The sequence below is a fragment of the Triplophysa dalaica genome, chromosome 17, assembly GCF_015846415.1.
Source record: "Triplophysa dalaica isolate WHDGS20190420 chromosome 17, ASM1584641v1, whole genome shotgun sequence".
Taxonomy (NCBI): domain Eukaryota; kingdom Metazoa; phylum Chordata; class Actinopteri; order Cypriniformes; family Nemacheilidae; genus Triplophysa; species Triplophysa dalaica.
In genome coordinates, this window is record NC_079558.1 from 5,871,548 (window position 1) to 6,124,460 (window position 252,913).

A 252,913-nucleotide genomic window follows, 5' to 3' on the forward strand; every position below is an offset into this window, starting at 1 on the left:
GGAAAAGTGTATTTAAATACAAATACAAAATACTGTGTGGAAAAATGTATTTAAATACAAATACAGTATTTTGTATTTTGAAAATACACAAAATACATGTGAAATTGGTGATTCAGTGCAGGTACCCCTATTAGGCTAAAATCTATCTGGGCCTATTCTAAATGCCAAAAAGCATGATGTGTTTAACTGCTAAGAAACTTTCGTTTTCATTTTATTTACCGCTTCCCTTCCCCTGCCTGGTAGGAAATACATAACTACAAAAAAAGACACTTTATAAAATGTTTTATTTTATTATGTTTTATCACCCACGGTGGCTTAACGGTTAGCACGTTCGCCTCACACCTCCAGGGTTGGGGGTTCGATTCCCGCTTCCGACTTGTGTGTGTGGAGTTTGCATGTTCTCCCTGTGCCTCGGGGGTTTCCTCCGGGACTCCGGTTTCCTCCCCTGGTCCAAAGATATGCATGGTAGGTTGATTGGCATCTCTGGAAAAATTGTCCGTAGGGTGTGAGTGCGTGAGCGAATGAGTGAGTGTGTGTGCCCTGCAATGGGTTGGCACTCCATCCAGGGTGTATCCTGCCTTGATGCCCCGTGACCCGAGGTAGTTCGGAAAAGCGGTAGAAAATGGATGGATGGATGTTTTATCACCATCATAACTTCAAACTCAGTAACAAAAATAGAAAGTTTGTCTAAAATAAAAAATAAATAAAATTAGAATTTGGCATTATTCAACCAAAGGTTGTTTTTTTTCTACTAAAAGCTAAAGATTTTGTGTGGTGTATCATTAATCAGTGTCATCACAGATGCACACAATCAATACAGATTGTTGGGTTGTAGCTACAGCTGAAGCTCACGTGCATGAATGTTAGGGCTGGGGAAGGGCGTGTCTGGCCTGAATTATGTTGGTTGATGCACGAAAACACCCTGATAAAAAGGTTGACTGGCTCAAAGTATTTTGAGTATTTTGAAAATACAAAAATACTCATCTTAAATGTATTTAAATACAAATTACATTAGATTTTTCCAAAGGCTTTAAAATACAAAATACAAAATACTATTTTGTATTTCAAATACGTATTTTAAATACATGTATTTGAAATACTGCCCATCCCTGAACCAGAGCAGCATTGGCCCAGCAAGTTAAATAATTTCAATACATTGTCTAATATTGTATAAATAAAAGTGATTTATCCCATATAACAGTTCACCCAAAAATGAACATTTTGTCATAATTTACTCACCCTCTTGTCATTTCAAACCAGTATGACTATACTTCTTCCACAAAACACCAAAGGTCAAAGTCCCCTTTTTAAGAACAATGATTTGGACCCACTTACTTTTTCTGTCTCTAATTTCTGTGTCGTTCACTTTTTTGAATGCCGTCAGTTGAATCCTCTCTACTTAAGGAATGCCCTAAAAAATGTAGCCATTCTGTGTTTTAGCTACAGCCTGACATCCACGCTGCCGATTCCTTAAATCCATTCCACCTGGATCATTCAGGATAAATGAAACTCCATTCTGTGTCGACACAGCAAGGTAAATAAGGCATCTTATCATATCTGGTGCTCTGTGTACGCACATAATATCACTAAACAAGCTTGTATTTAAGTAAAAATAGCTGTCATTTCTTTGCAAGTGTAAATAGTTGTTAGATGCTAATAATATTAAATACTGTTGTACATTATACAATAATAATAGGGTGTAAATTATTATACATAAAAAAATATTGAATAGAGGCCCACTATTTGCGAAAATAAAACCTCCAAACTACCTCTAACCTTACCATACACTTTATCATTAAACACTTTGCTAGCCACTGTTCAAATATTTTCTTCATTTTGTTGAAAATAAATGCCTGTACGATCTGAAATGTGATGTGAAAATGTACAAAAGCAAGTTCAGCAAAAGATGGTTTTGAACTTTTTCTCACTACACCACTGGTAAAGTAGCGTAATTTTTTCGACGCCCATGTTTCAAAGTATCTTCCTTTGGGTTTTGTAGAAGAAAGAAAGTCATACAGGTTTGAAATGACAAGAGATTGAAATTTTTGGGTGAACTTATTTATTCCTTTAATAGTCTGAAACATTATTGTACGGAGTGAATAACATTCTATGATCTTTATGTAGTGATTGCCTCTGATTTAATGCTAGTCGTTCCTTTTTACAAATCAATGGAATCTAGGGAGCATATTGACATATTGGTTTATTTCCTCAATTCCTTACCATATGTTTGATGTGAATGGAGACAATCATTTCCAGCGATTGTTTTACTCCCAAGCGGTTACATTTTTTACATTTAAGGAAACTACTATGGCAGATGTTGGTTAATTGAGTTTGGCTGAAGCTGAAAAAAAGGCTTAAGGTGCACAGGGCTACTTTTGTCATTTGCTTTTACTGACATCAAGGTTGTTATGAAGCTGAGGGCAATCCAGCATGAACATGCACATTGTGTGCCAAGTTTCACTGGAACTGTCTCTCCTGCAAAAGGGTAGAACACGTTATGCATTACAGATAATAGCAAATACTAAAAACTTCTTTGGTCAAATCAAGGAACAAAATGTTGTTCAGCAATTATAGATGCTAATGTTAACATTGGGCTAAAAACAGAGATGAAAGTATAGAAATATAAAAGAAATGAGAACCTTACAGAGGCACTTTCTGGAAAAACTGCTACATCCATTTTGTAATCTGATGTTGCAGTGTCAACAGAAGTCTAGTATGTTTCCACAAGGAAATATAAAGATGTTAATGTTAAAGCACTGGATATGAACGAGAGGCATGGAAGTCACAAAAACATAGCAACACAGTGGTCTTCGGATCCCAAAGCAATTTCACATTAAGGTTTAATGGAAACTTTGACTCAGACATGTCCTTTCTAGCTGCTAGCAGAGGCAAACACTAGCAGCCTCTCATTACAGAACTTATAAAGTATGGTAGTTTTTTCCATGTTGTATATTTAATCTGCGGGTTAAATTGAACACATATAGTGATGTGAACTTGGACCGCTCCTTACATAAAACAATAAACAATATTTGTCATCTGATTCTCTCTGTGTTTAAAATTCCTGAAATATTTATATCATTAAACGAAATGAAAACTACAATTGGATTTACACAGATTTTGGCCGCAAACGACAAACTGTTGATTTAGTTGATGCAAATCTCCTAGAGATGTGTTCTTTGTAAGATTTCTTTCAATGGCTCACAATTTAGAACTAAGGTTTTTCATAAGGGTTATTGAAGCCGTCAGAGATGTTGAGCTCAACATTATTTCAAAGCGGTTGCCATAGAGTTCTCTTCAAAGCCTCCTGTTTTCTAAGAAAAGTCCTGGAACATGGAGTGATGCCTGCTTGAAAGGTCAATTAAGATAATAAGAGACGGATGTGAGATGGATATAGCATTGAATTTAGATTCTTGCACACAGGTGATAACCTGCAAAGAAAGAATTGAGCATATAAATGGTTATCTCAGACAAAATGTTTCCCAAATATGTACTAAACAAATACCAGTAAATGTAATCACCAAAAGACCTGATCAGGATGTTAATTAACTATAATGTCTTCATATTTAATATTTTGTAACTACACATTTTACATAGTCACACTCATATATTGTATAAAGAAATTGTGTGTTTTTAAACATTTGTGTTATATTCTTTTTGAAAATGGATTGCTTTCATCCATCTTGGCTTCATACCTTTTCCAAGTTTTGTACCTTGGATTTTAGGTTGCTGCCATCCCCATTTTTAAGTTATATCTAAAACATGGGGGCATGAAAGCTGATGCTCAACATGTGTGAGAAATGCTTACTTCTTGTAGAAGCAATAAGCACGGTAAATCTGAATTATAGGTGGAAAATCAGGGTTATGCAAGATTACTATACGCGTGTCCTCAACTGAAAAGAGCATTTTCGCACCTGCTGCCCTCTGAAGCATAACAACCTCTGGCAAAGCATGTTGAAGAAATGAATGAAAACAGACCCATTCAAATAAATGAGAGAGTGAATAGGGGAGCTTGGGTTAGAATCAAAGGGCTAGGATATATTATAGAGCTGTAAAATGGCACCCAAAGTACGAAGGAAAAAAGACCAATGTTTTGATTTTCTCAATGCTCTACTTGAAATCAACACGAAGGACTTTTCACACAAGAATTAAACTACGACAACAAACTTTGCTGTTATTTACCTTCAATATATAGGCACTTGTTTGTTGACAGTCAGCTGCAACTCTTTTCATTTACATATTTAAATGCCGCATACAACACGTTGCATCAGGGCAATCCTTATAAGTCTCTGGGCTGGCAACGGTTGTCTCGCATGAGATTAGTTCGTGTTCGTATTGTATCTGAGCTCATCAACAGCAGATGACATACAGGGCAACTGGACTCCATAGCATTTGCCATCTGGGTCTGATTTGTCCGAACAACTAGACAGATGGGATGTAAATGAGAGTGATGGGTGCAGGGCTTCCCTGTATGAGCCTGATTGAACGTCTTATCTCAGTCTTGAGGATAGGCTGCAGTAAAGGGCATATTTGGCGGTGTGAGATAATTATGTTATAATACATGTAGGAACATTTTGCAGTTTTTCTTTTTATCTCTAGCACACACCTCAACGCCCAAAGTATGAGCTTCCTGCATACAAAAACCACATTCAAGAAAAATTTAAAGTCTTTGTAGTAAGCATTTAAAGGTTTGAGTTGAAGTTTGTAATTGTGAATCTTAGTGCTGTGAATGAAGGTTATTCTAAAGGAATACGTTTAATGTTATTCATGATATTTTCTATTGCATCAGGGCTCTATATTGCATGCCGGTTTTCACATTAACCTTTTAAATGTAAGTATGTATTGTACAAAGCACGGATTTGACAACCTTATAAGAGCAAATATAAGTCAATGCATTAGACCAAACCTGTTTAACTGTAACTTAAAAAAAGGTTCTTGTAAATGGCAGTAAATCATCTTCTCTTTTAAGAGATGTTAATCGCTAATGTGTTTTCTAAATGATCACAGAAGATGAAAAATTCAGCGAAGGCATTTGCTGTTAGAAACCTACAGTTATTTACTTGTTTCTATCATTGTCTTTTCTTATCTTCTTAACAATGTTTCTTTTCTGAAGGACTGCAAACCAAGTTTTCATTGCAGATTTACTGAGAGAGTGTGTTAAAATCGAAGTGAAAGGCAGTCAGCTACTTTAATCATTTAATTTAACAGCTTTCTATATTTACTATATATGTATTTATTTTTCATTGCTTGTTTTCCTGTCACCTGTAGTCACACATGAAAAGTAAATCAATAGCTGTAATTCTGATTTACTCTCTATGAAAGCAGACTATTGACGGAAATGTCCAGACTCAAAGCTTGATCCATGAACCAATACACTTGACACTAAGAGGCTAAATAACTAAGAATACTAAGACGTTCTTGCAAAAATGTATCAGCCGGTATCGGAGTAATCTTGGATTACCACATTGACAATTATTTGCCCCTGTGTCATGTAGATACTTTATAACAATCTTGTTGATTTCAACATCATTAATCTCAATTTGTATAAGAGTTCATACTGTCTCCATGGAAACTGAACTACATGTTTCCATGGTGTTTCCCATTAGACTTTAAATATAATGAAAAAGACTAATGTAAGACATCCTGTTGACTTGAATCTTACGTGAATGGGACATTTCTTGCTCTTTTACCAACTGCAATTTTTTTTGATCAGCAATCATCCACATCATCCGCTGTCCCATACAACCATAATTTACCTTGTACATCTACGTATACCGTTGTAGTGGAATATATGGCACAGAATGAAGTAAAGTTGAGGTTGTTATTGAAAGACACAGTACCACTGGTGCTCATTTATGGGAACTTTGGATGTTTGGACAAAGTCAGAGGTCGGGTTCTGGCTTCTGGGGATCACAATGTGGGCACAACGTTGCACTTCCTGAGTTCAGAGCGAATTCCCTGACATACTACAAAGAAAACAGGAAACTATAAATAAAGTTTGTTCTCTCTAGATGTGGGACATCAGATGGGGGCAGGGGGTACATTTTAGAATGTGAAGACACTTTCTTTTGTATCGTCTAACACACAGAGACTTTGAGTAATTTATTTGTAGTTTAATTCACTCAATAATGTTAACATTGCGGTTTTCATAACACTTCTCTGTTTGTTTGAGCATTCCAGTCCATCCTGCACTGCAGCAGATGTTGAGCCAATGGCGTGAGGACTATTTTTTTGATTGGCATACCAAGAGTTATCATGACAGTTTTGAAAGCATACATAAACGTAAGGTTACATAGCAGCCTATAACAGCTATATTGACCCATGACGACAATATCTTTCTTAAAGTTTCTGACACCCATGAACATTCAATCTCTCCACGGTTTTGATTTTTATTCTGCCAGTCTCTTTTTTATCTGCTTTCTAAATGGGTATCATTGCTAGTGTATTTCTTTACAGTGCATGAACTCATGAGACGGCGTTCCCGCCGAGAGCATAAAAGAAAACGAAAAATAGCTGTCTTCCAAGATGTCAAAGTGAACACACCAACCTTCAATTACTGCAAGAAAACCCAACAGCCAAGCATCAACTTTTAACCTCAGCGATTTCTGTTTTTCAGAGGCTGTTTATTACCATTCAAGTTGTTATAGAGTGTCCTGCCAAGGGTTCCCTGGATAAATGGCAGAGATCATATGTAGGCCTACTGGTGAGTGACAGATTGTTTGTACATAGACAGCTCTGCAGTGTTTGAATTGTGTCGAAGCTCTTTGGGGGTCCCGTAAACTAAAAAAACAGAGCTGCCAGTACAGACATCAATTACATGATAGTTTGGATCACAGTAATTAAACCACATTAAACGCATAAATGTCCTCAAAATGTAAAAAAATTATCCATTAAAAGAGATCCAGATGGGGAGAGATTTTTTTGTCCTTTGATTTTTTCCTTTATATTTTTGTTATGCAGTGCTGTTCCCATTTTTAAATTAAAACAAAAAATTCCTTGGAGCGAGTGAGGGAGGGGATTGCGTCAAAGTCAAAAGAGGTTGTCTGTACAGTGCTGCCAAACCAGCCAGTCACATATGCAGACGCGGCCACGTCTCTGTGCGATCTCTCTGTACATGTCTTCATTGAACACCATGTAGTGCACCATGTAGTGCACTTGAGCATTTTCAGTCTTGGCTCTTGTAGGGTTTCCTTGTGAGACTTACAAACCATTTTTGAGACATCTTAAAATGCAATATCATGTGTAGATGGCAATTTAGAACACATTGTCTACAATACAAATACATGAATCTAACCTTTACTGTGAAAATACACCAAAGACAATATTTCCCACATTATTTCCCACTTTATTGAGATCACTTGGTATTAAATATGTGATTTGACTAAGAAAAATAAAAAATAACTTCTAGGTTATTTTTCCTTTAGGGACCCCTGTCAGTCCAAGAAATGATCAATATCGTTTGCCATCTATGTGCTTGAAGATCGATTGATGATCGATTTTGGCGTTTAGAGCTGTATGTCACATATTGCATCAGGGGATACGACCTCAAAGTGCAATTGAGACCATCCATCTATGAACAGAGTGAAATTTCAGGAACTCGGGAGGTTATTTTTAAAGTCAGTTCAAAGAGGTTGTTCAGTTTCCCTTTTATGTTTCTGATTGGTCAGAGAGAGCAGCGGCTCAATCTATTCCCATTTTCTGCCATTCAGCGGGACCGTAAAGTCATTTTGTTGGATTACAGATATATTTTTTCAATAGTCTTTTGTTGTAAAAGCTTCTGCTCTTGTTTTGAAACGCATAAGCACCTCTTTCCTGTAAAATCTAGATTTGTCAGTACCATTATGTTGCAAATTATGTTGCAAAGTATTGTTGAAAGAGCGAAAAACAAACACACGAATACCTATCTTATTACTGTCAAGGATGTCAAGGAGGACAACACAGGCACAGGCAGCGGAGCAAAACACAAAACTTTATTTAACTAAAACAAAAGCCCACGATGGGGGGAAAACCAAAACTAAACAGAGAACACTTGAAACCAAAGACTTCCCACGAGGGCGCAAAAAACAAGAGTAACAGGATAACAAGAAACTTGACGCTATGCAGGACTAGATTTACTGAACAAGGAACAGAGGTAAGTTCAACACATCACACACAATGAACAAAACAAAACGAAACAGCACAGTACAGGAAACACAAGGGCATTAAATAGGGGAACTAACAAAGGATAATTAACAAGGGTCAGGTGTAGGGAATCAAACATTGAGGGCAGATTAACAGGAAAAAGGAGGAGGGGCTAAGAGACTTGACCGAGAGAGCGCATTGCATGTCAAAATAAGCAATGCCATGTCCCTCTCCACACCCAACACGTGGGACTGTCATGACCCTGCCACAAGACTAGAAAAGCATGACAAGGTGGGGCAGGATCATGACACTTTGAAGTCCTGCTACCAAGCTTTCTTTATTCTAAATAAAACCATATCCTTTATAGGCGGTTCAAACGAGAGAACAAAGTTGAAAAACGTGATCTGAGGTACACTTCTTTTCAGTATAAAGTATACTTTGCACTTTTATGTGATTACATCAAAGAAAGTATATCGAGCCCAAGAGAATGAACTTTGCAAACTGTGTGTCACACTAGCTCTCGAAAATCTATTGACATCCACACTGAATCTATTAATATGTGTAAGAGTTTGCGCTTTCCAATTGTCATTTTAATCTTTGGCACAGAGGAGAGGCGTGGAATCTTTTTGAATTACACAGTTTGTTTCATATTACCGTTTTGCTCTGGTGCTTCTATTATTTTTCATTATGCTATTACAACATTGTGGGATACTTCAGGCCGTCTACCAATCTATTCTCTTTCAGCCAGAATAAGCGAAAAATCCCTTGATATCACTGTCATGCCATTTTTTTAAAAGTTGATTGACTGAATTCTCTCTCTCTCTTAGCCTAAACAGATAAAAGCCTTTATTTATTTATGTGAAATAAAGGTAAAATTAGCATGGTGAAGTAAAACTCTCAAGCAGGCTGATACCCAAATAAGGAAAAATAAACTGGCAATGATTTCCCTCTCTGTATCACTTGCAGGTGTTTTCTTCAAAACATTCATAATTCTCCAGCAATTTTATGGCACCTCCGCCGAGCTGATCGGATGCAGATGTGGGGATCATTTGAATTTCTTTTATACGATCCTTGTCCCTCAGCATTAGAGCTCTTGAGAGTTATTACAACCCCCACCCACTTCTTGTCCTTCCTTTCCATTATACTTTCCTTTGGTCCTGCTTTTAGGGTGAAAGTGGATGAGCAATGCATTCGGTGAAACTCCTGGCGGGGAACCTTATAAAACATAGAGAACCAGCTTGTCACAATATGTCTTTTCCGGCTCTCAGCCCTAAATGTGGCATGTGCTTCCAACGGCATTATGAGGTTATGAGGGGTCCGGCTTTAATGAGGCGCTGATCCACAACTTCCTTTATTCTGCCCTGGAATTTCTGGTTATTTGTCTATAGACTGTGATGGAACAAAAAACATTCATATTGATAACATTAATATTCATGATAAATTTATCAAACTACAAAAATGTTGCTGCTCTTGACATTTACAAACTGTCTACTGCGGCATGGTGCATCCTACACCACACACAACTTTGACACATTTGACACAAATTAAATGCAACATTTACTTTATTGCTAACAATGCGAGATAATGACAACAACCTGCTTCAGAACCTTACATCTACATCAAATGGTGAACACAACTACATATATTGTTTAAATGACACTCTTAATATTACTATAAATGACGTAAGTAGGGTATATAAAGTCTAACAGATAAAACTAAGCCCAATTTTGTGACAATATTCTTGGTTGTTTTTGCTCAGCTCAGGCTTTCCTGAGAGAACATACTGTGAAATGCATAATGTTTAATGGCAATAGTGCTTTAAGATGACAGTTCCAGATCATTTTGTCTCAATTTCAGCAATTAGTATCAGCATTCATATTTTTTTTCTGAGCTCTGCTCTTCTGCTTAACCATCATTTGGCGAGGAACTTGTTTCGAGGGGATTCTTCCCAAAATAAATGTAACTTTTTAATAGTTATTTTCTCCAGTTGCTTGTTGTTCGAGTAGAGGCAAAGCTGGAGTTATAGTCTTATGCATCACACAGCATCTGTTTAGTTGCATATGGTCCATGTCTACACCGGACTGTCAGGCAGCGACCAGTGTGGACATCATTTTAAATTATAATGGATACTAATGCGTTTCTAATGTATTTTGTCGTGTCTCTTCTGGTCTAGAGATGGTGTAGAGTTAGTAAATTGGCTTTTTTGTTAAAATGCGTTTCATTCATGGATTAATCTTTAAATGCTTAAAAAGTTTTGGAGACTGAAGTCACTTTCTGCTTTTATTTTCACTCAAATTAAACTCAACACTGTGCAGTTGTCCTGCAGATTTAGGGGAAAGCGGTAACAGGCTTGTGTAAAAGTTTTACCAGGAAAGCATTTATGAGTAAGGAACATCAAATGCAACTTCATGGTAATATTTATCATGCTCTTGCCTGGATTTCAATGTAATGGGCTTTTTATTGCCTCAATTTTTCTGGATAAAACATGGCTTGCTGAGTTGAAGTAAATGAACGTAAATTCGGTGACATCTGGAAATTCAGTAAGTTGTGATTTTATACAGTACATATCTTTATTGTAAAATAAAAGTGATTGACTACAGTAAAGACGAACAGTTTAGGATAAGAACACATTCGTCACACGTGTCTCTAAAATTGTAACTTTCTCTTTGCATTGTTATGTAAAGTTTTGTCATTAACATGGATTTATGCAACACCTGTTTAATTGGTCATTTCATATATTAATTCACTGCAGTGCCAGTGCTGATGTTTATCAAATGTGACCCAACTGAGCGCTCATTACCAGGAGGTTTTTAAAAAATTCAGCTACATACCTACGTCAGAAGAGACGTGGGACCCTTGGGAAGGTGATCTGCATTCATTAATGTGCTGAGGTCATCTGGTCACACCTCATTTCAGTGATTCTGTCTGCTCACAAGCACATCAATCATTTAGTCAGCCTCTTACAATTTCATTATGGTGATCGAAGCTGACACTTTGAAATCCATCCCTGCGTGCACACACACACACACACACACGCACGCGCAAGCACACAAACACACACACACACACACACACACACAAATCACCTTATAATTGTGCAGGGTATGAGATTTGACAAGAGTAAGCAGGACATTTTAGAGACATGCAAAATATTTAGATCCATGGATGTAATGATTTCAAATTAAAAAGTTATGGTCTTTGGAATGTGCAGTTGTGTCAAACTTATAATACTTATAATTTTTGATAATATTTATAATAGCCTACTTATCATTTATATTGCAAATTAGAAAGGTCTTTACAAGAAATACTGTTAAAAATTAGGACAAAAAGGGGTTTAGACCCATTACCCATCATGGCTGTACTGTACTGATGCAACACAGTCTCACAGGAATTTGTGAAGTTGTCACAAACCGTAATCTATGCATTCGTGTTCATCAACAACTCCTAAAGTATTTGTGACTTCTTTTGATATCAGGTTAGAAATATATCAATGTATATCACACGTGGTCTGTGTATTGAAAAATTTTCATGCTGGTGAAACGAAATAAAAGTTGGGCTGAGTGACACGATAAAATAGGAAATTCGTTACAATTTCACAAATTCCCGTGAGACAGACAGACTTCTATTTTAAATCAAAATGACATTGAAACCAGTTGGATTAAATTACAAATGTGACTTAATTCAGAGACTAAGATCCAGCATGATTTATTTAACAAATTTCGCTTGCTTTGACGTTTTGTTATATATTCCAGTGACATATTTAAGAGGTGATTGTGTTCCTAAACAGTGGGGCTATGCTGCAATGTGTTTTGTTTGGTCAAACTTCACCCTCAATGATGTTGACACTGCAAAGTAAAACGAAATTACACTGGTGAGAGTCAAAAATGCCCATTAGGCTACTAAAGTCAGCTTGAGGAATGATTAAACACAGGAAGAATTTAATATCAATAAGTTAGTAGTGGGCTTTTGAGAGTACTGTTGATTTGCTAACAAAAATAAAAGACTTGAAAAGGATCATTTGAATAATGAATAATTTCTATCAATGAAAAATTGGGGTTGTGGAACAGTGAGCTAAAGATCAATGCTTTTTTTCTTAAATCAAACAGGGAAAAAAAAGTAGTTACTTACCATAGGTCCTTTAAGGCTTCTATTAGTGCCGTAGTCTAAATAAAAGTATTGTCGTTCGATGGGATAGTTCACAAAAATGTAATAAAAGATGCTGCCATCCTTATCCTAAAATTGTTCTAAACCATATGCATTTTGTTATTTTGTATTGAACACAAACGAAAAAACTTTGACTTTTTATATAATTCTGCTCAAATATTTGTATTTCAAAATTTGCCAGATGTTTCACAGGACACTGTAAAACAACACTAGAAATGTCCAGTTAACCAGATTTACTATGTTAGGCTGTTATTTCAACATTTAATTTCTGTGTTTTCAAAACATGTAATTATGCCATTATAAAAATAAGCTTGTTTTGAAAAATTGAGTCACAAGTAAGCATACAGGAAATAAGATGATAGCTGTTTAATTTTTAAATAATACATTACTTTAAAATACTTAAGGTCAAGCTTTGGGTAAAAATTTGAGAAAAACAAAAACTCGCAATCCGCAATACATGAATGTTGAAGAATGACTAATTATGTATTGTTAGCATCATTGTTGACTAATAAATGAGAAGTCATATGAGTGGTCAAGAGTGGTAAAACATTGAAACATAAAAGGTCTGGAATCTGGTCACCATTCATTTCAGTGAGTCTGCCCCTGCCGTGAGATTCTGAGAATTAAACACAATATGTCATAATGACTTAATTCATTTTTACTCATTGATATGCCATACATTTACGGACATTATGAGCATGCATGTCTTTCATGTGATTGCGTGTTTAATTCCATGATGCAGTGTAGACATCATAATCATACTAAATAAAAAAAAATCATTATGTACCCAAATTTGCACTTAACAAAGTTTTAATAAACTGGATAAAAAAATAACAATTAAAACTGTGTATTGTTTAGCTTACAAAAGATAAAAATAAGTGTAAATGAATCTAAAAATTTTTTTGGCATCTGTAAATACAGAATATGTTAATACATTGCTAATTGGGTTTGTTTGTAACATGCGCTTCAGGGAAAGACAGTTTAAATTTGAATCATCTGTGCAAACAAAAAGGCTTTGATAAAAAATTGGCCCTCGCATTCTCACATTTCCTCAGGCTGCCACAACAGTTAATGAGACGATTGTTAATGTAACTGTAACTCAATATTGCTATTGTGCTGTGCATTGGCAGGCTTTTTTGTTAAAAAACCTTTCTTGACTTCTCATGACAGCATCTGCTGAAACATCTGGCTTATTAAGTGTCCTGTGATGTCTGAATAAGGGTTCATTGCAACACTGACATTTCCAAAACAAACATTTAAACAGTTCAGCCATTTCAAAACACGCATATTCAAAACATCAAACCGGTCTAGTGTGACTAAATTAGATTGCCTTTAACATGTTTTTTTAAATAAGTTTTAATGCAAAATGAGTGATACTGAGCAAACATTTACGAAAACATTTTATTGAGTACATTCACAAGCAAGCATCAATGAGCATTTGAAATAAGCTACAGTGAAAATACAAAAATTTTACATATAGACTCTAAACAGTGACAAATATAAAAACGCGTAAGTACTTTATTTTACAATAGCAAAACAATGATAGCATATAGATAAGCATATTGCGCATACATTTAAAAAAATGCTTTATTTCCATGATTTTTGCATTCTTTGTTGCGTTTTCTGTCTCTGGCCATAGATGCACAGGTAACTTGAATGATTTGCACACCATTGAAATACATTTTCAAAAGCATGGCCATAGAAACATTTTCTTTGGAAATAAATTAACTTGTTACACAGCATGAAGTTTACTGTTTTAGTCATATTGGAACACATTTATTCTCTCTTGAGGTATAAAGTTCAGCTTTGGAACTTCCCTTATAGTGTCAAAGGCTGGTTGATTTATGTAACCCAAAGAGTCTTTTATGTTTTAGGAAGTGAAAATCTCTATTCTCAGATGTAATCGATGCACATATCATTGATATTTATATTTCATGGAACATATGTTCATACTTCATTAGCTGACCTTTCATTAGCTTCTGTGTAAACATAGATGTAGGTAAACATTTAAATAACATGCACTATTTACAGTCAATCCTCAAATATCTTTTTAAAATCGACATCAAGTATATTTATGCTCTCTGTACAAAAAGAAAATAGTTCACTCCTTTGATAGGAGCATAATTCATTGCATCAAAGCAACGCACAGACTTCTAATGAGCATCTCTTCCCTACTTATCTTTTGTGTAAAGCAAATACAGACTCCGGCGAGAGCCATTACCCCATTATGCTATGAAGATCAATTAAATATTCCTTGGAAGTTGAAGTTGCATCAGTCCGTGTCGCTCATATTTTGCAAACTGCGTGTATCCTGTAGGCGCTGTGTTCGTGCTGACCTTCCATCTTGATGGGCACGAAGTTGTCGGTACAAAAGTTTAAATGACTGACCTGCTATCATATCTCATTAGAAGAAGTCCAAGCTAGGCATCCTCTGCATTGTAGTCTTGAGAACACAGACCTCAGGTCAGTATAAGGTCAACAAAAGCCTTCGGTCCACAGCCTGCGGTTCTGTAAGTCAGGGAAACAGAATGGAGACAGAATCCTGCAGTGATCAGACAGAATCCATTTGATAGCCCCAGGAAATGGAATACAGCACTCATAAAAATAAAAATTTACTCCAGCAGGGGTTTCTATGGCTGTACATTGCCGCTTAGAAGCCTACCATGAAAATCATCAAAGAAAACCCAATAGAGTGACATACAGTGAAAATATAGCCCAAAACATCAAATAGAGCTAGAATCTTCATTGATACAAAAGTGAAAGATTTAGCGCAAGAAATGTCGTTCTTTTTTGATGTGATCCTTTGAAAGAATTCATGTTCAGATGGATTCCAATGGCTATTGGAGTTATTTGAAGGAAATTACTCCCATCAAAGACACTTTGGGAAATGGAGATCAAAGTTTTCGCATTTTACGATGTTCGCAGAACTGATGAACTGAGTTGGTTTTTCCTCTTACAGTAAAACTCTTACAACGGGTTGCAGCATCCAGCGCCACAATGGTCACTTAATGGGGCTGTTTTTCAAAGAAACTTTAATGTAGCTTCTCTTGCCTGATCTGCTCCATCTTCTCTTTTCTTCCTCTTGTGCTTGATATAGGGAGATAACAGCCGACTTGACCAGCATTGCTTTTGTTGTAACCCAGACTGTCATCTTCCCCTGTAGTAGCAGCAAAAACAACCGGTTAAACTATTGTATGTGCTGTGGATCTGGCAGATGGCAGATGTGCTCTTGGTCTGTCCATGCTTACCCAGAGCACTCTCGAATATGGACAGGTTTTGAACAGAAGAGAACAGTGTGTGACTGAACGAAAAGAGTTTGGAAATGATTAAGCCATGCACAGTGGCCAAGACTCTTTCGGCTTTATCTAGCATTCATTTTACAATATTACCTAATACGGTAGTGCTGGATTACTAGAATGCACTGCCTAACGTGCGATTTATAAAAGCATGATTTATGGATTCAGGATGCTAATACAACATATGAAGCTCTTTTCTACATCGTTTTACACCTCATGCAGTGAGAAGAGGGGGGTTACTTTTACCTGGGAACAAGGAATACAATTAAATCGTGAGAAATACCTAGAAAGGTGCACTATATATTTATGTTTTTGAGGCATTTACTGTATATAAGAGAATATGTCACTGGTCATTATTATCTGATATTCTGATCATATTATAAATAGGTTAGCCCATCTGTCTAATTGAGTCAAATAACACATTTATAATTTTGCTTTTAAACTGTCAAAGAAATATGTTCTCGTGTGAAATTGTAATTGGCCACAATTACAGTTATTTGTACTTGTGAGATGAGGTCGTTCAGAGTGTTTTATTAAAAAGTGTTTTAATGAAAGTGATGTTAAAAGCATTATTGAAGATGCACTTGCCAAAAGTGGGAACAAGGTCAATGATCAGAATATAAAACATACAGTTTTTAAGTTGAATTTTTTTCTTCTGTATTTGGTGTGAAGTTTTGACATACATACTACACAATATTTAATCTGTTATGGAATAATGGGATTTACAGACAGCATGATGATATATATTATGACAGCGTTTTAGTGCCACGTTGAAAAAAAAAAAAAAAGATTTTGAGAATAAAGTTGAAATGTTACGAGAATAAAGATGAAATGTAACATTTCGACTTTATTCTCGTAACATTTCGACTTTATTCTCGTAACATTTCGACTTTATTCTCGTAACATTTCGACTTTATTCTCGTAACATTTCAACTTTATTCTCGTAACATTTCAACTTTATTCTCGTAACATTTCGACTTTATTCTCGTAAAATTTCGTCTTTATTCTCGTAACATTTCGACTTCATTCTCGAAATCTTGGATTTTTTTATTTTTAACGTGGCACTAAAACGCCGTCGTAATATATATATACTGTAGCTCCCATTAAAAAAATGCCAAGACCGAATATCCAGAGAAATTTACATGATGTGGGGAAAAAACATTGAATAATGAAAAAAAGTAGCTCTAAAGCATACTTTGGCATTATTGTCAGCATCTATGATGCCTCTTAACAACCAACCATATGTGGTCAGTTTCCACAACCCTCCCTTCCCCACTTATAAGTCTGGAGTCAAACTCCTTATACTGTCACTGACCAGCATTCGCGTACCACTGCCTAGAAAGGTGCCGACACATAGGCCTACAGCAGCTGCTGAACTGTAGACAAGAACTGTAGTCTGAAGGTGAGATATAGGCCTGCACTTTAAATAACCCCGTAAATATCAGAGCAATAATAGAACAATATTTTCTCTCGCTCCAAAGATTGTCCAACCTAGTGAATTTAGAACCTGTTTGCCCTGAGATATCTGGATATTACTGCTGTGTTTAAATATTGCTGATAGTACATAAGGCCACGGGGTTATGAATGGTATTTGAGCTGCATTATTAAACATGTATGCATTACTTGCTTGCCATGAGAACTCGCTTGGAAAATATGGCATTTACAATCTAGAATGTTTCTCGAAATATTCAAACATTGCAGCCGATGGCTGCAGCCGCATCTCAGATAGCAAATATATTATGGTTACACATTATATTAAGGTACACAAATTCACTACTTGCTTATTAACATGCCTATTGGTTGTATATTAGTATGTTTAAAGCACATAATGCTTTATTCTGCATTGCCTTATACTACATTCCTTAATACTACACAAGTACTTAGGAGTTTATTGTCATAGTTAAAAATTAGTAAAAAGTGAGAACTGTTACCTATTCTAAAGTATGAACGATATTATATACTGTATATCCTCAAAGTGGATTCAATGTTAAATCAACTATCTATTATGTATTGTCATTTGCAAATACCAGTGCAGGGAATGGGTTTCTAACTGTAAGCTATGTGTGTGACAATGGAAAAACAAATTATTACTGTGGGCAATGAGAGACGGGACAATTATCAGATTCCCCAACCCTGGACCCATCAAAAGAATTATCACAGTGGGATTTCAGCAAGGTAACATCTGCCGGGCAGACCAGCTGCGTGCAGACCTACCGTTCACAGATTAGCAGACAGATTGTTTACCCTGCCATAGACCACCACCTGGTTAAATTCCATTAGCTTTGCAACACATATCCCAGAATCTCTAAGGTGCACCAACCAAATTCACGTGATGACTAAAACCAAACCAATTTCCAAATTACCAAAGCTTTTTACCATGGATATTTTTTGTTGAATTTAATCAACAGACGTTTACTTCATTAGGTTTGCTTAAATAAACTTCTTTGCTGATGTAGTCAAGAAATCATTGTTTTCCAGAAGCGGCAAACGCAGAAGGACCACATCATTACGTGTTAGCGATCGTAAGAAAAAAGACCAGAGTAAATGAAGCCTGTGCTCATTATAAACAGAATGACTTTGCATCAGGGCAGCAAGAGGATCAAGGTCTGAGCAGTCAACCAGAGCAAGCAACAATCTCCTTACTGTGATGAGTAGGAAATAGAGAAGAGATGTCAATGGGTGATAGCAAAAAATCGAATAAAGATTTAGTGAAGCACCAAAACACATCTGCCCTGTTAGCACTTACAACCGCATCTTAGAAGCAATGTACTGAATTTGGAGTTGTACGTTTCACACTTCTTTTTAAAATACTAAGTCAATCCTGTCTTTGGCTAGTGCTATTATTACTTTTTAGGAACTGCCACAGTAAGTACACTTCCTATATGATCAATCCCTATTTTTCATGGGATTAAGTTTCTTGTTCCAGAGCATCGTGGTTCGTGGAGATAAGAGATCACTAAAGTCATGCTCTTATTTATAGATTCCCAGCCTTTGGAGGTCACTAGCCCAGATATTTTATCACCAACATACTTTCACCCATACTTGCTATACACGGAGCAACTTCGAAACATCCACATGTAGTGCCATTGCTTGATTTGACGTCTCCTTTCTTTCTTTCTTTCTTTCTTTCTTTCTTTCTTTCTTTCTTTCTTTCTTTCTTTCTTTCTTTCTTTCTTTCTCTCTTCTTCTTTCTTTCTTTCAGGGTTCTTCTACTGTACGTCCTTTCTGTATCGTTCAAAAAAGTTTCATTTAATTTAAACTTTGTCTCCAGACCTATTTACCTGTCGCAATGATTCATTTCTCAATAATAATAAAAAATGTACTTGTCGAGTATAAACATGGGAAAGTGGAAATAAATGTTAAGTGTAGATACTGTTCTACAGGATATTTTATTGTTTGTGCCAAAAGGGGGTGTTAGTCAGCTAGGTTTGCCTTCCTTTAAACTGGAGGATAAGTCACTTTGATTTAACCATCTCGTTTAATTGTTTAGTCTTAAGAGGGAACTAGAAAAAGAAAACGGGAAAAATATGGAAAAAATTTGTAAATATTTTTCACCTGCAGGTAGCCTTTTCCATTAAATTGATGTCCTTATGCATTGCACTAGTAAATCTGTTGTGTTGTTTTTATTAAATCAAGCTGTTGAAAACCAAAATATGCTGTGGTCTGTGGAAAGACCTCAAATGCTTTGTAAATCACGGATATGCTAATAGAGTCGGAGCCAAAAATGAGAGCAGGGGAACTAGTCACACTGAACATTAGCCACAATCGAATGTCAACAGGTGCCATGATTTTCCCTCTCTCTCCCCCCTCTCAATTTCTTTCTCCTCTTATCAGCTCCGCTCCATCTATCATGTACCTGCACAGTAATCCTGGCCAGTACACCCCTTAAGCATGCCAGCTGAAAAACATCTTACTGCCAACAAGTCCTCATCACAATGTTTTCATTCCCAGGTTAGCAGGGAGGAAATATACAGTATATTATGTGTAAGTCTATTAAAATAATAAATCAAGTCCACTGTGCTATTTGCATTAATAGTGGAAATTAGAATGCTGTTTTTATTATTATGATATGCATTTTGCATCCTCCTGAGTGGACGTGACTGTGAATGAAGTGCTTGTTCCACTTCACTTTGTTACGATACCTGGTTTCTCCCACCAGCTCAATCTCATTCTCATTTCATTTAATCCCAGTGGTTTCTATCCCTTGGGTTGGCTCTTATCTGTGCATTGCAGACACTTCTTTCTCTGCTGTCCTCTGTCGTTAGGTTTCAAGACTAAACAGCATGTGTTCTTGTGTGATGTGTGTTATTTTGGAAGACACAGACACCTGGGATTACCTCGCTTGGTAACACTGTGCTTTTCAGTCACATTTCTAGTGTTTTAGGGTTACCACACGAATGGGACATAGACTATCAAAAGGACGGCATTACCCTCGCAGCATAGCTCAGCATTCCCTCAGATAACGCGCTAATCTGTTTGCTAACCATCTGAAGCATAGTATTAAAGAAAATGATTAAGGAATGGTCAGCGTTTTATAGGAATAGCATTTACTTCCTTTCCAAGCACAGGAGATTTTCTTTTTACTGGTTTATTTGAAGTTTCCCCTCAAACCCACAGTGAAAACTAGTAAGTATTTAGAATAGCCACATTAGCATAACACAAAAAATAAACTGTATATCAGACAAATCAACTTTCTACAAAAATATAGGAACACACAGGCAAACAAAGCAAAATACTTTGATTGCTACAAAATAAGATTTAATTATTCACTGTGAAAAAAATTAAGAAATTACAGTATAACTGGCAGCTGTTTGCCAGTAACTTACTTTAGATTTACATTTATGCAATTTACTGGCAACAGTTTGTTCAAAGATAAATGAAGTCTTTAAAAATCTTTATCTTAATAAATTAGATAAATTTTAATCTACAGTAAATTACTGGTGGCAACTAGCTGCAAACAACAACATAACATTTTACAGTGTTCCTAAATGTAGTTTATAACCTAATAAAGTCCTTTGTGAACAGCTCAAGCTATCGCAAATTATCATTATTATTGGGCATTACTAATCACTAATAGGATAAATCTGCCAACACTCCACCGATTCGAATCCCAATACAAACCAGTAGAAAGTATTATAGTTTCCATTTTAAACCAGTACAATTCCTATTATAACCATTAAATCCATTACATTTCAGTGTGTTTTGGGCAGAGTTGTATTGTTGTATTGTATGATGCTACATAAGGACATTTACATTTAGTCATTTAGCAGATGCTTTTTCAAAGTTCAGGGATCAATAAAGCTTGTGAGAGATGTGGTTGACCGTACTGAGTTAGGAGGAATGTTCCACCAGGAAGAAGTTGTGAATGAGCGAGGAAGCGATTTACTGCACTTGTGAGAAGGCAATACAAGACGCCGCTAGTTTGCTGAACGCAGGGATCTTGATGGGGTGTAGGAGGATGTGAAAGTATGCCAGTGCCAATCCAGTGATAGTCTTTTAGGCAAGGATTAGTGACTTGAATCTACTTTAAGGAAATGCCCAAAAAGCGTATACCTATTTAAACTCGGGGCACAGAAAATGTTGGGTTAAAATATGAGTTCATTTTCAAAAACAGATTGAAAAAATGTGAACAAATAAAAAAAATCATGATTTTATTGTGCATTCCAGTGGACTATGTACGATCGCCTCCTCGTTTTGTCTCAGTCCACTCAGTCACATCCGGCGCACGTAGCATCCATAGGAAACCATTAAGTTTTTCACTCAAGATGAACCCATAGATTACAGTCAACGATGTAAGTCAAATTACCCAAACACTACATAATACATCGACAACCAAGAAGGGTGAAGCCTTCAAGCTATACGTTTCAAGCTACATCCACAAATATGGAAAATGACACTTTTTTTACTTACTTGAGGCTTAAACACAGAGGCACTCAACAATGCTCAGTCGTAGTACTGTCGGATTGCTGAAATTTGAAAGTTTTTTTTTAGTAAACAAATTTTTATCACAAATAGAAATGACCTCAGTGCTATGAGAGCAGAAGTGTTTTGGCTGGCTGAGATTTTAGCGGAATATTTCATCACCCCCAAAGGCAGGCTTTATATTCTATAAATATCAATAAAACTGCAGTTGGGCTGTTTTGATTAAGTTACAATAAAATCATGATAACAGAATCGAATTTTTAAAATTGTTTTGGAAATAAACTCTTTAGTTGCAGCTATAAACTGTAGGCAAATCATACTGTGAAGTCACCTGTGCTTCGATCAGAGGGGGAAAAAATATTTTAGTGCCAAGGACAAGATACAAGATGCCATCTCTTTGTTGTTGAAAGGAAAAACTGCATTTCACAAATCTTGAAAGGATAATGGTAAAAAGGTGCTTGGGTTTTTCAAACTCTTGTATCATGTTTTACAACTATTATGTGTGATGTGTTAAGTTCTCTAGTTCTGATAGAGAATCCATCATGCATCGAACAAGTGAACCTGGGGCACTAATGTATGAACTTTGTTTCTTCTCTTTTGTGACTCATTTGTTCAATTAGCTCCATCTGTAGAGCTGTTCTGTTCTCACACACACAAACACACACACACACACACATTCTACACACTAGTAGACATATACAAACACAGGAATTAGAGGCACACAATAACAATAACACATGATACTCAAACTCCTTGGTCTGCAGAATGAGACCACCATGCTATTGGATGGAGTTTTTTGTTTCCGATCCTTAAGCACTTGTTTTCAAATAATGTGAAATAATCTAATGAAATATGCAGATTTTAAATACCAGCCCTTCTCTGTCCATTTGATCCAAGAATTTGTTGAGTTGCCTTCGCAATTTGCATTCACATCTGACATTTGTCGTCTGTTTCATTTGTAAAATGCTGGAGAGAAATGCCGTCAAACGTTTTACGTACAGAAATATATTAAATAGTGTTGGTTTGTCCAAACAGGAGTGAAAAACAGAGCCACGAATCACATTGCTTCAACAGGGGAGCATGCTGGAGATATCTGACTAGTTAGGTATCAGTCTAAAGCAGATGTGACACAAGGAGACACAGGTATTTCAATACTGTTCATCACCCTTGAGCAAGAGACTTAACCGGAACTTGCTCCTGGCAGACTGTCTTGGCAATTACACCGTATAGGTTGACCTGGATAAAAGACCGCTTGCAAGGACGGTTATAGGCATATTTGTCAATGACAATTATCGAACTTGTTTTTGTCTGCAAGTCCGAGCAAATTACCAGCTGACAGGGACCTTTACCTGCCCTAGAGGAGGAGGTGGTGGGATATTGATGCAGGACTTGTTCCTTCTCCCTTCCTTCCTTTATAAATTGCTGTGTTGAAAGTTTGAGCGCTTGAATTATTGTAGAATCTTTAATCCTTACCTTAAATACTATACTACTGTTGTTTTGTGTATGCTTATTGTTGCCTTTTAGGCAAAATGTTGAATACTCCCTTATTTGGAAGTCACATTTATCTACTTATTAGATAAATGCAAATGTTGGAGCGATAATAGTATAGATATCTCCTTTAAACTGCTGATCTTCAATCTGGTATAAAGTCTATGCAAACATTGACACTCCAGCAAAAGTATTTGGGGTCTTACTTTACAAAACATGCAAAATATGTGGATGAAAGTGTGCAGTAGCTTGTATTAATTGGTAAATTGCAAATTAATCTGTACAAACCTGAATCCTACAGCCGTACTGTCGCATAGTTTTCTGTCATCTAAGGATTGTAATTCTGTAACCCATGAGGATTAAAATGGTAAACAGTGCATACTTATATTACTTACGTGCCACCCTTCAATAAGATAGATCGACTCCACATAGTGAACTGGGCAAAACAAAGACGGGTTCAAACACAACATTTGACTATTTTAGAAAAGAACTCGGACAAATCCTCGGGGCAACTCTGCAAAGCCTTTATCAGAACGGACAAGGAGATGGAATCACACAATTAAATCCTGTTTGTCTTTTATCCAGGATCTACGTGTGGAAATAATTAAGATCTCAAAGCAGCTTAACAGATGTTTTTCGACTCAATGTCAGGTTGTTTACTCCACTGTTGCACACATGTAGCAGCGAAGAACAACACATAATTCCCATTCACGTTTAGGAAATACGACAGTGTCACTGCATGACTGGAATCTCCTGTTGAGTTCTTGGTATCCTTGGTAGCTAATGCTTGTCAGAAGTAGCTCTGTGGCACAATGTCTCATGAGTATAGGGGTGGGATACAACCTAATTGGAACATGTGGACTAAAAGACCGCAGCTGATCTATTCAGATGTTAAAGCTTTTAATACTCGGAGATGATACCGGAAAACTCCATCATGATCGGTTGTTGTCAAACAGCTTTGGGCATTTTATACCTTTGATATCTTTGTGATGTATCAAAAGAAATCCAAACTAGCCCAAGTGAACAGGCATTTAAATGTTCAGACCCCTTTTACGCTCACAAACCTAATAATTTTCTTGCACTGCAGGTTCTCTAAATGATGACCAAGGATACAGGAAATAGAAGCCAGGTTATCTCCATTTACAAAAGGAACACATCTGTGAATTGCTAACATTAAAAAAACCAAAGGAGATAAATGGCTAATCAATGGACAGATTGTCCAACAACTCTTTATTAGTGATGTTTGGTAAGATGAAACATGTGGTGATCTTCATGCTACGGCAATAGGAAATGCCAGCCTGACCTGTTACGAAACGTAATTTGCTTTTTTAATAATGGACTCATTCAATTTTCTATATGATCATGAATTATACAATGCTGGAACATCTTGTGTATTATTTCAACCCGTCACTGATATTTCTTTTTTAAAATAAAAAATCAACATCATCCAGAACTAATGTTCTGAATATTTTGCCCAGTTGATTCACTTCACATGTTCTTCACAGACGTTCTTTAGTTTAAAATAAACCAGATGCTTTAAAACCAACTTCGTCAGTGTGTATAAATGTTCTGAAAGTACAGTAGTACATCCTATCATCAGTGCAAATTGTGGGCTTACATAATTACAAAAATATTCTTAGTTATTCATTCTCCTTGAAATCTATAATGATGAGGTTTCTCAACTATGTAATTGGATAAGTACCTTATCAGTGAAGTTAAATTTAAAATTCCGCTGAAAGTACAGATTGGCAAATCACTTCAGCAACTATTAGAGAAAAAAAATGTATCTTCGGCATCCAAAACAGGAGTTCAGCAAGAAGGGACATTTTATGCTCCATTAAGAGACTAAAGCAATTGGCTGTTTTTAAATGCTATCAAGTTTTGTTTTGCTCAACAGAGGTGTGTTGGCTGTCTGCCTTTTGCCGTAGGAATTCAGGCAAGATCTAGTTGGGAAAATCAAACACCATCTCAACTTCCAACTACTCAACAGAGAACAGATTTTAACAAGCTTTGCATCTATCATGCACATAATCACATATGGTATCTTCTCAACCAGCAGAAAATCACATAATGTTATGGCAGCCTTTTTATTTACATGTTTTTAATTTACCGGGGTTAAATCTGGAAGCGTCTTCGGTGATTATCGTCTAATGTAGGATCTCGTGAGTAATCTAATCTACCGAACGTCATAATATTACACTTTTCAATTTCTTGGACAGAGCATCTAAGTGCCGTGTCTTAAGCATTAGTGTACCGGGCTCTCACCCAAATAATTGGGAAATATAGTGGCAGAAGATGATTTCTAAATGAGGTAGCAATCCAACTAAATCCAGATGTCGTCTGGTGTTATTTCATTGCTGGGTCATCAGATGGTCTATTTGTTATTCATTACGGCTAAGGTTCACTGTAATCTAGACAAAACTTTTTCAATGGGTGTTGTGGGTGATCGTACGGCTTTGGGACCGCTTTGTGACGGGTGAGTGATTATTAGGATTATGAACAGACAGGAGACAGTTAGATGTGAATTAGCGCTGAGGTCGTGCGAAGAGCAACACTCAGGGGAACATGACATAAGCCTGCAATATGATCAGTGCCAGCGGGCACAAGGAGCACATTCCCTTATGTAGCAGCTTTAGGTCACTTTGCTCTGCAAGGACATACTGAATACAATCAGACTGTGAATAGAAATACCATTTCACTTAATATCTGATATCTTATTTAAAGCATGAAACGATATCAATATCTATCAATCAATGTCTTAAGATCTCCTTACATGGCCATTTGAATTTATTATTGGACATTGTGTGTAAGTGGAAGATACAGACTGTACATGAAAAAAGTGCTATGATTGTTAAAAGTATGTCTGAAATTCACTTGTGTCTTCAGTAATAGATATTCAAATTGTCATGTGGTGAGGTTTTTGAATTAAAAAGTAAAAATCAGTTTTTTGATAAATGAGATCACACAGACCGCATGCAAAGACGCTGTAGAAGAAGAGCAAATCGCAAAAATGTGTGCATGGGTTTGATTCCCAGAAGAAAATATATCTTTCATGCACTCTAAATTGCTCTGGATTATAGCGTCTTCCAAATACATAAATAAAATATACAAATGTACGGTCACATCACAGCATGTCAGAATTAAATTTTAACCCTTTGCATGTTTAGCAAAGCACAATTTAAATTGATAGTTCACCCAAAAATGAAAATTCTGTCTTCATTCTACCCTCTAGTCATTTCCAAATGTATATTTTGAAGAATGTTTGAAACCGAACAACGGAGGTAGCCATTGCCTTACATTATTGGTTTTGTGTCCATTTAAAAGAAATGAATGCCGCCCTTGTTTGGTTACCAAGATTCTTCAATATCCTCTTCAGTATTCTAGAAGAACGAAAGTCGAAAAGGTTAAAAAGGGTGAGTAAATGATGACAGAATTTTCATTTTCGGGTAAACTTTAAGTGGTCATTGGTTCATTTTTAATAACCTTTAAAAAAAATTGAAAGGAATCTGTAAAAGTATAAATATCCAAGTACTCAATTAATATGCACAAGAATCAGATGTTAAATAGGTTCAGATGCTATAAAACATTTCACACTTCTGGATGCTGCTGTAATTGCCGGAGGTGTCACACGACTGATTGGTTTCCAGTTAAATCTTGTTTGCATGATGCACATCTACTGATCCATGAGGATATAAGGAAGTAATACAAATAATTCTCCACCAGCTTGATTGTATGTAATGTATGAGATCTAACGGGAAGTGAGTAACAGTGCGTATTGTGTTTTTATACTTCCTCCTACATGATTATCCCTTTAGATTCATCATGCAAATTACAACTCGGTAAACTCACAGAACACCGTAGCCTCTATCTGCAGCAAATAATCTCTGCTGCCCTGAGATTACCAATTTAGTGGTTAAATGAGTTGTACAGCATATGGTTTTTATTTTATTCACATGAAGCATAAATGCATTTTTCCATTTCTCCTTCAAGGCCAATCTATACTGTGATTCAATTGCAAACACATCCACATGTTGCATGTTCTGTAAATCTCACACGTATAAATGACCATTGAGTTCGCAAATATCTTACAATTTGCCAATGCATTTGAGAAAGAAGCGAAATCTTTGCATAGGACACGACAAATTATCTTCATGTACCTTTCATTCAAATCCTGCTCAGATTCTACCGATGTTCTCCTAGAGCTTAAATGAGCACTTAAACCAGTGATTTGGTCTGCAACAAGGGCCATTTTACAGAGAACCGTATTGATAAATTAACTATGGAGAACACAATCCCAGCACAGCATAATTGTGTCCAATTCAGAATTTTAGGCTTCCTTACCTCATGGTATCACACAGGGTTCAGAAGGCCACTAAAGCTTGCGTAAGCGTTTTTGTCTTTCTTCGAAACCTGCATCAAAACCATTCATCATCCCTCGGTTCGTGCCGACTTAATAGCTTTAGAACCTTAGAGAATACCCACTGGGTTAATGCCCTCTTTCTAGCGCTTGTGAAAACAAAGGCACTCAACACCTGGATCCAATGGGGAGTTATAACTTTCCTAAGAGATGTCTTGACCTATCCTGTGTTTTCTGAGCCCGGTTTGCACTGCGGCAATATTGCAAAGTTTCCGCTCAGCCTCTACACTTCACATAAACGTTAGACCACCCGGCAGATCCTATAAGCTAAGCACTTTTAAGTACTCCCTGTCTATTCACAAAACAAGCTGATCAGTGGGAAAAGAGAAACTCACAGCATGGGCCACCAAGATGGGAATATGTAAATGTGCCACTAGCCAAAAGCTGAATTTCTAAATAAGCCCTAGGAAGTTACCAAGTGGATCACCAAGTGCAATAAACATCCTTGAGGTTGTTTTAAACGTGTTCATTTTTTATATACTGTAATACCACACGTTAAATGTTCACACTCGCTGGCAGAAATCACTCAAGTAAGTGTGAAGAGAAGTTATCTGTGATAGCCTTAGGATTTGAAAATGGTGGAGGGCACACTGCACCTGTAAACAATTCTGTTTGATTGAGATGCTCTTGTGTTTTCGAGACGGGTAGTGCGGTTGATCACTTTAGTCACATGGGGGGTGGGTTAAATTAGATAAACGGTATGTGGGTAAAACAGCGGGGTCGAAGGAAACCAATGGCTAAATCTGTTGGAAAATGGTTGCTATCATTTACAGCACCTTAAAGTCAAACGCAAGGTTACATTTATTTTCGTGTTCCCCTCTGGGAAACGAGTGTCACAATAAAACTAATCCAAAGGTTCCCAGCTAAACTTTGTGACTTAAAGGAGAAAGATGACAATGTAATTCATCCATATGGTTCGCTTCTTCCTTCATAGGAAGAATGAAGGACATTGAAATATAGAAATGACAGCATTGTGTGCTCTGTACTGTATTGAAATGTACAGACTATAGCATGCGCATTTCGGTCAGCGCACTGTCCTTGAATAAATGTATCTTTGCACAACCTAGAAATGGGACACTCCCACAAATCACACGTCAAAATATGGCTCAGAATATGTGTTTTAAATACCTTAGATGTATAAGGATTATGGAATACAGAGAGCTGGAGTTTCATTACTGATGGTCTGTGGTTCAGTTGACCCAGTGATCCAGTCTCTCATTCAGCGTTTCACAAGGTATTGGGAAACTCACACATCTTAGCTAACAAAATACACTCTATCACTGTCGCAGTAGCAAATGGCAAGCCAGACTGAGAAAACTGTGGATAAAAAGAAATACAATAGAAAACAAAGCTGCGTTTTCTTGAATAAATTACTAAATCTATGCGTCTAAGAAGGATGTTGGTAACCGTCACCCATTCACTTGCATGGATTTGTGTCCATACAGTAGAAGTGAATAGATGCGGGCACTGTTTGGTTTACAACTTTCGTCAAAATATCTTCTTTTGTGTTCTGCAGATGAAAGAAAGTCATATAGGTTTGAAATGACAAGTCTATAAAATAAAGTATGTTGTAACTTTAAATATAACATTTAAAGAGAATGTAACGGAGGTCAGCTACTGTAGTGTGTAAGAATAAAGAAATAAAGCTGACTATTCTACACATTCTTTGGAAAAATAGCTTACTAGTTAGCAGTTGAATGATAAAGACATCAATGGATTTTCCAGAGAGTGTTCACAAGAATGTCGAGAATGAGAAACAAACCGTACAAAAATGAGAAGAATGATACCAATAGCGTTATTGTTGCTATTCCCATCTTAAATACATATTACAGTGAAAGTAGTTCTAAACATTGGGACAATTATTTAAACTAATGTGGGATGTCTGTCTAACATCGAAACATGTGTTTGAATACGAATTCATAGAAACCGCACGACTTGTGAAAACATTTTGGAAGTTGATCTCGAATGTTGTGATTCACATCTGCTCATCATCCCTCAAACATCTGCTGGTAATTACTATCGGTTCCGACTCCTCATCAATTGTAGGCCAAGAACATTTCTTTAATCAGATGTATTGAACAGGCTATAATATTACATTACAAATTATGTTTGCTTTCATAAATATGACGCATATCAAGGGGAATATTTTTTTAGGATAGTGCTAGATTTACTGTAACAATAAACATTATTTGCCATTCAAACCATTCTGAAGGTCTATGAAGATATTTTCACTGGATGTGAGTCTTAAAATTTTCTTTTCATGATTTTCCTTATGTATTTTTATGTTCATGCTTTGAAACTGATTAAAAGGCAGATAAACGGAATGCCCAAACTTTATCAGCACATACAAAATGCATTAAAACCATAAAAACACACATACTTGCTTAATTTTATAAAAACAACATCGTTGTAAATTTGTATGTCTAGCTCTAATCTCACATGTTCTATTTCTGTCAGTAAAGATAAATCGTAATTATTTAAGTCCATATCAATGGGTCTCTCTGACCTCTGTTCCCCCATTTGTTGATTTTTGCAATCCCTATTCTCTCATCTGTCTCTTGCCGTTGAAACGCCCTTCTCTCACAGGCTTATTCATGCTCTCAAGAACATTCCTAAATTAACCATGAGGCCAAGTGCAAAACCTCCGTTTTCAATGACAAAATGCTTTTTATCAGCGTGGTGAAAACACAGAATCCTTGTGCCATAGATGATGCCTTCATTTTAAAAGGACAATTCTCCAGCAAAGACCATTTTGACACCATTTACTTCTTGTATGGAACAGAAAAGAAATAATAATGAATGTTAAAACTTTTTGCTTTACAATAAAAGTAAACCGTGATAATGGATGATTCTAGTCCTCATCTTAACTGAATTAAAAAGGATCAGATACTACTCAATACAAGTTTGAAATGACAAGTGCATTTTTTGGTGAACTATGCCTTTAAAGGCATTGACGGTATTCTCTTATAATGTCAATATTATGTCAAACGTTATGAGCTTTGGATTTTATAAGGACACATAAAGCATAATAATTTAAGTTTCTATGTTTTTGATTTGATAAGTGAAACACCCTTCACATTATTCAGACAGTCAAACACACTTCTTAGTGAGAGATCGATCTCTTATCCCATAACAAACGATCAAAAGTACCATAAACCGAAAGGACATCAATCACAAAGCTGTTTTACGGTGCCAAGGACACTAGCAGAAAAAACAAAGCTCTCATGTAAACTTCTAAGGGTACTATTACAACATTCAAGTGGGTATCAAGAGAATTTTTCTTGAATGGAAATAAATGAATAGACGTCTTATATACGGAAATATGTTTTTGCAGTTGCATAACAACAGAATTTTACAGTGTGTGGACAAGGTGAGACTTTAAGGGTTATGTGAAGGAGCTGATCATTTTGGCATAGCGTTCAGGATTTCCGGTATGTTTGACAGGATAACGGCTGAGGAGATTCGCACTGCGCTGATTACTTCATTGAATCATTAGTGCAAATGTGTGCATTAAAACTAGCTGGGTGCTGGGTGAGTGATGGCCGTGTCATCGCTCTGTAATGGCCTGACCTTGCAGGCGCCCGTTCACCTCACCTTGCAAGATGGATACAGCACTGGGTGACAAAGGTTGGCTGGGTTTCTCTCAGGCTAAATGAGAGAAAACCCGTTTACCACTGTCCTCTTCAAGGGGAAACCCAATAGATTTACTATACTGGGGTCGATGGGAAAACAGAATGAATCTATGGCCCAGTAATTAATAATCAATAGTATATCACGCTATCCTACCCAGAGCCCTTGATGTATTGCATAATTAATACAGAACAATGGATTTTTCACAACCGTTCATACACACTGTAGGTGTGAGATAAGATGACTCGCGTAACCAGGGTCAATGGAATGGTATACAAGCGCGTACACAAATGCATTAAGACCCTGTAAACTCAGCCAGCTGACCTGGGTCATTCAGTAGCCGGCTTTTGTTTACAGATTCTGCGTGAACCTGTTTTGTGACTCATTTCCATTTCCATTACCTCTTACCTCACACCATCTATAGACCGCCACATCACATTGACTTGGAGCAATGCACAAGGTTGAAATTAAGGCAAAGTGTACAGATTCTTGACAAGAACACCTGCACTTGAAGTTAAATCACACGCACGTATGATGCATAGTGTATATTAGTGTACTCAAATTTTCCCTCTGTCAAATTGTCCCTAACAGTCGGTGCAGATTTCTCTGCACGACTCCCTGGGCTTTCAACTGCTGATTCTCATTATTTCAACCTGTTTTCCTGCTGTTGTTTTTTCCTGTTACAGCCGTGGCAAAAAATACCCTTGCTTGTTAACTGGTATCCGGAATTCCTCTCATGCAAATGTCAACCTTTCTCCATTGGACGTTGCATCAATCATGTTCTCTAAACCTCTTCAGCTGTTATCGCTGGCCCTGCTTGAAAGCTCTCGGCAGAAAGCTCAACAGATTTCCACAGAATTCAAAGACCTGTCTAGTTCTGCACATCCCGTGGTTCTTCGCATTTTGGTTTTTCAATAAATAGTTTGGCTGATGTGGAAAAGGATTTTAGTTACAAGTGAATCTTCATTTAACACATTTTTTTACATCTAAAGCATTCGTTAGATTTTCCCTCACAACCAAAGCAGAAAATGAGTCAAAGTAAGTGGACAGATTATGTGCGGGCTAGATACTTTGACTATTAAATCGATTAATCACCAATTGCCAGCCACTCTTGATCAAGCTTTGCCAGGGATACTTTTTTATAGTGTTTGAAGATCGTGTGTGCCATTTTTCTTTTGGATTACAAAGATCATAACAGTTCATCATTCTGCAACTGTTCTGCCAAGAGCCTCATTCTAGGCTTAAGATGATGGAAAGGTCCTGGAACATATGAGATGTATTGATTTGGATCCTTATAGGATCAGAACCAGATGAAACAACCCACCGTCTAGACAAACAAGGTCTAGTGACAGAAAAGGTGGGGGTGCAGGTATAAAAAAAACATTAGCAAAATGGTTGTATTTAAAAATAAACGCTAACAACGTTATTGACGCATCAGGAATATCTATAGAGTGCACATGCTTCCTTTTGATTTGACTGTCAAATGTGACTCATTCCTTAGTCATTTCCGAGGCCTCAGGTGAAATAGAATTTGGATGCAAATCAAGGTGTATGCAGCTATCATCATTTAGTTAGATTAAATATGCAAAGACAATGATAAGAACAGTTACCAATTCTAAATATAAATGTTGATCTAACGCCGAATGTCATGAAAAAGTATTCAACGTATTTACAAGTATAATATATAATTAGTTAAAAAAATATATTGTATTCATAAAAAAGATCCTATGTAATGCTCCGTATCTGCTTCAAACTCTCAGATTTCATATTCAGTCATTTGCACATAACGCATAATTGAAAGAATTCTATAACAATTCAATGGACATCGGTAATGAATTTCAAATGTTTTTGTCACCTGTCTGTTACTAGCAATCAAACACTGTCAGTGGTGGTGAATCGATATTTAAAGCTCGGGGGAAGAGCAATCATTACTGTAATGTTGATTTATTATCTTCACCAAATAGAGACATTGCAGGATTGTGTTCTGCAGAGGACGAGTTATTTTTAGAGCTAAAGGGACACAGAGGTCTTCCCCAATGTGGATCATGTGGCCCACCTAAAGCAGATTATCAAAAACCACCCAAGAGCTTTACAATAACAAAACTGTTTCTACTAACTGTAATTCTACAAATGTCAGCATTTTTGGAAGTTCTTTAAGAAAAGTGCTTGGAAACATTAATATAGTTTTATTCAGCTTATGTTCACTTTAGAAAACCTTTTTGCTGCCTTAATACAAGTCATTTCACTTAAACGTATTGTTATAAGTTGCATCAACTCAATCACTCGCCAAAACTCAAAATAATAAGTTAAAACTACTTGTAAAGCCAAAAATGTTTTACAGTGTTACCGTATAACTTTTTTCTTATAATATTTTTTTGTGATGCGTTTTTGTGGGCGGAGCTTAGGTGGAGGCAGAAAGATCCCCCTGACGGCATTACTAATGCTAGGTAGCAAGTTTTGTTTGCCTGCTTTCTGACAATGACTATCTGGCTGCCCTGTATGCGCTCACTCAATGGATCCAGGGCCGAACTGATAGGATTTTTCTTCCAGTTATGTGGCCAGACATCTACACCTTCCAGACAGAGAAACCAAGCATGTAAAAAGATAAACTGAGTGTGTATTCATCTAGATGCCTGCATATATGAACAATGCCAAACGTTAGCAAATGCATTTACTTGAACATAAAACTGACACATAACATTCTCCCTTTAAACTAATGCACTTTTGACAACTAAAGACAAAAGACAGTTTCCTTTATGTTTAGTTTCTGGCAGATGGTTAGCTGTAAGTTGTATAACTAACAAAGTTAGCTAGCACACCCTATGCGTTCAAACGTTAACGCTATGTGAAAAACAACCAAACTTGTTGTCACCCAGTTTTTTTATTAGGTGGGCGTACGTGAGATAGTCTTGGACACATACCCAAATCATCGGCAACAAAAGACAGTAGTTTTTTATCTTAAGTGTTAAGTGAAACGAAAGCATTTTTGGTGATTGTTTCTGTTCAGTCCACTTGTTTTATTGTGTTTAACTACAGCTGTCCACAATGTTTTTGTTAGGCAACGGCAGCAGGTATGTTCTAAAATATCAAATTGGAGACTTTATTCTGTCCATTGTTGCACTCAACAGCACAACAAGATGATATTTTAAACTCTGTATGTAGCCGAATCTGTGCTTGCTTGTATTGGGCACCTTCAGTTTTCCATTTGTTTTGCCCTCAGCTAATCCCTCGCAAAGGGGGTATATTAGTTTTGGAGTTTTGCATTTATAGAAACTTGTCTAGCATTTGTATAGTATTTTATAATAATCAATATTAGATCTAATCTAAGGTAAAATGTTTGAACCTGTTGTAGTTTTGAGAGTACATTAAACTAATGAAAATAATTTACTTATTTGAACGAAATGCTATATAATTCTCACTAAACATACATTGGTTATGTGTCTTCATAGTGAAAATGATAGAAAAAGCAACTTTGGTATATATTTAATTTTTCCACTCCTTTATGTTGCTGTTTTTAATTTTGTGATATGTAGAGAAATTAAAATACATTTCACGATTAAGATCACCTGCATTTCCAGATTCCTAATCATTTGTTGTCTTTCGCTAAGTGATTCCAGACAGAATTATAGTAGGATGACATTTAAAGTAATTTATTGTAATAAACAAATTTTTCTTCCTAACTCAACCTCAATCAAAGTCCATTCCAGCTTTGGTAAATCACAATTCTCTCAGTCTCCAATCGCCATCAATGCAGGCATCCGTTATCATGGTGGATCGTTTGTGAAGGTAGCAGTTGTGCTGATTGTAAAGTGTTTTTGCTAGCGAGGTCGAATCAGTGAGACTTAATTGTATGTGGCCTATTTTAAGCACCAGAAGTTGCACTATGACGGAGCATTTATAAAGCAATTACCATATTGAGACACAAAATATATCATAGTTCAGTTTCTAATCAAAATGGTTTGCTTTATTAAAGTATGATCTTCTTAAATCTCTTGTAGTTCTCGTGCTTGTAATTTTTTATACACCTGTGATGAATGCTGGATTGTCACACAATTGAATAAAATGCCCACGATAGTAATGCAAAGCTGTTAAAAATTCAAGACCTTACCTCAAAAACATATTCTGGTAATGGTGCTTGAAATCATTACAAACAGTACAATTCATCTGTCTCTAGGCGTTCTAGCTGTCTGTAACCTGCACCGTTCCTTTAACTGCTCTCTTACATTTGTCCAACCATCTGTATGTGTTTGATTAACAATACACAAATAAAATAAATAAACATGAATAATAAAGTATTTTTGTGCTTTCCAATTCATGTGTGTAGTCCTGAATTAAAACTCAGACCCACAGACCCCAAAATTAAAACAGTCCGGCGCTTGTCTTATTTAAAACAGATCTACAGGACTAATAGAAGGATTAAGTTAAACAAGAGAAAATTTGGTTTTATTTAATTGGATCTTTTTCTTAAACATGGATTTAGACTGTCTGGAAGACAACACCCAAGGGAAGCACGTGCAAAGAAAGTAGTTAAAGTTGAAGGCCTGAGGAAATGGGCAATGACCTACCTCAAAGGCAGTTGTTATTTGCGCGGGACGTGTGCGCGAGCACAAAGCTCTCCGTGCACTGCTGACTGCTGGAGGATAGGGAGCGACGGGGTGAACGCTGGAAGCGGTTTCGCCGGTTGAGGTAGCTACCAGCCGTCCACGTCCTCTGTCTCTTTCGGATATACTCCTTGTAGTTCTTAGTAAGCAAGGTGTAGAGAAACGGATTGATGCAACTGTTGCTGTATGTCAGACAGGTGGTCAGATAGTTGATGTTCCGCTTGGCCTTGGTTGAGAGAGCCATCGCGGGCTGGAACTGACCCAGAAGCTGCCAGATCCAGAAAGGTAGGAAGCAGGCCCAGAAGAGGAGCACGATGGTGAAAATCAGATAGAGAACCTTTAGGTTTGGGAGCTTCTTAGTCTGCTTGAATGTCTCGGTTTGCGAGATCCAGTAGGTGCGTGCCAGGCATATGTACAGGTAGCCGATTATCACCCCTGGAGCTACAATGCTGGTGCTAAAGAGAAAAGAGATGTAGATTTTATAGGAGAGCGGGCTCAGTGTGGGTTGACACATGGGCTTGGAGCTCTCAGTCATTAGCTGGACTCCAATGATCATGGGTAAGGTGAGAATCAAAGAGGCCGTCCATACCAGCAGGGCTATTGCCTTTCGATAGCTTTTGGAACGTTTGACCGTGTCCAGAGGCTTGAGAATGGCGAAGTAACGTTCTGTACTCATGACAGTCAGTGTGAAAATGCTGGCGTGCATGGTGAGAAAGTCCATACTAATGAGGATTCGACACCCGGCATCGCCAAAGTACCATCCTTTTAGGAAATGTGTGCACACCACAAATGGAATAGTGAGGAGGTAAAGTAGATCTGCCAGAGCCAGGTTGATGATGTAGATGTACATGGAGGCGGCTGAGCGCATTGAGTGACACATGACCACAAGCGTGTAGATGTTTCCAGACACGCCCACCAGACACATCAACGACAGAATGGTGCCAATGGTGAAGGTGGCAGCCATGTCTTCGGTAGAAGCTTCAACTGGGGTCTCCGTAACGTTGGAAAACTTCTCCACCATCGCCACTATAGGCTCCATTGACACAGTGGTCATCTCTACACAAGAATTAAATTAAAGGTGTTAAAAGCGGTGACAAAGTTGCAGACGAGTTAACACTACAAGGTAATCGTCACTGTCCTTCCAAAACCACGGAATTCAAAATACGCAGTTTTTTAGAAAATTGTTGAATACTCTGTCAAAGCACTTTTTATAACTTTCTATTGGATAGATTTTTTCAAAACCCTGTGACAAACATAAAGGGTGACTAATAATAACAATAATTTATGGCAAAAAAATGTAATCCCAAAATATGGAGACACAAGGTTTTAGAAGGACAGCAGCGTTATGTTATTGTAAATTACTAATTATCTTTGACTATTTAAAATATACAAATATATAATTAAAACATATATAAATATAAATAATGTATTAAAAAGATTTATTTAAATGTACTTAATATTTGAAATAGTCAATTTTTTTCAGAATTCAACATTTTTTTAATTAAAGCTTTATTTATAAGTATTTTCATTAACTTTTTAACATTTACATTTTTAGTGCAATGTAAAGGAAATCACAATTATTAAAAGGGTTCAACATTGCACAGCAATCATAGATAAACTTTCTATTTCTCAGTCGTCCTTTTGATGAGCTATTTACAGTTTATCACATTAGTAATGCTTTTGCATCAAGGCAAATGTTGTGTATTTTAATCCAGACGCTGCATTAATCAAACAGTTTTATCTACCACAACACTTAAAGCATTTCGAACAAGTGACCTCCAGACTCAAATGAAACATCACGAAGGAAAAATAATGTTTTACCTTGATTAAATTCCTCACACACTGGTTGCTCTATGCAGAGAGAGGATCAGCATTTATAACAAGTACAACACATGGTTCCTCCTCAGAGTTTACACACTCAGTTTTCCTGCAAAAAATCCTTGTATGGCACAATCAAACAAGTCCAGAACACAGAAAAGAGCCGTGTTTAGCCGTCAATAAAAATATCACACGAAATGTCAAAATAAATCACAGACAGGTGCTTCAGCCATGTAAGAAAAACTTCTGGTCTTCTTCTTCAGAACACCCGTTATATCTCAGATCTGAGAATGAGGTATTACCAAACAAGAAAAAGTGATACAAAGGAAAAAAGGACACAATCCCCAGAATCAATGATTTTGAGCTATACAGCTGGATTTTTAAGCCCTCTCCTCCACTGACAGAACGCGTGCCTGCTAGGGGTAAGGAGAGAGAACTCACGCATTAGAACGGAGTGGGTGGGGAGAAGAGGGACAAGGGAATGGCGCAGAAAAGACGACAGTGATTGGTTGGGGGGTTGGCGGGGGGGGGGGGGGTGGTTGTGAGGAGGAATTCTGGAAATGTGTGTGTGCTTGTTATTTGTGAATGACTAATGAGCCACAACCTGAACCTATTCAATCATACAGTGTACAGGAGATTGCCACTCATCGAGATTCAAAGAAAATATTTGTTTTTCTGACCATCCAAATAAGAGTAGTATAACAAAAACATAATGTACCATTACAAAATGAAATCTACATGCATTTCACGCAAACAGGGTGTGGGTAAATGTTTTTAACATTTCAGGCGATTTAGTTTTTCCTTCCTTCCTGTTCCTGATACCGATGCAATCAACATATTCTCAATTTTTTTGTTCCAAGGTAAACATTTGACAGCACAGCAAAGACCGTGTGTCTAAAGTCAGTTCCAGTGTAGAACACGGTGTAATGCCTTAACACGACATGTCCCATACACACCAATAATTAATGACACTTTTCTATCTCAAAGGTCGCCCAGCAAGATAATGCCCTGTCAAGGCAAAACCTCTATTCTCAGCAGCTACTTAATACATACCTGGAAGTTTTGGCACATTTATGAAAGAAAGCCAGCCTTGTTCAGTTTTCACAAAGATATGTTATCCTTACAAAGAGGAATCCAGATTGGAAGGGCAGTAGAGCTTTTTTATGACTTTGTGCTTATGATGAGTTGAGACAGCATGGATTTAAAATGACCTTTACACAGAATGCTCCCGCAACTTTTTACTGTATCTGCTGTTTTATTAAGAAACAGATGTTTTTTCCAACATATCTTCCAACCCATGTGACAAACGTATCTCATTTGTCCTTTCCTCAAATACAATAAACATGAGCGTTAACTAAACTAGTGCCTTGTTATCAAATTTACATTTTGGGATATTATTTTGTAATAATAGCATGTGTTGTGGTTTGATTTTACATTTTAAAATGTTGTGATAACTGTATTTATACTGACCACACACACTATTCAGGCATTTTGAGCAAGTAACATCCATCCATCCATTTTCTACCGCTTATCCGAACTACCTCGGGTCACGGGGAGCCTGCGCCTATCTCAGGAGTCAGCAAGTAACATAACACGTTTATTTATTAAATAACAAAAAACATGATACAGATATAAAATGTACAAAGTCTACCGATGACAAAAGATCGATTTATATAGGGAACAGAGGCGAATGCAAACACCATGCATGCTCCCTTCCGGTTTTCAAATCTGGCGCCAAGTTATGTCAGCCTTAGTGAAATATCAAATCGGCTGATGTTAACTTAAGAACACAAATTTGCGCAACACTACTGCCTGCAGCATCTTCACACAGACAAAACCTACTACGGAAGATTGAAGGGTTATTTAAACGTAATCTTGAGATTTGCGCAACATTATGCCCATTGCGAACTAGAATTATGGCGGAATATCTAGTGATGTTTACTTCACAGGGCTCTTGCGGGCGTATTGAACAAACCTCCGAAGCGGTAGGAGAAGCATACAAAATATGCAGAGCGGGGAGTGGGCGGGTGGACCAGGATTGAAAACCGCTGATTTAGATCAACCAGAACCAGGAACACATCCGACAACCATGCGCGCAAATCTCATTTATCAGTAGGGGGGGACGATACATACAAAAATTCTCAAGAGCAATTTTTGAAGGGGACACAAATAATACAGTTAAAATTGTACATGCTACGACACTAAGCGACAATAAGCATTGCGTTTATAGGTTTATCATGCAGACTTCCAGTCATATTATAACTGAACTGAAGACAATAAAGCTTTTTTACATTTATATATATATGTTCTGTCTTTGTTGTGAAGACAGGAACTACCCATGATACTACATGTTGACATTGAGTCACTTTTTAAACACTTTTAAAATGTTATCCTGATTTATACTGCAACATTGTTTGACAAAGTCACCATACATCGACATTATTGAGTGGTTGTTATTTTCCCCTGTAGTGCCCAATCTCCGCCAACAAACTTTGTTCATGTTCGTGTACCCAAACAAACTTACATTCTGTGCTGTACTCGTTGATGAATCGCCCGAGATTCAGTAAACTGAATGTTTTCGCGCACATTCTGCACACAATAGATGCTGAGAAAACGACCTTCTCCAACTGAATGAAAGCTGTGCACCTTTTGTGGACGCTAGATAAAGTGCCAACGTCACAAAACTGTAACCGGTATGTTCGCGGCTGTGTGTGACACTGGACCTGAATGGCGGGATCGGTGGCTAATTGTGGCGGTTAATGTTCACATCATGCCAGGTCGCTTAAAATATAACAATGAATGCGAAACGGCTTCGGCGTGTCAGTTGCAGTGTGTGAAGTCCTATGTAACAAGCTAACGTAAACTAGCTAAGTAACGTTTTAATCGCTTACATAGCAGATTAATGTAAAATACGTCGTAAAAAATAATCAGCATTTTTTTAAACAAATAATTTATTAATGAATCAGCATCAACTACATTAAAGAGAATCACTTCATTTAAAGTGAATAAAATATCCTTCTAACTGGAGTTCAACAACCACTGATGAAATGAGCCGCACACCTGACTGAATCTGTTGCGCGCAATGCGCAGGTGAGATGAACGTGGAGAGCAGAAATTGGGCCAAACCATTGTGAGAGGCAGGGGAGGGGGAACTCAACAGTTTCTCAATTTTAAACACATTTTTGCTTTTGTATTTTCTACTAATTACACAATTAGATTAGATTAAAATAAATATATTTATGACAATAGCGAATTTAATTGATCGAGGGGGGGGGACGACCCTCGTATAGAGGGGGACATGTCCCCTCCGTCCCCCCCGGGATTTACACCCATGCCGACAACAAATGATGTACTTGTTGCATCAAAGAGTGCAGAACAGTACTCTACTCTCAGCCGTCTTGTCTCTTTGTTCAAAGGTTACCGCAGGATGCAGTTACCGCAGGATGCAGTTCATGCCCAGACCTGATGGTAGAGCTGAGAATGGGAAGCGGTGACCTGACAAGAGCTGAGATGATAGATTTGGATAAAAGACGCGGCGACTAGACACGATTTCACTACAACATTTCAAATGCTATTAGATTGTTAATGTTAATCTTAAATCTACAATTTTCCTTAGATTAAGTTAGACATAATTAATAATGCATAGAAGAATTTATAGTCCGTTTAATATTTGACCTGTAGTTCTCTCTCCTTTATCTCAAATGTGTGCTTTCACTGTGCATGTATGCGGGTGTGTTTGCCTGTGTGCGTCTATGTCAATGTGTGTAAGTATGTATGCATATTGTGTGTGTGTGGAGCATTTGTATGTCTGTCTTTTGTTGTTTTCACCTTTTTCTTGTTTTTACAGGTTTATGACCTTGGTTGTTTTTCTTGTATTCAATGTGTCTCTGTATAGCTGCTTTGTAACAATGAAAATTGTAAAAAGCGCTATATAAATTAAGTTGAGTTGAGTTGTATTCATGCGACATTCAGTGTCAATTCAATGGCAAGTTAACACATGGGCAAAGTTCATGCAAATACGCAGTCTCAATTAATGGGAAGCAACTAGCTGTTGAGAGGTCAGAGCAAAAGCCAAAACACTCATTTATAAGTATGTCAGAAGAACCTCAATGCAATCAGTTGCAACCGGCTTATCAAATACCACATTTGACTCATCAATTCAAGAAGGTTTTCTAAAACCAACAAAATTAAGGCAGTTAGGATTAACGCCGAAAATAGTTCAGTCTCTCGGAGTCAACTGCAGTTATTTGATCTTTGATCTCCAACCTTTTTATAGAATGGTTCATCTGATGGCCCTTGTTGGTAAATAAATTTCACAGTGCTAAAAATGAGGTTTGTGTGAAATAGGCATGGCAGATTTTTGACTTTTGATATGGATGGAGGATGCACATCAATAATATGGTCTGGTGCACAAGGCAAACACCAGCCTCGGCTCAATAACGTTTTAGTCTGGCTTGTTATTGAGCAACTTTTGGCAGCGGGTCGTTCACCTGCACCAGCCAGGAGGTCATTAGTTTGAGAGAAAAGCATTTGCAGGTCAATCATTTTGCTCTTGAGCAAATTGGCTGTTGCTAGTTGGATGCGCCAGAGTAAAGATCACAGTGAAGATCACACTAAAACCATTCTCAAATATTATATTTGCACTGTTCTCTAAAATTCACAGAGGACGGAAGCAGGCATGGGCTCTGTTAGACCGCAAAAATAGAAGGGAAGTATAGAATATGAATACAACAGATTGAGTAATTTCAACCACATGACAAAGTTCAGCTTGTTTTCTGGCTGGAAAGAGCGGTGGTGTAATAATTATAACAGTAAACAGAACAGTCGGACTAACGGAGACGTGGGAGTGAATGAAAGCCAAAGAACAAGGTTTCTTGTCTGGGTGTCTCTGATATGTCCCTTAAGTCAAGAAGCATGTAGTTATCTGGACAGTCCATTTGTGGTACAATTTTTTGCACTCAAAGTGGTGTCAGTAATGGAAGGCTAAGTGGGATCTGACAGATCTGAGATGGGTCATCCATGGGTCAGTCCAGAACTCTATCAGTCAGTGAATTTGGCAGGTTCATGACACTTCAAACTCAAACACTATGGCCTGAACCTGACAGGCTGTGGCAGCTTACACTGTAATAATGGTTTATTAAATATTTTAAATTCTATAGTGATTCTTCAGTTTTTTTGTTTTAAATATTATAATATAATGTGCAACCTGAATATGTACAGTATATGTTTTATATTATGTTTTTGCTATAGACTTCTGCCAACTACTGCTTCCAATATTTTTCTTTTAATAGAGCAGACATTTACATTTATTGGACACATTTATTTGGCAGACGCTTCTACCCAAAGCATTAAGGTATACATTTTTATCAGTTCATGCAATCCTTTGGTATTTCTAACAACATGCGCTATTGTTTTAGCTACAGAATAGTTGTGTAACAATTAAATCAACCAATGAAAAACAAATCAGCCTTAATAGAAACACCATGCATATACCTCCCCAAGCTGTCACCCTTGACATTGGAAAGATCCGAAAAGCCTTCAGTCACTACAGTAAATAGGAAACATCCATCTCCTGACTGGGATTTGTTGTTCATGCATGCGAAGGTTTGACTGCTGAAAAAGTGCTTGGCCTGCTGCCGACAGACTACTTTGAGTGACGGCAGGAAATCACCTTGTGAATGCATTGTTTTGTTATAGGATCAGGGAATGTCAAGTGGAGTCACGTGTGGTTATGACTTTGACGGAGTACTTCACTCTGCCTACTGTCAGGACGATGGATCTGCTGACTGCAGTCTTTACACTGCAACTCTAGAGTAGCCAAGGCACCATTAACCCGCATTACCGCAAAGACTGATTCAGCAAGGACATAGGAAAGTGATAGTGTGATAATTTAATTATTTTACATTTCGTATAAACATGTACCATAGATCAAATTAATTAGAAAAGCAAACACTTAGACATAGCATGACGAACATGATTTGAGGAGAAATATTTTTTTTGGTTTGACTCACATTTTCATTCTTTTATACAGTATATCTAGGAATGGGAGATATAACCTATACTGCAGCCAGCTGTCGGGGGCACTCAAAACATTTTAGCTTACTTTTCAGGATGTGTGCGACATTCTTGATTTGTACAATGTGAATTTTGCAGGACAATCATGTAAAAATATTAGAAAAATGCAAGAATGAAGCCTCATCCCTAGCTCAACGCCTTACGTCATCAAGGCAAAAGCAAAGTGCACTAAGATGTAAAAATGGGATCTTACGAATTAAAACAAATTAGCCACCTTGTAAAATAGTTATGAATTGCCTGAGATTGTAATAGAAAGTAAGTATGGAATGGAGCCATCAAACTCCAAAATAATGAAAAGCACCATAATATGTCAATATTATATTGATTTACACGTTTTGTGAATCATATTTAATATAACTATTTTATCGATTGATTGTTAATTTTTGGGTGAAAAAAAATCCACACAGTAAGTATAGCTTCAGACGACTTGGAATATATGTTGTATGGAACATTTTTTGACACATTTGTAGCCTGACAACCTCAGACTTTATTTTCTTGCATTAAATGAAAAAAAAGCCCATGACATACTTGAAAAAAGTACTATTTGTGTTCCACAGAAGAAGGTTAGGTAAACAAGAGAAGATTTTTCTTCTACAGGAGTTCTTCTTCTTCCAATGTGAAGGTCCAACGTGTCACCGAGCATCAAGAGTTTTTTTCTGTTCCTGGGTAGTTCTCTTACTAATTGCTTTGAATCATGGTGTGATATTTCAGCACTGTCAGCTGCTTACTTCCACAGTCACTCAGATGAAAACTGAATTGCTCAGATGGTTGTAAATGTCTGTTTCAGACCGTAGCCAGCATTAAACAAACCAAACATTACAAAGAGTGCATTTGAGTCTCAGGTATTTCTTTTAAATTCATTAAGACATATTATCTTAATAGGACTAGGTGTTATAATCCCACTTTTTCAGCACAGTTGAATTGCCCGATAGGACATTTCCCACACCTTAAGGTTACCGCAGGATGCAGTTCATGCCCAGACCTGATGGTAGAGCTGAGAATGGGAAGCGGTGACCTGACAAGAGCTGAGATGATAGAGCTGGATAAAGGACGCGGCGACTTAACACGATTTCACTTCAAAATTTCAAATGTTATTAGATTGTTAATGATAATCTTAAATCTATAATTTACCTTATTAGTAAGTTTATTTATTTTTATTTAGCCTTGTTGTGCAGGCACTGTTGAGCTTGTGCAGAGGCAGCAGCTTTTGCCAGAAGGGAACTGGAATCCCCTGGTTGGGCCTGGGTTCTCCTGAGGATTTTTTCTCGATTGGAGTTTTGGGTTCCTCGCCACCGTTTGCATACAGTTATGCACGATTTGCCTGACCGGGGGAAATGCTTTAGAATTCAGAAGTTAGACATAAGCAATATTGCATATAGAAATTTATAGTCTGTTTAATATTTGACCTGTGGTTCTCTCTCCTTTATCTCAAATGTGTGCTTTTACTGTGCGTGTGTGCGAGTGTGTTTGCGTGTGTACGTCTATGTCAATGTGTGTAAGTATGTATGCATATTGTGTGTGTGGAGCATTTGTATGTCTGTCTTTTGTGTTTTCACCTTTTTCTTGTTTTTACAGGTATATGACCTTAGTTTTTTTACTTATAGTCAATGTGTCTCATGTACAGCTGCTTTGTAACAATGAAAATTGTTAAAAGCACTATATTAATAAAGTTGAGTTGAGTTATGCAGGGGGAACCAGTCAAGAATATGAATAGAAATGACAGGAGGTCTGAGGTTTCACTGGGTTCGTCGTGTAGGCATCCTCTGTGTTTGGGTGATAATTGATTATAGAAATACATAGCATACTCACCTTTCCTTGCCATTATCACAGAGACATCTCATGAGTTGTGTGTCCCAATTTCATCACATTATCCTTTGTGAAAGATGCCTTTTGGTGAGGTGCTGCTAATAATGCCCTTTCTAAGGTAAACATCAATTCGACACATCGTCAGTTGTGCACCATAGGCTTATTGGGTGTTTTCAGCCCTTTATCACAAGACACCCTCAGCCAAGGGAGGCCCACCGCAGGTTGATCAGACCTGGGTGTGTGTCGCACCGCCACAGGGTGAAATGGCAGGCGACGCCCACCGGGAACACTTTCACTGTACATCCCCAATCTTCAGCCTCCGCTGCCAAGTTGGCATACCGGACGTTCTTTCTTTCAAAGGCTTCGTTAATGGCCTCTTCCCAAGGTACAGTCAACTCAACTATGAGGACTGTCCTACTGGAGCTGGACCACAGAACCATGTCCGGCCGCATGTTGGTCGCTGCGATTTCCAAGGGGAAAGCAAGTCTGTTGTTTAAATAAACTCGCATTTCCCAATCCCTGGCTATACTCAGCAGACCTGAATCTGGGATTCCCCTCCCGATCAAAGATAAGTGTTGAGTATATTAATGTGGCCTGGGGGTAAAAATGCAATTTTTCTGTTGTGTTGTAAAATTTGTGTATGGCCCTTTAAGAGATTTCTCTCCTATTCACGTGATAAGGTGCGCTGACTCTGTGTGCGCATGCGGGGATCCGCGAGAAAAACGTGGAACAGTCTGGGTGTGATGCGTGTCGTCGCGATCTGTTGTTTGAGGCATAGTTGTAATTACGGGTAAATACCTTTTGTTTGTGTTTATATAGACCCGTATATGTTCATATTGCTCTGTCTAAATGTGTATTTGATGGTACATGTTAATAGATTACGTGGATCGGTTGTGCACGTGGCGATTGAACCTCGTGGTGAGTGCTAGCGAGCATTTGGGTATGTACGTTTATTTTGGTTAAAAGCTATTACTCCTGTATTAATCTTTCTTTCTAAAAAAGGGCCTTTGTTAATAGCTCTGTAAGAAGAATATGGACGGTAAATGTAATGTGTATAATGTAATGTGTTTGTGATAATTGATGTTGATTTTTGATATGGATGCAAAGTGGCTAATAAATGTGTTTTTATCTTCTATGCACAGCCACTACCGTATTTTGTTTCATTGTATTTTGTTTCATTGTATTTTGTTTCATTTTGGTTGGTTTCATTTTATTTCTTGTAAACCCTTTTTCTCCCATCGACCGCTGTAAAACTTGTATGTAAACAGCAGTCAGATTAAACCTCCATAATTTAATAGTTTGCCGGGTTGTGCTTTATTTCTCGTACTCCCCGGTTACATTTGGTACCAGGAGTGGGGTATCTGACTGTTGGGAGCTCTTGGGCGTTTTATACATTTTTTTTTTTAAAATACGGTGGTGGTGAGTTGCAGATATTTATAGACGCAGAGGGGAGCAATTTCCTGTGCTGTGAGTGTCCAGTGTGAAGACATCGGCTGGGTGTTTTCTGAACAAGGGAGTGGATCGCTGGACGAGAGCAGGGATATCGTTTGTCTGTGACTGAGCTCAGGAGTGTGCTATCGGCTAGAGGCCTGTTGCGTCTGTACTGCATGAAGAGGATCCAGTGTTGCAGACATTTCTTGATGGAATATCCTTTGAACTGAACAAGGACAAACAATCTAAAGGACATTGTATTTGTGGACTTTTGTAATTGTGTTCAGCAACATGTCACAGTCTAGCAATGAAGATTCCGCCTTACCGGGTACTTCTGCTACTGGACAGAATGTAAATCCTGATGAGTATGCTGTTCATGAACAAATCCAAGAATTGAGTAGAAAACATGCTGAAACCGTAGCAGCGATAGCGGGCCTAAATCGAGAGCCCAGTAGGTCCTATATCTACGTGCCGAGGGAAAGACACATTCAGTCTTTTAGTGGGGAATTCAGCAAAGACGGTAGAAATGTGGATGAGTTCATTGAAGAGGTAGAAAGAGTGTTGCTTGTTAGAAACCAGACTCCTGAAGATCAAGCAGACTTCGTTCTTTCTTTGTTAAAGGGTGCCGCTTTGGAGGAGGTTAGGTTAAGAAGGGGGGCTCAACCTCAGGGAACAGAGGATCTTTTTACTTACCTCAGAGATGCTTTTGGGGAGAAGCGTAGTCTTGCACAGCTACTGCAGAGTTTCTATACTCGTAAGCAATTAGAAGGTGAAGACCTGCGTATGTACTCTCACTCTTTGTCACAGATCTTGAACTCAGTCGTGAAGCAGTCCCCAGATGCCATTGCAAATGTGAATTCTGCCATTAGAGATCAGTTTGTAGAGGGGGTTAAAGATGCATCTCTTAGAAGGGAACTTCGTAAATTTGTGAGGGATAAGCCCCAAGCAACCTTGATTGAGGTACGAGACGAAGCAATCATGTGGTCTCTCGAAGACCCCAAATTGCGTGTTAGCAGAGCAGCTCTTCATCATCGTGTAACCTCTGAGTCTGCAGAAGCCCGCTGTGAGGCTATTGAGAAAAGCTCTGTCACGCTTGAAGAAGTCTTAAAGGTAGTAGCCGAGCAAGGGAAGGCCATAGGTGAACTAACTCAAGCAATTCAGAAATTGACGCTTCATTGTACTAATGCTGAAGTGGTGAGTCGCCCCAAGGCTAAAATGCAGCCCAGATTTGCAGATGATGGCCAGCCCATCTGCTTCAAGTGTAATGAGGTGGGGCACATAGCCAAAAACTGCGTGAGAAAGCTCAAACAGACAGTCAGGGAGGATTCTGTATCCTCCACGCCTCAGGGAAATGCGCACCCTCGGTCGCTGTGAGCCAGGCGATGCGAGGGCGGACTATTGGCTCGACTCAATTTAACTCTGATCGTGACCGTTTACTCCAAAATGCTGTGGGGAGGTGTCCTGTAGTTGACTTGAAGATTTGCGGAGTAGATGTTTCATGTTTGCTTGATACTGGAAGTCAGGTCAGTACGATTTCAGAACAGTTCTTCAAAGAACATTTAGCAGGTGAAGACGAAGAACTGCTTTCTACATCCGGTTGGCTAAAAATTACCGCTGCAAATGGGTTAGATATCCCTTACCTTGGATATCTCGAGCTTAAAGTTGAGACGATGGGTATAACCCTGTCGGAGTGTGGGTTTTTAGTAGTCAGAGATGCACAGAGTTCATCTGCTGTTCCTGCACTCATTGGCATGAATATCATAGACCGATGTAGGCAGTTGGTTCATGCTGAATTTGATACCACTCTAGGTGGAGAGCTACGGTCTGACTGGAGAGAGGTCTTTCAGCAGGTGCAGAGTGCCAGTCGACTTGAAAAACGAAGTGTTGCACGAGTAGCTGGAAAAGAAACTGTGCATATACCTGCTTTATCGGTCTCCACAGTAATGATTCGAGGAATTAATTCTTCTTTACCTGAGGGTTCTTCCAGTTGGCTGTTAGAATCTGGAAATTCTTCTTTACCTGAGGGTTTGATCTTGGTACCGTCCCTTGTGTCCAACGTAAAACCCGTGTTGCCTGTTACAGTTGTTAATTTCTCCACAGAAGATGTGTGGTTGCAGCCTCGTGCCCGGCTGGGTACGTTTTGCCCTGTTCAGGTAAATCCAAACGCTTGTGGTGAAGTTAAGTTTCAGAGAATTTCAGCTGGAGTGGAGGAGGTAACTGTCGAAACAGAAGAGAGACAGGCGTTGGCGAATGGCATGCCGACTTTCTTTGACAAGCTGAATCTAGGTGGTACTGCTGAGCAACAAGCGGAGCTAAAAGCTTTGCTCTCTAGGTTTGTCGATGTGTTTGCATTGGCTGACGAGGATCTTGGATTCTCTGATAAAGTGCAACACGAGATCCATCTGGTAGATGATGTTCCGGTTTCGCAGCCATATCGACGCCTTCCACCCACACAGTATTGTGAGGTCAGAGAACATATCACCAAGCTTCTTAAGAAGGGGGTGATAAAGGAGAGCAATAGTGCGTATGCCTCGCCCATAGTAATCGTCCGGAAGACAGATGGTAGTCTTAGGTTATGTGTTGACTACAGAAAATTGAATTCAAAGACTAAACGAGACGCTTTTCCTTTACCACGGATAGATGAAAGTTTTGATGCGTTGCGAGGTGCAAAGTTTTTCTCGACCATTGATTTGGCGAGCGGGTACCATCAAGTAGCAGTGCGTGAGCAAGACCAACCAAAGACTGCGTTCACTACCCCTTTTGGTATATTCGAGTACTCTCGTATGCCTTTTGGGGTATGTAATGGGCCGGCCACATTTCAGCGCCTTATGCAAACTGCCATGGGAGATTTGATTTTTCAGATCATGTTGGTCTACTTGGATGATCTTCTTATTTACTCCTCTAGCTTTCAAGACCATCTTCAGAGGTTAGAGGTAGTTTTTCATAGGCTGAAGGAAACCGGGCTTAAGGTTAAGCTTGAGAAGTGCAGTTTCCTGCAAAAAGAAGTCAGGTTTTTGGGTCATCAAATCTCTGCTCAAGGCATTGGTACGGATCCCAGAAAGGTTGAGGCAGTGAGCCAATGGAAAACTCCTAGTACAGTGAAGGAGTTAAGATCATTTTTGGGTTTCTCTAGTTACTACAGAAAGTTCATTGAGGGGTTTTCCAGGATCGCAGGTCCCCTTCACGACTTGGTGAACTTTTGCCTGAAACAGCAGGGTACAGTTAGGAAGCATGAGTTTTGTTCACTGTGGTCTGCCGAGTGTCAGTCAGCCTTTGAGTTGATGAAGGAGAAGCTTACATCCGCTCCAATATTGGGCTATGCCGATTTCACCCTTCCGTTTATTGTGGAAACTGATGCGAGTAATGAAGGTCTAGGAGCAGTTTTGAGTCAGCAACAAGGCGATGGTACGAGAGTTATCGCGTATGCTAGTAGGAGACTGCGGCATGCAGAGAAGAATGACCGGAACTATAGTAGTATGAAGCTCGAACTGTTAGCTCTCAAATGGGCTGTTTCCGAGAAGTTCCGTGGTTATCTGTTAGGCTCAAAGTTTGTAGTCATCACGGATAACAATCCGTTATGTTATCTGAAGACAGCGAAGCTGGGTGCCATAGAGCAGCGGTGGGTGGCCCAGTTAGCCGTCTTTGACTTTGATGTTAAGTACAGGCCCGGACGGCAGAATGCTGCTGCCGATGCACTCTCTAGACACCCATTTGCAGGGGAGTCTGTTAACTCGGATGATGCAGAATATGACGACTGTATTGCCATCTGCAATGTGGTAAATAAGGGTACACTTTTGGACTCAGCGTTGTTATCCGCTGGGGATCAGTGTTGTAAAGTGAGGCAGATTCGTGCTTTAGAGTGTGGAGTCAGAGTAGAAGGGACTGATACTCGTGGAGGTACGTTCACTCTCCCGGGCTATACAAAAGCAGAGTTGAGCGAGTTTCAGCTGAAGGACCCGTTTCTCAGTCGTTTCAGAGAATTCTGGGAAAATAACCGAAAGCCAACTTATCAGGAAAGGCGCAGCCTGCCTAAGCCTGTACTGTCCCTTTTGAAGCATAGGAAATGTATTACAGAGTCCGAAGGGTTGCTCTATAGGGTTGTACATGATCTACATCATGGTGAGTGTCAGCAGCTGATTGTACCTGTTTGTTTGCAGGAACGAATCCTGGAGAGTGTCCATGACAAGATGGGACACCAGGGTATTGAGCGCTCTCTTAACCTTTTGAGGCAGAGATGCTTCTGGGTTGGCATGTATGAGGACGTAGAGAGGTGGATCAAAAGGTGTCAACGGTGTATTTTGACTAAGATGCCTCAGCCGAGGATTCGGCCTCCCATGAAACCGTTTCTAGCGTCAAGGCCTTTAGAGGTGGTGGCTGTAGATTTTACACTGCTTGAACCGGCCTCTGATGGTCGTGAGAATGTGTTGGTAGTAACTGATGTGTTTACCAAGTTTACACAGGCTTTTCCTACCAAAGACCAGAGGGCAGACACTACAGCCAAGGTTTTACTCCGAGAGTGGTTCATGAAGTATGGCATTCCAGAGAGGTTACACTCAGACCAGGGGAGGAACTTTGAGAGTGAGGTGATAGCTGAGTTGTGTAAATTTTATGGGGTGAAGAAAACGCGAACTGCCCCTTACCGGCCTCAAGGCAATGCTCAGTGTGAGCGCTTTAACCGGACGCTTCATGAGTTGTTGAGAACTCTTCCCCCTGAAAAGAAGAGACGTTGGCCAGAGTACCTTCCTGAGTTGGTCTATGCATATAATGTAACCCCACATGCGACGACAGGGTACTCGCCATACTTCTTGTTGTTTGGTGTAGATCCACGTCTTCCTGTAGATGCTCTTCTGGGTCGTGAACAAACTGTGGATAGACGACAGGATTGGTTAGTAATTCACCAGAACAGACTCAGGGAAGCTCATGAACGAACAAGAGAGTTCGCAGAGCAAAAAGCTCTTGAGAGACTTGCTTCCTTGAATGATAAGGTTTACTGTCCTACTGTTGATGTTGGCCAGAAGGTGTATTTGCGTCACAGACCTGTTGGCAGAAACAAGATACAGGATGCGTGGGCTCCTACGGTACACCGGGTCATAGAAGTGCAGGGTACAACGTACACTGTTGAGCCTCTTGAGGGGGGCCCCAGTAAAAGAGTTCACAGAGTTGATGTGCGTCCTTGTGAATTGCCTGATGTGGAACCAGTGGTAACAGACAACAGCTTTTCGTCTCCACAACCTGAGTCTCAGGTTGAGCAGGTTGAAGCTGAGGGTTCTGATCCAGATTGTGTTGTTTTAGAAGAGGTGACAGTTCCAAACCTCGAGGAGACAGAGGGTGTGGATGTGGAGATGGCCAGCCCAGTTGAGGAGGCTTATGTTGTTGGCTCTTATCCTGTTTCAGAGGGGGTGGAGGAAGCTTCTGAGTCAGGTAACTTGTCTAAGTGTGTGGTTATTCCTAAGGTAGACATACCTGTGTCTGGAAGACCAGTTCCTGCACCCAGAAGAACCAGCCGGCCTAATGCTGGTGTGCATTCAAACCCGTATAAGGAACCAATGTCTGTTTGTAATTCAGTTTCGCTTAGCCCTGAAGTATTTTCACAGGTATTAACAAGCCTTGGTACTGTGTTCTTTAGAGAAGCTGTAAAAGAGGTTAAAAATATGTATTAAGTCATTGAGGACAATGACTTTCTGCAGGGGAGAGTGTGGCCTGGGGGTAAAAATGCAATTTTTCTGTTGTGTTGTAAAATTTGTGTATGGCCCTTTAAGAGATTTCTCTCCTATTCACGTGATAAGGTGCGCTGACTCTGTGTGCGCATGCGGGGATCCGCGAGAAAAACGTGGAACAGTCTGGGTGTGATGCGTGTCGTCGCGATCTGTTGTTTGAGGCATAGTTGTAATTACGGGTAAATACCTTTTGTTTGTGTTTATATAGACCCGTATATGTTCATATTGCTCTGTCTAAATGTGTATTTGATGGTACATGTTAATAGATTACGTGGATCGGTTGTGCACGTGGCGATTGAACCTCGTGGTGAGTGCTAGCGAGCATTTGGGTATGTACGTTTATTTTGGTTAAAAGCTATTACTCCTGTATTAATCTTTCTTTCTAAAAAAGGGCCTTTGTTAATAGCTCTGTAAGAAGAATATGGACGGTAAATGTAATGTGTATAATGTAATGTGTTTGTGATAATTGATGTTGATTTTTGATATGGATGCAAAGTGGCTAATAAATGTGTTTTTATCTTCTATGCACAGCCACTACCGTATTTTGTTTCATTGTATTTTGTTTCATTGTATTTTGTTTCATTTTGGTTGGTTTCATTTTATTTCTTGTAAACCCTTTTTCTCCCATCGACCGCTGTAAAACTTGTATGTAAACAGCAGTCAGATTAAACCTCCATAATTTAATAGTTTGCCGGGTTGTGCTTTATTTCTCGTACTCCCCGGTTACATTAAAATCTCTCATATTTGAAAATTCACAATTTGTTGTTTCTCTATGAAAAATGATTGCAATAAAATATTTCTTTCATCCGGGCAGCCCCTGATCAGCTGTACAGTTGCAAGCCTTAGTATGTCTCAGTTTGTTTGTTTGTTTACAAGAACAATTCTACCAGGTTCATCATAGGAAAAGCCTTACAGAAATAGAAACACTTCTTCCTGTGATACAGGCTTACAGGAAGGAAAAGAAAGTAAAGAAAGAGACAGAAGGGAGAAAGAGATGACGGATGTTAGTATTAATGGCTGTGTGTTATGCATAACCTTACACCATACTGCCCTCTAGCACCATGTGAAAGTTTAATACGGTTTATTATTTATGCATACCAGATAGCCAACCATTAGCAGAGCTTTGATATTTATTCAGGCCATAATTTAAGTCCACAGCAATGAATAATTGAAAGTCCAGAGTCCAGAGGAGCCCTGCTGAGATGCACTGTTAAGATTGAGTAAACATAGTGTGCTTAATAACAAATAACCAAAATAACTCTATGAATCCCGGCGTCCACCTCGATGAGCCGAGTTTTGCTTTTGTTTTCCAAAGGACATTTAAACATAAACTGAAGGACTCTAAAAAAATTCTTCGAAATATTCTGCAGAAGAAAGTTATACAGGTTTGAAATGACAATTGGGTGATGAAAGGGGAACAATCTCTTTGGAAATCTCCCGTAGTGAATATCGACAGTATGAAACTCCTGAACCTGTCAACTTTACAACGCAGGTAAAAAAAATACCTGACCCAGGACATGGGGACCTAATGTGTTCTCCGTCCATCCATCATTCAGATTCTGCAAGCTTTTACTGTTGCTTCCAGGAATAGTGTACTCTCCTCTGAACAAGTAAGGACACTCAAAAAGTTGTGTAACATAGAGAGTCAACAGATTAATAGGATAACACAATGTGAAAAGCCAGTAGCACTCAATTTAGTGTATTATAAATGGCTTCAAATTTCCCCTCCTTGCACAGACCTTGGATGACCCCGAGTGGATTCACAGGGGATAGAGGATCTGAAACAGCATGCTGAGATTGGGAATCGGCCAACACACATCTCTAATCATACACGGGTCATAGTATCAGCATTGCCATTTTAGTAAGACCTCTGCTTTTACAAACACCCCTCCGTTGTCCATTATGGCCGTTAATTGGTACCGGTGACACATGTTCAACCTCTGACCACTGGTGTCATTTTCTGTGTTTTTGTCCCCATAGATCAGATATTTATTGATGTCCTGTCGTTACTTTTCTGTACGGCGAAATCTCCTGTGAATACTGCACCCTGCCAAATCAAATACCCATAAATGGCTTCAGTTATTTCTTCGCAGGCTAAATGAATGTGTTTATCGGGGGAGAGAACATGCTGTAGTGTTTTGACTCTTAAAATTGCAGTTGAAAGAAATTGGCTGTAGACGGAACGCCGGGTGGGTTTGAGTCGCGCAGCCAATTTTATTGTGTTGTTGGGCAAGGCTCTGTTGACACTTTAAGAAACTTGAAGAGCTTGTGTGCATACAAACCCTCAAAAAAGATTTCACATAGCCTCCGTCAGTGATTGTAACATCATATGGCCTTTTAAGCTAAACATACACTACAAAAGTTGTTTTTCATGGTCTTAGGAAGCTTTTGATCTGCGTATGTGTGAAGGTTTGCGGTACTTATGTGGAGAAATATTAAATTGTACCAACATATATTTTTTGCCTTATAGAAGAAATGATATAAATAAAAGAGTTGTTTTTAACCGAAAAATGAAGAAAAAGCCTGGTATAGATGAAATTCTGTAAAAAACTGTTTTAAAAATCATTTCAGGGTGATACCTCAAGAAGCTGGTCGATAAAATGACAATGTACATTTTTGCAAATTTAAGAAAAGGGTGACTACACTGAAGATGCTAAATTCTGACACATCTCAAGTTACTTTTGACACAAAATACAGTGCCATGCAGAGAGCATTGGAGGGCCAGGTGCTCAAGACTTTCTGATCGCGTTCCTGCAAATGCCCTGACAAAATATTTTCAATAATTCCAGAGATATAAATAAAGTATTAGCAAGTGACACAATTTTTTTTACAAACGTATAAAGCATACAAATTATATGTGAAATACATTTTCAATAATAATAATGATGTCAATAAATATTATACACAAAACATTAGTTTAAATTATACATTTATCAAAGTTATTATTATATTATCTTAAACACACAACACTGTACATTGCTAACTAAGCTGGTACAGATTAGTAACAGTGTGTCTCGTATGTAGCAGTAAGCCATTTGTGCCGTTTAATAAATATGGAATGATGAATCCAAAGTGTGAGCTCAAGCTGGCCTCGGGTGAAGATTATTTTTCTGCACTTCAAGTCATGAAATGCATCCATCTGTCCTTTAGTGTTATCAGATGGAAACTAGATGGAAACCATGTCTGATCTATTTGTCAACAGAGGAAAAGAAAAAAGTGAATTTAAAACAGTCTTGTATCCTGTATATCATCTTAAATCTGATTTGTATCAAGTAAATGTTACTTCCTATAAGATATTTTTACCAAAATATTTTTTTGTGTAATGCATCACATTTAAGGTCTTGGCCACTTGAACTATTAACTAAATTAAATGATCACAAACAGGATTAGTCCATAACAGACCAATGCAAAGAGAGCATTACTCATCTCTGAGAGGGAACAGCAAATCCCCCAAATGCCTCTTTATTTTGTGCTCTCCAACATGATTATTCAAAGCCCCAAATGAGATGAAAACATCTTTTGGAAAGCACGATTTAAGCTTAATTTCAACCCAAATGCACGCACAATTTGTGAAGTTCCACACAGTTGAGCTATAACAACAGAAACGCTGTTTTCACGGAATGGACGTGTGGCAGCTGGATGAGTGCGAGTTATTAAAGCGAGTCGGTGACACGGAGAAGGAAGCGAGATCACAGATACAGATGTTGAGTGAAAGCAACATCATCAAGGACATGAAAGCTGACAGGTGAATCTATGGGAGACTTGACTTCCCTCAGGCTATTTGTTTAAGTAAGTAAAAGACAATATACTGGATATAATTAGCTTAATAATGTCAAAGGTTTTATTGTCATTCTTTGTGTCTTAAATCCATGACTGTGGCACATAAAAAGATACACCAAACAGTCATTTACATGCACAGTACTGTGTGTCGATCCTTCAACCTCAATGATGCTCAATATCTTTGGTTGTCGCAATGCTTATAATGACTTTGTCATTGTTCATTAACGCTTCTTATTTATACAGTTGTATAGGTAAGAGTTATATAATTGCTTACCAGAAGAAAACATTATAGGACATCAAGTAAAAATACTCTTTTACATTATGTTATAACATCATAAATAACAAGATGGGAACTGGGTCACATTTTGCTGCAGTGTGAGGGAAGACTAAAAGATTATTGATCCTACAATAGTTTCCTTCAAACTCAATGAACGAAAACTACTTGGATTATCATTAGATGGGGTTAGAAGACTCGCTGTTCAAAGAGAGACGGAGCATTGCCAGAATTAGCAAAGCTTGATTTCACACAAATTGACACATTTTAGCTTTGTATACTCAGTTTCAATAGACATGTCATCGCTGTGGGGAGACATGCCCTTCAACGACCTTTGGCATCATAGAGCCGAGCATGGCATAAAACGGAATATTTTTATGTAAAAATAGAGCGATCACAGCAGGAACAGCGAATCAGTGATGACATTTCACTTTGTCACATCGCCTCACGGTCCCCTATGAGACTTTCCTCCTCAGTACTAGCAATTTTTTGCGATTCATTTGGGCAAAGCGATGTAAACACTGCAGGGAGGCCAAAGAAGTTCGCTCATTTATATCACCCAAATATGTTATTCAAACATGATTAATGATTTGAATTTTAGATTTGAATACTAGATCTGAAATGTCAAGATCTTCACATGGCATATTTTTAACCGCTTAAGATACATGAAGCTATAGAAGGTTCACACTTCTCTGCATCACTCATTAATAATTCCTGAGGTGGCACTATGTGCATTGAATGAATCATCATAGGCGTTCACAATGTGGAGGAAGGCTGTGACCGTATACACGGTAAGTTGCTTCACATGCCGTGAGGAAGTTTCTGGAGCTCAAAGGAACTTTGCTGCACCAGGTTGAAGAACATCTATCTTTATCTCTTATTGTGAAACACGGACGCACCTTCAGAAAAAAAGGCTGTTTGCTGGATTAACATCATCACTCATCTCTGTCTGATTTGGACTTTGAGGTTAAAGCCTCTGATTTAATATTTGTAATGTTATCTTCAACTTTTTTCAAACAGCAAAAAAAAACATTGATGTTTTTTTATAAAAACGAGACAGCTGATAGGCTCAAGACTCGGTTTACAATTTATCATCAAAGACACCCTGATCTGACTGTTACACTGCATCTTCGCTCCCTATTGATGCCAACCCCACTTTGCTCTAGAACATTGCAAACTAGTGGACTGTAACTGTTGAATAAGGGATTTCACATATTCAAAATGTCTTCCATTTGCTCTCGCCACACTAAAATTGTAGAAACCTCTAAATAAGGAAACAGGAGTCTCCTACACAAGCATCACGATAACCATCTCAATCGACTGGATTCTCAGTTTAACCAAGTTTGGCCATGTTCCTGATAAGCACGGTCAATGACAGGGACGTGAAGAACTACATGGCACGGATCTTAACAACAGGAAGTGGAGTAGATAGCATCAGCACATGCTCCTAATGTATGCCACACAACTGCATTACATACAGGGTTAAATGGATTAAACAGACATGCCACAAAACGGCATTGATTTAGCATTTAAGAACACGCTATATAAAAAGACAATGGCTGTTGTGAGAAATAAAAAAACTGTATACCCATTTCTCTAGACAATTCTGTTGAACACTTGTGATGAGGGATGTGTGTCAGTGTGCATGCAGACGTGCAGGATATCTCTTCATGTTATGTGATTATCTTGGGCGGATCAAGCTTCTGTTTGGAACAGGAGATACAGCCTATTAAAAAGCTTGTGCTTGGCTTCCATTGAGTAGGTTTGTGGGCAAAGGATGGAGGCTTCCACTTTTATAATGGCTTGTGAAGTGTGTATGCGTGTGTTTGGAAGAAAGAGACGTCCTATGATGAGTGAACCAGAAATTAAAATCCACATCACTGTAGAAAAAATCAAGCCTCCACAAAAACATTTGTAGTTATTGGATATGTTTTGTCAATTGGCTCAGTTAAAGTTTGGCAAATTAAATGAAATATTATCAACCATATGTGATAATTAGCAATTGTCCTATTTGAATCATTTAGATGGATTTGATAACTACACAATTTTGAGTCGAGGCATGATTTTTTTACAGTGAAGACATTCTTCAACATAACAAAAGGCAGACATTTTTAAGAATCAAGCGTTTCAAAAGACTTGAAATATAAACAGAGTTGTATATACCACTTTATAGATGTTCAACAGAGATGACTTGCTGGAAGATTACTATGGAATCTAATGAAAAAGAAGCTGTTGTATTGTGTTGGTTAATACTCAAACCTTTAGGAATTAAGGAAACATGACATTTAGTCAGAAGCTTATCTCCCTTTACCAAACACAAACTTCATTAATCCAAGTGACAATCTTGCAAAAAAGAGTACTGTATATTATCAAAGTCCTTTGGTCAGGTTGATGAACCGATATGATTTAAAGAGAAAGGGGCTCTGATAAATGAAAGGTTGGAGAAAAAACACTGACCTTCAATTGAACACGAACCAATCCAAGACTGATGTGCCCATAGAGACAACAGACTCGGCAGCTATGAGCTGCTTTTTCTTGATCTTTTCTTCTATCTCCACTTTAGGAAAGTAAAATTGAATTACTTTTGAAGTTAGATTTTATAAATGCGTTTGCTCAGCCGTTTATATAAAGTGCTGTCCTTTCTGGTGTGGAAGATGCACCCAGTAATATTATGCTAACTACGGTCATAGTTGAAAAGTTTAAAACAAATAAATAAAATGTGACCCAGTAATTTTTTGGTGACTTACAGTTTTCTCAATAAAATCATACACAAAAATTAAGTACATTCTTTGAAATATAACTTTGACATCTTTAATATTGACTGAGTAAAGCCATGTCAAAGATTGATGGTGGAAATCAAACTTTAATGCTCATCATCTCAGAATTAGATTTTGAGACTGACTGTCACAAATAGAACTTTTAAGGGGCATGATTCAAAAAATGTCAACTCAAACAGATATATGGTAAATATTATAAGCGTCCGCTTTGAGTCAATTGCCAATACTGTATCTCTTTAGCGTTAACTTAAATCCTTTTCTCCAGTACCTTTTAAAATGGAAGAAAACCAGTTAACTATTTTAATGCGATAGTATACATGAATACATTGTTTCTTATAAAAAATACTGTACATACAGTATACACTATATATAAACATCACATTTACCTATATTTTGTGCACCTCGGTCAAAATACAAGGCATACATAGTCCTCACTTTAGATGAGCTCACAAAAATAGTTAACTGACAACTAGTAAATGTTTTATAACTACCTTAATTAATCATGAATTACAGCAGGAATGTGTGTTAAAAAAGCATTTATTAACAAATTAAGTAACTGTTACTATATGTCAGAATAATAAGATGTATAAATGTGCATTCAAAGAGTTTATTAATCATTTACTTACACTTTCTAAATGATCTCATGAACCACTGACAACTCCTAACTAACTGGTTTGTAAGTAATGTAATCCTTAATTTAGAGACGATGAATTCATCCTTAATAAAGTATGAAAATTTGATTATTAAGCATATTATATACATGCTTATAAATCAAGAACAAAGCATTTATAGCTGTATTTATAAACTGCTTACTAATGTCTATTAATGTGGGGCCAATGCTTCATAAATGATTAATTAACTATGTACTGATGCTTAACAAATGATTGATAGCGTGCAGTTATTATAAAGTGTTACCGGCATTTTTAATGTTCATGCATGCAGTTTGTGCAATCATACAGTATGAATAAATGACAAAATTAAAGGTCAACAGGGTCATTTCACTGACAAGCAGATAAAATGAAAATCATGATATAAAGCATGTGACTAACAAGCCAAATCTGCTAGTCTTTGTGCTCTGAGATTAGCAAAAATCATTAAATCATCTCCCAACATGTATCATGTTCATGCCTCTGTAACCGCTCACAACCAGACAATGAGCAAGAAACACATATACTTATTATTACACAGCTCATTTGAATGCTTGATTCTGATTGGTCATTCCCAACATTCCAAGGGCTGTTATTTTCAAATAACAACCGCTCAAAACTAATAACACCCTATAACCCGGATTCTGTAAATCATTTTGAGAGGGGCAGTTTAATATTACACAAAAATGTATTTTAAATATGTATTTTAATAACATATATGATGTTATATTTACAAACGATCAAACCAATTTGGCTGTTTGTGATGTTGAACGTCGTTTCTTACTTTAAAAAAACGAAAACTAAATGGCTATTCCTCGCGGAAGTACTGCACTCGGTATAAGTGAGTTAATAAAATATTTCAAATTAACATTTCTCATGTGGCAAGTAGCCGTGGAATAAGTGGGATAATGTACAAGCACCCGGCTGTTATCGCAAAATACATTATCCCTTACTTAAATAATGAAATGAAAAATAACAATGCAACGTGTAATAACTGCGCATCATCAACAGAACTGTGAATGGAGAGGTACGCTAGCCCCGTTATTACTTTGCTTGACTTAGGACCCTGTTTGTTGCAGTTTCAAAAATGAATTTTATCTCCATTCCATCCTTTTGGACATCTTTATATTGGCTGAATAATGAAGGACAGAAAATCCTCTCATAGTCTCATGTAACAATTTCAAGTTAACAGTGTTCTGGTTTTCTTAGAACAGACACCGATAGATCTATCAATCTCAGATAACAATTTTTTTTTAAACTAATCTTCGACAGACCCTTAAAATGATACCCATCATTGATTTTAAACAGCCAGTTGACGTTGGGTTACATCGGGACAACATACCGTACCAGAGTTGAAGGGTTTTGTGTGGATCTGTGTTTCTGTTGGCCCGTTCTGTCAGGTTGGAATTGCACCTAAATAAAGTAAAATCGTGAAAGGTTTCTTAAGGTGAATGACATGAAGACAACCTTTAAGCCAAAGGAACTTACTTTGTCTTCCTGGAAATCCTGAAAAGTTGTTTAGAAAGAAGCACACTGTGCTTTGAGAACGTTTTTGGTAAGCAACACCAAGATCTCTGATAAATTCTTTCAGATGACCAATTCAACTCGAAGTTCATGTTCCAACAGACAAAAAAATGTTTAATGAATATGCCCATCATGGGCTGATTTGTGCTTTGGAATGAGTCTCTCAGCAGGACATGAGGTCCGTGGCTGTATGCGATTACCAAGTTCTATCATTCAACTTCCCTCTCGCTTAATCTCCGTAATGCTGTTTCAAATGCATTCCATCTCACACACATAATTATGTCAGGAATGAGATTTTACAGCCACTTTGGTTTCATTTCTTTTCTGTGTAACAGTCCAATTTTACTTATGCTGAACAGTTCAGATGAACAGTGGCATTTACGATCATTATTCCCTTCAGATAAAACCGCGCCATTAGAAAGGCATTGAGCCGTATCTCATCTTTTAAGCTTACTGTATAAAAATAATGTAGGTCAGAAACAAATCAAGTGAGATTTTACTTAAGTAAACTATTCTAAAAAAGAAACCGAAATGAGGGGTTCTGTAGGTCAGACCAAATGCTTTTCATTCTCATGAATCCAATAATTCATCTATGTTTTTCTAGCCAATCACATGATAGCTTGTGCATTAAAGGTCTTCTAGGAGCCTGTCCTCTCTCTGAATTCAGCACATCAACATGGCAGAGACTTCCATCCAATGAGGTGATCATGTCGTTGTCTGACAGTCACAAAAAAAGACCGATGAGTCGACCATGTCACCAAGTCAAAAGTTGTTAAATGTATGTTTCAAAAATGTATCTGGAACAAATCAAATATCTTTATGTCATTTAAAACTAAGCTCCATTTTATCATTGTCACCTCATGTGATGCAACAGGGATTTCTGAACCATTTATCTATTATTTGGAAGGAGGTGATAAATGGGTTTCTGCTGGTTTTCAGCAGAGCACCAGAGCAAAACTAATGAGCAAACAATTACTACTCGGCCAATAACAGAAGACCTCCCAAAGAGTCACAATGACATCGCTGCTTGTAAACAAGACCCCCACACCCAAAAACATCTAGTGAGATGTTCTTTTCGTCTTTACACTGTGCTCAATGGGAAACACGTCATGTTTTACAAGATGAATAGATCGATTCATCGTGTGTTGTAAATTAAGTTATTGTAGATTTTCCAACACTCATCTTCTGGGAGCTTGTAAATCGAAGAGTCCCCGGCTGTCGGGCTGCATTTTCCTAGTAGAAACCTGCAGAGAAGATTGCCATAGAAGCACAGCAGAGGTCAAATGTCATTTCCTTCTGAGGATGTTTACCAATAACCTCAAAGTTATACGGTTCCAGCTGGTTCCCCGATCTGTTTCCAAGAATTTGAGCAGTTTGAAAGAAAGCCAATTGGGAATTGTATCATCCTTGTGCGGTGTCAAAGAAACATTTAACTTGCTTCAAACATTTGGCCAATACATCAAAGTAATAAATGTTATGATGAACAAGGAACAGTTTGCATCGGCGCTCCAAAATGTCCTCAAGGTAGAACCACACAACACTAATAAAGAGTTTATACGATGACAGAATGTCTCGTGCAGAAATGATGAGCAATAAAGAACATCGGTAAGTCAATCTGTGAATTCTAAAATCATTATGTTCAGTTTCATTGTGCAGATAACTCCTTAGGCACAGTGATCACATCACATCTTATACATGGATAGTACTAAAGGGATTGAGGAATGCTAGTGTAGATTGCCAAAATGAAGCTGCTAAATCATTCCGAAATTGGTCCTATGTTAAAAGCAGGTTTAACCACACGCTGAGCCAGCGCTTTGAAGAGAAATAAGGCTATATTACAGAGCTGGATGTGATGAAACTTAAGCTTCCCTGAGTTTGAAAGGAGGCCTGCAGATGTTCATATGAGCTAATGTGGAAACCAAAGGGAACAGCTTCAGTCATTCACAGATCACTTGACAACAGCTTCAATCAACAGCCGTTTCTGATCTTCGGTCAGAATTTAACATAAGGGATGAATGTACTGTAACTTAAACGTAGAGTGACTGAATAGAATACATACAGTATACTTGTTTTGATTAAGTACCTTGAGGCTTTTAGGGACGGCTAATTTTTTGTTTCTCTCTTTGTTTTATGTTACATTTAAAAAAAATCTGTATAGGCTGTACAATATAGACATTTATTTGTCTACTTAGAGAGCTGATGAAAACTCCAAACCTGTGCAAAAACACTAGAATTGTAACAAAATTTCGAATAAGGTCCTTACAAATTTCAGCATGTCATCGTTTTTTCCTGCTCATGAAGTGAATTAATAGTAGTGCTTTTCCGCCCATAAAAGTAGTTCCCAGTCCAATCTGCAGATACAATCCCATGTTTGCGTTTCATGAATCTGTCACGAGACTCGTTCTTTAGACAGGGCACATCGATCTAATACTTGTATTTAAAAATCCAAGAACTGTTCAATGCTTTATTTTAAAGAGATATATCATGAATATTTATATAATCATCATTATTCCTACAAAGACATGGATCCCGGCACTTTGAAAAATGTTTTCTTTTTTTAAACCAAGAAGGCTAAAAATATCCTATGGTGAAAAAATAACGCAAAACAACCATTTGAACATTAATGAGAAAAGAATCATCACAACAAGACACAAATAAAACCATAACGAAACGAAAAAAGAAAATTCTACATCCTTCACAAACACTATGGCCCAATAATTTAAGAAAATAGTGTCTCTAAAACGTTCATATTGCTTTGTACCTTCATCAGTGCCCATAAGGGAGTTCATCGATACAGTGCTGTGTGAATTCTTCCCAACAGCCAGAAGGGAACACGCTCCCTCAGGCTCGGCGCTGACATCCGTAAGGAGGTCATGAGGTCTTTAAGGAGAGAGAGTCTTATTATTAGCTTGTTTGATCCTCAGCACATCCTTTTGTTTTCTTTTGGCAGTAGAGAAAAAATACAAGGTATAGTTACTATTCCTCATGGAGTATTCACCGTTGTTTCATTATTACTCTCTAAGATATTATTACTATGACTATCACCATCACGGATACACCGAGTGCATCATGTGTGCGTGTGTATGCGTGCGATCGTGTGCGTGGGCTCGTGAACGAGTCAATGTTCAGTGCTCGGAGCTTGTTTTCTCAAATGAGAAGCTAGGCAAAGTCAAGAGCTTGGATATGGGAACACCATCTTGAGACAGAGCCTCCGCTCCTCCACCCAAATCGAAAGAGTCCTTGGATTCACTAGATGGAGCACGTCTCCTCAGGCAAGTGTCCCGGTGTGGTAGCGGAGGTGGTGCTGGGTGAAAGCCCCCTGGAAGCTCCTGACTCTCCGGCGGATCCACGGAGATGCACGGAGGGCTCATTTTTTTCTTGCGTGTGCGTGGCGAGGACTGCTGTTGCAGGCTGTCGGCTCGCGAGACGAAGCCGGAGGAGATGGAACTGCGCTGGGGGCTGCTCTCCACGGACGAAAACACCTCGACGGAGTGGCGCCGCGGGTCGTCAAGCCAGGACGAGGGCCGCGGCAGCAGCAGCGCTCGTTGGCCCTGAGTGTCCACGCTGTGGTACTTCTTAAGCTCATGCCTACTCGTACCTTGATCCGTCACGCCTCCGTCGTCACTCCTCCCGGCGAGCCCCGCTTTGATGATGCGGGACACCTCGTGGTCCACCGAGTCCATGTTCTCCTGTTTGGCTGGGGGCGGAGAGTCGGCGCGTCTGCTGAAGACGTTGTACTGGTCGTAGGGGTTGTGCTGCGTATGGACACTAGATCGGGGTGGTTTCGGAGAGGCGCCCGGTGTGGCGGGTACCAGAAAGAGTGAGGGCTGGGGCTGCAGCTGAGGTGGAAAGTTCACAGGGGGATCCTCATTGTCCCCTTCCTCTGAGTGCAGAGTCTCCTGAGAGTCAGCACTCACTGCCACCTGAGGAGAGCAGGGACGGAGGAGGTGAGGGGAGGGTAGGGGGTAACATTAGGGATTAGGACATGAAAAGGTTAGAGTAGTTAGTATGAGATGTTAGGGGTTGAGAAGCCGGTGGACGGGAGGGGGTAGCGTGGGGTTAGAGTGGAGTTCACCATTAGCATTGCAATCCACAAGCTCTCTGCTACAAATGAGGGGTGGTGAAATTAGAAAAATAGAGACACCGCCTTTGGGCATCTAGATTCGGCAAGTTTGTGAGCGAAGATTAAACCTTTAACAGACAAAAAATAGTTCTTAAATTGTGCAAGAGTATCAAAGTTTCAATAAAACTTGCTCAATAGCAGTTACACATTCGTTTTTAAAGTGACATTCCTAGAGCAGCAACCAGTTTACTACCAGTTGAAAACATTCTCAGTATTTGCTGTGTTATTGTGTTCATTGTAATGTTCACCATGTGCACTTTCAACCAATTCAGAAAGTGTACCGGAATACTGAGAAATTGCCATGTGAATATCTGTCTCTAAATTTCGCTCTGTATCTTAACATCTCCACAAACTAGTAAGCGGAATACTTTGACTGCCTGATTTACATGCCACTGGTACGGGTGAAGTCACAGAGGTGAAAACGTACAGTAACAATTGCACTTTTAGTAAAATATTGTGTATTGGTTTAAATAGGGCAGAGAAAGATTTACCCTACAGGCACTGTTTGGCAGACTGCACTCTGAGCCACTGGGCTACTGCAACAGACCACAAGACCCACGTCTCTTCATGGGGTCACACTGTCTCTATGAACTCAATAACTGGAGATCTGCTCCTTTTCCTCTAATAAAGGGAGTTGGAGAGTGGAATCAGCCCAGTAGGAGAGAGGTGGGCGGGCGTTTTATGAGGTGTTAAAGATCGAGGGGAACCTTGTCAAACTTAGAAAGATAGCCAATGGAGAACAGAGACAGAGCCTTAAACATATCTGTTGTGTTGAAACTTAAATTGAAGTTGTGCTGCCATCTAGCGGCAGGAGAAATATAATGGACAGTCATTCAATTGTACGCTAGACTAAAAGCGAAAGGTAATAAAAGATAAATGCTCCATAGGCTGAATATTTGATGTTCCCTTTAACCTTTTGACACATACATTTGTTTTTGTTTTAAATAATGCAAACAATGTTTAATTGTGCTGTTACATATCAGTTTGGCAGGTTTTAAAAAGGAAATAAAAGAAAACATGTACAGTATAGACTGGACATTGGGGCAACTAGTAACTCTTTTTTTATTTCTTTTCAGTATAAGTTTAATTTTTAGAGTAATTACTAGTGGTGGGCATAGATTAATTTTTTTTATCTAGATTAAAATGGCTCATTTGAATTCTGCCGAAGGCATTCAGAATATGTGTGCTACCCAAATAATGACTAAAAGTAAGTCTTTGAGAACGGGTTTCTCAAGCCAGGTGGCGCATTAGACCAGGGGCTCATCTCCTGTTTCCAAAATGCATCACAAACTGCTTGAGAAAGCTGTTCTACTATGATAATTGGTGATGAAAATTAAATTATGTTCAATAAGATGAATTTGTGTTTACTTCCGCATTAGCTAAGGGATGATTTGCGTTTAGGTGGTACTTGAGACTGGAAGAGCTCCTACAGTACATTTACATTTAGTCATTTAGCAGACGCTTTTATCCAAAGCGACTTACAAAGAGTGAGGGAGCAACAAGCGATATGTCATACAGGAGCCATAATACATTAGATCTCAATACAAAGCTAGACCACTACCTGTTGAGAGAAAGTTTTTTTTTTAAACCAATTCCGCATTGCACAAGGTGCAAACAACCTTAGTCTTGTCGATGTTTCTATTGGGAAGCTTCTTAAAAATTAATATTCCCTGAAGCAAACCCGGCGGCTTCATAGCTGTATCCATGTTAGCACGTCACGTTTGATGCGGTAATTTCACAGTAACGTTATGTTGTGTTCAGACCAAACGCGAATGGCGTGTCAAGCGCGAGTGATTTATATGTTAATGCAAAGAGCCAATAGACCTACTTGCTGCGCGAATCGCGCGAATGAAGCCCTGGTTATGAGATGATGAGGCGGCGCTAAGGACGCGAATGAAGCCCTGGTTATGAGATGATGAGGCGGCTTCTGCTACCGCGAATGACGCGAATCACGCGAGTTGAAAAATCTCGTTCTCGCCCAGTATAGTGCAGTTAAGCTGGTTTACATCCGCGCTAAAATATCAAGGTGAAAGTCATCATAGCTTGCGTAGTATAGACCCAGCTCCCAACCCAACTTTGAGAATAGATTAACGGCGACATTTTTTTTAACGCGCGATAAGAGTCTCACTGCGTTAACGCCGTTAACGGCCCACCACTAGTAATTACATAAAAAAAAACTTGATGGACCTTATGAACAAGTTGTCACAATAGATTTCAACCACTGTTAGTGTAAATTTTTTCAAAATTTAATCAGTAAAGTATCATTAAACCCAAGTTAAGTTATAACACAGGACAAATTTAAAAAGTCGACATAAAAATATTACAATTATTTTTTACCCAAATTTTTTTAACATTTATGAAATACATTTAACCTAAAATTAATCTGGTTTTATTGTGTTCACTTCAAAGAAAGAAATAGTATAATATTGAAATTGTAAACAAATTATTTTGTTACAAAAAACAGACCTAATGAGACCACCATAATATATATGAACATCCCACCACAGTCACTGTCGTGTTACACAAAATGGACGTTTTGGTGTAGAGAGAAAAAATAACAACGGTTTCTCTCTAGATCAGAGGCAGTGAAGACGATTGCAGAAAAAGAGGTTTGAATTTTGCGCTTTTATATCAAAATGTGAATTATTTAATCAGTATGTTTGTGGCAAAGGGTTAGAAGTGGTTAAGGCAGACAAAAACGTTTTATCAATTTTTATGTCCCTATGATCTTTAACCAACAGTTTTGGTCTTTGCAGTAGCCATGGTGAAATGCACTGGGCTGAAGGAATAGGATTTCAGGAGTGTGGTAAGTGAAGGAAGGAGAGAGTCAGGGGTGGAGTTTGAGGGATCAGTGGTGAGGAGGCCAGCTGAATTAACCACCCCATTCCGGCTCTCTCAGAAACAGGAGTATCTGTGTCTCAGGAGCAGTTCGGGGTCAGGCTTGGGTTGGACCATGCTGAGCTGCTCGGGGTAAGTCACGTTAGAGGGTACGCAGACCAAAAGAAAGCAGAGAAAAGGAGAGAATGCAGGAAGGATTAAGAGCAGAAATGTACTGGCCAGAGGGAGAGATCAACAGTGCAGAGGTGTCAGACTTTATATCAATGACATCCCCGTAAGTCTCCAAACGGATAAACTATTGGCTAGAAGACATTCCATGTAAAGACAAGCAGAGAGAGAATACGATCAAGAAAGCAGGTGTGTGTCGACATTTGAACAAGCAATGCGTCATTCCGTCTTTTGAAATAGATTGTGCTCACCTGTCTGCGTAAGGTCCGCGAGAGAGTGTGTGCCCGGCGAGGTGGGGGGATTCGCGGGATGCTCTCTGAGTCAGACAGGCTATGAGGACTTATCGGTCGAAACAGATCTGTGGGCACAATCAGATGCTGGGTGGGCTCTTCTGTGTGAGACTGGACAGATCCAGTCGACCCTGTGTGAAGAAACAATCAATATGACACAATCTAGCAATCGTTTACATAAATCATGTTAATACACTGTTACTACTATGTTATGACATGCTTATGACTCATCCACTTTTATAAACTTAAAATTGTATGCATAAAAGCAGTGCACATTTAAGTGCTTTACCTGTTTGAGCGAGGTGAGATGAGGTTTTGTGGGTACTGTGGGATGCATTGGGCTGAAGTGGCAGAAACATGTAGCTGTCATTAGGCAGAGAATGTGTACGGCCCACTGAGGTCTTCTTTACATACAGCAGGTGCTCATGCATTGGCTCGTCTTGCTCCTGGAGGTCTGGAGGATCTGGTGGATCTGTGGACTGAGGGGGAGTAAAAGAAAAGCAAAATGGGTTTGAGAAGGTGCTTGTGTTTGGATTTCAGGGGGCTTCCCTTATGGACACATAATGATGCACATATATCGCACCTAATACATATAGGCCGGACTGGTTAGCAAACATCACTTTGCACTAGACAGAGGGAGGAGACTGATCTAGAAATGTATTCTCATAAACCATATTGTATCCATGTATACAAAACCATATTTTTATATAAAATGTTGTCTTTTATTCAAATACAGGTTGTTATAAAGCTGCATGTTATTAACTTAGATTTGGTTTGTTTTATTCCGTTACACACAAGGAAAAATCATTTAATTGTGCCATTTCTTTAAAATATTTAAATATTTTAACAATTATCTGATAAAAACCATGTATGTGCTTGATATATTAAATGGCGTATTCTCCTTTTTAAAACTTAGAATGTAGAGTCGCAGAAAATATTAAGGACCACTTAGAAAATTTACTGTTTATTGGAATGTTTTTGTTAAAATTATTATTTTTGTTTTATTCTGTGAACTATGTACAATAATATCATAAACAAAACATTGTTTCTATTTGCATTTATTTGCAGAAAATGAAAAACTGGAGAAACAGGTCACAATAAGAAAAATGTTCTGTATTTTTTCAGACCTCAAATACTGCAAAGAAAACAAGTTTATATGTGACCCTGGACAACAAAACCAGTCTTATGGGTAATTTTTTTTAAATTGAGATGTTTACATAATCTGAAAGCTAAATAAATAAGCTTTCTTTTGATGCATGAGTTGTTAGAATAGGATGATAACTGGCTGAGAATCTGAGAGTGCAAAAAATCTAAATATTGAGAAAAGTGCCTTTGAAGTTGTTAATAAAGGGCACTTTGGCAGTCAATCCAAGCACAAAAAGAAAAAAAATTCATATAATTAAGGAAGGACATTTACAAAATTTCTTAATGGAACATGATCTTCACTTAGTATCCTAATAATTTTTGTAATAAAAGAAAAATATATAATTTTTTGACCCATACAATGTATTTTTGTCTTTTACTAAAAATGTTCCCGTGCTACTTAAGACTGGTTTTGTGATCCAGGGTCACATATTCACTTTCACATTCACAGTGATATTTTTTCATGGATTTAGGAAAGGTTCAAAATATTTTTTTTATGTGAGAACCTCGATTTGTAGCACAGTTTTTATGTGTCTTTTCATGCTGTCAGTCTTTTAGATTGCTGTGTTGGATGAGGTTCGAGTTAGTTGAAATTCAACAGACAATGGACTGGAATGGCCACAATGCAGGTATAAATGCTTATTTAATAAAAAAAATTGGAATGGTCTCCTAATTCTTTCCACGGCTGCACACAATATGTATTAAAAAATAATTATTCTTATTCTGGAGAGTATTTGAAAAAAGTTGCAGGATGAGTCATCAATATTTACGAGATATATGCCAGAAGTAAAGCATTATAGATATAATAAATACATAAAATATTTAATTTTCCCATATAAGACAATGAACACATATAACTCTGATTTCGATTTCGCAGGGTTATAAACTTTTTAAAAGTTGACTTAAAATGCATTATGCTTGGCACCACAGTGCACACACAAACACATTTACATTCATCTATGTGATTTTTTTAAATGATTATTCTATTGTTATTTTCTACTTCTATTAATGTCCAAATGTAATACTAGAAATACTAGAACAGGCTGTATCCAAATCTCATTCATCTGAAAAAAATTATGTTTCCATTATTTATGGATCTATGAGCATAGTTCTGAGAAACCATCAGCCTCCTCCCTTCAGAAGCTGTGCCGAGAGCCTGTACTACTGTAGCTGGCAGACATCAGAAGCCGACCACATACCACACTCTATGTACTTTAAAGAAGCATGGTACTAGGGAAAAACATAATTTTAATACACCAAATATACAGTAAGACACAAACAGGGACACATATATGAAGATGTATGATGCAAACAGGAACATCTAAAAAGCACCCACAGAGAATAAAAGATAAATGGAGTAGACATTGAGAAATGGCCTTCGGATACGAAGGAGGAGAAACAGGGACAGCTGCTAAACCCAAACAGTAAAGGAGCCGACCGACAGGCAGTAAAACTATTCTACTGGACTGGACCATACAAACACTAGGCTGGTGAGGAATGAAGAGAGAGAGAGAATAGGGCACGGTTAGAAAACCTAAAGCTTCCAAACACAATCGTCTCTCATCTCTGCACAAAAACCGTTGAGGAGATCATTAACATTACTTTGGTATGAAATCCACAGCTGTTTTACGCCTGATTTCTAATCTCAGCATGTGGAATTGCAAAATTATGTTTATCTACTGTCATGCACGTAAAAACATGTAAGGAATTTAAAACCTTTATTAGGCTCTTGTATTGAAAGATAAGTATGAATTTGAAATGCAAAATTGCATGAAGCAGACGGAGAGGGATTGAATGGCTTTGGAAACAGTTTAGGCTTGAGAGGCAGGAGTGGAGGATGAACATTGCTCTACTGTTAAATACATTGCACTCCTGACTGGTTAGTAAGAGGGGGTTAAAATCGTCGGGGACAGAGTCATCCATCAGTGCTAAGGACCAGGATTTCTCCGACGACAGAGACAGAGCCTCCACTTCGGCTAGAGGAATCTAAAGAAGAAGAGACGAGCCAAGAGTGAGACGGTCAACCAGCACATGCATAGTTAGAAGAAACACACAGACTCAAACAAAGATTAATGCAAACAAACAAAATTTGGATGCAAAACTATTTGTGAGGGAGTCCGTTTATATATAAATGTAAGTAAAGTGCTTAGATAGAACACAGCTATAGAGTCAGGTGAAGGGGACCTGCTCATAGGCACAGGAGAGGTGAATGACTTTTCTTAGCGATAATAAATGTCCTCATGTTTAATGGTTCCCACAAATTGAAGGTGTATTAGAATTTATAATTAAAAGCTCTACACGGCATGTTTTACTGGTTTGCAAGGTACAGTTAGCACCCTCTGCTGGTCAATGAAATAACTACTGTTCGCCATTGATAAGTACCTGTGTTTTCTAGTAAAATATTTCGGCAAACGTTGTAATAAATATATTTTATTATATATTTTAGAAATATGCAAAATGTATTTAAATGTATTTATATATATTAAATTGTATTTAAATGTAACATAATATATATTATGTATGCGTGTGCATTTATTTTCATTTGGTTATCGATTAATCGCAAATGATGCAATTTGACATCCCTAGTCACAAAACTTAATCTAACAGTGGAAAAAAGACATCCTGTTGCAGGCAAAATTACCGCATACTGCAATGTCCGACTGACCCCTCAGAGTTTGGGCTGGAACAACCTTTTGCAAAGTCATCAAAATTGAGGACAGAAAACGTGGCCAGCTATTTCTATAAAGGCATTACACATTCTTCAATAAAGCTTCTTAGAAGACTGCATTCTGAAATGCTAATGCAATTTAATGTAATATTTCTCAGTGAAAGAGACCAAAAGAGATTTTCTTGCATAATTCAACAGCGGTCCATCACTTTATCGATCTTTAGCTCTTTGACGCCAGTATGATGAGTCCATCGCCCAATTTGGTATTTATGGGTATTTATGGTCTCTGGGACGAGACACCAAAGTCGAAGCATTTCTCCGGCTGGAGAACTCCAGAACACTTTTCATCACTTTTATGGGATGAGAAAATAAATATTCTCATTCAGACGGATGTTAGTGGAGCAGAACCGAGCCCTCAGAAGAGCATGCATGTCTCTGAGTTTAGAAAGTGATAGAAATCCCAGAGACGCAGAGGTGATTTTGTAATTGTCACAAAAAAGCTTTGCCACTATTACTCAACAAGTGAAAGTCTAACAACTTTGGTCCAGAGAGACAGAGAAAAGAACAGAGAAAAATAGGGAAGCGAGATTCAGACAGAGAAAAGACGCTAAAGACAGTTAGCGGGGAAAGCCATTGACCTGTTTCTCACTGCAGTGCTTGCTGGAAAAGGGAGGCAGAGCGTAGAAGTGGCAGATCGAGCCAGAGAGGTTGTCCATGATGCTGAGCTCGCCTTCCAGTGAGCCCTGGATCACCAGGGAAACTGAGTCAAACATTGGCCTCCGCTGTGAAGCCCCGGCACGCAAAAGACAGAATGAAGGACACAGAGAGAGCGAACAGAGAGAGCAAGGCAGAGGAGAGAGAGGGGTGACATATGACAGCACACAGAGAAAAAACAGGGGAAAGAAGGAAGAAAAGCAGTTTGTACATGTATACAGTAGCGTAGATAGCCACAAGGAAGACTTACAGTGAGATAAACTACATAGAAATGCAGTTTTACTTAAAAATAAGAATTTAGTTTTGGCAAATAATGCATTTATAAAATAATAATACAAGTAAAATGGTACATCAGTATCAGATGTATTACTTTGCTATTAATGTAGATAAACTGCAATACTATCCGACTGCAATAACGGAGGCTCCAATTCCAGGACCGCAATTCCAGCACTACCTATTTTTGTGACAGCACCACCTATCAAATCGGAGTTCGGAGAACCGCAGTCCCAAGGACACTAGTTTTGAGGACCGAAAAAAGTGCATTAGACAGTATTTCTGCCCAATTCTAACTACTTTAAAGGTTTATCACAACCAAATACTACTTTTTTCTTGCAATTAAACCTCATTGCTAACAGCTTAATGTTGAGTAATTATTTTGACTAACTAGCATAATATACCACGTATACATAAACCATAAATCATGGTATAGCCTTTTCAGTCACTAGATTAACCACATTTCAAGTACACAGTGAAGACACAAGGATGACTCAGGGTAGATTTAAGAATGTGTATATTTAATAAAATTACAAAAACATTTTTTTCCATGAACCACATTCATGCACCACTTCATTAATTACCAACTTCATTAACTTCATTGATGACGTTTTCATTGACTCCTAAGAGAGAAAAGCATAGAGAGAAAGAAAGAGAGGTGAAAGAAATAATGAACATTCAGTTTAAAATGTTGAACCCTCGAATTTTTATTTCATATTGAAAAGATCCTATAGTGACCACGAAGGCCGAAGTCTAGTAATGGACAAATTGATTTATTAATCTTTAGTCATACTATTGCCTGCACTGAGCTCTGTCCTCGAAATCACTTCATATAGACTACACAGTACATGACAAATCTAGCACGTGGTATTTTACCAGTCAATTATTATGATGTCAAAATGTACATTATAAAAATTATGTAAAAATTAAGAGACGTGCCAACTAAAACATTAAGATTAATTTAAATGACTTAAAATTGAAAAACAAGGTTTCACAATGAAGTGATACAGTTTATTGTGAAGGCTAAGCCTAGGATTAATAATAATCCCATTATGTCAGTAAATCAACATAAGATTGCCAGCTTCGGATTCGTAAAACGAATATATTTACAACTCGTTTTACAGCATTAAAAGCTTTTATTGTAGCTATTTAGTGCATTTAAGACTTTGCAACTCATGATCAACTCACTTCGCCTATTAACTTTTTGTTAAACTATTGTTTTTAATGTTGAAAGAAAAAGATTCACATTTAATACTCACACTCTTATTGTTGTCATACTTCAGTAAAACACGCTTGAAGCACTCATCGCTTCCGTTGTCGCTAAAAATCAGAATTGCGTCCCCAGAAATGCGGTCATAAAAGGGCAGCCTCCAGGTTTGCAGGCACACTTTAAAGTGCACAACATATGACAGCCAGAAGGGGGCAGTACAGCACTATTGAGATTCGTGCTGGTGATGAACAATCTGCATTGACACTGGCACACTCCAAAAGTGGGCTGGGGGAATAATGTCATTGTCATTGTTAACTTAAAAATGGCTGGTATGCCTGAAATAGCCAGTTCACTTAAAAAAGAAAAAGGCTGGATCACTACTTTCCCATGGCACCAGTCTGACCTCAGATCGCTTAGTTTTAAGAGAAAACAACAGGCTCATCTCCTTATGACCAAAACAGTGAGCGATGGAGTTTCTTACTTCAAATGTGTTTTTAAGCCTATTAAGTAAAAGTAATACATTGTAATAAAATAATACCTGTTAAAAACAATATCTAAAAATACAAACATAGAGTACATGTGAAACAGTTTAAAAGGATTGTTCACCCAAAAATTACAGTTCTGTGCTCTTACTCAACCTCTTCTCATTTCAAAAGGTTATGGCTTTCTTTCTTCTGCATAATACCAAGGAAAATATTAGATAGAATGCCGGTCCTCTCTGACAAGCACTGGTTTTGTGTCCATACAATAGAAGTCGGTGGGGACCAACGTTTTTTGTTACAAACATTCTTCATTATATCTTACTTTGTGTTTTGCAGAAGAAAGAAAGTCATACAGGTTTGAAATGACAGGACGGTGAGTAGATGATGAAAGAATTAAAATGTTTGCATGAACTATCCCTTAGGCTCTATGATGTAGATTCCTAAAATGCATGGAAGTTATAATACAAGATAGAGAGCAAGAAACAGCATTAGAATAAAAATTCAAGTTGCATTGTTTCAAAAGCACAACTAATAAAAAGATGCTTACAAATGTATAATTCAGAGCCAATATTTTAACTCCTGTTCAGATCAAATATAATATGGATACCAGAAAGGGTCAATTTCACAGCTCAGTTAACACCTTTTTGTACAGAATAATTCTGTAGTAATTTATGTACAAAAAAAACAAAAATGTTCGAACGAAGAACGGTCCCGAGAATCTCATGCCCTCCAGACTTCCAATATTAATACATTACTGTAAACACAAGTTTTGTTTATTTGTACAAACCTGGCAACAAGTCAGAGTTATTTTCTGTGGTAATGGACAGCATGCAACAGATGCTGTTAATAGGGCTTAACTTGTTTTGAACCTGAAACATTCCTTTAATATGCATCAATGAGTTCAGGGATCTATGGGATCATACTGTATGTTTTCTGTTAGCATAATGCAGATTCAGATAAGAAAAGTCAAGGGGTTCAGGTTAAACTAAAGCAAGCTGGACAACCCTGCTAAGTAAAACAGCTCACGTTGGTGTGTAGCTGCGTTTGTGAACATGATAGATGCTTGTCATTAGCTGAAAGATCCTCTCATACCATATTTAATGTTAAATTTGTTACATTTTGCATACATGGATGCTCTTGATTCAATCCAGTGGCCAACCTGCACCAGCTAATGGCCCTCTTAGATCATCTCAAAACAACTACAATGTACCAAGTCAGCTTTTGTATGACCCATTGTGATTTCCTGTCTTTTCTATTGCAAATAACTTCAAACCATAAAAAACGGACCTTTAGAAGTACAAATGGTACGCAGAAGAACACAAACTGACCTCACAACCATAATGTGTACTCACCTCCAACGGTGGTTCCAAATTTGGCGGAGGATCCGGATCTGCTGTTATGTGGTTTTCTGAATCTCTGCATATGTCTGCTGGTGGACTATCTGCAGGATAAACAGGTCGCGACAGGTCCTGAGAGTCCCTTAATATCCAAGGTGACCCCCCCGGCCCTCCCATGTCACCAGGCCCCAGGGGTGGCATACGTCCCCGGGGTATCCCACCATCTCCACCCACGGTCTCCAGCTCAAGCTCCATCTCTGCCTCCAGCTCAGCCTCCTCCTTTGCCTCTTTGTTGCTCTCCTCCAAGTGCTTCATGAGCACTGCGATGACCACGTTGACTAGAACAAACTGTGCCGTCAGGACGAACGATACGAAGTAAATGGGGGAAACGACCGTGTTGTAGCAGATGCCCGTGTCCTGGGAGCAGTCTCTGAGTGTGTCCTGTGATGAGGACACACAGAGAACACAAATGATGGCTGGTTGAGGCGAGCAGGTCACTAACGACTGCATGCAGATAGCAAAGAGCATTTCATATAAAGCTTGCATCATGGAAATTCAGCATCGTGAAAAGAGAGTACGTCCTACCTTCATAATGCCATTCCAGTTGTCCCCTGTGGATACACGGAATAGCAGGAGGAATGCCATGCCAAAGTTCCTAAACGTGGCGTAGCGGCCGAGACCTTCACATGGGTGCAACTCGTCACATACTGGACACAAATAAAGGTCAAAGGTCAAATGTTGGGAAAAGTGATATGTAAATTCAGAGAGAGACATAGAAAGACCACACAATAAATGAACAGGACATTGTCATTATATTAAATTTAAAGTGTCTTAAGTTATCCACTTTTAAAGGGATTTTTCACCACCCCCGCCAAAAATTATCATTTACGCACCCTCATGTCTAAACCTGTATGACTTTCTTCTGTAGAAAACAAAAGAAGATATGTTGAGGAATGTTGGTGCCCTATCAACATTGGGCCCCCAATGACTCCATCGTATATGGACACAAAACATTGAAACATTTATTGAAGCATCTTCTTTTTCCACAGAAGACAGTCACGTACATGTTTAAATGACATTAGGGTGAATAAATTATGACTAATTTTCATTTTGAGGTGAACTATCCCTTTAAGCACCACATCACAAAATACAATATCAAAGCTGAAAGTGAAGTGAAAATTCTGTCATTTTTACACATCCTCTTGTCATTTCAAGAAGATTTTTGAGAAATGTTGTTAAAAAAAGTTGGTCTCCATTGACTTGCATTGGTTTCGAGTCCATTGAATAGAAATCAATGGTGGCCAACAGATTTTGGTAACCAACATTCTTTAAAATATCTATATTGTGTTCTGCAGAAGAAAGTCACGTAGAGTAGTAAAATATAGTATAAAAATACATATAAATGAACATTACTAATCTATAGTTTTTTAGGTTCACCATCCTGTCCTATTCCTAGTTCAGTAGAAAATAAATGTTGTTGCTAGTCAATCTCAGTTTATCTTGTAGATTCAATATATTGTACTTGGACAGCAGCATTGTAAAGCTGGATGTGAATTATGAAGACTGTTTATTTTCAGTCGCCTGATTGGAAATGGAAATGGCATCAACCCTGGTTCTGTGCTGAGCTGAAATAAATCACGACTGGCTCCTGAACCTGCGCCCAGAATGCCGCCACGTATTCTTGAGAAAATCTGCTGCAGGGCTTGCCCTCAGAGATGAGGTTTAAAACATTCAGACATGTGCGAACGGGATCTCAAAACAATTTAAAACTAAAGAGCAAGAGAAATATATCAAGCAGTTTCAAATTTCAAACATAATCCAACCAACCAATTGTATTGTTGCAGATGAGAAGATTCTTAAAAAATCAGTGTCTTAAAAGAGTAAATAGATAAATCACAACACATGTAACTCATTTAGGGGTTTCAAACCATTTATGGCTATTATTATTTAATGAGTAATAATGCGTAACCATATTTTATTTTTTTACCTTTTAAAGGTCCAGTGTATGAAAGATAGATTGATTATGTCAATTATTAATACACCTTTAAAGACATAGCTATGTCTAATATTAAGCATATCCATCAATAGATCCTCCAAAAAATGGGCGTTTAATGGGAAAGGGGCAGTGAACAATTTGGTTAACTTGAGCTTCATAACTTTACATATTGACAAAATGCTAAATGCTTATGGCATTTTCTTTAATGCATACAGTATTTAGGTTGAGATTATTTACAGATTGAGAAAATGTTAAATTTAGTTAGACAGGTGGATCTTTGGAAGGGTTTGTGTGAGTGAGTGAATGAGACCGTGTGGAAAAATGACCCGTATGTACGTGGAGTTTGTTGTGCTTACTCAGATCACCAAACAGCTCAACTCCCAGCGCTGCGAAGATGAAGAAGAGCAACATGAAGAGAAGACCCAGATTGCCCACCTGTAGCGGAAGGAGAGGGAGCGAGGGAGAGAGAAAGTCAAGAGAGTTTGTCATGAAGCACAAGAGAAACTGACAGAACAGACCCAGAAATACCACCTGTGACGAGCCAATAAGTCAAACTGAGAGAATGATAGACGTGTTTACACCTGACTGAATCTAAAGCCTGACTGAAGGTCTGTAAATGTTTAAATCCAAACCTGGAGCTGGGGTTTAGCAGTTAGCACATGACATGTTGAGCTGTGGAAACTGGGATCTTGTCACATCATCCTGTTTCTACGCTCATTGTAATGATATTGAAGGTGAGTTTAAATGCTATTTCGTGCATTCTGACTTTTTTACACCGTTAAACGTGCTGTCTTCTCATGCTTCACATGGTCAACTTGTCAACGAACGAGTTGGACGTATTATTTCTGTGCTTAATACACTCCGGCAGGGTTCGTACAGCTTAAGGAAAGTTTTTTCAAACATGAATTCCCGTTTCGTAACAAGGGTTCTTAGTCCCTTATTGGACCATTCTATCAGACAAGCACACGAGAGAAAGACCATGCCCACACGTCAACCAGCGAGAGCGAGAAAAAAAGTGCATGCAAACACATCAACCATCAAGAGCGAAAAAAAAAAGAGCATGCCAACACATCAACCATCAAGAGCGAGAAAAAAAGAACATGCCCACACATCAACCATCAAGAGCGAGAAAAAAAGTGCCTGCCAACACATCAACCAGCGAGAGTGAGAAAAAATCATTTCGGTGATGAATGTTAAATAAACGGTGGCTATAACGCTGAATTTGCAGATCATTTGAAACTGATAGATGGAGCTGTCCCAGCGCTTAAAGATGTTACATGAACCGCACGCGGTAAGTAAAACTGAGTCATATGTCTGTGTTTTGTTGGCAATCGGTGCATATGTTCATTATGTAAACAAGACAAACTTATAGTGAATGAACAGTTATGCAGGAATAATGCGATGATGTATTGTGTGCTCGTGTATTGTGTGTTTTTCCAAAAAACAAAAACAATTCTAAACTAAGCCAACCACAGATTAATCGCTGTGCTTCGCCGAGCGCCACATGGACTGACAGCCTGTCTGCAATGTAACAAAAACAGACAAGAGATGTGAAGCGTCCCAGCTAAATATCAGCACACTTCGAACAGCCTGTCCAATCAGATAACAGGACGTCAACTAAAATCCTCATATCCTCCAATTAAAAAAAATAAAATCTTCAAAACTAGGCACACAGATAACACTACTGGATCAAGCATGACTTCTATAAAAGTGGAGAAGCGGACTGGATGCGTTGACAAATCCAATTGCTTTGGCATTTCTCTTTTCAAGTCTGGCTGTTTTCCCACCTTAATCTCTCCTAAATGCACTATTCAACTGGCCGTATTCATAGTGACTCAGGACAGGGGGATTAAACTCAAACAATCTGGCAGGATATCTCGGAACACTGTTCCGGATCACCTCTTGCAAATTGCGGAAGGGTGGATCAATAGCCCTGAACCACAAAGGGCAACTTTAATGGAAAAGGACAGATTGTGCGTGCAACACTGTGACAGAGTGTGAAAGGGTGATGCAGAAACCGAGCGACTATGCATGATGTAATTCAATTAGTGACAATCAGTAGGAAGAAGTACATGTACAATTATCTATGTGCATATCTGAGGAGTGCTACAGGAGTCTGTGTGTTTTCAAATAAAAACTCTGCGGAAACAGCCCATCAGAGCCAATCTCAACCACTGGGCCCCTTCATGGCAGATTGACTATGTAAATGAGGCCTGTGGAGAGCGGAGGGGCCCCGGGAGACTGGGGTACGGGCCCAGGAAAGGCTCTCATCACAGCACAGGATGCATTGGTTGAGTGAAGAGCAGAACTTCGTGAGAGAGACAAACAGAGAGAGAGGAGAACGTTTTGAGGAGTACCTGAGGCAAGGCCTGGATCACGGTGTCAAGGAGGGCTCGCATTCCTACAGCCATCTTTAGCAACTTTAACACTGTAAAAAGAAGATTAAAGCAGACTTTATCTTTACATTATAGTTTGGTATACACTTAAGTCTGTTTTGCACAAATTTGGGATGTAAGGTTATTATAACAAAACTAATAATATACAAAAACTATAAAAAATTCTGTTTATTGAAATAAAATAAAACATTGTTTAAAGAAATATTTATAACTATTGACTTAATAAAAACTAAATAAATCTTATATTAGCAACATAAAACATAAACAATAAACTACTTAACATATAACATATATAGACGTAACAAAGTTGCTAAAAGGTAACTAAACGCATACAAATGAAAGGAAATTCACTTATTACAAAACAAGGAAAAATGTATTTTCCTCATATTTCCATAAATTTTTTTTGGTGGGATACAGTTTATACTTGTCTATGGGTCCTGGAATAAAAAAGTTTGAAACAGGTTAGAATATAAAGTGGTACCATTTCTCTTTGGTAGCTTTCAGAGATGCATATCATGAAAAACAGGTTTTTCTTTGCCGTCTTGAAATGTACTTTAAACTTTTTAGAGCACTCTCTCCTAAATACATCTAAACTAAACTCATCAGCAGAAACACGCTGAATCTGCACTCACGAAAATCTCTGGTTCATCATTTAGAATGTTCTACACTTGATACTTTTCAAAAATGTTTTTTTAAATACACTATAAATATGATCAAATATAGAATATATTATAAACGGTTTGTTTTCTTAAATTTTGGTGTCACGCCCAAAGACGCATGTCCAGTTTATTTGTCAATTACGCAAATGCTTTCGGCTATCAATATGATAATCGTTTTTCAGCTTGGTTTAACACATTTTTCCATGTTTCATTCTGCATGTTCTGCACGAAACCAGGTCAGAAAATGTGTCAAAAATCTGCATATTCAATTCAAGCCTGGACATAAGACATTATGATATTGCTGTCAAAACCATGAATACAACAACAGTTGGTACTACGCAACATGGGCCAGTGTGAACTATGGCACTACAGATGTTGTTAAAAAAAGTAATAAGCCTTAAAGACAAAGCACCAAAACTGCTTAAAATGGTTCAGAAATATGGTCACAATGAGTGCAAGACACATTTAAAATGAACACCACCAGTAACCCTGGTGTAAAATTAAAATGCTACAAAAGTGCCTGTACACAGCATAAATCGTTCTTCAGAAGTGAAATGTAATTCTCTTGTTATTTTGGCAGTGGTCAGATCGTAGCGCATGTTATTATTGAGGTCGTGCACTACACACTGAGCTTTAATGATGTTGATGACATGGCCGCTCAGCCGTGGACGAGATGGCACAGTGGAGTCCTGCTTAATTGCAATCAGTGATGTAAGAGCTTGATGCCTATGACTTTCATTAAAGGAAAGTCTGAATGAAAGTGGGAGGAAATGGGGTGCGTACGCGCGCGCAGGCCGTGCACACATGCATCCTCACCAGCGCAGACATCAGAGCAGGTGTGTTTGCCTGGGCATCTCTGTTGAGGGAATAATCAATAAAGGCTCTCCCAGCAGCTCTTCCATTAGAAGAGAAATAATTGTTCCAAGCCGACAAGCGTCCCAGTTTCTACTCTGTGTGTGTTTGTGTAAGTTGTAGTGTGAACTGAATTTCTCATTATGGCCATCTGGACTCTTTCTACACAGACTACGGCTTCTGCTGAGCAGTCTGTGAGACAACAGAGATCCCGAGGGTGTCACAACCCAGCGCGATCTGCCGAGGAAATGGGATGAGCGCTGAGAAGCACGTGCTTCTGCAGGAATGAAAAATTAACGGTGGAAGTGCGGAATATAAGAGAGGATACGAACCACGAGCGATCCGCAGCACCCTCATTATGCGGATGATGGTGGGGTTGATGGGAAGGGACGCGTTGACCTCAATTTCCTCTAGAGTTATTCCCATTATAGACAACAGCACAATGGCAAGATCCAACTGGTTCCACCTGCGTAAAGACACTTGTTAGATTAAATCACACAACAGGGTGAAGTTGGTATTTATTTAGACGACTAACAAGCATCTAAGTCTTTGTCAGCAGGTTGAGAAGGACAAAAATAGAAAAAGGCATCACTTGAAATTATTTTCATGTGTTGCACATTTGATTTACAAGCTCAAGTTTGAGAAATTATGCATGATACCCATAACAATACAGCATATGGAGTGTGCGAAACAAAATAAGGTCTCACAAGTCAAAACTTCAAGGATAGACTGTCTCTTAAAGAAATAAAAACATGAATATAGCATACAAACTAGCATTTGCGTAACTTTTGCTTGACCTTGGGTGTAACTTCTCTTCCCTTCAGGTTTCTGAGAATGTTCATTATCCAAATATGGCTTAAAACTGTGGCTAACTTTAAATAACTCCCCCGGGTTTGAATATTATACTGATGGGCAAGGTAGAGCCTCAAGTCTGATTTAGGACACCTCAATATTCTGTGGCCTGCAGCCACGAGAGGTGTTTCATTAGATTTGTGGAGAAACTGAAGTGAAACGATTCCACAGCACGTTTCGTTATTTTTCCCACGATTTCGTTCACTAAGGGGTCCAGCGAAGGGGTGTATCTATCCTCCTTCACCTGCAGACTTGAATTGCACTCCGAGCTGATTAAAACAACAACAGCAATTTCCAGTGCTGTAAATCAATCAGGTCTTAAAGTTTCAACTCTTATACCTTCACCTCATGAACACTGTGTTCTAAAATGACAGTGTCAATGTGGGGGAGAGAAAGATCAATGTTCAGATCACTTTTGAAATAAAATTAATTATTTTGAGATCAAAGTTCTCTTATTATTATGCAAATAGCTTCTTTACATTTCCTCCAGGCTCGTATATTAATGATTTGGGAATACATTGACATGATAGGCTATTTATTATGCCGTTGAAAGAATAGGCTGATTACATGAGTATTTTTAATGGCCTATCAATTTAAGGAAAGAAGCTTACACTTGACCTAATCCTCATAATAAACGCTTTATTCATGACAAATTAAAAGTAATGGATCGTTTTGTTAGAATAATTCCAGTCTGGCCATTCCAGTGTTATGGACGTGACATTTTGCGTTATGGACGTGACATAAAAATGCTCAGAGAATGAATTTGTTACAATAATATTGAACCATTTGTTTATACTTTACTGAACCCTTCTTAATAAAGTCTAAACATTAAAAATTGTTAGTCTATGAAAAAAAAGGAAAATAAATATGCGTTATGGATGTGTCAAAGAAAGGACATGTTTTTTGGGAGACGATAAACTTTGTAGGATTTCTTCAAAATACAATTCACAATCCTGAAGCAATAACACCCAATGAATGGAGAAGGGATGCCTCCTTATAGAACATCAAATAGTTACTTTATATTCATTTTCATGTGTCTATTTATGAGGAATATGTAGCGTTATGGATGTGACAATCCATAACCCAAAGAAAGTTGCACTAACCTGACTATTAAAAATCATGCACTAAAAATAAAACAAATGCTTTACAAATTTGAATAGAGATCTCACATGGGTATTTGAACAGCCAAATGTTAATATCTGCTCTGTTACCAGAGTTAATATTGCTGGTACAAATGTTTTTTCGTGGTAAGATTGACATTTTCACAGAATTGCCACGTGTATTCCAAGTGTATGGAATTTGCCACCAATGGCTCACTCCACCCATTCCTTTCGAACCACTACGATGGCTCACACAAGACTAAGACAATATGTTATATTGTATTTCTGTCAACAAATCTTTCAAACAAATTGCATACTGGACATTTAAAATAGCCATATTAGGATATTTTTTTGCACTTTCTCAGTTATGCAATAAGAATAAATACTAAACTTTTTCTCATTGTTTGGCTGTGTGATTATGATTTGATCATTAATATCTGTTTCTGGAAAGAGTTTTTAACCAAACCACAAAACATATAAATTCTGATTTTGTTTTCCATCACAGACGCCAGTTTATACAGCCCTCATTTTTATTTCAAATTCTGAGGCGAACAAAGGAATCTCAAAGCTCTGATATCACATTCAAGCGATGTGGATTACAAACAGACCCAACTCCATCACAAAAATCCCGACACAGTCACTTCACAGCTTTAATTTGGTTTAAAACAACCACCTCAGTTGTAAAGAGCAACTTAAAAGCGCCACATGTCCTACCTGTCCTTGAAGAAGCGGCGAAACCCAAAGGCAACGAGCTTAAAGACGGACTCCAGCACAAATATGATGGTGAAAATGTAGTTACAGATCTTCAGAGCCTCATCCAGAACCTAAAAGGGAATCACAGTGAAAAATACACCTTAAACTAATCTTTCAGACACAAAGTCATTTTTTCAATACAGCACACACTGTACCGACTTGATTCATTTCACAATCGTAGGAAAAGATGATGAGCTATAAGTGCTCAGATTAGCCGGGGGACACGTCAGTCATTAGCTGGCATTTTCAGCATCTGACAGTGTTGGCGGACGTTACCTGGGGTCCACCTTTCCCCGTTCGCCACAAGGTAATTAAAGTCAGGCCAAGCCTGACAACGCACCAGAAAATCAATTGATTCCGTTCACCCAACGAGTGTGTAATTGGTCAAAGCCTAACAATCCCCTCCGCTCCACTTCCTCCAAGATTCAGCGGACTGCCAGGGCTCTAATTAAAACAGCCTGCTATTTATAGACACAGGTGAGGTCACGGACCTCCATTAGCGGTGGGGGCGAACCCGGGAACCATTCAATAGAGCTGTCTGGTGGGGACAGTAAACATTAGCTCTCAGTGGAGATAATCCCCCCAAAAATTCACAATTATCTGTTCATTGCATGTACTGTGGAAAACCCAATCCCACAATGCAATGCAGCATGGGAAAGAAGACATTCAGGGTGATGCAGTTTGAGAAAGCAAATCCTTATATAGTGAGGGGGCAGCTTGCTTGGTTTTGCGACAGAGCTCATGTTATTGTTTACTGTCCTCTATTGAATATTCATGAATTGTCTCTATAGTCCGTATTGTTATTACGCATGGGGAGAAAGTAAGATGAGGGAATATGAATACATTTCTGTATGTATATTCCAGCGTTTTATTTTAGGGAGGCATTGCTCTCATAAGACATTCTTGAACAGGCGCTGTACGAAATGTCTTGAAGCAGGACAATAAAAGTGCAAATAGGTATTGCATAACGTAAATAAAAATAATATTCTCGCTGCTTTCATATAATCAATGTGCAATGCAGTTCAACCATAATTATTTGGCAGCTTAATCAGCAAATATTATCCACACCCATAAGACACACAGCAACATTATATGCATTTACATAACTAGATACTTCATTCTCTTCTGGAATATTAACAAGGGTATGCACTCCAGAACGTTCTACCTTTGCCTGCTGGTAGTGTTCCATGGACATGGTGATGACATTCAGGCCGATGACAATCGTGATGAAGAGGTCCAGATAGTGGCTGGTGCACATCTTGTGGATGAAAAGCCGTGTGGGTGAGTAATCGGAGTAATAGGGTTTACTCTGGGCTTCTGAGGAACCAAGCAGGAAGCAAACGTGAAATAACGGCACCAAAGCGAACAATATTTTGTACACATTCATACCCACATCGAGAGAGGAAGGGAAAATGCAAAAGACCAGTGGAAACAGAAGAAGCTGACAGACAGATTATATGTGTTTCAGACACATAGAATGACAGAAGGAATAGTACACGCGAAAAAAAAAATTCACCTTCATGTCTAAACCTGTGCTGTTGAAACCTTGGCCGCTTATCGTGTTGACCCTTTTTATGGTGCTTTGGTGTTTTTTTTCCTAGTTCTTGCATTCGCTTGGAATTTAATTTCATTGTTGTTTTGCAGAAGAAAAAAGTCATACAGATTTGCAATGACATGAGGTTTCGTTTTTGTTTTTGGTGAACTATCCCTGCGTTGTTATGTTCATATGGTCTGCCCTGAATAGCAGATCGAAGGCCGAGAAGCCCAGATTTTAGGGCAACAGTGCCCTATATCTGCTCTTTTACAGACAACCAACAACATGACAAAGTCCCCCAATGCATCATGGGTAATCCTGCGTGTGCTCCTATACACGAAAATCATTCTAAATATGACATGCACATAATGGCTGTTTTGCTATCTGACCCACGTACTGTATATGTATAAGTTTAGTTTATTGTATGGCTTGTCCCTATCACTGAGGACAGAGAGGGGTGGAGGGATGGCAGAGCAGCGGGGGTCTTATTATCCCACTACACAGGCATAGCTGTGAGCGGCAGCTGTGTTCCCGGTGGGCCTGTCAGCCCATTAGGCAGCCTGTTCCTGGCACCAGCCAATGGAGCAGAGGAACAGGTGCACGTTCAACCTTTCCATTTTTTTTATATATAATGGTGCCATATCAGCAGTATTTCATAAATCACGTGGTTGCTTCCCAGGGGATAGTGAAGTTGGGTGTGATTCATCTGGAGTAATGGTCTAAATGATTTTTGGGTGTTAAATTCTTTTTCCTATAGCATATTATTATGCTTAAACCACAAATTTAAGCCATTCAAGTGATTTTCCTCAACATTGTTTAATAGCTTATCTAGCTGTCAAAAAAATATGGAAATTGGCTACAAATGGTGTGAGTTTGGGGCCGGACTATTGTTTCACCCGACCAATGTAAATGGTGAGGGTAAAGCCTGTTTGAAAAAGGTGACTATTTTTAATACATGTATACATGTAAAATGCCCAGCTTTGTGCCTTACAGACAGATTAGCATTTTATTTATGGTTGAAGGTTTTTTAAGGGACACATGTAGCTAATGTAAGTACTTTTCTAGTTATATGCATGCACGAGGCGTAGTCAATGTAGAGAGAGCATACAGCCACAGAAACAATAAGAGACCACTCCAAAAATATTTTAAGTTTGCTAAATTTACTATTTATAGGAATGGGTTTCAGTAAATTATCATTTTTGTCTATTCTGTGAACTTGTGATAACATTTCTCCTAAATTCAAAACATTGTTTTCTATTTGCATTTATTTCCATCTCTTTTCTACTCTTTCAGATAATAAAATAAATAAAAAACACTTTATACTGTGGTAGGCTATATGAGACCATTGTTTTAATTGCACTTATGCTTTTTGTTGTCCTTATATTGTTCCATTTACTTCCATCGTTTCTATTGGATAAAAGCGTCTGCTAAATGACTAAATTGAAATGCCCTTGCAGAAAATTTAAACGTTACAAACTTCAATAATAAAGATTCCAGACTGCAAAGCAAACAAATTCATAATCATGTTTTTACAACACATTGCTAATGATTTTACATATATTTTGGGATCAGTTCAAAAATGTATATTTGACGAAAAAAGCTTGCTTTTATGTGACTACGTCATTTGTGAGGTTAGTTTCTGCTGAAATTCAACAGACACTTGACTGGGACGACCATGATACACTCAGACATGCTGGTTAAAGTCAAAACAGGAGGGGTCTCTCAATTTTTTCCATGGCTTTTAGTAACATATCTGGGGTCACTCTTGTGTGAGGTCCCAGGACAAGTTGCCAGCTCCACCAGTTCTGCTGGTAATTTACTTAAGAATCATCTGAAGCATCTGGGTTAAATTCTATTAATTGGCTCCTTGTGTTCTTAAAAGTGCTGACTCAATGTTACCTGTGCTTTATAATGTACAACTTATGAATCTCAGACATCCAACCTTGGCTCAATTGCCCCTTTTGTTTTCATTTATTGTTTTTTATGACTACCAGGATCTCACAAAATTGCATGAGGTCAAGGTTCTGCTCCTTATCCCATGCGGTCTGTATTGACAACAGATTCCAGGGGGGGGGGGGCTAGGGTTTGTTGGGGAGCAACCAAGACGATTCTTTGGAAGCAAAGACAATTCCTATGTGACCTTGCCCTAGTTTCGAGGTGCTTAACTTCAGCAACAGTTTCAAAACTAGGAAACCTGGAGCTGCAGGAGTGGGAACTGTTGAGCGCTCTCAAGTATGAGCCTCTTATGACATCCCTACTAATCTACTTCCCTCCTACCCTCTTAAGTGAGATGTTCTCCCTTTGCACACTTTCATTAAAAAAAGCACAAAAATGTGAAACTTAATTTTGAAATCCATTCCAGTCCAGCATTAACATAACTGTCCTGTTCTGCGATAATAAGTGTTTGTTTTTAAGAATAATAAAAAAATTAGCGACAAAGGGAAAGATCTCAATAACCGTATGTTTTTAGTACTTAGTGAGTACTGCACTGAGTTCAATACAAGAGACTCTCATTGGCAAGCAACAAGCGGCCAATTCTACCCAAACCAAACAGAAATAGGGAGAAAGTGAATGACTTGGCTTCCCATTTACGGAAAATGGATTTGTTTCCTTTTGTTTCCTACTGGCAGTGTTTCCACTCTGATGTCATGCTATGGCGAAGGGTCTAGCTAATGTCCAGCGTCAGCCAAATCACTTTTGACAGGATTTAAAGTGAGGGAAAATGAATGAAGACTATTTTTATCCAAAACGCGAAGGATGAAATAGTGGTGGGGAATGTGGCTCTTGGACCTCTCCATCTCTGTCTCTATTTTTGCGGTACAAGCTAATGACACCATGACTATGATTTAATGAGACATTCTTTGCTAAGATGGCAGTTCTAGCCCTTTCCATTTGAGAACAACGGCCAGATATTTGGCTGAGGAAATTGAAGGTTATGGGCTGATTGACAAATAGAGGCTTTGCGCATTTGAGATAGAGCCACAAAACTTGGATCGCCCACCGGACTTGTGGTAACTCAGTGCAATACCCATTAGCTCCTGAAGGAGGATACGAGAACAAATTTCTTTATGTTCCCATTAAGAAATCATTCTGGCCTTACACCTATATTCTGCCTTTGCTGTAGTTCACATGCAATTTGAGGAGAGGCACAAAAAACGTTTAAGACAAGGAACTCTGGACCCTTCTTTCGCTTACCTGAAAAATAGTACTGAAAACGATGCTATGTGATTCTGAAATGAATTATTCAATGTAGTATTTCACTTTTACATCAAACTTTTTGTTTTGTTAACATCTGACCCTTCACCCAAAGAGGTCCAGAGTCCTTTGAGGAAACATAAACAATGAACCATAGAAAAGAGAAAAGATGTGTGAGACATACGATGTCCATCCGAGAGATGAAGCATTTAAAAGCTAGAATCTAGAAGCCAAGTCAGTTGGGAAATACAGACAATCTTTGGTCCATTATCAACATGACTTGTATTGCAGTACAAACACCACAGAGAATTGAGGAAAAGCCTTATTTTTAAATTGAATACTACTGCTATTATGTACTTTCTTACATAGAGGAAGTTCATTGATTCTGAAGGTAATGAGACATAACCGAAGGTTTAAAGTTGAAGACTATTGATGTTTGAATTATTCACGGTCATCTTGACACAGAGCTGCACTTACGACAAACAGCGCTGAGCAATGTGGTTGACGAAGACCTACCCATTACGTAGACTTTCATGAGTCGTGTAGGGTGAAAGTCATAAGTGCTGGGGAATTGTGGGAAGTGGGAGGACTAAACTTATTTAAAGAAGAGCTAGAGGAACAAAATCTAAAGCCTGGATGGCAAAATGTCAGACAAAAATAGAGAGAGTAAAAGCAGAGGTGATAAAAACAGCCATTGGAATTGGATGGTAAATTTTCACATTCGTTCATTATACGCCGAATGGTTTTTAACTGAGGCTGGTTTTACACCTCTGCGCTGCGCAATGGTCAATGACTTGCTCTGTAAAGTATTGAGTCAATGTCTGCTGGACATTATAAAAGATTTACACCAATGTCTGAATACATTTTTTGGAACAATATGCCAGCACACACAGAGTCAAAATCAACAGGAAATGACATCATTGATGCCTGCTTAACAGGCAAAAGTAAAAGACAGAAAGCAGAGATAAGAATTAAGAGATAAGAACAAAACTGACTTCAGTGATGGACGAGCATGGTAAAGAAGACACACAGACAAACAAGCACACCGACTAGAGTGAGACAAAAATCACAGACACACACATACATAATATATCATGCTAGTAGATGTGGCAGACCAACCACACTTTCTTTCTGAGTCTGACTTGAGGCAGATGGCCGTCTGAAATGGAGGCTGAATGGCACAGGCTGGTGGCTGTGAAGCTGAGAGTGTGGATGGGTAACGGTGAAGATGTGTGAAGAGCCGCACAAAGTGATGTCACTCTGCATTACTCAGTATGAGGGGTTAGTTAGGGTCCCTATCATATTTCTTCTCACAAACAGAAAGATAATGAATCCTGGGAAGGAAGGTGTTGTTTGTGTCTGACAATAAGACTCCAAGACTCGTTCTGGAACACGTGCCAGAATTTCCGCCCAAGAAACGACAATCGTCATTATTTATTTACCCTCGCATTGTTTTGCATCCCTTAAGTGTTATTTTTGCAGTGAAACACAAAAAAGACCTTTTGAAAGAAAGCTGATCCACTATTAAAGTAGCAGGAGACACACACTCACGGTAAGTCCAAGAATATTGGGGACGTACATCTATGCACCTCTAAAATCAGACATACTGTATAGTGATTGTACCCAATGCCATTGATTTCTAACCCAAATGTCATGATGTAAAATGTGTAAAATATTATTTGAAAGTAGAATGGAGATGAGCATTATAATCGAATGATCTAGACTTAAATGTCGGCCTGTTATTCATCGAATAAATATAATGCATGCTTCTATTTTTTTGTCTTTTATTGTATTTTTTATTCTTGGATGCTTGAAAGATTGTGCTATAATTCCTGAAGATAAAACAAAAGTCATGTTTCACACACAAGAAAAGAAAATAAGGATTTGTAAAAACATGATGGCAAATAAATAATGACAAAATCTTTATTTTTTGGGGCATCTAATAACCAAGGTTATACGTTACTTTAGGTATATGATGGTCAACCTTGTTAACAACAGCAAAGGGAGATATTTCAATTCCTTCTGATTTGAAAACCTCTAAATCCAAACACCGTGAAACGAGTGATTAACTACATATTTAAATAATAAAAACATCATAAAAACTCGACTATTTTACCACCGTTGTTTCACCGTGTCCTAGTTTGAACTTTACGGGAAAAAATCTTGGATCTACATGGCAACTTCTCGTGTTCCAGGCGCCTTGGTTACTCATGTTGTATGTAAAATTTGCCTTTCAGGAGTTGCATTCCATAATAGCGCCGGAATAAAGTACTGCAGTGCTAATGTAAATATAACAAAGAATCATTTACACTACAACCATTATATATCAATCTCCATGTATAACACTCTATTGTTCTTTAATGAATTATGTTACTTTGGCAATTACAGAAAATACTTCTACTTTCTTTGTCCCTGAGTTTACTATCTTGTCACACAACTTATTTAACCATCCAGACAAAAGTACATTCTCTTCCGACTGCTGGTAAGGCTGCACTCCCACAATAAGACAAACACGCCAGTCATATCAGCACTAAACTCAGAGGTTAGGAAAAGATAGCATCAAACCAACATGCTCACAACAACAACAACATGCTCGCAGAAGACTTCACACTCCATTCTCGATCGATTCAGGTTACAAACCCACTCCCTATTGAATGAACCACAAAGACTCATAAACAGATAAGGAGCACTTCCTGCCAAAAGGCATGAGTCTGCTAAAATGTTGGACGCTGTGCTCATGCATTGGAAATCAGAATCAAACTACGAATTAGCAGCTTCTCATACCCTCGCAGAGGGTAGCGGAACATTCCACAGTTAATGAGCAGTTTTTATTACTTGCATTTTAAGATGCAACATGGGCTACATCCCTCCATCACAAACTGCACAAAATAAATTTAATTTAAAAGTCATTTAGACGGTGTGACTGAACGGGATCAATAAAGCTACTAAGAACTGTTCAGTGGTATTTCTAGGAAAAGGACATGCAAAATCAAAGCGAATGCAATTCTTTCATCTGAAAAGTTTACACCATCTGTTCGATTTGACAAGGGGCTGTTGCTTGCCCAAGTTACATAAAGAAGACTTTTAGTCATTTTCACTTGCAGTAGGAAGAAAGGAAATGGTGTTTGGAGTTGCCAGGTTACATAAGCGACCGTGCTGTCTTCTGCTGCCAAGAGTGGAGGTTATGTGATAGTGGGTTATTTCATTTTCTCGGTGTCACTCTGTCTTATTGCTCCCAAAGTTACCGTCGAGAGGCAACATCATAAGCTTCCTTCAAAAAAACAAAAGGAACAAAAGTAAAATATTGAAATCTTTCCTGTCCATTTTCAATTGTTTGATATGACCTTTGGGCAAAAAGCAAAGGACGATTGTGAGACATGTCAAACTAAACTGACAGATTTTGATAGAATTGAATGCTGATTCTTTGGAACAAAATCAAAGATTTATACACTGTTAGAAAAAAATCCCATAATAAACAAAACAATTCTGGCAGCAATTTGGTGGTTTTACAGTAAAAAAAATCTGGAAACTGAGGCACAAGAGAAATTACATGTTTACTGTATTTAATAAATACGTGAAAAAATAACAGTACAATTCTGTCAAATGACATTTTTTTTAACAGTGTAGACGGTAACTATCCGTGGAGAAAAAAAACAAAGTATTTGCCCTGCAAAGAGATAAACCTATTTGAAACAAAATCCGGTTAAAACTGTATAACCTGGCAAACTACTGACACAACAGTTTTGGTGATATACCTTAGAGAACAGCTAATGAATGGTAACTAGGGGAGGACACAGGTAGAGGAGAGGCAGATGGTTCCAGCCCTACTACCGTGTGATATGATTAAGCACCCCTTTGATCCCACACGCAAGCGTACAGCAGCGATGGCGGTCCGACGGGAGGAGAACAGAAGCTAATTGAGAAAGACAGACTGGTGGGGGGTAACACACCCCCACCTCGCCCAAAGAGAAACCCACAACAGAATGACAAAATATTCTGTGGAACTGGACGCTTGACTAATTCACATATTGTCCTCTAATTAGAAGCAAAATGGAGACTGTTCATACTGAGTGACATAACTCAATCATAATGCAAACAACAAACAACATGTCAATAAGATGAATGCGTATCTTATATAGACGCTTTGAATACTAATATTTAGATCAAAAGGAACACCTTCAGGCTAATCCGCAGGGATTTATTGTTGTGTGAAGGTCTCATACTTCATACTGGCTCTTGTTAAGGTGAATGGATATTTTACAGACACCTATGTATTAGCATGAATGTATAACGTTACATTTATTTATTTGGTATGCGTTTTTATCCATAAATAACTTACAGTGCATTTGCACTATGTATTTTCAAGATCAGTATGTGTTTTCCTGAGGATCGAAACAATGACCCTTTGTGCTGCAAACGTTTTGCTTATTGACTGCGGCAGTTTCACAACGTAGTTGTTCATCATCTTTTGCTATACTCGGTTTGTTTGTTTAAATTTAAATGTGGAATAAAAATGACCTGGCACACATTTCATGCATATTTACGGACAATTTTATAATCCTACTCATTTATAACATCAGTAGTTTTACTCTGATAGAATATTAATATTAAAAGTTTGAAATAGGTGCAGAAAGAAAGAGCTGGGATTGATAAAGTTGTTCACCGAGGAAGATTTAAGTCTCTCAGCTACACTGTGAACAAAACTAGTAAAAATGTTCCAAGAACTAAAAGGTTCTCTTTTTTATAGTTATACAACTATACGATTCTAGAGCCACTGGACATTAAGCCCAGAGCTAGAAAGGCTTATGTAACGGAGGCAAGCTAGTGAGGTGCTGTGCAGTACGTAAACCTCACTCCCCGGCCTCAAGGATGCTCTAGCGACAGACTCTAGAGACTGCGGTGTTTAGCCATCATCGCTAGAGCGCCCCACTCCCATGCCAGACCGCCCCGGATCGAGGCCTGCTTAGAGTAGCGCGGAGCATTCTGGTTACACCTACTATATAATTTATAATAAATTATAATAAATGTTGAATATGACATCTTTAAGGAGTGATTTGTTGAAATAAATAAATACAATTTCCTTAAAATGACTTTTTACAAAGTACAGTAAATACTAAGGTACCCTTGTGAGCCTTGACTAAGCCCACTGATCAGAAGATGTGTATTTTCCACAGTTCGTTCGTTTGCTATGTTTTTTTAAGTTTTATTTAGTCACAACAAGACTTTAAAAATGAACTGCTCATAAGAAAAAAAAGAGAAAAAAGTGGCAGTCATCATAGTTATGACTGAAATACTAAGAACGTATTGCACCTGTATGGTCCAAAGTCAACACCATCCATTAATTATTTCTGTCTTGCCTCCATTTTTGCTTTCATTTTTTTATGGCAAAATAAAGAACAAGATGCGCCAGACTTTATAAAAAATAGTAAAAAATGTGTCTTGCTAGCCAACATCTGATTTAAAGAGCAAAACTACGGTACAGAATAATTTTATTATTACATAACTGTCCATGCATGAAAGACAATGTGATAAAAAATCTGCCTGTAATTAATTTTGATCAATTTTGTCCCCACAAGATCACACAAATACAGCAAATTTTGCTAACGTCAAAATGGAAGAAGTGCGTTACGCAAACATTTCACTCACGTCAGTCACAAATGAGATTCAACGGTCATGCAGCCTTCGAATGACAGCAGTGTTGTGTTTAGCATGTGAGCAGAACTTGGTGTTATGGGGTTACATCACAAAACAAAGTGAATCACTACACCACAACAAGAAACCAATGATAAAACTCGGAAGCATATCAAAAATGCCGTAGCTTAAAACAGTGATAATCTTCCCTTCCGTCAGCCACAGTGCGTCACGTTGGGGGCCACTTTGAGAGATTGGTCACATGCTTACCTACAGTACAGCACCACTAAAGCACTTACTCCAGGCTGGGGTGACTTCAACTGAAATTATAACCAACCTAAGAAATGTTTGTTCTCAAAGAGTTACATGCTCTCTCTCTCTCCGTCCCCTGTGTGAGCAAGAAGCTGGGCTGGCAGGAACTGGTAATGAGGTGTAGAACCAGACGTACAACACTTCCACAGACAACTCTTATGTGAATACATCAGATCTCATGACGTGCGAGCATGGGCCATCGATGGTGCCCTCCCAACCTGGTGCCCAAATCAGCACCCCCACCCTCAACCCAAACTGCACTCTTAAAAACAAAGGTGATGCAACAGCAATGCCATAGAAGAACCATTTTGGTTCCTATTCAGTCAAACCATTTTATAGTCTGAAGAACCTTTATACACACATAGAACCTTTTGTGAAACAGTTCTCAGATGCCAAAGGTTAGTTATGAGACCAAACATGCAAAAATGGTTCTTCTATGGCATCATGTAGCACCTTCATTTTTAAAAGTCTACCACCATCACCACGGTGAACATATAGACATGCCATAAGCAATCTGTACCTTTCAATGTGAGATCAGGACCCGACCAACTGACACCGGTTAGCATTATATCTAGAAGAATGAAACCATGTAATCAGTTAGGACAAGCAAAGAAACCGTCAGAGGAGCTGAAGAACAGGTGGAAAGGATGGAGTGGAAGAATATGCTGATGGGTGAGTCCAAAGTAACACTACATCTGCGTGTAAAATGTCATACTATTTAATCCGCGTTCAGCTCCATTTAGAGTCCAGGGTTGGTTAAAGTTTGCCTGCATTGTAATGATATAGCAACTATTTTATGGAAGTCTTTATGGGCAGAAATATCCATCAACAAAACCTGAAAGTTAAGAAGACCGTTCCCCCATGTCGTTCAAAACCTGTATGACTATTTCTTATGTGGAATCCAAAAAGAATATTTTTGCTGACCCTTTCAATGCAATTATTCCTGTCTGAGGCTGTTAAATCTTCAAAAAGGACAAGGAGAATGAAAGTATTATAAAAGTGGTCAGAAGATTTTTAAAAGCTTGAAAGCCTCAGTTTCGCTTTCAGAAAGCCTTATTCACTGTTATTGAACAGAAAACAGCAGACTGGAAAGTTCTTTAAAACGTCAGGTTCCATGTTTAAACGTCAAACAGATTTGGAAGAACATGAGGACAAAGGTCATTTTTGGGTGAACTATTCCAAGGAACAGTTCACACAAATATGAGACTTGTCTTCTTTTTCTCAACCTCAAGTTGTTCCAAATCTGTATAATTTGTTTTGATGAACACAAAGAAATTTAGAAGTATGTTTGTAACCAAACAGTTCTTGGCCACCATTGACTACTATAGTAGGAAAAATATGCTTTATAAATTTCCTGTTGGACACAAAAGACAGAAAATATTTTGAAGAGTTTAGGAAAGCAAACAGTTCTGGGGAACTTTTGACTATTGTAATTGGTCCTACTATGGTAGTCAATAGTGGACAATAGCTGTTTGGTTACAAGCATTTTTCCAAATATCTTTCTCTGTGTTCATCAGAACAAAGAAATGTATACAGATTTGGAACAATTCAAGGATAAATGATGACAGATTATTTATTTTTGGGTGAACTGTGCCTTTTATAATGAGAGTCCTGCCACAGTTAGGTTACTTGAAAGTAACCACACAGCTTTTCTACTAAATTTCTACTAAAACGACTCAAGCTCAACAAAGACTCAAAATATGAATAACACTAGGCAAAACTGACACGCATTTAAATTCCATTTCCAGCTGGAAACCTGACACACCGCCTGTCACACCGTCTACCATTCACACCTACAGAGATTAGATTTGTAGCAACAGAAAAGATGAACAATTTAGGGGAAAATAAAGCACTTTTCCTTTTCAGCTACAGCAGCGATGGAGTGATAAAACAAAAGTCGCTAATTGGCAAACTAATGTGCAACTCAAATACAGAAACTGAGCAAACATGGCGCTAAGATATTTAAATGTGGCTACTGTTATATATAAACTATTTGACCTTTAAACTGAGATCGGGGGGGTTTCGTCCTGTGGTCCTACCCTTTGACTCAAGCATTCATTTGTGTAACATAATAAACAACACCTAATTACATCTGTATTTCTCAAGGGCTTTAAAAAAAGAATTCCCATTTTCAACTGTTGCCTATAGATCAAACATGCTGGACCAATGTCCAAGCCAACGTCCAAACAACAGCTAGCATCCAAACTTTAATTCTTGTTTTACATGTTAAAAATGTGGAAGTGGCAGTGGAACCAAAAGTGAGGGTCATCACCACGCCGTGCATCCAGGGAAGCATCAGAGCAGGCAGCTGATGGACCAATTGGACTGTTTCAGGATCGAGTTTACTTCTCAGACTGCGCTGCCCCACATGCATGAGAGAAGGAGGGTGCAGGGACGTACCGCGCACCCTGCTCTCCCAGTAAGCAGATCACCATGCAGGCCATGGGACATGCTCTAGAGACGTTCCCAGGCAAAAAGAGGCAAGCCGGGTTCTACGTATCACGGGCCTGAGCATCTCATTCCTCATACGCCGGTCACGCTAATTAGCATTAGCATCTAATTTAGCACGCGGCTCAAATCGAAGTGATCAAGCAGGACTCAGAAAGATGTGGAAAGGCTACCGACCAGCTAGCTCCTTCTCCTTACTCCTTCTTTTTTTCTCCATGCGTTTGAGTCGCTTCTCCTCTCGCAGTTTGGCCTCCTCCGCCTCTTGGTGCCGTCGACACTTGTGAAAGTTCTCGACCACCACGCCGACGAACATGTTGAGCACGAAGAAAGCCACGATCAGCAAGAAGGAGATGAAATAGAGAAGCATCCATGGGTTGTGATTCATGACAGGCTGCAACACATTACAAACACAGATTAAGAGATGATCCAGGTCACTAACGAAAACAACGTAGAGCCTGTTAACACCTTAAGATGTGTTTTGGTCGATTGCACCTCAACTGGACAACACTAAATACCGGTGTAAACATGGTGTAAAAGTATTAACCTTGTCCACTTTTGACTACTTCCAAAGGTAGTCGAAAGCGCATTTTGCGAATTGCCACAAGATAGCGCCTATTCTCCATTTACAGACATAATACGTAAACATTCTGGAACGCGCGTTAGCCAGACAAGATTTAAACTTAATAAATTGAATAAAAGTTTGGTTAAAAGTCGAAAAACTTATCAAGCATAATGTTTTCTCAATATTTCAGCTTTCTAACACACACTTACAATGTTTGGCGTGGTCTCATGGCTGTCATAGCAGAAATCGAAACAATTGTTTTTATTTGCCGTCTCCGGTTGCATTAATATGTACACAGCGTGTGCTTTCTTAGTCCGTTCGATAGAAATGTCTGGAAGTGCTTGTATTTATCCTTCCATAAACCCTCCCTTCAAAGATATCACGACAGAAGTGGTCGAAAGTGGACAAAAAAAGGGAGTAAAGCATCAGGCATGTGTCTCTTTCACTACTTGTGATCAATTAGACCAAAACGCGTTTTAATACCAGGTATAAACAGGACTTTATATTAAGCATTGTTCTAAGTAAATAGAAAATCATTTTAAATTGAACTGTATCAGAACAACATTGCAAGAAGGGAGCTAATAATAAAGAACCTCCCATTCCACCACGTGTGTTACATTGGGAGAAAGGAGTCAATTCATTACATTTGATGATATTTATTTTTTCTTTACATTTTAATTGAAAATTTCTACTTTTCTTGGTCAGCCCTTTTAGTAAGACAACACCTCGGTAATATAATGATTGGGCAGAATAAAGAAATCCATAAAACTTTTTAAAATGTTTGTCCTAGTGGAGATTTAAACGGTGCTTTATTCTCAACTAGTTTAACACAGAATTTTCTGTGTGTAGTACAGCATTGCAGAAGAGACGCCTGTTCCAATTCAAACACATGAATGCTTTAGCTTCAGGACAGGGGGCTGGGCTCTATTCAAATAGAGCAGAACAGAACTCCGTGAAACCACTGCCAGACAAGACGCATGCAATTTCATTTTCAGGCATATGTGTTACATTTTTAATACAATTTGAATTTTACACAGACATACATTGGAGGACGAAGTAAAAAATAAAACACTTCAACGGCAAAAAGAGAAGCTTGAGAGAACTCAAGAATGAAAAAGCAATTATTCGAAGCGGGAACAGAAATGCTGGGCAATGATTTTCCAGCTTTGTCTGATCAGAGTTTATGCCTATCAGCGATAGGGACACACATAGTTGTCATTTGCCCCCCCCAAAATGTGTGACCCACTTAAAATGAATAAGGTATCATGTGACAGTGGTGTATACACAAACCAAACATTTCAAAACATATTATTAATATCACAACAAAAGATATACTGTACACAACAACAGCAGCAGAAGATACAAAATGTGGTCAAAAACCTGTTGATCAACACCGACGGCATCCAGCCCGTCATACATTATATCCACCCAGCCGTCTTTAGAAGCCAGAACGAAAAGGGACATCAAAGCCTGTAAGAAGCAGATGATAAAAGCGGATAAAAAAAGAAATCTTTTACTTCAGTGGGTCCTTCTGACTGTGAAAACGGAATTGAAACATAACAGATTGTCTTTGAACTGAAGACAGCATTTCCAGTCTCTTGTAGGTACATCTAAAAAGATCATCTTTAGTTAAGCCCAGATAAATCAAATGTTTACGAAACCCCAACCAGGTTAAGCGCTTACCTGCCCAAGGTTATCAAAGTTGTACTTGTGCCTGACCCACTTATAGTTAGCCTGGAAGCAGTCTGACTTGTTGGTGATGTTTCGTATATCCTCCCCCTGACACACGAAGAACTTTCCTTTGAAGAGCTTAAGAAGAAGACATTTTTACTCATCACTCTCAGCCACTTTCTTTTTTCTTGAAGGTGCTGTTATTATTATTTCATTTTAGAAAACATCTTGACATTACTGATACAGGTGTCATACAGGTTTATGTAACAGGTGCGACATTTTTAGCCTTTCCCGTTATTCATGCGTTCGGTTTACTTGTCTTTGGAAGGCAGGGTGCTTACTACCATAGTAAGAAAAATTATTGTGTCATTTATTAGAAATGAGATATTTTGAAAAATGTATGAAAGCAAACACTTCTTGTGCACTTTTGACTACCATTAAACATTTTCAAAGATGTCCCAGATATATCCGTTGCTTACATTTTTCTGAAAAATCGTTCTTTGTGTTCAACAAAACCGACACATTTACACAGGTTTGGGACAACTTGAGTGAGTAAATCATGACAGAATTTTCATTTTTGGGTTTGTATCCCTTTAACTCTTTCACCGCCATTGACAAGTTATCTCGTCATTTAAAAAAACGGTTCCCCGCCAAGGACGAGTTATTACGGCAATCAGTGTTTATACTGTTGTAAAGCAGGTGCCGTTATTACACACCTTTGGGAATAAGTACAGAATCCCAGAACCTAGAACGTAAATGTTTTAGCGGTTTTTAATGATTGTTCTGAGTGGAATCTTGGCGGAATCTTTGACACAAAACGTTAATTATCTCAGCTGTTTCATCAAAATTATGCATTTTTGAAGAAACCTACCCACATCTAAGGATTTATTAAAAAAGAACAAATGAAGACAGAACAATACGGTTTCTCTTGTGTAAAATCAGAGACTCAGTTCTTTCAATGGACATATTGTTTGTCCATATATTCCTTACAGAAAATGTACTGTGAGCCATTAAAGTTTGGTGAAAATGTTAAAAAACGCAGGCGTAGGCTGGCAACTTATTTTTAAAAAGGGTGGCAGCGAAAGAGTTAAACATTGATCCAGTGAACAGAATTTTTGAAAAGTGCCTTTTATTAAATGGTCAAATCTACAGAGTTTTGATGTATGTACTGTCCATAATACCACACTCACACATAACAAGAAAATATGATGATGTGATGGTTATATCTGTTGCATACTTTATGTACTACAATACAAGTAGATACTGTAGAAGTGACAATTTGAGATTTTTCAGCTACACAATAGATTCATGAAATCCGACATCATGAAAGTCAACGTTAAACATAGCGAAATTTTTATTATATATTTTTATTAAAGAAATTACAGGAAATGTTCAATCCTATGCCTAACCCTATATTAACTCTTTGTCATCCATTATAAAGATATGGTAGGATCTAACTTGTGCTTTTTATGTACTCACCTGAACTCCCAAAATGCCAAAAATAATGAAGAAGGCACAGCAGATGACCACAATGTTTCCAATAGGTTTAAGAGATGACATCAATGTCTCAACTACAAGCTTCAGTCCGGGAGCTCTGCTGATCACTCTGAAAAACATTCAGAAGAATAAAAGCATCAACAACAGATCTAGTTTTGTGAATTTCAACTGGTGGCGCTTCAGAACACAGATTTTGTATTACAGAGAACCGAAGTAAGTTATCAAAAAAAGTGTTTGTTTTGTAAATTTCCAATGAATTTCAACGATTTCTCGCTCGCCTCAGCCATAATTAACCACACAAAACACATTGTGGTCAGTACAAACCACTTTTATTTTCTTTGTAGCTTTGCATGCACCAAGATTTTAATATTTAATATATTCTACTCAGATTTGCTCAGAGCTCTTTGCTTAAAGCAAAACAAGTTCCATGTCCGTGCTTATTTTTAATGAGCAGTGTATCCGAGTAATCAATTTATTTAATATTAATATATATTTATTTGCTTTAGTGTAATCGATTCTAAACGTACTCAAAAATGCCTCTAATTCATGTTAACCTTAGTCCCTGCGTTCAATCTACCTTCCTTCTCTATGAGTGAGCAGGACACCCTTTAAAAGAAGTGTCACATTTTAGCTATTAAGCTAGGCTTATATGCTAGTGCTACGGGGAAACTTATTGTGCTTCAGTGTTGGGTGTAACTACGAAGCAATTAGTTACTGTAATTTAATAACTTTTCCCTTAAAAAGTAAAGTAAAGAATAACTCTTATTTTTTCGGAAATTTAATTACAGTTACTTCAGTTGTAATTGAACTAAATACTGTGTCAGGTTTACAGTAGTCTAACTTTAAAACGCATGCATTAATGTATCTTTCTCACATTTGTAATACAAGTCAGTTAATAAGAGTACTTTATGTAGTTTTATATGATTTATTTGAATGAATTAAGAGTCGTTTTGTGTCTGTCCTTGAAACACAATCAAGGTTGATATAAGATAGAGAAAGTCAATAGTAATAAGTAATCAAATTATTTTTGGAAAGAGTCAATTGAACAGCAATCTAATGACTCCACGGAATATGTAACTAGCAACTAGTAATTCATTACTTTTTCAGTGTAACTTACCTAACCATGTTGTGCTTCAAAGAAAATTTTGTAATGATTTTAATTAAACTGCAGGAATAACTACAGAGCATAATTATTAATGGCACAACAGCGCACCTGTCAAGCTCAGGGGAGGCTGCCGCACACAGTGACACGGTGACACAAGCTCAGGCGCACACAAAAACATACGTGATACACATCACTAATTCTTACTGGAAATCAGCAGCCTTAGGAGCCGTGTTCTACTGCTCAAACACAGACGCGGGGGAAAGGAACGAAACGTACTGGTCTCAAATGTGTTTACATTTTTTACTTGACATATTCACCCCATGCCAATTTGCATTCTATTTATCCTAATGAGTTTTTAAAAAGATTAGTATGTCCTAAATAGAAGTGTATCTTTAATAAACATCCTTAGAGTACCCAGATGGTCTTCTACTGTATATAGAATAAAAATGAGAAGTATGGACACTTCAGAGTGAAAAGAATTATCGTCACAATTGATGCGATCAGGGCATAGAAATGAGTCCTTCAATAGAACCCAGGGTCAAACGTCTGATATTACCCATAATTCATTGCGAGAGAGAGGAGCTTTGTAACACTACAAGGAGTAACATAATAATAAAGCAAGAAAAAACCCTAGATATATTTTGATGTAAAGTATCTTACTGTTAACCATAATGTGCCATTACAATAGCAGTACATACTTTAAGTTTAAGTAGCCAAATTGTGAAATAACTGAAGTCATATCAGCACTCATCTGGAGACAGTGATTTGTGTCTCCTCACCGCTACACTATAAGGCGGCAACAGACCGATTTGATCCCCGGCTTTGATCTTCTTAAGGACTACGCTGTGATTGTATCAGTATGTGGGATGAAGAAAAGTCCTTATTTAGGAGAGAAATCGGATTTAGTCAAAGTGACTGGTAGGAGAGAGAAAGGAAGCTGCCGGGGGTGTGCAGATAACAGCATGCTGTGTCTTTGGTTTGTCTGAATATCTTCACACATCTCTCCGCCGCTCGGCATATTTATCAAAGCTCACTTTGGGATTTCAGGTAATACCATAAAATCAATTATGGAAATGTCAAATGATGAGAGGGATCAATGTGTCTAGACCTACTACGCTCATCTGTGACTGAACCTGGCAGTGACGGTCCAGCGAGTGTGAATGATAAATGATATACCAAATGATATTTCAACCCTTTACCAACAGAGGGTGCTAGTGCCTGAGGTGTCCGAGAAGTTGAAACCTTGTGAAGTTGCGTGCTTATGTAATTTTTCATGAAAATGTGCAAGCGGGTGTGATGAAGAGAAAGGTAGAACGAAAAACCAAAGGGACATCACAAAGAAGAAATTACTACAGTACCTTTTGGCATTAGATGGAAAAACATCTACAGTGATAACACGGATGGTACCGTGACTATCCAAAACAACAGGAGTAAAATGAGATCGTAAAGAATTTGTCATCTGTCTGAGACACGTGAGGGTTTTCGTAATGTGAGAGGCTGAGGCAATTCTTCTGGTTTTTGGGAACATGTAGAAACAATGCTTTGCAAGCCTTTAGAGAGGCTGTCCCTTTCGTTCACCGCTTGTTTTCTGAAAGGTTAAAATAAATATATAAATGTAGAGAACAATAAGTAGAGCACTGAAGGAGTCTCTTATTCCCAGTACACAGAGACACATTTTCATCCCGGCTGTAATTAAAGGATGCTGAAGCTGGGATGTGTCGGTTTGGGGGACTCACGCTGCATCTCCCTGACACGCACACAGCTAGCACACAATCCGAGGATATCTATCAAAGGACAAAAACACTAGCAACAATAAATCAAGTAAGCGGGAGGTTATTAAACTAAACTTTTAGAAAAACGGAATGGGGCATCATCTCTGAAAGACAATGCACTCATTACTATTTATCTTAAAGTAATAGTTCACCCAAAAATGAAAGTTCTGTCATCATTTACTCTCCCTATTGTCATTTCAAACCTGTATGACTTTCTGCAGAACACAAAATAATATATTTTAAAGAATGTCGGTAACTGAACAACAGTTGTTAAGTAAGATCCTTCTGCTCAATGGTGACAGGGCTTCCAAACTCCAAAAAGCACCATTACATTGTTCCCCATGACTTCTTCACTGCAGTATATTCTAGGTTTTTAGTAAGTGAACCCACATACAATATATTATCGATGAATAATTCATAAATCCTATGTTTCAGAAAATATGGAATACTGTACGGTGGAGTATGTATACTGCACCTGTTTGGATCTTAAACATTGAAGCTTAAGAGTCCATTCTGTTTCACGCAAGCAAGCCACACAGGTTTAGAATGCTATGAAAAATGGACCCAAATATTTTTTTATGAACTACTCCTTTTAGCACATCTGCTACATAAAACAAGCAACTACAAAGCATAATTTACTGTGACAAATGCTTAAACATACCGTGCAGCTCTACTACAATATCTCACTCTCATATCCAGACACAGTCACGGTGAAAAGACAACTTCAGCCACAAAAACAATTACACAAGCAATTATCCAGAAACAATAAGAGCTAAAAGACATCAGCAGAGACGCTCCTAATGTTACTAATCAGGCCCTGATGAAATCCAAAGGAGCCAATCTGTGCTTATCGGCTTTTGTCGTAGTTCATCGTCCCTGTAATTACGGCAAACAGACAATGCAGAAACTCCTTTCGAGCCGAGCATGGCTAGATTAGTTTAACAAACGCCTCGGAGTGGACAAGCGTTAGGAAAGAAGCTCGGCTGTACAGTAATTGATTGTGCTGCTTATTTGCATTGTACGTTGCAAAAAGGTCAAGCAAGAGACGGAGCAATGATATCAGGAGACAGATGCAGGGGACATAGATATCAGTGTTTAAAAACCGGAATGTTCTTCTGGGACTAGGAAACATACTGTACAAACAAAGGAGGATGGATGACTCTACACGTTTTCAAGACTTGTTGAGATTAATTTAGATCTGCATGGGTGACGTGTGGTGCAATATACAGTGGAGCGGTTTAACCTGGGGGTCAAAGAGTTGATGAATGAACAGAGTCTGTGCGCATCCACCCTTAACACAACGGATAAATCATCCTGTCGACAGTTCAAACACACAAACACACACACATAAAACAATGCCCTTCATACTAAAGAAAGTGTGTATGTTTAATGTATAAAGACAGTGTAGCCCATTCATAGAAATAGAGATGCTCACATGAATCTCAGGCTACCTTAAAAATCAACGTGAATTGTAATAGCATACCATTTTATTTCTGTACTGGGATGCATTTGTGAATCAGGATATGCAATGCAAGAATTTTGATACTAGGACACCAAATATCTAAAGATGAAAGAAAAATATTTAGCTATGATACAAAAAAGTATGTTAACAGACAAAAACAATTCAGACACACCAGCTTTAAACTGACTGTACCGAGCAGCCCAGTCACACATGTGGTTTGCATTACCCATCCCATCCCTTCCCGCACACATTGGCTTTAGCCGGAGAAGACGAGCTCACGCCGTGGAGACTTTTTTACAGCTGTCTTTGTCTTCTCTTTGATTTTAACTTGGACTCCACACTGAGGTGCATTAATATGAAGTCCGTCGACTGAGGACAGGATCAAGACTCAAGCAAAATCTTTTAAAGCAGCTTTGCGGTGCGGTGCAGACATGTGCAAATACAAAACTGCATCATGTGCACATTTAATGGACATTGTTTTACTATTTGGCCGCTCCACATCTTGTCAAAAAATGTTCATTAGGTATGGGACATTATCATACACAACATATAGGGGTTGATAATGCATATCTTTTGAAAATATTAGGTAAAATTCTTAATTTTAATGACCAATAGAAAAAAATCTGTAGTTTCTACATGTATTATTCATTATGTATGAGTCCAGAGTAACTTTGATCTCTATGTACTATAAGCAAAGGGCTAGATCATGAATTAAACATTAAGCGTTTCAGCAAATTGGGATGATTTTTTGCTGGAGTCTTTCAATCAACACATCTTGCTTACAGTATAACCTTATTTGGCACCGATATGCTGCTGTATCAGCATTAATGAAAATCCAAATGAATATACAAAAGCACCAGAAATTGATGTCTAATAAAATTAGATAGGGATGGGAATAATCTACACTACAGGTTAGATAAAATAACTTCATTAATTCATCAAATTAACATGTCATTTTTTCTTCCTGCAAAGACTTTTTGTTTCTTTCTCTGGATGTGCAACAGTATATCATAAATAGAAAACAAACCGCCTGCTGAACTTGATGACAACAGAGCAGTGAAAAATCACAGACTTCGGTTTATCTTATTCCACAGGTTCAATTACGCATAACAGACATCTGCACAGGACATCTGTTTGTCCCATCACACACTCACATGTTCATAGAGTACACAGACAGTCAGGGGGATTGTTAAGATTCTCGTGAAAGAGCATCTGCTTAGTAAAAAAGTATTTGTTATATTTGTTTGGACATTAATTCTATGCTAGACAAATCATTTGTCTCAAGAGCCCATTTTAGATTTACCTTTTAAATTCCCATTTGCAATTATCAATAAAAATTCCTGAAATGCACACTTCATTTTAACCATATAATGTTGCCTCCTAAAACAGAAGGTTAGGATCATTTTTGGTAAATGAAGTCAGAAACCGAGTTTTATTTGAATACCCATGAAATGCACAGTGTGAGACACTAATAAAAGTAATGAATCAAATTTTCAGTTGACTTGTCTGTTACCCAGAGTGACCGATACCCGGAGTGATGCTTTTCTTGTATCAACATCTGGGGGCGGTTGCAAAAAACGACTTAAACTAACAAGTTAGTCATCTAATTTTTTTTTCTTCAAGAGTGGTCAAAACATATTAAAGTCAGTTACATAAAGGTAGATTGATCCTATTTCAATCTGAAAAGTAAGACTGATTGGTCCTAAATAATTCCTAGTCAGTGAGACTGAAGTTTATGCAACTGGCCCCTCATCCCCTTTTTCCTAATATAATTTTTTTATAAATAGATCTATAGACAATTATAATTTTAAAATCATAAAAAAAATTAATTAAATGGGAAATGTGAAATAAAATATACAAATAAAAATACATATTTTTTGGGTAACACTATAGTAGGGTTATGTTTGTTGACATTATTTTATTACATTAGCTATTAACAATACTTGTGTGTTACCAGTTTCATTAGTAATATAACTATATACTACTATATAGTATATATAACCTTACAGTGCCTCTTTTCTTTTTGTTTATTATTTGAAAAAAATCTTTGCAGCACTTCATTTCATACATTAAATGCAAAACTAATTTCAAATAGTCTTTTCCTTTTTAGTTTCTAGACTCCCCATTTCTACTACACATCACTGTGCTGACGTCACGCATAACATAACTTCAATAAACTATTTTTAGAAAAGGTCTCTTGGTAGCCCGAGGAACTTGCTGAAGTTGACCCAGAGTTAAGTTGGACTTGAAAAGCGAAGAGAGTGAGCCGGAGGAGAACGACCAGTGTAAGCATTTTGTGAGCAAATTGGGCAGGAAAGATGAATATTAGATTTTTATTTTCTGCTTGAATATATCATAAATATTTAAAACCAGGGAAGGCCTCCAGAAATCCCCTTTTCATAGAGAAATGTACAAGGCGCATTAATACAAGCACGCACACAAAAAACAAAACACAAACACAGCTACATAACCAATTATATGCTAACTGTTAGCAAACTGTCTAAGTAGTGCTAGAACTTCAGGCGTTACATTTATTACAATTCCTGTAACAAAATATGGTGATAAAAAAATGCAAATCTAACCCTTTTACCCGGTTTTGTCAAAGCGAAACCAAAATGGGTTGTTCAGCAATGTTTTAGGTGCAGTAAGCAGCAAGTATGCCAGCGTGCCAAATGATGAATCATCTGCTAAATGTAAACTTAGATGCATTTGTAACTTCACTATTTTAACATAATAAAAAACAGTACGAATGTTTTAAGTGATCTTGTGTTCAGTACCTGAGTGGTCGTAGGGTTCTCAGTAACCGTAGCACCCGCAGCATGCCCAGGATCTTAGTGCCGCTGTTGGAGATCAGTGAAACCAGGATGTCAATGACCGAGATCATCACCAGCATGCCATCCAGAATGTTCCAGCTGCTTTTCAGGTATGTCTTCTTGCCTAAGCACCAGCCCAAGGCAACCACCTTTAAAACACAAATAAACATACAATGAAGCTTGCAGATAATTTATAAGCCTAACGTTACATAGATTAAGTGCACGTGACCCTTTCAGTTGACTTGTAAACGCAAGGGAAGTTTGGTCTGTACACAGTAGGCCTACACACACTTCAGATCTGAAGTAACGTTAGGCTGCTGTAGAGATCCACATGCTGCTCTTTACCTGCATAGCACCGTTTCCACCTAACTCGCACTTTACATTTTTTTTAATCTATTGCTCTTGTGCAATAGATTAACTTTAGTTTATTTGTATTTGGATTCTATAGGTCTATTTAGAGGACATTTTGCAGGAGTCCCACCATTCTCCCGCAGAGCGCATCAAATCTTGTTGCAAAACATTCCCTAGCTCGTATTTTATGTATTAATGACATCATCGACTAGTCGACATCGAACCACCTTTATCACATAAAAGTTGACTTCAAAAAAATCTGAGGTCGTTCAACTCCTCTTCTGGACTAGTGTTTACATTAGTACAGCTTTCCTGTAGCTCAGTGGTAAGAGCATTGCGTAAACAACGCAAGGTTGTAGCTTCGATCCCAGGAGATTGCAAATACATATGTATAAATGTATAGGATAAAGCAATGTAAGTTGCTTAAAAGTGTCTGTCAAATGCCTTAATGTAAATGTACATTTTGCAATGGGCATATTTTCCTTCACAATAATGAAGTCTTACAAACTTTTATGACAAACAAAGTTTTGTTTGTTGATAGAAAATACTCAAAATATATGAATTCCTGAAAATAATCGAAATAAATAAACATTTGTGAAACCGAACCACGAGTCTGGTTGCACAGGCAGTTCCAAAAAAATACAAATCATAAGAATAGTGAGATGCTGACATGCTAGAAATATGAATTTGCAAAGAAACGTCTTATTCCCTTGAGCCTTTGTCACAACTACTGTGGCATTTCTGAGAAAATATCAGGTTAGAGTGACACACATCTGGCACATAAAAGACGGAGGTAAACAACCCAGAAGTAAGAATCGTTTCAGTGAAAGTGCTTAACATAAGCGTGCAGCTTCTAATGATGCTGCTGGTGAATATATCAAACTGCAATGTGATCAAACGTCAACGTGAACAAAGGCACGTCTTGCAACAAAAGCCAGGAGTTTCAACAGCCCTGTCATCTTCATCCGGCCTGGAAACTTTTTTCGTCAGTCACCGTTAATTAACCTCCAGTGAGTATGATTATTCTCTGTCATGATTTTCATTCCAAATCTCTTGGGTGGGCGTGACCTGGCATAAAGCAGGGCCCTAAAATAGAAACCCTAGACCTCTGTGACTGGCACCTATGAACTTTTCCGTCTTCTCTAGAGAGGTCTCGGCATGTTCTTCCATTTCAACGATGGTCATTTAAATATCTGGCAGACGATCCACCCTACTTCGTATTAACCGGTGTGCTGAGGAGTGCAAAATGGAGAGTGATTGCCAAATAGACCTTTCATGTCAATGGACTCTAGATTCTGTTTTGTCTTAAGTACTTTATGAGGATGCATTTGTTCAAATGCTTAATTCAGACTGGCAGAAGCTGAGGTTGTCAGAACGGAATTATAATAGTTTCTGCTGTAATCTTTGCTAAGACTTTCTAACTGTCAAAGGAAGGCGCTTTTAAAGCGAACAAAAAAAAGTTGCTATCAGTTGTGAACAAAATTATGATCATGTCAGTCAACTTGGAGTGAAACTTGACAGAAATAGCCACTATGAAACTGGCATTATAGGATAAGAGGTGATTTGACAGACCAAAAAAAGGTTGACGAAATATGATAATTTTCATAACTGGGTCCCTTTATGCTAAAATGGCGCGATATCAGAAAAGCTTGTGAGCAGGTATGGTTTCACCGGACTACATTAGTCACGCTGATGCAAGGACACTATATGAAAAACACCAGGAATTGAAGTTACTCAGCTTTTGGCTGGTATTTTGGGGCAGGCGGGGTTAGTTTACTCTCTGTCAGAGAAGATGCCACGCTGAGACAAAATGCCAGACCCGTCACCTACCTTTACTGTCATTTCGGTCACGAAGATGGCGGTGAAGATGTAGTTGGACAACGTCAGGAAGATGCGTTCCTGCAGAGAGAACCAGACAAGCAGGGGAAATGATGGGTGAGTCAGTGTAGGATCAGAGAGAATGTGTGTGTGTGTGTGTGTGTTTGGCATAACACATTAGAGTAGCCTCCTGTGAAGGTATCTATTGGACTGCCCACGCTTTGAGTACTCCACGCGCATTACCATCTCACAGATCCACCATTTCATACACACACACACCAAACAAGCGATACACTTCAGTGCTCTCAGTGGATACTACTAGATATCACAGCGGGCAATAAATAAATGAGTAATAGCTTCTTGACAGTAACTGACAGTAAGTGTAACTAAAGTCTAGAGTAAATCATATTTGATGAATCAATATTTATAAAAAGAAATGCTGCCATTTATTTCAATTATGAAAGATTCCGAATTACAGAAGAACCCATAAATCTGTGTTTAAGGGACAGTTCACGCAAAAATATAAATTCTGTCTTCATTTATTCGCCATCAAGTTGTTCCATAACCTGTATAAATGTATTTGTTCTGTTTAGCACAGAGAAAGATATTTGGAAGAATTTTTGTAACCAAACAGTTCTGGCCACCGTTGAGTACCATAGTAGGAAAAATTTCAACGGTAGTCAGAAGTGCCCCAGTGCGGTTTGCTTTGCTAAATTCTTCAAAATATATTATTTTATGTTCAACAGAACAAAGAAATTTATAAAGAACTTTTTCCTACAATGGTAGTCAATGGTGGCCCAGAGTTGTGAGTAAATGAAGGCATTTTTGAAGGTTAGGGGATATATTCCTTTCGAGTCATTCGCCAGAAGTACGTGTTTTTCTTTGTCTTTTGTACGAGTTGCCCATGGATGTGTTAGACATGTGAAATTGCAAAATGTAAGTGTCGGAACGAAATATGTATTTTATCTAAAAGCGAATCCTCACCCAGACCTGCCTGAAATGCCCCGTGTAACCACACCTCCACAACTTGATGTCAGTCAGTGATTTGGAGTGATTTGACTAAAACTGCCCAAACATGCACAGTATGTGGAAAATACAGCATTTTTTAAACCTTAAATCAGGTATACACATTGGATTACATCTAAAGCGAACAATAATATATGTTTTTAGCCGAGGCAATTGACAACTTTAATAAAGTGCATTTTGAACTCCTATCTTAAAAAAAGAACAAGATAAATTTGATTTAATCAAAACATAGTGTAATCTATCCACAACAGGTCCGAGAAAAAAGGGCAAATTTTTCTGTGTTGTTCCCATTTGCATGAACAGAAAACAAAGAAGACTATTACAAAACAGCCCCATTCCAAAATGACACTGTAAACACTTTTCAGTCTCAGCGCGTCTGCCACACGGCCGTTCCATGAAGCAGGCACAGTCGACACCACCTCTTTTCTCTGACCCGAGCCAGGACTGTTTGTTCCTCTTCCATAACAGACAGCGCCACTGTCAACAGTGCTACATTTCCAGAGCATCAACCCACTCCATCCTAATGCTCTCATGCTGAAACAGCTAAATCCTACAGACTGCTGGTGTAGGGAACCTGACTCACCCTTACCAGAGCCAGACATCAAGCCTGGCATAATCCATCAGAGCCACGGCCTCAGCGGCACAGTCGGTTCCCATACGGCCCTTGTGTAACTGTGCAGTGCAACGCACTGACTGTCAGTTTCAGCATCATTTGGGGTTTTTAGTGTACGAGAATCTACTGTATGTGCTTAAACATATACAATGATTCTGCAGTACGAATGAATAAAATGAACTGTATGGTTCAGAGCCCATGATTTAGTGCACATTTCTACCGAGAATCTTTGAAAATATAAATTTTAAATGTGTGTAAATTTCCAAGAGCAATTATGGTAATTCTCTGTGTCGCTGAATCGCTTTACTGACAGAGAACAAAAGAAACAGATGGAACAAATTTATCAAACAACAAAGTTGTGAATACAAATCTGAGAACACTTGACGTAACAAGACTGGTGGCAGTCAGACTGCATGTGCATTGCTCGCATTTTGAAACACTTCACCGGAGATATCCTGTATGTTCAAAGAAAACTACTGGCCAAATCGTCTGCAATGTACAGTGAGAGAATTCAATATCATGCAGTTGTAGTGACTGGATCATTGAGAGGAATGCCATAAACCCCCTCACTCCCTTTTGTCCTGGTTTCTTGATTTTTCATCAAAAGACCTTAGCAAAACCTGGCTCCAGAGGTCTGGTTTTAGGTTTTGAACTATCACCGAGAGTGTGATAACCCTTTTGTTTCTCTGTAGGATATTTACGACTTATAGGCTTCAAAGCAATGGTGATAAGTCTCTGTATCATCTCTAACTAAACATCTGAGGCTAACCAGAGAAACTTTTCTGATAAATAGGAACTTATGCGATTTAAACTATCCTTTTCTGTAAATTAATCTAAATGTCTAGGTTGTGTGTTGGCGCTTGTGCCATTTTGGATACTCTGTAACTGTTAGATATACAGTACAAGTTTTGATTTAGTTCATTTGATGTATTCATACGTTGGGATGATTCACAGTTCAATGCCTTGCATGTTTCATTTTTTACTACTCGCTCTGAATTCCCTATATGATGAGCTATGTTATAAAAACTTGGCATGCATCATACTATGTCCATAACTAAGTTTAGGTATTTTAGATGCAAATGGACCATACTGTCAGAGCTATGCAAAAGGAACTTTCTCTGGCCCACTTATCACTTTCATGGTATTGGCCCGCAGACCATCTCGGGGCAGGGCAGGTATGCATTTAAAACACCATCAACGATCCACTTCGGGTGGTACCTTTTGGAATTAGGAATTAGAAGGGAAAGAAAGAGGACACGGAGGACAGTCCAAAAGACACCCTGGCTTGGGGCTCCCCTCTGGGGTGTCCGATTAGGCCATGGAACTTCGGACTCAGAACCTAAACTCAGCGTTTCAACAGGACTGCATTCTGAAACCATTCAAGATTTCCATCCACGCGCATACGGATATTGGTCCAACACAGAGATTGCAAGTATCCATTTCTAAATATAGAGTAGCTGCGTTAAGAGCGTGCCTCTTTGTAAAGATGATTTTATTGGTTTTCAGACATGTTTTACCTGCCTCGCGGCCATGTCCTCTCTCTCTCTCTCTCTCTCTCTCTCTGCGCTTCCTAGCACGTTTGTGTTTCTTATTTGGTAAATTAAACTCATCCTTATTTTAACATGCAGCTAAAATCGCTACACAGTTCACAATAATAATAAAAAAAATATATATATATATATATATATATATATATATCAACACTTTATTATAACTATTCTACATTTACTCTTTATGACAAGCATGCATTCATAGATAAAAATATCATATGGATTGTGATTTTTTATTATTATGAGTTTATAGCTGGTTCTCAGTATCATCATGTAACCAGGGGTTACAAAGACCCCACAATGGTTTTGTGAGATACACCAGTAGCAAAGATTCTGCCAACCTCACACATAAGTCTTGTGTTTAGACGGCCATAAACTTGGCGATAGATTTTGTGGTGGATTCTGAGTGCAAACGTATGAGAAGCGGATTCCAAGTAGTGTGGAAAGAAAACAAGCAGTGTTGATCTCCACAACGGAATGTGAGGAACATGGTCTCTCTGGATTGTTTATCCTTCTCCTACTGAATCTGAGCAGCAAGGGCCATCTTTCCCATGACCTGCCAACGATGCTGTTTCAGAGGGTCGTGCACCCAGTCTTCATTCTCTCTGAGAAAGCCTCATGCTGACATCATCACTGCGGTTTGTAGTGCTTTTGAAAACAGACTGACGTCTTCGTCATTCCTTTCTGCTCTGAGACTTGTTTTCATTCATTGTTGAGTGAATGGCATTCAGTGTGGTTAAGTCACAATTCATGAATGAGGAAGAGCAAAGAAGACAGGTCAGTCAACCCATGTCCTCCTCACTCATTGTTTAAAGGTTACTACATGTCTGAAGTATACACATGTAACATACTGTAAGGCTTGACAGAAAGAGCAGAAAGAGACATTTCTGAGAGAGAGAGAGAGAGAGAGAGAGAAAGAGTTAGAGAGAGAGAGAGATAAAACTCCCCTTGGTCTTTTCTTCATCCATTTCCCATTACGTTGAGTACTAAAAAGGCATGCTCAGGCCGAGACTTCAACGGGGGGCTCAGGTGGGGAATCTGAATGCAATTGTTCATTTTCAAATGAAAAAAAATGTCCCCATTTGAAATAATAATGACACACATCTGAGCTCAGTGAGGAATCTGTTATTTTAGATGGAGTCTGCCATTGAGATGAGGCCTGGTTTGCATAACCTCAACATCAATGTGTTCTATTACAGCCAGCGTTACATCATTTAATCCCGCAGTGACAGTGGGACCAGAAAGACTTCACCTGGTCAAAGGATTTTGCAACTGCTGAAAAATGTCCCATCAAACTGTGGGAAAAAAGTAGAAAACCAAAGGATTCCTATAAAAATGCACGCGTTCTCAGCCTTTTACATTTTACAGCTCATTAACAGCAAACGTCTCGAAAGTTTACCAATTTGAAAAATGACAGACGCCACAGAGCAAAATCATCTGTGCATATATCTCTATGCAAATTAATGATGTATGTGTAAAGACTGCAAAAGCGCTGTAGAACGCCCTGAACAAAGTAAAGAAACAAATATGTTGTTTTGGAGCCCAAAAAAGATAAACATCCTTAAAACTTTCCTATGGCTCAGTGGTTAGAGCAAGGCGCAACACCATCCAAGTGGATTGTATATAGTTAGAAACAAAAATTGTATAGAACAATGCATTGTAAGTCGCTTTGGATAACAGCATCTGCCAAATGCATAAATGTAAAACATGTAAAAAGGCTTCTCAAGCTAATGTTTTCCAAGACCTGTTGTCACAGAATTTAAGAGTTACAATATAAATAACAAAAATGTTGCCAACAGGTCTCAATAAAACAAGTCTTATCTTACACCATACTTTGAATTTATCTTGAAAATAATTTTTAGAGAAGGAGGGAAAGAGTTCTTCTCTGAAAAGCTGACATGACGTCTTTAGGGGGAAGTAAACAAATATCATAGTGGCTCAGAGGCACACATGGTAAAAAACGGATTACATGGATTAAACCGCTGGAAAATAACAGAACGAAAAAACGTTCCTGTGCTACACAATGTCTCGAAAAATAATTACACAAGAGCGGGCTTTCAAGTCTTCTGTTTCCATTACCATAAGAATCCTTCACCACACAGCAAGAATATAAAAAAATCACAAATGCACAATGACATAGTGTGTCTCATTCCATTCCGGGAGTATTCATTCTGAATCCAGAGCTTGGGCAAATAAACAGAAATATATGAATAACTCAAATACTGGATCCGGTAATGCCTGACCTTTCAGCCGTCATTTTTCTATGAGCAAAGTCAAAGTTATTGGTCTGGGCTGAACCTCCTTTAAACTGTGTTTACTCCTCCACATCTCTTACTGGAGATCCGTCGAGGTGCGCTGCGGATCTCCGCCATGCGGGGCTGCTCTCTGCCTCAACTATTACAAAGCCAGACACACAGTCATTGAATCTATTGCAAATCATGCAAATGAATGAGTCTCTATATACTCTCAACATGTAAAGGGCTTTGATGCAAAAATCTAAAAAATTCTGTGGCATATAATACTGTAGTTACAAAACATTATCAAAGGCAATCCAACAATAAGTGGGTTATATAAAATGCAAGTAATTCATGTACATTTAAAAATACAGAGAGTATAGTTAGACAGACCAAATATTTGTTTTTTTAGTTGTTTTTGATTTATTTATAAAAAAACATATTTGTATATTTAAAGGTCCAATTTGTAATTTTTTGGATTTTGTATTGCAAAATACATGCAATATAATAAACATAACTATGTCTTCAGAGGTGTATAAAGACCTTACATAATGAAGTGTTTGACAAGATAAATGAGCAAATTTACAAGAATTTGCTAATTATGTACATCATACATTGTACCATTAACCAATAGGTACCCGTGAGATAATGTCCATCAACGTTGTAATTGTATTTCTTTCTACATATCAAAATTTTGAGATGTTCACAATAAATCTGAAAGCCATGGATTTCTTCCTGAGCTTTCTCCTACTTTTCTGTCTTCCAGAGGGAACAAATAACTGCTGCAAGTGGTAAACACACAAAGCTGATAATATGATGTTGCAAAACATTTAAGCAAAGTTGCTTGCGGATGCCTTTGGGTCTGTAAGAAAGCATGAATAACAAATAGAATCTTTTCATTTTTAATGTCTGCAAAACCACCCTAATCCCAAATCATCAAATAATCCCAGATCCACCACAACCAGTGTAAAACAGCGATATAGTCAAGAGTCGCAACCATCCAACATTCGAATTAATTTAGCAAAACATGCAAGTACATTAAGGAAATCTATTATGCCTGAAGAAAGCTATCTGATGGCATTCATTCATCTCAATGGCAGTTGCTTGGCATAACGCCTTGGGTGTATGCAACCTGCATGCCGCAAGCTTTGCTTCATGGGGACTGCGCTGTCATTAACCTGAGCCATAGATGCTATGCGACTAATCCCACTAGAGCCACGGGAAAATTATATTCTGAGAATGCTGATTGGTTGATGGCACAAGAATGTGCGCGGTCCCAGACCCTTCACTAGCGGCAACTCTGTCAATGCTGTAATATCAAAGGCAGAAAAACAAACCCATTACAAGCTTTCCAAAAAAAGGTCACCGAGGACACATCTACTATTAAATAATAAATATTTGTGATTTAGTGCCTATAGGTTACTTGCAAAAAAACGAAATGTCAACACAAGAAGAAATGCTTTCTGTCTGCATAACAGTGTGGTTAGGCCATCTACCCACACAGGCTTACTGCCAAGCGAACCGTGCCATACCACGACCCCTTGATGCGAATTGATGTAAATTTATCTGATAATGTCTGTACACTCTAAAAAACACTGCGTTAAAAACAACCCAAGTTGGGTTGTTTTTAACCCAGCTGCTGGGTAAATATAGGACAGAACACATTTGGGGTTAAACTAACCCAAGAAATTGGGTTATTTCGACCCAAAAATTAGTTATTTTTCACAAAAATACTGGGTTAATTTGGTTTCATAAATGGGTTATATTTTCAAAGTTTTTTTGTTTCCTTTTAAAATAATCTTTAAAGTAAAAAAATCAAATGATAAACAAATGATCAACATTGTATCAGCTTTATTTTTTTCTAATTATTTTTCAATAATTATTTTAAGTCATAAACTTCAAATGATTCAGGCAACATATTTGCCTACCTGATTATCTGTTTTAAAGAAAACGAAATAGTATAAAAAACACATTCCTTTTTATAACGCTTTAAGATGTTTGTTGTATGGAACATAAAAACACATTGTCAAAAGGCAGCAGTACAAAGTTAAATAAAATATATAAAGTTATGAAACTTAACCTTTCCCTCAGTCAAAAATGATTTCTCAAAAACAAAGAATAGATTTATGAAACCAAATATTGAAGGTTAAATATATGCCCAAAATTAATATCACATGCTTAACTGCTAACGTTACAGATATCAGAGCCAGCGGTGAAATACAGAAGGTCTTGCGAGGTGAGGCCGCATTAGACAGGAAACATGAATTCCGAGCACTCGCTGGGTCCCTGAAGCTCACGTCTTCGAAAACATTCAAGCTAATTTTTAAACAGACGCTGTCTTTATTAACCGAATACAGATTTGAACTTTAAACACATACATTCTCGTCTAAATAACTCTTAAAAATGTATTTAGTGACAATATATGCAGCTTTTCTGCCTATCGCTATTCACTTCCACTTCAAATTCAGACAGCTCGGACTGCGGTGCGCTGAGTTGATTTGACCCAATGAGCTGGGTTATTGCGTCTGGGTTGAGGAGGGGGTGCATTCATTCAACTCTCAGCGAAAATGAGCCAGAGTATAATCCAACCTTTAGGTTACTCAGAACCACCAAAAACTACCCAGGACTGACAAAATAAACCCCCCAAATGGCTCAACCCAGCATTTGGGTAGAAAAAAAGAACCCAGGATTTTTAAGAGTGGATCTCAATAGTGTTTTAATTCAGCCTAGCCAATGTAAATCATTGGGAGAGTTTAACTAAAGATATATCTTTTCAAACTTTGCGTAACCTTGTAAATAAATGAATGAGCAATCGGTGTTCTTATGAATGCTTGCCCCATACAGAAAACAAACAAAGATAAAAACCCTTGAGATGGATAAAAATGGGGGATCGTGGTACCACATCATGAGATTTATACTCGATTTGACACATTTTTATTTCTTTCATTTAAAAATAAGCAAAAGCACCCACTGAGATCAGCGTATCAATGACCGACCCTATTATGCCCACAAATGTGTGTGTGTGTGCTTGCGTGCGTGTGTGGTTGCATTACTCACAGCACTGGAGGGGTCGATTCTGGGCCTCTCCATGGCGATAGTGATGCAGTTGAGAAAGATGATGACCAGAACCACATGGTCAAACAACTTGTGAGAAATGATCTTATTGCATGTCACACGAAACCTGCAAGATATAATCGTCAAAGTGATGCAATGGAGTACATGATTCTGATCCTTAAAAAAGAACGTAAAGAAGTTTTCACACTTTAAGCAATTCGCTACAGAATCATGTTAAAAGAAAGTCTTGCTGCACACCCATGACTGCTTTAATGAATAAATAGTGCTCAGTAATCTTTTATGTCTTTGCCTGATGTTAAAGAATTCATGCTCAGAACGGCACTGTGTGGGAATATTCTGCACCGTTGTCATGCCAACCTCCCTTCCTCAACCCCGATCTCTCGTGCTCGACGTGTGGATGTGCCGGGATGATATGGGGAAAGCAGTTTAAGGTGCGCCCTGCCTCACAAAAGAAGATCTCTTGGATGTGTATATATGGACAAGCAGATGGACTGTGCTTCAAATCTGAGGTGATGATCTGAGGCGTGACAGCCAGTAGATCACTGACAACATCCCAGCTTTGAAAGGGACTAGATGTGACCGCAGGTCTCAGCTTATAACATGAACAGATGGACAGACAAACAAAAAAGTTACTCTGGCAAAACCAATGTCTGCCATTCTGCGAGCCATGCAGACTGGCAGGAGTTTGCATCATCCAAAGCTTGTGCAATAAAGTAGGAGGAGGATGATCCGAGGTTGTTTGATGTTTAATTAGTAAACCGCTGACAGAGTGTAACACGCGATGCTGAGTTTTGCTTTCCTAGTCCTCTAATAAGTGCAGCCTCTATGGAGCTTAATGTGAGCAGACGTGCATTTCAGAAACAGAACGCATTGGAAAGAGATGAGAGAAGGGGAAACACCAAGAAGAGGCCATCGCATGCCTAGGGGAGATGCTTAAAGTACAGATCGCTTTTCTCCCCTTAAGACATGACTTGGAGGCATTAGTAATATGATAAATGTAGGGTTTTAAAAAGGGGTAAGGATCTTTTTGAGAAGTAGATTGACTCCCTAAAGGATCATACATATCCAGTGGTCCTGAGCTTTTCAAAGAATGACTTACCGTGACTGCGGTGGGAACAGGTAAAGTGACCACGTTGCCCTTTGTCGGCACCATTCTGGCTGTTTATGCTCCAACCAACGGTACAGACGAGCCCCACGACTCTGCAAGAGATATGATCAGTACCTTTGTTTTTCATTCATACAACTACTTCAAACCAATCGCAGTGAATTGAAAAGAAGACATTTTAGACACTTGTGATAAATCCACAGTAAGAAACCAAAGAAAAGATATAATAGATCAGTCGGATTTCTAACCAGGTTTCCTTCCTCATCCACATTGTCATCCTCACTGTGTTGTTCGTCCAGAGAGAGCTGCGCAGTGGCCACCGAAGGGGAACTTTTGCCATTGCTGAGGAAGTTGGGCGGCAGGGCGCTGTGTATGCTGGCACAGCGATGTACATATGGCACCTGCAGGGTCTCTGGAGGCAGATCAAAAGAACTACGGGTCTCCAGGGACTCCATGCGCCTGTGCCGGGGCCTCTGGCTCATGGAGTCCGTCCTGGTGAGGGAGGCATCGTCATCCTCAGACATTCCCCCCCCTCCTCCACTCTCACCCATGTCGCCCTCATCCGAGCTGGACTGGCCGTCGCCGGAAAGCAAGGAACGGCGCTCACCAGATTGTCGTTTTTGTCTCTTGAGGCTGGGGGCTCGGCCGAGGCTGTTCCAGCTGGAGCGCCTGCTGTTCCAACTACTGGCTGAACTCCAGGGGACATTAGGGGAGCTCCGTGCACTTGACTGCAGGGAGAAGGGGAGAGCATGTCGGCTCTTAATGTTACTTTGTAAAGTGCAGACGTTCTCATGCGTCTACAAGATAAGAATGAAATTTAGACTACATATTATGCAATATTTCTGCACACATATTTTAAAATATAATGCTAAGCGATTGGACAGGTATTGTACAATATGCATAATTTCCAAGTGCATTGTCAGATTAGCCAAAAATGTTTTTAGCCACTTTATATTTCTACACCTTGTCCAAAAAAGACATGTAAACAAAAAGTGTAGAGTGAGACTCTTTGGATAACTATAATGATGGAGTGCAGTTGTAACTGACCGGAGACTTATCTTGGCCAGTGGGGTCCATGGAGACATTGCTATCTCTGCGGGACTCGTGTCCTAGCACTGGGTCTCCTCCTCCAGATATCTTGGGGATAGGCATGGGCGTGGCAGCAGTGTGGGTGATGAGAGGAGGGGTGAGGCTGGTTTTGAAGTCGACATGCCCGTTGATGGGCACAACTGAAGGAGTATAGAGGAAGGGACAGGATAAGATGTTCAACATCAAAACTGAAACCGCAAAACATGACAGATAGTTAAAAAATGCATAAAGTAGCATTTCAAGCATGAATTTTTTAAGGAGCCTTTAATCCAGGACCATGGTGCATTATACAAAGTGTAACCGCACTGTCTAAAGGTTAGTGTGGCTGGTACTTGAAGGGAAAGTTCACCCAAAATAAAAAAATCGGTCATCATTTACTTACCCTCGAGTTGTTCCAAATATGTATAAATTTCTAGGTTCTGATAACCAAGAAATTTTTATTTAGAAGTACCAGCACTGACCAGTATAGTAAATGACAATTGTAGACAAAAGTGCCTCAGAACCGTTTGCTTTCCTACATTCTTCAAAATATCTTCTTTTGTGTTCAACACAAAACCATGGTAGTCAATGGTGTCCAACAACTGATTGGTTACAAGCATGCGTCCAAATATCTTTCTCTGTGTTCATCAGAAGAAAGACATTTATACTAATTTGGAACAACTGGAACACACATTTTTGGGTGAACTGTTTCTTCAAAGGTTATGTATATCCATGTGCTTCCATGTGAATGAACAAACTGTGCTCTACTGCTCTCACCAGAACATGCAGTCAGATCCTTCTTATCTCCGGAAACATCCTCCAAACTTCGTGCAGAAATATCGACTTCTGAGTTAGATTTTGAGCCATCTCCCTTAATCAAAAGTGGAAGAAGAAAGGTTGTCAGTTGCCAAGTCTTGGTGTTGACAGGTGGGTGAATGTGTGGTCTCCCACCCTAGCAGCCCTCAATAAAGGCCCTAGGGCGACTGGTATCTGAAGGAGAGACATCCTGGACCGCATAATCCACAACACAATGCATTTGACTGCATGCACTTGACACCATCACCACTCTGAAACCACCATTACTGAATTAATTGTTTGCATATGCAGAGCTTTATATTGGTTAAATGTATTTTTAAGAAGATGATCTCATGGTCAGACCATCTGCTATATTAGTGTAAGACATATCCACATGCGGGGTGAATATGTGTGGGTTTTTCTCTCGGCTCACTGGAGGTGCAGCACCAGTAGAGCAGGCACATCCAATGATCAGGCAGGAGAAATAAACAGTGCTATTTATATCAGAGGGCTCATCTCATTGTTTGGCCTGTGTCCTTCACGTCCCCAGTCTTGGGTCGGCTATAATGCAGCTTCCTGCCAGGAGTGTTTCAGTGTGGTCTAACACAGAAATTCAACCCTGTGTGGTTTGTCAAAACAGAGACCATTGATTGAAGACGGTCTCTCTCTTTTTCAATTTGGGAGGTTTGGATGGAGGTTGCAAATGAAATTAAATCTGTGAAAGAGCATAATAAATATTGTTTATTAGCCTTAAGATACATTTTTCTCATTTGGTGGTTTGAATGATAAAATGAAGAATAAAAAACAGGTCTTAGCGGGTCTCAAAGCCTGGTCAGTCTGGTCAGCTTGCTTATTTACGAAAAGTTGGTTTTGGGCACTTGGGCACCTTTGGCACGACCAACTAAAACCTCAACGAGGAAAACCACCAAAACACTAGATTGGCCAGTCTGGGAAACCACCTACATCACCAAAATAAGCTTAGGCATTTACTCAAACATCATGGCACTGTTGATTGAAATAGAAAAGAGAGAGAACATATACTGTATAGTAGAGACTATTCTGACAAACCTCTGAACCTACACACAATGTATCCCATTGACTTCATTTATTAGCATCATTTCCTGACTCATAGATTTGTGCATTTCCCTCTCTGAAATAAAAAAGCATTAGTTATAGATGTGTGAAAGGGCATAGAAACGATAGAAGCCAGTGGGATCATTGCAACACTACACACAACAAAACCGAACGGCAATTAATTCACAGCATAACTACAACAAAACAGTGAGTAGGAGTCGTCAATAGGGATACAATATCAAAGTTACCAAAGCAACAAAATGTAATGAAATATTAAAAGAGTAATGACGCCGGACTACTTGTCTATTTCCCACTACTAGTGCACAATAAAATAAAACACAGCTGTGATAGGTTGAACTTGGCAGAAAGGCACAACTAAGCATCTTCTGAAAAAGAGCACCCGTTGCAGTTAGCCGTTAGCTTAGCATCATCATCCACTGTTACTCATAGCACGCTAAGAACTGAGCATATGGGATGTCCTGCCTGGCTTGGGTTTGTCTCTTTTCATTCCAACATGGCCTTTCTGACCAAAGAGGTGTAGCAGAACTGTGAAAAACTGACTTTTTGATAAAAAAATGGGAATCAGATATTATGTGCCATGAAAAACTCAATCCTCAACAAAAGTAAAATGAACAAAATCTGTCATTGACTTCACATTTACTCAGATTGAATCAAAAGTTACTGTGTGGATTTGTAATGTGTCCAAGGAGAACTGGCCCTCCTAGCTGACACTGTTTTTGTTCTCCATTTTTACATTATTAGAGTTTTGGTTCCTTGCAAATGTGTCGTGTTGACTTGATCACCGGGAAGGTGTTTAAGATCAGCTTAGGGTTCTATAAACTGTACTAACGTTGATTTATAAGAATGGTCTTACTCTTTCTATAATACCTTGTACTGCATTATATTCTACCTCTTTCTGTGTTTTTCTTTTTTCCTTTAAAGTTGCATGCAACTGAATTGAATTCATCAACTTTGAATTATTCTCTAGAATGCAAAAAGAGCAAAATAAAAACATTTACAACATCGTTTGAAAGCTTATTTGTATTCTTGCGTCACATGACCAAATGTCATCGATATAAATGTTTTTTTATAAGAACTACAGTAATACTGTTAAACAGTAGTAAAGTTATACTGGTATGGAAAGAAAAACAGTGCATATTACATAAAAATGCTGACAGATTGTTTTTCTTGGATTACTCCCTTTAAGTACACCAGAATTGCTTTAGGCATGTTAAAGGAAAACTGGGAAAGTCCAGTGGTGCTGTAATGTGAATTGCGACATTAGGTCAATGTGCATCTGTTTCTTAGTCACAGGTCTTAATATGGAAATGTACCTTGCTGATAGATTTCAAACATGTTTTGACGTGAGATGTGGTTATTATGGTAAAACATGAAAAGCATTAAATAAAAAGGGCCGTACAAAAATGGCTGTATGTGTGAAAGCAACAATAGCCATTGGTGCTTGTCTTTCTGTAGCCTTACACTGCAAATGTCACCTAGCACAGCTGCATGAATGAAAACAAATACAGGATGTGATGTCTAGAAACACAAACAGACCGAGTCTACTCAACAGGGTCAAGTGCTTCCACTCAGCTCTGGCTCACTGTACGGCTTTTTCAAATTGCCGAGCTTCTGATCTCAGTGGATGATTATTTCAACAGAACTTTAAGTATAGTTCAATTAAAAAGGACCCCGCGGAGCAAAGAGGTGTTGAGAGACCTCTGCTCAAAATATTACTGATAGATTTTGAAATCCGTTCAAACTGACTTCGCAGTTGCCTTATATGATTTCATCTAGCTTTGTCTTACATCACAAAGGCTTTTACAAATGGCCAAACACATTGATCAAATAAAGCACGAGGCGCTACAAGGATTGCCGCCAGGCGTAAAGCAAGTGAACCTGAAGAAAGACTTTGAGTCGCATCTGCTTCTACATAAAACAATCACAAGTGACAGTGTCCACAAACGCCGGGATCCTCCTGGTTAGTCTCATTGGGTGAGATCATGCGGAGTGCTACATACCCCCGAGTCTATTGGCAGCTGAATACAGCTCAGCTGGCCATGCAAATCCTCCTTCTTGGTTATTTCCTAAACCGGACACGAGTTAGGATTTTACCACACAGAGTAAAAAGGTTAGTTGGAATGAAAAGAGTACAAACAGGTTATAGAAGAAAAGAAGTAAAACACTTCTGGTGAAGAACAAATCACATTTTGCATTTAGGGTGGAGTTAAGGTTGCAAGCGGGTTTAGTACTGTAGATAAAACCTCTTTCAGAACATTTATTCATTGCAATTGACAGACTCTTGTTTTTCTACCCATCTCCTTTGAGGTAATAGATATTGAATTTTTCTGAACGTGAACCTGTCAAGTGAGCGAACTGCATCGAGTGATGAAAGAAAAAACGCAGATAATGATTGAAACATTCAGCAAGTTCAATCAAATGTTTTGTTTGTGATTTAATATCATGCCACGGCTCATGTAATACACCAGGTTAAAACTGTGTCTTGTCTTAGTATGTCAACTGTGTCTCGTCTAAACTAAGTGTCAGCAAAAAAGACGAATTCCTAAATTACAACGAATGTTCAATCACAAATGTCTTGAAATGGGGCAAATCATTACCTGAAAGTGAAACTGGCTTTTTCTTTGAGTTGCATGAATGAAAATTCTGTCATCATTTACTCACCCTCTTGTCATTTCAAACTTGAATCACTTTCTTTCTTCTGTAGAACACAAAAGAAGATATTTTGAAGAATGTTGGTAACGGAACAATGGCGGTCCTCACTGACTTGCATTGGTTTTATGTCCATATATAAGTCAATGGGTTATGGCTTAGCTTGGTTACCAACATTCTACAAAACATCTTCTATTGTGTTCTGCATAGTCATACAAGTTTAAAGTGACAAGACAGGGAGTAAATGAACACAGACTTGACATTTTTGGTTGAACTATCCCTTCGATAAAAGTAAAGGCAAATGCTTTGAGCATAAATAAAAACTTTTATTAAACTACATGAGGATTGACATGCCTGCCTGACCGGAATCAGTCCTTAAAGCAGTGACTTCAAGAATCTATTTGCTTAGAGCAGTGGACGGGACATTCGCTGGAAGGACATTTATTTTGGCACTTGATCCCTCCGCTATACACACGTCATTCAGCCACAGGTTTCCCCAGCAACCCTGACGTACTGAAAAGTTCGACCGACTATAAATAAACACGATCTTTGCAGAAAAGGATGCACGGTTCATATAATACTTCAGCAGCATTTGTAAGATAGACGAAAGCGAGGGGATACCTTGGAATTCCTTCTGGCATCAGAGCACAATACATTATGATCTAGTGAATGTATTATCTAAGGTGATGGCACGTAGAGGTCAGCCGGGTGCAGGTTATCCTCTCGTATTAAAGAGAAGAACGTCTATTTTTGATGGTTACTGCGTAGCTATCATAATTTGCTCTAAGCTGCCATGATGCAGTACGAAAGCTATTTCTGTCTGGCAGACGGGCAGAAGAGAGGCACGCTCATTTTTTAGAGAAGAATAACGGCGAGAAAAATTGAGCGGCATCCAGATAATACCTTCCCTCTCAAGAAGACCCAAACTCTGCCAATTCATCATCACATATCAATGTCCTTTTCTCTCTGAATTATGCAGATAAATGATAACATGATTTTTAATTTACAACGTTTTTGTTGCTCTAAAGAGGTGTTGCAGACACGCATTGACAACACTTTGGCTTTGTTAACAGTGCTCACAAATCGAATTTGTTTTTCAAATCTGATATTCAGGGCATTTTGCAAGTGTTGAAAGCTGATCTTTTGTTCATACAATGTAGTCAATAGGCAGTGAACAGTGTCTACACTGGTTGCTATAGTAATGAAGCGATGACAAGAGTCAACTGAGAGTAGCTGTCAGTGTGGAAAGCTGGAAATTTTACCTCCGATGATCATCTCACTGCGTCACATGAGCGAGCATAGGCGACAAAAGAATTTCACATATTTATTTAAGTATTGGGTCCAAAATCAATGACTCATTCACTGATTTTTTTTATCACTACTTGGTTTATCGCATAGTTTCATATATCAAGGAAATAGTGAGTGAACATTTATGTATTGGGACACACATTGTATGATATGAGATTCCCAATTTCCTTTTTTAAATAATAAATGTAAAAAACAAAATTCTGCCTCTCTATAAGATTTAGTTTTGTCTTGTTTATTTAATAACTTTAGGAGTAAAGTTTTTTTTTACTTTGTATGTAAATCTTTTTCTTCAGTCTTAAGAATCTACCATGTGATCAAACTTTGAAATAAAATAGTTATAAGACTGTTTGATTGAATGCACGCGCCGGTCCGATGTTAGCTTCGGGTCTGTGTTCATTGATCGGTTATATAACAATTTATTTTTAATTCATTTATATTAATGTTACTTTATATTGATATTTTATATTATAATGATTGCATTATAGGTACAGTTTGTAGAAATCGCTGCTAGAGAGCACACGACCAAAAAAACAACAATCGCACAGGAATGATGGGATATGTTGTATTCAACTACCGCTGATACATCAATTAGACGGGAACAAGTAGTAATGTTAGCAGAAGAGGTAAAGTAATAAAATGTTATAAATGTTGCGTTTAATGAAATGTTTGAACTAAATTGTTAGTCATAGATGTTTTAGTAATTGTCCAATTGTGTGACAACAGTGGGCAGTTCTAAGTGTTCAAATCAATCATAGTAAAAGTTATTTTGAACGTACCCACATCATTTGCAATAATGCTAGATGGAACGACTACTTTCGCATCTGTCTACGACAGTGTGACGCGGTTGCTACGTCAGTGAAGGCGGTAACAAAGGGTAACGTGGATATGACGCCATTGACAGGCGACTAAACGGCACCGGTCCACTGTTTAGAATGGCAATTTTCTCAGGATTTAATAACAGTTGGAAATATTTGAGATATTGTAAGTACTCAGCTTAAAAAAATATATAACATTGGCCTAGTGGTTTTTGGATATTTTACTGCTAAATTCTTACAAACTGTACCTTTAAATAAAAAATATATATATTGTATATTACATTTTTTGAATAAACAATTAGTAAAATTTGTCGTGTAAATTTATAATTTTTACGTTTAGCCAAGAAAAGGTTCTTCTTCTGGTAACCCAAAATACAACTGACTAGATACACTTTTAACTTGCTGGCATAAGTAATTTATTTGTTATTTATTTTGAAATACTCTGCAGGGACTCTATCTCTTGCGGGTGTCTACCGGAAATTACGCCCTATTCAGATGTATTTGTGTCTTAAATTATAGTCGGATAACATGAAAACTGTTCTACTTCTATTATTGCACAGCCAAATTCCAAGCTGTCTTTTCTTATTTAAAATGATTATTGCATATAAGCATTTATCATACCTCAAAACAATAGAAAGATGACTAATCAATTTCTCAATTTTTTGCAGTGAGCAAAATACTGGATCCATCAACCTGCCGGGTTTTGTTATAACTACAATAAAGCAACCTCTCCACCCAAAATGATATTAAGGTAAAACATTTGTATCTTTGATTTATTTTATGTCTGGACAGGTTTTGTGTGCATTTGTTCTTCTGTCAAAGAAAAATGGCCGCTATGCATTGTGAGATAGGCTGTCTTTCAAGATCATAGAATGAGGTCTTAAGGGGATAAAGAATGAGAATGAAGGAAAGAGAGTAAGAGGGAGTTGTCTGGAGTGAACAGAACATGGGATTCGAATAAGTGTGATGTGGGCACATCTGTTATACGCAAAACAGGGAACTCATCACTGCCCGCTGAATAAATAATAGTATTAGATGAAGGGGAGCAGATGAGCAGGAGAGAAGAGATGGTGAAAGAATCGGGTAGATCTGTGATTCCCTGCACTGGACTTCAGGTTTTTGCACGATTAGATTATTGATTTAATAATAAATTGTAGGTTGCCTCCGTAGACCTGCTCCAAATGCAGCTTAATCTTTCCTGAAGATTTTTAGGTCACACTTTATTTCAAGGTACAATTCTCGGTATTAATAAGCCTATAAATATATGTAAATATATTGTTAATGCATCCAATTTGAATGTTGTACCATCGCTTTTGGATGACACTCATAGAAGTATGCCAGTATATGAAATATGATAATACTAAATATAAAATATACGAACATTGGTTTCGTGTTAATGAAGGAGGACTGGGGTACACAAGGTAAAAAAGGGAAACCCTGGACTAGAACACAAAAACTGAAAGAATGAGAATGGAGAAGAGAAAGACAGAATGTGAACATGGATAAAACTTAGGGGTTATGTCTGACTTATCTAGGAAAGAAAGACTTTACCTCCGTCTGAAATCCCTCAACTAAGATAGCCACCAACAGGTTGAACAGGACATAGTTTCCAAAGGTCATGAGGGCGATGAAGTACAGAGCAGCAACAGGTGAGGTGGAGGCCATTCCATTGTAGAGCACCTTATTCCAGTCCTCCTGAGTCAAGATCTGATGTGCACAGTGAACATACAGTACATCATCAACTAATACATAATAAATAAACGTTCCCAATAGCTAGTACTCGGCTGGTGTTTAAAATGTGGTCAAAATAACTGGATCACAAAAGGGATAACATATAATTTATCTCTGAATCTGATCCTGAATTGGTCCTTAATACCAAATGTAGCATGACTGAAATTTGGGCAGAATGCAGAATTCTTGCCTGGAAAACCGTTACAATGGCCCACAACAGAGTGTCAAAGTTCTTGCGGTCAGGAAGCGTGTCACCATCTCTTTCGGAGCCGAATTTACATCCGAACAGGTGCATGCCAAGAATACTGTAAAAAAAAACAGAAAATTAGAATGATAAGAAATACAAGACTCAATGTACAGTACATGTTAATAAACCCTAAATAAAATTTTCTTGCCTGAAAATGAATATGAAAAGCATGAGCAACATGCAGAAGGTAGCAACGTTGTCCATGGTCTTCATCAGAACCACCAGCTGTCTCTGAAGGGCGGGCATGAAGCGGACCAGCTTCAACACCCGCATGAGCCTGAAGGTCCTTAACACGGATAAACCTCCTCCCTGCTGACCAACAATCTCCCACACGCTGTTAACACACACACACAAATACACACATCTAGCTGTCTTGATGCAAAAGTCAACAAAAACAAACATAATATATACATTATTTTTTAAAACCTTTTAGAGTATTCTCTTAGTTTTTTTTTATTTGTCCCCAAAGGAATGAATGCGTAACTATGGTAACCAAGAATCATTTTCCCCCACGCTAAACCCTGCCCCCAGTATATGACACACTACACACTGTGTCTATACAATGTGTTGAGCGTTAACAGATGCACAATCCGATCACAACAGTCCACCGTGCCAAATCTTCGGAGAGTTGAAATGTCTCAGTATCATTTGCATCAAAGAAAAACAGGAATTGTGAATAGACAGACATGAAATTATAGCACTCCTCACGACAGCTGACAGTCATCAAATTGAACAGGCAACAGATGTCCCATCATGCAGCGGTAATGGCTGCATTTTGTCTGGCTGTCACTGTTGTGATACAACACACTGCACGCATGTATTTTCAGAAATGAACGTCAATAAACAGTGATGCATGCAACAGTATTAGAGCACGTTTAGAAGTTGAGAAGGAGCGTGTGTACCTGATCACTACGATAATGCCATCAAAGATATTGTAGGGGTTCTTGATGTAGCCGAATGGACCGTAGACCAGAAGTTTTAGAAGCATTTCCAAAGCAAACAGGCTGGTAAAGACGATATTACTGATCTCCAGAGCATTTGTCAACTCATCAGGCTGAAAAAAAAAATAATTGAATCAAACTCACATGTAATATGCCACATCAGTATTTCTACAAAATGTAGTATATAGAAAGAATATGTTTGTTTTTTTTGACAACATTGTTGTCCCCCCAAAATGTTCAAAACCTTTCAATTCAACATTTTTTCTACTTAAACCCTTTGTTGTCAAACTCTTTTAAAGAAGTTTCATTGGTTAAATATTTGCAAATTTACAAACATGCATGAGAGGCGACCAAAAGTGATAGCATGATAGTTAAGAATAATAAAGTAAAAGAATGGTAAAGATCTAGAAACAGTTAAGATAATTTTCTTTCACAAAGAATGTGCCCAAAACGAAATAGAATGTCAATTCCCAACAGCTCCCAACAGCTAGTGCATATTTAGCAAGAAGATTTTGTAAAGGATAAATAAATAGAAAAGATATAATGACTTGTGAGAGGTTGTTGTAAATAGAGTCTTTACTGAAAATGACATATCCAACGATGTAACGTGTAGGTGAATATCCAGTGAGCGGATACCCCCCTCACACCCCTATACAGGATAAAGTGATGTTTTGAATTTATTTTATAGAGGATAACGCCGCCTCATGTTATCAAGGCCTTAAACCATTCAAACCGTACGTATAAAAGAACCTGTTTTTTAATTTTTCAACATTACAAACAGACTTTTCTCACTGTTCCCTTACACCGTCACACCATTCCACTAATTGTACACAAAAGTACAGTAAAAATTTCAGATACATAAAAAATCCACGAGAGAAAGCAGTAGATTTGCAGTGTTGTTTATAATTCAGCATGGAGAGAGGGAGAGTTTTCATGAGACATATGGACCGGTTCATAATTTGCTTTGTTTTTTTTTTATTGTAAAAATGAGACTGGGCAGAAGACCCAGCACGCATAACACATTCTTGAAACATCACGGCTAGCTGGCTTTAATGAACACAATCTTAAACAGCTAAAAACAAAGCACAACATCCCCAGGCACGCAACTGTTCGCTTATGAGAACGAACAGTGATTTTGGAAGCCTTAGACGAGATGCTGAATTTAAGAGCGTTTAATTATGACAAAAAGCCATTGGTTTAACTAAAATGATTGTTTCCACAAAGTAATGAGGAGAAATATAATTAAATACAGTCTACGAAAATGAAAAATATAATCTAAGTAGCTAATAGAATTATGTGTATTCTAATGGAATTGAGAAGCGGCCTGTGATGATGAAGTGTCGGGTTGTTTGTGGCTCTTGAGGTGTTTCACATAGGTGGGAAATGAAACCAGCAAATTTATTTTGGAGCTGAGCAGCTCAGGTTTGGGCATTGTCTACCCAGCAGGAGCATGCACTTGGCCTCTTCATGGGGTGAGGCCCCTCAGTTCAAATCATGACCACTTGTAGGAAAAGTACATCACACACTCTGCGGGAGTGATATTTCCAGGAACAGTACAGCTGAGGACTAATGTTGCGTTGAACTTTTCATGCTTGCTTGACAAGAGAATTGCATCACGAAACACTAACATTTTAAAATGATACTTTCTAAACTTTTAATACAATTGGTGTTGATCGGTCTTCCTGTAAAAGCAAATGCTGCTTCTTCATACATTTTTTTTGGTTTTTCAGTCCATCAGGTAAATACTAAGAAATTCTTTGGGACATACCAGAAGCTTTAAAGAACATTCAGAGAACTCTTGAGCATGAACTTAAGACCTTAAGGGTGGGATAACCAACGCAGTATCTGCCAATCTCTCTTAATCTTGAGTATCTATACAGTAGTATTGCATACATTGTGTCTTCCAAGAGTATTTAATTTGATCAAATTTATAAAAGGGAGACACAGCTGTACGATTATTTCCAGAAAAAGACAAGCTGCTGGTCTCAGGCAGGGGGACAGAACTACAGCACGAGCACACAATATGATCGCATTATCCCTTTGTGTTGTTTAAACAATGCATGTACACGCCAATACAAAACACAGACATAGGACTTAGTTTGACTTACTTCTTGCAGTTTATCTCCGGCATGTTTTAGCACTGTGACAGCCCCTTTAATCAGTTTCAAACAATCTCCAAATCAAGCATTTTATCCACCATTTATATAACATCCATCACTGTAATGCCGTGAAAAAACATACACACCTCAACTGCTCTCATTATCGCAACAAGTAACAAGCTGCAGCTGCAGGCCGACAGCGCAGCCAATCTTGATAATAGGGACTTTCCTTTTGCTCGTAGGTTGGTGCGGGCGGCCGATTTATTTCGCCTTGCCGTGGGGTGTGCTTTCTGGGAGAATTGCCCAATAAAATGAATAGAATCCCTGTTGCGAAACAGGGATCCAGATTTATAAAAAACGTTCCGAAACAAGTTGGCTTGCTTTGGGAGTGTATCAAGCACGGAAATAATACGTCCAACTCGTTTTTTAACAAGTTAACCATGTTAAGCATGAGAAGCCAGCACGTTCAAAACTGATTAAATAGACAGAATGCATGACATTGCCTTTAAAGACCCACATCTCATTAGCTGTCCATTTTAGTACACAGCAAATGAAAGACCAGCATCCTTTCATCCAAACATTTTTTGAGTTATTAGTTAATCAAAACAACCATATCTTTAGTTTTACAATTCTGAAATAAGCAAGCTGTGTGTTTTGGGTTTTTTAATTCAGTGTGTTTCTAGATTAAGACATGGTGAAATGCGGTTGACTACACTTTATGCTATTAAAACAAAACAAATGCTACAATGTTTCTGTCTATATTACCAAGTCATCATTGCCACGTCAAGTTTATGGTTTATTAAGCTTTCAACATCGTGTCAACACCAACTACAGCAATGCAGTAAAACACATATTTTGTATAGCATTAACCTGTCCCCCGTCAATCCTAGCCATTATTTTCACCTTTTCAGACAATCAGTAAAATTTTTGTTGTGTTCATAATTAGCCAAGCCATTGTGACTACTATTTTGAAGTAGTTAATTCAGTGCTGTTGTTGCGGTCTCGTCTGTTTTCCAGTTGAACTATCTTGCTAGATGTCACACACTTCTTGGTAAAGCTCACCGGTATGAAGATGGTAACAAGCACTCCAAATCTAAACGAGACCTAAAAATAGATTTCAAGGGAAGTGCGTTTCAGACGCTGGGTGAGTTGTTTACTGTGTAACTAGTCCATCCATCTCAACACCGCTTGAGTCATTCAGGCTAATTTGCGAAGATGATAGGCCACCATTACTGGACTGACAGCGCAATCACTAATTTATCGCAGCGTGGAGACATTGCCTTGTCTCACGTAACCTTTCCCCTGGATCTGTTTTAGTCCTCGCATTCTAACGTATAACAAGCCAAGGGAGGCCAAACAAACCCACTGAAATTGAGTAGAATAGAATGGAAGGGAATAGGAGAAAATGTGCCTAACAGATGCACCCAAAACACATAGGAAATAAAACGTACACATATATATGAATGATGATAATAACTGGAGTGCATTTGTGTTGTGTGGTACAGAAGCGTGGAATGTTTTCAAGTGCAACAATTTGTTGACTGTTGGTATTTGAGAGTTACTCAAGCAGCAGCATGAGGCATGCGGTGAAGAACATCCTTGCGGAACAACAGAGGGAAATGGACTCCAACAACAAGCAGGAGTAAGTGTGACGGTTAGAGACCCCTGACAGGCTGTTGATGGTAGGCAATGAGAATTATTTTCTTCTGAAGAAAAAGGGGTAACAGTGCTTTAAAAAATACTCTCTGGCGAAGAACATGGTTATGGTGGCCACTCTCCAAGCATGAAATATACGTTCCCTCATTAGCAGCAATGACGAGTGCATGCTTATGTCCAGCTTTCACAAATTCGAAAGCGTTTGAACCTTTAATGAGCGCTTGAGATACATTGTAACACACTTAGGCCCGGTTTCACAGACAAGGCTTCAGGCCAGTCCCAGATTAAAATTAACGTTTGACCTGTCTTTACTGAATATAACTTGTACAGAAATATCTTAAAATATATTAGTGCCATTGTTTTGTCTCAAGATGCACACAAGTAATGTATTCTTCTAAGGCATTTTTTACAATGAGAAATTATTTTTATTAATACCCAGACATATTTATATCAATTAAATAAAAAAGTAAACCATTTAAAAAATAACTATATAAAACATTAATATATTAACAAATATTATAATAAAAATACAAAGAAAAAACAAAGAAATGTCTTTATGCAAATGAAAGCATTGCTAAAGAAGCTTCCATTCTGATCTCATGGGGCTTTTAAAAGTGCACAGGCACACACGATCTCTCCATAAACTGATTATAAAAATCCAACACAACCTCAACCTGGAATCATTTCTGATGATCACACAGCAACTGATGTGATCTGAGATAGAAAACCATTGCTTCAGGGTCGAGACTTTGAGGGTTCACAGGGATTTGTAATGACAGTTAAGCCTACTTATTACTGCAAATAAAGCAAAGCAAGCAACCCTCGCTGTTCCTCAATTTGCATAGTCACGGCAACAACCACCATAATAGCCCATTATGAAGAAACAGAAAAAGAGAAGCGGAGGAGAGAGAGAATGTAAGATCGAGGCAGAAAGAGACAGACTGGGTTGACAGCAGAGGTGCATGTTGGGATTTCATTTTGATTCGTATTCGGTATATAATATTACTATTTGTATAGACTTTTAAATAATCTAAGATTCTCCATCTATACTTGAGCAAAACCTTGATGTAACCTGTTCTGGACAACATTGCATTTACATGAAAAACTTCGGCTCACACTTACAATATGTGTCATGAAGACTATTAACAAACATGGTACATGTACAGTATTTGTGAGGATGAGCTTTCAAAACCGATCAATTTTAAGAAGCCATACATTTAATTAAAGCACTAGAAATTCAGGCAGAAACTGTCAAAAGTCCAAACAGAGGCTATTCTAAAGCCTATTTAAGCCTATTTCAATCAAAGATGCCGGTTGATACCAACAAACGTGCAATTCGCTATATAAAATAATTTGTTATATAATCCAAACAATTAATAAAAACTTGAAGAACTGAAAAAACTGAATAAAAAACAACTCTACATCCTTTCTTAAAAGAAAACATATTTAAGCAAAATTCACATTTATTCTGTAATCTAATTAATTGTACTTATTACACTAAAATTACTCATAATTGCAAACAGGTTGGGCTGAACAGATTTGAAAAACAGCTAATATTATTGTGCCATTACGACTTTCATTGTTCCCTAGAGCTTCCTAGGAATATGGAAGCCTGTAGGTCATCATTTGCACTGGTTGACAGAAGTAACCAGATCATTATCTGCGAATACTGCATTGTGTATTTTGCATAAGCATTACAGGTATAGGAATCAAACTTTTGTTCAGTCAGTACTGTAGTAAATTGTTTACAAATGAAAAAATCGGTATGCGAGGCAAATATTCTCCCCTGGCTAAGAAATCTGATAGATCTATAGCCAACATGGAAAGATAAATAGTAACAAAGCAAAAAAAATGTAAGAATAAAATGGGGCTGAGGAGGTTTCAAACAACTTGAGCTAAAAGTAGAAAAATAAAATTGATGGACAAGTTAGTTTGCAAGGAGCCCGTGGAGGCTCCAAAATAAAAAGCACGCACTTCTGCTCTGAAAATAGCTCAACATGTGGTCTGGTTTTGTATGGTTTTCACGCGTAGGCTCAAGCGATCAACATGTCTTCTCTCCAAAAAACACAGAGTGGTGTCTGGAAGGAGCCAGCGCAGCTCAACGTATCACCATCTCGTCTCTTTGTTCTTCTCAGTCATTCACACATTCCTCCCTTTGGCTAAACTCTCCTCGGTTTTAACTTCATCCAGTGATGGGTGATTTTTCCATCTGAATCGCACAATGAAATACCAAAACTGGGCAACACAACATCAAATGGTTTGAACTTTACTAGCAACAATTCAAGTCTAGAAACAGTAAACAAAGGAATCTTAAGCTTCTTCGGTTTAAAAAATGTGATTAAAGGTCGTAAGTGAAGGAGGAGAGGAAAACGCAAAAGAACACGGGAGCTTCGGGAATGCGAAATGAGAGCAGATGCAATTAGAAAGATTGAAAGCTGGGTTTTATGAGGATTGAAAAACTCGCGTGACCTTGCGCATCCAAAATCTCAGTCTCTCATTCTCCAGATGGACTGCTCCGTAAAGACGGATATCGCTGCCAGAATTCCCCAGGAATTTACAGGGAACCAAACGAGAGGAAAGGCAACAAAAGCACAAGTCCTCAGGGGGAGGGGAACGCCATCCGATTGTATACGTCTCCTTCGGGCTACTGTAAACACTGCAGGTGCCAAACACAGCCAATAGAGAGCATTACACTATATTGCCTTTCGTTGACTTTCCTACAGGTCCAACATCACTCGCGGCCTCGAATATAAAGATAAATCAGGGAGTTAATTTAAGTGATAAACCTTTCAATTCAAAGTACGGTTCTGCCCTTAAAATACATTACAACTAACTCGCACTTAAAAAGTTAAAGGTTCACACTTGATGCGGTTATTTCTTCTTTTTGAAATTACACAAATCCACATAGTTAATAAACAGAATTAATCAGATGAAGTTGAGATACATGTTTCCTTTTCCGAGAATCGACCATTTACAGAGAAGAATAAAAACGTGACTCATTCCTCAATTCCAAAGTTCAACAATGCAATGTCTCCTAAATGTACTGATTTAAATGTTAAGGTTTGATTTCGATCAGGGAGAGAGGGTGTGGCAGGTGTTTACTGTGGCGTGTGCCCTCTAAAGGATCTGCGGGCAAGCACACAGTGTAAACACCGCAATGATTTTCAGATGTGTGCCGGCTGGCCTGTCTCATCGGTTCAGCAATATAACACTGGTGCTCATCTGCTAGTACGGCAAATTAGTCCTACAATGGTAAACAACAGTTTACACATTCCGCAACTCTGCAGACAAAGACAGCAGGGGGCCGATAAAAGTAAAAGTTGCATTGAGAACAACACAGAAAGATGAAAGGTGATCTGTGAGGACTGACTGGGAGGAAATTGCTGTTGAGTGGATCTTACGTGGAGAATTAATCAAACTGTATGAAGTTTAAAAGAAAGTGTTAACCTGAAAATGAAAATTATTTCATCATATACTCACCATCAGATTGTTTTAAACCTGTATGAATTTCTTTGTTCTGCTAAACACAAAGAATGATATTTGGAAGAATGTCAGTAACCAAACAGATCTCTTCCCCTATTGACTCCCATAGTATTTATTGGGGATGAGATATGTTTGGTAACTGACATTATTAAATATCTTCCTTTGTGTTCATCAGAGAACAAAGACAGTGGAACAATCTGGGGATGAATAAATGAAGGCAGAATTTTCTGGATGTCCAAGTATCGTATAATGTCACAACTTGTTGATGCTCCAAAAATCACATACATCCATCATAAAAGTAATCCAAATGACTCCAGTGATTTAATAAATATCTTCTGAGACAAAAAGATGTAAGTGTAAGAAAACTTTAGAACTTACTGAAACCAAAACAAACCCAAGAGGGCGAAAACATATAATATATAGCGACATTATATTATCTTTAACCTATAATCACAAAATATGAATCTTTCCTTAAACACAGCTATTGTTTCATAAAGACATTTATTTACCTGATGGAGTTGTTTGGCGATTATCACGGATGTACAGTCATGGTCAAAAGTGACTGTGCCAAAAGTGAAATTTACACTTTTTGTTATTCTACAGAAAAGTTCCTATTCATGCTGCATGGTTGCATGAAACTTAGCTTTGGGAAGAATATATAATGTCATTTTGACCATATAATAATGAAACCTTAAAAGTTTAGTGGTCCATTTTGTACAATTCCATACCTCATATTCGGATGGTTTAATCTTACCAGAGGAGCATTAAAAGCAAATATTATACAAATATCACCCAGAACAAAATTTGTATATTGACAAAGTACAAAAATAGACAGATTGTAGTGGAGTAGGCGGGACGAGACCGTGGTTCGAGACCGGTGAGTAATTGTTAATGAGCGCCAGCTGTGCGCGCACCGGTTTCGTATCACATAGGAGATACGGTAGTCAATACACAGGTTATACAGTACACATCACAGCTGAAATCTGTCTTTAAAACAGTACCAAACATAGGCACACGTGGCATGTTTTTCTCTACCACCTGTATTCTCCCATAGTTTTTGTTAAATAACTTCAATCAAATAAAATTGTGTGACCACAATCATCTTATTTTATGATAAATATCTCATTGTGCTTTAAAATCAGTGGGAAAAGCAAAAAGACAAGCACTAACCTGTTCATGGAACTCGATGCCCATGCTCAACGTGTTAATAAGAATGGCGATCATTATTCCTCGTCCGAAGTACTTGCTGTCCACGATCTTACGAAAAGTGTCGCATACCAGCCTCCAGAAATGAACCACCTTCGTTGCCCGAGCTCCTAATGCAAACTTCTTCCTGTTGGGATCCCTGCTGTCCCTATAATGGGCATCCTGGGTGAACTCGTATATGCCCTCGCTGTCAGAGTCTGCAGTCTCGTTTCCGTCCAAGCCTTCAGAGTCGTTGCCCAACGATTTGATGCAATAGGGACACGTTTCAGGGTCAAAGGTCAAAGCGGTGTCCAGGTTTGTGCTACTACTATTCATTGGGGCATCCTTGCAGGCAATCTTGCCTGAAATGTATGAGAACAAAATACATCAGGGAAATATAAGCAAACCCAAGCTTTATTCTTACTTGACACTAACACTAACATGAATCTATTTCTTTTAAAACATAATAAATGTATGAACTCTAAACTAAAACTCTTTCTCGAGTATTTAAGCCACTATATCTAAAATGCATGAATGTTACACATTCATCTCAAATGACTGTATACTGTAAGTCCATTTACCGGAAGGACCTTGTGTCTCCACAAGACACTGTGGGGTGTTTATTGGATTTGGAGGGATGTTAAGGTTGGTAAGAACACTAGCCGCGCAACTGCCTCCTCCCGGGTCTCCGATTCTCTGTCTGCGCTGCTCAAACGCTAAAGACGACTGTAACGTGGGATAGTTCTTATGAACTGGAGCAGCGAAAGGGACCGAATTCCTCTTGTAGGCCTGGAGAACTGTGAGAGAAGGCGAGGGGCCGCATCGCAAAGGCTCAAGGGGACCCGCCATGTGAAAGAAGCTGTGCACAGATTCGGCAGTGCCAGGACCTAGAGACATCAGGGACGGAGAATGTGGGTCTTGATGGGGTATGATGACGGGTAGAATTAGATGCGCGGCACTCTGGGAGCCCGTGTCCACCTCTCGGCCCACATTGGCACGGACGCTCCCGTTGCCCAGATGGTAGTGGTGATGGAGGTGATGATGGTGCATGTGATGCCGGATGGATGCTTGTCTCTGCTTCTGCCGACGTCTTTTAACAGGTGGCGGTTCCACCTGTGGAGAAGCACAGACCCTCAGGCCCGCCCGGCGACCTGCGGCCCGAATGAGGTGCCCGATCTGCCTGGTTCCCTTGCGGATGATGTGGACCAGGTACTTGAGTAGCTCGTCGTAGCAGCTTCCCGGCTCGGAGAAACTGTTCAGCGTGCTGGCGTTGGACCTGAAACGAACTCTTTGCTCCTTCATGAGCTGACTCTCCCGTTGCTTGGTCTCAGAGAACTGTGTCGCTATGACAACTAGACAAAGGTTGATCATGAAGAACGACCCTACCTGTAAGACAGCACAGGGAGTCAAGCAGACTGTGAGTCGATGGAGCTTCTCTACAACATTGTTATTGTAAGTACATGAAAAGATGGTGTGGATAAAAAGAAAGCATGAAACTGATTATTTTCTGAGCTAAAAGGGAAATGAATATAAATAAAATAAATACATTTGCACAAAAAAAAATACTTTTGACTTCCTAATACCCCCAAATATTTTTTTTGCAATGATAAATACTACAAATATTATACAATTTCTGCTTTATTGGTATATAATTTATTTACCATTTTTTTATATTTATTCTTATATTGTTCATTACTTACATCTATTTTTTCAATTGCTTAATGAAAGTGATGAGACCCCAAAAATGAGAATCGTGTCATCATTTACTCACACTCATGTCATTTCAAACCTGTATGACTTTCTTTCTTCCAGAATTCCAAGACAGTTGGTAACCGAAAAACGTTGGTACCCATTCACTTCTATTGTAACGCTTGACTTAAAACCTTCATGTATAATGCATCATAAAGGGTTATTAAAAGGTATGACGTAATATAATTGTTCATTTCATGTGTTGCACTATATTAAATGTTGATGTAAACAAAGTATAAGTAGGTGTTATAATGTATTAACTGTAGTTACAATAATTCATGTGACATTACAATGCATTATAAGGTGTATTACAGGGCATAATACATTAAGAATACTTTTATAAAGCATTATACATACAGTATATGCTTTAATTAAAGTGTTACCAAAAAATCATACAGGTTTGAAATGATATGAGAGTAAGTGATTTTCATTTTTGGGTGAACTTTAACTTGAACGTAGACCACCTGGAATCTTTCAAGGCCTTGTGGTTTGCAGCACCACAGTTCTGAGGGTCACTGGACTACATGCGCTCTCTCTTTCAAGCAATATTGTCACCACTTTTTTCTGAAAATATGATCTTTAGGAAAGCGTGTTACATCAGAGTATAAGCGCGGTTCTCTCTTCAAGTGATGGTCAGGATAATTGTCTTATAAAATCTACCGCTACATGTGTCCTGGCGAGCCCAGACCGACCAAAAGCCACTCACTATGATTAAGAGGATAAAGTAGATGAAGTTGTAGAAGGAGTGAGCATCCATAACAAAGTACATGATGTCCACCCATCCTTCCAGTGTAATGACCTACAGGACAGAACAGCAGAAAGAACTAAATTAAGCAAATTTACATTTCATTCATGTAACAAATCTGTTTTATAACAACGTAAAAAAAAATACGAATTACACCCTTCCTTTTCAACCTTAGAACGCCTGTAGCTGAGTGGTTAGTGCATGGCGCTAGCAACGCATAGGTCATGAGTTCGATCCCAGGGATTGCACATACTCAGAAACAAATGCATAGTATCATGCAATGTAAGTTGCTTTGGTTAAAAGCGTCTGCCAAAAGTTTATGTAGATCCTAATTTCACACATTGCACCTTTAAGATTTTTTTTTTACTGTTATGCAAACTAAGAGCACAAGTAACCAGTGGAACTGGATTCACAGAGACAAGAATCTATGATTGCACACTCCCTTGATCAGTTTGTGGTTGTGAATTGAAGCATGCACAATGAGGCAGACCGTAGTACAGATATCTCATACGGCCAAGGAGATCCTCCCTACCCAGCATGCACTCCTTGCTATTTTTGATTAATCTGTCACAGATTAGAGAGAAACAGGGAACGGCACAACCGGAAAGAAAAGGCACTTTGCTTGCTATTTACAGGCCAATTGGGTGTGCTAGCAGGATGAAGAGCTGTCAGACGGCTAATTCATTTTTAGATTCTGAAAATTAAGCGCTTAGCCACAGAATTGGATGCCTGCGAAGGGAAGATTAAGTCATCAAGGTGCTCAGCGTACACTATAAGACAGTATGCAGCATTTTTCATAGATTTCTCTTTAGGTGTTTAAAGTGTCCCTACAGAGTATGAGGGTGTGGCTTCCATTTAATTTATGCTGAGATTAAAATCAGTGGGCGCGTTCTGTAGGACGCAAAGGAAATAAAACCTTATTACCCTTTAGTGATAAAAGGACGCACAAAATTAATAGAGACAGCTGCCTCGGTGTGTAAAAAAGCGGATTCAAAATCCCACTGCATAATGCTGAGTTTATACAGCATCAAGTGTTGACCAGAATATTGAACAGAATAGGAAGTATGCAGGAGAAACTGATTTATATACATAAATATCTGTGATGGATAGTTTAGTCGAAAGCAAGTTTTTAAATCACTGAAAGAGCAACAGCTTTCTACAGTCTCAACAACAGACACTACCTGAAAGATGGCGATCCAGGCATAACCAATGTTGTCAAAGTTTATGGCCCCCTTGAAGGGATTGACCTGTCCGGCGGAGCAGTTGGTGTAATACTGGTTCCAGTTGATACAGGTGGTGTTGTCTGTGTTATTGTAAGATGCCATATCCAGCTGGCACTGCAGGCCTTCCTCGTGGAGTGTAGGGACCGAGCTGCACAGTCGCATGCCATTCTCTCGCGGTTGAGAACAGATGAACGGGTTTTCATCATCGTTTTCTGTGTGGTAGTAATTGTGAAGGTCTAGACTGGCAGGCCTGTAAAAATAACTCTACAAATTACTTTTCAACAGCATCTAACTTTATCATCAACAATCAAATTATTTTTAAAGGTACAGTGCACAATGTAAATAATAATTTACTTACCATCACAAACATGTTTTAGTCTTTCAAACATTATTTGCATTATACACATTTATATTTCAATGTTGGTATTCATTTTATTTTTAAATGGACAGTTCACCCACAAATTTTAATTCTTTATTCATTGACACACCTTCTTGTCATGTCAAACCTGTATGACTTTCTTATACAGAACACAAAAGAAGATATTTTAAAGAATGTTGGAAACCAAACGACATTGGCCCCCATTGAAACAAAACCACTTCTTCTCTTGTGTTCTAAATTAGAAATAGTCATGCAAGATTTGACTGACATGAGAGTCAATTAACAATGACAGAATTTACATTTTTGAGTGAACAAACCCTTTAGAAATTCCTAGAAATATGTTTGTTCAATTTGAATATCGAATAGACTTGACTGCCAATGAATGCAGATCGCCTTTCGATTAATAATCAAGCCTATAAAAACTTATGGTTAATATGGGCATTGACCACAGAGCACGCTCCCTAGCCACCGTTCTTTTCAGGGTTCCCCAAACACCAAGTTAAGCACCAGTTGTGCTGCAGGGAGAATAGACTAAACCATTTCCAGAAGAAACGCAATTGAGATAGGCCTTGCTTTAATGCCGTTTGGCTCCGACACTGGATAATTTGGCCGTCTGTCAACACAAATTCACCTAAGAGAGAAAGTGCCATGGTGAATTAGCTGCACAAGTAGCTTCACTTACCCACTGGGACAAATCCTACCCTTGCACGGTACCCTGTCCCTTGAAATATTTATTCCTTATGAGCAATTTACCAGTTTAAGACCGTCTTAATGTTACATAATCGACTCTGCTAGACAATCTGCATGAGGCAGTGAATTTCTTCAACACTTGTGTTAGCCCGGCCATGAATCCCATGGGCAAACGTATTGCTCTCATTGCAATGACATCGATGCGGTTTACAGCGCTAGTAAACTATATAAATTCAGGCAGTGCTAATGGCATTAGCAAAAAATAAAAATAATTCTTATAAAGGGATAGTTCACCCAAAAATATGAATTCTGTCATCATTTATTCATCCTCATGTCATTCAAAACTGTATAGGAGTCTGGAACACAAAATAAGATATTTTGAGAAATGTATTCATTGGTTTGGTTTCCATACAATGAAAGTCAATGGGTACCAGTGTTGTTCATTAACATTGTTTTTAATATCTACAGAGTATATGTATACACGTAGGTTATATGACTTTCTTTCTTCTGTAGAACAAAAATGATTTTCTGAAAACAGAACTTTTTACACTGCATGGAAACAGAATCACTGAAACATTTCTCAAAGCATCATCTTTTGTGTTTCACAGATGAAAACAGGTCAAACAAGTTTGGAACACATGAGGGTGAGTAAATGACAAAAGCATTTTTCGGTGAGCTGTGCCTTCAAGATCCCGCTTTTTCAATAAAAAAACTCCGTAAATACAAACAATTGCTGACAAAACAATGCGAATGTAAGGCGAAAGCCTTGAAGCCCAGGTTTGAAGGCCATCACACTCACAGTGAGAAGTTCTCAGGAAGGAAGCAGCGGTTACGCAGCAGTCCGGCCCATAACTGGACCCCCACAATCCCAAAGATGAAGAAAACAAAGAAGCAAAGCAGCAGCACATTGCCCAGCATGGGGAGTGTATCCAGCAGCAGCGTCACCAGGATTCTCATACCTGAAACACAATGAAATACAAACTGTAACTTCACTTAATCTCTCGCATACATTAAAATAATAAAAAGATACTGCCACCAGCATATTGCTCTCATAAAACGTAGAAAAGAACAGTTAATGCACAAACGCCGTTCCGAGTTTACGAGGGCTCATTGTGGACACACAGTGCAAACAATTATACAAGCCAGTAAAAAATCTGAGGTTCTGGATTTCCACTTATAGTTTTTTAGATGCCAAGGCTTCTCCAATATATCTGCCCTGTGTCACCCCACAATGCCAGCTGACTGGAGCATAAATGATGAAAATCATTTCCCGTTTGCAGTTTGGCGGGTAATTGGTGGAGCGGCGCAATCCAACCAGGGCTCCCTGGCAGCCTTCAATCTGTGGGCGATAACTGTGGCCGGCTGTAATATTCACATTTGAAGCAGTTACGATAAGCGGCGAGGCATTAACGCCAGCCAAAAGGAAATGAATGACAATGGTGGATCTGAGTCATATACGAAATGGGTCTACAGAGCTCACTATTGTGCAGATGCTGCATTTCTCAAAGCTGTCGTCTATGACACGGGTTACAGCCCCCAAATTCGCTCATCCTTAATGAAGCAAACGTTGCTTCAAAATATTTAAAACATAGATTGGTGAGCTTAGAGCGACACGCACCTATTTACTTGTAATAAGGAAATGGTGAGTTCAGAATGACAAAAGGGGGCTCTGTAATTCTGAGTGTTTTGTCCAATTATCATCTCGTGGATTATCCGCTATACTGAGATTTCTGCTCAGAAAATCACTTCCTAACTTCGGTCATTAGTAACTCCAAATGACTGCGCAGTTCAATTCGGCACAGCAATTCAGCTAAGCTTGCCAAGCTAGGGCTTAACAAGCACTGAATCACTGGAAATGGCTCAGATTAGTGTCCCTTACAAACTGAGAAATAAATCCACACAGGAAGGTATATGTCCTGGAGAAAAATCACCTTCCTGAATCTTGGTCCCTTAAGAAGCAAAATACAAAAAACGTGACACTAGAGAGTTTTCTCTTTAAAGCAAACCGATAATGAACTGTATGAGCAGAAGGCAGAGCTAAATTTAGTCTAATTTGTGCAACTTTGTTCATTAATTTCGTAAATTTCTCCGAAATTATTAATATTTATATGACCTTAAAAAGAAGTACTCCAGAATCTATCTCTTGAGAAGTGATTTAAATCTTGACGTCTGTATAATTTCTCTAAATATAATGCAGGCAATTTTCTCTATTAAAGAGATAGCTCATCCAAAAATCATTCATTCATTCCCCTCATATTTTTAAAACTTGTATGACTTTCATTACTTTATGAATGATAAAATAAGATATTCTGAAGAACATTGGTAACTAAACAACATGGGCCCCCATGACTTCCATTGAATAAACCAGGGTTTCTCAAACCTTTTGGGGCCAGAAGCCGCTTATAGGTGAGACAATTTTATTTTAGTGTTTAATAAAAAAGAATAAAATTGTTTAAAATTGTTTTGCGGACCCCCTGGCTAAGGATTGCGGACCACTTTGAGGACCTCTGGTATAGAGAATGTGAAGCTGACGTCAAGCCCTATGTTGCATGTTGCGCCGCCATCTTGGGAGGATAATACTCCGCTGCTATTATTGTTTTGATTTGTACCATTACTTGTTTTGTCTGATACATGGAAAAAATCGAAGGTGAAAGAACCAGGGTCTTTCCCTGAACGATTTGAGTAACGCTATTGCAGTTTTTAACACAGCAAGACCGACCTTCCATAGTTATATTTCCTAATCAAACAAGAAATACAAAACACTGCATTGAATGCACGAGCAGCCATCCTCCCAAGATGGAGCAACATTCAACGCAGTATGACGTCGATTAACAAGCTCTATAGACACAATACTACGAAGACACTTTAAATGATCTTCTTTTGTGTTCCACAGAAGAAAAAAGTCATGGAGGTTTTGAACGACATGAGGGTAGTGTAGATATATTATGAAAGACTTTGGTGAAGCAATGTTGTTGTCCATGAAGGTCACATGAGAAGTCAAATACTATTGGCTTTATCTCTAACACCTGTTATTGGACACATTTTTTCTGCAGATAAAATTAGTCATCCTTCATAGTAACAACCACTCATATTTCTCATTTTGTTTAAAAATTTGATTCTGTCTATGTTCAAGCATAATAGTTGTTTCATGCAATTCAAATCACATCACATCTGGAGACCGACTTGTAACCGACACACTGTTTTTTTGCAGTTATCACTTTACCTACATTAACATAAAATAAAAACACACTCTTCCCTCTTAAAAATACACTTCACCACAAATCCATTGGCACAGATGTGTAGCCATCACAAAAACAGTTGTCAATCCTCTTTGTCCTCATGTTCACCCCGAGAACGCTGTTGACAGACAAATGAAATCCGGCTCATTCTGCTGGAAATAACTTGTTGTTTACCCACTTCCTTATCTGACCCTCTATGCGGTTCTGTAGTATTTCACTAATGCAAAGACCTCGCTCTCGGCAGGTGGCTAAAATAGTTTATAAACTACTTCTGAAAAGATTATTTAGGAGAGCCAGTATTCCCCAAGGAGAGACTTTAAATACCCAGTCACAGCCGTTCTATTCTTTTGAAAAGAGGGTCTCCAGAGCCATACAATGTGCTCCGGTCCCTGCGTTATGAAGAAGCCCCCTGGGACAATCTGCCCTTTGGAGTCCTCCACGTGCACCAAACAAGCTCAATAACAAGCACTGGGGAAATAGGGATCATAACCACGACTTCTATTTATTTCCCATACGCTCCCACAGATAATAAAAGAGCAGATTCTCTGTAGGTTTAATTAAATTGCTTAAGGAAAAGCACTTATGGGATACCACACTTTTCTATGGCTGTATCAGTTCTAACACAAAGATGTCAATACTTGGCAAAAGACTTTAGTATACTGTGGATGAGAAGCTCAATCTTCTTAATACTAATTCAATAAGGTTTGCAATAGGACAAACGGAATCCTCTGATTGTCTTCTTTGCAACAAGCAAAGCACATTAAAAGAGTGTGGGTGAAATCAATGTCACAATGCTAAACAGATCAACAACAAAAGTAACAAAAAACGATCACGTATTGATTCACATATTATGAAAACTGCCAGGTTTAAATCCATCATGTGTAGCACAGGTTATTGATCATTCTTTACGCTATATACGATAGTTTTAATGTGTGTGTCTCCGTTTCTTTTGTTCACTGACTTTGTTTCTTTACCCATAACAATTTCCTTATTCAGCCTTTCCATTGTTAATTTGATTTTAAACATAAAATGTATTTTTTTAGAAAATGTACTCAATTATTTAAATAAAACTGTTGATCTAATATTAATTGTCCTATTGTATAATCTATGTAATAATGTCTCATTAATTATTTGATATAATTCAGTGCATCACAAATTTTTTATACCATCGCTGCCCTTGCAAAACCTCATATGTCCATATTTAGACTTTTTTGTCATAAATCATTATTATTAGTCATTTTTTTTTTGTCACTTGGTTTTGCGAAAATCTAAACATTATTTTAAAAAATCTAACAAAGAACATCTAAAAAGTGCTTGTCAACTTTGAGAAAACTGTAATTAACCATTAAAAAAATACTGTGTTTTTCCATTGTCTAAAAAACAGTGAATTTAGACACACAATGTATCTGAACTTTCTTAATTTCATTTAACTTTTTAAAACATTTTAATGAGCTAACATGAGAATTTTTTTGAAATGGAATGACACACATCTTGAAAGAGATTCTTAAAAGTCCTATTTTATTTTGGTCCCATAAAATAAATGACAAGTAAACCCCTGCACAGAGTTACAACTCCATTTAAAACCACACAACAGAGACTTCGCTAGTAAGGTGGCGTGCATGGTGCTGTCCTTCAGGTTATTTCATTATCCCGTCCCTCACTTTTGCGATGTTCTCTCGTCTCAATAATTCTAGACACTTCATGTATTGAGGCAGCTATCAATATCTCCCTCCCTCTCCTTTTTCTTCAGTACCGCTCATTTTCCTCTCCCCAATCTGGACTCCAATTACTCCCGGTCTTCCGAAAATGGCGACCGTCACTCCTGCCGGACACGCGATGCTTTTTCGCACCCTAAATAATAATAGAATACAGAAGTGGGCAGCCAGACACGATTCCAATTAACCTTCAACTGCCCTCAAGTGTAGAATCATGGTGATTTCTAAGCCAGACGATGAAGTGCAAAAGTGCTCCAGACCCTCTGCCAGACTAATCCACCTACTGGGGCAGTGAAAAGGGCACACGCAGGGTCTGCCTGCATATTACAAACCTTTTAGGAGGTCAATCTCCCAGCCGAACGGCAAATACGAGGCAGTCTGAGCATTTCGCTGTGTTGCTGACTATTTTGATTTGCAAGGAACGTGTTTGTCACCTTCGGACAGTGTCGTCATGTCCCCTTATCGATCAAGCCGTGGGTGTGGAGAACAACAGGGCGTGATTTTTATAACGGGCGGAGAGGTATAAAGGAAGTACATAAAAGGTGAAACTTTCACCAAAAGTTCCTTTTCAGTTCCTAACACACTCCTGGTAAATATTTGGCCCTTCATGATAAACATCGAAGTGCACGTACAGAAGACCAATAAACAAAGTTACTAGAAAGATAGAAGGAAAAAATACAACGGTAGACAAAAGTGTCCCAGAACGGTTTGATAGCCTATATTCTTCAAAATATCTTCTTTTGTGTTCAGCAGAACATAGAAATTTATTAAAAATAAATATATATATACTTTGGTAGTCAATGGTGGCCAAGAACTGTTTGGTTACAAGCATTATTACACGGTGTTCATACGAACAAAGATATGTATAAAGATTTGAACAACTTGTGGGTGAGTAAATGAAGACAGAATTTTCCTTATTGTACTGTTCCATTAATACTTTCCTATCAAAAGCAGCTTATGATGGGATGTTTTAGTTTTTGGATGGGCAGCCTGATGTTTGATAAAGTTGGTATGCTGTCAAAATCTGTTCTTTTGTTTTGTTTCGAGCTAAAAAGTTTGGAAAAAAGACAAATGGGATTGACAATAATGTATGTGACCCATTCTCCCACCGACGGTCCACAGCGGGCGAGCCACGCTTTGGAAATTATTTTCCAAATTAATGCTTTGGCCAGTAATTGGTCTGGGAGACTCTTGAATAATGAATTAGGCTGTCTGTTACCATTTCACCCCCTCACGTCCCCCATAAAGTCGAGAAAAACGGATGTAAGAGGGAACGTGTGAAGTTTGTCCGCTTGTTGATCGAACACTGTTAGAAATACTGAAACTGCCCCAAAGGCCCACTGCGAAGGGTGAGAATAAATGGGATCCCAAACAATAAAAACAAACATTCCAGGGAAATGCTACCAATGTCCGATATACATTTTATTATACCTCCACAAAAAGGGACATCAAGCAAAATTGTCTAGACACGTTTGCTCGTGAAATAAGAGCCGCTGGGGAACAGCAGGCATCTGCGTGGCACGGAGCACAATTAAAACATCCGGTATACAAAGACGTGGCCAATGAAACATCATCACTCTTCCTTAGAGAGAGTTTGTGTGCGACGCAGCCTCTATTATTCTTTCTCTCACCCGTGTGGTGCTTGTGGAGAAAGTGAGAAGCAATAAAAACCATCGAGGAGGAAAATGATCTATAAATCTCTGGTCCCTAAAATGGAATGAACCCCAGTGGCGTATGACTGAACCCAGGCTACATTCCTCTTGCGAACGCTGATTAAATCACATTAATTGACCTCAGTGCTTAAATAATGCAATTCGTTGAATGTTCTGAATTTAATAAACTCGCTGATTGAATGCAGGGAATTAATCAATCGAATCAAGTTGCCATTTTCTGGAAAAGGACGTGATACAAATGAAGCTTCATTGAAAATGCAATCAGGTGAAGTGTGAAGGTGCATCGGTTGTTTTGTACTCACTGGGCACCCGGTTGATGGCCCGAAGAGGACGCAGTACTCTGACCGTGCGGACGGCGGAGAAGCTAACATTCTGGAGGTTGAGCGAATATTCCAGCATTCTGTAAACACACAAAAAATCGTATTGACTTTATGCATACAATAACAAAGGCGCATTATCCACAGTTTGAGGTTCATCCGTTAATTCGTCCACATATTGAAATTTTGAATGTCACCTGAAAGCATAAACTGATCTGTTAAGCTGATGAATATCTTGGATATCCTTCAGCCCTCTATGGCAGCAAGATGTAAAAGGGCAGCAATATTTCTAAATAAAATCTGACACCGCGGGCACATTAGCGCTGTGTTTTCTACCGACCTGCCAATGCCATAGATCAATTGGAAGTTATCAGGATTCATCAAACAATTACATTGAATCGTTTTCAATCTGGTCAAAGAGGGGTGGAAGGAAGGTTAATGTGGAGCTTTCGCAAACAAACATATCCACAGCTGCTCTGCACATGTGAACTCTGGAGAGTGGCACATGAAAGAATTGCATGTTTTGGTAGAAAATAAACAAAGTGTGTGTCTCTATGTGCCTGTGTGCTTGCAACCGTGTAATTACAGCCCAATAACTGTTTCTGGCCATGCAACAACAAAATACCCAATGCATTATTTTAAACAAGCGCAAAGTTCACACGTTACAGTTAGGTTTAGATACCTGGCTCAAGTCGATAAACAACTGGTCGCGGGATCGATTCCCAGGAAACCCTTCGATCTGCCTAAATGCATAAATGTAAATAAGCTCCTGCAGTCATGTGACCAAAAGTTGCATGATCTGGGGTGTTTATTCATGGATTCAAATATGGATCGAATGAAGTCGGTGACGTGCAAACAGTGCGAGCCCCATTAGCCGAGCGGGGCGATGAGGAAATGTGTTCTGACTTTGTTGCTCCTGAAATGTGCAGAACAGCTTTGAAGGCACTGATTGGATTTGATGGAAACCAGGTGGTGACTGGACTACAAAAGTAATAACAGCGGTGACTGAGGCTAAAAATGTAGAGATGGGAATGAACAAAACCTGAAAATATCAACAGCACAGGGAAACACTAAGTTGTGAGATACTTAAAGGGATAGTTTATATAAAAATTCTGATATCGTTTACTCGCTTTCTTGCTATTTCAAACCTGTATGACTTTCTTCTGCAAAACACAAAAGAAGATATTTTAATGAATGTTGGTAACCAAACACGAGCGGTACCCATTGACTTGCATTGGTTTTGTGTTACAATAGAAGTGAATGGGTGCCGCCGTTGTTGGGTTACCAACATTCTTCAAAATATCTTCTTTTGTGTTCTGCAAAAAAAAAGAAAGTCATACAGGTTTAAAATGTCAAGAGTGTGAGTAAATGATGATAGAATTCATATTTTTGGCAGGAACCATCCCTTTAAAGGTCCTGAAACCAGCCTGAGGTGCTTTGCTGGTTTAAGCTGGTTTCCCAAATCTGCCAAGCAGATGATAAAGTAGTAATGCAACCAGAGCTGCTGTTTAGATGATTTTCCAGCTTTAAAAGAAATACCCTTAAAAGAGACCAGATGAATCACAATAGGCTAGTCCAAACTGGACCAACCATTTACTCAGTCTAACATTCTAAAAAAAATGTGCTCAAAAACCTTTTAAAACCATCTAAACAGACCAAGAAATGACCAAGAAGATGAAATTACAGAGACACAGACAGTGACTAGGACAAAGAGGGAGACAGGAGGTCAGGCGTGAGGACTCTGTGCCAAATTATCACCAACAATCATGAGAGGGGCGTATCTAAACCAGCTGGACATGTGTAAATGTGATTTCATCAACAGCCTCTTACGTGCGCCGTATCCATGTATGAATCACTAATACCAGCACAAACACATGCTCACAAACAGATAGTGAAGCGTCTGGCCCGGGCGTGTGTCCAGCAGGCACCTAAGACCTCTCTTGTGTTATCTGTTTACGCTTGGCACCGTTGCGGTGAAGGATGACACACCTTCCTAGAAGCACTCTGTTTCTTGACAACAACGGTCACACAATCAACAATAGCCACACGTTGCACAGACAATGCCAGGGAGGTCACTATAACAGGGAAAGTATGTGCAAACCGAGGGTCTCCTATTCAAAACAAGTGATACCTTCCACATCTATAAAAAATCCAGTGTTGGGTAAGTTACTCTGAAAAAGTAATTAATTACTAGTTACTCATTACATATTCAATAGTGTAATTAGATTACTGTCCAAATAACTCTGTCCAAAAAGTATTTAATTACTCATTACTAATTACTTTCTATATCCTACATCGACCTTGATTAGTTAAGTGATTCAAGGATAGACAAGAAATGGCTTATTTAATTCATTCAAATAAATAATATTATTAACTGACCAAAGTAATACAAATGTGAGCACAGATTTTAAAGTAAGACTTCGAATTTTGATGTCAATTACACTTTTGCACACGCATATATTTCACAAAGTATTTAGGTTAAGTACATCAAAAGTAACTGTAATTAAATTACAGAAAACATATGAGTAATCCCTTACTTTACTTTTTCAAGGGAAAAGTAATTAAAATACAGTAACTAATTACTTAGTAACTAGTTACACCCAACACTGAAAAAATCATCTCAATTCAATCTCTTCGTGCACCCAGGAGAAATCGCGTGCGCTTGGTTTTGTTTGAACAGTTCCACCAGAGCCCGAAAGGCTGAAGCCAATTTAAATTCCTGGAAGATTGGAAATGTCAGCCTTTTTGGGATGAACATGGTTTCATAGAATGTAAGTTGTTGCACACTACTTTAAGATCCATACAAGGTTGGTTCGATTTGATAAAAAGGCTTGGATGGGAGGCTAACCCAACCACCCTCCATCTTATTTTCGCACAAGGTGTTCAAAGCAGAAGTCCTGGCTAAGGTTCAATCGGTATTTCCACCACCTGGCAGATTAATGAGTTTCAGAAGATGTAAATTTCTCTATTAACTTAGACGGATACCCTCTATATCTCACATTCAGGTTTGTTGTACAACTTTGTGAAGACAATGTTTACCCTCCTGTTTTAAAGGTCCAGTGTGTTAAATTAAGTGGCATCTAGTGGTGAAGTTGCGAATTGCAACCAACGGCTTACTCCGCCACCTCCCTTTTCGAAGCACTTTGGAGGCTGACAGAGGGCTAAAAGTAGTCACGTTTTTACTTCTTTGCTGAAGAAGATAATATACTTGCTCTGTAAGTGTAAAGTAGTTTGTCCGTTTAGAGCTACCGCAGAATCAACATGGTAAATTCCATACAAGGGTTTTGTAAATTACATTGCATTTTCGGTCAATAGATACTCCAAAAAATTACACATAGCATCTTGATTCCTAAGCTCTGACATTATAGGATTTAAAGTAAAACAACATTTGGCTGATTTCATAACTTTTGTTACAAAAACTACCATCTAAGATGAACAATCCATCCGAACATGCTGTACTGTAGAGTTTCTCCGTTTGTTTTGAATTGCTAATAGCCTTTAGTTCAGGTCAGAGCTATAAATCATTTGCTATAGTTCATGCCATTGCTAGGAAGGTAAGCAGTATTCTCATGCAAGACACAATTTTGTTCAGCTCACAAACATGGAGTGACAGAAGGTTAACTTAAAATCCTCGTCATTTTTATAGTTCTGTCTTGTGCTTTATTTCTCTCTCAACAAGCTCACAGACACAACTGTCTTCAGGGGTGCTCTTCAGTTTTATGTGACGGGACTGACTGATTTATTACAGTGTGAACAGTCTAATCTGCCACTAGTTTAAATACAGAAGAGCTGCTTTTCTTCTTCACAGACAAGTGCTTTACAAAACAGGTCTCAGCCAAATCAATGAAAGTATAAAGATACAAATACACCTTGTATATATAAATCACGAACAGATCTGGTTTTGAATTTTTATATATTCACTGATCCTTTCAGCATGGAATATTGTGTATAATATATACAGCAGTTTATTTAACAAAACAAACATTTATTTAACATTTTAAACATACACATGTTTACAATTATAAATATAAGTTTACATTTGTTTATAATAAATTTCTTAAGCACTGCATAATATATAAAAATTACAGAGATATTTCAAATAAATCTTTAAAAAAATAGTTTTGTACGTTTTAGGTCGACACAGGTGCCAAGAGACTGGTATGTGAATGAATGTGTGCGCTTCCACGTGGAGTTTCAGAAAGTATGTGAAAGCTTTATGTTTTTTTTCTTTTTAAAATATATTTCAATTTAGTTCAAATATGTTTTAATTAAATTAAAGTAGCAGTCACTTTGTTTAAAAAGTTGTTGGATATCTATTTCTTCAATGTCATGCAGCCCAATTATGCACCATCTTGCGTTATGTTTTTTCGGCTGGGTTTATCGCAGTGCATTCTGGGATTGCCTTCTCTGCCAAGAATACATGTGGTACTATCCCAGATATCAGAATTTGCCCAAAACAAGCTCTCTCAAATGGAAGCACAATTAAGTTGTCCACTTTTTGGAATGCTGTCTCCATGGAGTACATTATGATAGCACTGACCAACTCTAGAGCCTCACACGCTCCCTTAAAGAATAACAATCATAATATAAGAGAAAATGTAGATTTATAACTTGAGTGCACGAAGAGTAAACCAGATTTGCTATGTTCTCCTTCTCTGAGACAAAGAACGTTCCACGGACGGGTCGAACCTAAATTAATGAGCTGGACGTTTAACTGGCCTTGAGAAAAAGCTTGATAACCTTTGTTCAGAATGCTTTGCCCTTGTGTCGACCTGTTGAATTGGTTTTGGTTTGCACATAATTTGTGTCAGCAGCAGGCCTGGAAACAGTCGAAAGACATCAATAAAGCTGAGAAATAAAGTGGGCATTTGGGTCGGTCTCATTCAGTTCATGACAGCAGTTAATGAAGACAGTGTTTTGGTTCAAACTCGAACAGATGACAAGAGTGGGATTTGTATGTATGATGTTAGGATATTATTTAAGATTTTGTCCAAACAAAATTTACCATGCACCGTGGGTGCGGCGAGCGATCGCTTGAACCTTTCAAGGAACACAAAGCCTTGGACCAAAAAATGAAATTTTAGATTAGTCTGTGTAATACGTTCAGATGTATTCATGTTCTCCCTGTGGGTGTTATCATTTACTAATTCCTCATGACTTTCTTTCTTCTGCAGAACACAAAAGATGATGTTTTGAAGAACGTTGGTAAACAAACATCATTGGACCTTGTTGTATGGACATAAAACAACTGAGACATTTCTCCAAAGATCTTGTTCCGCAGAAGAAAGAGTAATATAGAGGTTTTGAAGACCCATCCATCCATCCATTTTCTACCGCTTATCCGAACTACCTCGGGTCACGGGGAGCCTGTGCCTATCTCAGGATTCATCGGGCATCAAGGCAGGATACACCCTGGATGGAGTGCCAACCCATCGCAGGGCACACACACTCACTCATTCACTCACGCACTCACACCCTACGGACAATTTTTTCCAGAGATGCCAATCAACCTACCATGCATGTCTTTGGACCAGGGGAGGAAACCGGAGTACCCGGAGGAAACCCCCGAGGCACGGGGAGAACATGCAAACTCCACACACACAAGTCGGAAGCGGGAATCGAACCCCCAACCCTGGAGGTGTGAGGCGAATGTGCTAACCACTAAGCCACCGTGCCCCCCCGGTTTTGAAGACCAATAAGATGAATAAATTATAAAAAATTGAATTTAAATATTGAAAAAAATACAATTTACTTGATATTTACTAATAATATTGAATTCAAACTATAGAGTGGTTTTAAAACTTTCAGCTCCATATGTCAGCTAGAAAAAAAAATGTATTGTGTTAGATGGAGTTAACATAATTTATAGATGTGTTGACAAAAGAGCCACAGACGTAAAGTAAAACCTAGCTTTTTCAAAAATTTCAATTTTCTCACTCTCTCTCTTGCCTAATAAAGGTCTCTTAGCCTGATGTACTATATATCTAAAAGCTTTCAGCCATCTGGTAGTACCTGTAAATAAACTGTCTTATCACTCCCAGTCATCTTCATATACATATTTGAGATGAAGAACTTCTAAGCTGAAAGTGCTGGACGCCATCCAGTTTCAGCAACAGCGTCCAGGCCAAATGACACGGTTTTACTTCAGGTGTGGTATTTGTTGGATAAAGACCTGGTCAGAAAGCTTTATAGTGGTTTAAGAAAGCACTCTCAAAGGTGCAGTTTGTAGTTTTGTAGAGGATCTATTGACAAAATGATATACATAACTATATCTTCAGAGGTTCAATCTACATACACTGCGGGTCCCCTTACAATTCGCATTGTATAATCTATACTAAAATGTACTACTGGACAAGAGGTGGGAAGCCTATTTTATTGGGTTTTGAATGGTGCGACGGTAAAGAGGGATGACAAAGAAGGTTCTGGTGGAAGTCACACAGAAGAGAGTATTCTTGTCAGCTTTCTTGACATGAGTGACGGCAATTACTGTACGTTGACAGCTTATTCTAGCCTCAGTGCTATTGCCTTGACCTGAAGAAACTGACAGCTGTCTACTCGAAACAAAATATAAGCCAGTTCAAATAGCCAAGAGGCATAGTAAATGATCAATGTTTTCTTACCAGAATGTTCATCTGATTGCCAAAGGCCATTTTGGGATACACTTTTTTTTCTCATTTTAAAAGTAAAAGAAATCTTTGTGGAAATCTAGTTATTGGATAGGGGACTTTTATATTAGTCAGACTTGGCTCTCACGTCCGGTTACTAGGTTCACCTAAAATGATGTGTTTGCCCGAAGAGAGGTTAAGAACTGAGAACAGCAACACTTCCTGGCAACATTCAATGAGGACACCATCATTGTATTAGTATGATTATATTGGTTTCATCCATAACCAGGTTGCATCGTTCGCGTGATGCTTCCAGTGTACAGGAAGTGCACAGTTTCCTCCATTACTTTGCTGTTGCTGTGAATATGTAAATCGCCTTGAAAGATAAAATACCTGAAATCTAGCGGGTCTGTTTTCATAAACACACGCAGTACTTGGGTCAGGAATTGTCCAATCGCTGCACAAGCTATGGTTGCGTATGATGACGCAAGCACGTTTGGGCTAGGAACTCTACAGAACGTGAGTTAACACTGATTGACTGTACATCTACAGGGAGAACACATACAGTTCAGAATGGTGAGAGCAAGCGTATAACTGTGGATGATTGTGACATAAAAATCCCTTGTTTTCGCACTTCGTCCCAATCGCCCTGACGGACCAGCCGCCCCGCTTGCTTGTTAACATTGCCAATAACAATTCAGCATTTCCTTACAAGGGTTGATGATGAATCAACTCTAAAAGAATATAAAAAATAAAAGATCCAATTTTAGTCTTTAGTCTGGAATGTTTCTATCAGAAAGTCTTTTTGTGCAGGCCCTAGTAAAAGGAAACTTCATGGAGAGTAATGCCTGCAATAATAACACATTGGTTCCTTCTCAAAGTATAAAACATTTGGTAGAGCATTATGGAAAAACTCATAAAACTCGCCTCCATCAAGGTTATGGCAGAGAATGCTAGATGTAATTCTAAAAATGCATTTATACTCGATGCCTTGATAAAAAAGGCTAAACTTTTTCTCATCATACAACGGGGAGAATATTCATCAGTCTTCAAACATTGCTTTTAATCTTTAAACAATCTGTAAGAGATACTCCCTGCAGAAGCCTCGTGGCTTTGATAAGTTCTGTGCTTTCAGCTGAGTGTACGTCCGTGTCAAGTATCGCTGAATAAGAAAAAGGGTGGACCAATTTAAAAGCGATTCGGCAGAAGTTGCCAAACCGCTGCGGGTGTCTGAAACCGATACCTTGTCTTGGTGGGGTGGATTGAGGGTCTGCGTTCCCTGAGGGTTTGCTTTAAAGATTGAGAAGAGAGCAGGCCAGCCTCGATGTCTCTACAGCCGAGACACACAAAGACATACCATACCCAGCACAGCGGCCAAAATCTTTAGACGTCTTTAAGCTCTCTGGCTCTTGTAGGAGACCAGACTCGGTTTAGATAGATGAGGACTGAAGATTGAGCAAAGCAATGTCTGGGTTAGAAGAGTTGTGGAAATAGAATCATGCAGTTCAAACACCCAAAGCTATTTATTCACAGAGCGAGAGGGATGAAGTACATTTTGGGCTTGTGATATATAAATTGTGCACAAAAGCAGGACGTTCTAAAACCAGAGAAACAAAATAAACATTAGACAGAATGAAATTATCTGTGAAACTGTACTGTACATCTTAGCTCTGGTTTCTAATAAATGGTACTATTTTGTTACTTTGCCTGCCATTTGGCCACAGCCAAAAAATCTTCAAAAGGTGCCACAATTTATCAATGCTGACAGATTTTTTCATGGCAAGCTTGTCGTTTGGAGAATTATCAAACCACCCAGTGGAAAATGGTTTAATGGTTTTAACCTGTAGTCTGTCACTCACTCTATATGAATATCTTGTGTATGCACTTTGGCTGGTGCCTTCTAGAAGAGTCCATATGTTTCTCAGAGGTAGTATGTCTGGCAATAGAGCCTGTGTCACTGAGTCCGGATTGACAAGCTTCACGGAATACAAATGGGATAATGTCCTTGTGCTGCCGGGGGGGCACAAATCATTTGAAATGAACCATTAAGTCTATTTACTATATCTGTGTGTGTGTGTGTGAGAGAGAGAGAGAGAGAGAGAGAGAGAGAGTTTTCTGGTAAGTGATTACTCAGAAAGTAAATGGCTTGCGTCCCCGATAGCATTACTTGCACACTTATGTTGGTTTAGCATGATTAACTTAGGAAACAATGTGAATCAACGTTTTCACAACGTTTGCGTAACGCTGCAAAAACGCCCATTATGTAAGTAGTACAACAATTTTCTTTGACGATCTTCATAATTTGATGATTAACTGCTGCCATGATTGGTATAAACGTGTGCACATGTTTTGCAAAAAAACTAATTTTTATTCGATTTTTTACTATATTCTCCAAAGTGCACATTTGCAAACCTAGTTCACAAAGTTTAAAAGCGCTGAAAAGGGAAGAGGACAAAAATGCTGAATGACAAACATTTAAAAGAAACATAAACTTTAACTCTGGAAAGTTTCACTCAAGTCAGTTTAGAATGACTCACCCAGCCAAAACAATGAAGAAGTCCAGCCGATTCCATGTATCTCCAAGGTAACACTTTTTCCCAAAGATGCCCAGCGCAACCATCTTGATGACCATCTCCACAGCAAAGAAAGTAAAGATGAAGTCATCAAAGTCCTGGAAAGGGGACAGAAACGTCCAAAGAATTAGCAAAAACTTGAAATTCAACATTGCAGAGTCTGCAAAAATGTTCTTAGTTTAGAAGTGGAGGAAAACTTCCACTTTGATGTCACAGCATGGTGTGTTTTTGTGTGTGTGTGTGTGTGTCCATGTGCTGTAAGCCCTGACTCATCCCAACAGAATGATCTCGGTGAGTCTTTCCGAGTGGGCACAAACAGTCAACTCAAGTCTTTACCCACAAATCCTCTGCATATGTTACCCAAAATGTGCTTTGCGTTTAAAAAAAACGAATGGTATAGGCATCAAATATACAGAAACACAGAGATGACGTTCCGCAAGGATAGAGTCAATGACACCTGCATAATCATTCTGAACCACCATTCTCCTTTACTTCCTCTTTATGGAGACAAATTATTTAGCAGTGACTTTAGCTAGCGTTAATGGCCATGAAGGATAAAGCCTGAAGGGCAATTGTGACAAACAGAAAAATCACATAGAAAACACTCATCTTAAAATTAACAGAACAGCACAGCAGCAACAATGACTACACAAGATAATTTAGTTATGCAATTTTGTTCTTTTTTTTTTTGAGGCAGTATGGCACATTCAGCACTTTCAGTCTGGAATCAAAATTTGGATAAATTAATTTTAAACAAGTCCCCTCAGGATATATAGCAAACCAATTAGAGTATAATATTTAGTGTTACTCAAAAATGGTTTGTTGTTAATAAGAGCCACAAGCATAAAGCCAAATTGCCAAACATGAAACTTTATCAATTCCATTCCAACAACATTTAGTACTTTATGGAATAGCTTTACTACATATGCACATGACTCAGATGCAAAGACCCCTTGTCCTTTTTGGAAGAAAGACTACAAGATGGCTCCTTGAGAAATAAACCGTATGAAGACAGATGTTGCTTCAAGGCCAGCCATCATTGAGAAATTACCTGGGCGTTTTTAGCCAGCGAGGACATTAGTAAAAAGCCATGTGAGGGATTCCCAATTCAGCCAAAGTACTGTACCTGCACTCTGACAATGCAATGAATGCTGGGAATGTTAATCGAGTCACAGAGGAAAGCATTTACTGTCTATCTGAACATCACTCAACCTCTAATGTATTACCTGATCCTTGATTCTACACCTGCTAATGTTATACTGTAAAGTACACATTTGGCATAATAGTGAATTATAGCTCTCACCAACTGAAGGTTAATATAATACTGTGCTGTTGGGGTGGGGGTGGGGGAAAACAGATCCCATAAGACCCTTAAATAATAATATCAAAAATCATATCTAATTATCGCAAAACAATCATCAAACCATTAAAAAGTAAATATTCAGATTAAGCCACTTGAAAAAATATTATAGTAAACTATAGTGTAGCAAACTGTATAGTATACTGTAGAATGTTAAATTAATTATACTATAGTACAATTACTGTTGTATTAACTGTAGTATAACTGTTGTAACTTGATCAAATATACTAAATACTGTAATACTTTACTACTTATTAGGTTCAGAAACCTTTATATCTAGGAATGTTAAATAAATACTGCGGTACATTTTCATGTGGGTAAATCTTGCTTTGCAAAAGATCCTGTCCCAAACTTAAACATCTCGGGTGAAATGATCCATGTTTTGAGAAAGTTTAGATATGATAAAGAGATTTTTCACCCAAAAATTGAAAAATTCAGTCATCTACTCAAACCTGTTTCAAACCTGTATTTATTTGTTCTGTTAAACACAGAAGATATTTTGAAGAATGTGTCAAACCAAACAGCACTGAGGCACCATCGACTACAAAGTTAGTTTCTTTACCTACTATGGTAGTCAATAGTAACAAAGAACTATTTGGTTTCCCTCAAAACTCTTTTTTTGTGATAAGCATAACATAACATTTCTATGGGTTTGAAACAACATGAGAGTCAGTAAATGATGACAGAATTTACATTTTTCTACAAACTATCCATTTTATGGACATTTTATGTTCAAATGACTCTCGGAAAAAAAGTTTAGTTGTAAATCTGAAGGTGAATTAATAACAAAGTTATTGGCTTGGAAAAAAGGGAGTCGTCCAGTCACTACATATAGTCCTTTCCTACATTTTGCTAGGACTGCCCGCGAACTCTTCCCTCTTCTCCCCTTAACACTGTAGCTTGTGAGCCTCATTTGTGGTAGACTAATCACAGCAGAATAGACCATCTGACCAATCACAGCAGACTAGGCTATTGGAAAGGAGGGGATTAGACAGATGAATCGTGGAACGAATCATTTGAGAGTCAGTCAAAAAGTATGGTAAAAATGACTGCCTATTATTACAAAATAATAATGTTTTTACACCTTCTATGTACATAAACCTGTTGTTGGACACTCCATAAACCAAAGCAGGACCTTAAAAATTCCAAGTGATGTACATTAAGCCTTAAAGAGGTATAATATCCTTCACTGTGTTGCCCTTAAGGGTTCCTTTTTGTACTTCTACAGGTAAAAACATTAAATTACAAACCTTTAAGGTACTTTTGAGTGTGTGTGTGTGTGTGTGTCTGTCTGTCTGTGTGTTGTGGGTGTGTGTGTGCGTGCTTGTCTGTGTGTCCGTCCGTGTGTAAGTCTTGATGAGTGTAAATATGTGTGCATATTGTGTATGTGGAGCGTTTGTATGTGGGTATGTCTATCTTCTGTGTTTTCACCTTTATCTTATTTTTACAGGTATATGACTTTAATTGTTTTGCTTATAGTCAATATGTCTCATATACAGTTGCTTTGCAACAATGGAAATTGTAAAAAGCGCTTGGTAAATAAAGTTGAGTTGAGTCAATCATAACCCCTACATTTCTCCATCATTTTCACCCCATCATACATCTCAAGCCATTATCACAATTTCGACAAAATCTCATCTGTGTAAGCCTGCAGTAGCAAATATTGTTACCTTGGAGACATATTTAAATCAACAGAATTCACAACAACAACGTTCAATACATCAGTGAAAACCCGTACGTTTAAGTTGGCGAAGCGTCAAATGTTACTATGCAGCTTTGTGCTCAAGCCGAAACTTTCAGAATCTGGTCCTGAGACATCAAGTGACCGTTATTGTTGAGCCTTCCTTTATTGACTCATTCTGACCCCGATACTTCAAGCGGGATGGATGTATCTCATAAAATACCATAAAAGTATAAAAAAACTGACTGTCGGATTATTCTTTTATATTTTTAATAAATGATTCCTCAGCAGTCCATGCACGGCTCTTGGCTCGCGCAGCTGTGTATATGCATGTGTGTGTGTATACATCTCCAGGGGCCTCCGTCTATGGTTCAACAGATCCCTCCAAAGATAAACGATGCAGACCAGGGGAAGCCCTCGACAGAACAGACTCTTCACATAGCCAGCCAGCAGAGCTCAAAGCTTAAACATTCTCCACAGCTCACACACACACACACCCCCAACAGACTATATGAATATCTTCCTCCTTTATACCATTTCCTCCTCTATCATCTCCTTTGTTTCATAGAACCTCTTTCCATATTCTTCCCCCCTCCTTCTTCCCTATCCACCCTTTTCTATTTAATACATGTCATCCTTCTTTTTCATTTTTCTGGGGAAGTATTCAAAAATAGCTCGCAGAAAGAGCCGCTCTCATCCGCGCGTGTAGAAGCGAGGGTGTTCGCGCGCGTGCGGTGATCTTTTGGCACTGAATAAATCTTCTCATGGTGTCCTCTTTGTGGTACAAATAGCTGAGTGGTTTATTGTCTGCGCTCTGACTAGGTTATTCTAGTCCGACCGATGCCCTTTCCACTGAAAAATTATTCTTTAAATCCACCCAGATCTTTTCCGCACAGATCATCCGTCCGCGCCCACTCCGACGAAGAAGCTGCGATGCACGTCTACCAAGGGTAAACCAAAATATCTTCTATGTTCTTACTAATTCATCTAATGTGAATGTGTGGAGAGTGGTTGCTATGCGGATGACATCAGACTGCAGCAGGCAACAGCAACCATCAAGGTACCAGACTCAACTAAATCATGCATATCGCTGGTGTCCTTCTGAAGCCCTGTTTTTCGTGATATTTTTTGCTATACATCATCATTATTATTATTAGTCACATTTTATGTTTGTCACTTGGTTCTGCAAACTATATCATCATTATGTTATCATTTAAAAAGTACAGTGTTTTTTCAACTTTCTAAAAAAAACGCAAATGAAGATACACCTTGGAGATACAAGGTTTGATACAAGGTACCTTGGAGATACAAGGTTTCTTAAGGACTGCGACGATAATGTTTAATGTTTGCCCTACATTGACATCTATGCTGCTTTACCTTCCCCCTTAAAGGGGAAGCGCACCCAATAAAGAAAATTCTAGCATCATTTACTCACCATGGTTGTTCCAAATCCAAATAATTTTGTGTATTTCGTGAACACAAATGGAGTCCAAATGATTCCAGTCCCCAATCACTGCCATTGTGTGAGAAGTAACTTTTTCAGAAGCAACATTTTTCAAATGGACCGAAAAAAGCAGTCATACAGGTTTAAAATGAGGGTGAAAACAATGCAAAAATGACCCATTTTGGGGTGAGCACACCCTTCAACTTCTAGGATTTTTACTCCAGTCCCCATTCACTACCATTGTATGACTTCAACATCCTTCAAAAGTCACATTTGCTACATAACACAATTGCAGTCATACAGGTGAACACAGAGAACACACCCTTTAACTATGATGATTTCTGTGGAATAGAAACAGCTACAATATGAACAGCTTTTAAAACATCTGTTGAAACTAAACTGCATCCTAATGGCTGTTAATTTGCATTATACATTCCATCATGCTACCGGCAAACAATAAACCACTGTCATGAATTACTCCAGGGTAGAAGGGATTCCTTTGCGAAGCTGACAAGGAAGAACAACATATGCTCACTTTACCTAGAGAGAAACAGCTAAAAAACAACCATACTGTACATCAGACATCCACATTAATCATGTAAACACTCATCAATCTGAAAAACACAGAAAGAGAGAAAGAAAGCTAATAACGTATATTAGTGGACAAATGGCAGCAGAAAGCGTCTATATGATGGTGAAAGTGAGTTGTCAGAACAGATGACAGAACTTCATGCATGACTCCATATGTTCTGAATCTTTGCCTGTGCCGAAGCACACAGCCAATTCATTGACCCTCCTGCTAAACCTGATGCTGCCTGTTTTCCTAGAAACCACTTTTGTCTAATTTAAAACCGGTATATAACGCAAACATATGCATACTTATTCTGCAATTTAGTACATAAGGTGAAGTGCGTCATTTCCACCAGCATCTATATGCAATCTATTTGTTTATCTGAGTGGGGAGACATCGGCTCAAGCAATAAATTTAAGGCGTGAATTTAAGTGTTTTAAGACGTTATTATAAATTATAAATATAATTAGTGGTGGTCATAGATTAATTTTTTTAATCTAGATTAATCTAGATTAAAATGGCTCATTTGAATTCTGCCGAAGGCATTCAGAATATGTGTGCTACCCAAATAATGACTAAAAGTAAGTCTTTGAGAACGGGTTTCTCAAGCCAGGTGGCGCATTAGACCAGGGGCTCATCTCCTGTTTCCAAAATGCATCACAAACTGCTTGAGAAAGCTGTTCTACTATGATAATTGGTGATGAAAATTAAATTATGTTCAAAAAGATGAACTTGTGTTTACTTCCGCATTAGCTAAGGGATGCTTTGCGTTTAGGTGGTACTTGAGACTGGAAGAGCTCCTACAGTACATTTACATTTAGTCATTTAGCAGACGCTTTTATCCAAAGCGACTTACAAAGAGTGAGGGAGCAACAAGCGATATGTCATACAGGAGCCATAATACATTAGATCTCAATACAAAGTTACTGGTTTCAACTAAAGCTAGACCACTACCTGTTGAGAGAAAGTTTTTTTTTTAAACCAATTCCGCATTGCACAAGGTGCAAACAACCTTAGTCTTGTCGATGTTTCTATTGGGAAGCTTCTTAAAAATTAATATTCCCTGAAGCAAACCCGGTGGCTTCATAGCTGCATCCATGTTAGCACGTCACGTTTGATGCGGTAATTTCACAGTAACGTTATGTTGTGTTCAGACCAAACGCGAATGGCGTGTCAAGCGCGAGTGATTTATGTGTTAATTCAAAGAGCCAATAGACCTACTTGCTGCGCGAATCGCGCAAATGAAGCCCTGGTTATGAGATGATGAGGCGGCGCTAAGGACGCGAATGAAGCCCTGGTTATGAGATGATGAGGCGGCTTCTGCTTCCGCGAATGACGCGAATCACGCGAGTTGAAAAATCTCGTTCTCGCCCCGTACCGTGCAGTTAAGCTGGTATACATCCGTGCTAAAATATCAAGGTGAAAGTCATCATAGCTTGCGGAGTATAGACCCAGCTCCCAACCCAACTTTGAGAATAGATTAACGGCGACATTTTTTTTATCGCGCGATAAGAGTCTCACTTAACGCCGTTAACGGCCCACCACTAAATATAATATTTATGATATTACCAAATCTGTGCCAGAAATGTACGGCGTATGATTATTTTATCTTCTTAATACTCTATGAGAACACTTCACTGTTTTGAATGGTGTGTGTTCATATGAATGATCCGTGCTTGAAAGAAGGAGCAATAAAGAAATTATAATGTGCTGTGTGGGCAGCATTGAAGGGGCGAAGAGAAAAAGAGAGATTCCAAACATGCTCCCCGGCTTTATTGTATTATCCTGAATCCCATTATTATTTCACCAAATGCATTCTTTTAGAGCTCATGCTGAAGGCCAACCCGTGTCAAGTCAGCTACCGGGCGTCAGGTGTCCCCCTGAAAGTGTGACGGGAAACTGGTTGTTTCCCGGTGACCAGGTTTACAATCTTATTTTTGGCAAATCCCACTTATATATCCATATGCCAGGCGGGAGAGTGATTTGATAGAGCAGTTGGTGCAGATAATCACGGTCAAAATGTCCCGGTTCGGGGATGAAACCGCCCAAGCTGTTTATTACTGATATTACTATTGGGAGGGGCAGGGGCTGGAGATAGGATTTCATTTGTGTCAGTTATTAATTGCACACATTTCCAGAAGAAAATGATCTATTTCTATTAAATTGCACTAAAAACTTGGCATTATCAGTGGAAAGAAAGCAATCTCACCCAGGGAAGGTGAAGAGTGAGAGTTCCAGGAAATTCACAGCAGGAAAAGTTTTCTAAAATTCATTTTGAGTTTAAAACTATAAATATGATTTATATTCCGAAATACAATAAAAAAAATAACTTCAGTGACTACTTTGTAAGTTGTGAACACTGGTCCAAAAGCACTTCTGGGTTCATTTTGTATTTCATTTTAAATTGTAAATAAATAATGCAATCTTGAAGATATTCGTGTTTCATTTGATTCACTGAAATGTTCTGTCAAATATTTGTGAAGTGTTAAAAACTGAAACAGGAAGTTCTTTTGGACCACAGTTGAATCAGCGTTGTTTATGTCTTGGAAAGTGTTAGATGTACATATCAGTAATATATTTTACATACCAGGGGTTGTTAACCTTTTTGACACGATGCCCTTATTTTGTTCAACAATATTAAATGCCCACTCACACAAACTCAAAATGTCTACCTAAAAATACTACGATCTTGACATAAACCGTTAAAAGGTTTATTCATTATAAAAATGACCAAATAATAAGAAATGTCTTGGTATTCAGTTTGTATTTTAGTATGATTTTTTTATGCTCATTTTTATTCATCTTCAGGTTTGTTAATGTTGTTGCCTCTCAAACTACACTACAATACAAATATAATAATATCTACATCAAAATACAACATTTCATTACAATATGCAATATTACTGTATACTGTGCTGTATTCACACTATGGAGTAAATTTAAGTATACCATGCACTTCACAATACTACTCTACACTGTAGGTTATTGTTATGCATCAAAAAAATTATATATCCTATTGAGACGTTGTCAACTAGACGCTTATTTCCCTAATCACTCTGTCAAGTGTACGTCAAAACGGATTTTACAATAAGCCTGAAAGCACACCATCTCACATCTGATTTATGCCGGACGTGACAGTTTGCCTTTGAAGCGAACGTTATTGTATAATCTCTCCTCGTTGGCACTCTATACAGCGTACATGACCCACTGACGCGATGTAAAGAGCATAGATTACTCTCTTTCATTACAGCAACCATTAGCTTAATAACTCAGAAATAACAGGCGATTATCCTGCCAAAATCAGTCACATTATATTCTAAATGACTTGATAACACTGCCTGACTGGAAGACTGGCTTTGAAGTCGTGTTGTAGGCACTTCATTTAATTCTGGTTAATCCTCTCTATGGCTTGGCCGTTTCAGGGTCATATCCCTTCATGTAATTTTACGGTCCCCCGTAGTATTAGAGGTTCAGTACAGGGTGGGATGTCCCATTAAGAGAGTGAAAATGGCATAAGATTTCTATGCAGGTTAGGGAAGGGGATCAGTGATTGAGAATATCTGGGTAATTACACAATAAAAGTCAATGGTAAGTCCTTATAACAATAGAAATACCAGTGTGTCAGTGTGTGTGTGTGTGTGTGTGCGCCTGGTTGTATAAGAGAAAGATGGCAGAGTATCAAGAAGGGAAGGCAGCTCTCTGATATCCTTAAGGCTACTCATCTGTTAAACAAAGCAAAAGGAATTTAGCAGATTGAAATCAAAGTCCCTGAGCTATGTTCCCAAGTCAATGATAAAACAGAGCAGCTTCTTTCCTGCGATATCTGCTTTGAATTACGAGCGAGGATCTCTTTGTTGCCCATCACCACATGTTGTTCTGGGCATTCCTGTGTCTTTTGGAAATCAGTCAACACAACATGCTTCAGGATATCTAGAGAAACCCAGTATTCCACGAAGATGAGAGTTATGCGAAAACAATCCCGTCGAAATGATTCTCTCTTTATTTTTAGGTGTAATACTTGTGTAACACTTCAATCTGTCAAAAATCATTTCAACTCCAGAATTGCTTCCATCTGTTCTGTTTTTTGATTATTTAAGGACGTCGGGTCACGAGAGGTGATGCATGCGTGGTATGAAGCTTACCTCCAGGATCTTGCATCGCTCTGAGTCACAGCGGCTGTCCTCACAAGGGTGGAACATTCCCAAAGTAACGCAGTTCAGCAGAATAACCAACATGCTGGCCCTCTCGAACCATGTGGGAAGCAGAAGTTAAGGAATACAGAGGAAAAACAACACACAAGCAGGCTCAGACACAGCAAACGTTCTGTTTGGCATAGAAATGAATGGCATTATAACAAAAAAGATACAACATCCATCAGCAGGCATTCTTTTAGGAATACCTCGGGTTGTCAGGTCAAGCTATTCTGAGTTCAAAGCAGAACTACTGGTAATTTATGAACATACCTCTGCCGTGTAAATTCTCTCATATTTCACGTTGTTTTGGAAAAGTAAAAAAGTTGAATTTGTAATAAATTATGGCACTGTTATGAAAGACAACTCGGGCACCCATTATTCAGTTATGACAGCTACAACAAATATTATTTTAAAGGCTAAAATGATTCTCCCTGACGTAAAATGGGGTCAGTCCGGCTAAAAGGGACGATGGTGCTTTTGTCATTATGTTTGTCATTATTTTTCTTGATTTACTCTTGGGAATAAATGACCCTTCATCCTTTTAGTAATTGATCACGGGGCGGGTAAACGCGACCGGTCCCCAAGATGCCAAGCGCGCGGAGGTCGAGCTCGCACATTAACATCTAAATTAAATACAAGAATGCTAATGTCTACACAGGGTGCGGTCTGAACAAGTGTGGCACCGGACAGAAACCTGCTAATTTTTCACAATAACTGCCAAAGGAAGCCCCAGAGGGACACAATTAAAAATCCCCAAAACCAAATGAGAGGATGTGCCATTAAACAGGAAACTTTAAAAAAAGAAGATGCCCGCCAGGGGACATTAATCATCTCAGCGGTCAACAGTACACAACCGTGGGCTATATTGTGTTATGACATCATAACCGAACAGTGAATTATGAAACGCATTTACGGTAAAAAAAATTAAAGCCCTCCCATGTGACCCCTAAGGATCACTGTCAAGAAAAAATCAGCTACTGGCCTCGCTGCCGTGTACAGATATATGGGAAGTCATAAACTTGGGCTCAATAACGCATCTAGTGTGCCGTGACACCAACACATGAATGATTTTCGGAGGTAAAACCAGAATAGTGGCAGAATAGTGTTGAACAGTTCTTGACCAGAATGAATGTCTCGGTTGCATAAAGGAGCTGTAATGTATTCTGCATGAATAATGTAAACAGTCAGAATGTGTCTTCTTCCTTCAGAAAGGCAGGAGACTAATTACAAGCTGCTAACTTCTCACAGGCATCATTGATCTGTAGGCGCTGAAGCGGAGGCTCAGATCACAATTAGTGGAACTCGCAAAGTCATAAACTATGCTGAACTCAAAAACAATGTTAAAAATGTAAGATCCACAATATAGATTTTGGGCAGAATCTAATCCTGGAAGGGTAAAGCAATTTACTAAAGCTTTTATTGTCCTTGGGGTCCAGGTCACTTTACTGCACATGATAATAATCATTTCTACATGGAATACACTTATCTGATGAGTAAACTCTATATTTAAAGTGATAGTTCATTTGCTCACCCTAGCGTTGTTGCAAATCTGTAAAAAAATGTCTTTGTTCTGATGAACACAGAGAAAGACATTTGGAAAAATGATTGTAACGGTTTGTGACAACCATTGACTACCATAGTGGACAATTTGAAATTGAATTGAAAGAAAATAGATAAATATATATCATACAGAATGTATTCCACAGCTAAATTAACAGGAAAACCCAAAGCTCTTAAAAAGATTAACATCAAAGAAATAAAAAACTGTAAAAATGCTGCTTTTTTCTTAGCCAAGTTCCGTCTCATAACAAAATAATACACCAGTCACTAAAGTTGCCAGATACATTTACGAAATCATCCAGAAAGGCAGGACAAATTAAATCCCAGCACCTGACACAAAAAGCGTTTTCTACGGCTGTCGACTGTACTTTCACGCCATTTCTTTAAAAAACATCTACAGTCACCCATACATACAGTATTTACAGATGGAAAAATGCAAGTGCCTTCAGTTGCTTGTGGGCATAAATGAGCTTTAATAAACACTGCAAGTCAACAGCATTGCTTATATTTTCTTCGCCAAGCAGGAATAAATGATTAAGCAGAATCCCATGGACAGTTATATACGGACAACCCCCCCCCATAAACAATAAATGAGAATGCTGGAACTTGTGATTGTGCGCTTATGAATTATTTCCTAATGTGCGGCTTTCATCTATTAAAACAGAGCACTGAATTCAGTTCACACTAGGCAGGATCGGAACATCTGAAATTCTGTGTGAAATGCATTGTATTCTTTAGATATGCGCTTGGTGGGCCGTGGCACAGATACAGATGTACCTTCTCTCAAGTTGACTCCCGCACTGTGAGCAGACGGGCGTTTTTAGTCACGTGGACGCCTTTCTTTGTTCATCCATCAGCGGAGGAATGTACTTGGATATTTCTGACAGGCAATAGTGGGATCAAACCACATCAAGTCTTTATATTGTGTTTATGTGCAGCCTAATTCCCTCATGCGGCACCCTTCATGCTCTAAAAAGCCTTGTTTTCAATGTTCTAACAGAATGAAATAATGACAAGGCGTAACAAAAACTGTATGTGTGATTCGGCAGCTTTTCAGACAGATTCTGCAGACTAACGCTGAGTTCTAATGCGAATCAAAAAATAGAGTGACACAGATAGGCTGAATAAGCAACACAGTGAAATTTGTCAAGCTATGGTCCTGGGTTATAGACTTATCTTATTCCAAGTAATGAATAAATGAGGGGGTGTATGAAGGATGCAGGAATGCTGGGAAATTCTGTTGCAAGGACATGCAATGATAACAAACCAAAATGCATTACTTATGTTGGTTGGCCACTTTTATGCACAGAGCATCCATCATATTTATGCGACAATATACATAATGCACGTATATTTGAAGAGTTTTGTTCCAAAATGAGAAACTCTGTTTTAATTTTGTATTATGTTATCATGTTTTGATTGTGTTAAATTGTGTTAGTTAGCTGTATTGTGTATAGTTATTACGGCTTGAATCAAAACAAACCAACTGCAGATTGATTGAGAATAATTGGAACGCACAATAAAAAAACATGATTTTTGAACAATTTCACAGAGTCATGTCATTTCGGAATCAAACTTTTCATTTTAATACACATCATTCCAAACCATCCGTGTGTTCATTCCAATCCATCTAACTGTTCACAAATTCTTCTTAGTCTGAGGGTCTAAATGTGTGCATCCAGGCCCTTTGTTTAGTGACCCTTTCTCCAGGTCCTCAGGAGCTCAAATGGGTGAGTGCCATACGTGGCAAATAGCAGTATTTCATCCGGCCTCTGTTTAATTCAGGACTCTTGACATTGGCTATGTTTCATCCCAGACTTTTGATCTCACATTCTCCAGTGTCACAGGTTCAGACACGTTCCTAAGCAGAGCACTCTCAGGATTAACATTTCTAGTGTCACGGCACTAAAAAGTCTGGTCCTATTCAGAGTAACAACTACTCTAGGATTTCGTCAGTACTCTTTAAGCAAAAAGCAAATTTTCATTGTAAACTGTTTTGAGAATTGTTGGTTATGCAAAAAAACCCTGAGTAAAAGGCTCTTTTTAGAAATAGTTCAGCCATGAAAGAAAATGCTGTCATTTACTCACATCATTACAAAAATGTATAGCCTTCTGACAGAAATGTGACAATTAACCGGTCAATATTTCCTATGTAATGTCCATAAAATAAAAAAAATCTCTAAATTGCCAAAGGGTCCCCATATCAATAGTCACCATAAAGTGTGTTTAACAGAAAACAATTATACATGTCTGAGACAACATACTTTAGGAGAAAGTTCATAATATTTACATTTTTTAAACTAAATACTGTACTGCTATATCATTATCATTCTAACAATGAAACACATTTTTATACAAACCAAAAAGAAAATAGTTTGAAAAGGAAGTCCACCAAGATCCATCTAACTGTATTACCAGACATGGATCAAACACTAGATGGAACTGACTTCAGTCAATATTTCAGAGATATTAAGGCTCAAACAAGCCAATCTGTCAATCTTCTGTGAAGTGAAAGACTGAAGCTGTGAAAAAAATAAGACAAAAATGCGATTTCATGGATTTTGGAAGAGAGACTACAGAGAAAACAGGTTCCTTCATCCAATGCACTTTAAAGTTTAACAGTAAAGTTTGCTGCAGTTATCCAGGGATGGATCACAAAGATCTTGAAGAAAAACTCAAACGGACCTCTCTTAAAAAGGTAGTGCGGCCAAAAAACGAATATCTCAACTATCAGTTTTTCAGTTTTTCTTTTTGAGATTTCCTAGTTATTGACGTTTGTAAGTCACCGTCCAGTTTTGTTGTGTAAAAATAGCACTGAACATCGTGCTAAACCACATTAAATTAATTATGAGAGACACGCAGCCTTCTGGGTAGTTCTTCCAAAAATGATTTACTCATTATTTTCTAACCCTCTTGTCATTTTAAACCTGTTTGACTTTCTTTCTTCCAAAGAACACAAAAGAAGATATTTTGAAGAATGTTGGAAACTAAACAACGGCCCATTGACTTGGGCCGTTTTGAGTTCTTACAAAATAAGTGAATGGGTTGTTTCGTTACCGACATTCTTCAAAATATCTTTGATGTATTGCAGAAGAAAGAAAGTCATACAGGTTTGAAATGACAGAATTTTCATTTTTAGGTGAACTATCTCTTTAACAATTTGTCCCGCATGATCTCTCTGATATAACCAACAGGGCTATAGAGCGTAACATTGAACATAAAACATTAAAAGTGAGAAATGAATGTTGAATAAACATAGTTTTCTGCTTTTGTTTAAATATGAGCCTCTCATCATAAGCATCTCAGTGTTTACTTGCATTTCACACAGCAGCTATCATAATTCACTTTAATTCTCTCCAAGCGGAGACACTTAATGTCACATGAATTTCATTCGTTAGGAGGTTAATCTTGTGAAAAATTGAGACACAAATGTTTTTTCTGTATGATTCTTCAAGGCAATAGTCCAAATGTATTTGCAGGGATCAGATCACAATCTTTAACAGATTGTGAATTTCTGATAAACATAAAATCCCTCAGAAGCCATTTAAAGGCCAGATGGCTATAAAAACACTGAGATTTCCTTAGCATCTCTTGGAGTCAGCTTCCTGCGAGCAGCAGTAAGATCAGAAGTATGGTCTCTGTGGAAAACTGACGACAGAATTGTGATGGAGCTGTGACAAAACTGAGAAGAGGTGGCTAGAGAAAGTGCTAAAAGAGCCACTCTCTGCTCGACGTCTGGGAGATCCTTAAAGCTAGAAAAGTTAACGGTACCCGGAGTTGTGTGTTGCAAATTCTTCACAAAAACAAAGTGAACTTCCGAGAGAAAAGAGATGTTTGAAATTCGAAACTCGCTGCGGGACACAAACACAACATGTTGTTCTGAGCGAAACACGTGTACAAACATGAGCCATGCTGGATGTGGAAGATCTGAAGACAGTAACTTGCATTGATTATTAAAGAAACATATCATCCAAAAAAAACTGAAGTGAAAGTGTGTACCAACAGCATCTTGCATTTTAAAACAGGATTATGTCTGTCTGTCTATCATTTGCCTATCAAGTACACATTTCAAAATTCACCATATAGAAAAGAGTAAGTATATACATAACTCAACTCACTTTTATTGTCGCATCACCGCGTGTGGTGTGTTAAAGTCTTGGGTGCATACTCCATACAAAGTAGAATGCAGTTGTACAGACAACTGTATGACAAACAACTGTATGACTTTACAGACTTAAGTGACAGTATGTAGTGCAGACAAACAGTCCAAAGTATAAATAGACAGACTATGCAGAAAAGACAACATACATTAAACACATATGGACAGTGTATACACAAGACTGATTTCAGGCGCAGCTTCAGTCTTTTATAATGTAGAATGCAGGATGTTTCAGATTCTAAAAAGCATTTCATTGGACAGAAAATTAAATGAGAAGCAGAAGTGCAGGATGATGTCATCAGAATAGTCAACACAACCTCACAGAAAAAACATTACTATTTTACAATGTGGCTAATTTGGGTTAATTTGTATGAATTTGTACATTTTAGTACCATTTGCTTTTTTCTTGTAATCGTACGATTCACAACCTACAAGTTCAAAAAAAGCCACCATGTAAAATATTTAAAGCGGGCGTAATACACAGGGTTTCTGCCGATCTCATATTAATCTTGAGTACCTATAGAGTAGTATTGCATACTTTGTATCTTCGAAGAGCATTTAGTTTGATCACATTTATAAAGATAGATACAGCTTTACGATTGTTTCTGAAAACATACGGCAAGTGCGGGTGGGAGGGCTAGGCTGAACCAAAGCACATGCGCACCCATTGTAACCAAAATACAGACATCAGTTTCACCCACTGCATGTCCGGCAACTTTTAGCACTGGGACGGCTCCATATATCAGTTTCAAATGATCTCCAAATCCAGCGTTATATCCACAGTTTATATAACATTCATCACCCAAATGCAGTGAAGAAACAAACACCTGAGCTTCGCGAGCATATGCTGTCTCTCTCTCCTGCTTACAAGTGATGTCTGCGCATGCTCCTTCTCCTGCTCTGGTCGTGCTGCGTGCTTGTCCGGCAGAATTGTCCAATACGGGACTAAGAAAAGTTGTAACAAAACAGTTTTATTTGTTCGAAAAAAACTTTCCGAAACCTGTACGATCACTGGAAGAGTGTATCGAGCACAGAAATACTACGTAATACGCCCAACTAGTTTTTGGACAAGCCGAGCATGTTCAGCATGAGTAGACAGCATGTTTAACATTGTAATGAAGTCAGAATGCATGAAACACCGTTGCACGGCCACATTAAGAGTTCCCCTAAGATCAGGTTGAATTTTAGTTTTCCTTTTTTGGTCGAAATGAGAGACGGTTCTGACTATGTAAGTACTTATATCTTCGGAATGTATTAATAATCTCTATGCTCCCTAGTTTAAACGTAACCTTAAGGCTAACATATTCATACATAAAGCAACAAAACTTTCATTTTGAGTTAATGTGCGGTTGTTCAACTTTACCAGTGTGTGACATAAACACAAAAGGTTTTTTTTCAATCTTTCGGTAACTCAGATAACAATACAGTCAAGTAAAACTAACAACAAATAAGCTTGACAGGAAGTTAAGAAGGCATTAAGGAATAATGCTAATGTCTCAAACATTTCACACTTCCAGAGGCTGTACATGATGAGACTCAAGCGCACTGTGCCAAGAGGCAACGATTTTCTGCCGTCGAGCATTAGCTCGTTCATTCGCTCAATTAGGGCCTTGTTCACACCCTGCAGTATTTCAATGTGTCTCTGTCTTTTCTCCATCTGCCTTAGTCTCTTTAGAGAGCTGAGTCCAGTTAGTCTAACCAAGATGAATGAGACACTGAAGTTCAATTACTTATAAAGGCAGACAGTTCGATGCTCCTTCTGTCCTGTTCAGATGTTACACTTATCTTTACAACAATGCACTCATTGCATCCTAAATCAGATAGTTCAAAGCCCTGATATACCAAAAAGCAAATAAATGCCCTAATAAAGATGCATTCTGAAATGATGGACCTTATTACAAAGAACAAAATAAAACATAGATGATTTATAATCACGGCTCATCAAAATGGAGGGTAGCCAATTACTGTATGAAACAACAATTCATCAATTAAAGAGTTCCAAATATTCATGTAAATATCTTATTGTCCTTCTTACATAATATGTACTAAGCAAGATTAAAATGTGATGTGTAAGAATTTAATGGTGTGTTAATGATATTCATAATGTAAAAGAAAATCAGCAGGATTCACTGTCATTTTTTTCCTTTACTCAGTAGCTAGAATATGTACACACATCTACTGTACACACACTCACAGTCTATCAATCTATTAACAGAACAACTCTTCCGCCACTTGGTCGAGAACACGCGCTGCCCCCTGCGATGGCTGTGAGCCTTGCTTTGACACCTGACAAAGTAGCTTTAATTGTATAAAATAACATGAAAGTGCTACCAAGGGAGATGTGCATAGAGGGGCAAGACCTGATTTAGCATCAAGGAAGTAGAGTTTCCATGGCAGGATTAGCTGCTTTGATGTCGCAGGAAAATGCAGGCTGACTGTCATAACGGAGTTGATCTTTGGAGAGGGACTAGTGAGAACGCATCACTTTCACTGTTGGAATTGCTTGTACCAAAAAAATATAGGAAACCTACATAGAAAAACACATTGAATGCTTTCTCCTGTTCCACAAATCTTTGGATGACCTATGGGTCAAAAAATGTGACGCTGCTTTAACAGCTCTAGATCTTATCAATTTCAATTGCAATTTGTCTGGTTTATAAAACACTTTGTGCCATAACAGCCACACACTCTAGAATGGTTACTGTAGATTATTTTTAGAAACAGCCTTTTACTGCTATATGATCTAGAAATACAATGACAGAGGCCACTTGAAATGCAAACTAAGTGCTTCCACACTTTCTGACTTCAGGTAGAAAGGGGTTAAATGTTAAGCCTTGAGCGCAAAGTGCACATTCCTGCTATGAATCAATAAATAGTTGCTATACCATACTAATGCCTGTCATCAAAACAGTAATTGAGACATTATTCAGCTGAACTATGAGTCTTCATCATGTAAGCCAATGTTGCCTAGCAACACACATTTCAGAGCACAAAGGACCAGAGGTGTTTCCTGGCTCGAGTCTGCGGTAAGCATGAGAGTTTTCCACTGGCACAATGGTAGATGTATTATACGTATCGCTAAATCACATACAAGTCTGGACCCAAAGACGGTGCTACACATAAATATTAAGTCATAAGAACTTAATTACGCTCGCCAACTTTGCAGTCACACATTCAGATAGAACTCAACCTGAAGTCCGTAGTGCACTAAAAGTACACAGCTCCCTTTTGTTTGATACATAAAGGGTTGGTGCAGCTTTAAATAAGGTGGATATTGTTGTGTTTGTGCCTCTTGTGCTGAAGAAAAGATGACAGTGCCAATGTTTGTGTCAGAGCTTTGTGGCATCTTCCTGATGCCAACAGGGCCCCTAAGGCACGGAGGCAATCAGGTCCCCTTCACCCTGCATCTTTCCTCTCCACTTCCTTTCCAGCGCGTCTGCGAAGCCTCTGGCAGCCCGTCTCAGGGACACAGGTGCTAACTGATAAGCCATTCGCGCACACTGGGGCTCTAAAACACAGTTAATTCTAACAAGGTGGATGTTTATTGGAAATGAATGCAGGTAGCTCCTTGTAATACGTGCTGATTGCACAAAAACCGACATACTGTAGAGTATCTAAAGACTATTGGTTTTCTCCGTGTATTACAAGATGTAACATCTATCCCAGAAAACCTGCACTTTAATAAAAATATCTAAAACAAGACATTGAAGTATTTACGCTCTGAAAATGCTGGGCTGTTTCAACACCTGATCGGGGAAAAACACGGACAAACCCAACCGTTACAAATTTCAATATTTTACACAATTATGCTTTGAATCAAATCAACATTTAATCAGTTAATTAACTCCCAAATAAATATTTGTGTTTGTATAATATATGTATTTGTGTAATGTACTGTATATGTAAATGAAAATACGCAAACATACATGTGTATTTTAAGAAAAAAGTGTATTTATATTTGTAAATAGTTTATTTAATATTTAATAATACTTATACAAATAGTTACATTTTATTACATCATAACTATTTGTTATAGATAAACATGTATCTGTGTGCATAAATATACGCAACATACATATATTATATATACAATTGCTTTTGGAATCGATTAATCACATTTAATCAATTTGACAGCAGTAATATTAAATATGCATAGAATATTATACTGTATATATGATACATATATTATGGATGCTAACTGCATTTAATTTCCTTGTTTTCATGTGCAATGACAATAAATCTAATCTAATCTGATTTTACTGAATCTTATGCAATTTTGCTTTTAAGTTTATTTTGTTTTAATAATGTTCAGATATTTTTCTGAAAGGCAACAAGAAAGCCCTGTAGCCCCAAGTGTGGTTACCCCCTGGAGCTAAGCAGGGCTGAGCCTGGTCAGTATCTGGATGGCTGACCTGCTGGGAAAATAGGTTGCTGCTGCAAGAGGAGTTAGTGAGGCCAGCAGGGGGTCAAGTTCAACCATTTTCCTCTATACATCATGACCTCCTATTCATCCCCATATGTACTAATTGGCTTCACAACTCTGTCTCCTCTCCACCAATAAGCTGGTGGTGGGCATTCTGGCGCAATATGGCTGCCGTCGCATCATCCAGGTGGATGCTGCGCATTGGTGGTGGTTGAGGAGATTCCTTTGAGTGCCCAGAAAAGAGCTACATAAATGTAACAAGTTTTTATTATTAGTTAAGTGGTGATATCTTGACTTTATTGACATTCCCAAAATCAGGAATTTTTCTATTGAGATCGATATTTTGTGTGTTAATACTACCTATTTCTACTGTAACACATAGTTTTGCTTTAACTGAAGGAAAGAATGCTATTATACGTCTAGTATTTCATTTCCTTCAGATGTCAAAGGTCACGTCACATATTGGATCATGTGTCCTCCCTCAGAGGTGTACAGAAAGATTAGATTAACTCCCGAATAAGGAATTGATTGGCGTTTGATTGATTTTTGGAAGGCTACGTCTCCTAAAAATACGAGCCAGACTCACAATAGCAATGGAAATCTTTTATGGAGAGAGGATGTCATCAGTCACCAAAATGGAGCTGAGCGGTGCTGCGAGCATTTCCCAAACGTGCTATTGGAGAAGATATCATTCTCCATCACTTAACGATGAGGACGATGATTGTCAGTAGCCATATTTTCATAAGCAGGAGAGTGTTTCGTGCTGTAACCACGAGTATAAGGAGTATAAGTACGTGATTCGGTTTCATAAAGCAAAACATTATAAAAATACAGCTGGCTCTTGTAAATTTCCCCAACGGAACAGAGCTGTGATCCATTTCAAAGCTTTATTATTTAGCACCCGTGTTTTTATTAAACGATCGCGACCCCCAGCACCATTTGGACCCAGAGGTAGACGACAGATGCAGCAAATATGATTTGCGGATGTTTATTCACTTATGCGTGGTCAGAAATAGAATGAACATTTTTTCCCTGTGCTAAAGGATAATGAATAAAACATTTTAAAGCCAAAATACGGACAGCATCTCATTAGGATCAGAGTGCCGCCACAAAGCGGCACAGGAGATATTTTTACATCACAGAGCAAACAACAAAAGGCAAAATCCCCAAAGCAAACTGGTCCCAGTTCAGTGGTCTGCTCATTCTAAGACACTTCAGTATGCAGGGGCTCTCTCTGAGGTAAAAGCATATACAAATGATCACAAAAAGAGGCAGGTTCTAGATCACGGAACTAAGTCCCATAAGATCCAGTCATGGTTGTGAATGAACGCATAAAAAGCAGAATGCACAAACTTTGAAACGTTGTCTCAGCAGTGTTTGGAGCAGAAGAACGACTTGTTTTTCAAAAGTTAAGGAAGACAAAAACCCAAACACAAAATTTTATTTTAGTAATTGTTTCGTTTTTTAGCAGGGACGTACCATTAAAATGAGCAGGACATGCTGAAATTACACATTTAATATTCAAAGGACAGGAGAGGGCAGATTTCATACAACACAACACGTATGATGTTAGAATGCTGGGATTCAGATCAACAAATATCAGATTCTTCTTAGTCTTGCATAGCATGCTGAAGGTCTGAAACTTGGCGTCACTTTCTTTGACCAAGGCCCGTCCAAGAGGCCATATGACTGACAGGTAAAGCAACCAATCACGTTTCGTCAGGTTTATAGGCAAAGTCCCTGCAGTAACATACCGGTGTAAATTCACGAACGTGTCAAAAGTTAATAGCAACAAAAGGATTTTAAATGTATGCCGTGAACCTCGCATACTTTTAAGAATGAATCGTTTAGACATAGTGATGAATTCTAGCACTTATAGCAACCGTTGTAAACATGACAGCTTACGTCTTGGATCAGACAGCTTTGTGTTGTTTCGAGACGGACCGTTAAAGAACACTACATGCTCATCTCCCGGAAATCCTGTCAAATTCAACCAATCAGATGACTACTTGGAACTTGCTGAAGTGTTTCCAGAAAAGTGTGCCTTATGCATCAGACGTTTAGCCAACGGTCCGTGGATTCCTCTAGACAATCACAAATGACAGATATCTCCACATTTGAATCATTTGGATTTCTCATTTTCTCTGTTTGCATTGTTCAAAAAAGGATTAGCAATTTATGTAACTTTTTCTTAAAAAAAATATATTTCCCACATATCAACCTAACATTTTCTACATCAGCGCTGTCCTATCTGAGGTCCACTGATTCTCTGTTTATTTGGTAAAAATCTGCATTGTGGTAAAGAAATCATCTCGGTCCACTGCGGTTTCATAAAAGACAATACTGGCCTCCGTAGGATTTCTTGAGAGGGATGAAGTTAACAATAGACGATTAATTTGTTGAGTGTTATGTGGAGAAACTATGAAACTAAAGTGTTCAGGGGAAATCTGCCCACTTGTAAAAAAACAAATGACAGACTCCTAACTTTCTCACATTCCAAAAACGATCATCTTAAATTATACACTTCGTTAATTTATCAATTTATTTATTTTTTTATGAAAAAATTCTTTGCTCATAGTGTTTTCCGGCCCACATACTGTAGGTCTTGTTTGGGTAAGACTAGATCAGGCCTTCCCATTGGCTGAAGCAAAGAAGGGTTCAGGCCAGAAAAGATTAAAGCACAGCTATTCAAAGACATCAATGACAACCGACAGTGATGCTCCCTCTTTCTTCCTCACAGACACTCACAAAGGGAGCTGTGAATAGTCAAACACAGTCTCCTGGTATGCATTAGCATAGCGACAGGTGAGATCCTGAGTAGCTGGTTTCTCTGTGAGAAACCCGAAGGTGAGGCGAGGTAACACACTGTCAGTGTTTTCTACTGATATCATGACATGTTGAAAAGAAAAGCAATGAACGGCCAATGAACAATGAATGTCTCTTGCACTGTCTCTTGCACTCTCTCTCTCTCTCTCTCTCTCTCTGTTTCTCATTGTGTGCCAAATGTTGGTCAAAACAATCTTTGGCAGTGTTTTTATAGAGCGATTTATCACTACTGTCTATGTCCACCACAATAAAAGACATGCAATGACTCAATGTGACCTTAAATACTCTTTGGTAATTTCCTTAATATTAGAGCAGGGGCAAAGCCAGCGGACGGGCCTGACAGGCACAGGCCTGCCCTCTTTCTTAATAGACACGCCCAGTTATTACAAAAATATTTTATTTATTATATTATTGTTATGTAATTGTATTCAACATTTAACATTTACATTACATCACGTTACACATGGTAATGTTGCAAGAAAGGGAGCGGGAAGCAAAATGCTGCAATACCGCCACAAGACACCAACGAAATGGCTCAGTCAATCAAATTCATTAAGCAAGTAATTATTAAAATCTTTATACAAAACAGTCCTATGTACGATTCAAAGTTTTGGTAAATATTTTATTTTGGTGTTGATAATAAAATAAATGTGCTTAATAATAAAAAAATTAGCATTTCATTTTACTGTAAATTTTAATTAAGGTGATATTAATGCAGTACTTGTTAAAAACGTTTTTGTGACTAAGACGTAGTAGTTTGTTGTTGTTGAGCTGTGTGTGTTATGTGCTGCAGTTGCAGCTCCAAAAAAACAAAGAAGAATAAAAATAAACAGCCAAGACAGTCAAGGTGCCCGCTCACTTTTGTACAGGCCTGTCCAAAAATAAAATTCTGCCTACGCCACTGTATTAGAGTATTTACATAGTGGATAATCATAACGCTTCTTAATGTGATATTTAAAAGAGGGAAATGGCCATAATCAGCTTTCAAATGGGTTCTAAAACAGATGCACTTTAGTCAAGGTCAAACAAGCTAAATAGTCAAAAAGTAATGGTCCATATTTTGGTAAAACATTGAACTGCACACTTTCAGGGGTATTTCATATATACTGTATATACTAAGTGCACCCAAAGTCCGTTTAAAGAATTCGTGCCACTCGGCGGCCAAGTTTGCAACACCTCTGGGCAGCTATTACCACTGACCCATCTACTTAAATGGAGGAAGATATTTCTAAAATCGCATTTCAATAGCATATGTCTGACAACAATTAAACAAATCCACTGTATGGTAACTTTTGCTTCCTAAGCTTCACCTGCATTCAAGACACCATTCCTAAGGTTGCACACACATTTGCAAGCGTGTCTCGAGCCTGTGTGGAGCTCTGCCCAACATTAGTCTATGTCGATTGACCATTGGCTCTTTTTACTGGAAGGCAGGACTTCCCTTACTTAAGTGGCCATATTGAGCAGTTCATCCCGTCCCCATTCATAGTGATGGCAGTGATGCATTGCTCCAATCTATTAGCTTTGGTGCACCTGATAAACTTGGAAACTGCCTTTAAATTCATGTAAAAAGTTAATAAAATACCTTTCGGTAAGTCTTTATTAAACATGCAGCAAGGTACAGTTGCAAAACTTTAAGAATGAGATATGAGAAAAGGCCAAAGAAAAGGACAGACAGGATAAAATAAACAGCTCGCAGTAGACAGTTGTCAGGCACACATATACAGAAATGTGTACTGAACGCAAGTAGGGACATGGCGAGGCTCAGCCATTTTGAGATTTTTGTTAACTTTCTTTGTCAAACCTAATCCCCTCACAGCTCAGTTCTGAGTGAAAACAACATGTAGCTGAACATCATAGGAGAAGGAGAGGAGTACAACATGTTCCAGAAGAAGTCTCTCTGATGCCTGAGAAGAACAAAATTCTATTTCTTTGAGAGACTGAAGACAATGCTTCTTGTTCATGAGGAACAAACTATCAGTGGATCCAGATTCTCAAGGTTAATCAGGACAACCAGCTAGATTTCTGTTATACCAGCATCCTCAGAAGAGCCATGCTTGTCGACCACCTTCACCAGGTTAATCCTTCTGGTCCACCAGCTAGACCTGCATCAACTATCAAAAAAGGCCACCGTAAAAATGAAAGTTCAAGCTGGGATAAGTTGATCTTCTCAGCAGGGTATGTAAGACCTTCATGCTATGATGTTTTTAGTTCTTCAAACACATGTCAAGCCAGAGCAAATAGATACCACGCAGAGGGGACAACTAGAGGAGATATTGCGAAATGGGTTGCCATTTCATAAGGTTGATAAAAAGCTTCCCAACCATACGCAGAAAACCATATTACATGTGGCAAAATGCCAATCTTACCACCTCTAAACCAAATCACAATGAAGTTCACGGAGGGGTCAGTGGAATAAAGCGGAGTGTATTTTTTTTCCACATCACTCTCATAAAGCTAATGCACCAATACAAGAACTTTCTATCTATACCAGAGATTCCAAAGCAGGGGTGTGTGCACCCCTGGGGTACGTTGCGGGTTCCTGTTGGTACTTTGAAATATAACCATTTTGCTTTGCTAAATTAGGAAAGTGTACAAATAATAGTGAATTCACTTGTTGGTAATATTTCATTTCTTAGCTTCTATGGTAACCTTTTTAAATTCAATCGCACAAAAACTGCAAATGACTTAACGCCCCATCTGGATATCATTTTAAAATAATTTTGAGTTAGGTCTTTCTCCGAGAAAAAGCCTCTACGATTGCCACCCGAACTGTCAAGACGTGTGATAGACAAACAAGCTCAGGTGTCTCATTAAAGGTAAAGTTACTTGGTGAGTTCCTTTTTCACAAACAATACTATACAAGTGAAGCTTAGCCACTTGAATAATAGTGATGATAATGCTAAATTCTATCCAGTATAATATAAAAAAATACTTATTTGGAAACTGCTGAGGCAAAACCACTTACAGTACAAGATTTTGTGTTCCTTGGGATTTGAACCCAAAATTCCTTTAGCTCGGAGTTAAGGAAATATGACATGAGTTGAAAGGAACACATTATTGCATTGGTGTCTATGAAGGAGGCTGCGAGCCATTCTTTGGGAAACACTTCTCCACTGATCTCCATTTCTCAACAGGAAAGAAACAGACTAAATAAACTTAAAGTACAGCCTTTCATCCAAGCAATGGAATGGTGTATATGTGAAGTGTGGGCTATTCGCTGTCTTTGTTAAACATTAAACGCCAAGTTCACATGTTAACAACATTATTAACTCTGGCTCTCGGTTTAACAATGACGAAAGAGTAATTCCAGCAAACAGACGGAATCGGAACCATCTGGTTGACATGGAGCTTAATTTTAGAGTCTTTTCTCTCACCACAAGCAGTGATGAGGAGTTGGAGTGCTGGTATGGAGTGGGTGGTCCGTTGGAGCGAAGAGGGCCCTGTCTGCTTAGGAGTCCCACTAAAACTCGAGGCCATTTTGTATCATCCTGCCATTATTGGCTGGAGAGCATCTGGCTGGGATACTAGGTGAGAATATTCTAGTCTTTTCTGCCCAGCTTCCTTTATCTGAGACCCCCCCTTTCCAACTCCTGTATGAGACTCAAGATCAAAATAGCCTAGCCAATCTCCGCTCTTGTCATAACCCATTATACTCAGTAAATAAGGCAAAATGCTTACTTGCCCACGTGGAACCTTAAATAACCTACTTGAGAAAGAGTTTCCTGAGTACAAATGAAACACGTTTTTTACAGATATAGCTTGGCAACCTGTGGTCCGGTCATCTTTTTTGATGCTTTGGTATCATTATCTAACAAATGAAACTGTTATGCGCTTGACTGTCTGAATATTTATATTTTGAGATATCTACAATGACTTTGCAGTGTAATGAAATGAACACCATGAATATCTTCAAAATATGCTCTTTGGCCATTAAAATAAAAAATAAATTTATCTTTATTCACTCCCATGTCGTGCAAAACTCAAACCGAGTCTTTTATGAGAAAACAAAAGATCTTTTGAGAAATGTCTCAATGGTTTTGTCCATACAATGAAAGTCAGTAGGGGGCCAATGTTGTTTAAGTTACAAATGTTCTTCAAATATCTTCTTTTGTGTTCTGCACAAGAAAAAAGTCATACAGTATAGGTTTGAATAAAAGGGTGAATAAATGATGAAAGAAATTTCATTTTTTGGTGAACTGTCCCTTCAACAATTCTTATTCAACATGGCTTTAGTCATACAATTGGTACATATTTATACATAATATTCACAAAAAGTATATCGTCTATATCGACTAGATTTAATTGAATCGACAAAATATAGAACATTAGTAAGTATAGATTTTGACAACACTTCACCTCAATCAAACCTTAGTTTAATATGCTTAATACATAGTTAGAGTAATTCTCTATTTAGCCACTTAAGGAGAAATACACTTTCAATAAATAACCGTTGAGAGCCGACCTTTGTGTCAAAGTGAATCACCTCACAAAGAAAAAATCTTTCAACTGAAGCCAAAAGCTTAAACTGCAGGTCCTGGAACTTCAGACACAATTTTGTATTAAAAAAATGAAAGCACTCTTTGCCAAGCAGATGATGTTATCAAAGATTATGATGTAATTAATACAAATGGGATGAAATGAGGGAAACGGAACAATCTCTTTTCAAACCCATCCAAACTAGCACACAAAAAATATTTAATTGCCCTCCGAAAGTTTACTTAAGGATCACAAAACCTTCCCGAAAATCACCAGGGAGCCGAATTCTTTGCAAAATACACTGAGCTTTCCAGAAATGTAATATTCCCAGACTATTTCTCACTGTTTGAAAATCTAAACCTATCTAAAAATCTCTAATCTTCTCCTGCGCTTAAAACTCGCTCGCACACAGGCACGGAGAGCCATGTTAAAACCTAATTTTAATGAATAGGAAATGCATGTAAACACACAGTAACTCGCCATGGCAACACAGTTCGGTTTGACAGTATGTTTACACTACGGAGAACTTGGTCTCTTTTCATTTTCCGGGTTGTTAGGATATCCAGTTTCTATGGTAATTGTTACTCTTATATCGAAGCTCCTCCTTTAATAGAGGTGGTCACATTGTAGTTATGAAGACATACTGAAATGATTAACTGATGCTTCTAACAAAGCACTACAGAATGCATCTCTATAATACTTCACTTTATTAAGCTGTGATAGAACAATACTGTACATTAAAAAAAATCGAATAATAATTCATAATAATACACTCCACTCCATTACAAATTATTGCTGTACTATATTTACAATGCACTGTACCCAATATAAAACATTAAAAGGACAGGAAAAAAACTTTGAGTTGCCCATTGCGTTTTAATGTCCTTATAAACAAGCATGTATGGTCCATCCAGCCGCATTCGCACGCCGCCCGCATGACTTCGTCATATTTTCGTCATCAGGAGGGTCCGCGGTCGTTCGCGGACACTGAAACCAAGAACAGTAAGCTAAGAAGCAATTACTTCTCCAAACGGTTTTTGTTCTTCTTGTCTTGGTGTTTGCTCAGATTGTTTGCAATGGCGAAATACTTCCTCTATCATTAATTTGCATATACTTGTCAAGTATACCTGGGGCTCGAGTATGTACACATGGGTCTCTACTTAAAGAAACTCAGGATGCCAATAGGAACATAGAGCGTAAAAAATATCATACAGAAATTAACATTGTATTTAAGTGTAAAAGAAGCAGAAATCATCATGGGGTAACGTAGTTGCTGACAATTGCCCCATTGATGGGCAACATCATCCAAAACTAACCATTAAAGGGTAGCACTGTTGTGCAAGCTGCCACAGAATCTTGCAGAGAAAACCACTGGAGAAAAGAGAAACCAAAATGAAATGAGTCCAGCCAAGATAATATACATCAAACATGCAACAATCCCCAAAGATGAGATGGGAGAGGCATGAAGCTAGAAGACTTTACTTGACCAAACTAGAAAGGCTTTACATTCATAGCTTGACAGCATCCCTGTATGGTTGTTCTCTCTCTCTGACTTCCTGTCACCATCAACATCATCAAAACATTTGTCTGCTTGTCTCCTTCAGACACTGTGGAGAATGAAGGGCGCAGAAGAGGAACATTACAGCAGAGAATGTGGGGGACAGCCTGTGGAGGGTTACATCCAGTCGAGGGGGGATTTGATCAAGTGGTGGTCTTTCCAAGCAGCATATGTAAGAGTTAATTAGTGAAGATAAGACTTAACACCCTTGATGAGCTGCTCAACCGTGTCTGAAGACATCCAAATGAGGTCTCTAGGTCTGTTTTTCATCCTTAATCCACTGAATTTATGGCAGATATACAGACAAAATAACAACAAATTAAATATGAGATCCCTAGATTGCTATTTACATAAATAATTGCAGATTATGAAAAAAATGAACCACTTCCTGCTTCTGCTGTTGTAATTTATTCTTTCACCTCTTACGAAAATGAACCACGATTTTATTACAGTTAAAACCAAATGACCATGGTTACTGCAGTAAAGCCATGATTTTGGCTATAGAAATCAAAACACCCAAAAAAATGTTTTACTACTTTACTACTATAACAAAAAAACATAGTTAATTTTGGTAAGGAATATTTGACAACGGATAGTTCAATTATTCAAAAGTTAATTCACACCCGAAAAATTATAAAACATATTACTTAATGTTACACAACATTCAATGTGGACATCATACTTGTATGATTATAACAGTTTCATGACGCATCCATTTTACTCCATTACCTTAATAATGCTGTGGATATGTCAATATGTAAATCTCCTGTAAATCTAGCGGGTCTGTCTTCATAAACTCTCGCAGAACTGGGGTCGAGAATCGTCCAATCGCTGCACAAGTTAAGGTTGCGTATGATGACCTTCGGAAGCCATAGGGAAAAGTTGGCCTAAAGTTGGACAAAAACGATTTGTGTGGAAGTCATGTGAGGACTCGGGGCGAATCACGGGGATAGTGAGATCACCCTAAAAAGGGGCGGTACTCTACGGAACGCTAGTTAATGCTGATTGGCTGTACTTCTACAGGGAGAACACACAGTTCAGAATGGTGAGAGCAGGCGTATAACTGTGGTTGAATGTGAAAAATACCCGGTTTCGGACGAGCTGCCACTAATTCTGGGTCACTTTTGACTACCATTGTAATTTTTTGAGCTTTTTACTCTTACTGCACATTTATATTATATGTATTTTTTAAACATATTGTCTTTTTTTAAATAATGCATGACATAGCCTAGAAGATAAATAATAATTGTTTAGAAACAAGATTTTCTGTTAAATTAATCTGTTGAAATCTTCAGTGTACTTACACAACTAAACTCTAAACAGCTCATATTATACTAATAAAACTATGATGAGCATTTACATTAGTTGATCCGAAAAAATACTTGATCCATGACCCAAAATCTTTAAAATGAACCGTGAAATGTGTGATCCGTTGCACCAGTAACATTTATATAAAATAAAAAATTAGAGTTACCATTAAAGGAACAGAGAACATTCATCTAACATGATAAACTGACCCACAGTAATATAAATGCAATACTGTATGGGGAGTTTGTGTTATTGTCATGGAGATATTGGCTGCAGATAAACTAGATGTGGACATTTGCCACACGACGCACGGATCCCATCAGGATGCTGAAAGCCCATGGGCTCGCAACACATTTTATTTATATGTAGACTGGGTGTGATCAATGCCAACCGTGTTTAAGCTTCTTGTATAAATGTCACACAAACCCCAAGTGGAACGGCTGGACTGTTTCTGTCAACATAATCATGAGATCACAAAAGATATACATTACACATAGACACAAGTACAAACACTTATGTTGACATGATGCACATTAGAGGATATGCGCACACATCAACAACGTGTGCCTTGAAATTCACATTGGGTATAGAGCCATAAACACAGATTGAAGGGAAACAACAGTGATGTAAACCAAGCCAATAGAATAGACAGACACACAATCTCATAAATGAAGCAGAACATGTGCTGAAAAGCACAGCACCAGGAATCGATTCTTATTTGCATTTTGGTTCTTTTTATTAGGCAGTAGACTCGTCTCAACAGGGTTAAGAACCCAACAGCTTAATCCCTCTCACACTTGATCTCGCACCATCAGACGCGGGCCGCCGAACGCAACACATAGACACGTGGTAAACAATATCCTCAAAGACAGAAATATCGATTAGAGCTCTGGCGTGAAGTTCTGATTTTGGACTTCAAACATGCACAACACAAAACAAAGAGAACTGTTTCTCATTGGTTTTTGATGAGTGTTCGTAATTGTAAGACTACACAAGTGTTTCTCTAGCATCAATCTATTGACTAAATGCCTTTGTTTCCTTGTGAAAAATATGTCCCTTCTGAGAAGCCTGTGTGTGAGCTGCTTGCTTGCCGTAAATTTGGTCGATCAAATAATTTAATGGCTAACATAACACGCTGCAGCTGTATATCTGAACGGCTAAAGAACAAGACGGCTGTTTACGCTTCAATCCAGACGCGGTAAGAAATGCAGCTCATCTCCGCATGGACATCACCCTTTTAACAGATAAAAGTACATACAGTACGTAGCCCACGGGATCACAGAAAACAATGTCACCGCAAAATGGCCCCAGAGCTCACACGTAATATAGCGAGCTTTCTGTTGTCAATATTTACAAAAGCTTTGAATTCCAGTCAACATCTTGTGGAACATCTGCAAACAACTGACAAGTAATATGAGAAGGTGTTTGATGGCATTTGCTTTTTTGGTATTTTTTTTCAATGCTGTGTAACACTAATATTCTTTACTTTACTGTAATATACTGTATATTACCAAGATTTTTAAAACAAGCAGAACATATATATATTTTTATCATTTGTTTATTCTCATGTCATTTTAAACCTATGACTTTCTTTCTTCTGCAGAACACAAAATAAGATATTTTGAAGAACGTTGGTAACCTAACAACATTGGTTACCAACCAATGATTTGTCTCAATATCTTTATTTGTGTTCCACATAACTAAGAGTAATACAGGTTTTGAACAACACAATGGTAAATAAATGACAGAATCCTTGAGGAGGGTGAACTATTCCTTGTTCCAAATCTGTATACATTTCTTTGTTCTGATGAACAGAAAGATATTTGGAAGAATGCTTGAAACCAAACCATTCTTGGCCCCCATTGACTACCATAGTAGGAAAAATGACAATGGTATTCAGAATTGCCCCAAAACTGTTTGCTTTACATTCTTCAAAATATCTGCTTTTGTGTTCAACAAAACAAAGAAATGTACAAAGCAATTTTTCCTACTATTTAGTTTTTCTGTAAAATGTTTGGAATTTGGAACCGCCTGAGGGTGAGAACCTTAAATGAATACAGAATTTTATTTTTGGGTGAAATATTCCTTTAAGGGTTAGGTTCCTTATGGTCGGGGACCTGAGCAATGCACACAACAGTGCAAGAATTTCACAGACTAATAGGTGGCCACTTCTGAATTGGACCAACCAAACACTCATTCCAACACATGCTACAATTACTCAGATAACCTTTGCGAACGCACAGCCCAAGGATGTCAAACATTGCACCTGGAGAGCAACAGGCCTCTAGAGTTTAACTCCAACCTTAATCAAACACATCTGAACAGCTTTTAGGAATACTTAAAAATCACGGGCAGGTGTTGGAGCAACATTGAAATAAAACTCGGCAGGACTGTGGCCCTTCTATAGAGTCTGACGCCCCAGCACAGCCAATAGCGATGTTATTCACCATTCAATCCACGCAAGAGCTAAAGGCCCCTTGCTGGCCACAGGAGACGGATCGAATCAGTGCGTTGCGCACATCTTTGTTTTATATAACAAATAACGCACAGCCAGCTAATCACGTATAATAATAAATCATGTTAAAACTCCCCGTTGGTTTACAATCTAACGTTACCACATGAAAATAAAAACAGAGAAAATAAATCGGAATCAGTCCAAACTTTGTTTGGGGCCTCAGAAATGATAAACCCACCCCTGCGTATAGCAACACCCCACCATCTCGGGGGCAAGTTTGCGCATCTTTACACCACTCACATTCGAAATGTACTGTTTATTACTCTATAATGTGTTTTCCTCCATTTCAACTTGAAATAAAGCCCAAATTTGAAATACGTAACGAAAAAAACAGCTAGCGGGTGTTAAGCTAACCAACAGGTTGTTCATTTTAAAGCAGTGATAAAACGTTGTTTCCTCTTTTCAAGAAAACATTGTTATTCGACAGCCACATTATCATTATCACAATCAGCAGCTTACAGCGAAGGTGCCATAACACACCGTTTACATTTATAAGCGCATGTAACATTCAGAGATAACAGTCACTCAACAAAATAAGTATGTGATCATACTGACAGTCACAAAACCCAGACAGATTAAACTACATCACACCAGGAGGACAATGTGTATATCATGCACACAGAGATGGAGGGGAATCAGTCATCAAAGCCAAAGGATAAAACAAACGTCTTCTCTAGTGGCCTCGAGGCAGATAGATGCCGTATCTCCCAGGATGCCACTTCAAGCCTTCATAATGAATGTATGCAGAGGTTTGTCAGCCCTTGGGATGTCTCTGCACGTGGCCAAAGCAACAGGATCATCTCCGACAAGAACTGATATCGGCAATGAAAGTAAGCTCTGTAGACCAAAAGCCAAACTAGATTTCCAGTCACTAGACTTTAAAAACAAGTTATGAGTTCTATGTAAAGGTCATCCTTACTGTGAGAAAATATCATTTCAACCAATGGTTTAAACCATACTGATAGTTCAGATAGCTCAGAGCCAGTTTAATTACCAATGTGAGGTCTCAACTAAAGGGATACCTCATCCAAAAATGAAAATTCTGTCATAATTTACTCATCTTCAAGTTGTTTCAAATCTGTATACATTTCTTTGTTCTGATAAACACAGAGACAGATATTTGGAAGAATATTTATAACCAGACATATTTTGCCCCCCATATTTACATTTACATTTAGTCATTTGGCAGACGCTTTTATCCAAAGCACTTATTACAGGGACAATCCCCCTGGAGCAACATAAAGTAAAGTGTCTTGCTCAAGGACACACTGGTGGTGGCTGCTGGGATCGAACCAGCAACCTTTTGATTTACCAGTTCAGTGGATTAACCCACTAGACCACCATCTCCAAGTATATAAAGAGATGTATGTATTTATATGGAACAACTTGACGATGAGTAAATGATGACAGAATTTACATTTTTGGGAGAAGTATCCCTTTAAACATGTTTTTTTTCAAAGAGTGGTTCTCCATAGTCAGGTGAGCTTGGCTTTCAGAATTGTTGCGTACAACATTTTCATAAATGGCCATGAAAAAATGTAAATATAACGAATTTATCTTCTATGAAGAGCAAACACTTCTCCATTTGTAGGGTATTATTGCTTCTGGTGCATTTTAATAAACAGAAATCCACTAAAGTATTTCTCAAAAACAACCATAACACGTTTATTTCCTTATGTCTGGTATTTTTCTGCATGATGAACTCTATCAGCAGGGGGTAGGGAAAATATAAACAAATGGTTCAATGTATCGGTAATAAATACAGTATATTCTCTAAGGGTTTATATTATAAGTTTACTCTAAAAATGTTGCATCCATAACACTGGAATTGGACCATTTGTACCATCAAGGTCAGCGACTGACCACTTGATAATGCTTTTTGGGACTGTGAGGGAGGTTTCTTAAGTAAAGATGACAGATAACTTACATACCAAAGAAACAGCAAAAAAAACGGTGTGAACATACAGAATTCACATACTACGTTTGGTTCATATGTAGCTTTTGAGGAAAGAAAAAAGCTCAGTCAATAGCTTTAGCATACAACAGTCATCCTTCCAGGAAATGGAGGAGACTCAAAACTTGCGGCTGTTGGTTAGACCAATGATGACAAGGGCCTGGAGGGACTCTTCCAGACACAAACCCATACAGTGCGTGCTCCTGCATGCATTAAAAGTCAACAAGCCCTTTGTTTTTCTACCAACTATCTCCGGTTGCTGACTGACTACTTGCACAGATGCTGTCGGGTAACGTTGATCAACAAGCAGTACGTAAACCCAATTCAACTGATTTACCATACTACGGTACAAACATGCGCCATATCTCAATACAACCATGTTTGCTGGCTTTATTTTTGAATAATTCATCATTATCATAAGCGGTTGCAATGACATGATTAAAAAGAGCCTCAGTATCACAGACTAAATCACAAGATAATTACCGTTCGCCGCCGCAGCGTAATCTCAAGCTCAGAGCTACTTAAAGCGTTTTTAAAGCGTTGACAGTAGACTGTGTGCCCTGAGCAATGCATAACACATATATACTACATAAACATCAAGAGATAATGTGTGAAAGGTATAGCATTTTAATAAAGGTGATGTCAGTGTGGAGCGTCTCGCCTCTGCGAATGCAGACAAGTGGGAAATCCATCATGTACAGAGCTTCGGGCAAAGCTTAGAAAGGTAAAATAATGAATGTATAAACAGATAAGTGAGGTAACGCACGCACAAATGTTGCCATTTCACATAATGACTCAGGATGCCTGAACAAGGGAGAAAGGTCTGACTGAAGCATTTTGAGGATGTACAAAGAGTCGGCTCTACCTGAAATGAATGCAGCAAATCCTAACCCTAACCCTAAAAACGGTCATTGATGTTGAAAGTGCTAAGCACCGCGTGACGGTCTGAGCAGACGTACGCACTTTTGCTTGTCCGAGTGCTGCAGGTTTTTGGTAATACAAGTCATTCTTGATTGGTTTTCTTTGCATACGTTCGTTCTATACAGTTCCTTCCTGACTTCTCCCTATAAAGGCAGCTCCCTTGTAAGCTATCGTTAGGGTTTAAAACTGATATGAAATCACACAAGTGAGGTTTTTGGAATGCTCTCCATACAGTAGGCAGAAACACTGCAAACCATACAAACAGTGCACCCACGTCTAAAACACGGGAGATTATTTACAACAGAGGGCAGCAGCAGGGATCCAGGTGTAAATTCCCATTCATTTTCTCTATCGAGAAATAATTTCTTTGCAATAATGTGTGAAACATGAAAAATCTGGCTTGATGCTTCTGTAGAAGTTTATTTTTATAAAAGATTCCCAGGCTATAATTTACACTACGTCATATTTAATGTTAAACTGCACAAGTAGTTTGTCATACACCATATATTAGACATTCAGTGGGGTTGGAATCAATGACATATCTTATGCTTTAACTCAGGTGGGGTTGGTTTGTTTAAAACATAATGTAGAAGTCCATATTGAGGTTTTTAAATATGGCTGAAGTTACAATAAATCAAAAGAATACTTTTAAAAACAAAGAAGGTTATAGCGGACGGGCGTGGTTACGCACTTTTGTTTACAATATTTAGGCCTGAAAGGTCCTATGAAAAGGTATGAAATTTAGAGGCATCTTACGGCGAGTTGCAACCATCCCTCCCCTCTCCCTTTTGTAGCAAACGTTATGTATATTCTATTCTATTATATGCAATATAATATATTGTATACACTATATTCCATTTCTGTCAATAGATTCTCCAAAAATTACACACTGGACCTTTAAAAGGATAGTTCCCTCAAATAAGATTTTTACATTAACTCTCCTCAACACGTTATTTTAAAGAATGTTGTCACTCAAACAAATTGGACCCCATTGACTTGAATTATATGGACACAAAACCACAGAGATATACCCAAAAAGGACAAAACCAAACATCCTTTAAAGTCAGTATAACTGTATGTCACATACTTTCTTTTAATGACCTGGGTTTGATCCTGCAGGGCATTTCATGTTACAGTGCATTCTCCTGTGCTTGAAAATCTTCATGTCCTCGAATTCTAGCTGTTCTTGTCATCATTTTGTTCTCGTCTCCCCAAATCTGGTACTTAATATTGAATGACTTAGCACAAAACAAAAAGCCAGTTTTCACCAAATGCTCATTCAGCAGCCCTAGTGTTGCTATTGTGCATTTTCTCAAAACAGCGTTCCCGTGAAATCACGTAATAAGGCGTCTTGCGTTGTGGTATCAGTTGAAGAGTTCTGATTATGGAGCGTTATCCTTTTTACAAAACCCCTGGCACAAGACGGAGTGATTTCAAAGCTTTGCAAATTGGGAGCAAATCAAGGCTTTTCGCGTATTGTAAATTTCCCAACGACTCAAACCAAGGACCTGAAAAGAAGTGCTGCAACACTCTTCGTATCATACAGTAGATGTCAACGGTTCTCTTCAATAAATAAAAACATAATGAGCCCGCACTAGATACTAATCTGAGTGTTGCTTATTAAGGGGCATATCGCCACATCTTTTGGCTGCCTTTAAGAGACATTCATCCTGAACGTATGATTAAAGCTCGGGATGATAAAGACATCGTCCTGATTAATATTTCAAGCAACTCAGGCGCTGCGGTTTGGAAGAAAGTTACCTCTAGAAAATGCTTCAAAGCTTGGGCTTTCTGAGGCCTGAGCTCACAAAACGTCATTAACCCAGGGCATGCTGACTTCATCTGGTTTGCGTTACTTTAAATCAACAGGGAAGTACAAGGGAGCTGGGTACTGATTGGCTGATAGAAAGCAGTGCCTCCCTCTGAATGGTCTCCCAATAATAGACCCCCCTCAGGCAGCAAGAGTACATTCTGGAACATGGGAGCGACAGCCAAACTCTCAAAAGTTCACCTAATTGGTGAGATGTGTTCTCCTTGTTCTTTCACAAACAAACTTCACTTGCCCCAACTTGCCATCTCGGCAATTAACAGAGCTATTAATTCCCTCAGGTTCAAGGAAAAAAACTGCCCTGCTTGAGAAGTCTTGGTTTTCCGCAGCCGTAGGAAGGTAGAGCATTTTGGAGGTTATCGTAAGTCACAGTCCCACACACATGCTCGAACTGCCCCTCTCATCCAGCTGGAGACCACGTGCAGACAGACTCCCGCTGTTCTGAGGTCAGGTGAAACCCGCCACAGTTCCTGAGCTAAAGGAACGCTGTACTGGGGCAGTCCCATGAGTTTGTACTGCATCATATGCACCCGAGAAGCGGTTTAAGAAGCAAAACTTGAGGCCGAACTCATCATCACGAGCATTTCAGACCATTTATTTGGTAACTGAATTGCGCTGACTTCAAAACGTTGAATGTGACCCATCTTTGGCCCCCGCATTACATAAGTTCAAAATATGTTTTTCTCATTTTCTCCGTCTAAGACAGTGACCGAAGCCAAACTAATATTCCAGACGTGCCATCTAGACAGACGCTTAACCATTCCATTGCTTTCAGATGAATTGATACCGTAATGATAGTGAGAAGTTTGGAATAGACTTCGGGAGCTAAATGGTCCTGAGACAGAAACCGAGACAGTCTGGCTGGGCAGAAACAGCTGTTCAATGATATATGAATCTGCATTCAAGCACAACAAGAGCCTATCGAATTATAGCATATCTGCAATCTCCCCCATATAAAACATCCAGTCATTATCCTAAGTGTTCTGAACGATACCGTTTGAGGCTAATGGATAACTGAAAGCCACTTGTTTCATTCAGCACTACACTACACTACACAGTCTGGCAAATCTAAACATTCATTTATCTAGTGGAACCCTTGAATTGAGATAATAAATAAATACCCCAACTGTACATTCATTGCATTTACATTTCTGAAAGGAAAGCAATTAGACAAATGTAATGAGCTACTTTGCATCTCTACAGTTTATTACTAAACTGAAAGATTCAGAATTTTAAAGAAATCCATCTTTGTAGTTTGTAAAGGTACATGTTTTCCATAATATATGTCCATAAAACATATTTTGCTGCACACAGGGGTATGAAAAATTTCAGTTTACTCGTAGTGATGCAAAAATAGAGACATTAAAGTATTTGTCAGCCCACCTAAGAATGAGCAGTGGGCCGCATTTGTGTGTTATTTATTTGAAGTGTTGGCTGAGGTATAGCATGGGACTGCCTGGTGTTCTCTAATGAGGCTGAAGAAAACGCAAGCTGATGCAAACTAAGCGGACAGCAGTGCTTTGGTGGCGTTTGACTCACCATAAAGTTCAATACGCCTCGGGTCCTTTAAATGAGGCTACAAAAGACTTAATACCCAAGCCTCAGCGAATATAAACACCTCCTGCTTAACACATTCTCCAACCATCCAACATGCTCAAATTACATTCACGAAAAAGTCAACGGTGTAACATTCCATTCAAATTTGAGTCAGGTAGATATTAGCTTAGGGTCATCAAACAGTCTTCAACTGAACCTATGTAAAGCTGATGATTGTTAAAACTTTTGTTTGTATTGTATGTTATAGTTCTTGTTGGAGAAAATATCTGGCAATTGCCTCCTAGGACATTTACATCCAAGACCCAAAGTCCAATAATAGTAGCTGGGTAACCAAAGACTATCTTTAGAGCATCAGAGTGGTCCAAAGTTCTCACAAGGTCACCAGAATTTCTTTGACCCACCAGATGTCTACCAATGATGACGCAAAAACTCTTTTGAAATGCCCATCATAGGACATATGATTGGTTCTCAAGTGGCCCTGAACTGAATTGATAACGGCACTTCACATCAACATGCATACAAACACTTCCAACATGCATAAGAAATAAGCAGCGCTAGGATAAGTGAGGCACGATGAAAGGCGGCATGCTGGTGAAGTGGGTATTTTTCATTAACTCGAAGAAATGACAGCGGTCACTGCATTAATCATCCCAGCGGCCAATAAGGAGCTGCTGATGGGAGACTCTGCATCCTTTCCAGTGCGTTTCTGCGCTCCATCAGGACCACAACGAGCACAGCAATTTACCAATCAGCATGGCAGACTACACAAAGCACTTAACATCTATTTTTATGCCTGGCTTAAACCCCCATAACCCCACATGAGGATTTTTTTTAATTAAAACTTTTCTTCCATTATGTTTAGGAGGATCATTTAAAGTTTAAATAACATATTTTTATTTAGGGCTAACACTAGGGCTGTATAAACTGTAATAATATTTAACAGTGCGATGTGTAAAATTAAACCGGACCTTTTGACAAAAATGCAATGAAATATACATAACTGTGTCTTCAGAGGTGTATAAAGACCTTACATAATAAAGCGTTGTTTTTGTTACCTTAGAATGAGCTATTTTTATCTACACACACCCCAGGGCCCCTTACATTGAATTCACCAAGTAGTTTCAACAGTGGTCCTATATGGACAAACTGCTCTACAGAGACAAATAGTGAAAACGTGACAACATTTTTGTCGTGTCTCAGCCACTGTGTGCTTTGAAAAGGAGAGGGTGTGTGGTGGACTGAGCCATTGGTTGCAATTTTTAACCTCTCTGCAAGATGGTGCTAATTTTCACAAACTGGGCCTTTAAACAAACAAATTATATAAAAATAAAAAACAGCCATAAAGTAAATAATTGATTAGTTGGTTGCCTCTATGACACTTTCCTAGTCATAGCCGCACCAAACGTTGATGGGGAGAAGATAGGCCTACATCTTTTTCCACAGATCTGAATCAAAAAGAGTGATGAAACAATGAAGAAGAAGATATAAACAAGGAATTCAGCCAGAAAAATCTAAATGGCAAATGCATTTTCTTTTTCTGTTGTGTGAATGAATGTGGTAGAAATAACTGCTTGGCAGTACGAGTAGCTCTTCTGGGAACACACACGTTTCATTTCAAATTCACAGGGCACCAGTAAAAACCAAACCAATCTCTCTTATTTTTTGTCAGTTGTAGGTTTCCCTTGGTAACCCGTCTAGCTGAGGGTTTGCTTCATGCTTGTGAATGTACCAGATATTCGACATTGAAGAATGGATTGAAACACATCCTGTTGCATATACAAGCAACAGCAGTAGGTCAGTGTTCCATTTTAACCCTGAAATCCTCACGCAAACGCTTCCAGACATACACAACATAGCAGACATTTACACTGCACGCAAACATCACCCTACATAACCAGGTGCTTGTATCAACTCTGTGTATACTTAATCTGCCACGCAAGATGTGAAGCTATTGCTCGGCAGGGAAAATGAAAAATATAAATACTATTCCAGGGAAAATATACACAGCACGCTCTATTAGAGGAAAACAGCCAAATTTACATAGCACAAGTGCGATAGTGAAAACAGACGCAAAATAACGCAAGATTTAAACACGCACCGTCTCAGAATGTTCTGTGCCTTTACATCTACTGAACAAAATCGTGCTCGGTTTCTACAACAACAAAGAAGTGATGTTCTTAACTGAGGCTCAACAACAGATCTGAATTCTAATTCACCAGTCCGACTGACAGATGTCCAAAGCCTTTTTCATTCGGAATAGCGTTTTCCTCACGCGAACAATGTTTCAGCTGCGGATCTGCATGTGGTGGAGTCATGCGAAAGGAGCTGTTTTGACTGAGGGGGCCACACTGCTCATTTCTGCCTCACTGGGGCTGTCTGCAGTTTTAGCAGCAGCAGATGTGTGGAGTGTTAAAATCCTCACGCTCCTCTAATAAGCACCTCTTCCCCCTCTATCATCATTTTGGGCTGCTCTGACTCTCTCCTATCTGCCCTACTTTTCCGCCTCCACTCTTCCACGCTGCCTCATCTCTTTCTTCTTACAAGTTTTCGACTTTTGTACAATATTTATGAGGAGAGGTCTGGGGTGCGTACAGCTCCTTTAAACCGCAACAAGTCTTTCTCCAAATTAAAGAGGAGCTTACGGTCGTTGCGAACGTATAGTGTGGTTGTTTCGTAACCTTTGAGCAGCTGACCACCTGAGAAGATCAAGAGAAGAGTAAGAGATTCACTTTAATAGTTCATAACGGTGAAGGATACAAACAGTCTTATATTAAAAATAACAAAGATCCACTTGGTACATTAAAGGGACAGTTCACCCAAAAATGAAAATTCAAAATGTACCCACCCTTTTGTCATAACAAACCTGTATGACTTTCTATTATTCAAAGAACACAAAAAAGAAAAGAAAAACTAAATTTTGAAGAGTGTTGGTGACCAAACAATGGTGGTACCCAGGGCATTGGTTTTGTATCCATACAATGGAAGCCATTGTTCGGTTACCAAAATTCTTTTGTGTTCTGCAGAAGAAAGCAAGTCACACAGGTTTGAAATGACAAGAGGGCGGTGAGTACATGATGACAGAATTTTTATTTTTGCGTAAGCTATCGATTTAAAACTTTATCAACAATATTTAAACACAGTTCTACGACACATAATTACAAGGACAGGCGTGAAGGCTCAGATACACATGAAAAGGTTGTGATTCCTCAAAAGATACAGAACAAATTATTCAGGTACGGTAATCAAACCAAACTAGAACACACCGTACAAAAATCAAATGGTAACAACTTTCCTGAGATTGCAAATATAATTAAGTTGATGTACATTGCAAATGAAATCAAAGGCATGCTCAAGCATGCTCCCTCGTCAGCACATTAAAACAGAAAATCTCAAACTCCACATTCTACGCTCATAATGTGATTCATCCTCTGTGGGCTCAGGGACTGTTTGTTCTTTTGGAATTATATTCATGCATTTATATCTTCAGTCATCCAGTAAACCAACTACTTTTTTTACTAGAGTTTAGCTGTTTCTCTGTGGCGTTACTAGGATGCCATGCTGAGGCTTTTGAATGTGGGGTGGGTATCTGAATAAGAGAACAATATTTTGGGTTTCACCTTCTGCACAAAAGAAGATATTTTGAACAATGTTGGTAACCAAACATTGGCACTACCCATTCAATTTTATTGTACTATGGACACAAAACCAATGGCCAATAGGTAGGTGCTACTGTTGTTCGGTTACCAAAATTCTTCCAAATATCTTCCATTGTGTTCTGCTGGATAAAGAAAGCCATACATGTTTGAAATGACACAATGATGACACATTTTTAACTACCCCTTTAAGGTTACGTGTGACAGTCAATAGCCAATGAAAGAATAGTGTAATGTGGACAGTCATACACTGTTAACCCAAATGTTCAAAATAATCAATCAGATTAAGTGATGTAAACTTAATTTTATAAAAAAGTTCTACTCACTTAAATATTTAAGTTCCTGAAACACTTTTTTACTTTTGAGTAATGCATAATGATTATTTTTGATTAACTTGAAGTTTTTACTAAAACTAAAAAAAGTGATTTACTCCTTTTTCAATTTACATAGTTTAAATAAGTTAATTCAACACAATTGGTCAAGAAGGATTTCCAATTCCCAGCATGGCTTGCGTCAGACTGCATTAGAGTCATTAGACTGCCTTAGATTTATTTACATGTTTTTAGGAAAGTAACAGACTTGTTAGTGTTTATTGTTCACTTTTCCTATAGATGGAAGAGTTTGACATATTTTTCAATTTTGTGGTTAACTTTGCTTAGAAGAGTGGTGCATGTACTTAGGATCTGCGAAGCTCACTGGTAACATATTGAGCAGGAACTGTGCTAATGCCAGTTCTGAGATCAGTCTATTCTTTTGGGTTGCATAAGTCGAAGATGTATGCATATTAAGACTAAGAAACATGTAAAATAAAAAAACTTTAAGAATTTAGTTAAGTTAACTTAAAATTTATGGCAGTATTGCCAACTTGTCCGGGTTAACAATGTACCAATACCACACCCACCTGTAGCCTAACCCTTGCTCTCTGTCAGTACGGACCAATACTAAAGGATTCACACACCAACCATTTCTGGCAAGGATGTTTGATCTAAGCATGCCGATCAGCCTTATAAAGGAAAAAGAAAGTAAAGGAATGTTAACACGGAGCATTCACTGATGTAAAGGGGGGATGGGATGTGAGAGATATGTGATAAACAACTCACAGCTCTATTTCTCATCTGCCCAAACCACTTACCCTCTAAATTACACAAAAACAAATAGTGACATGTTGCTGGTCTAAACACTACGAGAAACACTCCGAGATCTTGGCACAGGTTTCGCTACATCTGTGCAACTTAGGTGGTTAGAGGCGAAATCCTTTTGCCAGACCCACGATGTCCCTCACATTAAAAACACCAGTGGGGCGTAGACTTTTGCATCAGAGGTATTAATATTAGCAGTAACATCTTCTTTTAGTTGTCTCAGTATGAACAAGCTCATAGCAGACATTTCGGTGATGGGGGGTTGTTTATCTCTGTAATAAAGTCTGTCGGGGTTCTCACATGTTTTGTTTAAGCATGGCTCGAGTGAGGACGTTTATGGTGAATCCTGAGAGAGAATGAGGTAACAACTACAAGAATTCCTTTGTAGACTTTGTGGCTCCATAAGTGAAACGATTCCCGACAAACAAAAAGCACTTTAGTGCGAGGAATAACATTCAATGTCTCGGCAGTTAAGGAAAACAGCCTCTGTTTCTCCTCTTTAGCTCTAATTCAATCTGTGTGCCAGGATTAACCTTTTTATTCAGGAGGGATCAAAAGAGAGAGTTTAGTTTCCGATTACTTTCTGATATACAGTATGTATGGTTTCTGCCTCCGAAATCTACTGATGCAGTGAAAGGTACTAATCAAGTGTTCCATGTGTGAATTTAAACACTTCCTCACCCACGCTCGCCTCCTACATCTACCTAAGAAAGAGAGACTCCTCTGTCAAAGTCATGCAATACCTCCTTAAAATACCCACACCATCCAGGCTTATTCATAAAAAACACCAAACGATTCAGAATTTGACCTTAAAATCAAAGAGTCAGCCGTGTGCAACTGCTCAGACAAGAGACTGTGCACATGGTGGCAACTTCTACAAGTTCGGCATTCCACATCAAATGGAAGAGAAAGGTTATTGTAGCTGACAGCTGAAAATAATTGAGCTAGTCCTGAACTAGTTGGCTGAATTTGTCAGAATGTGTTATTTCGTTGTTGTTTTTTTCTGCCGGGATGGAGGTGGTAATCGTATTGAGAAAATCCAATATTAGTTTTTCAGAGGAACCTTGTTGCCCTCTGGCAAATTAGTGCAAATCTACACAGCACAAAGAAAGAGCTTTGGCGTAAAGAAGGTTATAAGACAAGAGAAAATTTGTGTTTAAATTCAAGACAAAATGAAGGAATCTTCTGAGATGGGGATACGCAATTAAAATCAAGAACCACATCATAAAGCTTTTAAATTGAAGTTAAGATAATAAAGTCAGAGGGCTGTGAGGGGTCCATATGGCACAAGAGACTTTTAAATGAGATTGACAAACTAAGATCAATTGGTTTGGTCTTTAAACCCCCACAGCTGTTCTTTGATCGCCTCACCAAAAAGCCACTGATGATGTTTTTATTTTTTGTAAAGAAGAACAAAGGTGAAGGGACGTGATGGTAAAAGATGTCAAGAAGAAGAAAAATGCCTGGAGCTGAAGTACATCGCTAAATATAGACCGTATATACTTTTATAAAATATGATTTTTTATAGATATTTTAAATGTAAAGCAGTACAATCCGGCTGTATGTGAAAAACAGAAAAAAATTAAACCATACAAAAAATACAGAATTAAAATTTATAGAAGTATTTTTAATATATATATATATATATATGTTTTAAAATAAACGTTGGTGGTCTATTTATTTATTTAATTTTACATTTATTGATAAAACTACAATGAATGACAATGACAAAATTAACACAAATAACCCAAAATAAGCAATCTACCTCAAGTAACCTTAGCTAAAACACTAAAGAAACAGAAATATGGTTCCCAATGCTTCCAGGCTCATAATGAGCTACCTGCACCTGGGTTTCTCTGAAGAAGAGAGGAAACCTTGGCAACCATTTTACAAAAAGAAGAAAGATTGAACAACATGCAAACGAGGACTGGAAGCCCAGCAGCTTAAAGCAGAGACCATTCAAAGACAAAGCACATATTATCACTCTATAATGAGGCACCAGCGACGCTACACCAAGGTCTTCATTAGCAATTCAAAACATAGCCAAAATTACAAATGTTGATTTGTAAGCCTTTCACAACGGACTAAAGGTCGCTTTAAACTGAAAGGCCATTTCGAATTAAACAAAACTTTAACCACACAAAATGCAAATCTGTTACTTCACCAAATTTTTATTCTTGCAAAATTTGGGGCGAATTTTAAACTGCATTTCTGTGCCCTTCAATAAAAACAGGAAGGGGACACTCCTTGAAGGGTTGATAAAAAGGAAAGCAAGCAACTGGATAGATCGTTCAACTACGTTGATCACATAGGTCATAATTCTTTTGGGTTTTTTACAAAGAACTACATAGTAGTTAAAACAGGCTTTTTCTTTGGTCACAAGACCCACACCAAGTGACCCAGGCTGACAAAAGGTGCATGATACCCCTGCCGGGAATATAATAAATTTGATTCGCATGGCAGTGCCATGGCAATTAAATGAGTCTGACTCATCCAAACACGCAGAAAAACCAGCAAACAGACAATCTTTTAAAATAATAATGAGTGTTCGAAAGAGAACAAGAATTACACTGTTGTTTGAGCGAGACTTATTATTTTGCCTAAAGCAAATATATTCAGTTGTAAACAAACAATTTTCTTAACAATAAATGAAGCCTGAAACAGAAATGGGATTAGCGAAAACAGTTTTTGCCTGCATGGTACCAGTACAGAACAAGTAGAAACAAATGCTATGATAGTTTAGTGACATGGTAATACACTACATCTTTCATATAGACTGTAATATTGAGTGATCACCTGTTTATGTCGTTTTTGCAGGGTGCTCTATGTTTTAAAGAAACTATTGTACTAGGGTACAGGACCAAAAAACATGGTACAAGGTTGTCTTCCTGTGACCTTTGAGCTGTGAGCTTTACATAATTGGACTTCAATGCAGTGCCATAACCAACATACTCAAAAGTTTCATGCTTAAATAAACATAAATCCTTCAAAAATAGGCATCCGGACCCCTCAGCTCTCTACAAAAATCTAGAAATCCATACAAGTTTACCACTGAGTCCTCCAGTGATAAAACACCCACTGAGCAGAAAGCCGAGCCTGGATTTAGAAATACTAACTCTCAGAGACAATGGCTGGTGCCGCCGCAGAAAGCTGCAGTGCGCTCTACTAAACTTTACAGCTGCACTTCACACAATCTTGGAAACTGCCATGACTACACAAGCTATAAAAGAAACTGCTTTAGAGAGCAGTCAGATTCAAAAGAGAGTAAATCTCCCTGGTGGACAACCTTGAAGATCTGGTCATTAAAAAACTGCTAGAATAAAAAGCAAGCACTTAGAAATAAACGTGGGTCCCGGGGTCTGTATTTCAAATAAATGTGGCAAAAATGACAATAAAAGCTGTAAGATGTATGACAACTATAAAGTTTCTTTACAGCATCCATACCTGTTTATTCATACCATTCGATCATAAAACACCTTTAACCACATGTGCAAAGATGGACTGAACCTCACGGTCACCCTCTGGGTCTACATTTAGTCGCATGGACTGCGTATGGAAAATTTAAGGGCACATACAAAGCACAAAAGCGGCGCAAGCCTCTTTATAAATCATAAAATGACAAATGAGACACCCTAGGGTCTATTGGATGACACAGACGCACGCTTGAGAGGGAATGTTATGAAACTGCAAGTCCACATTAAGCGTCAGTTCAGGCCTGGGTTTGTGACTTAACCCTTTAAGCGTTTTCTCAAACAATGAATCATGGCATGGTGTGATTTTCTCATTTTCTGACCCATGATGAAAAAAACCATCTTGTTTGGCTCTTTTGATCCCATCTTAATGTGTTAAGTGTTAAGCCTCAACTATTTGTTTCATTAAAAGTCAAAATGAATAAAAAACAACAACATACATATTGTTGTGACGGTTAAAGAGTTAAATGAAGCAGTGCAGTGAATATATCTTCATTACAGGCTGATATTAGCTGGTTCAGAATCCGAGGAGAAGAAGCCTCTGGTCTCAATAGCCCTTTTTACACATTCTTAACATTTGAGGAGAGGAGAAAAGAAGCACACTATGACTCAGGGGAAGCCAAAAGACAGATGAGGAAAGAAAAAGAACAAGGCAAAATGAAAAAGATAGAGGGAGCAGAGAATGCCAACGTGTGATCACTTCTTTGATCTGAAACTGAGCTCCGCTTCTGTTGATTTAGAGGAGGTCCAAGAGTCAGGCTTTAATTTTTGTATGATTATTTTTAGGACTGGATATCCATCCTGCCTATGATATGAGGGTGACAGATAAAACACTAGGGCATATTTGTGTCAAATTAATGTCTATCTGTTATGTCTATCTATGTTTTATGATATACTGAAACAAAAATTTTACTTGAAACATTCATAAATGTGACATTAGAATGTATAACATAAAACACAGTTTTTTGTTTGGCGATTTCTAAAGAAATCATTTATAATCAAATTATCAACAAGTTGCTTTTATTAACACCCAGTTATCGTTATGGCAACAATACGGCTGCAAGCTGATTTGCTGAAAGATGTACTGGAGTGTAAATATCAGCAAATAAACCCAGCTTGCATCGGAAAAATTTTTTTTTCTACAATTGTATCTTTTTAAAAGGCACAAACAATACTGGAGGCAGCCAGAAGGACACTAAAGATACTTTTGAGTGCAATTTTGAGTTTTTGCAGCTGCGGCTAGAAAAAAAGCCTTACTTAAAAGACCCTGACCTGGACATAAACAATGGGTGGGTTTGTCTGAAAGTAAATGCTAGAAGAGGATAGAAAATACAGTTTTGTACCATTGCAGCGGTGCATGTATATGTTTTACAGTGACCAGTGCCTATAGAGTGTCTGGAAAACATCTTTGTTACGTCTGTAACCTCAGTTCCCTGATAGAGGGAACGAGACGTTGTGTCGAGAACGACAGATGGGGTTCGCCCTTGAGATCAACTCTGACTACTATAGAAAAGGCCAATGAAATTTGGCGAATGAAATTTGCATGGCGGTCTCCACCCCCGGATGTCCGGTGTAAAAGGAAGCCGGCGTGCAGCATTCATTTACCTCTTGTTCTGAAGAGCCTGAGAGCCTCCCACGACTGCAGCAGAATGCGATACGTTTTTGTGGCATAAGGGACACAACGTCTCGTTCCATATATCAGGGAACTGAGGTTACAGACGTAACCAAGACGTTCCCTTTCTGTCGGTCTCTCTACGTTGTGTCGAGAACAACAGATGGGGGTAATTAGGTTGCGTCGGCAGAGGGGCGTCATCACCATGCGCCTCCTGCCGGTGTGCCACGCTGTCCTCGGAAACTCGACTCTGTAGCCAGTGTTGAAGCGGCCTCATGTGCATCAACCCAAGGGGTATTACCCCCGCCAAGGAAGCCATGTGTCCAAGGAGCCTCTGAAATTATTTCTGGGGGACCGCTGACTGCCTGAAGTGTTCCAGGCAGTTCAACACCGACTGGGCGCGTACTGCAGACAGTCGCGCCGTCATGGTGACAGAGTTGAGTTCCATACCGAGAAAGAGGATGCTCTGCACTGGGGAGCACTGGGGAGAGATTGCTCTTTTCTCGGTTGACCTGTAATCCCAATCGATCTAGGTGCCGGAGCACCAGGTCCCTTTTGTGTACACAACACCGAGGGTGGCAAGATAAGCCAGTCGTCAAAATAGTTTTAGTACCCCCACACCTTTTTCCCGAAGGGGACTTCCTCTTCCGGGGTGAAGCCTGGGGGTGCACAGGAACCGGTGTGGATGTCGAAGGGGTCCTAGGCTGCCGGGTAGCAGACGTAGCGCGGGATCTCGGAGGCCTTTAGGCGGCTGAGTCGCGGCGAGGTAAAATGTGGCTAATCGCCACTGTCTGCTTCTTCACCGTCAAAAACTGCTGAGCGCAGTCCTCGACGGTGTTACCAACAACCCACCCTGCGAGACGGGTGCATCAAGAAAGCGGACTTTATCGGTGTCACTCTTCTGCGCAAGGTTCAGCCGGGGGTGTCTCTCCTGGACCACTATCGTGGACATTGTCCGACCCAGGGCCCGTGTTGCCACCTTGGTCGCCCATAGAGCACTGTCAGTGGCGGCACGGAGATCCTGCATTACACCCAGGTCGGCCTTACCCTTGTGGAGCTCTGTCAACGCCTTGGCCTGGCGGACCTGCAGGATGGCCATGGCGTAGAGAGAGGAGGCAGCCTGACCCATAGCAGCGCAAGCCTTCGACACCAGTGATACCAAAGTCCTACACGCCTTGGAAAGTAGGTGTGGCCGATTCCCCAAGGTGGCAGCCGTCTGCGGGCACAGGTGCACCACAGCCGCACTTTCCACCTGGGGGATCTCGACATAGCCTTTGGCTTCCCCACCATCGAGGGAAGTGATGGAGCCAAGGGATGGGCGCGGTTTGCCAGCCCCCCGTGACCGCAACTCTCTGAAGGACAATCTGCCCGCAGTGCGGGCAAGATGTGTCAACGAACTCTGCTTCAGCCTAACGCAGCGATCGTGTCCGTCCCCCTTACTCGATGAGGGTGCCGCTCTACGTCGTAGATCCGGCAATGTAAAAGAAGAATTCGTTGAATTTGTTTTGTTCATAGTCACAAGCGAAGGCTCTGAAGAACAAAAGGTAAATGAATGCTGCACGCCAGCATCCTTTTATACCGGACATCCGGGGACGGAGACCGGCATGCAAATTTCATTTGCCAAATTTCATTGGCCTTTTCTATAGTAGTCAGAGTTGATTGGTTCTCAAGGGCGAACCCCATCTGTCGTTCTCGACACAACGTCGAGAGACCGACAGAAAGGGAACTTTAAGTATTACATCATCTTCTCGGCTAAAAAATTGCTAGCGCTGATGGCCCTAGGCCAGACAGATTTCCATAAAACATCTTTTCAGCGGAGCATTGGTGCCATTTTCAACTTCAAATTTTCATTAGATCAAAAATATAAAACTATTAAAACTCATACAGCTTACTACACTGCGTTTTAAGACACACTCTGCGTTGGTGTATTCCCTGCCAACGGTGCAATACTTCCTGTCTTTGACTGTGAAATATTAAGGACAAAGGAAACATTTACAGCAGTTTACTTCAAACTTTTTTTGCTTCTTTAGAAGTTTACCTTGCAAAGTTTAAAACAGACCGGAGCCCTGCTACACTTTTTTTTTAATAACGGCTCATGTCTCTGTACTGTAAAATGACAATAATCTTAATTAAGATATTAAATATCACCTGTAGTATGCAGACGTCAGTACATCACTGACTGCATATGTATCGAAGTATATATAATGTATAGTCCTTTGCAGAGCCATAAGTGCTCTGCGTGAATATATAAATACACCATGTGAAGAATAAATCTGCACAGCTCTCATACAAACAGATGTCTAGTCTGCAGACGATATTTCATCATAATCCTCACCCCACACAGGAGTCCCCTTGAGTTCCCCCTAAATTCACGACATGTGCGGTACCATAGGGAAGTGTTTACATTACTAAGTAATTTAAAATTACTGTACCCACTTCATCATACGCTAGAGCAGGACTGCACTGAATGATCTAGGATGAAGTTATGCAGTGTTTACATGCAATGAACTATATATAACATGAAATATAAAATGTGCGTACATGTACTTAACAACTCTATAAAATAAACTTAGATTAAAGGGGACTTCAAAGACATACATAACTGTATGGTGCTACATTGTAAAGGATGGATTTATTTAACAATCTCAGATTCCACCAGACACAAATAACAGGAGACCACCTAACTGACACTACTAACTTCCATCTCATTAATTCTTCATGATGAGGTTACCTTTACACAATCAATTGATTCACCGTCCAGTCTATATAGCACAAAAAAGAATAGGTTTGGTGAAATTTAAGAAAAAATAAATACATTTAATTAGCATTTCTAGATTTCTTGTGGTCATTTAAGACAATTGTCTGTTGAATTTCTACGAAATCAAACTTCAGAAATGACAAAATCACCCAACAGGAATGTGAAAGACTGACAGCATGACAGCAACTTTTTTCTTTGCAGTATTTGAGGTCTGAAAAAAACAGATCATCTTTACTGTTATTTTGACCTGTTTCTCCAGTTGTAATTTTCTGCAAATAAATGCAGATTTTGTAAAATAATAATATTACTAATATTGTAAGTAGTTTTCCACAGCGGTTTTTTGAATGAAAAAAAGGCAAAGCCAGCTTAGATTTACACTATAAAAAGTATTAAGGTTAAAATGTTTGATTCTACCAGGGATGACATCATCGTATCTTATCTTGTGGATATCCTTCTGAAACCTTGAACTGTAGCCTTTCTCCATATTTCATGATTTTTATCATTAATCATTGTTAGTCACCCTTTATGTTTGTCACTGGGTTTTGCAAATATTTTAACAATAAGTTTTAAAAGTGCTTGTCATCGTTGACAGCACCTGTTCAAATGATCTGATACCATGCTGTGTTTTTTTCCATTTCCTTAAAAACAGTGAATTTGGACTTCCAAGGTTGCAGAAGGACATTGAGAATATGTCCCCTTCACACTATGTCTGTTAGAAAGATTAAACTCTTCATCCTCCGTGTTGTTATGCCTAAACTTCAGACAGAGTCTTAAACCAGAGCATATGTATTGTGTTTGTGGTATGCTGTCAGACTGCTTCAACCAATCAAAGGCATCCCCTGTGGCACCCATTACCCAATCATCTCTTTTCGCCTTGATGCGGTCATATTATCTATCAAATCCCAAAGCCATATTCTATACGGTAATCACATTCCACTGGCTACAACATCACCAAGGAATTCCAAAAAATGACCATTTCATGAACATTTAAAGCAACCCTAGCCCTCCTTTCCCACTTCCAAGCTTACAATGATATAATTTTTAAGCATAAAACATAATTTTCATTAAAAGTGGCCGCGGTTAATGACCACTTTGAGGCCCCAAGAAATAGAATTCTGTGTCTTATACGACGTGTCTTTCGCTCATGCCCTGTCTGTGCCGTGTGCTCGCTGTGCCGTGCAAGGGTCACCAGTGGCTTAGAGGACATCACTAAAGGCCAGTGACATTCAGAACCTACAGCAGCAGATTTCGACCCACTCCGAAACGTCACATTTTTCACGACAAGGAACCTCAACCGGCAACACAAGTAACCTTCTGACCCCTCGAGTGCTAAAGAGTCAGAGCCTGTTACTGTGCAAGACCCCAAGCCTGTAACGTAGAGAACTAGACACGGCAGAACCATTCAGCCCAGGCAGCCTGTTGTCAGACACACTGAAACACACTGCCAACTAAGAGCTGAGGAAGCAAAGATGGATTTGACATTAACCCAGCTTAGCTCAAACTCTTTTCTCTGATGCCCCGCTCATAACATGGTAATCCGATGGTGACCGCAGAGCTTGGAAGATGCTGAATGCGCCGGGAAAAAATGCTGATGTTTCCCTCAAGGCAAAGATGCTGTTAGGCTTGAGAATTTTGTGTTTTTATATGTTAAGACATGAGTTTGGATTACAGAAGTGACTCAGCAAAGTATTTCTGAAATGAATAGTATTTCCATATTTATGCATTGCAGATGCTATTATTCAAAATAAAAGTGCAGTTGTTATGTAGATACATTTTATTGGTACGTAGCGTGCATGTTTTGGGACTCAATGCCCTATAATCTTCTCCATTGTTTGTGCAATTCTCTAATAGTAGGCTACTATCTTTCAAAGCACTTTTCTTCAGCTGATGGATGATAAAACATTGACAGCCAATCAAAACCCACACAAATTGAAAAAGCCAAAACATTTAAAATGTAGAACTGCAGTGTTGTATGCATAGAATAAACATAATGCTATAGTCTGTTTGTGTGCCCACTACCTTAATAGCTCAGGTCTGCTAAAGATCTGGAAAACATCTCATAAACGTCTTAGAAACGTCAGTTTTACATACATTACATCATCATCATCATCTTAAATACTTTTATTTTCTTTATAACATCTGAAAGGAGATATCTCAGAGACTTTTTGCAGATGAGAAAGCTATACAAAATACGTCTCGCAGATGTAAATGTAGACATCAAATCTAGTCTCCAAGATGTATGTGTGCTATCAGGGTTAAATATTTACTGCAATAGTTTTCTTTACAGTTATCATTCTTGGTGTGAACAAGCCTTTACAGTCATTCTGACAAATCCTTCACTAAATAAAAACACTGAATCTGTCTAAACAATAACTGAACTAAAATAAACTCCAAAAGATATCCAAATGAAATTTAAGCATAACTACTCTGATCTCAAAGAGCATGTTGTGACTGTGCATTGAGTGATAGCAACTGAGGGGTCACCTCACTTTTCCGAGTTGCCTTGTGAGGTTTAGTAACAGGAAGTGGGCAACATAAAAAAGGCACTCAGATAAACTACAGCCTCTGAGATAAAGCTGTGTGTCGCAGAAGCACACATACGGCGAAAGGAGACAGAAACCGAGAGGGTGGAAGAGGCGCAAAGGTCAGGTGAGGATGAGAGTTTGATTGATTAAGTGATCCCACGGCAGCAGGCCTTCTCTGCTGTTTGGGTGGTTGGCGAGGGGCTGACTTATATGGAAAAGTGGATAAGTTGAGAATTCTCCAGAGGGTCGTAAAACAGCAAACTCTGACCTCATGAAGATGTTTGAGTACCCAGAGAGGTTTAAGCACGAGAGACGTAAGCGGGACTGTTTCTTCAGCTGTGTGCACAGGGAGGGAAACAGATTGTCCTGCACCGTTAGCGAAACACAAACGCAAGAATGCCAGCCAATCAAAAAATACTAACGGGATCTCTCTTTTGATTCATTAAATACATTAAAATTTCATATTTATAAATATGATTAAAGATAAAAAAACTCAACATGAATTTGCATTCGTTTTCGCCAAATGCAAATTCATGTTGAGTTTTTATCTTTAGCCATATTAAATAATATTGAAGAGCAGTACAATACTCTGGGCTAAAAATAAACAAAAATCGAGTAATGATGACACAAAACGCCAGTTTGACTTCGATCCACACAAGCTGCGTCTCAATTCGAAGGATGTGTCCTCCGAAGGATGTATTTGTTGGTCGTATACGTCACCGAGGTTGTCTCAGTCATTTCAGTTAAAAACATAGTAAATTAACATTTATATCTCTTAAGACGTACGTAATCATTTTAGTGTCATTCTTAACTTGAAATGTTAATGTTGATTTTATAAATAATAAAATGATATTATAAAATAATGAAATAATAAACCTCGTTGACGTATAAGGCAGACAAATGCGACCTCCTGATGACGCAGCCTTTGAACCGAGATGCAGCTTACAAGACTTGCAAATCTATATTTGGTGGCAAATATGTTTGTGCTGATATTTAAAAGAACAATTGAAATTCTGTCATCATTTATTCACCATCATGTCATTCAAAACCTCTCTTCTCTGAAGCACAACAGAAGAAATCTTGAGAAATGTCTCAGGGGTCCATACAATAAAAGTCAATTGGGCCAATGTTTGGTTACCAACGTTCTTCAAAATGTCCTCTTTTGTGATCCGCAGAAGAAAGAAAGTCTTACAGGTTTGGAATGACATGAAGTAGTAAATGAAGACAGAATTTATTTTTTAAGATTATAGGGCATTGAAGATTATAGGGCATTGTGGTTGATAAAACCTTCTCATTCACAGATCATCTTCGCAAGTCATTAAAAGTGACAAAAGCGCTGATGTCCGTGTAGGTGATTTGTTTACTTTGTAATTAGTCCATTTATTTCCACCAGATTGACCCATTCATACTGATTCACAGGAACCGTGGGCAGGCATTATCCCACTGACAGCATAATCACACATTCATATGTACTTCTCCCCACACTTTAGAAATTTCACTGAGAAGCCAACGAGCTCAAGCGATGAAACAGACTGGCGAGAAAGCAAAGCTTTACACAATTTCTTGTCTCATATTTTGTAATATTTGTATGATTTACAGTAAATGTTGTTTAAAGACAGCCTCCTTATAGCCTTATCTGAGAAGATACCCCTTATGTCAGTAAAGCCATTATAAAAATAAAAAGACGTTTCTATAGCAAAACCAGAGCCGTTGAAAATGAGTTACGACACTCGATCTCGCCGCCGCGTGGTCATGTGGTTCGTGGAGCACTCAATAGTTACATACAAATCCATGCTTTCAACCTATTTAAATGGATTTTAGCGCGATAGATATCAGCAATTTTGCTTAATATTAGCACATTTTGTACACTGATTATAACTAGGTTGACTACATTTGTAGCAGAATTTTATCTTGGGAGTAAAATGAAAACAAGATCAGTCTTTGTGTTTAATTTAACATTTAATTTTAGCTGGCAACTCAGTTATTTCACGAACTGTCCAGCAAATGCGTTTTGGAGACACTGAAATGAATGTTTGGAACACAGTGCAGCGTTTGGAACTATCGGAGGCTCCTTGACTCGAGTTACTTCTGCATTCCTATGGAGGTCTATGTGTGTGTCGTAACTCTCATTTTCAATGGTTCTGAGTGAATCCAAAGTCCGTTTATGGACGTCTTGTCACTGGGCGGCCATGTTTGAACGCCTCTAGGCAGCTATTTATGTCATAGCAAGTCCACAGTCCTATCTATGTGAATGGGGAAGGCAAATATTTCTAAAATCGTTGGCAAAAACCACAATTAAACAGCATATTTCCGATCAATAATTAAACATGACATTTACTGTATCACAACTTTGTTTTGATAAACGTTTATTGATCTAAAAATCACCCATTTCAAGGTCGCCCAAAGTGCCCGCCCGAGAATCGTCATTCTATTTTAATTGACAATTAGCTCGTTTTAATGGAGGGCGGGACTTCGTTCGCTAGAGCAGCCATATTGAGCCTTGCATTCCACGCCATTTATTGAAATAGCAGTGGCGCATCTTGTCAATATTAATATTTTTGGTAAAACTAGAGTAGCCATGCTTCCTTTTAAATAACAGTTTTACTAGAAATGTAATGGATAAAATATGGTTACTATCAATAAAACAAGGATAAAACTGTGGTTTTATATAAAAAATGCCATAGTTGAACTATGGTATTTGTTGTAGTAAAACCATGATGAAGTAATATTAAAAATAAATGTACTGTCACAAAAGGCATTAATAGATGCACTGCATACTTCCTCAGGTCCATCTTGCCCTCTTGTTTAGATTTACTTTTCAAAGCAAAAAAGGGCATAAATAGATAAATAACAAAAAACTGCTCACAGTCCCACAGTGGTGGGTAGATAGCAGTCAGGGTCACATACCGAACAAACCCCTCGGGGTGAAGAGAAAGGACCGTTATTTAGCTGATCTCAAGAGAGCACAGCCTGGGACCGTTCTCATGGCTACCACCACACAACAGACTGGACCTTAAAAAAACACAAACCCACAACACGGAAATAAACAATCCAGACCCTGCAGTCTGACACTGTGTACAAACAACAGTTCTTAAGAACCGCTTCCTATACACAGTACTGCAGTACAGAGGTCCATTCAGGTTTCTTGTCAAAAAGCCCATATGATGATATATCCGTCATTGAATGCTTGTTCTGCCCAGCTGAGGGGGGAATTACTATCTATACTGACATATCAAAACAAACAGTAATTCACAGGCTTCCCTGCCCGGTTCCCATGCCTCTACAGTAGGACAGGGAGTGGAAAAGCCTGCGAGAGAGAGAGAGAAAGAGAGAGAGCAAGCAATTTACAATAAACTGGTGTGTCATGCATCTTCTTTTGCATCTTTGTGGCAGTACAGGGGCATGTTTCAGATAATATAATCCCTGAAATGAGAGAAATTCTGGGTTTTCCGTTTCAGAATGTGAGGTATGTCAAACCCGACAAAACCCGAGCTCAAGCTCCAGGGTAACTTATACTCAGAGTCAGTAACCATAGCAACTTTCTCTGTGAACCTAACCTGGTCAGGAGTAGGTTTGCTTTGGAAAACCCAGCGTTTATTTCGATCTCGTCTCCGTTTTTATAGCACAAGTGGTGTAACTCATTCATTCATTCATTAATACAGTGATTCATGGGACACATTATGATCACACAGAGACCATGCAGTGACTTATACTGTATGTCAAATGTGCTTTTATAGAGGATTCAGAAGAGGCTGCATCAATTCATTAGGATGATCTCTGATTTAAGGAGAGCAATTTAAGACCCAAGTGGAATTTTGTCATTTCCCTCTACGTTTTAATTAAAACTGTACCGATTTTCTGTACAGTGAATTAGATATATCAAAATAGATCTCATCCATCCTTACATCAATAACACCAGCCACCGTACGTGTATTACATCAGAGCATCATTTTCTATGGATGATAGAAATAACTTAATAAAGTGTATAAATAAAGTGAATGAATAAATTAATTAATAAATACAGACATACATGCAGAAATTAAGCAATAAAGGTATTTTTTTCTGTCTTATTTCATTCATTTAATGATTAAATGATTTGTTTATTGAAACATTTATCTATTTATTAATTTAAACTAATGTCATTTTCAGCACATCAGTATGCAGAGCGGAAAGTGTGCCTCACTCTCAAGTGTTTTCTGCCGCCATGTTGCTTTTTTTGGAGCCGTTGCCATGGTGAATGATAATATCAGAACTCTAGTGATGATGGCTTTTTATAGTCGTGGTGCAAGCTCTTAACCCCGGGTAAGCCTACCCAGAGTAAATTGAACTAACTGAAATCAGCTGTTCTGAAACCAAAAACTCAAAAAGTTTCTAATTTCTAAGTAAACCAACTCTGAGTTCAAGGTTTAACATAGAGTTCATGAAACTCCTTATTGAAACTGGCCCCAGGTTCACTTGGTACCCTAGGCAACATACATCACCACAGAAAAACAAACAACAAGATATTCATTATATAAAGACATGTTAGTCTAGTGGTATGGTTTTAGATTAGTGAGCAAGGCCATCCGGGTTAATTCCTGACCTAACAGATATATTTGTTTTAAATACACTGAACAAACTATCAACACAATTTGACAGCCAGCGATCCGTATGCATCTTTTTTTTATTTTACAAAGGAGCAAAAAAGGGGACCCACACTGTATGTAGATAGAAAAAGCATATTCTAAGGTAATTAAAACATAATGCTTTGTTATGAAAGGTCTTTATACACATCTGATGACTCTTATTTACAGTATATAATATTGCATTTCTGTCAATAGATCCTCCAAAAAAATGACACATTGGACCCGATGATCTGAAGGTGTATGCTTAAATGTCTGAAATTAGTTTTCAAGGACAAAAATATAATTGTGTTAATATACTACATATATATACATATATAAAATATACTCATTTTTTAGAACAAACGAAAATTGTATTCAATAACAAAAAAGCGTTCCTGTAGCTCAGTGGTAAGAGCATTGCGTTAACAACGTAAGGTTGTGGGTTCGGACCCAGGGGATTGCACACATCTAAGTATAAAATGAATAGGTTACCGCAATGTAAGTCACTTTGGATAAAAGCGTCTGCCAAATGCATAAATGTAAATGTAAAAATGTCTTTGAAATGGATGACTGACTAAATAATAAAAAAGAGCAGCCAATACGAGCACAGAAAAGTCGGGAACTACTTCACTATTGTTTGAAAAGCATCTCTGCTTAAAAAAAAATGTCAAGAGAATATTTCTACAAATTCCAGGCCAAAGGTGACTTCACCGAATATAACAAGTTTTGTTTTTTGTAATTCTCAAAGTTCCCTCATTCCAGAGTTTTGATGAGCTTACTATTTTTTGTTACAAAATATTTGTTTCCATTAATAGACTAAGTGTTCTAAAACTTTAGAAATGTTGTGTATACATTTTTGCATTCAATTGTTTTCGCACAGCTTAAGGTGGCACGTGTTTAAATGGGCCTGATTGAAAACAAATGTGTAACAAAACACATTTGGAAAAGGCAGTACATCTGTTCCAAAGTGGGAAGTGGGACAAATCAATGGGATGGAGCAATAGGACAGCGAGAGCCCCACAGCACTGCTCGGTCTCTGTCCCTTATGACTGACTGCTAAAGCAATCGATTGGCGAGTGAATCTGAGTGAAATTTCAACACCACACAGGCTGCCACAGGAAGTTTCCTAAAGAACTCTGCTGACACCTAAAAACACAAAAGACATCCATCCAGATCCAAACGACGTCTTACACTTCAGACCACATACAGTATTTATATCAATAACATGCATAGAGGCACATTATTCTCTAATCTTTTTCGAATGGCAATATTTTTTAGGTCTATATGTTTTTGAATGTAGGTATAGGCATGTTTACGAGAACAACGTTTTCGCCCCGGTAGCTGATAAATTATTATTACAAAGTGTGACCTCTACAAGGAATTAAAGGTTTTGAATGAACCATTTAAGCACTTAGTGTAGAATTGTCTTTTCAACAAGCCAAAAAAGGATGTTGATGTCCAACAGAAGGGTTTGCTAAAAGATGACAGTGTACTCTGTATTTATCATCAGGGTCAGCAGTTTAGATAAAACAGTCAAGTAGTAGATTATGGGGTCCATTAGTGAAAAGAGAGCAATCATTAATAGACTTTACACAACTACAGCATGATGCTGAACACAAATTGCCCATAGTGCATATAAAATGATAAATGATGAGTTTATTGGCTCCTTCGTCGTATACACAACATGGATGAATAACAATTTTCTGCATGGAGGAGGTTGGAGAAAATTTCAAGCCTCATGTGCATTGTATTATACAGATTAGGTGTCTGGCAGTAAAAACCCCAAAGCATAGGGCCACTCTATAATTTTTCATATTTTCAAAGCAACCCATGAGCTTTGATCACAAGTTTGTGACAACTTTCGCATTGCCAGGTTTTCATTGAATATGACAATATCCTCTTGAAAAGGCTTTGCAAATAACCTCCTGAAATTTAAGACTGACCATTTTTGCACATGTTCTAGTTTTAAGAGAGCAGTCAAGAGAGAGAGCTGTGCCATTTCTCTACAAGCACAGAGAGGCAGATTATTGAATAGGACTGAATTGGAGCGATTAGATCCTGTTACTCTGCCGTTGACCTCTGGCCAAGGAAACACCAAAATGAGCTGTTGTTCTTGCACCTAGGCCAAAAGCTGTGCGGCGTTACCTATTTAAATCTCAGCTCAGTATCCAATCAGATTGTACGCTTGGCCTTTTTTATCGGGGGAATGTTCTGGTCGCAATGCAAGCAGAAGGTATTTCCTCATATCACAAACTCATATCAGACCTTTTTGGCAGCTTTGGTAGGGAGCTAGAAAGAAAAACAAGACTCCAAAAACATTGCAAAACATGACTTTAGGATCATTTCATTAATAACAGGTTCTCCATCCAAACAAACTTAAAAAATTGTCCAAAAATCATCCTTTCTGTGGCTGATATTTGTAATAGCTATCAGATCTGTAAATGTGTTTGTTTTACCCCACTTGTGATAGTGAACTGTAATCTGAAGGAAAACACAGAACAGAGCATGTCTGGAGTATTAGCAAAGCTATGATGTAAAGTGTTCCGCTTCAAACAGAACCGAGTCCAAGTCCTTGAGAAAATGATAACTAACAACAAATACTGGAATTAGAGAAGCACAATACAAGATTTTCACAGTCTCTGAGCTCAACATGTGGACATGGATGATAATTGCATAAATACAGCACTTCTCCAGAACGTTGTTACTTGAAACGTAGATGCAGCAGTCTCAGAGATTTGTACACAAAAGACGGTGAAAACAATTGAACTCTGCTGGGAAAGAATAAATGGAAGAAAAAGTGCAGTCAGGAAAGTAAATGCCTCTGGATTGAAAGTGCAAGCAGAGGATCAAACTCGCCAGAAATGTGACTCCCATTGGAATCTCAGCCAAAATTAGAGTCCTGTCCAAAATTTAACTTATATTGTTTATTGTTTGTAGGCTGTATTGAAGCTACCAAACACTGCCATTTAATTCCCCAGATATGCCAGAAAATACTTATTGGATATAGGCCTAGCTAAGAGTCCCTCCCACTGAAGAAGAGATTATGAGGAAACATTCGTGAGATTTGACCATATATCGATGATTCCTGTTAATCTGTGTTTAATATTAATATGCAAACATTTTTTTGGAACTTTGAATGATTGAGCAAAATACATTCTCAAAAGAAAGACAAAGCACAGATGAGATCTCTTTAATATCTAAATCACATCTGCTAGACCTTAATGAGATTAACAGGAGACAGTTTTTAAGTCTTGTATCTCTTATATTTCTTCTGAAAAAAAAGAAACCCAGAAATGTCAAAAGAGAGTTCAACCTCACAACCTGTTCACAGATTTGCAAAGTCTTCAAACATCAAATTTAACAAAATCCAGATCTACCCACTTTAACAATTTATTGCCTTGGAATGTTGACAAAACAATCTGAATTGTTTGTCCAAATTGAGTTATTCACATATTCTTATATGACAACTTATTTACATTATGTAATGTCATCTCTAGGTTGATTACATTTTGTTTTATTTTGAAAACAAAAAGGCTCTATCTGCAAATTAAAATGGAATGCAAAAACTCAACATCTCAAAATTGCTCAGAATGAAGATAGAATATAATTCCAAGGCGACATATTGTCCTGTTTTTCCAATGCCATTTTTATAAAAATTTTGGTCTCATCATAACTTACAATAAAAGATTATTACATTTTAATGTATATGCTTAAATATTAAAACATCCAACAATTTTACCTGCATTAAAAGAATAGTTATATAGTATGTTATGTTTCTTCCAAAACGCTATGGCACACCATCAGAACACCTGAAAAATAGTGTTACACAGACTATAGTCATATGGAATATTTAAATGGGACTTTAGTTCCACAAAAAAGTGACTAATGTCAGTTGTTATTCCTCAATAAATTCTAATACACTACAGTAAACTATAGTACATACAATTTTCAGAACATCCATCTCTAGACCGCCTCCTGTCTGAATACAACAAAAGTGCAACTGCACAGACCCAACACACCTGAGGCTTAAAGCAACACTCTTTCTTCACCCTCTGCTAATTTGCAAAAGGGTTTGACTTATCCTACGCAGGCTATCAAGCAGCAAAATTATGAAGATGAAGTGAGCGAGAGACAAAGAGGAGGCCTTGTGTCCCACTTTCACAGCCCCAAGACAAATAGCGTTGTCTCCTCGTTTGTGCAGAATCCAGAAATTCCCAACATCTGCGTGTATCTGAAAAGCGTAGGTTAGCCAGAATAGCCCCGCTTGTGCATACATCTTCCTGATGGAGGCGGATGTCATGCCTCATAAAAGCAAAGTGTGAAGATCCCCAATCCCAGCGGCATACTTAGTAAACCAAAGTGCTTCTGCATACACACTCCATTATAATCGACAGAAATGGCTCACCCTGGACAGGAAGCATATTTCTTCATTATTTAAAAAATAATTACAGGTGACCGAGAGACCCCGGACAATAATGCGCTGGGGGAAAAAGCTACAATAATAAATGATGTTAACTAAGATGCATAGCTTTTATGGGAATACGGTTATTATTTATTCAAGGGAAGTATAGAAGAAGAGATTTTGCTATGTAGCACATCTCTTAGGGTGAAATGTGAGGTTTTAAAAAACGTTAAATGAAATGGGCAGATTGTGTAAACATTGAGACCTATGGAAGGTTTCAAGGCAGAAAAGGTGGAGACTTGGTCTAAACATAAAAGTAAAACATGCTGTCAAGTACTCTCCTCTGTACTTATCACTTGCACACACTAACACACACAGACATTTCTCTGCTAGATAAGAGTGATAGAGTTCTGGCCGCGGGCTAAAAACACCAGCTTTCCCCCTCAGACCGAGCGCCGTACAGATTTGAGACAGTGTTGTCTGTGAAAATTGAATATCATGGTTTCACGTCACATAATGGGCTTATAGCCTTATGAGGGACTGTGATCGACCTCACTAGCGTAGGTTTTGTTCATTTTTGCCCACCCCAAAAATAACCAAACCAAATTTTTGTTCAGCAATTTTACGTGTACTAACTCAAAACATCCATCACAGTCCCCTGGCTATCCATACCTTGGCTTTGGAAGAAATAAAATATATGACTAAAGAAAAAGGCACCCACTCACAGCATCATTCCGCATGCATTACCCTCAAACAATGATAAATGTTTGTTTTGACCAATTCAATCCACTCTTAATCTATCATCCATGGAAAGAGATATACACAGATATAGGATACAATCAGCATTATCTAGCGGAGGGTGTGTTTTCATCCTCTGCTTTCATACATGCATCTCGAGTGTGCTTTCATCTTTCCGTCCTCCAAATGAAATTTATGCTGAGAATCTGCTTCCACATCATTTATTGTCACTGTTCCCATTCAATAAATGGAAAAAGAGTATGAATACGCAAAGCTTCTCATCTTCCGTGGCACAGAAGTTCTGGCACATATATTTGTGTGCGCTCGCACACTGATGAGACGAAAACCACACTTCTTCAAAACATCAGCTCGCTCAGTGAGTTTCATGCGGGATTTACTGCATGATGCCATCAGCATATATAGAAAAATACGCCTGCTGTATGCACAGAGCCTGGCGCTCTTTAATCACACTTGTTGGCAGGGGCTTGATGACACGGGTAAAGTTGTCAATGGCTATACCAGGGTATTTTTGTAACAGCGGCTGGGTAAACAGGTAAAACACAACCAAAATCGGACATGGAAACAGCAAGAAAATGGCTGTAGTTTGTGTACTACTATATATAATAAATTTAACGCATATTAAAATGGGAAAGGTTGTCAAATGTTAAAAATGATTTTATGCAATGCATTGATGTGACAATAATGTAACCTTTCAAGTTTTTTGGCATATGTTTAAATCAAATTGATCTCAAGGATGTTTCATGTTAAGTCCCCAGTGTGACAACTTACCCCGAACAGTCTGGCAACGTGACCCTGTTAAAGTCAACGTAAATCATTTTGGGGGGGAATAACAGAGGAGATGTTAAAAAGAACTGTAAAGGTATATGCACTATGCACACTTATTACAGTTAAAATCATAAAATAATTATAATATATGCATATGAAGTTATGAACGTCAGTCCACTGAGTTTAATGTGAAGCTTTTTCCATCACAAAAACACATAAGCATCTTACACAAGAATAGATGCTTGAACCCCCAACAACACATGGACGCTTACACCTGACTTCCTGTCAGACTGCATAATAGCGCTTTCAGGTGTGTCTGTGAGGCTTTGTCTTCACCTGTCATCTTCTCACAGTCCCATAGGTTACATTAGCACCTGTCCGCACTCTCAGACTTCCTTCCAGAGTGTCCGCCTTAACATTGTCACAAAAGCAATAGGAAGCAATTCATTGGCAAAAGCCGATACCCATAGATTTTCGAGCAGAGATATAAGGTATCAATTTCATTCCTGGACTTTCTTGAGACTCGAAAAATCAATAAAGGGAAAAGTGAACTGCGGAGCTTGTGAAAAGAAGTCAGCCTTTTATCTTGCAGTTTATTATGCACAGGTCCTCTTGAGCGTTTCACCAGATATTGTATTTTTTAAATGCGGATTTGAGTTAAAATGCAGCACATGGAATTTATCCAGCGGCTCTGGAAGCATTTCCTAAACTGCTGTAACACTTCAAAACTGCTAAAGCTTTGAGTTTCTCACTGAAGCATTGTTTCTAGAATAGATAAAAAGCAATGGAAATGTAAAATGTAAAAAAAAATTATTCCACTTGTACTGTTTAATTGACTCTTTGCTATATTAAGCAGAGATCCAGATGTTGTTACACACAGCGAAGAGAACTCAACCTCAGTTCATTTCACACAAACACTGAAGCATCTCTAACAGAGAATCAACTGCTGATGAAACAATAGAATAGACAAAAACGACGACAGATCTTAGCAGATTGTGATAATAGCAGATGACAAAAACATTACAACTACAAAGTTCGACAATCAGACATTTTATTTTGATTAAATAAATTAAAAAATGCTTGTTAAATTAATTCACTAAAATTAGGACTATTCAGATACACGTGTAATTACTAAAGCTAAAAAAAGACTTAAGGAACAGATCACCCGAAAAATTTAAATTCTGTCATCATCATTAAAAATTACAATAGTAGATAGAAGTGCCCCAGAAATGTTTGTTTTCCTACATTCTTTAAAATATCTTGTATAGTAGTCAATGGTGACCAAAAACTGTTTGGTTACAAGCATTCTTCCTAATATCTTTCTCTGTGTTCATCAGAAAAAAGCAATATGTACAGATTTGGAACAACTTGAGGGTGTGTAAATGATGAAAGAATTTCATTTTTGAGTGAACTGTTACTTTAATAAAATTTAAAAAAGTGTACAGATCGTTGCCAAAGTCAATAAAAGAGAACTGGGAGAACTTGCAGAATACTAAAATACAAAAAAATCCTGAGAGTGAAACGGTCCAGAACAATCTGCAGACCATTCTTGGTAAGAATTGTTATAGCCAAGCTTGTTTCCTGATGTACTGTCAAAGCGAGATGGTCAATTGAGATGTCAGACGGATTGGCGGCACAATGAAATCTAAAGGCATGGGTAGGCTTACACACCTCAACTAAACTCTATGAGGGAAACCATGGCAACAAACACATGGAGGAAAGAAAGCATGAAAGGTAGAAAAAAGCAAAGAAAGAGGAGTGTGAGAGAGTGAATAAAACTAGAGGTAAGAAGCCGTTTAAAAATTAGAAAACGGATCTCCATGACAACTCTGGAACATGGGAGCATACCGCAAAAACTGAGAAACTGTGTTAAAAACAAAAATGGAAGAATTAAACAAGAACGGAATAAAAACAATACTACATTCGCCACTGACCTGCAGTACAAGCCAAAAGGTTTTGAAGTCCAAAATCAAGACTGACTCAGATGGCACACCCACGTGCCGCCAACAATCTGTTTACTGACAGTCTGATGCATAGTGCACAAAACTGGAAAGCATTTGGAAAGAAAAAAAATGACAAAATCAAAATCAGATTGATTCGACTCACGAAAACAAACCTCTGTTTTTGAAGTACAGTTCAAAATATCTGAATTTCATAAAGAGTTTTGTGTAAGGCATTAAGATTCAAGAAATCTATATACTGTACATCAATGAGTGGATATGTCCTAATTTGTTACACAAATTCTGATCATACAAAGTCACCCAATAATGTCCTCCACAATACAGAGACTACAGCAGATATTTCTACAAACCAGGCGGGTGAATTCTACCTAACATTTTGTTTCACCGACTGACCCAAGAATGGAGTTAAATAGATAATATGATTAGTCCAGTATTAACGTATTTTTTCCAATGCCCTTCATAGCCTGGCCAGTCAGAGTGAATAAAATCAGGGATGTGGGAAAAGGAATAAAAGAGATAAAGATGGAAGCGGGGGAATTCTGGTCAGATGATGCGTTGTAATTGGCCGGTGTTCAGGAGGGCATTCTCCAATTAAAGCTTAAATGACTTTGCAGCAAGTCAGATGAGTTCACAGCCAGAGTGACGGTAGATATGGAAATGAGCAGGTTTAGCAGTTGTTTCAATAAAATGCTTAACGTTGGAAACACCCCCAACCTCCAGTCCCCAAATTATAACAAAGTGTAAACACCATATGCCTAATGTACTGCCTGAAGACGCTACCAAGTTCATGATCCTCTGGCCTGCTTTCTGTGAGTCCAAATGTCCTAAAAGGGACCTGCCTGCTGACTAAATAATTCACATTCGTGTTTTGCATAAATAATAGTTCCTGCATTATATAGTACGGAATTAACTGTAACTTTGTCAAACAGCATGTACAAAAGATGTTAGCGTAACAGATGTACAGAAGGTGAGGTTTGCTTTTCTACATTCTTTCCAAAATCTTCTTTTGTTTACAGAAAAATAAAACAGAACAAAGAAGTTTACATATATGTTTTCTTACCACGGTAGTCACTGGTGCCCTTTTTGGTTACAAGCATTCTTTCAAATATGTTTCTGTGTTCATCACAACCAACATTTTTGGTGCAACTGTTCCTTTAAAAATGATGCAGCAAAACCACTGACTTGGCAAACCTGTCTGACCTATTCAAAATAACTCCTAAATCAAGACAATACTACCCTTCTAAATTTCATACATTAGATGCTAGAGAACATAATGCGAAATGTACAGAATATGATTTGGGACACAACTACAGTCTCGGCTCTCTTACAGGTCAGCATCTCAACTAGCGAGAGGCAGAAGCCCCCCTGGGGTGTTCCCTGGACACAGACCGCCCGAGCAACTGTGCAGTGCTCCGATGATTACACTCCACAGGACAAGATAAATGATGTGGTAAGAGCAACTTGGAGGCCAAGACTCTCATTTGCTTCCCATGAGACGGTCTGTGTACAACACTCCAAAACTGTGGCCTTTTTCATCTCACTGACAGCCTGTTTGCTTTTTTTAAAGAATCAAAGAACACTCCCTATACATATGTGATTTAGTGCTCAAAACATTGAGGATGTCACCCTACACCCTACATCTAAAGAGCCTCTTTCTCTTCACACTTTTTAAAGGTCCAGTGTATGAAATTTAGCGGCATCTAGTAGTGAGGTTGTGAATTGCAATCACTCCACTCCTCCCTCCTCCTTTAAGAAGCACTTTGTTGGCTGACACAGGACTAAGATGTCATCACGTTTTCTCTTCTTTGTCAAAGATAAGCGCTCTGTGAATCAGTTTGTCCCTTTAGGGCTACTGTAGAAACAACATGGCGAATTCCATGCAAGTGAACCCATGGTGGATCTAGATAAAAATAGGTCATTCTAAGGTTATAAAAAAAAAAAAGCTTCCTTCTGTTAGGGTTTACACCCCTCTGAAGACATAGTTATGCTTATTATATTTCATTTTTGTCAACAGATGCTCCAAAAAAAATTCACACTGGGCCTTTAAAGCTCATTAGTGGACCTCCAGTGATTTGTGCAACAAGCCTGAAAAAGAAAACATCAGAAAACCCTTAATTGAATTACTCAATAAGAAGGCAAGTGTTGTGAGGTCATGAGGACAGTTGTAATCAGACACTATAATAGCATGTGGTTTTAGTCTTAGAATTAGCCCCGCAAGCAATGAATCGGCTAACCACCCTGTTAGATAAGACTATGACTCTGACCCAAATGTTTGTAATGCATTATACCTTTTTCATGTTCTTTTAAATCAATTACTATTGGCCAAACATTTTTACTGTATCATTTTACGTAGTTTAAGCATCATAAATAATACAAAAGCAATAAAAATGTAATAATAACAACAAAATGTAATGATTCATAGAGTCAGAGTCGCACAACACAACCAAAGCTTAAAAAAAGTCATATTTACACAAAAAAGAAAATGCTTTAATCAATTACTCACTCGTATATATCTTGTAACCTGTATTATTTGAAATGCAATAGACAAAGTTATAAAAAATCTTGATGAAAAAAAGTCACAAAGGTTTCCAAACACATCACGGTGGGTAAAGGTTAACAACGATGTTGAAGTGAACCATTCATTTAACCCTAAAGTATTTGCTTTGTTTTTCTCACTGTCCAATTTCAAACAAATGAGGACTTTAGGACCCAGACGACGCCGGCGTATTATGGCTTGCTTTTAAATTAAAAGCAGATTTCTGTTTTTCTTTTTTCTGTCTTTTTGTCTTCTGAGAGAGGGAGGGAGCATACGAAGAGTGGAGGGGTCTGGAACTGTTTTTGTAGCCACATCTTGTAGGAAATCCTGAACAAAAAATGTTAACAAGAGACACGAAAACCACGAGGACCGTGTCTCCCCTCCACCCCCTTACACAGTGTGACAGCAACACGTACACAAGACGACTCTATCAAACGCACGCTCTCACAGAAACACAGAGAACATTTTCCCACTCCATCTCCTGCCTAATGTAAAGAATTAAAACCTCAAACTCACTCTCCAAAGTACAAAACTAGCTCCAACAAACAAAACAACAACCCTGCGATGAATTTCCTATAAAACGTGGGGGCCAAAGGAGAGGGTGGGCATAGAAAAATGAAACCGTATAAAAATTAAAACCTTTTCGGCTGGGGGAGCCTGACTCCAGTGCTTAATCTACGCCAGATTACAGGCGTTTTGCTCGGTGCATGCGAAGCCTTAAGGGACGAAGATTGCTTATGATATCTTTGAATCAAAAGAAACCGATCAAAACCAAAAAGTGAAAAAATCTGTACTGAATGAGCTCAAAAACACCAAAGTATGCTAAATATGCAAAGCAAAAACTAAAAAGGAAGGTCCTTTTCACATTGATTCAGAGCTGTTCTGAAATCCCCAGGCTTTAATTGGCAAATAAACCGAAAGATGTTTAGTAGTGAGCAGGCCGCTTTTTTGTCAATGCCATGCAGAGACAATAGGCCACCTTTGTTTGTCCCCGTTTTGTCTTGTCATTATCATCAAATCTGCAGGCCTAACATCTTCCCGTTCACAGCAGTAAAAGGTTAAAGTTTTCCATTTATGCCGTTCCGTCTGTCACATGCATTCGCACGCAGGCCCTCTCAGGTGATGCAATGACATTCAAACATAACAGAAGTACCAGAGTTCTTCCAGCATATTTGTAGCCGGCAAGGACGGCGTCACCCGCAGCTATTAGGCTGTAATGGTTTGGATGCTGTAAATGTCACAGTGGCTTCTCATCAACTTCAGGAAACTGCCGGACTACGAGACGCTGAGCTTTACCCCAGATAAGTTGTCTTATAATTGTTAGCGACTGCTATAGGGCTGGATGGGTTCCAATAAAAGCCAATGAAGCATTATGCTATTACAGTAATTACTGCATGGCCTTGGAATTCTGGGAAGGTTTCCCCAGGCCTCTAACCCCTTTCCCCACTTTTCAGGTGTTGGCAGCATTATAGCTTGAAAATATTGAGGTGTGCCTACAGGAAGCCATTTTTAATTACATGTACTGCGGGGGATTGCTTGGACAAGCTCGAGACAATCATTATTGGAACACAATGGGAGTCTTTCTAACAAAACCAGCTCTGAAAGTTCACAAGATATGTAGCTTTGAGATCCAGTGTGTAGTGTAGCTTTTTTGGACCTATTGATAGAAATACAATTAAACAAATATAACTATGTCTTCACGGGTGTATAAAGAGCTTACACAATGAAGCGTTATGTTTTTATTACCTTAGAACAAGCTATTTCTATCTAAGGGTCCCCTTGCATGGAATTCGCCGTGTTGTTTCTATAGTAGTCCTAAATGACAAAGAATTGAAAATATGATGACATCATAGGTCCGTGAATCCATAGTGCTTCGAAAGGGAGGGGTGGAGTAAGCCATTCGCAACCTCACACTAGATTTTTTATGCCTAATTTCAAACATGTAAAAATTCCGTAAAATAAAAAAGTGTTGAATTATGTAATAATTGCTTTCATATTGCCGTCTCTTTTTGAAACATAAAATTGCAGGTTACTTTACGAACTTGTTTTCACACCAAATCACGTCAAAAATGCATTTCTCGCAAAATCCGACCAGAGAGTTCAGGTTATAAATAATTATTATTAACATATCATTCTGAATCGGGTCAAGACCGACAGAAAGTTTTAAAACACTGAATCGTATATGTACTTGCTTAGTAACTGATATGTCTTTATTATAAACCAAAAACCTGAAAATGTTACACAATGCAGCTTTGAATTCATAAAAAAAGGGTAGACGGTACAAAAAAAGTACACAGGGTTTCCTTTTCCTTTGGATCAGATGTGCTTTAAACTTCCAGCCAGATGTTATTAATCCTAGAGATTCTGTCACACAGTGGAGGAAACCCAAAACGTGGTAACAACATGGCGAGGAGAAGATAACACGGCAGGCTTACATAACCCCCCTTTCTGCTTTAAAGAGCTATTTATAACCCAAGAGGTTTATCACTAATAAGAAATCTCTTTTTTCTTTTACCAAACACTAGGTTGAGCATGGTGACTAGTTAGACTGTGATGACACCAGGGGGGTCAGGGGCCTCTAAGTGTGGTGATGAGGGGTTGGACGACACAGCAGATAAGCCCGCAGGTCAGTCCTGGGGTCTATCACTGCCACCTGCGACACACCCCTTCAGTTGATCATGTCCAAAAAAGGGATTCTCAAAACCAGTCAGACATCCCTGCAGGGGACAGCAAAGCAATTCAGCATGCCTCAACTCTTGACAAGCCGAAGCACAAATGCCTCCCCACACATTTAGACACTGGGGCTGGGCGGCATGATGGTGTGGGTATACATTTCACAACATTCCACTGAAAATTCAAAATTTACTTCCACTGATGCCATCCAAGAGGTATATGATGTAACGTGACGTTTTCTTGGTTTGCTTCAGAAGACATGTGTTAACACACTGAAGTCTTGGATTCTTTTTATGATGGATGCATGTGCAATTGCGACCATGTCTGAGAAAACAGTATTTTTTTCAGATTCACTATTTTCTACATAAGACCATTTCATCATACATAATGTAAAGAACAATCTGTGAAAAAAATTGAAATCCAGGCCTGCTTTTCCCAGACAGGGTCACAAATATCTACACAAAAGTCCAATGATTCTATAAAATGTAATTTTTTGGTCATGCACCCACCCAGGGTAAAGATACACATAAACACTAACCTACACAATCATAACCACCTTCCAGATAAAAAAACACACAAGAGCCAATCTGATGTATTGCTCTCTGGACCACAGTCCACACAAAAGATATTTAAACCCATGTTGGCTATGTGTGAAGCTGCAGTCGTACTTCAAAGCATAAAGTCCAACTGAAGAGAATTGAAAACAGAAATATATTAAGGAAGAACATAAGGGAAAAGGAGTGTGTGAGAGGGATTGGAAAGGCTAGATCTTACTGGTAATAAGACAAAAAGAAAGTAAACAAGTGGTAAAGGTAATGAGCTTCAGAGGCCGTATGGGAATTCGGTTAAGCTGGCCAACATACGTCTCACCCTTGCTTCCTTCTCTTTCTCGGTCTCTCTCTCTTTCTCCCTCCCCCACCTCTCCTGCCTCATGCCATTCCCATCAACTTCTCCGGTCTCCTCCAATTCTCTAATGAGAAAAAGCTGGTAGGAAAATCCTGGACTGATTCCTATATAAACTTACAGACATCTCACGGAATAGCCCAGAGAGAGAAAAAGAGAGAGTGTGTGTTGAGAGATTGAAGATTGGCAGGGGGCGGCCAAGCGGAAAGTGACAAAAGGTAATATAGATGAAAAATATATACACGCGCAGTCAAAGAGGAAAACAATAGTAAGCTTTTTTTCTTGAAAGGAGTTTCCAAGAGTCTGACATTTCGATAATAATGGGTGTTGCTCAAACACCAATTCAACTTGATTCATTCGCTTTTCCTTTTTTCTTTCATTGATTCAGGTCCAATCCCAATTCTTTTTTATACCCCTCGCCCCTTGAAACAGAGTGGCAATAGGAAGGGCAAAAAACATTCTAAGAAATGGGACACCACTACTACACTGTCATACGTTACTATAATACGTTACTGATCCTACGGAGATGCGGCATGCTTTTCACAAACTTTCAAGATGCTGCTGTACGCTGTAGTTATGTCAGTTTCCAGGATTACATCTTAAAAAGTAAGAAAGCTCACCACACAACCCTCCGTTCGCCGTCTCCGGAGTGGGGTTGCAAGCGGGCTTAACCCGGTGTTTGTGATCGCATTCCGTGGATCTTTTTCCGGGTGGGGAATCGGAGGGCCATCACAAACGACTGCCCGTTCTGTTCGCGGACTTGGAAGCTCGGAGTGCGATCTGCTTCCCCGTTTCGTGACTGCAAGCCGGAGACGGCCCTGGTTAAAATAACTTTTTTGCAGTTGTATATGTTGCGGTTTTTAATCGTTGAATCAGTAATGAGCTATGTTAGCCGAACGTAGTGATTTTTTATAAGCGTTTCAAGTACTCAAGACAAGAAACCAAGCACAACATTAAATTTTACATAAACAAGACGATTATTTGTTGCTTAAATCCTTATTAAGGCCAAAAATAAAGGGTTCAATTAAACTCGCATGAGCAGCCATGTTGAAAATTTCAAACCCCTTCGTTTGTGGGGCTGTATGGCCCTTCCCCTAACCCCTACCTATCCAACCAAAAGAGAATCGAGTCAACAAGTTAACAAGTCTGTATGCACTCAAATTTACTTGAGACAAACACTATGTACAGGACACACAGTGATATACTCCTTTACGGTTCAGAAACCAAATTATATTCAATTTTATGGTCGCATTGTTTCTAGCATTTTCTTATATTCGTTGTTGTTCCCATTGATCTTTTCCATACAACAATATTGATAGGTTCCTTGAAAAACGAAGAATATTATTAAATGCCATCTTATATGTCACTGTGGTTGCATGAATCTATGTGAGGATCCTTTAAAGCTGTGTGTGTGTTCCAAAAAAATACAAGCATACATCTTTTAATCAACCTGACAGGCTTTGCATTTTTGAGAAAATGATTCCTTTAAAAGGAAATGCCAGACCGAAAGCTTTACTCAGATTAAACAAGAAATACAAGAAAACATTAAAGCAAAAGCTCACAAACATTCATGAAACAAGAATAACAATTACTTTAATAGTTTAAATACTTAAAATCTATTTGAAAACTTTAGCACACATCACTGCAAACAGAAATGATTTCGCAGAAAAAAAAACACTGAAACCTGACTGCTTAGTGACGCACAACCCAAACAGCCCAGAGTTCTACTTTTACGACACTGAAAGAGCTAGAGGCGCTCAAAGACCAAAGGAGTGTCTGGTTCTCATTTTCAAAGGTTCTGACGTTTCAAAAAAGGAAATGTATGAGATCAAATATCTAATTTCATCTTCATTTGGAAAGCAAACGTGCAAATATATTTTCCAGATAGAGAAACCTATCGCGTATAACATTTTTTGGGGCATGCAAAAGTTTTCCATGCTGAATGTTCATTTACGCTACAGATTCCAGCACTGGCGACTATTGGCCGATAGCAAGACAAGAAATAGAGGCCTATACCAGTCTGGCTGTAATTATAACTTCCCTCTTTGTTCAAATATAGGCATTATAGATGTCTGGCTTTGACAGGACCCTGTAATGAGCCACTGTACATTAATTCACAGACTTGGCATATATGTGATTCAGACTGAAATGTGTGGAAAAGAGCTTTCATAAAAATGGCTAGAAAAGATGGAATCATAAAATATTGAACCCAAAGTAATGACCATTTTGCTGGATGTCAAAATTGGCTGCATCCCTCCCACTTTAGCTTACATCTTTTGTTTATGCTCAATTTCTGGTTGTCACATGAAGGATTCGGGGGGTAAATTGTGATTAATTGTGAATAGTTAGCGGTACAATTGCCTCCAGAGTCAAAAATCTGTCTTCATAAATCAACAGTATGATAGCGTTTGGAAACAAAACCACCAATTATAGCAGGAATAACAACTCATAAGAAACAGAACGTTGCCAAGCCATGCGCGTTGGCGATATTATACGAGTACATAACAGACAGTGGCGGGTGGTGCCAGCAACCCAAACACTTTGAGATAAGAAACAGAGCCACTCTCAGGATGGGAGCATTTTTTTAATGAACAGCATTTTTGCATGCTTCCTACCCCATCCTGACAAAAATATACAGCTGATATAAATCACATATGCTCACAAAGCAGTGTAGATTTGTGGCACTTCATGGGATATAACTATAAACTAATGAGCGATTTTATTATAGTATTAAATGAGTTGGGTGAGTCAGGTGAAAAGGATGTACTGTACGCGGTATGTTTTTCACCCTGTGTTTCCAGGACTGGGACTTGGCTGTGGAACAGTAGGTAACGGTAGTGTGTGATGTACGTGGGGAGGTATTATTGTCATGGAGCAGATGACATCACTCCAGGTTAGTTAATATGGAAAAGGAAAACAAAGCCTGAAACAAAGCTTTCGTTACATCAGAAATGAATTCTTAAAACTCTCATAGGCTCTTCTAAAGAGTTCTTCCTTTGTGTTTTCTGCCTGCTCTTAGTCTCTAGATGTGGTGTGTCCCCCATCCAGTCTGCCAGCACGGTGATGGAATACGAGCTTGGTTCATGTTCTATTATTTTACACACAGATCAAATGTGTCAGAAACTGTGGCGTGTTCTGCGGACAAGCAAAGACGGATGGGAGTGCAAAGGGAAAGAAAAAAAAAACAAGTCGAACTTTGCATTCGTAAAAATTACATTTATACCCGATCTATTGTTTGATGATATGTAGGTGTATTGCTCAAGCAGATTACAGTTCTTCTAAAGCCTGGGGGTGCCTCACAGACAGCCATGGGGTTCTCCACTCTTGTACATGTACAGAAAAACTCAAGCTAGAAATTGAGTTTGGTCATATACGTCTTATACATTACATGGCCAAATCACAAATTTAACACAGCTATTTTTTGACATTGTTTTTCTGACTTTGATGTAATGTGGGTGTGGTCTCCAAGGTCTACTGCTATGTTGGAGATGATACTGCATCTCTTGCCACATGCAGAGACATCCTAGAAACTTCTGTGATGTGTTTATAGTCCATAATGAGGGCTTGAAGTGCCATCCTGGGAGGTATCTAGTCCTACGTGCACATAGTCTGCCAAGTGAGCGAGATTCTGTTTATTGTTTCTTTAGCTTTGATATCTGATTACTCTCCATTTTTCTTTAGGAAATATTGAGATAACACATACCCTGTAAATTCTATATTCTTCCCTTATACTGTCTCATTTAGTCTGTCTTTGCTGAACTCTTCTTATGCTGAAAAGCATGACTGCAATTAAGAAAACAAGTTTGTTGTCAGCAATAAGTTGTTTTTACTGTGAGTTTGATGACTTTGATATATCTGACAGCGCATCTCAGCTAGCACCGGTTAAAACACTACCACTAAATCTAAATAACAGCTGTTTTTGAAAGAGGGAAATACACAGCATCTTATCTCTGTTTTTTAAATGAACAGACAAGAAACAAGCAAAAAACTGCACCGGTAATCTGAGTATCTCTCTGTACTGATAATATCACTATGGAAGAATACGGAGTCTAAAAACACATTTAGGAGAAATTGGCTGTTTTAACATTTGTGTCTCATATAAGCAGTTTATGGCGGGGAGACGCAATAAAACCGTTATGAAAATACTCAGTGTAACACATATAGAAAGACCAACATATCCAAAGTATAGCACTTTTTTATTTAACTGGTATTGCATACTGTATGTAATTAATTTCCAAGAAATGCATAAGATACAATAGAGGTCAAAAGTTTTCAAAATCTTCAAAATCTTTTAATCTCAAGGTGTATGCTATACTCAAATGATTGAAATGCCTTAAATAGACACAAATGTAAATTATTTTAATTTATTTAATTAGAAAACAAAAAAAATATTAAAAATTTATATTTCTGAAATGGATGACTTGGATGAACTAAATAATAATGAGAATTCTCTCAGTACTCTTTAAAATGCTTCCCGGGGAGAGATCTGAATGATGGTTTATAAAATGCCAAGACAACAGTTTTGCAAATTCTAGTCAAAGGGTGATAATTTTGAAGATGCTAAAATATTACAGTTTTCTTTTATCATAATCAACATAATTCCCAAAGCTACAATTGTCCTATTTTATAGTTTTAATGAGTTTACTTATATTCTAAAAGGCAAAAAAATACAAATAAAGAGTAAGTACGTTTTTAACTGGTTCTGTTTTCAATCCACAGCAAGTTACTAAGGATAAAACCGTTTACCAGATCCATGAATGTAAATGTAAAATAGGCTATGACTTAATTACAATTCTTTCATTGTCTTGATACTTGAGATTCAACTGCTTGCCATTTCAAAATGAGGTACAAGTGAAACGGTTTCCAATTGTCTAAAAATATTCTCTAGTCTCAAGAGTCAGGTCATTGGCTGAGTGGATGCACCTATGGGACCACTGTATGACTGCCAGACATCATATCAGTCAATATGGCATACATTCTCGATTGATACGCAACGTGAAACTAAGCGTAAGTGTGCTTACACCGATACAGCCACAATTCCAGAATAGGCTACCCAAGCTGCTACAGAAAGCATACTGGAGGTTCCCTGGAAAACTACACGAAAAAAGACAAGCGAGCCAGATTAACACTCAGGGGAGAGAATTAATGAATGACAGACTACAAACACAGCATGATGAATCACTAATCCTGTACAATAATTCACTGATATGTAACAGACACACATACTTAGAAAACCCCTTCATTATAACCAAATCAATCATACAAAGACACTTTTCTGATGAACTGGGTGAGTGACGCCACTGATGCACGAGCCAAATGACAAATGAGATCGACAGACGTTGTAACACTGGGCTTGTGAAATTCAAATTCCATTTAAGGTCCCCAAAGTGGAAGAAAAGTATGAAAATTAGGTTCTTCATTGAATCACAAACAGGACAGATACTTCCACTAGCATCCAATGGGAAGAACAGAGGATCGATCTGAGATACATTACAAACTATTCAAAAAACAGTGACCTTTATTTAATGGGTATTAAAGGTCATCTATGAAGACTATAAATATACTGTAAATAAAAGTGTTCCACTATAATGAGTCCCAGGGTTTAAGCCAACACTTTAAGCCACAACAATGATCTAGGAACAGATATTGTTGTATAAGGAATCATTACATGAGATGGTATCACAGGGGGCAGTGCTGTGAATAAATTTGCAGAGGGATTTGAGAAGGACACTCCCATTTATGCAAACTGTACAATTGAATCCGCTCCACTACTGCAGTTGCAATATTGGCTTTGACTCTATTGTTAATACCAGTGCACCACAATGTCAATTTACTTTACATGTACCACTTATTTATTTGCCCACCGCCTTCTAAAATCGAAATAAACAACTAGCATAGATCCCCACTGCATAGCGAACAGATTGCGTGTGCGGCTGTGCAGTACGAAAATTCAAAAAAGGGCAATTCCTTGACCACTTTAATAGGATCCCTTTGGCCCAGCCCTTTGCTAAGTGCAGGAGTACATTGGACCTCTGTGCCAACGGGAACACGGTAGAAACAGTGGCATTTAGGATATGGAAATGCAATGGCAAGAGCAGACAGAACTCCCCGAGCAGCAGAAAACCAGAGCACAAAGAACCACGAGGCCCGCTCACACCCAGTGACACCGTTTTAAAAGCCGTCTCATTTTTAAGAGACGTGGGATGCTCTGATGGGAAGAAAAGGAGAGCGTGAGGAGGTTGAGAAAGGGGAGCTGGGGGAAGACGAGTGTGTTTGATTGGGCAGCCTTTCAGAGCCCGCAAGGCTCATCATATTTCCTACTGAAGAAAAACAAAACATCTGAACCCAGACATCACAATCACATCCAGCCAGTGTGCCCCATCCAAAAGAGCATTCTTTCCTTCCATGAGGCAGTCCATCCAAAACCAAACATAGAGCACCTATACCCAATTGCAGGGCCACACCTCTGACTCACACACGCTCACACTCACAAAGTTGCAATCAAGACCGTTTTCTTCTTCCAGAGAACCGACTGGCAGCCAAACAGGGAAGCCTCTTCAGATTCAAAATGAAATCATCTCACCGCTGCGGGGATGAGAGCTTCTAACAACACCCTAAAAATCACAGTCATTTGAAGAAAGATGTGACTAATCTAAACTGCTTGTCAGGCGCTCTCAGTGGATTTCACTCAAACTTTGGTGTAGCGAATCACAAAGGCATATGAAGAAAATGTGCAGCTATTGACTTTTCAAAGTGAGCACAGAGAAAATCACTGTAAACATCCAAGTCATCTGAGCAATAAGCAAAACTGGACAAAACTATGCTACGGAGTTCAAACAATGAGGTGACTAACGGATCTTTATGTAGGTATGGATGCCTACCAAATTACCAATATCACAGCTCTTTAATTTCATGTTATCGTATTTGCAAATTCTGATCATATGAAGACCAAAACACTCTGTATTCGTATCTCTCTCCCCCAGAAATTCAAGACACCATGCAAATAACTTAACCCATCAGCACTAAAATCTGATGTAATGGCATACATTGCCAAACAGAAATGCCTTGTTGGCCAGTTAATGGAATATAATGACCTTCCTCAGCTTGTTTGTCATACAAATGCACTCAACTGCGTCAGGCAGTTATGAGACTGTTGGGGTTACGTCTGTGCTTGCCAGGTCTAATAAATTCTGATATTTTGCAGGATATAGAGCACTTCTGCGGAGTGTAAAGATCCTCCTTGTAGCAACAGACTGAAATTAAACTGACAGCACTTTGCTCAAAAATTACTTACCTGGAGAAAGGCCTTTATTAGTTATTATAATATCAGTTATTATAATATCAGGGCATTATACGATATATTTTCTCAATGGTGCCTGCTGATGACGTTAACCAAGATAAACCTAGAATTATGTCATGATATTGTATCGAAAATAATGTTTTCAAACCTTTGACACGCTGGATGAAAGATACAGCGCCATTGACCACAGCTGGTCCTACCTGTACAGGTGCGCGAACGTTAAAGCGCGTCCTCGCCATCCAGTTGAGGCAAAGGACTTGCGTTTGAGTTTAAAAGGATATGGATTGGAAACCATTTTCAGACACCAACTCCTCGGGCGCGTAGTTTGCTTCAGATAGAAAAACACAACCGGTGCCATAGACGGATAGGGCAAGGCTTCCCCGCCGCATGCGGACGCCTCTTCCGCCGCTGGTCCGGCTGCGCTCTCCCGCCTCGCGCCTCCATCAGACTCCAGCTCGCCGCGCTCCCCGCCACCGGACAGGTCGTTAAGTCGTATAAAAGTCCTTTGAAGAGAGGATCTACCCTCTGCTTCCCTCACCTGATGGTCCTCGGAGATGTTTCCTCCATCTTCAGCCATCATTAACCCCCTTGAAGTGAAATGCACACATTAATAGCTGTGCATCGGTGAATTAAAAAAATCTGGAGACTTGTTTTGCGCAACGGAGAAGTGCGAAGAAATGCATGGCAACTGAAAGCCAGGGTAAACGAATTAAATCTCTAATGGAGTTCAAATAGTCGGGCACACCCCCGTTTAATGATAACCATAAACAACAACATTTTATTGATGTTGCACTATTAGGAGGAATCGAAACGTATTGCTGCGGCTATATAATAATATAATTCCCAGGTTGGTAATCGCCTATATTGAGAAATGCACATTATTGGAGAACAATTACAATTTGATACAAATCAATTTTGAAAGATTGTACAATAACTGTGTTATTATAATAATAATTAATAATTGTGTTCTTACACAAAGAAGCGACGTTATAATGATCAGATCTATTAGTATCCTTCCGCTTTATCAATAATTCTGTCAAATATATAAAATGTTCATTTCTTACCTGTAATTAAGTCTGACAATATGCCCAGATCGAGCTCACTCATCGCATGATCATTTCTGTTGGAAAAAAGCAGTCCAAATGATGGTAGTGAATAAGATCAATTGAAGCTCGCAAGCTGAGTTTCCAGGTGACAGTTAAAGCACAGGCAGGATTATGAGCATCTCAGGGACGCTTGGACATCATGTCTTAAGGTTTCAACATTTTATTTCGATGACCAAAAAAGAATAAAACAAGGACAAGTCTTGTACAACTGCTTCCCAAATGTGCGCTCCGCTAGTTTTTCTCCTTTTGCGCGCACACTTAAAAGTAATGAAGGAAAGGTAAAATAAGTTTTGTTTTAGAGCACCGCAGATCTACAGCTAAGAAGCATTCGCAACAGTGACAATTAAATCCTTAATGGGTGCAATCCTTAAGAAATCTTTTCTTAAGGTGCAAGCTGTAATTTTCAGTCTGCATATTAAAAGGAAAAGCTTGTGCTCTAACGCAGACGACAGGATGCGCAACAGAGATCTCTATGGTGAAGTCTTGTCCATTATTGCGAAAATACAGAAGTCTCCAATGATTCTCCCTGTCGGCAAAAGGCTCTTTAGCACGAATCCGCTAGTGCGAACCAATTCACAGCTGGATTCGGATTCAACTTCCAATCCCCACCTTCACATGCGAGTGGGCCAATCAGAGGTAAGACAAACTCCCTCGGTGTTTTGATTGGATAACATAAATGTCATTCAATGTTGTTCTAACAGGTCTGCTGTAACAGCTGGAACCTCATTGTTTACGCTGAGCCAATAAAACCTGGAGGATTTTGGGATTGGACCAAACTCCACTATATGATTGGACCATGTTTATTTAGCTAGACATTTATGTAGAAAAAGATAGAATAAAGAACAACGTAAAAAAAATGTTTTTAGAGTGTCTTATTAACTGCTATTCTACAGTGTAAATTTTTAAATGGTGCTTTATTGGTACATTTAATAGAAAATGAATATAAATTAAAAATATATATGAATTGTAACATTTAAAAATGTGCTGCACCACACTTAAGTTCTCTACAACAAAAATCACAATGTTAATTTCTTCATTAATACATTTTGAAAGGCGGTTATTTTTCAGGCTTACTTAAAAATGGAATTTGGAATCCTGGGAGAAAATGTAACTCTTTTGTAGATGGCAGCTGGCCAACATCAACACCTTTCTGAGACTAGGCTTTTTATGAGACGGAGCTTTCATATTCAATCACAGCCTTGTTAAAGGGGATGAACCAACAATTTATTCTTTTATCTCTATAAAATATGATGAGGTGGTAAACGCCCACTTTTTCAGCAGCACTGATCAGCTTTACATTGAAACTTTCAAGTGCACAAGTCTGTAAGAGTGGATCAAGCTCAGGTTTTACTTCACTGCCACCTATGGTAAAACAATAAAAACACATCAAGGAGGAGAGAATGAAGAAAAATGAATGTAGCAAATACCAAAAATGATGCAACAGAATACAATGTTGTCATCTGCAAATAAAAGGGGTGTGAAACCTGGTATAAACTAAGAAGAAAACAAATCACAGAATTTTTTTTTAATGTATGTCAATCTGATCTGACTTTTTAGTGGGATAATAAAAATGCAATCAAGATTAAATTACTCCCCATATTAAAATCCTTTTGAATTCTGAGTTTTGAATCTCTATTCAAATGAAAGAATCAAAATATAGAAAAAAATAACATTGTGCTTGTCCTCAAATATGCAGCTGCCAAAATTAAACGAATATTGTTTGTAAATATATTGTGAAACGGAAACGGTGTTGTTAAGCTCAACAACACTGTCTATTTGTACGGGAAATGTATGTTTACCTGTGTCTCTTTTCTGATGGTTGGGTATGACAGTGTCTTACCTTTCATTTAGCACCTAGATGATTAAGGTTTGGCTGGTTAGTATGCACAAGTGAGCTTGTGATAAAGGCTAGAAACCACACCATTTGGAGGAAATCTGCATCATTTGAATATATTCTTTTTATAGATTTCTTATTATTTGATTTGATTATTTCTCATGTATTATAGATGTTTAATCAATGTCCAATTTTGTAGTGTTCCTACTGTACCAGGACCTAGACCTGCTAAAGCTTTCTTTGTTTCCCTCTATCCTGGAGATGTAATTATATTGATCATTAAATTGCACTGTTCAATGAATGTCCAGCATTTATGTCAATAGGACATGTAGTTAAAATAAATGATGTTAATACAGTACTTTAGTTACATTTTCACTCCCTTTCACTGTTTATATTGGTGAAGCTATCTTACTTACACAAACAGAGCAACATACTTCAAAACCTTTGAACTATCATAATTTATTGTAATTATTTAATGAGAAATACTTTTTTTTAACTATAAAGAATAAATAAAAGATTACGAAATATTCTGGGCAGAAAATAATTAGAGACTGTATTACGAAAGTAGGACTTGATGCAATATGCAATTACTGATGCATCATGTTGGAGACAGGATTTCCCTTTTATTGTGTAATTTCATACCGTTAATTATCATTTGCTTTAGAAAGATCATTTTTCAAAATCAAATTGTTTATGGCACAGGAATCGAGGGTGAAAGTTATAACGGGGGTAACTGAGAGGCCTTCGAGCTCTTTCTTTCATCTTTCCTCCAGAGTTTTCTCCAGACTTCATTAGTAAAAGAACTGCTGTAATGGGCTGTGCAGCATTACCCACTGGAAGAGCAGCAGGTCCTGCCAGGAACTTTCCAGAAGTTCCACTCTAATCCACTGGGGTTAACACGAGAGGTATCGAGGTCTCTTCGTTTAGAGGCGAGTATCCAAAACTCAACAACGTTTTCTTTAAGATGTTCCAAAATAAGCGAACGGTGACTGTTTAATTGAAGTTCATACAGTTAAGATGCATCTTATATTCGCTCAGCCAGATGTCTGATGAAGATTGTTTAAGGGGCAGCATTGTCCTGTGTCTTGTGATATGGTGTGACCAACAAAGTATCTCTATATACAGTACAGCCTTCTTAAAAAATGAATTGTTTAAACTGACCCGCAAGGTTGGGTTATTGAAATCATATGGATAAGCCTTATCCACCAAATAGATGTGACACATTCAATTTATATTTTGAGAATGTAGTTGTACTTGAAAGCATTTATTGGGATGGCCACATCTGCAATGCTCTGTATTTTTTTTAGTGAGTCACAATTTTGTAATCATTCCCATATTGAAGTGCAACAAATTCTCATTTTATCATCAGCAACATTTAATCTCATTTAATTTCTTTTGTTTCTCAAAACACACTAATGAGAAAGGGCAATGATGAAAAGAATAAATGTTATAATTTTATTGTAATGACTGACTTCTGTATATATTTATGTCAAAAAGTTCAAATGCTGTGGGCAACATTGCTTGTTACGTCTTAAAGATTTTAAAAGATAATAAGATACATGGAAGAAATGACATGCTTGAAATAGTCAATGACAAGCTTATGTCAAAAATTTGAACATATTTCATTGTCTAGTAGTCGGTTCTAGCATGGTAATCTAATCTACACTTCAAATTTGCATTTGTTTTCCACTTCATGGAGCCTAGATATTTGAGTTTAGGGAACTATTGTTCCCTAAAACCTATAGCCTGTCAATTGATTTATTTCTTATCAAAATGTCACATCTGTCTCATCTTTTTCCCACACAGCAGCCTCCGAATCTAATTCGAGATGTAAATGGGAGGCTTTGTAAGCCTAACAAGAGCAGCGCTATCTCTGACAATGATAGCGCAAGAATGAGAATGAAAAACCGTGAGTGTGGCTGGGTTATCCTGACCTCTGACCTCTGTCTTTCCTCTCTCCTCACTGTGTGACCAGAACAGAGCTTCCCTCCGAGGGCTCAGCTGGGCTGTATAAATAAGATCACCGAGGTCAAAACCTGCCTGTATCTGACAAGACTCATGCCTCCTGTGTTTGGATATACTGGTCTGATGTGGCTTTCATAGCCACGGCATATTAAAAAACCATATTAAAGGGTAACCGCAACCTGCGGCCAAAGAACACTCTAGAAAATTGTGATTTCCTCAGCGCAGCTGTTGCAAAGTCAATTAATTGTTCTAGGATGCATATTTGTCATTAAAACTATCATTTTTTTAAAACAACTGCATTGAATTGTTTTCATTATTTGGTCTGTTTTCCATCCGCATTTAAATCTTATTAAAAAAAGCTTAATACATTTTATTTACAATGTGGCAAAATCGAAGAAACTTTATTTGAACGCATATATTTTCAAGAAAGATCCAATAAAGAACCACAATGGTTTCAGTGCTGGTGCTCAGAATGAAATCAATAGCTTTCATTTCAGTAATAAAGAATCGTGTTCACGTGGAAGTTGCGTGTGGATGTCAAGGACATTGCATCCATTTTTCTTCCTTTAATCAGTGTGGAGTGCATCTGTAAACTTATTATCTATTCTATTAATATTCACAAATATACTGTATGAACCTGATCATATGACCTTGCATATACAGCACACTGGGTTTCCCGCCGTCTCTGGCTTAACCTCAGTTGCTGCATCGCGTGACTCCTCGAGCCCGAGCATGGGGCTGCCTTTATGTAAATCGTTCTATGATTTATCAAAGTGGAGCGATAGAAATCACTAGGCAGGAATGTAAATTGGAAGCAGATCAGAGAGTTTGGGCTGACCGAGCAGATGTTATAGGTACAATATAATCTACATCACTCACACAATTCTCAACTTTTAGATACATATGTATGATTTGGTGTTATTGCACACAACAGAAGCTTGAAAGTGGCATCGTAGTGGACTCCCACTCACTTCTAAGCTCTGTAGTGGTCTGCAGTATGGTATGTTTGGAAATATGGGAATATTTACAGCAATACATGGTGGCATAAAATGATGGATGTCTAGCTTTTAAAAGAGATGGTTATTAATCAAAGAGATAATAACATGTAGAAAAATGTTTAAAATGACTTCCACTCCTTCTACATGTTTTAATGTGGTGGATGTATTGCAAATGGTTATTTGGTCATTTTACCTACCAAACAAAAGCCAAAATAGTTTTTGACAGTGGTTTGGGCATTTTGTGATGATGTTGGGATTCTGGGTTTCTTACATTGTGGCTACAAACCCAAAAAGGAAAAAGATGACTTACAATTTATATTTGTGTGTGTTTCATTTGTTATAACCTTTAATGCTAAGGTGATGCTTTACCAATTGAGCTAGAGGCAAGATTACGAACATAAAAAAATCCACCTTGTTTGAAGCACTTTGAATGTGAGACAATGGCTTAATCCTATTTTGTAGTCAACCTCTGGTCATGCGGAAAACAAATCACCAGCTGGTGTGTTCGTGGGGGATCTCTGCAGGACAAGGTAAGATTATTTCAGCAGAACCAGATAGATGCGCTGTATTTCAATATATATTATTTTATTGCAAATGTAAACGTGTGTTTTAAACACATATACAGTATCTAAACATGATAAATTCCCTTCTTTTAAATCCAGAGAAATACAACTGATAGTACATGAGCGTGAGCACAGCAACAGCTTGATCTATGACTATCCCCCATCTTATCAATGATGGTATATAGATGCTCCCATTGCATATAAGTTGGTATGGTACCAAAGCAGGGTAGCAGTGATTTGGACAGAGGAGATACGGGGGAAAGGAAGTGTTGCCAACAGAAGTGATTTTCTCCTGGAGATCCCTGCGTTCGATAATCCGAGTCGTTTCAACTGTATCTTTAGATCTTCTCTCAAGGACAAGCCAGAACTCAGCTAAAAATGTGCATGCATCTCTGCCGAACATCGATTGAGTGAGTCCTTATATTTGCCAATGACGACAAGAGTGCCTAGATAAAATTCTTGAAAATATTTTCCTCCATATTTGTACAAAGAACATCGGCTGGTTTTAATTGCAGCGATATAACGTCCAGACGAGCACATCGGGAAAGAATGCTGGCAGCTTTGGTAATGGTTTCGTGAGCTGAGTTCATGAAAACGTTTCCAAAGAGTGGTTCCTATTTAAACCTTAAATACTGAGGTAGAGAACATACAGAACCACTTTTTAAATGTTAAAAATGTCAATTATGTAATTTCTTCACCCGCATGTTTTTTTAAAACCTGTATATGACTCTTCTTTAAAAGAGGATATTTTGAGAAATGTCACAGTGGTTTTTTATCTATACAATGGAAGTCAGTGAGGTTCAATGTTATTTGGTTACTTCAAAATATCTTATTCGTGTTCTGCAGAAAAAAACATACAGTTTGAAATGACACGAGAGCGAGGTGATGACATGCCTTTCCTTTAACATGCTAAAACTATATCATTGCTTTCCTTCTGAAACCACATATGTGCAAATTTGCGTTTTTTCAGGAAATGGTAAAACACTGAACATTTCAAAACATTAAATACTGTGTTGTCAAAGTTGACAAGCACTTTATTATACTTTTTATTGGTTAGACAACTGCAAACCCTGTGACAAACATAAAGGGTGTCTAATAATAATGATTTATGGCAACAACAAAAAAAATCACAAAATATGGGGATATGAGGTTTCACAAGGACAGCAGCGATATGTAATGCGGCTATTTCAAAACACCAGCTCAACCAATAGTATTAGTCTGGGGCGGGACTACAACAGACCTTCACGCAGTTAATGTCCACGACCATGAGGTTACAGATGCCCTGTTGATAGTTTTGCATCAATATTCTCTCCAAGTTCTGATTAACTTCTCTTTCCCTGTGTACATGAGTTCAGAAATGTCAACAAATGTTAAGGAAATGTCAAGGGCTAGATTTGCCAGGCCAAAACTGTTGTGTCTTCTGGAAGGACACTGGTCTTCTCTTTATAACCTGTGTCTGTAGTGTCCTGGGACCTTTAAGGGCATCAGAATTAACATTAACGCGTGACACTTCTCTATACGATGTTCGACGAATCATTCATGCTAATTAAATTTGATCATAAAAAAACATTAACGCTTTGTAGCTCCAGTTGCTCATAGCGCAACAGAGGTTTCAACAAGGTGTAAAACTCACATGACCTATTTTAAAATAAGCTGATGTAAGCGAGCAACAATCACCAGAACAGTTCCAGAAAAAATGAGCGAGTCTTCGCTAGTCTTCTAAATGACACATATGTAAGTAGGAAAGGGGGCCGTGCTCCACTTGTGCCCTACGGTCATTTGTATCATTAGGGCAGAATATGTAAGAGCAGAGCAGTGATACTGAATTTAAGGGCAGGATTGATTTTACCGCTGTCTGTTTCTGCCTCGGGTAACTAGGCTAACATGATGAACTAGTCTTTCCATTTTCCCACTAGCCCCCATCGGTCTAGTTAACAAGAATGTGCAAGAACATTCTGACCAAACCCAATAAATCTTACAAGTGTGACTCAAGAGATCAAGAATACATCATTTAAATGTGTTTTTGTATTTAATTTCATCCAGTGTATGATAAATATAAACGATAAAATAAAATTAGGCTACATTTAGCAGGTCTACTGTTTATTGCAACCCTGAAGCTCAACTGGTGCAGCAGGGTGCTAGCAACACTGGTCATGTGTTCAACTCCCAGTGACTTTGGATAAAAACGTCTGTTGAATGCATGAATGCAGTGGTATGCACATACTCAACGCTATGGCTTTGACAGTGGGAATGTTGTTTAGTTCATTATTTAAAAATATGTGTTTTATGGTACAGCATCCATGGCATACCATTGCACTAAACCTATACAGCAGCTAATGAAACATTTTCCCTCACTGCAAACGGGTAAAGAACCAAACTAAGCAGGTAGATCTCTATTAAGAGCAATATAAATGATCTATATTTATAAGGTTCTGGCTTGATATTGCCAGCAGACCATCCAACAATCAACATCCAGCTTCCATTGGCCGCAATAAAGATAATATATAGTAATTGAGAAAACTGCTATCATAAGTGTTTCTACCGCTGGGAGTGTAATTTTCCTATTGTCTCCCCTGATTCTTACAAGAGGAGAGAACATGCTTACTTTCCTAACAACATAACTGAATTATTAAAATGATTAACATAAACTCCAGTATTTTATGCAAAACTGTGCCACTGCACTCTCGAAAATAACGGTGGTACACAATGTCATAGAATACTCGATTTTGTATTCGTTTTCCACAAAGAACATGAAAAACTGAAGAACAAAAAATGTGTAAAGCAGCCAAGGAAGGAATACGATGCATTAAGGGCCAGATTAAATAAACAGGATTAAAAAAAGCCCGATGGGAGTGGGAATTTCTTGAGGTGAACAAGACACACATAAAAAAAATAAAGCCTCAGAATCACCTCCAAATAATGACCAACGCAGTATTCCAAGAGCAGCGCAAATTAGTGCAGGGTTTAAGATTTTTTGGGCGTTAATTAAAGCCGCAAATACTATTACGACGAGTGCGGTGCATGATTTATTAAAAAACCAGTAAAGTTTGCGTCTAAGGAGGAAACGGCAATCGCCACATCTTTTCTGCACTAATTTTATCTTTAGTAAATAACAGACAGTAGTTTTTACACCAAAAGAGGTGTTTGCGCTTGCTCAAGCTGTCAGTAAATCCGGCCCTTGACCTCTTAATATCATCCACCTCTCTGGACTGAATTCTGGCATGGCATCACCTGCCTGAATCTTCCTGATCAATAATGTGCACACATATATAATAATATATATATATAGTATAATGTTATAGTTGTAACAAATCTCAAACAAAGCCATATGTAGAGGAGAGATATTTAACTGGACTGAATTTGTGTTAAAAACATGGACAGAAAGCAGGGCCAGCTTCGAAAGACTAAATAGATACAGTGTGACAACAGGCATGGTTCACCATTCGAACTCTGCCCGTATATCATTATCCAATTGCAACGCTGCAAAAATGACAAACCTTTCCTTCCCGCCCGGCGCTCCGTGTGTGCTGTGTACACTATGAAATGTAACATCTAACAATGGCTGCGACAAGACAGTGGAGCGAATTTACAGCCTAAACGTGGTCCATTGTGTTCGCGATCTTCCTCTTTTCCCTGACCTTGTTTCCTGATGAATATGCATTGGCAGGTCCTTTCCTCAACAACAGCACGTACTCGGGGTGTGGGAGACTACTGAAATCAGATCAATCATTGGCTTTGTCAGCACCAACCCACAATACACTCACCCTACTCAGACTTCCTGCCATGGGCTGGGCTGGAATCCACCTGGTGCACTGGAGGAGAGAGAGCGAGAGAGAACATTACATGCTGAAGAATCACCAACCCATGCGTTCAAGCTGATGACACAGGGAGTTACATTGTTGCTGCCACGGTAACAGTTTTCCAATTGGATGACACAGTGTGTTGGTTGGGGAGTGTGTACTGAGCATGAGGCTGGAGGATGGATAATTGTCTCCTCTGGGAAGTAAAGATCTATAGGGAAGAAACAGTCCATTCTGGAGAAGGGCCAGCTATTGTAGCTTTGATCGGCTTGCAGAAAATGGCCCAGAAGATTGTGCAACCAAACACCCTACATGGAAAAATTAGAAAAGTTTTGGATTTGAGAAATAACTTTATTGGCGTCTATCTTTCAGGCGGAATTCGATTAAAATGACCCAAACACCTAATCCTACTCCAAACATACATTACTGGTTAAGACAATATTGCCTTTTCAGGTCACAAAGACAAACAAACAAACTATGTAAATCATTAGAAGCACGGTGTTACCTTCTATAGAGAATGTTGAAAAAGAAAATCTACTAAACTGACCGCAAAAAAGAAAAACAAATCCACTTGTTAGTTTAAAATCATACATACAAAATAAAGAATGCATTCACATTGAACACATAACGAGATACTCTGAAGATATTTGTAACCAAACAACATTGGCCCCCATTGACTTCTATTGTGTGGATACACAACCACTGAAACATTTCTTAAAATGTCTTTGCTTTTCACAGAAAAAAGTCATATACAAATCTTATAATCGCAATCAACGGCACACTCCACCGCTCTATTTCTTAGCACTACGGTTGCTGACACAGGACAAGGATGTCACATTTTAAATTCTTTCCCAAAGGAGATAATGTATTCTACAAAACAACATAACGAATTCCATGCAAGGGGTCCCGTGGTGAATGTAGTTAGAAATAACTCACTCTATGATTATAAAAACCTAACGCTACATTATGTTAGGTCTTTATACACCTCTGAAGGCATAGTTGTATATAATCTATTGCTAATAAATTGTGTCAATAGATCCTCCTAAATATTGTAAACAGCACCTTTAAGAGCCAACAATAAATACACCAAGCTATGTTTACAAAAACGAACAGTAGTGTTGAAAACTTGTAACTTCTTCGACAATCTAAATCACTATTGGTCTTGCACTTGATTTATTTCAAAAATTTAGTCCACAGTCATTCCATGATGTTGCGATCATACAGTGTGAGTACGGCAGTACAGTTGTTTGTGTGAATGTGTAGTTGCAATCAGTGAGGCTGTGGTCCATAATCCATCAACTGTGTGTGACTGCTTGCACTCTCTGGGCCTGATATCCTACCAGCCATCAGCCAATAAGCCACAGACTCACACGGTGAGGAATCAATACTCACAAAGCTGATGAGTGATTCCCTCCAGTATAGTTTAGAGGTCTGAGGAGAAGCCAGTGGAAGTTGCTTACAGAAACCCGTTTTAAAAGATCCTACTGATTCGCCACCACAGTGAATCTCCAAGGAAACAGATGGACGGGATGATAAAGAGACCTTATTAAAGTCAAGTCACGGGTGTCAATACAAGGAATTGAAAAGGATTCATTCTTTCTTCACACAATGTTGTGATTACTTAAACATTTTCAGCAATGTGAAAGATTGAGAGACTACTGTACAAAGACGAATGACAGTTGTCAAAGGTCCAATGTGTTTTTGTATTTTTTGGATCTTTTGACAGAAATGCAATATAATATACATAACTATGTCTTCAGAGGTTTATCTTACATAATAAAATGTTAAATTTTTATTGAATTAGAATGAGCTATTTCCATCTACATACATCGCAGATGCCCTTACATGAAATTCGCCATGTTGTTTCTACAGTAGCCCTAAACAGACAAACTGCTCTACAGCGAGTGTTTCGTAACTACTAACTTGTCTCAGCCTCAGACGTGACCGGAGGCTGAATGTCTGGTGCATGAGGCACACTTTTCTGAAAAATACTTTAGCACGTTTAAAGTCGTCATCTGGTAGGTTGGATTTCACAGGATATTCGGGAGACGTGCGTGTAATGTTATTTTTTGGTCCGCCTGGAAACAACACAAAGCCATCTGATCTAAGACGTAAGCTGTCGCAACAGTTGCTATAGGAATTCATCATGATTGAGGT

General features: G+C 38.4%; 2 protein-coding genes across 15 annotated transcripts; both read right to left on the reverse strand.

Annotated features, from left to right (window-relative positions):
* Positions 1-13,701: 13,701 nt before the first annotated feature.
* On the reverse strand, positions 13,702-40,069 carry LOC130438570 (urotensin-2 receptor). Of its 2 annotated transcripts, XM_056770513.1 has the most exons (4): positions 39,979-40,069; positions 37,458-37,575; positions 35,601-36,692; positions 13,702-15,439 (listed from the first exon to the last, which is right to left on the reverse strand). In XM_056770513.1, exon 3 carries the CDS (start codon positions 36,688-36,690, stop codon positions 35,602-35,604), a length of 1,089 nt encoding a protein of 362 aa, XP_056626491.1. In that variant the 5' UTR covers positions 36,691-36,692; positions 37,458-37,575; positions 39,979-40,069; the 3' UTR covers positions 13,702-15,439; position 35,601. The 2 variants fall into 2 exon arrangements, with proteins under 2 accessions (XP_056626491.1, XP_056626490.1); XM_056770512.1 differs by lacking the exon at positions 39,979-40,069 and having other exon boundaries at positions 37,458-37,881.
* Positions 40,070-63,935: 23,866 nt separating this feature from the next.
* Positions 63,936-170,421, reverse strand: cacna1g (calcium channel, voltage-dependent, T type, alpha 1G subunit). Of its 13 annotated transcripts, none has more exons than XM_056770619.1 (37): positions 170,292-170,421; positions 161,058-161,191; positions 151,901-151,998; positions 145,771-145,930; positions 143,861-144,152; positions 142,641-142,733; positions 140,767-141,571; positions 140,171-140,547; positions 131,724-131,875; positions 130,970-131,155; positions 130,765-130,879; positions 130,395-130,550; positions 126,072-126,137; positions 122,959-123,052; positions 122,161-122,390; positions 121,362-121,841; positions 121,108-121,208; positions 119,991-120,114; positions 111,523-111,591; positions 109,306-109,490; positions 102,172-102,298; positions 100,705-100,830; positions 100,402-100,491; positions 98,658-98,850; positions 96,532-96,582; positions 86,505-86,656; positions 85,301-85,410; positions 82,967-83,100; positions 81,085-81,155; positions 79,084-79,162; positions 77,317-77,438; positions 76,747-77,172; positions 73,354-73,497; positions 71,911-72,033; positions 69,194-69,383; positions 68,866-69,035; positions 63,936-65,408 (listed from the first exon to the last, which is right to left on the reverse strand). In XM_056770619.1, exons 1-37 carry the CDS (start codon positions 170,382-170,384, stop codon positions 64,611-64,613), a joined length of 7,116 nt encoding a protein of 2,371 aa, XP_056626597.1. In that variant the 5' UTR covers positions 170,385-170,421; the 3' UTR covers positions 63,936-64,610. The 13 variants fall into 13 exon arrangements, with proteins under 13 accessions (XP_056626597.1, XP_056626588.1, XP_056626591.1 ...); XM_056770610.1 differs by having other exon boundaries at positions 122,161-122,342; positions 170,292-170,398; XM_056770620.1 differs by having other exon boundaries at positions 65,270-68,569; positions 170,292-170,398.
* Positions 170,422-252,913: the final 82,492 nt, after the last annotated feature.

Excerpts from the sequence above, each read along its gene's own strand:
- LOC130438570 (XM_056770513.1), bottom strand. The coding sequence starts at position 36,690 with ATGACCACTGTGTCAATGGAGCCTATAGTGGCGATGGTGGAGAAGTTT.
- cacna1g (XM_056770619.1), bottom strand. The coding sequence starts at position 170,384 with ATGTTGGTTATTCTGCTGAACTGCGTTACTTTGGGAATGTTCCACCCT. Across the intron at positions 131,876-140,170 it reads GCATCGAGTTCCATGAACAG|CCTGATGAGTTGACAAATGC; the intron begins GTTAGTGCTTGT and ends TTTTTTTTTCAG. Across the intron at positions 69,384-71,910 it reads TAACCAGTCAGGAGTGCAAT|TCCACAGATCCACCAGATCC; the intron begins GTATTTAACAGT and ends ACTCCCCCTCAG.